This window comes from Muntiacus reevesi, chromosome 17, assembly GCF_963930625.1.
Source record: "Muntiacus reevesi chromosome 17, mMunRee1.1, whole genome shotgun sequence".
NCBI classification, from domain to species: Eukaryota; Metazoa; Chordata; class Mammalia; order Artiodactyla; family Cervidae; genus Muntiacus; species Muntiacus reevesi.
In genome coordinates, this window is record NC_089265.1 from 23452729 (window position 1) to 23723000 (window position 270272).

The following is a 270272-nucleotide window of genomic DNA, read 5'->3' on the forward strand; positions in this document are numbered from 1 at the left end:
GAAGAGCTGAAACTATGACCCAGGTCTCTTGGCCCCACTGATCTTTCCCTGCCATCCTGGCTGTTAACTCCCCATATCCAAGCTATGAGGTTTGATTGACTGTTTCAACCCCAGCTTTGAATATTCAAAACACTTACCAGTGCTGAGCACCTCCTGTGTTAGTTGCTCAGTCGTGACCCCATGGACTGTGGTCCACCAGGTTCCTCTGTCCATGGAATTCTCCAGGCAAGAATACTGGAGTGGGTTGCTATTTCTTTCTCCAAGGGATCTTTCCGACCCAGGGATGGAACCTGGGTCTCCTGCATTGCAAGAGCATTCTTTACCATCTGAGGCCACCAGGGGAGTACCTACTACCAGTCACTTGCCAAAGGTGTAGTCAGGTAGGATGCTCAGCTCAGCTGCATGAGCCGAAACCCCCCCCCCCCACCCCAGCCGCCAAAAAACCCAAGTAACAATTGCTTAAACACAGGGTGAAAGTGTATTTCTGTATAATGTAGGCCATCCAGGATTGGTACGGCAACTTCACAAAACTTAGGAATCTAGGCTCCTTCCAACTCACTATTCTCTCATCCCAACAGTTTGCTGCTTGGCCTCATGTTCCAAAATGGTGACCAGAGCTCCAGCCACCACACCCACATTCCAGGAAGTTAAACAGAGGAAGGGAAACAACAAAAGAAACAAATAGAGACAGCAGTTTCTTTTAAAAGAAGTACTACTCAGGTTCTCCAGAAAATTAGAACCAATAGGGTAGAAAGAGAGAAATTTATTGCAATTGGTTCATGCAATTATAGAGACTGAGAATTCCCACAATCTGCCTCTGTAAGGTCAAGGTCAAGGAAAATTGGTCATGTAGCTTCGGTCTAAACCTAAAGGCCGAAGAGCCAGGAGAGGCAACAGTGTAAGCTGATCCCAGACCAAAAGCAAGAGAACCAGGAGCAACAACATCTGAACACAAGAGAAGATGGATGCCCCAGCTCAAGCAGAGAGGGCAAATGTGTCCTTCCTCTGCCTATTTGCTCAATTTAAACCGTCCGAGGACTGGGCAAAGCCTGCCCACATTAGTGAGAGCAATCCTCTTTACTCTGTCTACCAACTCAAATGCTAATCTCTTTCAGACACACCCTCACAAACACACCCAGAAATAATGTTTTACCAGCTATCAGAGCATCCCTTTGCCCAGTCAGGTTGACCCATAAAAGTACCATCACAAGAAGTTTCCTGAAAGCTACCACTTCTTCTTCTATCTCTTCAAACAGAAGTGACTGGGGGGAAAAAAGGAAAATGTAGATTTATTCCAGACAGCCATCCATCCTTACAGCTTAACACTGGAGCCTCTATTACAAAGAAAGAGGAGGGAACTGCACCTGAGGCAGGCAATTGGCCATTTCTGCCATGTGAATATTATTTCATTAATCCTCATAACAACCCTAAGAGTACTTCTATTATCTCCATTTTGCAGATGAGAAAACTGAGGCTCAGAGAGTCCTAACCACATCTCATACCCAAATCCTAAGCTATCATCTCACTGAAACTCCTGATGAACCCTAAGTGAGAACTGTTGAGCCAAGCCCCTGCTTAATTCCTGACCCACAGAAACGGAGAGATGGTAAATATTTGTTTTTGTTATAACTTGCATGCCTCCTTAGTCACTTCAGTCGTGTCTGACTCTTTGCAACCCCATAGACTGTAGCCCGCCAGGCTCCTCTGTCCATGGGATTCTCCAGGCAAGAATACTGGAGTGGGTTGCCATTTCCTTCTCCAGGGGATCTTCCTGACCCAGGGATCGAACCCGCATCTCTTACGTCTCCTGCATTAGGAGGTGGGTTCTTTACCAGTAGCTCCACCTGAGAAACCCTGTTATAATTTAGTGTTGGGGTAATTTGTAATGCAATCACTCATAGTTCGTGGTATATGCCTAAAAAAAAAAAAAAAAAAAATTTGTTTAATGTATTGGAGTATAACTGATTTACAATGTTGAGCTAGTTTCACAAATGCAGCAAAGTGAGTGGATTATACACTAACATACATCCACGTTTTTAGATTTGCCTATGTATGGCATTATAGAGTAGTGAGTAGAATTCTCTGTGCTATAGAGTAGGTCCTAATTAGCTAATAGTTTTAAAAACGAACAAGGGTTCAACGTGGACTCCTGCAGGTGAGGGGCCCAGAACAGGAGGTGTCAGCAGCTTTGGGGTAAACCCATTCTCTGGAATCTGGGTTTGATTCCCAGAGAGTCCAGGAATCTGCACTCACAGAGTGCAGACCTTAACCCTGGGGCCGGAATCTCTGCAGCCCACGGCCAGTCTTGGCAGTTTGACAGAAATAATCCAACGGGCAGAGAGCCCCACGCCTGGGAGAACCCTCTGCTGCCTGCGCGGGAGGCGGGGTTCACGGCCACCCTGGGCCCCGCGCTGTGTGCGGGGCTGCACCGCCCCCTGGCGGGCACTCTGGGCAGCGCGCCCCCTCGCAAGACCAAGGCCCATTACTTCTCCGGCTCCCGCCCCATCTCCCCATCACCCGCCGGGCACTCGGGCACAAGTGTATCCCCACCCTTGGTACCAGCTGGTGAGGGGATCTCTCGGATGAGCAGCACAATCACCTTGAGTCTCCCTCTCTCTCACACACTTTCTCTCTCTGCCTCACATTCCGGACAGACCAATCGACCAATCCCAGTGCTGTTGCCAAGAGCGCGGAGCACTCCGCTGAGCACCGACCCGCCCATCTCCAGCCTTCCCGTCCCAGTGTGGACGTTGCCTTCCAATCAAAGCGAACTTCCTGGGCCCGGCAAGGTGTCCCACTGTACCCTGCATTCTCTAGCTCTGTGAATTGACTGATCGATTGATTAATAGACATCTGAATTCAACCTCCCCAACACTGACTGCCAGCTCAGCCCTGGGCTTGTTTCTGGCCACGCAAAGATGAGGCGGCCATGGGGTGTCTGGGGTGAGAGGCGGCTGACTTTCCCCTGCCAGACACCCTAAACTTCTGGGACAGAGGGGGGAATTCTGCCAAATGAAACGGCAGCCAAGCTCCCTGAGACCCGTTCTGTCCTATCCTACCACCACTCACTGTTTCACAAAGCATTTTTCAACAGCAGCAGGCAGGGTGGGGTACATACTCCCCAGCTCGGATGGGGGTGAAAAAGGTATTAGAGGAACCCCAACAGGGGCCACGGAGGAGAAGGCGGAAGCCTGCGGTGGGTGTGTATGTGTGCGCTCGTGTGCACACTGGGACTGCAGCTGCTCTGTAACACTCTTCTGGGGCCTCTGGCTAAGCACGAGGGGAGGGGACCCCATATTCTGGGCAGATGCAGGAAGCAGCTTGTGGGACAGGGCAGTAGGTTGAATGCTGTCCCCCCAAAATTGGCATAGACCGGGGATTCCCACCATGACCTTATTTGGGAAGAGGGTCTTTGCAGATGTAATTAGTTCATCAAGGCTGAACTGAATTAGGCTGCTGATTTATAAGAGATAGGAGAGGGAGGGAGAGGGACGTTCTGACACAGAGACAGGGAGAAGCTGCCGGACAGCAGGGCGGAGACTGGGCGGATGGGTCTGCAGGTGGAGGTAACAGGATTGCTGGCAACCACCAAAAACTAGGAGAGAGGCAGAAGCAGCCTCTCCCCCGGAGCTGCAGAAGGAGCCAACCCCACTGACATCTTTATCTTGAACTTTTTTTAGGGGAGGCACCCAGCATGGCAAGTGGGATCTTAGTTCCCCAGCCAGGGATCGAACCCATACCCCTGCAGCAGAAGCACCGAGTGTTAACTGCTGGACCACTGGGGAAGTCCCCCATGGGGGACATCTAGAATCAGACTCTGGTCTCCTGAACTGTGAGAGAATACATTGCTGTTGCTTTGAGCCATAGAAGCTTGCAGTCATCTGTTATCACCGCCACAGGAAACCCCGACCTAATCTGAAAGGGGTGAGCAAACGCGAGAACACACACAATTACCTGGCAGCTGATGCTGTGACATCTCCATCAGTCACCAGCTTCACGTCCTCAGGCAAGTGACTCAGCCTGCGAGCCCCGGTCTTTCTATGTCACAGACATGTGCCCTGGGATCCATCAACCCGTATCCACATGAGGGCCTGGTGCATGGTGAAGCTGCTCAGAGCACATTAGCCAAGTCCCTCCCTTAGCTCTCCCCACTCAGCACAGTGGACGCCGTCCCTCCTTCTCTGCTGCCCACGAAGAAGGGAAGGAGCCCAGGTTTGGGGTGGGAGAGAGCTGAGCCGCTTACTGGCTCTGCGGTCTTGGATCAGATATGCATTCCCCATCCCCAGGCCTCAGAACTTCACCAAGAAAATGAAAAAAATCGCCCTCATATAGTCTGCAGTGACCTGAAAATTTGCATCCCCCAAATCCGTATGTTGAAGCCCTAAACACCTGCTGCCCACACCTGCTTCCCCGCAGAGTGATGGTATTTGGAGGCGGAACCTTTGGAAGGTGATCAGATTAAGATGGGGGCTTCCCCAGAGGCTCAGTGGGTAAAGAATCCACCTGCAAGGCAGGAGACATGGGTTTGATCCCTGGGTCGGGAAGATCCCCGGGAGGAGGGCATGGCAACCCACTCCAGTATTCTTGCCTGAAGAATCCCAGGGAGAGAGGAGCCTGGCGGGCTGCAGTCCATGGGGTTGCATAGAGTCGGACACAACTGAGCGACTGAGCGTGTATACATGCAGGTCAGGGTGAGGTCATGATGGGATTGGTGCCCCCATAACATGGAGGAGAGATGCCGGAGCACGCTCTCCCTGCCACAAGAGGAGGTGGCCACCCGCAAGCCAGGAAGCTGGTCCTCACCAGGAGCCAAATCTGCTGGTACCTTGGTCTTGGACTTTCCAGTGTCCCAAAGCGTGAGAAGTAAATGTCTGTCCGTCAGGCCAGCCCCTCTGTGGTATTTTGTATGGAGGATGAATTGACAAGAGACAGCGGGGCACTCTCTAGGATGGAGAGAAATGGATGGATTTGAGACAGCGGGGAAGTGGGATGGAGAGGATTTACCTGCCCTTAGGTAAGATATGGACAAATGAGGAAAGTGGGGACTCTGGCAACTGGATGGAGTGGCCTGACTTACTCAGAAGGTGAACAAGGTGCAAGTTTGGGGTAAGACGAAAGCGAGTGTCTACTGGACATCCAAGTAGAGAGGGCCAAGAATGAATTGGATTTGCAGATCTACTGCCAAGAGCAAGACATGGCTTGGAGCCAGACCAGGAAGGAGTTCCCATGTGCACGGATCATCCACTCCTGGGAAGGTGTGAGGATGGAGTGCGGTTCCTGCCTGTGGCCACAAGATGGCACTATCACCCAGGACTGCTTGATGGTGGGGGAATCCTGATTACTGAGGCTTCCCTGGTGGCTCAGTGGTAAAGAATAAACAAGTCAATGCAGGGGACACGGGTTCGATCCCTGAGTGGGGAAGAGCCCCCTGGAGAAGAAAATGGAAACCCACTCCAGTATTCTTGCCTAGGACACCCCATAGACAGTGGAGGCTACAGTCCATGGGGTCGCAAAGAATCAGACACAACTTAATGACTAAACAACAGCTTGATTCAATACATGCCAACTGCGACTCTATACTGTCTAATCATGCATTTTAAAAGGATACTTTTGAATCCAGTAATCCCAACTTAGTGTTCACCTATCTATATAAAAACATTTTACCTCCTTTGCCATTTTGAAAATAAGATTAAACACTTATGGAAACAGAACTGGAGTCAAAAGTCTTGGGTTCAAAACCTGACTCTGCCACTAAACAGCTGTGTTCAAGATACATTTCTGAGCCTCAGTTTTACGGTATTCAAAATAGGAATAACAATAGCCGCACATAATAATTGTGAGAAGATAACTTACCTGAAAGATAACTTATGTGATGGACTCTCAAATAAGATTGGCTTTAAGAAAATACTACTACTCCTAGGAAGTATTACTCCCTACGGATACTTTAATCAGACTGAGATTATATATTATTAAATGTGACTCATGGGCCATCAATTAACACTTCTCAAACCTCAACTCCTTTCTGGTCAAACCTCACTGCTGTCCCCCACCTGCCTCCCCAGCACCGTAAATTCCTCTCTTACGTAGGGATTTCAGCAGAGTTAATGGTCTCCTTCCTCTTCAACACTCCCCACACCCACCTCACCCCTGATCACTTCTGTATTAGCATAGCAGGTGTTTGCAAAGCGATGGTTCAAACTGGATTCAGTCTTTAAATTTGGGGGGTTGTACTGATGTTTGACTTGTGTAAATGAAACTATTGATACCAAAAGTTAAATTTAACTCCAGTGGATTAAAAAACTTCCTCCAGATCACAGCTATGTAAAGTTGGCTTTGTGGATAGGGAAATATTTGGTTTAAGGTATTTGACTGATTTTTTTTTTTTAATCAGGTAAGATCAAACACCTAGTGAGTGAAGAATGACTTGGTGGAGGAATACAAGAAAGGGAAATGAAGGCAGAGAGAAGCTTGAAAAAAAATCCAGGGAAACATACTTGGGCCCCAAAAGAAGTTGCATAACTTGTGGAAGCTTTGAGACAATTACAGTGAGTGTGTGTGTGCTCAGGTGCTCAGACTCATGTCAGACTTTTTTGCCAACCCACGGACTGTAGCCCCTTGTGGCTCAGACAGTAAAGAGTCTGCCAGCAATGCAGCAATGCAGATTTTCCAGGCAAGGTTACCGGAGTGGGTTGCCATTTCCTCCTCCAGGGCATCTTCTCCAACCAGGGATGGAACCCGAGTCTCAACTGGAAAAGGCCTCACACGTGCCGCTGAGAGCAATACCCTGAAAGGCCACTAGATGGCGATAATACTCCAGGGATCGCTCCAGGTCCCCCCATCCTGGTGACTACAGCTTGCTTTGTTCACGAACATCCTTCTCTAGCCAGTGTCACCAAAGATGCCATCGTGCATTTTTTGTCACGCCATGGCCGAGTCCCCTAGCCAGCCACTTTCCCACCATCTGCCCTAACATCAAAGTAAGCTCTACTGACTTTACTGTTCTGTGTTACATTCTTAAAGATCACGTTATGGTCTCTGTGCTCAATTGTAAAGCAGCTGAATCAAATGTTTTAGCAAGAAATAAACAAGCCAATAAGCCAACAAAAACCCAGGTGTGGTTGATTCTTCTTCTTTTTGTGAGTTAATACTCAGAGGGTCACCAGGCCTGGAGGTGACCAGAGACAAAAGTGCCCACTTGAGATAAAAATAAATCTTTAGCAATTATCCTCCAATTAAAAAAGTTTAAAAAAAAAAGGTAACTCTGTAAACAGGGGAAAGGGGCTGCCAGTCCCTTTAAGGTGGGACCAGAGGAGGAGGCTGAGCTCCGCTCCAGAAAGAGCAGAGGAAGAGAACCCAAATACCATATTTAAAAACATTTTTTTATTCTGGAAAAATTTCCACAGTGCAAAAATACGGCAGATCCAGATAGCATCTTAAGGAGAGTCTGGAAGTATAAACCAGGACCAGAGGCTTGAGGATGACATAAATTTCAAATTTGTTCAACTGTTGTTGTTTTTCAAATTTGTTCAACTCTTAAGGTGTAAGTTTTCGATCCCTTGTGATGGAAAGTCCTCACAGAAGGGGGCTGGGATTGGTCTTGGAGGGCAGTCAGGAATGCTGAGCTATGGAGACCTCAATTTCACCACCAGAAAGGAGGTGAATCCTGGCTTCATGTCATGTCACACATTCTCTACCTGGATGGCTTCTCGGGACATCTGAATACCCAAGTAATTCTCTGTATGGCCATTTTCCTAGGGAGAAGACCCACTGCTTATAGCAGATTATCAAAGACCTCAGTGGCCACCCCTCATCCCCTCGTCCTGGCCAGAAAAAAATGTCTACGACCACGGCAGCACTGCTGATACTGCTGACCACTCAATCTTTCTCTTCTCATAGTCACATTATTCTTATAAACAGGATTGCCTATGAATCCCTTAATTTAAAAACAATGGTCACAGGAAATTAAGAAAAATGGATATACAGAATTTTCCTGCTAAATTAATTTACTATTTTATATTGTTATATGACCTTCCTTCCAGTGACTGGATGCACTGCAGCTTAGATGAAATGTTTTCTGCATTTGAGATTTTATATCCATCTGGCATAATTACAGACCTTTCAATAAACTGCCTCTAGGTACTTTTATACTGGAAATATGTAAGTGTATTAATTTCACAGCTCTAAGAAGAAACCAATGATTAACTAGAATGTTTAATTAGTATTAAATATACTAATTTTAAGTATGCTTAATAAGAATGATACCCAAATTCATTAATAAATGAATTTGAGCAAATGTACCTTCAGTTCAGTTCAGTTCAGTCGCTCAGTTGTGTCCGTCTCTTTGCGACCCCATGAACCGCAGCACGCCAGGCCTCCCTGTCCATCACCAACTCCCGGAGTCCACCCAAACCCATGTCCATTGAGTCGGTGATGCCACCCAGCCATCTCATCCTCTGTCGTCCCCTTCTCCTCCTGCCCCCAATCCCTCCCAGCATCAGGGTATTTTCCAATGAGTCAGCTCTTCGCATGAGGTGGCCAAAGTATTGGAGTTTCAGCTTCAATATCAGTCCTTCCAATGAACACTCAGGACTGATCTCCTTTAGGATGGACTGGTTGGATCTCCCTGCAGTCCAAGGGACTCTCAAGAGTCTTCTCCAACACCACAGTTCAAAAGCATCAATTCTTCAGTGCTCAGCTTTCTTTATAGTTCAACTCTCACATCCACACATGACCGCTGGAAAAACCACAGCCTTGACAAGACAGAGCTTTGTTGGCAAAGTAACATCTCTGCTTTTTAATATGCTGTCTAGGTTGGTCATAACTTTCCTTCCAAGGAGTAAGCGTCTTTTAATTTCATGGCTGCAATCACCATCTGCAGTGATTTTGGAGCCCAGAAAAATAAAATCAGCCACTGTTTCCACTGTTTCCCCATCTATTTGCCATGAACTGATGCAGTCCCTTAAATGTATTTCTCATAGCAGCTGTTGCAGAAATCATTTTGGAAATAAACAAACATATACCTATTCATTCACAGAAAATGCCCCCTAGGGCTTTAATATCAAACATAGCCATCACAGTCAATTCACAAAAAGAGCATAAAGTGCACAAGCTCCATTTCAAAAGGCCTTCAGTTACTCCCAGTGTAACAGAGGTTAAATGCTACCACAGCCAGTGGGCCCACTACCCTTATACAGAACACCCTATATAAAGTACAGAACAAGGCATACACCTGAAAATATGTATCTATTTGCTCTAATTACATACTGTGGTTACAAAATCCTCTCAGAACTGGTTTAACAAATAGGGAAAGCTACGATTCAAACAAGGAGTTCTTTAAAGTAGGGGCCATTAAAAAATCTGTAGGAAAATGATGTCTACAAAATCCATTGAGAATCCCAACCTAGCCCAAGACTTCTCCTTGACCAGCTGGATCAGCAGCAACCAGGCAAAGAGCTGACTATAGGGGTTCCATGTCCATTTGGGAACCAGGAGCTATGAGACAGGCTGGGGCCAGGCGAGCTTCAGCCCTCACCTGTCCCCCAGACAGAAGGTTCCACACCAGCCCCGAGCGATGAAGAGCCAGGGGAGGCTCACCCCTCAGTTCTGAAGCCTCCAGAATGGCACCAGCTCGCGTAAGCATAGTGAATGAGAAGTTTTTACATACCTGAGAAATCCCATAAATAGCATCGGTGACGGTATTTTTACAGATCCTGTGCTTGATGATCATCATGCTTAGTCTCCCAAAAGGACATCTCTGATCCACAAGGAATGTCTTCCAGGCATTCTTCGGGGGGACAGGCGCAGAGCACCCCCCAAACGTAGCCTATTACCAAGCAGATGCAGGCATCTTATCCCCAGACACCTGCAATGTAGTCACTGAAGTGCTGGCTTTACATTAAAATAATAAAAGGAGGAAACATTTTCTAAAAATCAGACACTATAAAATCAGAATCATTAACTTAAGTGATCACTTGGTTACATTAATGTTTTGTTTTTTAATATTCCAAATCCAGTTCCTGCTGGGTGTCAATCTTAGGCAAATCCTCACCAGAAGAAATATCTAATAGCCATGCTGAGTAACTGTCATGACCTAACTCCTAACTGTCAAATCTCCACCTCCTTGAATGACCAGGGGGGATAAAAAGATTCTTGATTGCACATCAAGGAATGAAATAAGGAATGTACATCAAAACCTGTACAACCATATATTTAACAGCTATTTTCTAGGACTCGTCCGTCTAAGTACAGAAGCATATCAAAAAGTAGAATTCATTATTTCTTAGGGCCCATTGATGTTAGGCTTAATTAAAAAGGGAAGACTCAGTAGTTAAGTCTTAGAATCCAGTGATGAACACTCAAGAATATAGCTAACTCTCAAATATCCCAAAACCTGTTCTTCAGGAAAAATATGACTGGCATTTATATTCTATTCAAGGTACAAAATCAACTGTCAGCTCTAAAAGGCATCTATTTACAACTGTATTAGGGAAAAAAAGATAAGAAGGAAATATGCCAAAATATGTTAACAGTGGTTGTCCTTGAGCCATAGAAATAGATTACTTTGTTTTCTTCTCGTTAACTTTTCTGTGATATCCCCCTTTTCCTTAAAAAGCATGTAGTGCTTTGAGTATTATGACTATAAATGTAAATATAAATATGAATGATGCCATAATCCAAACGAAGTAAGATTGGCATATTCCTACTCTCTTGATTTACCATCCCACACTGGTAAACATAGTGATTTCTGTTCAGACATAGAGTGAAGACTTGTCTTCCTCAAATACTCCCACCCTATTCCACACTTTTTCTCAGCCTCATCCCATTAAAATCAACCTCTAGAAGGGGGCTAGTGGCAAAGAACCCTCCTGCCAATGCAGGCGATATAAGAGACTCAGCTTTGATCCCTGGGTCAGGAAGATCCCCTGGAGGAGGGCATGGAAACCCACTGCAGTATTCTCACCTGGAGAATCCCATGGACAGAGGAGCCTGGCGGGCTGCAGTCCGTGGGGTCACAAAGAGTCAGGCATGACTGGACTGACCACTCATGCATGTGCTAGGAGGGCATTTTGTTTTTCCTAAACAAAAGTTTTCTTTCTGAAACTTAGCCATTTGTCTTGCAGAAGAAGAGAACTAGCCCTGTAAGTTAGGGCACTTACTTCTTTACTTCTAGCAGAGTCGCATTTCATCACCATTTCCAAGGTCATTCAGAACCTTCCAGGTGGCCCAGGTCAAAGCCTTTGGGGCTGGAGGTGGTGGTTTCCAAGGAACATGCCCTTCATTTCATCAGGAGAAATGGTCCCTCCTTGATGGCTGGGACAATGCTCCCATCACTGAGGAACTTTCAAGACAGAAACTAAACCTCGCACACACAAATCATTACCTACACTCTGCTTCTCCTTACTTTTTCCCATTAAAAGAGCTGGGCTTAAAATACAACCAGCTCCCTCCTCAGAGCATTTTTCTCCTTCAGCATGGATGAGAACAGAATCCATGCCTGGTGGGTCAGTCTGAAAAGAGGATGGTCTGACAGCTCCCTTTAAAGAAAACTCTAGTCTTGAAACCCAAAGGACTTAAAAGAGCAGTTTTCCAATACTGTTCCACAAGCCACCTAAGTCTCATATTCATATGTTAACGATTCCATGAGTATTTAACTCAAATACTGATTTTTAAACTACAATAAAGCAACATGGACACTCATTCCATAGCAAAACTTTCTAACCTGGAAACCACCAATTTGTTACTTTGCATTTCACTGCCTTTCATATTATTCAGGAAATGCTGCAAGCTTAACCTCAAAATAAAATTAAGCTAATAAAATACAACTTATTTCACACATTAGGTCTCCATAAAGACGCCTTACGGCCAACAGGGTTCTTCTGCTAAAATCATTTGAAAACCACAGAAGTAGAATAAAGTCATTCATTTCTAAATTCAGTTGCTCCTTGGACTTTTCACCTTTTGATCCTGTGCAAGTTCTAACGAGAGTCTGAGTGCCCAGACAAGCCAAAATTGCTACGGCCCCATTCTTAAATACGGAGATTGACATACTTCTGACCCACAGGAGAAGAACACATCTGTTCTGCCCGCTCCCGGGATGGAATGTTGCAAAGCAAGAGATGCCTGAGTTAACAGGAGTATCCCTGAGGTCATGAATCCCCACCTCGCACCTTGAAGATACATGTGGGGTCTTCCATTCAGCCCAGTGAAGAGGAGATGAGTTGCAGCCAGTGTGACTTTAGGAGAGAAGAACTTAGAGGGCAAGAGGTTTGCCCTGCTGCACCCAAAGCAGCCAGTGAATAATTGTAGCGAGCACTTAAGAAAAGCAAGTGGTCAAATAACTGAGGAAGAACCTCACCCTGTGAGAATACCGAGAGTAATTCCCACAGTAGATATCAAAGAAAGAAGAGGCAAGATGCTTGACGGTAATTTCCAGAACAGGACAGCAGACAAGAGGTTTCCAATGAGAACAACTTCTCAAGCTTCACATTTGCTCCAAATTTTGAACCAGGATCCCTACCGCGATTGTCACGGGCCTTTGGGAAGGTCACAGAGGCCAAGCAGTAAGAGGGGAGGAGTCTGTGTGTGGAACACTCACCCCTAGCTATTCTTCTTTGTATTTGAGGATACTGGGCTGGGGTGCGGTTGGGGCGGCAAACCATGTCAGCGTTTAAAGATTGTGCTCATCTTCCAGAATGGCTAAAGTGGAGTGTGGTTTTTTGGCATAGAGCGTTTTGCACGTGAGCTTCACCCGGATCTGTAGTCAAGTCTCCATCTCTCAGCAGAGGTAGCAGGAAAGGGGTTCACACGTGCATGTAAACCTCGGGTTACGGAGCTCTGCAGGGGGATGCCAGCCTCCTAGGGCACAAGCCCTGTGTGTTCTCCATTTGTCTGCTTCTGATTTAGGACGGTGGCCTGAGATGAAAAGCTCTGGCCTCTTCCATTCGACAGAGGGTCTCATCTGACGCAGGATGTGTCTGTCCCGGCAGGGTCGGCTCCTGGAACACATGGGGACAGCTGGGCCCGGAAGCAAGGCGTGTGCAGCAAGGGGTCCTCCCCTGGACGGCTCTGCCATCACCACAAAGGACGCAGCCCAACAAGCAGCTGGAGCTGCAGCTGGAGGTGACACAGAATACACACCAGAGCCCCTTGGCCAGCCGCTTCCCAGCTCTGGGCAAGCATTTCTCGGCCCAGGCACTGTGGAGTCCTGGCGGTCCACCGACACTCTAGTTAGGTCCCAAGGGAATAGAATTTTAAAAAGACAGACCCCACTCCCAACTCTGCGAAAGCCCCACCCTGGCTGGCTGTGCGGACAGGTGAAGGTTAGGGGGCAGAGAGGCCAGTCACCGCCTTGCCACTCATGTGATCTTCACCGAGGATTTCTTGCTGGCGCACAGAAGGGACACGTAGGGGACGCCGATGAAGGCCCAGCGCTCGCTGGGCCAGAACTTGATGACGGGGCCTTGCTCGGGGATCTCGGACGCAGCATCGAAGTAGGCAAAGCACACGCAGCCCAGGTAGGCGGCAAGGCAAATGAGGATGTGCCTGGCGAAGGAGACAGACGCGTGAGGGCCCGAGGCAGGGGGCTGGGCCGGACGTCCACCCCGCTCCCTCCAGGCTAACCCCTTTCCCAGGTGCCAAGGCTGGCAGGGGCCTCGTCCAGTTAAGAAGGGGTGAGGGAGCCCCACACCCCCGGAACAGCACGCAAGTGATAAATTCTGAGCCAACAAAGCCTCTTGAAATGTTCTAACACATTCCAGCCTGATAACAGGAAAAACTTCCCCATGCTTTTGGGGCTCCACAGAAAACAAGGGTTTAAGACGGAAGCACTAATATGATATCGCTTCTATGCAAAATCTAGAAAAAAGAAAAGGATATAGGGACTTCCCGGGCGCACTAGTGGTTAAGGCTCTGTGGTTCCACTGTAGGGGACGAGGGTTCGATCCCGGGTTGGGGAACTAAGATCCCACACGCCACAGTGCATGGCCCAAAAGAAAGAAAAGAGAGAAAAAGGATACAAATGAACTTATTCACAAAACAGAAACTGATTCACAAGCTCAGGGAATGAATTTATGGTTGGGGGCAGGGAGGGTGGGGAAGAAGGATAGATTGGGAGTTTGAGATTGACATGTAAATAAATAAACAAATTTAATTAAAATAAAAAAGAAAACAGAGGCATTGAGAGAATGGAAATAACTGAGCACATGGGACTGATTCTCTACTTCTCACTTTAATAATGGGCTGCACATATCTAACACCCTTTATTAGAAATAATTTTACACTGATTCATCAGCTTTTGCACTTTAGTAAGGAAACTCTTTATTTATCTTCACTGTGCTGGTAGAAAGTTTTCATATTGATCTTTATCATGGGGACCATTTAAAGGCATGTAACTTGTGCACCTTATACTGAAACTTAAAACTCCAGGTAAATTAAAGATTTAAAATACATTTAAAAAACATATTTAAAAGAATATTTTTATAAACATTCATTTATAATATTCTTTTAAAAATAAAAGAATATTTTTATAAACCTTGGAAGAGGGCTTTCTTAAAATGACACAAAGTTCTGAAACCCTACAGGGGATCACTGTGGCAGCCACATGTAATGGACGTCTCTACATTTAAAAACACATGGAACACGGGCCTCCCTGGTGATCCAGTGGTGAAGAAGCCACCATCCAGGGCATGGGACGCAGGTTCAATCCCTGGTCGGGGAACTAAGATCTCCCATGCCACGGGGCAACTAAGCCCAAGCGCGGCAACTACGGAGCCCACACTCTAGAACCACGAACAGCAACCAGAGAGAAGCTTGTGAACTACAAGAAGAGTCCACACACTGCCACTAAGACGCAACACAGCCAAACATAAACATCACACACACCCGGAATAAAGAAGGTTGTAAGAGTACTACCGGTTTGCTCAGTTGAGAACAGTGTCATTTAAGGGATGTCACAGCCACACTGTAATGCATGTAGAAGGGAGAAGGGGAAAAAAAAAAAAAAAAACTAAAGGAAAAGACTGACAGAGGTGAAATCATGAAAGTTTAAAACAGTATGGCGCAAGATGTCATTAACATACTAAAAGATAAATGGGAAAGTGGCGGGGGAGCGGGGAATAGTTGTACCATATGACAAAGAATTAAAATCCCTACCTGATGAAGAGCCCTAAAAACCAACCATTTCATAGTGTGTCTGGGATTCGCTTTATGATAATCTGGGTGGGGTGGGCAGTGGGTGAGGGTGGCAAGGATGAGACTGGCCTCTTGTAGATAATACAGAAGCTAACTGTTGCCTTTCTGGGGGCTCTATGTATTACTCTCTATACTTTTGAAAATGTTACAAATGTGCATAATAAACGGCACATAGGTATTTAACAGTAATGACTCTCTACTATGTGTCACGAAGTACGGGCTGGATATAAATTTTTAAATGCGAACACTCCACAGAGATGATAAACTTAAAAGGCACATTTCAAAAGAGGAAAGATGTAGTAAATTGACATTTGAAAGCTGTCCAACAAAATACTAACTTTTTTAAAGATATGAAAATAAAGTCTTCTCAATCAGGTTAACAAATACTTTTTAAAGTTACTAACATCCAGTATATGTGAAAGTATATCTTACAGATACACTTTTATTATCTTACAGATTTTAGTAAAATTGTGTCAGTTGGTATCTCTGGGTTTGGCAACATATTATAACCTAAGGGAACATTCAGTCATATGAACAAATACAGATATTCATTACCAATTGTTTGTAAAAGTGAAAAGTTAGAAATAACCTTAATATCCACTGACAGAGAAGTTGGTTAAATGAATTACATAGCATTACCCATATTGTGAGGTATTAACTGGACACACAAGGTGATGAAAATAATATAAATACATTGGTAAGAAAATTTGTCCGTGATTTAAACAGCAAAAGAACCAGCTTGCATCATGTATGGAATGAAGCTATTTTTGTTTTTAAAAGTAGAATTAGAGAACTAAACATCTGGAAAGATATACTGTAGGTTGTTAACAATTGTTCTCTTTGGACAGAATTAGAATTGTAAAAGCCTTTCTTTCTATACTTCCCTGTTGTTTAAATTTGTTGTAATAAATAAATATATCACTATAACTGGAACCAAAAAAAAAAAGGTTCAACTTTGGTTTGGTTTTTGGCCACACTACACAGCATTTGAGTTCTTAGTTCCCCAAACAGGGATCAAAGTTGCACCCCCTGCCACAGAAGCTGGAAATGTTAACCACTGGACCATCAGGGAAATCCCAGAAAACTGTTCAACTTTGCAGGTGGGAACTCAAAGTACACCAAATTTAGAAACAAATTAAGTTTGAACCAAAGTTACTACACTCTACTTTTAATTTTACTTAAATCACTCTGTGATAAAGGAACTTGGATCAATTAAAAACACACCAGGGGCTTCCCTGGTGGTCCACGGGTTAAGACCAAGCTTCCACTGCAGGTAATACAGGTTCAATCCCTAGACAGGGAACTAAGATCTCACACGCTGCAGGTGGAGCAGCCAAAGACAAAATAATTTTTAAAGAAAGTACTATATTTTGAATGAGATCCTCTTTACACAGGTGGATAGATTTATCAAAACTTACCAGACTACACAAAATCTGTGCATTTAATAATCTGTAAATTATAACTCAGATATACGAAGTGTATATAAATTCACTAATGTGAGTCGAGGTTGAACCTAAGAAATACCAGGCGATGGATCCTAAGACTGGAATCCCCAGCATGAGCTGCTTTGCTTTGCCTTCAGCAAACAAATCTGGAAGTCCCCAAGTCTTAACCTGAGAGCAGCTTAGGTCTCATGGTAAATAATACTCAAGTTCAAACATCCCAGGGAATTCAAGAGAATTCTTTCAAATCGAATAATCTTAGGCATCTCCTGATAGAGGTCAGCCTCCTTCCAAATCTGGATCTAACAAGTTTTAACAACTCCTTACCACTAGAATTCCTCCCTGGGTGCTCTCAACTTACAAGGAGCACTCTAAAGATTTCTTTTGTCCCTTGATATCTCACGATCAGAAGTCCTGGAGGACAGAGAGGGAAAGATGATGCTAGGTTTGGAGTTGAAGCAGTTCCCAGGAAGAAAATCACCCCATTTCCTCCTCTGCTTTCTGGGGAGAGAATCCTGCATGCTGTTTCGTAACCTTTTTCTTAACCTAACAGTGCATCCTGAGCTTTCTAAACTACAGATACTTGATCATGTTCCCCACGATTAAGCTTCTGGGCTGGTTTTATGTAACCAGCTGGGCGATCCTTAACAATTCACTCTTATTTCTCTGGACTTGTGTCTCCACCTGCCAAATGAATGGGTGAGACTGTCCCCAGGTGACCTGTGAGGCCCAGGCTGGTCGCTCAGGCTCAGGAGTGCCTGGTTCTGACTTGGGCCTGTCCTGTCCCCACGTCACATCTGTCCCCAGCCTTCCCCACATTCCCCTATGCCCTGAAGATCTAGCTAGAGCTCAGGTTACAGCTTCGATCTCCAAGCTCCCTTCTGCTTTGCTAACGGAGCTAGAGGTAAGAGACGGCACAGATAGGAAGCACAGGCAATTAGGTCATTCCGGCTCAGCCTGCTCCCTGAAACGTCCGACAGTCTTCGTGAGGAGAGGGGCGCCCAGGCTCTGCCCCGCTCCTGGGCACACTCGTGCACCCTGCAGGAGAGCAGAGAGATGGCAGAGAGTGCAGACCCTGCCTCGCCAGCCCCTGCCCCCGACGATGCGGCTCACCATACGCAGTGCAGGTAGGGGAAGTGGACGGACGACAGCAGCTCACAGAAGGCCCGGTCAGTGATCCAGCAGAAGAGGGCGAGGGTCCACCAGAGGCCGGAGAAGAGGCCCAGCTTAAAAACACGCACGTTGTCACACCTGCCAGAGGCGCAGAGAACAGCTCGGGTCAGCCGTGGTCTCCTTCTAACGCACCGGGCACTTCTCTGCCCCCTCACACCTCCCCGGCCCCCAGCCCTAACCTTCCTGGCCCCTTGGCACCAGGGCTCCCGCCCAATCCCCATCACACAGGCCCAAGGATATAAACACTATATATACCCCGATGGTTCACAAAGCCACACTCCTCACCCAGGCCTCTTCTTAACTCCAGACCTGCAAACCACACGTCACATTATGACACATCCACCCGGTGGCCAGTGTTGATCTAGATTTCACATGTCTACAAAGAGCTCCTGATCCTTTCTTCTGTTCCATACCCGTTCTCCTCCCGGCCCTCTTGGGGAAGGGTGCTTTCAGGATCTCAGGCCAAGAATTCTGGAGTAGTTGTTCTCTTTCTCACATACCTTACATCTAACTCATCAGCTTGGTGATATATATTTCAAATCCAATCTCTTTCCATCACCACCGCCTGGGTCCAAGCCCTCTGAGTTATGGCAACCACCTCCATCTGCCCCTGTTCCTACAGTCACCTCTCACCCCCCTGCCCAAGAGCCTCCCACATCTTCCCTCTTCCCAGAGGGAAAGCCGAAGTGCTCACGGCCCCAGTGTGCTGGCTTCCCTCTGCGCTCCACCCACTCCTCCCTACCAGCCCCACGTTGCCTCTGCTCATCAAAGCCCCCAGCAATCTTTGCCTTTCCTCCAAAACCCCAGGGACGCTGCTCCAAGCCTCAGGACTGGCTGTTCTGCCTCCTGGAATGCTATTCCCAGATAGGCACGGGGCTCGCCACCTCCCAGATTTTGTTCAGATGTCCCTCAGTGAGCCCTTGGCTGAGCATTGTTCCTAACAATCGCACCAGTTGTCTCCACCTCCTAAGTGACCCCCAAGCCCCCATCACCTTCTTCCCTCTAATTCTCTCTGTAGCAATGACAGCCTCGCCGATATCCTCTGTGCTTCATCTATGTATCTCCAGCCTGTCTCCCCCACCTGGGATGGGGTCAGGCTCAGGGAGGCTCTTGGTGCTCCTGAAAGAAAGAATGAGCTCTTCCACACCCTGGGGCAAAGGGTTTCTGAACAAACCCCAACAGCTCGAGGGGAACTTCAGCAGCCATTTTCCTTCCTTATTACCAAATTGCTCACAAAGAGGGTGACTTCTTTTCCTGGGGAGAAATGCCCAGAGGCAGTTGGGGGCTGAGGGCCCTTCCATCCCTCCTTTGGGGTCTCTGTCCCTCAAAGGCCTGCACCCCAGTCAGTCCAGCTCACTCACTCGCAGGAGTCTGCGTCTAACATAAATATGACCCCTTCTTGGGTGCAGATGTTATCTGTTAATATTTGCTGAACAGGTTAATGGTGTCTAAAGTCTAACTTTCTGGTACCTTTCCCAGCTGTCTGATGGAAACATAGGCAAAAGCATCAGTGAATATGGGATGGACAGCAGGCTCAGAAAGACCTGCTCAAAAAACAACCTGAAAAGCCCTGTCAGTCAGAGGGTTACATGTACCCCTTGAAAAGATTTTTGAAAAAATAAATAGAGCCCCACGACATTAGTGACTGCTTTCCAGTTTAGTGACTAAGACAGAGATCAACAATTTCCATTTTCCCTTTCTGTCCAGCATATGAACAGGAATTGAAGGCATGGAGTAGATGGGAGGTTTTAGGGGAAGGTGTAGGGAGAGAAAAGCAGACGTGAGGGTGTACCTTATGGGTTCCCTGCAGGGACAGGTGCATAGAAAAGAAGGCGCTCTCATGAGGGGCTGAAGAGGAGCTGCCGCAGAACTGGCTAAAAAAAAAAAAAGAGGAGAATGTGGTATTATAGGAATCACAGGAAAGAATGTTCCAAGGTTGAGGGGGTGAATTGTGCAGAGAGCTGGGAAAGCAAGTAAAATTCAGGAGGACTAAAAGTGATCAGTGGACGTACAACCAAGAGGGGTTTGGGTATCAAAGTGGGAGTAGCTTGAAGAATAAATGAGGAAACAGATGGAGACACCTTTTAAATAAGCATGGCTGTGACAGATGAGAGATAAAGGGTGATGGCTGGAGACAGATGTAATAGAGGCTAGGCTGGGTGTTAGAGACAATGGGAGAAATTCAACAAGCTAATGGGAAGGATCCTTTGGAGAGAGAGGGATGACACGGTAGACAATTTACCGGAGTAAAATAGGAAAAGGAAATGGAGGGGATAATCCGTAAGTAGAAAGATGGACCCTAGAGATAGAAGGAGGAATACTTCCACAATGCTGCAAGTTTTTAAGGTCATGATGAAGACTAATTAGCAGTAATGATGACTGGCTTTTCAGGGGTAAAAAATTTCAAGTATAGAATAGAAATTATTTCCCTTGTAATTACTTAAAAAGATTAGAGTATTAAAGGAAAATGTTTCCCTGCTTAAAGATCACAATTGTGAAGGAAAATTTATTTATTCTGTAAAATCTGCCCCTTCATTTGCTCTTGTTCAGCTAATGTGAATTTAAAAGTTTCCCTTTCTTTAGCCAGTTTTGTACACAATTATAGATTAAAACTAAGAACTAAAGAGCCTCTTGATGAAAGTGAAAGAGGAGAGTGAAAAAGTTGGCTTAAAGCTCAACATTCAGAAAACTAAGATCATGGCATCCAGTCCCATCACTTCATGGCAAATAGATGGGGAAACAGTGGAAACAGCGGCTGATTTTATTTTTCTGGGCTCCAAAATCACTGCAGATGGTGATTGCAGCCATGAAATTAAAAGACGTTTACTCCTTGGAAGGAAAGTTATGACCAACCTAGACAGCATATTAAAAAGCAGAGACATTACTTTGCCAACAAAGGTCCGTCTAGTCAAGGCTATGGTTTTTCCAGTGGTCATGTATGGATGTGAGATTTGGACTGTGAAGAAAGCTGAGCGCCAAAAAATTGATGCTTTCGAACTGTGGTGTTGAAGACTCTTGAGAGTCCCTTGGATTGCAAGGAGATCCAACCAGTCCATCCTGAAGGAGATAAGTCCTGGGTGTTCACTGGAAGGACTGATGCTGAAGCTGAAACTCCAATACTTTGGCCACCTCATGAGAAGAGTTGACTCCCTGGAAAAGACCCTGATGCTGGGAAAGATTGGGGGCAGAAGGAGAAGGGCACGACAGAGGATGAGATGGTTGGATGGCATCACCAACTCAATGGACATGGGTTTGGGTGGACTCCGGGAGCTGGTGATGGACAGGGAGGCCTGGCGTGCTGCGGTTCATGGGGTCGCAAAGAGTCAGACACGACTGAGCAACTGAACTGAACTGATAGATTAAAACATATGAAACTCAGGAGTTAAAATGAAAACTAGATTGCAGTGAATTCTCAAGAAACATAGCTAAGTAGAGAACATTCTATTGACTTCAGGCCTAATATCAGCCAGCATCACTGGGCTATCACAAATCCATTCAGATATCTTTATCGGCATTGTTTAATGGTTTTCCAAAGAGCTTTAAGCTCTGTTAGTGTCCTGAAATGGGTCTCTTCTTTCCCAGATCCATGAAGGGTACTCAAAGCCAACAAGACAAGACAGGACAGTCCTTCCACTGCCAGCCAGCAAGTTTATATCCCCCTTCAACAACCAGCTCTGACCTTGCCTGGTATTGCTGATAATCAAAACAATCCCCAGAGGCAAAGCAAGGGTAGAAAACATATACATGTCTCCACTCAAAACAAAGAGTGAGAGAAAGCTGATTATACACTACACAGAGAAACTCTCACAAAGGGGGATAAATACAAGACTTCAATTAAGACCATCTGTGTCTATGACAATAAGCCATGAATTAGAGTGGATTTCTAAAAGTGGTACAGAGAAAAAGCATTTTCAAAGAGTATTACAATACGGGTAGTGATTTAGATGTGTTTTAGCTGGGGCTGAATAAGACAGTCTTAAACACACACACGAGCTAAACAACTTTCTAGAAAAACCCAAACAAACTTTTTGGCCAACCCAATAATGTGTCTGGGTATCAACCTGAACTCTGCACATAGAGCTGACACAACAAAATGTTTATGCAAACAGTAAAAGGCTTTGCTTGATAGGTTGTGAGAAAGAAACAGCCTCAGGGATAGTAGCAAGGCTGCTTTGTATACAGGCATTCATTTCTTTTTCCTTCTCTGTATAAATGCAATAGCCTCTTTGGACTTTGCTTTTCTTCTTACTCTTGTCATGTCACACATATGAACTTGTGTTCATATCACATCTATTCTCCTTTTTGGGTTTCCCTGGTGGCTCAGTGGTAAAGAATCCACCCGCAATGCAGGAAACATGGGTTCGATCCCTGGATTAGGAAGATGCCCCTGGAGAAGGAAATGGCAACCCATTTCAGTATTCTTGCGGGGGAAATCCCATGGACAGAGGCGTAGGGCGGGCTATAGTCCTTGGGGTTGACTTAAGGACTAACAAACACAACACAACATTCTCCTTTCAGCAGAGTTAACTCTAGGCAGCTTGGTCTAGGCACCCGCCAGGTCCTGAGATGATCCTCCTAAGCTAGTTTTTGGATCATTAGAATACATTGATTATACTCCTCCCTTCCTTCTGAAAACGCGATTAATATTTTGAACCAAACCATCCAACCTGATCCTAATCCACAAGTCAGGGATGACTCTTTGGGAGGAGTAACTCCTCTTCAAAGGCAGTAAAAGAACCAAGAGCTGGTTTGTTCCTATCCCAAGGACAGCCTGAGGGCCAGGGATAAAGACTGGTACCCACCTCCTTAGCTCAGCAATGAGCAGCGCCATGCAGGGAACCCCCAGGGTCATCAGAGAGATGTTGTTGATGGCGGGCTTGACAAACGCCAGGCACGTTGTAACAGCAGACAGGACGCAGACCACCACCTTGAACCTGCCCCTTTGTGGGTGAAAGCAAACCAAATCCATTAGCAAAAGGGGTCGTGTTTGTTTGTTGGGTGTTGGCAAAGTACAGGCACTGATGCTGGGAAGGCAAGCTCAAAAGACATTCCACACAAAGGACCAGGAGCCTGCAAACCATTCTCCCACACTAGCTCAGTTACTTTAGGAATTCAACCTTAGGAAACAATCAGAAATGTTCAAAATATTCAGCTATGAAAACGGTTAAATTATAATCAACCTGAGCCTTTAAGGATAAGATGTGAATACTTGATTATTTTTAGCAGTACTTTTCTGTATTTTTTTCCCTAGGTGCTTTACAGCATGTTTGGGCAAATTCTTACTGCAAAGGGTCAGATAGTGAATATTTTAGGTTTTGCAGGTCATAGGTTCTCTGCCACAGCTACTCAATCCTGCCACTGTAGACAGTAAGTAAGAAAAGGGGCATGACTGCGCAACAATAACACTTAATCTGCAAAAAACACACAAGTCACCCATGTGGCCAAAGACGTAGTCTGCTCACCCCTCTTCTCCAAGGTGAACATGTATGACTTTTATAAGGAAAACAGACCATTTACAAACCATAAAGCATCCTAGATCAAAAGAAAAAAAATGCCCCATGTGCCTAGCACACAAGTCTAAAATCCTGATATCTGTATTGACTGACAATCTACAGCCTCTTATGCACTGGAATTTTGTGTTACGTTTCGGACAGGAGAAATGTTAGAAAAATAATTGATGCCATCCTTTGGAATCAAAAATAACTGATAACAGCCCTTCAGCGAAGGTGCTTTCAGTAGAAAGAGCTAGAACTGCCGACGTGACCCTGGACACGCAGCTTTCCCTCTCCCTGGGACTCTGCTTCCTTATCTATAAATTTCCTATCTAGTCTGGACTAGAGGATCTCAAAGGCCCATATCCATGACTGAATCTTAGGGGCACATGACTTTCCTGAAGTTTCTGTTTATTCCTCATTAGCACCATTTACTTTGGCCAGGAGCCCTGGAAAACATCACTGTTAGGAAACTAATTTGAATGAAATTCCACTAGAAAGAAACCAAAGTGCATGGAAACCTTCAAAATACAAGTGTGTCTCATAAAGAGGAAAACCACTTATCATCAAGGCTCAGGAAATCATTGATCAAGCTGCCAACTTTCTGACTGGAATGAACAGGAATTGTAGCCCTGAACTTTGACCAACGGGGAAATATATGTACGTGGGAAAGGATCCAGGCAGCAAATCCTCAGGAGAGCTGTGTTTTTCTCCCGGCCTTGGCCCCGGCATCCTTCAGCTACTAGAGGAGTCTGCAGCTTGGCCTGAGTACAGTAGCGTCACACAGCCCCAGGTCCCCACCATGTGCCTGGCCCCTGGAGACCCCCAGTAACTCTATCACTGGATTTGAGGTTCCATGACACGTCAAGGCTTTTTGGTCATTTAGATTAGATAAACACATAATTATGAGCTTCCCTGGTGGCTCAGTGGTAAAGAATCTGCCTGCAAGGCAGGAGAGTGGGTTTGATTCCTGGGTCGGGAAGATGCCCTGGTGAAGGAAATGGCACCCACTCTGGTATTCTTGCCTGGGAAATCCCATGGATTAAGGAGCCTGGAGGGCTACAGTCCATGGGGTTACAAAGAGTCGGACACAACTAAGCAACTAAATAACAACCACAGCAAACACTTAACCAGATACTTTCAAACTGTACTACCTCTCTGTGTCCGATGGTTTAGGACCCAGACACAGAAAAACAGAGTGAGTCAGGGCACGTGGGTCCAGTGAGACCAGACCCATGTATGTTCACATTCTGCCTCCATCACTTAGCAGCCCATGGGATTTTTGGCAGGTCACTAAAACTCCCCAAGCCTCAGGTTTTCTGTATGAAAATCAAGGCACCTGCCCTGTAGTGTTCTTATAAGCATTAAGGCGCTCAACACAGTGCCTGATACAATGGTGTGTGCTAACAAAATCCATTATTTCTGTTCTCATGACCATGATTTGAGAATAAATGTTATTTTAAATAATATTATTATTGAAAATGTCACACTCAGGGAAAAGCCGACTGAGCTGATACTGCAATCAGAAAGGCTTTCTGTAGTCCTGCCAAAGATTTCAAAGGCAGTGAGCTTGATGAAACATGCTTTCTCTAAGAGGAACATGGGCAGGCACCTCCCTACCGCTCCTCAGAGGGTGTGGAGGAATGCGCCTCTGGAAGGCGGCTCAGTCAATGAAGACACCGTGTGAATGCATGGTTCTGCAGCCAGCAGGAGCCAACAGAAGTCACCAGAGGCCCTGAGGACAGAGAGAGCTGGGAAAACCCAGGAGGTAAGGGGCCGCCAGGGTGTTCTCTAAACATCCCCAACTGTTGCCCCAAACTGGTCCTGTTTTCAACTTTGCAGCCCATGATCAGCTCAAACTGACCACAAGGTTGGCGAACCCTTAGCACACCTTCTTCCTGTATGCCCCAAACCCAAACCTAGCAACCCAGCACCATCATCATAATATTATTATAATAAAGCTGTTACTATTGTTATCATTAGCTTCCCTTTAAAGAGATGGTTTTTAACCCTGTCAGGCCCTTAGTCCCTTTTTTCATATCAAACATTTGGTAATGCCCATTTTGTTCTTCTGAAATGAAATGGAATTTATGGGTGATAAAACATTCCATTACTGGGACCACCAAAAACATGTCCACAAGCTCCCCAGATGGCCGGCATGGGTTAGACACATTCCTGGACAAGATTCACTGCTTTAAACGCCCTTTTAAGGTAAAATGGGCTTCCGTGGTGGCTCAGAAGTAAGTAATCCACCTTCTGTGTAAGAGACCTGGGTTCAGTTCCTGGGTCAGGAAGATTCTCTGCATAAGGAAGTGGCAACCTATTCCAGTATTCTCACCTGGGAAATCCCTTAGACAGAGGAGCCTAGAGGGCTACAGTCCATGGAATCACAAAAGAGTTGGACACAGCTTAGCAACTAAACAACAACTAAAACATAACCTGTTTAGGACAAGCCTCTGATGTCCACGGGATTCCAGCATTTGGTCCTGGAAGGTCCACCCCTGTCATTTCCTAAGTACAAAGTTGATATGGCCCAGAGAGTCTGAGATGACCGCTCAAGTCACCCAGCAGGGAGAGCAGGACAAGCAGATCCCAGCCTGCAAGCTTGCTACTCAGGATTCAAAAAATAAACTGGATCATAAGGTGAGGGCTATCCCTAGATTTTGTGGACAAAACATCATAAGGACCACAGCAGGATAAATTTTTTTAGAAAATGGATACAATTACCCTATAACAGTTTGCTTTTTTCTCAAAACAGAAATGTCAAATTAGAAAAAACCAGAAATGTCCAATTACTAATAACCAGAAACAGCTGAGTGCATATCCCAACAATTCTTCAGACATTCTAGGCAAGATGAAATACAGCCCTTTTTAGAAAATCCCACCAATTATTCCTATTTACTATTCCTATTCCTATTCAGCTGAAGCTCCAATACTTTGGCCACCTGATGCGAAGCATCAACTCATTGGAAAAGAGCCTGATGCTGGAAAAGACTGAGGGCAGAAGGAGAAAAGAGTGACAGAGGATGAGACGGTTGGATGGCATCACCGATTCAATGGACGTGAACTTGGGCAAACTCCAGGAGATGGTGAAGGACAAGGAGGACTGCCGTGCTGCAGTCCATGGGGTTGCAAAGAGTCAGGCATGACTTGGTGACTGAACAACAATAATTCCTATTTACATTCCCCTGCTATTCTGCATATTCTTTATCTTCAAAACACTTATCTGTATTAGCCATTCATAATAGCTGCTAGCACCAAGTGAGTGTTTACTCTGTAACAGACACTATGCTATATACTCTATACAATTTTCACATATGTTTCTAACCCCTGAGCTAGATACTTTTACTATCTCTTCTTTCTAGATGAGCAAAATGAGGTATCAGAGTGCAGAAGAAAAAGTGGATTGTTACTCAAATCTGGATCTGTCTGATCCAAAGTCACTTGGCCAACACACAATCCCCTCTCTTCTCCAGAAATTTCACACTGGAATCACTACTAATAAGCTTTTTTAATTATTTTTTTTTCTGGTCACACCATGTAGCATGTGGGGGCTAGTTCTCTAAACAGGCATTGAAGCTGTGCCCCCTGCATTGGGGGTATGGAATCTTAACCACTGGACCACCAAGGAAGTCCCCTTAGAGGTTGTGAGAAATATTGCAGCAAAGTCTAGATCAGAAAAAGAAAAAAAAAGGTGGGGTGGTTGGGGAGAGATAAATGGTTACTATCATATAAGTTCAGGCAGCTTTACCACTCAATCCCCAGCCTGCAGAATTCCTGGTGTTGCCCTGAGATCTCTGGTCTGGCATGCCATTCCACACCAGAGATGCTGCCTGTTCCCACATCACGAGATGAAGTCCATGCTAAACGGTCTGGCCTTCTTGCCTTCTTGCTGTCCACACCGCTGGCAAATTGAAGGTCCACAGACACCGCTGAAATCCTTATTTACAATGAGCTACCTCTCCTATGACATTCACCTTTTCTTCCTTTGCTCATGAAAATGATCAACGTTCATTTTTACCCTGCAATTAGCATGTATACCTCAAATACTGGGCAGCAATCTCCATGTGCAATTGTTAAGAATGAAAGCTGACTGACTGTTCACCACGTTCTCAGTGCTCTGTGAATGGCTTTGCAGGATCATCTAACAAGAATCCTGTGGTGGACACTATTAGTCACTCAGTTCTACAGATGAGCGAACAGAAACCTCAAGAGTCTAAACAAGTTATACGTTCTGGTTTTTTTTTAAACAGGGAATCTAGGAATCAAACCCAGGTGGTCTGCAAAGCCAGGGATACAGACACAGAGTGTTCTCAGAGCCTCCGTGGACTCTCCCCAAACTGAAGACAGGGGGTCCACATCTTCCCCTGAGAAAGGCAGCTGAGTGCGGGCGATGGAAAAGTCTCCCGTGGTCAGACCGCCCTGCCTCACAATGTGTTTCATCACTAAAGTTGGTAAGTTTCTGTCACCACAGCACTGCCCCATTTTCTCCTCTCTTGCTCCCACCAAGAAACAAGAAAAGAACAAGATTCTCTATTATGAACACATTAAACATTGTCCAGTGGAATTTCAGACCCAAGTCTCCAGAGCACCAGAAACAACAAAACCCTTATTCCCATTTTGTCAGCTTCTCACTGCGATCCCAGGGCTTGAAGACTCAGATCTAACAGCAAAGTGGCTCCTGAGCTCTCAATACAATGAAAGCATGCTCCCGGAAAGCATGGAAGTAAGTAACTGGTGGGCATCTTTGGAGACAACAGGAAAAGCCAAAAGGTCAGGGGTGTGTTGCTCAGACGGAGGCAAAACATCCCTGCTGGTCAAGCCACCTCGTGCCCCTGCCGAGCAGCATCCACCTCCACGTTTCCCCTCCTCCGGCAGCTTTCTGATCACCCCCATCTCTCCTGAGGCTGAACAAGGAAACCAGAAACACAACTGAAACACAGCAGGTTGGCCGAGGCTATCTCTGACTTCTAAAGTACACGTCGTGCATTCGGGAGGTTTCCGCACCAGGGAGACCATATGTCATCTAAGCCCAGGAACAGCTTCCTTTCCACTTGAAGATACTTCTTTTTGCTCAATGGTGTTTAAAGATAAAAATATTTAATTCAAATCCTGCTGCCCCGGATGAAGACTGTACAGCTAATCCATTTAAAGTATGTTTTCTTGGGAATGTCCTCATAGTCCGGTGGATAGGACTCAGCACTTTCACTGCCGGGTCCCAGGGTCCCAGGTTCAATCCCTGGTCGGGGAACTAAAGTTCCGCAGGCCACACAATGTAGCTAAAGAATGAATGAATGAATGAATAAAGTGTGTTTTCTTCCTACCTCATTTAATAATATATTTTTTAGGATTAAAAATTAACACGTGCACTTTGTAAAAAAAAAAAAATTGTAAAACAGTATAGATTAAAGGTAAAAGTGAAAGTTCTCTCTCCATTCCCATTCCTAAGAAGAGCCCAAGGGTAGTGGCTCCTTACCCTCTAGACATGTTTGTGCATATCTGAAGACATACAGTCAAAAAGAGGCTTCATTCATTCCAAAATGAGGGTGTCACACACACAGTTCTACAATGTGCTTTTTGAAGCCAGCATGTTTCATGAATGTTCTTCCACCTCCATCCATAGAGAAGAGCCTGCATCTCTAATGGCTGCATCACTCCCAGTCCCACTCAGGGTACCAGGAAAACTACAATGAACTCTTATTTTTCCAGGATAGTTCCTCCATGGGAACACACAGCTTACTTGATTGAATCCATATTTTTAGATTATTTATCCATATAGCGTGCATGAATGCTCAGTTGTGTCTGACTCTCTGCGACCCCATGGACTGTAGCCCACCAGCCTCCTCTGATTCATGGTATTCTCCAGGCAAGGATACTGGAGTGGGTTACCATTTCCTCCTCCAAGGGATCTTCCTGACCTAGAAATCAAGCCTGCATCTCCTGTGTCTCCTGCCACCGACGGCAGGCGGATTCTTTACCACTAGCACCAACTGGGAAGCCCATTTATCTGTATATATTTTAACAAAGCAGTGTGTAGAGAGAAGTGTATGGGCCATATGTTTCTAGGAGCATTTCTCATCTTTATGATGCTGTCTTCTGTTACTTCAGATATTAACCAGAGTGCCTCAGAAAGGACCTTCCCTGACCAAACTCTAGGTCAGCACTCCAAGTCACCATGACCCCCTTACCGGCTTCATTTTTCATCATAGTACTTTCACACCCTAACATTATGTTATTTGTTTATTGATTCATAATTTCTCCAACTTCGATATAATCTCACTTAGGGGTGGAGACCTTGCTGTTTTGTTTACTGTTATAGTCTAGTGCCTAGAAAACTTCATTGTAAGTGTCCATGAACTATTTACTGGACAAATAACCATATAAGCACAACACAATGGATATTAAAAGGCATCTCTTGCTAAAATTCTGGGTTTTCGGCTTGAATGTCTATGTATATGGGTGTGTGTTGGTGTGTAGCTCTCATCAAAAGCAAACTGACACAATTTGAATACTACAGTATCTACAGCTCCAAGAGCCAATTCCTCAGTGTGCATTCTACTGCAAATATATAAAAGTAATAGAGCTGGGACACACCCCATAAGATGTTCTAGCAGGACATCAAAGGTCTTTGAACAACCATTCAGTCTTTTCTCCCCCACTGAACCTTCTAGTTTTGCCAGTACCAATAAGGGAGATAATTGAGTTTATCTTCCTAATGAACATTAGATAAATTCTTTCCCTGAATGTATTAAAATTACTTCTTTTATCTGGCAGAATTTTTTCTCTGACAGTGTAATCAGTGGATATTAAATACATGATAAAGGTCATCACTAGGTTAGACTCAGCAGGGTGTGATATTTGTTAATATATACATTGGGGTCACATGGGGTACTGCTGCTGCTAAGCTGCTAAGTCACTTCAGTCGTGGCCGACTCTGTGCGACCCCATAGACGGCAGCCCACCAGGCTCCCCCGTCCCTGGGATTCTCCAGTCAAGAACACTGGAGTGGGTTGCCATTTCCTTCTCCAATGCATGAAAGTGAAAAGTGAAAGTGAAGTCGCTCAATCGTGGCAGACTCTTAGCGACCGCAAGGACTGCAGCCTAGCAGGCTCCTCCGTCCATGGGATTTTCCAGGCAAGAGTACTGGAGTGGGGTGCCATTGCCTTCTCCAATGGGGTACCGCACCTAGTAGTAAATGCAAAAATTTAGTACAAGCTTACCTGTCATTGCGAAAGATCTTCGGTAGATACCTTCTGGGGAACCACATGGCCAAAGCACACATCAGAACCCAAAGGATTGCAAGTTCATCTAGCATCTGACCCAGGAAACTAAGAGTTGCATGGAAGTAGACGGATCCAATTCCTAGAATCAATCACAGCCAATAAAAAAAAGGTCACAGAGAAGAACAGAGTCACAAATTCAACACACCGATTAAGGATAGCCTTTTCCTAAACGACTACCGAAATTACCAAATCACTCTGTCTCTCTGAGGAAAGAAGTGGAAGGACGACACCTACACCATCTAGGCATACAGACTTCACGTCTAGAAAGAGGATTTGAAGCAGGGCCCAAACACCAGCAAATCAGAACTTTAATAACTGCACAAGGACAGTGCGTCTTCATCCACTGAGCCTTCATGGGAAAAGTCAATCAAAAGTCAACATTCTCTCACAGTTAAGAATTCCTAATCTGCCTGTGGAAGGAAATAAAAATTATACAAGTATTTCCCAGAATTACGAAGGATCAAACATCTAGAATTTGTTTTGCTTTGTTTTTTATTTTAGCCCTTTAGAAACCACGGTTTCATCCAAATCCAATTGTTTCACAAGACTTCCCTCAGAAGTTCACATAAAACTGCACTGGCACACCAGTGACTATTATATAAATGAACTCTCAAATGCAATTAAGTGATAATTACGGTCAACCTTGTTATCAAGCTCATATTCAAAAGAGTCCTCCTTCTGGAGTCCAGGAAACAACAGAAAAGTTTGTTAAGACGTCAGAGTGACTTTGGTTTACAAAGGGGTCAGGGAGTCTGCGAAGTTCCACTTCCTCCCTTTCAGCCCATGCTCACAAACGAATCCACTTACCCACTACAACTAAGAGAGTCCATATTAAGTAGATGCCACTGTTGAAGCACGTTGCATACTGTCGAAACAAGCACATGCAGATGGGCGGTAAAATGAAAAACAAGACGTTGCTGATCTGGGGTGGGTAGCGGGGATGAAAAACGAAAAGATGAATATTAAGTAAAAGGGCAAAAAGTAAAGCAGCTTGTTTCCAGTACGTCCTTTGTAAATGGAGATGAATGCGGCCACACATCTTTCTTTAACAAGAAAAAAAATTCACAACTAGGGAAACTTACAACTTCTTTAGTAACCATTTTAGGGGGATACTTCCTGCCTCTGTGATCCTAGGAGCAGCTATGAAAAGATTGGGGCTTCCCAGGTGGCGCTAGTGGTAAAGAACCTGCCTGCCAATGCAAGAGATGTAAGAGACTTGGGTTTGATCCCTGGACTGGGAGGGTGCTCTGGAGGAGGGCATGGCAACCCACTCTAGTATTCTTGTCTGGGAAATCCCACGGACAGAGGAACCTGACAGGTCACAGTCCATGGGGTCGCAAAGAGTCAGACACAACTGAGCATGTACGTACACACACACACACACACACACACACACACACACACACACACACACGAAAACACTGCCATCTGAAAGCTGCCCAGAGTCCTCTCTTGATGTGAAAAATCAACAACTCTTTTTCTGCCCAGTTATGAAGCATCCTAATTTACCTGAATAATCATCTTTAAAGATAAGGCCTGCACTAAACAATGGCAAAATCTTTAAAAAGAATAGTTTCATGAAGAATGAAAAGGACCAGACTTGTTCTGCTGCTGCTAAGTCGCTTCAGTCGTGGCCGACTCTGTGCCACCCCATAGACGGCAGCCCACCAGGCTCCCGCGTCCCTGGGATTCTCCAGGCAAGAACGCTGGAGTGGGCTGCCATTTCCTTCTCCAATGCCCACCCCCCCATAATTTTCTGCCAGCCAGTTCCTGGGCCCACGTGAAGGCACGAGTGCCTTCCTCATTTCCCCCTCGTCAGTTTTCTCACCCTAAGCCAAACCTACTTTTAGATAAAGATCAAATTTTTAGCTTTAAAATGGCATCATATTATCTTTCAGACTGGATTTGAGTCTATTATCTTTTCACAGGTCACCTGGATTTTTTTAAAAAACCAGACTGGACAACCTAACTCTAGAATCTCACCTCTAATTTTTTTTAATTTCTTTTTGTCTATCTTTTTTTTAACTAGGGGGAGTCATGGCCAATTCTTTTTTTTCTCAGATTTTTAAAAACTGAGGTAAAATTCACATAACAAAACTAATCATTTTAGGAGTGTACAGTTCAGCAGCAGTTAATACAAGTGTAATATGCAATCATCACCTCTATCCAGTTCTGAAATGTTTCCATCACTCCAAAAAGAAGCCTCACATCCATGAAGCCGTCACTTCCCCTTCTCCCTTTCCCCAGTCCCTGACAACCACTAATCTGTTTTCTGTCTCCACAAATTCACTTATTCTGAACATTTCATAAAAGTGTAATCATGCAATAAGTGACCTTTTGTGTCTGACTTCTTTCACTCAGCACACAGTTTTGGAGGTTCACCCGCATTGTAGCACATATCAATACTTTCTTTTCATGAGTCATATTTCATTGTATGGATACCACGTTTTGTTACCCAAAGTCCTTACTCTAACGGTGAACAATGCTGCTATGAATATTCATGTCCAAGGTTTTCAGTATTTGTTTTCCATTCTCTGATTTATATCCCCCCAAGCTAACATCGCTGGATCATATGGTAATTGTGTGTTTAACTTACAAACCACAAGACAATTCTCCACAATGGCTGAACCATTTTACACTGCTACCAGCAAGGTCCAAGGGTCCTAATTTTTCCACATCCTTGCCAACACTTGTTATTTTCTGAGGTTTTTATTTGCTTTGTTTGTTTAATAAGGCCACCTCAGAAGGCATGAAGTGGTAGGGATAATCAGCTTCTTTTAAAGTTTTACCTCTCACTGAGGAGTAAGGAGCTCCTTGGGAAGGACTGGGCAGGCAGAGGAGAGGAGATGTGCAGAATGTAATGTCTAAATGCACAACATGCGCAAATACGTAAATGTCTAAATGCACAACACCAGTGAGGAAGGGGTGACGGAGGGGTCAAAAAAGACTAAAACCTTTCAGAGATAGGAAGATGGAGTAGATGAAGGTTGGAAAGCCAAGAGCATGGGGGCTTTTGAAAGGAAAGACTGGTCACCCATATTAGACAAGACAGAGCAGGTCTCAAAGGAACCAAGAGGGTGGGTGCCCAAACCGAATGAAAGGAGCCAGGGTAGAAGGCCTTTTCCAGACCTGGGAAGTCACACTGGGGCACAGTTAAACAAAACGCATCAGCAAACCCCAGAACTGGAGGCAAAGTGCGGGAAGACACTGGCAACATCGGTAACCAATGGACGCCTCTGTCACCATCTGGGAACAAGAGGGGATGGGAATGACAGTCTTTAGAAAGGGGGGAAGGATAGAGTGGAGAGAAATAAAGAGCAAGATCTTTTGTGGGGGTGGGATAGGAACAAGGCTGCTGCCTTTGGTTATAGTTCAAGACAAATCCCTCATGGGGCTGCATCCTTCCGGAGAAGGGGGTGCCTTGCTCTAGTTGGCCCATTCTGATGGGGACCTTTTTCTCTTTCCCCTCTTGGAGCTACTGGCAACCCTGGGTGAGAGCCTGGATAAACGACCACAGCAGTCCCAGGCGGTATGCAGTGTCCACACTCGGGAATATAGCCAACTCTCACTTATTTACTAAAAAGCAGATAAGGAGGGATTCAGGACAAGGCTCTGTGTAATATCACAGCCTTTAACTTTCCATGGAGTTATTTAAAGAACCCAAGATCTTAGAAAAAAAGAAGAAAGCAAAGGAAAAAACTCAGATCTTTAAGAGTTAAAATGAGAGACCTTAACAGTCAGACACAATTGAGCATGCACGTGAGAGATGTTAAATGTTTTATAAGGGGATGTTAAGTAATGGCCTGGAAAGGCTCCCAGGCTAGCCAAGTTCAGAGAGGCAGTCACCCACAGAGGTGGGGCCAGCATCCAACCACTCTTTCCACTGCCCAAAGCTGACTTGTTTCACCTCCAATCCATTCAACCACATTCTGACCACCTTGGCTTCATGCTTCGATTGGCATCTGAAAATTCTGAATTGCATCACACATTGTGCACCTATGACCTTTAGGTGATTTAAACATTGCTCTCTGTTTTGTTAAATATAGAGGTAGACGGAATTAAAGGTGAAAGGGGAAGGAGGAGAAAAATGGGATTGTGATACTATAGATAACTTTCTCCTCTCATGTACATGTTCTCCGTGTAAGAAGTGTTCTCCATGTAAGAAAAAGAATACATTACAAAGCTAAAGTCTGCCTTGCTATCCTCCTCCCTAGAGATACCCACTCTTCTCAGATTCATAATCCTCAATTTCTTTGCATTTATTTAAATACATATATATCACATATTGCAACATTGTATTTTTGCAACTTCCTTTTCTCATTCAGCAATACACCCTGCTAACCTTTTTGTCTTAAGTCACAGAGATTTATCACACCTGCTGAGGGTCCTGCAGAAGGCAACACGTTATTGAGCCATTCCACTAATGGTGGGAAGCACACTGATTTATAGCCCCACCCAACAATGCTGGGGGGAGAAGGCAATGGCACCCCACTCCAGTCCTCTTGCCTGGAAAATCCCATGGACGGAGGAGCCTGGTAGGCTGCGGTCCATGGGGTTGCGAAGAGTCGGACACGACTGAGCGACTTCACTTTCACTTTTCACTTTCATGCATTGGAGAAGGAAACGGCAACCCACTCCAGCGTTCTTGCCTGGAGAATCCCAGGGACGGGGGAGCCTGGGGGGCTGCTGTCTATGGGGTCGCACAGAGTCGGACACGACTGAAGTGACTCAGCAGCGGCAGCAGCAAGGCTGGGGAACATAACACAGCTTTTTACCCCAGTACAGTCGTCCCTCTATGTCCATGGAGGATTGGTTTCAGGAGCCCCTTGGATACCAGACTTTGTTGGATGCTCAAATCTCTTATATAAAATAGCATTATATATGCAGTATGCATATAACCTACACACATCCTCCTGTATACTTTATACTGATCGTAAAGTATAAATTTACACTTTACAATGGGAAAACAATTTTTCCACAGACGGGGGGAGGGGTGGTTCAGGATGATTCGGGCACCAATGGGTAGCGGCTGTAAATACAGATGCAGCTCCGCTTCATCTGCTCACCACTGCTCACCTTTTGCTGCCCAGTTCCTAATGCGTACTAGTCTGCGGCCCAGGGTTGGGAACCCATGCTTCAGATCATCTCTAGATTATTTATAATACCTGATACAATGTAAATGCTATGAAAATAGTTGCAGGTATACAACAATTCAAGCTTCCCTGGTGATTCAGACAGTAAAGTATCTTCCTGCAATGCAGGAGACCTGGGTTCGATCCCTGGGTCGGGAAGATCCCCTGGAGAAGGGAATGGCAACCCACTCCAGTTTTTCTTGTCTGGAGAATTCCATGGACAGGGGAGCCTGGTGGGCTGAAGTCCATGGGATTGAACAGTCAGACATGACTGAGCAACTAACACACACGCATACAGCAATTCAAGTTTTGCTTTCTGGAACTCTCTGGAATTTTTTTTTTTCCAAATATTTTCAATCTACACTGGGTTGAATCCACAGATACAGAACTACGGACATGGAGAGCCAACTGGATATGTTTATTGCCTCAAATCCTCTCAGTCTCCTCTGCTTCAGACACATACAACCATCTATGGCCAAGCTGTCCCTTAAAAGGCTTTTTCAATCTATGTTACCACTAGCATTGTACACAATAATGACTCTTAAATTTACACACGATTCACAAAAACATGAGGTAGTTTAATACACCTCTAGTGAAATTATGATACCTCAAGTATTTTGAATGCCTATATTAGAGAGTTCAATTTAGAAACACTATTTAACAGATAGTTCCAAATAACCCTGAAATCTCATTATTGCTTCTGTACAACCCATCTACCAATACTTGCTGGCCTCCACCATGCCTTTTAGGACATAAATCTATGGGGACTTCCTTGGCAGTCCAGTGGTTGAGACTTCACCCTTCCCTTGCAGGGGACATAGGTTCCATCCCGGTCCGGGAACTAAGATCCTACATGTTGCACAGGAAAAATTAAAATAAAAAATACTTCAGTCTATGCAAAGGAAAAGCCCAAATTAGAGGGAAATGCTCCCCAAGACAAAAAGAGGAATAAACTCCGAAAGAAATGTGGGAAAGCAAATGAGTAGTGGTTAAAAAGATTCAATGGCTCCATCTCTACTGAGAAAATGAAACTTCCCCCTCAGAGTTATGTAGCTCACTGAAGTTGAATAGTTCAGCCAAGGGGTACTTTTTAAAGCCCATTGTTGGATTATCCTTTGGAGAATTAGTTTGTTCAGTGCCTGCCTAACAGATTTTGTTTAATTAAAAGGAAACCACAATTTAAAAATTTATTATTTCCTTAGAGAGTTCCTCATTCTGTGACATTTGCACCAAAATAATCTCAGGAACACACTGCAATCTCATCCTGACGCATGCAATTGTGTATTTTCCTGGACAGAGGGCAAACACTGACAAAGCAACAGGCTGTAAATTCTTCTGAGCAACAAGTTCATAAATAGCTAACAGACATTACCGTGGCTGAGGAGACTATGTATCTTAATCGAATGCAGGTTCCTAATGCTCCATTCCATGGCTTTCTTCCTGCCTCTGGGATGACCAACTGTCCTAGCATGCCTGGCACTGAGGAGGGCTTCCCAGGACATGGGACTTTCAGTTTTAAAAATGGGAAAATTCCAGGCAAACCAGAACAAGTTGGTCACCCAGCTCAGAGGCCTCCCTGCAAAATCCACCCACCTCCCACAGTATACCACCCGAGCAGAGGACTAACAACACCTTGAACTGGGGTCTCCTGCATTGCAGGCAGATTCTTTACCCGCTGAGCTATGAGGGAATCCCACAAACAACACCTCAGCCACTTGTATATATATATCTCTTCTATGGTCCTCACCATCCAGGTGACTATTTGTGGGTCTGGTCTCTGTGATAGGCACACAGTTGCCCAGCAAGTGGATGGCTAAAAGGATAGACAGAGAGACTGATAGATTGACTGACAGACAGTTCTGCCCTACAGAGAGTGGGCTGTGAGCTTTGGCATATAAAGGGAACTCCACTTATCTTGATGATGGGGGCAGAGCTGAGTAGGGGAGGTGACAGACCATGGGCTGATTTTAGGCACGTATTTTTCTTCAAGACTTTTTTTCAGCACCAGTTCATTTCCTTCTGTCCCCCTGGGTCCCCAACAGAATTCCCAAAGGCCAAGTTAAGTGATTAAAACACAGACCCTACTTTCCTCCAAAGATGCTAGGTCTTGGATCTTTCTCTGACTGTGACCAGGCCTTAAAACTTAAAACATAAAAAGGAACTTAATTCAATAAAACTTGTATTTAAAAGAAACAGTACAAAATGTGCACAGGCAAAAGGCTGTGGAAGGGCATGATATGTTCTTGGAAGAGATATTTGGGCTTGGCTGACACAAAGGATGATGACAAGATTTAAGGCAATGGAGATACAGGGGCACCAAAAGCAAAATGCTCTATACTCCCCAACATTGCCAGTGACAACACAGATCAGAGTACTTTCTCTGGTGGACCATTAAGCAACAATCACTAGTCTTCAAAGTAAATATTGCCCTCGACACAGCAATTTCCTATCTAGAACTAGTACTTGGAGAAGTACATCCAGATGCCTATTTGAGGACATTCACTGCATAATTGTTCGGAAACCAAAATGAAAATAAACAGGAACTGCCCTAAATGTCCATCAATAATAAATTGACTGGTCAATCCATTAAAGGGAATACTATATAGACACTGCAAAGAAGAAAATAATTCTATACAATCCAATATGGGATTATCTGCAAGACAAATCAAGTGAAAAAACCAAGGTGTAGAAGAATTTCTATAGTGTGATCTCAACGGGGCTGGAAAAGAATTTGGTTGTGGTGTGTATATACACAGGCCTCCCCGCTGGCTCAGACAGAAAGAGACTGGCCTGCACTGCAGGAGGCCTAGGTTCAATCCCTGGGTGAGGAAGAACCTGGAGAAGGAAATGGCTACCCACTCCAGGATCCTTGCCTGGAGAATTCCATGGACAGACAAAGCTGGCAGGCTACAGTCCACGGGATCGCAGAGAGTCAGACACAACCGAGTGACTAACACTGTGTATATACATGTTGCACATGTATTTTCTATGTTTACACAAATACATGTGTTTTTTACATGCTTATAATATGTCTCAAAAGATACAGAAGAAAGGGTATTTTTCACTTTATAACTTGCATATTTTTTTTAACCATGATCATGTTGTTACTTTTATAATAAACAACAACAATGGCAAAAAAACTACTTTAAAATTACTTCCCTGGCGGTCCAGTAGTTAAAACTGCACTTCCACTGCAGGGGACCTAAATTCTGTCAATCCTTGGTCTGGGAACTAAGATCCCACATGCTGCAAGGTTCAGCCAAAAAAAAAAAAAAAAAAAAATCCCAAAACTTTTTGTCCCATATCCACTACTATGACTAGCCTAAAGGTCAAATGGTCCCAATGCAGGAGTTTTAAGTTAAAGAATGACTAAATAATAAATACCTATACTGTGCTAAATAAATTTAAAGTAGCTACAATGGTATTTGCATCTTCAAGAGCAGTATCTTAGTAGGGTCAAATGGACCTTCCAAGTTCTAACTCCAGATCTGCCATTTTCTTGACCTTACCAAGTTTCAAAATCTATCTAGGCCTCAGGAGAAAACTGAGGCCTACATCAAATGGATGTAATGAACAGCACTCACTGCTGAGGGTGACTGTAAAGGACCCTTGGGAGCTTCAACAGAGCAACTAGAGGCAGCCAGGAGGAGCTGCAGTTGTAGTAGTGACAGCCAACCACCAAGATCCATTAAGAAGCTTCTAAATCCCCCTTCTGAGTCTTCTCCTGATTTTACATCTTTAATTTTTTTCTCAATCAGTAATGATTATTATTTTCTTGTAAAATAATTAGGCCTGCTGCCTTACTCTGGGAATTTAATGAGATGAAGGAAATGGCAACCCACTCCAGTACTCTTGCCTGGAAAATCCCATGGACGGAGGAGTCTGATAGGCTACAGCCCTTCGGGTCCCAAAGAGTCAAACACGACTGAGCGACTTCACTTTCACTTCATCACCAAGTAGCTCACCGTCCTCCCTAAAACAGGAGTAAGATAAGCATGGGTTTGTTCTGTGACAAGGATCAGAAGATAACTAAGACATGGGAAGGAGAGGAGGAAATGCTTTTTGCTAAATTCTTTGGATCTACACTCTACAATGTCTGATGACCAACTTCTTCTCTGAGACGCGGTCTCCGCACTTTGCTAAAGCAAATTCTGTGGTTTACAAGTATGCCAAAGAACAAGGTTTGTCAGGGGGACCAACAGAGCTAACCAGCCACAGATGCTGCAGCTGAAGATCAACAGCTCATTTCTAAAAAAGGCTTTAGCACTCACTGCGTAACAGCTCCAACAGGACCAGATTAAAAGTAAAGACAAAAATAAGCTCTCCTCCTCATCCAGCACCCTGGGGGAGACTCAAAGCAGTTATACACTAACTTTTTTGGCCGAATAACTAGACTGACTCTACTGGCTTCAGACACCGCAGGTAATTACCTTGCTGGGTATGTGAGAATCTGTCCCCAAGCTGCCATTTCTTCTCTAACTCTGGTGAAATCCTTAGTAGTACTCTCCACTTGCAAATGGAAAAACTGACTTACTGCCTTTGAAAGCACTCTGAAACAGGCTGTACAATAGGTGGAGGGTGGCCACCTCTGATGACTGCATGTGTCACAGCTTCTAGGGGCAGCAGAGGACCAGGTTTCCTTGCAGAATTAACCCAGTCATTTAAGAAAAAAAAAAAAAAAAAAGGAATGTTTGCTGGAAGGGCAGCCCAGGAATTCAGCACTGAAGGGAGGGAGAGTACAGGCCCTGGATCACGGTCCCAGCTCTGCCAGAAATGACCACAGGGCCACTCCCCTCTCCGGAGGCAGTTTCCTCAACAGTGAATAGAAGAATGGGGACAAGCTCACGGAGATCCCTCCAGGCAATAAGCAATGACTCAAGCCCAGGACATTCTCTCCAGCAAATCAAAGGAGAAAATCCTAAAGCAGAAAGTCAAAATTCACAGTGACTCACATAGCAGGAGTTGCTGTTTTCCATATTACAGCAGTGAAAAGATAAGCTGCAGAAATGACCACACACGTGTCTCACATCTGGAACCACATTTGGACTTAGCAAAAGGAGTAAATAGACATCTCCTTCCCAACTGCAGGCTTGGGCTTCCCAGGTGGCACAGTGGTAAAGGATCTGTCTGCCAGTGTAGGAGACGCAAGAGACACAGTTTCAATCCCTGGGTCAGAGAAATGACAACCCACTCCAGTGTTCTTGCCGGGAAAATCCCATGGACAGAGGAGCCTGGCGGGCTACAGTCCATGGGGTCATAGATAGCTGGACACAACTAAGCACACACAGACACAACTGCAGGTTTTCCCTACCACGAAAAACTAAAAGCACACAAGATTCTGCAATGGGACAGTTTCCTCTTGACCACAGCTACAGACCCAGGCAAGTCCAGAAAGCATACACACACACAGATACAGACACAGATCACTCCCAAATTTCCCTTTCACTTCTTTGGCTTAATTACTGCACAGAGCACAGGCCTAGGGGAATTGATCTAGGGGCTAGTGTGAGGCTCCGTACTAAAGGCAAGAACTTGGTAAAATTAACTTGATTCTGGCCCCAGGTAACTCGACCCATTATTGATGTACGTGGAGCGGGGTGGGGGGCGGGCAGCGCCAACCTTCGGAGTGGGCCCCGCCCCACAGACCTGCCTGGAGGTCACCCCTTTTCCCCGACTCCAAGAGCAGGTACTCGGGGCAAAAACCGCACAATGCGACCCAAGTGCGTCACACCACAGAGATCCTAAGGGAGGAAGGGAGTAGTCCCCGCGGTTTCACCGCTCCTAGCTGACCCAACCTGGAAGAATGGGCTGACACGGGGCACCAGCTCCGGGACGGGTGGGGACCAAACAGGACAATAGAGCCAACAGAAAGAAGGGACCAGAGGAGGAGGATGGCCCAGATGTCGGGGACAGAGACTGCAGAGGACAGATGGAGAAGTGGAAGGCGCGCAGGGGAGGGGGCGTGGGTCGACTCTGGCCGCGGAGCGAAAACGCCCCAGATACACACGTCGACCAGGGTGCGGGCTCCAGGTGCGGCGGCTGCGCTGGGGGACAGCCCCCTCCCGCCAGCCCGGCTGCCATCCCCGCTCCCGTGCCCCGCACCGTGTTGTAGAACTCGGCGATGGCAGGCACGATGGTGTAGTTGTCCTCGCACCAGTCCACCTCCGAGCTGCCAGCCCGCAGCTGGTCCCACCAGTGCGGGGCGCTCATGGCCGCTCTGGGGCATTGGAGCAGAGGCTCCCGCAGCCGAGAGGAGGCCAGAGCTGCTGCTGGAAACCAACGGCGGTGGTGGCGGCAGCGGCGGCCGCGGCTTTATGCACCACGGGACAGCCGCCGGATGTGGCGCCTCCTGGGCCGGCCTCTCGGGGATCCGCTCTGTCCTGCAGGACGTGACTGGCTCGCGGACCCCCTCCCTAGGCTCCGCCCCCTGGGGGAGCCTGCGGGACCCGGGGCCGGCCACGCCCACCCCAGAGGCGGGATGTGCGGGGGAGGGGCAGGCGGGGAGGCGGGACACGCCCCCTGCACCCGCCTCTAAATACTCCTGTTCCCGGCAGGTGGCAAAGGCTTCGACAGGCCTCCTGCCCCGCCCACCTTCCGGCTCAGACTTGCAGGCGCCCCCTACCCTTGTTAAGCGAGTTGTGACAGAACTCGCCCTGGCAAAACTTAAAATTAAGGAGGAAACCCGGGGGGGACCGGACCCCTACGGAATCTTGGGGAAGTTTGCTCAGTCTTGCCTGTATGATACGTGGGACACCCACTCTCACGGCGAAGTCATTGCTTGGTGCGGTGGGCTGGGTCAAGAAGATCTTGGGGACTGGAGTGGGGGACCAAGGACTCCCCCACGCAGCCTCTGCCATCCAAACCCTGGTGGGGTGCTGCTGCAATTTTGAATACTTTCCTGAGCTCCGCCCCTTGGAGTCCAATGCTAGAATAAAGTCTTCTATTACCCATCGGGTCAAACGTCAGCTATCCGAACCCCCAAAGGATGCAGTGTGACAGGTATGGCACCTCCAGAACAGCCCAGATACAAGAGATGATGATGCATATATTGCACTTACTATGTACCAGACTGGAGAAGGAAATGGCAACCCACTCCAGTATTCTTGCCTAGAGAATCCCATGGACGGAAGAGCCTGGTGGGCTGCTGTCCATAGGGTCGCACAGAGTCGGACACGGCTGAAGTGACTTAGCAGCAGCAGCAGCATGTACCAGGCACTTGTTGAAGTTTCCATGTGTCACTTAGCGCTCCCAGAGGGGATCCTAGGAAGTGGGTGCTATCGGCAATGCCATTCTAGCTAGTAAGTGGCCAAGCTAGAAATCAAATTCAGGATGATCTCAACTGTGAGATAACTATTTTGCTTTCGTTGCTGTAACTGTTCTACATGAGGTAAGAGCTAGGTGGGCCCCAGGGTGAACAGCTGGTTCGTCCCCTGTGGACAGATACCCCAAAATAGCCGGAGTGAGAGAGGAGATGAGCCCTACCCAGATAAAAGATAAAAGATTACATATCCCTCATTTGCAAAGTCAAGAGGACCTTTCTGACTATACCTGCTCAGAAAGTTTCTCTGGAGGTACATAGGGAGGGGGTGCCACCCCATAGTGAGTGATGTTGATACCCACGGTCTTCTTTGCTAGAATCCATCTTGGTCAAGAGATGTGTGCACACACATAGGAGAACCCTGAGATACACCAAATACAGATGCTGAACCTGGCAAAGCAAGATGATTGGCTAAAGGAAACCCAGAAGAAATACCCCATAAAAGTGATTCAAGCTACTGCAAGGATGCGACTCTCTCTTTCACTCTGTCTCTCTGAACCTGCCTGTGTGCCTATCCGTGTACCCTTTTCCTCCTAATAAGACACTTTGTTTCGCTTCTTTCTGTGTCTATGTGGAAATTCATTTCTGTACAGCTGATGGGCCAGGGCCTTGTCACTGACCACTGGTCCCTGGTGGTCTAGTGGCTAGGATTCAGTATTCTCACTGCCAAGGCCTGACTTCAGTCTCTGGCCAGAAGCAGAAATCCTGCTTCAAGCCTCTGCAGGCCCAGGTCACCTGAGATCATGTAGTTTCTATATCAAAGCTAATCTAGTCCCACTGATTACTGGAGAAAGAAAAAGCCAATTGTTTCAGTTGGTCATGGCTCTCATCCTTCTTCCTTGGGCAGCTCTAGAAATTCAGCTCAAGATAGCAGTGGCAGAAGAGACCCTGGTCAGGTGACTGTCACTAGGATCTCCGAGCTCCAGCCTACGTGGTACCCTGAAGGCCAGCACCTCCCCAGCACCTCTCTCTGACTTGACTCTCCACTTGGCCCCTGGCTAGTGCTCCAGGGTCTTATGCTCCCAGTGACCGTCTTCCACAGGTTCCTGCAGAGCCATTTGTTTATCTTTCCAGACCTCCATCACTGATAGAAACTGCAACCCCCCCGACTCCTCTCCTATACTCCAGGAAACCCAGCTTTCACCCCTGGAAGCCAGACCACACTTCTCTTTTCAACTTTGTCCCAACTTCTATCCTGTCCTCTTCCTAGACAGCCAGTTCCACTGTGTCCTGAAAAATAAAACTACCATATAGCCCAATAATCCCATTCCTGGGCATATATCCCAAGAAAACTATAAAAGGTACACGTACCCTAATGTCCATATCAGCAAGACATGAAAGCAAACTAAATGTCCATTGACAGATGAAGGACTAAAGAAGGTGTGGGGTATATATACATAAACAATGGAATATTAATCAGTCATAAAAAGAATTAAATACTCCTATTTGTAGCAACATGGACAGACCTAGAGATTATCATAGTAAGTGAAGTAAACCAAATAGGGAAAAACAAATGTCATATGACATCAGTTACATGTGGAATCTAAGAAAAACAATACAAGTAAATTTATTTACAAAACAGAAATAGACATACAGACATAGAAAATGAACCTATGTTTACCAAACGGGGAAGTGGGGAGAGGGATAAATTAGGAGTTTGAGATTAACATATACACACTACTATATACAAAACAAATAACCAACAAAGACCTACTGTATAGCACAGGGAACTAAACTCAATATTTTATAATAATCTATAAGGAAAAAGAATCTGTAAAAGAATATATATATATATATATATATATATATATATATATCTGAATAACTTTGCTATACACCTGAAACTAAACAACATTGTAAATCAACTATACTTCAATAAAAAAAGAAGACTTTGTAAATTTCTAATATGGTAAATACTGGTAGATATTATTATATAAACAAAAATTCTTTACATTCCTTAATTTTTTAGTATTACAGGATTCCTCAGATCAAAAAGGTAAAGAGCTGTTATTTAAAAGAAAGATATTCCCAATTAACTCATTTGTAAGTGATTTTTTATCATTTAGTTTGAAATATTTATTGAATGAGAGCTTTTAGACTTAGACATATATCATTATACATCATTCTTGAGCATACAATAAAAAGAAAAGCAGAAGAAATTCATTAAGCAATTCTTGTGGTTTCTTCACACACAGAATGTCTATTCCTCTGAATCACTTTTTGACTCAAAACTGCCAGTGTCCTTAATTACCAAGTCCAGGTGATGCAGCAATTTTAAGAGTACTTCACAATTGTTGGCTTTCCAGCCATGAATATCTCATGTACTCCTTTGGATGCTGGCATATTCTTTTTTTTTTTTTTTTTCATATTCTTGATCTTACCTGATGGTGTCAATTGAAGGTTTTCAGACGACAAGAAGCATGTTTCTTTTCCAGATGGTCCTTGTACCATTTGTTGATGGAAATATGGAGATTACAGTCACCAAGTCATCCTACCAGGAAAAACCACTGAGTTTGTGTGTGTTCAGGCAGTTACAAACCATCTCTTCTGTCACCTGGCCAACCATGATTATAAAATGCCATTCATTGTAAGATGTACCTAAAATTCAGCAATATTACAATGCAAAACAAAGTTTTAGTATCAGTGAAACTTGGAATTCGCTGGATAGTATTCATTCTTCTCTCCAAGTCCTGCTAAGAGAATGATGGGGAATTTTCTTCCTGCACAGGAAGTCTTATTGCGGATGACAGTTTTGTTTCAAAATCAAAGCTGACCCCTTGGGTTTGCCTAGTTACAACTGCACAGAGAGACGGTGCTCAAGCCAAAAGCCATTGGTGACCAGCATGAAGGATGCAAGTTACATTACTCCAAATATGCCTGTGTTGGCCTTCTTAGAAGTGTTTTAACATTTTTCTGATGTTTTCATCCACTTTCTCCATTGCTAACATTTTTTCAATGGATATAACCTTAGTCACTTAACACCATGACCTGTCATTCAGTTCAGTTCAGTTCAGTTGCTCAGTCGTGTCCGACTCTTTGTGACCCCATGAATCGCAGCACGCCAGGCTTCCCTGTCCATCACCAACTCCCGGAGTCCACCCAAACTCATGCCCATCGAGTAGGTGATGCCATCCAACCATCTCATGCTCTGTCGTCCCCTTCTCCTCCTGCCCCCAATCCCTCCCAGCATCAGGGTCTTTTCCATTGAGTCAACTCTTCGCATGAGGTGGCCAAAGTATTGGAGTTTCAGCTTCAGCATCAGTCCTTCCAATGAACACCCAGGACTTATCTCCTTCAGGATGGACTGGTTGGATCTCCTTGCAATCCAAGGGACTCTCAAGAGTCTTCAACACCACAGTTCGAAAGCATCAATTTTTTGGCGCTCAGCTTTCTTCACAGTCCAAATCTCACATCCATACATGACCACTGGAAAAACCATAGCCTTGACTAGACGAACCTTTGTTGGCAAAGTAATGTCTCTGTTTTTTAATATGCTGTCTAGGTTGGTCATAACTTTCCTTCCAAGGAGTAAGCGTCTTTTAATTTCATGGCTGCAATCACCATCTGCAGTGATTTTGGAGCCCAAAAAAATAAAGTCTGACACTGTTTCCACTGTCTCCCCATCTATTTCCCATGAGGTAATGGGACCAGATGCCATGATCTTAGTTTTCTGAATGTTAAACTTTAAGCCAACTTTTTCACTTTCCTCTTTCACTTTCATCAAGAGGCTTTTTAGTTCCTCTTCACTTTTTGCCATAAGGGTCATTAGGTAATGAATTTTGAAGCAGACCTATTAATAGAATGTTGCCTTAGAAACTGCCATTAATAGTTTAACACAAAATCTGATATCTGGAGTAAAAAGAGCTTGGGGAGAGTGGGAGTAAGGTGGGGAATGCAGGGTGTGACAGCAGAGAACAGGGCCCAGCTGAATTCGGATGATAAGTTTGCTTCTGGTACTTTTGGTTTAAGTAAGAGTCAGTGATAAAGATCTAGGAGAGAGCAGGTTTTGGAGAACCACCCTTGCAGGGAAATCAGGATGCCAGCATTTATTTTTACAGAATTTATAACTATTTATTTTTGGTCTAAGTAAATATCTGATGATAAATATCCAGTTCAGCTGGTCCCACAAGTGGAAATAAATCATCAAGTAACAAAGTCTGCCTTGGGGGAAAAAAAAAAGGGGCAAATGCTTATGTAAATGAAGCAAGAAGTGCATGATCGAAGATGAAATTTTCTGCATTTTGCTGTTTGGCCCGAGTTTTTCATCATTGGTCTTGCTTGAGGCTTGTCGTTTAGATCAGTGATTCTCAAGGTATGGGACCAGCAGCAACAGCACCACCTAGGAATTTGTTAGAAATGCAAATTTCTAGGTCCATAGCCCAGACCTATTGAATCAGAAACTCTGAGAATGGACTCCAACAACCTCCAGCTTAACAAACTCTCCAGGTGATTTTGACCCACACTCAAGTTTGAGAATCACTGTTTTAACTAATACACTCATGGTAGCAGTAAAAAAAATTCACTCTGAACTATATACTTAGCTTCCCTGAAAAAAAGAAAAAGGAAAAACAAATCCAAGCCAAGACTGCAGCTGCTGCTGCTGCTACCAAGGAAAAGAGGAAGAAAAAAAGAACCCAGTGAAGGAAGTCGTTCTTTCATCAGGCAATGATCATTAGCCCTAGGAAACTAGGGCTCAGAGTCTGGTCCCTTCTCCAGCTAGGAGAGAAACAAAAAAAGTCACAAAGTTTTTGTTTTTCTTTTTCATCTAAGACTGCAGGCTCAGAAGGCCATGGGGGAGGGCTGCAGAAAGCAAGACCTCACCAGGGAAACACTGGTGCAACCACTCCAAGAAAGTGGCTACCTTTGCTGCTGTGGGTGCTCTTGGATTATTTCCTGACAGTCATCAGAGGGCACTTCCTGCAGTTGTCACTGGGCCTCTCTTCTCCTCTAATCTGCCGTGCAAAAACACAAACAATGTTAGGACTGGGTGTATAATAAAAGTAAATTGATTCTAATTGAAAATCTGAGCCTTTACCCATGCCTGAAGTGCATGGACGTTGTTAACATGTGTTTTGACCACTGCTTTCCGGATAGAGAAGCTGTTCCTTTGTTAAATAACTATAGCTTGCAACAGGACAGCAGCAATTTTGAGCACCTGTTTCATGCCAGGCTCTATAGTAAGTGTTCGGTAATACAAGACAAACATAACACTCTTGGCTTCATCGAGCTTAGTCTAGCAGAAGCACACAAACATTAGAATACAATAGGACAGTTGCTATAACGGAGGTGCAGACACAGAATGTGGATGCAGAGGGGCCCAAGTCTACACTGAGACCAAAGGGGCACAAAGAGCAGAGGAGGCAGCCTCCAAACTAAGATGTACAAGGTGTACAGTATTTTACCAGGCAGAGCACTGAGGAGGGGGAATTCTTTAGAAGAACTAATATGTGCAAAAGGATGAGGGTCAGAGACAGTATAATAATTCAGGAAACTTCAACATAGTTCCAGCAGGAAAAGTCACAGAAGAGGAGACTGAATTAAAAGACTGGTAGATGATGTGAAAAGAGTAGGTCTTTAGGAAGCAAACCTACTTTGAAGGTTTGCTAGATGAAGAATAGATGAAGAATAGATGAAGAATAAAATAGACAAACCTAGATGAAGAATAAAATAGACATCAGAAACTATTGATAATGTCTGCCAATAGTCCAAGTGCGGGATGATACGGGCACGACTAAGAAATGCATGCATTCTTTTGCAGAATTATTGAATATGCTATGTGCTACACTAGACAGTTTTCCAGAGACCAAGGATCAAATGGTGAGCAAAGCAGATGTTGTGTCTGCCTTCATGGAGCTTGCAGTCTAGGAGGAAAGCCAGAGATTAAATATTGCATAAATAATTCATTACAGTTGTGCTGCATGCTATGAGAGAGTACAAGTCCCATGACTGCAAAGAGCAGGTAATGTGATCTTGTCTAAGAGTACCAGGGAAAAGGCTTCCCTGAGGAAGGGAATTCTAAGCTGCAAGAAGTGAAGGTTGAGGCAGGGGTAAAACGAATTGAAATATGGAATGCAGCAGAGATAGAAAATAGGAGTTGTGATAGGTTGTACTATTGACTGAAGATACTCAGCATACTTTCCCAACCCACGGATATGGGACTTGGGTTTGTCAATGGCTGTGGCAAATGAAATGTACATGGAATTGATTTGTCCATGACTGAGCAGAGCATTTGAAAGTGATTTCTAATTCTGCCATTCCTCATTTCCCTTTTCCAACCCTGTTTTAGAACGGTGTCTTCATCCTGGATCCCAGAATGAAGAAGACAAATAGAGAGCACAGAGTGGGAGTCGGTCCACAATCCACTCATAATTTGAGCAAAAAATATAACTTCGTGCTTTCAACCATGGAAACGGGGGCGAATTGTTTCTTACCCCAGCATACTAATGGTGGCTGACAAATACAGAAGGAGAATAAAGCTTAACTGCTGATTAGAGGTACAACATAAAAGAGTTGGCGGGGGGGGGGAATGGAAGAGAACTTCAAACAGTGTAGCCTGAGCAATTAGAAGAAAGCGACTAGGTTGCTAACTTGAAAGGGAAGATAAGATGGAAAATAGTGATTTAGGCTTTGTATTGAATTAAAGAGCAGGCTGAATATTTGGGAAGACATGTTCTTTCAGTAACCAGAAAGGTAAATTAGAAGACCAAGGACAGGTCAGGATCAAAAAGATTTGTGGATTGTGACTTTAAAGGTGACACCTGAGCCATAGGGTAAATGAGCTCACTGTGGGTAAGTGATCTCACTGGGTCTCAGGAGAGAAAGAGAATGGAGGCGGGCAGAGGGCAGATCGGTGGGCATGGCTGCATTTTTCAGAGGCCTGAGTGACAAGGAGGCTCAAGTCCTGCAAGACCAGAAGCAGGTATGTTGGGTTGAGAAAAAATCAAGGATGCAACATTGCCTATAAAGCAGCCTCGCCACCCCCCCAAACAGTGACCCTAAACCAGATCAAAACTATAGCTCTCACTACCCATTCACAGGAGGTGAATCACCTAGAGATCTTGTTAAAAATGTTACAAATGCAAATTCTGATTCTATAGTTTGTGTGTGTGTGCGTGCTCAGTCATTTCTGACTCTGTGTGGCCCCTGGACTATAGCCTGCCTGGCTCCTCTGACCATGGCATTTTCCAGGAAAGAATACTGGAGTGAGTTGCCATTTCCTACTCCAGAGAATCTTCCTGACCCAGAAAGAGAACCTGGGTCTCTTTTGTCTCCTGCATTGGCAAGCGGATTTTTTATCACTAGCACCACCTGGGAAACCCAGGTGGGGTTGAGTGGGGTCCAAGATTCTGCATTTCTAACAAACTCCCAGATGATGCCAATGCTGCTGGTCTATTTGCCAGATTTTAGAAGCAGGTCTCTGGGAATGGAAGAAATGAAAACATGCAGATGCAGTCAATAAATTCCAGATTGGGACTCCCTGGTGATGTAGTGGCAAAAACGCCACATGCCTGATGCAGGGGACCCAGGTTCGATCCCTAGTCAGGGAACTAGACACCACATGCCACAACCCTGCATGTTGCAGTGAAGACCCAGCACAGCCAAATAAATAAATAAAAATAAATATTAAAAAATAAAATAAGTCCAGATTAAGGGAAACGCTTCATGACAATCTCATTTCTTAAAATAAAAAATGAGGAGGAAATTTATAGATTTTCTCTAGAGATGTAACAACCAATAGCAATCCTTTGTTTAGATCCTTAATCAGAGTATAAGCAAATGTTTTTTAGAGCAACTGTAGAAATGTGAATACTGGATATTTGCTATGGGGGAATTATTGCTGACTGGAGAGATGTAGTGACGATGATTACATTTTAAAAGGTGATTCTTCAAGAGGGTACATACTTTATGATTCCATCTTTATGACATTCTGAAAAAGGTAAAACTAAGGAATTAAATGGCGCTAGTGGTAAAGAACCTGCCTGCCAATGCAGGAGACATAAAAGACTCAGGTTTGAGCCCTATGTCGGGAAGATCCCCTGGAGGAGGGCATGGCAACCCATTCCAGTATTCTTGCCTGGAGAATCCTATGGACAGAGGAGCCTGGGGGTCTACAGTCTACAGGGTTGCACAAAATCAGACATGACTGAAGTGACTTAGTACACACTCGTGGTTACTTGAGGATGGGAGGTGGAGTTGGCTTCAAAAAGGCACAGGGAAATTTTGAGGAGAGATGGAACTATTCTGTTTCCTGGGTGTGTGGTTATCTGACTGAGTTTCTAAAACCTCAGAACTGTACCTAAGAAAGGAAAATTTTACTGCATGTATTAATAAGTTAGACCTTAATAAACCAGGCCAAAATAAAAAATAAACCCCCCAAAAGGGACATGATCGTTTAGAGATACACACTGAAATATTTACAGGTAAAACATTTCTGAGATTTGTTTTGAGATTTGGGGGAAGGGTGTTGGTTTGGTTGTATAGATGGAACAACATTGGCTTTAAATGGCTTATTGTTGAACCTGAGTGGTTGAACCTGGGTGGTAGACCAGTAAAACTAGTCTCTCTACTTTCGATGTGTTTAAAATTTACCATAGTAAAGAGTTAAAAAATTAAAGCAGCAAAAGGCTCCATTAAATAGGATGTCTCCATAAGCACCCATATATCCCAGAGCACCAGAAAGGCAGGTTGGGGAGCAAGTTCTGGGGGCTCCATCTTCACCGGGAGGTACCCTGAAAGTAGCAGTTCTGGTCCAACCCGCGGCTGTTATCTTCTTCATCCTAAAGGACACAGGCCAGGCAGGGAAGTTATTCTCACCTGAGGAAGTGAATGGCAAATGGCCTGAAGGGCACCTCCCCACCCCCAGGCCTCTGAGAAGGTCCTTTCACCAAAGGAGGCTTTGATAAACAAACTTAGGATCAGCAGCCAGGGTGGGGTCCAGGTGGAGCTGTGGCCGAAGACTCCTTGGAACCAGGAAGCTCGAAAGGTCAGGGCCTGGTCAGTACCACGCCTCACAGTCCAGGGGCCTTGGGGGTGGGCTCTGAGGCTATTGAGATGGGTCGGGAGGGGTGTCTGGCACGTCAGAGAGCTCACACCTGCTCACTGTGGCCTATACATTTCACGCTGCCTTCACTCTGCCTTGTCTTCGGCCTTTCGAACACCAAGAAACACCTTGAGGAAATGGAGGTGGGAGGAGACCAGGTTAGGGTAAAATGTGAGCAAAGGGCAGATGAAATTTATTCGCTGGAAAAAAAGAAAGGTATACAATTGGGCAGGAGCTTGAAGAAGAGAAGTTATGGGATGGTCTTCTAGTAGAGGAGGGCCTTGAGCAAATTGTAATGCCCAAATAGAAAAACAGATTGAAAATGTAAAAGAAATGAGGGAGATGGAAAGAAGTGAAATATAATATTTGCGTGGAGAGAAGGGACAGCATGGCGTAGACACGTATTGTTTTGTTCCAGAATCCTCTCCTTTTCTGGGACCTTCTCCTGCCCACCTCCCACCTTCCGCTGCCCCCACCTCCATTCAGATGGTACCGTAGGAACAGCCGTGATAATACACCGTGACCCAACTCCATGGCTAGAGTTCATTGACCTGGCTCAGGCTGACTAATCAGAATGTACCCATCGGAATCTGGAAGCAGAACTGAGCTCTTCCAGTTTCATCTAGTTGTCTAATGGAATGGAGATTTGAACTGAGGCACTAGTGGTAACTTGTTCCAATGGATGAAGACGTAGGCAGAACCCAGCAGAAGAGAATAGACAAGAGACAGTCCCGGTGGAAAAGAAGTCCCTGGTTTGAGCTCAGTTCAGAGACCTAGCCACATAGAAATGTTCTGAAGATAAACTGGAACCCTCATAGTAAAGCCACATTTTTGCTTCAGCTAGTTTGGATAGGATTTCTGTGACTTAAAACCAAGTGTCCTAACAGAACTCTACGCAAAGAAAGAGGGGAATATGGAGGATATATAAACACCTGGACACATTTGGAGGGTGAGAGAAGATTGAAGCAATTCATTGTTGTTTAATCACTAAGTCGTGTCCAACTCTCTGTGATTCCATTGAGTGCAGCCCACCAGGCTCATCTGTCTATGGGATTTCCCAGGCAAGAATACTGGAGCGATTTGCCACTTCCTTCTCCAGGCGATCGTCCCCACCGAGGGATCAAGCCAGTGTCTCCTAGAGCTTCTGCATTGGTATGTGGATTCTTTACCACTGAGCCACCTGGGAAGCCCCAAAGCAATTCATACCTCTGCAAGAAATGGGAAGAAACACTGTCTACTGAAAAAGAGAGGTTCAGGTGAGAGGTCAGGGGTTTTAAAGTGAAGAAGATTGGGGCCTAGAAGTTTGTCTTTTTGTTTTTTTAATCAAATTCTCTAATCATTATAATTGTTTGAAGGCAAGAATGTAAAATTTAGCATCTTCTGTAGATAGAGACAGTCATTACCAGGAAGGTTACAAACTAGACACCAAGAAGAGCCACAGATTTTTCTTCTTTCTCATTAGCTGTGCAGCCTGGGGAACAAATGGCAAGTTAGACGACATTTGACCCTCCTGTGAAGTGTGAAAATGTAAAGAAATTTAATCCTAGAAATATCTGATAATTCCTAAAGTGAGTGGGACCCACCACAAGGGCTGGGATTCTCTCCATATGAAGACATTACTAATGTATTTTATTTTGCACTTTGAAGAAATATTTGACAGGATTTATAGTGATAATTTCAGAGAATAATTCGGGTATCTCCTTGCAGATACCAACTAACTACAAACAACTCATGAATTTTCATCATGGCGACCTTTCCGGCCAATCAGTGAGGAACAGGAAGTGGATGCCATGGGACCCAGGCTGTGTCTGAGCCACAGCTCTCCCTGCCCTCTCTCTCTGGTGCTTCAAGGGTCTGTGTGGTTTCCTACTTGATGACGACTTCGAGTAGATTAAATCCCACTCTCAACTTCCACCCATGGAAGAAACTGCTGGAACCTCAGTGCCAATTTTTGATGAAATTGCTGTGTGAATTTGTTGAGTCCAGAAGGTGTGTTCTCAGTAATGCCTCCTCAAGGGTTATCCACCAACTGAGTTAATCCACAACATCTCAGCACCAAGTTCAGCTTTCCATCTCCTCCTCGTAGCAAGATCAGCCTAGGTTGGAACCCTTGGGGAAAGCCTCCCCAAAGCACCACAGTTTAAGGGGAGGGGAAAGGAAACATTTCTGGAAATGACAGTGACAGGAGCAGAGTTAGAGGGATGTAGATGATGACAGGTGATAACGTGGTGCTGGGGATGGTGAGGGCAACTAACACTCATTGAGAGTCTACCATACTCACTCCCAGAAGTGTTTACCTTTTTTCAAGTGTAGGTTCATTTATCCCTGACACAAACTCTATAAAGAAGGTATTACCACCATTTTAAAGATGGTGAAATTTTAAAAAAAATTAAAAAAAAATAAAGATGGTGAAATTAAGGAATGGAGAGAATGAAATGAATAAGTTGTCCAAGGCCACATAGCTATTAAAGAATGAAAATAGGTGGAACAAAAAGAAGATTGCTCTGATATAGTGACTTAATCTGATTTAAAAAAAGATTTATTCTAGTATTTTTCTTGTCATCCCCTTTCCTTCCTGCCCACCACCAAATATTTCATCAACATATGCCAGAGCTTGTTTTCCACAAACCTGCAAAAACATCCCTTAGCCCCTGACCCAAGGGGTGAGAAATCCATTGTAATTCTTGCTCCTGCATATACTTAGAGAAATACTGGCAAGAAGTTTTCCTAACTTCATTTCTTTGATTTAGCTTCCTTTCCCAAACACAGCATGGCATGTTTTAAAATTAGTTTCTTCCTACAAGTAGAAATTGCCCTTGAAATTTAAAGTTTTTTTATGTCTAAATGATCGTTATTTCCTGTTTTCTTGACTTGAGCCAAACATGAGACAGCTTACTGAAATGCTCAAGTTCCATTTCCTTCCTTACTACTTCCCTTCCTTTCTGTGTTTACACCTCCTTTTGGAAAATGTCTCTTTCCCTAAACACACTTGAAAAACTCATTTGCTCAGTGAGTTAGGGGAAATTTTATTGGGTTGGCCAAAAAGTTCCCTTGGGTTTTTCTCTAAGACTCTATGGGAAAACCCAAGCAAACTCTTTGACCAACCCAATACCTTTACTGAGTGCTTTGAGAAGTACTTTATCTCAGTGCTATTGAATACAAAATGTGTTCCATTTAGTCAAGCTCTTCATAGTCGAGAGACTTGACCTTTGGGCCCTGTTAGGAGTTGGACTGTGTACCCCACAAATTCTCATGTATAAGTCCTAATCCCCAGTATTTCAGAATATAACTGTATTTTGAAGATGGGGGTCTTTAAAGAGGTAATTCAATTAAAATGATATTATTGGGCAGGGCTCTAACTCAATATGACTGGTATCCTTAGAGGAAGAAGAGATTGGGACCCAGACACACACAGGGGAAAGGCCACGTGGATATGAGAGAGAACATGGCCAGCTACAAGCCAAGGAGAGGCCTCAGAAGAAACCAATCCGGCTGACACCTTGGTCTCAGACTTCTAGCTCTATCCAGAATTGTGAGAAAATTTATTTCTGTTCTTTAGTCACCTCATTTGTGGTATTTTGTTATGACATCCCCAGCATGTTAATACAGGCACCCCACTCCAAACCCACCTTTTTCACTTGACTCAAACATTCAGCCTTCAAGCCTATGTACCTAACAGTACCTGGATATCTCTGCTTGTATATCCCATTGATGATTAACACTCAAGTGTGTCCCCATTTCTACCACCTCTCAGCCCTGACAACCACCATTCTAACCCTATTTCTATGAGTTCTGCTTTTTTTAGATTCCACAAATCAGTGAAGCCATACAGTATTTTGCCTTCTATCTGATTTATTTCCCTCAGCATAATGCCCTCAAGAGCTGTCCCTGTTATTGCAAATAGCAGTTTTTAAAAAATGGATGAATACTATTCCATTACAGATAGATAGATACCAAATTTTCTTTCTTTTTCTTTTTTTAGTAGGATACTAGTTCCCCTAGCTGCAGAAGGCACTGGCAACCCACTCTAGTATTCTTGCCTGGAAAATCCCATGGACAGAGAAGCCTGGTGGGCTGCAGTCCATGGGGTCGCTAAGAGTCGGACACGACTGAGCAACTTCACTTTCACTTTTCACTTTCATGCATTGGAGAAGGAAATGGCAACCCAGTCCAGTGTTCTTGCCTGGAGAATCCCAGGGATGGGGGAGCCTCGTGGGTTGCCGTCTATGGGGTCGCACAGAGTCGGACACAACTGAAGTGACTTAGCAGCAGCAGCAGCAGTTCCCCTAGCAGGGATTGAACCCAGGGACCCTGCAGTGAGCATGCCAAGTCCTAAGACCTGGACCGTCAGGGAATTCCCCATATTTTCTTTATTCATTCATCTGTTAGTGGACACTTGGGTTGTCTTCATGTCTTGCTTATTGCGAATAATGCTGCAACGAACATAGGGGTGCAGATATCTCTGAGAGGTCCTGTCAGTTCCCTGGGATGATGGGTTATTTTCAGAATTGCAATCTTGCTGGATGAGAGCCAGTTATGTGATGTTGCTGGGTCTGTGGGAGTGGGCAGACTCTCTAGCTGGCAGGGATGTTACCAGAGGTTTGGGCAAGTGTAGATTCTGTCTGATCTGGTATGTCTGGTATGGGACTACCTCTAGTACTTTGTTCAATATTCTGGTGTTGGGAGAAGGATCTGCTTCAGTTTCCACAGCTGGGTCCTCAGGCAGCAGCCTATTAACAGGTACATGGAGGTAGTTCCCACCAGGTCCCTGGGAGGACCTGGTAATTGGATGAATCCCTGGACAGGCAGGACTGATTCTGGACTGTGGCTGAGAAGGGGTGAAACCGAGGCCCATGGTTATTTCAGGTTTCACAGACAAGAGTAAGGTCTGCAGATCTGGGTCTGCAGGTGTGGATTGGAGGGTCTCCCACCAAGTCCCTGGGTGAGCTGGACTGCTTCATAGCCATGATCAGAGGGGCTGGAACCAAGTATAGGGCCATTTTAGGGTTTAGAGTGTCTGCTGCTGGGTCCTTCCATCAGCAAGGCCGTTTGCTAACTGTGACTACGATGGACTGAATCCCAGTTAAAGGTTATTTTAAAATCTACAGTTTGACTGAGTTAGGAGGGATATATGCAAGGATTCCCAGATCACAGGCAAGACTGGCTAGACCCTGTTCATAAGCCACTTCAGAATCTACAGCAAGACTGAGGTCTGAGTACCTGCTGTCAAATGCACAGGTAGGTGTGACACCCTCTGGGTCCCTTAGTGAACACTGCTGGTGACAGAACCAAAGCCAAATGGTGCTGTAGCTGAGTCCTCAGATATGGAGCTGTTTCAAGTCTGTGACCAGTGAAGTCAGCACCCTGGATTCAGGACTGCCTTCACAAAATCTCTCTCCCTGGTCTGGGACTGGACTAAGGTTTCACAATCAACTTGGGTCCCAAAGCTGCCACAAAGGCACTTTTCTCCCTGATGGATGCTGAATTATTGTCTTTGATGAGAGGGGTAGGAGCAGGAAAGTATTCAGCCATCTTGCTGATGTTATTTTGAATATTCCTTTTATGAAGGATGACGTATCTCATCATCCTCATCATCTCATCATCTCTTGGAATTTGCATTTCCTTGGTGATTAGTGATGCTGAGTATCTTTTCCTTTGCCTGTTGACCACTTATATGACTTCTCTGGAAAAATGTCTATTCATGTCATCTGGCCATTTTTCATCCTTTTTTTTTTTTTTTTGAGTAAACAAGTTTTTTGTATATTTTGGATATTAACCTATTATGGGATATATTGTTTACAAATATCTTCTCCCATTCATAGGCAGACTTTCCACTTTGTTAATAGCTTCCTTCACTGCACAAAAGTTTTTTTAGTTTGGTGCAATATTTATTTTTACTTTTGTTTCCCTTGCCTGAGTAGACACATCAAAAAGAAAAATATTGGTAAGGTCAATATCAAAGAGCATACTGCCTTTGTTTTTTCTTTTCTAAGAGGTTTCAGATCTTGTACTTAAGTTTTTTTTTTAATGGTATATAAATTCAATAAGAAGGTATATAAATTTATTAAGAAGAGCAGATAAAACCATATCCTTCCTAATTAATTTACCAGGAAATTAAAGGAAACAGCATAAAGTTATTTGCCTTACCTAGAATTTTACCAGATTGTGGACCTTATGAGTTAGCTTGAAGTCTTTAACTTTGGGTACTTTACTTGCTTTGAAAGATGACAACTTGAAAGACTGAAGGGCTAAAATGATTATATTCAGTCAGGGTTCAGTTACAAGAGACAAACTACTCTAGCCTGTGGACTAGACTGCTAAGAATTACTTCTATTGTTTTGTTTTGTTTTTCATTTTGTCTGTGCCAGATTTTAATTGCAGAATGTAGGATCTTTTTTTATTTTTTAATTTATTTATTTCAATTGGAGGCTAATTACTTTACAATATTGTGTTGTTTTAATTCATTTTGAGTTTGTTTTTGTCTATGGTGTGAGAAAGCAGTCCAGTTTCTTTTGCATGTAGCTGTCCTGTTTCCCCAACACTATTTTTCCCATTTCATATTCTTGCCTCCTTTGTCATAGATTGACCATGTAAGTGTGGGTTTATTTATGGGCCCTCTATTCTGTCCCATTGATCCATATGTCTGTTTCTATGCCAGTAACATACTGTTTTGATTACTGTAACTTCATTATATTTTAAAATCAGGGAGCATGATGCCTCTAGTTTTGTTTTGACCATTTGGAGTCTTTTATGTTTTCATACAAATTTTAGAATTATATGTTTTAGTTTTGTGAAAAATGACTTTTTAAAAGAAATTGGGTTTCAGTGCCAAATTGTGGGGTCTTAGTTTCCTGATCAGGGATTGAACCTAGGCCCCAGGCAGTGAGAGCATGGAGTTCTAACCAGTGGATTGCCAAGGAATTCACTGACTTTGGCATTTTGATAGAAACTGCATTAAATCTGTAGATTGCCTTGTATAGTATGAATTGATTTATTGATCCTTTCTAATGTATTTTTTATTTCCATTATTGTATTCTTTGGCTCTGCTTGGTTCTTCTTTATATATTTTTACTCATTAAATTTCTCACTGTGTTCATCCAGTCTTTTCCGAAGTTCATTGAGAATCTTTATCGACATTATTATCAGGTAAACTGCTTATTACTACTTTGTTTAATTCTTCTTCTGAAGTTTTGTCTTGTTCTTCGTTTGGATATGTTGGTAGGTGGGGCTGGCCAACAGTCTGATTAGCTATTAGGCCCTATATCATACAGTGTCTGCTGGTTACATGGCCCAGGTGATCCTGGGGCTGGTACCCACCTGTTGATGGGTGGGACCAGGCCCTTGAGCTAATAGGTTTAAGGGAAAAACTAAAGAGATTTGTGGATAATCAGTAAAATTTAAATATGGGCTGTATAGTAGAAATTATTATGTAAATAATAAGTTTTAGATGGGATAACAATATTGAGGCTATGTAGCAAAATAGCTGTGTTCTTAGAATATATCCCTAAGTATTCAGAAGTGAAATGCTTCTGAATTTCAAATGGCTTAGAAAAAATAGTATATGCATATATATATATATATATGTATGTATAATATATATCATATGTTATCCACAAGAACAAAATACCTAGGAATAAACTTAGTCAAGCAGGGAAAAGACTTACATACTGAAAACCACAAAACAGTACTGAAAAAAATTAAAGATGACCTAAATACATGGAGAGACACATCATGTTCATGAGGTGAAAGACAATGTCATAAAAATGGCAATACTCCCCAAAATGATCTATGGGTTAAATGCAATCCCTATCAAAATTCCAAGAGCATCCATTGCATATAGGAGTATAAAATTCATATGGGATCCCAAAAAACTGAAAAAAAAAAAAAAAAAAAAACCTCAAAAAAGTCAAGGACTCCAGTTCGTGATTTTGAAACCTACTGCAAAGCTACACATCAAAGCAGTTTGGTATTGGGATAAAGACAGATATGTATAAACCAATGGAACAGACTTGAGAGGCCAGAAATAAACTTGTACATCTGTGGCCAATTGATTTTCAACAGAAGTGCCAAGGAGGGAAAGGATATCCTCTTCAACAAATGGTGGTAGGACAACTGGATGTCTATGTGCAAAAGAATGGAGTTGTGTTCCCAACTGCAAACCATATCAACAAAATAACTCAAAATGGATCAACAACCTAAATACAAGAACTCAAACCATAAAATTATTGGAGAAGAATATAGGGATTTTGGATTTTGCAATGGATTTGTCTCAGATATGAGAATGTAAGCACAATCAACAACAGACAAATTAGATAATTGGACTATATCAAAATTTAAAACCATTGTACATCAATGGACTTTATCAAGAAAGTGGAAATATACCTATAAAATGGGAAAAATATTTGCATATTATATATCTAATAAGGGTATAGCATTCAGAATATATAAAGAAATTTTACTATTCAATAAGAAAACAAGTCAATTCAAATATATGAAAAGAAGCCCTTGTGGGATTATGAACTGGTGCAACTTCTATGGGAATTAGTAGAAAGTAAAAAATTAAAAATTGAATTACCATATAATCCAGCAATCTCACTTCTAGATATACATCCAAAAGAATTGACAACAGGGTCTCCAAGAGACATATGCATGTCTATGTTAATACCAGAATTCACAACAGCTAAGAAGTGGAAACAATCCAAATGTTCACCAACAGACAAATGGATAAATAAAATGTGGTATATAAATACAATGAAATATTTTTCAGTCTTAAAAAGGAAGGAAATCTTATCACACGCTACAATATGGATGAACCTTGAGGACATCGTGTTTAGTGAAATAAACCAGCCACAAGAAGACATGTACTGTATGATTCCAATTGTATCAATTACCTAAAGTAGTCAAATTCATAGATACATAAGACTGGTGGTTACCAGGGATGAGGAGAGGGGGGAAAGGGGGCTGATTTATGAGTCCAGAGTTCCAGTTTTGCAAGAAGAAATAGTTCTGGAGATAGTTTTACAACATGAATATATTTAACCCTACTGAACTGCATACTTAAAAATTAAGACAGTAAGTTTCATGTCTTTTACCACAATAAAAAATGCATTAGAAAAGAAAAAAACCTGAGGAATAGTCCTGGATTTTGCTGTTTGCCTCTTATTAACTCACTACTACTATTTCAATAAAAATAGAGCTTAAAAAAAAGGGCAAAGGGCTTGAATAAACATTTCTCTACAGAAAATATACAAATGGCCAAGATGCTCATTTGTCATTAGGGAAATGAAAATCAAGACCACACTGACATACCACTTCACATCCACTAGGATGACTATAATTTAAAAGAAGAGATAAAGTAACAAAGTAACAAATGCATACATTTCTGAGGAGAATGAAAATGGAACTGGATAGTTTAGCAGTTCTCCTAGGAGGCACAGATTTACCACAAGACCCAACAATTCCTCCTATATACCCCAAAGGACTAAAAATAGGTACTCAACATACCAGCACTATTTACAACAGTCAGAAGTTGGAAACAGGACTTCTAGCGCCACCTGGGAGGCCGAAATCCTGTTTGATCATCTGATATTAATGTAAAAAGTGTGCCCAAATGATGCATTTAAATTCAGTGTATGTGATTTTTGTTGTAAGGTGAAATTGACATGGCGTAAAACCATTCATTTTTATGTGAATAGCTCAGTGGCATTTAGCTCTCACAGTGTTGAGCAATCACCACCTCTTTCCTGGTGGTCCAGTGGTTAAGAATCTGCCTGCCAACACAGGGGACACGGGTTTGATTCCTGGTCCAGGAAGATTTCATATGCTGTGGGGAAACTAAGCCCCTGCATCACAACTACTGAAGCCCACCTACCCTGGAGCTCATGCTCCACAACAGGAGAAGCCACCACGCTGAGAAGCTGCAACTAGAGAGTGGCCCTCATTTGCCACAAGTGGAGAAAGCACAGCAATGAAGATCCAATGCAGCCAAAAATAAACTTAAAAAAAAAAAAAAAGCTGGCAACAGCCCAAATGTCTATCGGTGGATGAATGGATAAACAAATTGTGACCTGCATGTACAAAGTGATATTATTCAATCATTAAAAGGAATTAAAAAACAGATACACACTACAATGTGGATGACTGTAAAAAAAAAATTAGAAGGCAGACACAGAGATCACATACTGTATAATTTCATTTATGTGAAATATATAGTTTAAGTAAATCCATATAGACAGCGCACAGATTGTGGCTAGCAGGGGCTGGTGGACGAGGGGGATGGGGAGCAACTGCTTAATGGAAACAAGGTTTCCTTTTGGGGAGATGAAACTGTCTTGGCGCCAGATAGAGGTGCTGACACTGTGAGAGCTGAAGGCCACTGAACTGTTCACACAAAAATGAATGGTTTTATGCTATGTCGATTTCACCTTAACAACAAAAACTACATATACTGAATTTAAATGCATCATTTGGGCACATTTTTCACATTAATATCAGATGATCAAACAGGATTTGGGCCTCCCAGGTGGTAAAGAACCTAACTGCCAATGCAGGAGATATAAGAGTGGCGGGTTCAGGCCCTTGGCTAAGAGGAGACTCTGCCTTGGGCCCGCCGGTGTAATAAACTGCAATCCACTCACTATCTGTATTGTCCTCCTGAGTGAGTTTGTTTCTCGGAAAACAAAGCTATAACATTTGGTGCATGGGCCGTGAAACTCCTCACTTTGAGGAGACTGGTCTCATTTGAGGTCACCCCGAGGCTTTGTAGCTTGAATCTCCTAGAAGGGGGAAGGCACCTCGCCCCTCTGAAAGGATTCTGCTTCTCAACGCCCGGACCTTTCATATTAGCAGGTAGTGAATGGCAGCAGGGGAACTGAGCGCTCATATGATGAGGAACCCACCCAGTAGGGTGGAAGAAGGGGCCTGATCACCCCCCTGGGAGGGACTAGAAGGAGCGGGGACCCACAGGAGCCTGGAATAGGCAGGCGGCGATTGCTTGGTACACAGGTCGGCGAGCGTGCTAGGGTTTAAAAAGGTAATTTGTGAAGGTCATTTAGGAGGTGTGTCCACGCTGTCTCGGGGAAAGTTATTACCAAGCGATCGCCAGGGGATTTTTAGTATAGGAAACTGGTCCTTGTATGCTCATATTCTGCCCTCCCCCAGGAGGTGTCCTGTCGGCTGTGAAATTCTTGACCCCTCGGAATTGTTAGGCTAGAAGGAGGGGGATACAGAAGTGAGTATGAATTGGCTTTTCCAGAGATGGCCTGGGACATGGGGTATTTAACCCATCTGTGTTTTCATCCGCACCTGATCAAGCCCACCAAGGCAGACGGACTTTAAGGGAGAAACTGTCTTGGAAAAAGAAAAAAAAGAAAAAAAAAAAAAAATAAGAGTGGCGGGTTCAATCCCTGGGTCAAGAAGATCTCCTGGAGTTGGGCATGACAATCCACTCCAGTATTTTTGCCTGGAGAATCCCATGGACAGAGGAGCCTGATGGGCTACAGTCCACAAGGTTGCAATGAGTTGGACACAATTGAAGTGACTTACCACACAAATAGGGTTTAATAGAATCTTTCAGCTTTGAATGTGAAGTGGACCTAAACTCAAAACTGTGATACTGAAGCAGAAGATGGATGTGATAATCTTGGAAAGTAAACATTTATTTTAAACGCAGGGTTTTTTTTTCTTGAGGAAAAAATATGGAGTAAATATGTAATAGATAGTAAGTGTTCCATTCTTCAGGGTACTGTGGGTTTCAAAGTTAGATCATCTGGATTCTCATTCTCCCAACAATGTTCTGGAGGACTATCAAATGCACCGTGTTTTCTCCACATCTTTCTGTTCTATTAAGAGCTGAATTATTGCTGATTCAAAATTTACTGTAATACACTCAACTCATTCTTCCTCTGCTGGCTGGCTCCATACTACCACACTCTGAAAGACTAATACATATCAAAACTAGGGTTATGATCACACAATATTATTGAGCCTTACTTATTAAGTGCCATGCATTTTACTGCTTCCTGAGTATACCATAGTGAAGTTATCAGACCTAGCCTAATTTACCATCTAGTATGCAGATAGACCATAAGCAAACCATTTATGTATCATGATTAAATAAAGGAAAATAGTGCTACACTAGAGGAGAGGAATACAATTTCTGGATGTGTGGTCAGCAAAGGCTTCTCTTAGCAAGGACTGCTGCTGCTGCTAAGTCACGTCAGTCGTGTCCGACTCTGTGCGACCCCATAAACGGCAGCCCACCAGGCTTCCGTCCCTGGGATTCTCCAGGCAAGAATACTGGAGTGGGTTGCCATTTCCTTCTCCGCCTTGCATGGCATTAACAAATGGCAATAGCTGAACTTTGGATTGTGGAAAATATATGAAAGTAGGTTAAGAAGTTTGGAAAGTATTTAATTGCAGTGGGAAATAAATTGTGCTTCTCCAACAATGGAGTGACAGAACTTCGCGTTTTAAAAAGATCGCAGGGAAAAGGCAGAAAGCAGAGAGGTTCTTTAACAGGCACCAGGACTGGGAGTAACTATGGTTACGTTAAACGGCTTGCAAGACAGGCTGGCTGAATGCATCTTTCTGTGGTAGAACTGCAGGTGGCGCTAGTGCAGTAAAGAACCCGCCTGCCAATTCAGGAGACGGAAGGAATGCGGGTTCCATCCCTGGGTCTGGGAGATCGCCTGGAGGAGGGCATGGCAACCCACTCCAGTATTCTTGCCTGGAGAATCACATGGACAGAGGAGCCTGGAGGGCTTCATTCCATGGGGTCGCAAGAGTCGGACACGACCCAAGGGACTTAGCACGCACGCACGTGACAGAACGATGACTGCAAAGCGGTTAAAGGACAAGTGGATGATCAAGTATTTAAGAAAAAACAAAGCACAATTTTTCAAGACCGGACCCAGGGCAGGGCACGCTCCTAAACTGGAAATCTTCGGATAGAGCCTGAGGTACAGGAGAGCGCAGGACAGTCGAACTCCGATCCCGCCTCCTTCCTTGATATCATCAGAAGCAGTGTCCGGGACCGAGCAGAGTTGCTCCCTAACCCAGAATCGTACGGGAAGGAACAAGAAGTAGAAAGACTAATCTCCCGTACTAAACCTGTGCCACTTCGCATGCACCGCCCACCGACTCTTATCTCCCAACCGCTGATTAGCCCCACCCCGGAAGTACTGCCTACCAATACTTACGTCTACTATCCCTGGCGTCTGCACATCTCGCGAGAACTGAAAGAGCCTATGTGACCTGGGCTAAGCGGAAGTTGGGTCTCTTTTTCGTGGCGCCTCGGAGGCTGTCGGCCACTTCAGAATGAAGGTAGGAACTAGTGGCGGGTGTTCGGGTAGGCTTGTGAAACGTGGATCAAGCCCCACGATGTGTCGTTGCGCTCCAAAATCCTGGCCCTGGATGGAGAAGTGTCTGAGGCAGGAGAAGGGTCGCTCTTCTGGGGCCGGATCTCTATGGGAGAGCGGATGGCGAGCGATTGCAGCTGGAGCTACGCCGGTCGGGGAACGCCATGGTGGCGTCTTGACTCCCAGGCAGGACAGAGATGGCCGGGCTGACGGCAAGTAGGTCAGGCTCCTTGATCTGAGAGTGAACGACTGTGGGCCGTAATTGTCCGTGGCGGCCTTGCAAGATGGGTCCTACTTTTAGTGCCGTGTTTGTGGCTCCTTGCACGTGTCCTTTAGAGAATATAATCAAATTTTCTGTTGTGTGGGGGTGACAGGAAAGGCTTTTTGCTATGGAATAACCTTTCTAGTGGTTCTGCGATTTTCATGAAGTTCTTTTCCCCCTCGTTTACAATTTTTAGCTGAACATCTCTTTCCCGGCCACTGGCTGCCAGAAGCTCATTGAAGTGGACGATGAACGAAAACTTCGTACCTTCTACGAGAAGCGTATGGCCACAGAAGTTGCTGCTGACGCTCTGGGTGAAGAATGGAAGGTAAAAGTTGACTGTCGAGTTGAATTGTTAGCTCTATTTAAGAGAGGTGGTAAACGTTATTGGTAATTGATAAGTGTAATGGGGTTCACACTCGGGTTCCGTTTCCCAACTTTAGTTCCAAATGTCACTTTATAAGGTGACGCTATCACCCGGCAGGGTTGTGTTTATGTAGATCAAATGAAAATATATCGTTCTTGACCTGCAAGCTAAAGGTCTCCAAAGGGATCTTCAAAAGTGCCAAGAAGGGTTGTTTCTGATTTATAGTTCCTTGATACTTTGGTTTCATAACATACTCTTTCTACCCTAAGAGTTGTTAACTTTGGTAAAGTATAGGCTAGAAATATGTCTTGATTGAAAAGATTTTGCTAATCTAACTTGGGAAACTGGAAGTACAGACAAAATTTAGTGATTGGAGGAAACTATTTAAGGTGTCAAATCGGTCTTAATGAATGGTACTAAGCAGAATTAAGGGTGTACTTCTTAGAGGCCACAATCCTTTGTTTTAAATGTGTCATCGTGTTCTCTTGCAGGGTTATGTGGTCCGAATCAGTGGCGGGAATGATAAGCAGGGTTTCCCCATGAAGCAGGGTGTCTTGACCCATGGCCGAGTTCGCCTGCTACTGAGTAAGGGGCATTCCTGTTACAGACCAAGGAGGACTGGAGAGAGAAAGCGCAAATCCGTACGGGGTTGCATTGTGGATGCCAATCTGAGTGTTCTCAACTTGGTCATCGTGAAAAAAGGTGAGCCTTTTATTCTGGAGTTTATTTTTGTCAACACTGACTTAAATCTGATTGTCTTTGAAAGTGGACTTGGCTTTGGCAATGCCTGAACAGATTAGGGTTCTTGTTTTTAAGGAAGTTGTTGAATTAAAAATGTTTGTTCACTTTTTTCTTTTAGGGGAGAAGGATATTCCTGGACTCACTGATACTACAGTGCCTCGTCGCCTGGGTCCCAAAAGAGCTAGCAGAATCCGCAAACTTTTCAATCTCTCTAAAGAAGATGATGTCCGCCAGTATGTTGTGCGAAAGCCCCTAAACAAAGAAGGTATGAAAGATTATGCAATATAAGGCTTTCTTAATTTCATTAGCTGTACCATTCTGTATGCATGTTGGAAGCAAATCTCTGCCTACTATTTACCTAGAATATGCGTTTTTAGGAAATTAGTGTGGAAAAGGGTCAAGATATGCAATTGGAATTAATCCTCATAACCAGTACCCTATAGTGTTAGAATTTTTCTTGAAAATTTGCTTTTGAGTCATTGTATGAGTTCATTGAAAGATAACTTCTCAGATGTTTTAAGTTCATTGCTTTGGGGTCAGGAGAAAAGTCTGGGATTGTGATTGAATATGCTCTCATGGTCACACACTTGCTTTGTTAACATATCAGTGGTTCTAATTTTTTGTTTACTGAAGTTGATGAAGTTAAGCTGATGCTTTCATTAACGTAAGTTGCTTTAACTTCTGAATGTGGATAGCGATAGCTTTGCGAATTAGAAAACCATTCAAGGTACCAGGGGACATTTTATATATATATATATATATATAACTATTATGTTGAAGTATAGTTGACTTAACTATAAAAATGCTTTGTTAGTTAATTTTGTTGTACAGCAAAGTGATTCAGTTATATGTAAAATCCTCTCCGTTATGATTTATCTCAGGTTATTGAATATAGTTCCCTGTGCTATGATATGAGTAGGACTTTATTCCATGTGTATAGGACTTTATTCCATGTGTAATAATTTGCATCTGAGAATCCCTAACTCCAAATCCATCCCTCCACACCCAACCTCTTGGCAACCACAAGTCTGTTCTCTGTGACAGTGAGTCTGTTTTGTAGAGTTTGTGTTGTATTTTAGAATCCACATATAAGTGATATGGTATTTGTCTTAACTGTGGCTTCACGCGGTGTGATCATCCATGTTGCTGCAGATGACGCTCATTTTTTGTACTTCCTGTTTCACTGTATGTATGTATGACGTCCATTCGTCTGTTGGTGGATATGGACGTTGTTTTCCTGTCTTGGCGATTGAGAATAGTGCTGTTGTGAACTTAGGGGTGCTTGTGTCTTTCTGAATTACAATCGTGTCTGGATATATGCCTTGGAGTGAGATTGTTGGATCATATGGAAACTCAATTTTTAGTTCTTTCAAGAAAACTTGGTGTTTTATATTTTAAGCAGGTATATTGTTCTTTAGTCAATATAACACATCATCATAAATAACATGTTAGTTTCAGGTTGAGTTTTCCTGACAAATCAGAAAAAATTGGGGTATTGGTGTCCAGGACTGTGGGCTTAAATAAGCTAATTAATACCTGGCATGTGTTAAGTGCTTATTGGTCACTCATTCCAAGTATTTGGAAACCTTCTCTGTGCCAGGTTCTATTAAGTACTGAAGATATGGTGTAAATACACAATTATTCTCATGAAGATCATACACTTTAAAAAGTAATTGTAGTCGCACTCCTGGAAATAACATTAGTAAGTGCTAGTTCATAGTATTTATAAGATGGTTCTTGTTTCTTTATAACTCCTTTATCATTTAGCAGAACCTGGAAAATTGAGCATTTAGTCTTAGACTATATATATGGAGTGTTTATTGCTCTCACAGGGGTCCACAAACTAAAACCATTACATCTGAAAAGACTCCTGCTCTGAAGCGGATTTATAATCCAGACAGGCTCGATGAAGATACTTTAGGAATTTGCTGGTGGTCCAGTGATTAGGACTCTGCTTTTACTGTGGTGGCCTAGATTCAAATCTTGGTTGGGGAACTAAGTTCCTACAAGCAGCACAGCATTGCAAAAGAAATTAATGAATGTTGATGGTTTTACTCCTCAGAAGCAGATAAGCAGGTCCTGTCTTGGAAAATAGAAATTTGAGAACAAATTGGGACTTCAAAGCATGGTGGGTGGGATAGTGATGCAGTTAATGCTTTAAGTTTTCATGACAAATTAAATACTGTTTTAAAATAATGCTCACATGTCTTATGATATAGACACATGATACCCTACCAAGACAATGTAGTTATGGAAGGGATATCAAAGTGAGTAGTAAAAATTAAGATAGGACTTCCATCTGTTCAACTATTTAAATAAAATAAATTTATGTATGACCTTGAACTTGACATCTAAACTATTGGTATGGTTTAGTGAGCTGTTAGAGGATTAAATGTGCTACTAAGTTTGAATCTCTGATGTTTTAAAAATGTAAATGTGGGTCCTGTTGAGCAAGGGTATTGAAGTGATTGAGTCATCATCTAAATTTTTAGGTAAGAAACCTAGGACTAAAGCACCCAAGATTCAGCGTCTTGTGACTCCACGAGTTCTGCAACACAAACGCCGGCGTATTGCTCTGAAGAAACAGCGTACTAAGAAAAACAAAGAAGAGGCTGCAGAATATGCTAAACTTTTGGCCAAGAGAATGAAGGTAAATCTCAGGGGGAAATAGGAATTATGGGATTTGCAGTTTTTAATCCAGATAAGCTTTAACTGCACTTTATTTTTTGTTTAGGAGGCCAAAGAAAAACGGCAGGAACAGATTGCCAAGAGACGGAGGCTGTCCTCTCTGAGAGCTTCTACTTCTAAGTCTGAGTCCAGTCAAAAATGAGATGTTCTAAGAGTAACAAATAAATAAGATCAGACATCAAATCTCCCTTCTTGACTTTTAATTGATGATCAAATAGATAAATGAAGGCCCACAAACTCTTATCATGGAAAAGCAGGTACTGTATAATCTAGCAGTGGATTAGGTCTACAAGAGATACTTGAGAGTGATAGTCCTTCAAATTCAGAAACAGTCTATATATGATAGTGGAAGAAATGGCCAGAACAGAGTTTCTTTTAGTGGGTGTCTCAGAATTCTTACATTGATTGATTGAATTTTCAGCAACGCATGGGACAAGATGGGGGAAATAAATGACTTAGGACTATTAATCTTTGATAGACTTTATTTTAAGGAATATAGTTTCTACACGATATATGAAAAGTGCCCTTGTGAAGATGGACATTGTCATACGTAAAAAGAATAACTTGTGAAAAGCACAGTTAATGGATACCGTTTTAGGATAGTTTTACAAAGCTTTTAAAAACAGTGCAGATTTAATACATTAACAGAAACCTTTTCAACTCAAGTGGATTTACATTTTTGTATTTCACACTCTGCAAGGGACTTGACTGTACCTGTTTTTAGACACTATTGCATCTATGAAGGATGTGCGCAGAAAGTATACCTTGTGCTGTTTGACGTGTGGGATGCAGGCTCTTAGCTCCCTGATTAGGGATTCAACCCAGACCCGTGGCAGTCAGCATACTCCTAACCATTGGACCAGCAGGCAATTCCCAGAGTGTATTTTTTTTCCTCTCTATAGGTACCATGTCTGCTTTCTATAGTAACTGCAGTTAGAACCTTTATTCAAACCATTAACAGATGAGAGGGTCTTGAGAGAAGGTACATTAAGCTTTAAAAGGTGCTCCTTTTCTGGAGTATGTATATTAACTAACACAGGTGAGTAAAATTTTCAAGTGGCTTTGGCATGTAGAGACTGAAGAAGTGCTTCAGTTAAGACTATGCAGAAGAATCACCCAAGGATCTGGCTAAAAAGTGGATGATTGGATAGTTTGGGGCACTTTGCACTATGAGAAGAAAGATTCATAGAGAGGATGCCCACAGGTCTTTTTAAAATTGGGGTGCAGGTGATTTACAATGTTGTTACTTTCTGCTGAATAGGACCAATAGCTGCTAAGAGTTAACTGAAGTTTTGTTAACTTGGAGCATTTTTTAAAAAGGAGATTGAAGTCTCAATGATTCAATGTTTTGTCTTTGTTTTTGCTGTAAATTTCTACTGCCCAGTGGTAGGTGCCAGAAAAGGCCTTTAAGCAACTTTAATACAAATCAGACTTATTTCTAAATAGGCTAAGCTTTATATTGGCTGTTTTTTAGATTAATAGTAAAAGTTACTGTAAAATTCACATATTCCTAAATGTGTAAGATTTAGGAATACATGAGTATTTTTTTTAGTGGGAAGTGCTTTGTTAATTAGTTCAAATTATTGAAAACCACAGAAAAGTGGGAACACAGTACTGGAATTCTGAAGACCACAAGAGCTTGAACTACTATGCACATTTCAGGAGCCTTAAAAATGTAAGAAACGAGAACAGCAAACTTGTGAAGTTTTCACTTTATTCAACCTCAATTTTTTTTATATGCAAGATAATTCCAAACTTTCTGTTGGGGCAGTAAGTGTTAAAAGTATTAAAACTAGTACCAAGTCTTAAGTTGCAAATATATACACTCTGAGACAGTGCAAAAGATTCATTTTTAAGGCAATGAGAATTCTAAAGTTCTTTCACTCAGCACTTTAACCATAAATTGAAACAAGGATTCTGCATAGGTCTTAATAACCCTGAAATCTTGGAAGATTGGTATAGTAACAGTGTGTGCTGTTAACTGTACCATTTGGAAATAGTTATCAACTCTGATTTAGTCATCTGCATAATTATTCTGTAAAAGGAAGCACACATAATCATTGGTTTTTCAAACCATGCATACAAAGGTAAGGAAGACGAAGTTTATACTATCCTTAAGGGATGGTTTAATGAAAGGCGTGTCAGTGAGGCATGTGAGGTCATGATTTTCTTAAACCTACCAGCAACAAGCTTAATAAGCTTTAATGTTTTAAGACTTAATTGACTCATCCTAAAAAAACCGTATTTACAAATGCACAAATAAGCATACAAATCTAAATATTATACAAGAATAGAATTCTGTGCAGTGCAAGTTATTCCACAGGTTTTTAAAAGTGAACAATAGCAACAATTTATGTGCCTCAACAATTTCAGACCCAAAGACATACACAAGAATTTTAATTTTGTAAATTATGAAGCTGATCTAATTTCATTTAAACTATTTGGCTCATTTATTCCATTTTAAAGCTGTTGCAAATTAACATGGTACTGGGAAGAGGATGAAGGAACTGGATATTTGAAATATAACCTGTTAAGGGAGCTAATATATAGCATGAAGGGTAAAAATAATATATTAATTTTGAAGTCAAAGGCATGGCAGCTTTCATCAGATTTTCAGGTAATTTTGAACTTAAAATGACTACATAGAGTACTCATTTTAATAGTTGGAAACCCCTTTCAAAAAACTATTGCAACATGCAATTTAAGAATTTTAATAAATATAATATGGCTGAATAGACACCTACACAGCCACACATATATACACAATACACAAATAGTTGCTCTTATAATTGAGATTTCATTTGCTTGGGGATTAGGCAAGTTTACGTTAATTTGCCATTCCCCAAACTCAATAGCTTCAAACAAACAAAATGCCAACAGCAAATATGGTTTTCCATTATCAAACTACTAGAAATACTGAGAAACGCGACACCAATTTTCAGCAGATATAAACAGCTCAGAAATTGTAAATCTTCAGTAAACCTTGGGGCATTTTAATGGCATTTTTACACTGAGATGATTCGGTATGATTTCATCATAAATACTGTCCCAAGAGGAACTTCATTTCAGTTTTTGCCAATTTGTAATGTGAAACAAACCTTAAATGTCTCCAGATTGAATCTATTCCCCCAGCACTGTGTCAAGAATCTAGTGAATCTGTCATTTAAATGAGAGGTGCTCCAAAACACTTCCTGCACCATTCCACACTGATACTTGGTGGTGCATCAATTTTCTGCAACTTTTCAAGAATCTCTGGAGACAGACTGTTGTATGCAAGTCCATACTCATTGTCAAAAGCCTCTGAAAGATATTTTCAAAAATGTAGTTGGAATTTAATAAGACAAAAGCTATGCATTTAAAAATGGTAGTCAAATCCTTTTGTATATATATAAACTGCACATTTAAAGATAGAAATCTTTTAAAAGGCAAATGGAGTTATTTACCCATACCAGTTAGAATTTTTTAAATTACTTATGAGAATAAGACTAAACCACCTTTAGTAATCCCCATTTGACCAACTTACCAATATCAATATTCTCTCTTCCAAGAGATACTAATGATAAGAAGAGGATTTCTCTGTATAAACTCCTATAAAACAAATATTTTAAAGTTAATGGGCGAAGAGCATAAAAATATGCTAAGATGATTTTTTAAATACTGAAAAAAACACCTGAAACTAACAGCATTGTAAGTCAGCTATACTTTAAAAAAAGATTAGGTTCTGTGCATTCATTTATGTCAGTGTCACAGTTTTGACTACACTGCAGTTGTAAGGTGTCACCTTTGGGAGAAGCTGGCTAGAGGGTCCACAGATACTTTCTTTGCAATTTCTGCAAACTTCTATTTCAAATTAAAAAGTTTAAAGTTAATGGGCATAAAGCTTCATGTTCAAAACAAAAATGGCTTAGCTATTAAAATTATTGATATTTAATAATGCAATAGGTAACTTTCAATTCTAATTTCTAATTCATACTTACAAAAGCAATTTTTTGCTACATGACAAAGTAAGAAATTAGTTTCTAAGTAAGTTAGGGGTCTAAACCCTTAGACACAAACAGGTTCTGTGGTCTCTTACTAGTAATTTAACCCAACAGAAAAGGTAAAATCAACTTTATCTCATTTGCGAACATAAAAGCAAGACAAATCTTAAAAATGAAATTCATGCCTCAGTTGTTGAAAAAGGGGGGAATTTAGGAACTGACTTCTGAGTATTTACACAGAAAAAAAAATTTGTAATGCTGATTCTGATGATGCTCCATGCAGCTTTCTTTAAAAGCTTCAGAAGCTGTATCATTTCTCATATTCCTTCCCTGCCCTTAAATCAGATGCTTGTAACAGGCTATTCTTTAGCCTGTAAAGGAGATAATCTCCATATCAACTGCTAAAATTATAAAAGGATCTATCGATTTCCATCATGAATTCTTGTCCTATTACTTCTGAGACTGTCTTCAAAGATGCCATGACTACAAACTTGAAGATAACCTGGAAACACTGTTTATGTTTGATAGAAGATACTATGTCCCTTTTTCTGAAGCTTATATCACAAAATTCACTTAGGCTGAGACCAGGGTGAGTGAGTACTGATCCAAATGTGTTAGCAGATAATATATAGTAAGAGGATCAGGACAGCTCCATATTCTTTGTGATTCATTGCTCCCACCATTTTCTTAAGTTGGTTCTACTCCTAAACCCATATATATTTTTTTACATCCCACAAAATAAACTGTGTGACATGGCCTGAACAAGCAGTAGGTATGTTTAACATTGATGTTAAACATATTTATAGGTTTCCAGTGAATAGAAGTAGTGTTTCCCAAAGACTGAGTGTATTTTAGACATGAATGCATCACCTACTAAAATTTATTCATCAGACATTTTTATTATGTTTGTACTGAAGTATGACTGTATACATTTGGGTAGCACTTTAAGAAAGAATCAGATGTTCCACAATGAGTATGTTTCTTTTACAACTGGAGATAGTTTTGAAAGTAATTTTTTAAAAATCATGAAATTATTTCCAGTGACATCAAGTAGAAAATACTGAATTATTACCTTTGTCTTTTCACATCTCCCTTCATTTGTTGTGAAAGTAGGTTGATGGGTTTAAGAACATCATTATGTTGAATACTCTGCTTGATGGTTTCTACTAAAGTGCTTGTTGCTTGTTGTTCCTCTGACAGGAGATATGATTTCTTTTCAGAATCTAATGATATGAACACAGTAATAAAGAATACACTTATTCAATCTATTAAAGAAGTTGTTTCTTTCCATCTTCACAATTATGCAGCAATGTAACCAGTTAAAAAATTATTTTTCTTGCTTTCTTCAGATAGCAGAGGCCTGTCCCTTTTCCTTTTCCTGAACTTAAGGGCTTTGTGCTTGAGGCTGGGATGTGATGGCTTGTACTCCAGCAGCCATCCTATGACCATGAATCTTTACAGATGGGAAAGCAGACAAACTATAAGGAGTCTAGGCCCCTGCTGACAGAGGAGTTGCTTACCAGTCCTGGAGTATCTACATAAGTTCTTCACGTGAGAGAATCATCTTTACCTGTTTAAGATTCTGTCATTTTCTATTAAATACAGTAGAGTATAATCCTAACTGATACAAGGGTAATTCCTGAATTATTAAGAAAAAATACTTATACTAATTTCATATGTTATAAAAGTGCTTCAGTGGCATATTTGAACTGAATCACAGTTAACATTAAAAATACACCAAATCAACAATGTAAGCTTGGTCCAGAAAAAGGGTAAACTTAATACTGGAGGTAGTCCCAGCAACCATACAGTTTTATTATACCCACATCAGCTGAGATGGAACTGTGTATCCAAAAGTTGCCCAGTCAGCCTCCTTTTGAGCATCTGTCATAAAGCAAGCTATTTAATTTGCATACAACCCAGCCCCTTAATAAAGGTAACTAGTAATATTTCCTTTGTGTTGAACCAAAAAGCAAAGTCCTCTGTTACAAGAGGAAATGCTGGCTGCCATGGGTTTATGTTTTGTAAAAATTACTTATTTTTGGCTGTACTGGGTCTCTGCTGCTGCCCAGGCTTTCTTCCGGCTGCGGCGAGGGTGGGCTGCTCCATAGTCATGGCGCGCAGGCTTGTCGTGGAGCACAGGCTCTTGAGTGCGCCGGCTTCAGCAGCTGCAGCACATGGGCTCGCTAGTTTTGTTCCCGGGCTCTAGAGCACAGGCTCAGTATTTGTGGCACACAGGCTTCGTTGTTCCATGGCATGCGGTATCTTCCCAGACCAAGGACTGAACCTCTGTCTCCTGCATTGGTAGGCAGATTCTCTACCAGTGAGCCACCAAGGGAAGCCCTCTATGGGTTGTTTTCTTTTTTTTTTAATTTTTTTTTCCCGTTTATTTTTATTAGTTGGAGGCTAATTACTTTACAATATTGTAGTGGTTTTTGTCATACACTGACATGAATCAGCCACGGATTTACATGTATTCCCCATCCCGATCCCCCCTCCCACCTCCCTCTCCACCCGATTCTTCTGGGTCTTCCCAGTGCACCAGGCCTGAGCATTTGTCTCATGCATCCAACCTGGGCTGGTGATCTGTTTCACCCTAGATAATCTACATGTTTCGAAGCTGTTCTCTCGAAATATCCCACCCTCACCTCCTCCCAGAGTCCAAAAGTCTGTTCTGTACATCTGTGTCTCTGTTTTGCATATAGGGTTATCGTTACCATCTTTCTAAATTCCATATATATGTGTTAGTATACTGTAATGGTCTTTATCTTTCTGACTTACTTCACTCTGTATAATGGGCTCCAGTTTCATCCATCTCATTAGAACTGATTCAAATGAATTCTTTTTAATGGCTGAGTAATATTCCATTGTGTATATGTACCACAGCTTCCTTATCCATTCGTCTGCTGATGGGCATCTAGGTTGCTTCCATGTCCTGGCTATTATAAACAGTGCTGCGATGAACATTGGGGTGCACGTGTCTCTTTCAGATCTGGTTTCCTCGGTGTGTATGCCCAGAAGTGGGATTGCTGGGTCATATGGCAGTTCTATTTCCAGTTTTTAAAGGAATCTCCACACTGTTCTCCATAGCGGCTGTACTAGTTTGCATTCCCACCAACAGTGTAAGAGGGTTCCCTTTTCTCCACACCCTCTCCAGCATTTATTGCTTGTAGACTTTTGGATAGCAGCCATCCTGACTGGCGTGTAATGGTACCTCATTGTGGTTTTGACTTGCATTTCTCTGATGAGTGATGTTGAGCATCTTTTCATGTGTTTTGTTAGCGATCTGTATGTCTTCTTTGGAGAAATGTCTGTTTAGTTCTTTGACCCATTTTTTGATTGGGTCATTTATTTTTCTGGAATTGAGCTGCAGGAGTTGCTTGTATATTTTTGAGATTAATCCTTTGTCTGTTGCTTCGTTTGCTATTATTTTCTCCCCATCTGAGGGCTGTCTTTTCACCTTGCTTATAGTTTCCTTTATTGTGCAAAAGCTTTTAAGTTTCATTAGGTCCCATTTGCTTATTTTTGCTTTTATTTCCAATATTCTGGGAGGTGGGTCATAGAGGATCCTGCTGTGATTTATGTCGGAGAGTGTTTTGCCTATGTTCTCCTCTAGGAGTTTTATAGTTTCTGGTCTTACATTTAGATCTTTAATCCATTTTGAGTTTATTTTTGTGTATGGTGTTAGAAAGTGTTCTAGTTTCATTCTTTTACAAGTGGTTGACCAGTTTTCCCAGCACCACTTGTTGAAGAGGTTGTCTTCAGACTATACTACAAAGCCACAGTCATCAAGACAGTATGGTACTGGCACAAAGACAGAAATATAGATCAATGGAACAGAATAGAAAGCCCAGAGGTAAATCTACGAACCTATGGACGGACACCTTATCTTCGACAAAGGAGGCAAGGATATACAATGGAAAAAAGACAACCTCTATGGGTTTTAATCCTAGTTTTTCTACTGCTGAACAGATTTAATTTCATTGTATACTATGATTTTAGGGCATTCAACTCAAAGATAATATGCTATTTCACTGCTGCTCCTTAATTCATGGAGTTGTGCAACCATCACCAATTTTAGAACATTTTTATCACTTCCAAATCTACCTATTAGCAGTTACTTCTCTATCTTCCCACCCCCTCAGCCCTAGGCAACCACTAATCTAATTTTGTCTCTACAGATTTGCCTTTTCTGATTGTTTCATATAAAATACTCTTGTGTCTGGCTTCTTCTGTAATATTTTAAAATTCATTAATTTTGTAACATATCAGTATTCACTACTTTTTATTGCCACATAATATTCCATTGTATGGATATACCAAACTTTCCTCTTATCAGTTAATATGAACATTTAGATTGCTTCCATTACTTGGATATTAGGAAAATTTATTGCTGAGAACAGTGTACAAGTTTTAATGTGAATGTGTGCCTTTATTTCTCTTGGGTGTATACCTAAGAGTGCAACTGCTGTGTCATATACGGTATTTACCATTTTGAGGAACTGTGAAACAATTTATACCAAAGCAACAGAACTATTTTTTATCCCAATTAGCAAGGAACTGGGGTTCTCTATATCCTCACCACAACTTAATATCTGCCCTTTTGGTTAAAGCCAATCTAGTGAGTGTGAAGTGGTATCTCTTTGTGGTTTTGACTTACATGTCCTTGACCACTAGTGATAATGAGCATCCTTTCATTTGTTTCTGGCCATCTGCATGTCTTTTTTAGAGATCTGTCAATTCAGGATCCTGCTAGGATCTAAATGTCTGTGTCACCCCAAAACTCGTATGTTGAAAAGGAATGCTTACTAAATGGTATTGGGAGGTGAGACCATCAGTGGGTGGTAAGATCATGAGGGCAGAGTCCTCATGAATGGATTAGTTTAGCACCCCTTTAAAAAGGGGCACCAGCGAGATCCCTCATCCCTTGTACTGCCTGAGGGCGTAATATGTCTGCCATGCAGAAGAGGGCCCTCACTGATCATGCCAGCAACCTGGCGTTGGGACTTCCAGCCTCCAGAACTGTGAGAAATAAAATTTTTATAAGCTAATAAAGTAATAGTAAGTACACTTTTTAGTAAGCTACTCAGTTTGTACTATTTAGTTACAGCAGCCAGAACTAATTAAGACAGATCTTCTGCCCAATTTTTAGGTGAGTTTTCTTCTTTGTGATGAGTTTTAAAACTTCTTTATATATTCTGAATACAAATCCTTAAGAGATACTTTTTATGTTTTGCAAATATCTCCCCCCACTCTGTGGGTTGACATTTCACTTTTTAATGGTTAATTTTTCAGCACAGATGTTTTTAAGTCCAACTTATCTACTTTTTCTTTTGTCACCTCTGTGGGGGTATTTAAGAAGGCCTGGTCCTATAAAAGGTCATGAAAAAATATATTCCAATGTTTTCTTTGAAGAGTTTTATAGTATTAGCTCTTACATTTAGGTATATGATCCATTTTGAGTTCATTTTTATGTATGATGTGAGAAAGAAATCCAACTTTATCTTTTCTGCATGTTGTTCCAGTTGTGACTATTCATTCCCCACTGAATGATCCTTGGCACTCTTGTTGAAAGGCAATTAACTAAACATGTGTGGGTTTATTTCTGGAAATTCAACTTTATTCCATTGACCTATGTATCTATCCTATGCCAGTTTTCCACTTTTTTGATTACTGTAGCTTTGCAGTAAGTTTTCAAGTCAAGAAGTATGAGTCCTGTGACTTATTTTGACTATTCTAGGTCCCTTGAAAACCCATATGAATTTTAGGACAGGCTTGCCAATTTCTATTAAAAGCCACCTGGAATTCTGATATAGATTGTACTGAATCTATAGATCAATTTGGGAGAACTGCCATCTTAACAATATTAACTTTTCTAGTCCATGAACATGGGATTTCTTTCCATTTATTTAGGTGGTTTTTATTTTCTTAACTTCTTTTGTTGAATTTATTCATAAGTATTTTATTATTTTTAATGCTATTATAAATGGAGTTATTTTCTTAATTTCTGGATTATTAATTGAAAGTATATAGAAATACAGTTGATTTCTATATATTGATCATATATCCTGTAACTCTGCTAAACTTATCCATTTGTTTTTTTCTGTGTGTGTGTATTTCCTTAGGATTCTCTAATTTAAGATTTTCCATATATAAGATCACAGAACCTGCAAATAGGGATAGTTTTTCATTTCTAATTTAGATGCCTTTTACTTTCCCATCTAATTGCTCTAACAAGAACCTCCAGTACAATGTTGAAATAATGAAAACAGTCATCTTTGTCTTGTTCCTGTGCTTAGAGGGAAAGTATTCAGTCCTTCTCCACTAAGTATGAGAGCAGTTGTGGGTTTTCCAATATTCATAATCAGGCTGTGGAGGTTTCTTTCTATTCCCAGCTTGTTGAGTGTTTTTAACAAAGGACAAGAGATTTTGTGAAATGCTTTAGTTGTGCCCATTCAGATGATCATGTGGATTTTGTCCTTTATTCTGACTGATACGGTGTATTATAGTAAGTGATTTTCAAATCAACACAGCATGTCTGGGGTAACAGCACTGGTCATGATATACAGTCCCCTTTATAAATTGCTGGATTTGGTTTATAGTATTTTGCTGAGGATCCTTATGTCTATATTCATAAGTGATACAGATTTTTCGTTTTTGTTTCCTGTGATGTCTTTGGTTTTTTTTATCAGGGTAAACTGGCCCTCTCACCAAAATCTCCACTTTTTCCAAGAGTGCTTTAGGCTTGAACTTCTCCAGTCTGTTCCAAATAAGATCATTTCCTTTGGGGAGAATTTTTGAACTCTCTGTTCTTATGGTCTGTCTCTCGGCCATTGCTCTGGAGCCGGGGCTGGGAACTGTGGCCTTTCTTAGAATGATTCCCCTAGTTTGTGAGTGGGGCACTGGAGGGATGCCATTGCCTCTGATTCTTTAGCTTGTCTCAAAAGGCATAAAACCTCTCCCTTATGAGCAGCATGCTGTGAGAACAATCAGAGCCCCAGTATTCAAGGGTTGCCGAAACAGGCGATGAATGGGGGCTGAGTGGAGGAACTGAGCCTCTGTGCTATAGAGCTGGGAGGGTGAGAACTGCTGACAACGGGTCTTTCCCAGGGAGATGCTGTAGCCCTTGACTGGGGGCTGGTGGGGAGCAGCAAGTTGTATCCCAAGTGCTACAGAAATCACTGCTTTTACTACAATTTAATATATATTTTCTTAAATGTTTCTTCATTTTCCTCTATAGTCAATAGAGAGATACATTTTTTTGTCTTTAATAACTTTCACCAATTATGTTGTTTTGCTGGGAAGTGGGACCGTGTAGCTCCCCATACTGCTTTTCCAAAAGTCACCACTCAATTCTATTATGTCTTATAATTTTATTTATGTGCCAATTCTTCATTTAAAGAAACCAAATAAAGAAACAAAGCTATTCTTGGGAATTCTAAATTTTGTTCCTACCATAAATATAAATTAGAGAACATTTGAAAACACTTATCTATTTCAAGATATGAGGGGAAACAACTAAAGAAATTGCAGTTATAATTCAAGTTAAAATGTTAAGTAGTAAAAGACTGTAGGAAAAAATACAATCCCTTTTCTCTTCTGAGCAGGTACTGCTAACAGCTCGGGACATATATAGTTTTAGACCTTCTTCTATGCATACATTAAAAACATACAGGGACTTCCCTGGTGGCTCTGTGGTAAAGAATCTGCCTGCCAATGCAGGAGACGTGGGTTTGATCCCTGATCTGGGAGGATCCCACATGCTGCAAAGCAATTAAGCCCATGTGCCACAACTACTGAGCCTGTGCTCTAGGGCCTGGGAGCCACAACCCCTGAAGCCCGCATGCCCTAGCGCCTGTGCTCCGCAACAAGGGAGGCCATTGAATGAGAAGCCCCTGCACCACAACTAGAGAGCAGCCCACCACTCACCACAACCAGAGAAAAGCCCGTGCAGCAATGAAGACCCAACACAGCCAAAAATCAATAAATATTAATAAAATATTTTCGTTTTGTTTTCCTGCAAAACGTACTGTTCTACAACTTGCCTTTTTTCCACTTAATATAATGGGCATCCATCCTTTCAGGAACCTATATAGAAATAACTCCTTCCTTTTCTTGTTTGCCAACATTTCAAAATGTGGATTTATCACAACTCTCTTGTTAGGTATTAAGTTTTTCATTATTATAATCTTTTGGGAAGCATTGTTTTAACGACAGCTTTGTATACTGTATATCCACAGAACAGAGCGTTTTAATGTTTCTTCCAGAAACTGCCTACTGATACCATTTACCCATTGACCTATTGGATTGTTTGTGGTTTCAAACAGACTCACAAAGCTTCTGAATACTGGATAACCATTTAAACCCCTTGTAAAAATATGTTCTATATATAAAAAACTGCAAATAAAGCCAAAATCTTTTGAGGCTTGTACCCATATAATTGAAATTATGATCTACACAAACACATTTGCTATACAGAATTTACTCTCCAAATACCTTACCAAATTAATATTTGACAGATAAACCGTAAGAATCACACAAAAAAGCCACTCTTCAGCTCAACTGGACATCTAATAAACAGGTTGGTACAACAAATAAATTTGAAATAAAATGGAAAAAAGCCTGAGGAGATACTAAAAGTGAATGAAAGATTTAAAAACAAAGCAAAATAATTAATCTCATCTCCTTAATTCTATTTTTCCCTCAGGCATCCATTTTTATTTACTGCTAAACAGTATTCTGCTGGGTGGATGGACTGCACAGTAACTTGCTTATGCATTCACTTGTGGATGGGTATTTGGTTGTTTCCAGTTTGAGTCTTATGTCTTTATTTTACTTACTAAAATTTCTCCATGCAACATACAGAGGTTCTCCTGGTTCCTGATGAAGGTTGATATTATCCCATAACAGCTGAATATAAACGAGTTTGCTATCCTGGGACAGAGATGACAGGGGAAGCTAAAAAAGATCAATAGAAAGTATTAGTACCCTAAGCATGGTAATAACTAAGCATAATAGTAATTATCAGTGGACCTAGCAAAGCTTGATTATATAAAACAGATGAGTCCTTTTTAAAATTCTAGACCTGGAGCGCGGCATGGTGGAGAGCCCTTCCTCCTGGGACACGGTGCAGCTGGAAAGGCAGCTGCCCCCTCGCCTGTCACACACTGCACGTTCCTGGGGAACCTGGTGCTAAACCACTCGTAGACGGCTTGCTTCTGGGTAGAGATTTAGTACACAGCAGAGCAGTTCCCTCGCTGTGATCTGCTGAAAGTCAGCCCTCGACATAAGGGTTTGTAAAAAAATAAAATTCTAGACCTAAAACTCAGAAGAAAAATTTTAATTTTTATTTATATCTAAGTACAAATGTTATGATTTTCTGAGGTGCATGATTCTCATTCTGACTTTCAAGGGCTAAGTGACAGCTTGGTAACTGGCACAGCAGTTACGTGAATGATTAACCTCCATCACAAGTTTTACGGTACGAGAAAGTACAGCAGTTACTACTATCTTGTTGTACTGACTAGTACATAAATGAGTCAAAACCGTGTACAAGACTCTAAAAGTTTATTGTGCCTCTGATGTATGTTTGGGGTGGGGGGTATCTCTCCATATTCAGTATCATAAGCTTACTGTCTCCCTGGGAGTCAAGGATGCCAGCTCAAACAGAGTCAGAGAGCCAGACTGTGGTCTTTGCCCCCCATCACTTATTCAGTATGTGACCTAGCAAAATTTAACTTCACTAGTTTTTAATTATATCTGAAAAATATGGCTAATACAAATCCTTTAAAATAAAGTTGTGAGAATTTCAGCTGGGAATATCTTTTTAAAAAAAAAATTTTATTTTATATTGGAGTATAGTTGATTAGTGATGTTGTGACAGTTTCAGGTAGACAGCAAAGTGACTCAACCATACATGTACATGTATCCATTCTCCCCCAAACACCCCCTTACAGCTGGGAATATTATATTTCAGAATAAAAACTACTTTTCTAGCTACCCCTGCCACTAGAAATGATCATATAACTAAATTGAGGCCAAACAAATATATATGAAAAGATTATATGCAAATCTAGGAACTATCCCTAAATAAAGAATATATTCTCCATCCATTTTTTTTCTTACTGCTGGCTAGAATATGGATGTGGTAGCTTGGAAGTAGAGTACAGCTACCCTAGACCAGGTATAAAGCTTGGAAATGGGAGGCCACACTGCAAGCAAAAAAGATAAAAGGCTCTCAAGTCTCTAGCATTATACCATCCCTGGACCACCTATCTAAATTTTTAAGTGAGAGAGAAAAACCCTATGACTTAACACTACTATCGTATACTTCCTAATACCTGAAGGTAAGCCTCATCCTAACCAACGTGAATATAGTATACGTACAGAAGTTGGTTCCCTACCTGCACGCCTCCATTGCAGTGTTCAGAAGTGAGGATAAGTCCCGGCAAGTTACTAGGAAGATCCAAACGCCTGAAATACCAAACGAGGTTCCAGAAAATGATTGGATGTTGATTGATGAATGAGGACGTGTGAATCACCTGATCGCCTTCATTTTCTAGCAAAGATTCAAGTTCTTTGCGAAGCACTAGAGGACTCAAGTAAGGCACAGAGACAGGGGAAGGGTTGGGTCTTTTTCCTAAAGGATCCTTAAAGACAGAAATATAGAGAGAGTGAGCATGATCAGTTTTAGTCTGTATGCTTCAGAGTATGTCTCAATGACAGCATACTTTTCTGTCCTTTCAAACTTATTTCAGGGCCATTACTACATGTAGTAGAACACCCTAAAGAAAACATAAAAGAAGAAAAAGTATTGAATCATAAATATCCTTGTTAAATGATTATGAACAAAAATTATTAATCCATATACCAGGCCCTATTTTATTTTTTCAGGCCCTATTTTAAACATGAGTTTCTCTTATCACATTAAACAGCAAAGCCCTATATATGACTGATTTTTCCTTTTCAATTTTTTACAAGAAATACTTGCATTTCTGATGTTTCAAATGATATTCTGATGTATTTTGGTATTCTGATGATACCAAAAAAATCTGACTTTATCTTCCACGTAAAACTAAACAGATGAGGCCATTTTTTGTGTTAATATTTGATGAGTCTTTAAAATATATCTAACTTGTTTATACATTTGACTGCAATAAAAACTAAAGAGCAATTTTATAAATCAAATGAAATAGTGAATGAAAAAAGAAACCCAACCTAGACTTTGTAAGTTGTGCACAATTAGAATTAAATGTTTATGACCAATATTAACAAGCACCCATGGTGCCCAGATTGAGATCTCCAAATACTGTTTTTCTCTAAAAGGAATGTTTCTTAAAGAAATGACTGATTCGAGGTCTGAAGAAGGAAATATATAATACTTGAGCGTCAAACATCTTATAATACAAGAAAGCAAGGAAACGTTAAAGAAAACTTATACATAGGTGAAAGTCGCTTAGTCGTGTCTGACTCTTTGTGACCCCATGGACTAGTTCATGGAATTCTACAGGTCAGAATACTGGAGTGAGTAGCCTTTCCCTTCTCCAGGGGATCCTCCCAACCCAGGGATCAAACCCAGATCTCCCGCATGGCAGGCACATTCTTTACCAACTGAGTGATCAGGGAAGCCCCACAAAAGCTACTAGAGTTGTGTCAAAAGGAATAAGGCACCAACATATAGAGGCTTCTAGCTGACCAAAGAAGGAATAAAACAAGCATCAATAAGGGTAACAACAGCAATGGATGTAAACATAAATGTTTAAACCCATGAGTTCATAATGATACTCTATGCCCCCAGATAATGGATCACCTTAGAGAATGCTAGGAACCCAACCTGTCACTGTGAAGGTTTTTTTTTTTTTCTTTTTTCACTGTGAAGTTTGATAAATAAAAGGAAAAAAGAAAATCAAACACTTATCTTGCTTTTCCAACATAAACTGCATCTTTGGAGAAAATCTGACAAAAGCCATGGGATAAGTTTCTCTTTATAAATATATTTCATATAATAAAGAATATGACAGAATTAGACTATCGTCATTTTATAGCTCCAAATGGATAACTTATCTAGGCAAAAGAGGAGAGTGAAAAAGTTGGCTTAAAGCTCAACATTCAGAAAACCAGATCATGGCATCCGGTCCCATCACTTCGTGGCAAATAGATGGGGAAACAGTGGAAACAGTGGCTGACTTTATTTTTCTGGGCTCCAAAATCACTGTGGATGGTGATTGCAGCCATGAAATTAAGACGCTTGCTCCTTGGAAGGAAAGTTATGACCAACCTAGACAGCTATTAAAAAGCAGAGACATTACTTTGCCAACAAAGGTCCGTCTAGTCAAGGCTATGGTTTTTCCAGTAGTCATGTATGGGTGTGAGAGTTGGACTATAAAGAAAGCTGAGTGCAGCAGAAGTGATGCTTTTGAACTGTGGTATTGGAGAGAAGACTCTTGAGAGTCCCTTGAACTGCAAGGAGATCCAACCAGTCCATCCTAAAGGAGATCGGTCCTGGGTGTTCACTGGAGGGACGGATGTTGAAGCTGAAACTCCAATACTTTGGCCACCTGATGCAGAGAGCTGATTCATTTGAAAAGACCATGATGCTGGGAAAGATTGAGGGCAGGAGGAGAGGGGGATGACAGAGGATGAGATGGTTGGATGGCATCACCGACACAATGGGCATGTGTTTGGGTGGACTCCAGGAGTTGGTGATGGACAGGGAGGCATGGCATGCTGCAGTTCATGGGGTCGCAAAGAGTCGGACATTACTGAGTGACTGAACTGAACTGAACCCCACAGAGATAGTTCATGTCCCTCAAGACATACCACTACTGATGAAGTTGTCTTGTAAAAATAAATAAATGAACAAAACAACAAAAAACCTGAATCTGACCAAGCTTCAAGCTGCAATTACCAACTTATACGGCTGCATTCAACAAATAAATTACAAGGGAAGAAAAGAGTCTATAGATTTAAAAACACTAGAAAACAGATCACCAATTACAAAGCATTATTTGATCCTGATTCCTCAAACTGCAAAACACACATACTTGACATTTTTGAAACCACTAGGAATTCGAACGACGACTGAATGACCCTGATATTGTTTGTTATTTCCTGGGTCTGATAATGGCACTTTTTTGTTTGTTTGACTTTTGGCTACACCATGTAGCAAGTGAGATACTAATTACCTGACCAGGGACCGACCTGCACCCCTTGCATTGGGAGTGTGGAATCTTAACGACTGAACCAACAGCATTACATTTTTAAGAGTCCTTATCTCTTATAGATAAATACTGAAATATTGACAAATGGATTATATGTTTGAAATTTGCTTCAAGTGGATCTACAAGAGAACTGAATTGGGGTATGCATGACAGGAAAATGTTGTAAGCTGAAAATTACTAAAGCTGGATGGTGCCACAAAAGGACTCATTGTATTCTTTATTTGTATATATTTTTGAAATTTGAAATTTCTTGGCCTGCTTATGAAAATGTATCATTTTTCATGTGATTAAAAAAACTTACTACAGAAGAAGATTCTATTTTGATAAACACACAGTATAATTATAATATTGTTACATACCACAACCTCCTGCAGACTGTTTGGAAGACTAACTGTTGAAATGCCATGAAACGGTCGCTGGGAAAAGTCCATATTTTGCAAGGGACCTCCAACACTGTGACTTCTAGTCAAAGACACATTTCGTTTTGATAAACTATTAGGCATAGGTGAAATTTTCACAGTTTGGACATCTCCGCTGGCTTTCATTATTTCATCACTTAAAAAAATGAAGGAGAAATGCTGTGGTTAGATTGGTTTAAACAGTCTAAATCTGTAGAGCTAGAGTATTTTCTACAATAAATTTTGAATGTACTGAATATATCTGAGAAGAGTCAGTACTGCCTTATAGGAATTAACTTTTCTTCAGGTATTTTTGTAAAATCAGTCAGAAAAACAGGATGGAGTGGATGATCTGATGAAGGGTAGGAAGACGGTATATGGTAAGTATTATGGTATTATTTTTAAAAGATTGAGTGCCCATTCATGTGCTCTATTCAAGCATTATCTCACCTTTATTAAACAAAATCACCTGGAAGTATGTATAATGCATCCAAGTAAGTAATGTAGATTCACTGTCAAGTATTTAATCTCTATAAGGCCATGACCTGGGTTTCCCTTGTGGCTCAGTGGTAAAGAATCTGCCTGCAATGCGGAAGACCTAGGTTTGATCCCTGGGTTAGGAAAATCCCCTGGAGAAGAGAAAGGCTACCCACTCCAGTATTCTGGCCTGGAGAATTCCATGGAAAGTATAGTTCATGGGGTCGCAAAGAGTCGGACAAGACTGAGTGCCTTTCACTTTCAAGCCATGACACACCTAAGAACAGAGGTCAGATTTTATTTACTTTTTTATTTTTAGTGTTTAGCATAATGCTGAGCATACAATAGGCTCTCAGTAAATGTTTGAGTAAATATTTAAGAGTTAAAGGTATCCTTGACTGTGAAGAGAGTATGTATCTGGAAACTGGCAATGACTACACTGAAGGGGAAAATACTTTTTTCTTTTGGAAAGTTCATTTTTGATAAAGACCACTGTAAAACATTAAACAGTATTAAAAATGGCTTATCACCATATTCATTCATTAGATATTTAAACAACGTGAAAATCACTCAGTCATGTCTGACTCTTTGCGATCCCATGGACTGTATAGTCCATGGAATTCTCCAGGCCAGATACGGGAGTGGGTAGCCTTTAAAGTTACATTCTTAAAATGCCAGAACTTATGTCTATGTCAGCCAGGTTGTATTTAAAGATGAAAGTTTTACAGGGGCACCCAATTTCTATGAAGAGTTCTCTGAATTCTGTGGTACCTTGATTCAACTGCAGAGCTTGTTTCTTCAGTAATGGTCTGGTTATGTTTTGGCAAATCCATAAAGTTGATCAGGTCAGGTTCTGCTGAACTGGATATGGGTTTGTGCTCCAAAGGTTCACTTGCCAATGGAATGCTGCCACTTTGTAAACTGTCACCAGAGGTACTTGGTTTCAAGAAAAAGCTAAATATGGATCCATTCAAAAAAAAAAAAAAGCAAGTATAAAAAAGTCTATAAAAATCCTAGAATCCTCCAAATGTCATCATATTTACAATCACTGTATAGTAAAATACTCATTAATGAATTACACAAATCCATAGAAATACTGCCTATTTCAAACACACACATACACACACTCTTGCTTTCATTCTCTCTTCTCTTGTCTGAAACTTTTCAAATGAAAACATCCAGAGCAGGTTACTATAGTTCAATACAAGATCCCTTCAGTTTTTGAGAGACACTAAAGAAAGCTATGAGGGAAGTTGGAAAGCAAAATATTTCATTAATTTTCTTAGTTAAAAAAATAAAGAACAGCATTTTAACATGTATTAACCTATAACTATTTATGATACCCTTTCCCCCGCTTAAGAATTTCCATTTTTGTCTTTAGTCACTCTCTCTACCCTCTTTTAATTCAGTAATTTATTTTCATCTTCTCTCTCTTTTTCTCCCGGGTGGGGATGGGGTGAGAGCTTTGCCTTGCAAGGGACATAAAGAGCACTTTTTGAAGTCATAATAATGTTCTGTATCTTGATTTGCAGAAATCAAATTTACCTTAAATGAAAAAAAATCTGTAAATAAATACTGAACTCTTGTTAATGATACAAAAGCTCAATTTTGGGGGGGCAAAGGTATTTTTATTTTTATTAATATAATACTACTACATATTAGTAGTAATATTATTATTACATATTATTATTACTAATAGGCCACATTGTGAAGCATGCAGGATTTTAGTTTCCTGACCAGGGTTGAACCTGTGTCTCCTGCAAAGCACAGAGCCCTAACCACTGGACTGCCAGGGAATTTCCCTCCCCATCTACATCTTATTTTAAACAAAGAAAAATATAAGATGGATTGGTGGATGGATGGAAGAATAGATAGGTGATAAAGCAAGCAATGTAAACCTTAACTGAAGAATACAGGGGTGGATATTTGGGTGTACTGTAAAAAAAAATCTTTAATTAAACTTGGCCATAAGTAGGAAATTTTCCATAATGACATACTAGGGAGGAAGATTAATAATGCTGGTTTATATTCAATTAGAAAATATACCACAAAAGCTTAAGGAACACAATTAACAAAAAAGTACAAAATTTATAGAGAATAATTTAAAACTCTATTAAAAGAAGATCTAAAACAGGGAGATATATACCATGCTCATAGGAGAATAACACTAAAGATGTCCATTTCCCCCAAATTAACCTACAAATCTATTTGAATCCCATGAAAACTTAAGGTGGACTTTTTCTGTGGGGGAGGACTCAAAGTTACTCTAAAGTTTTATATGCATAATCAAATAATTATAAAAAATTTCCAAAGGGGGAACTTACACTACCAACCAGACATAACATAAATATAATAATAAAAATAATACAGTATTGACAGAACACAGAACCAGAGTGAGGTATACACAGGAACTTGATATATGGTAAAGGTGATACTACATATAATATTAATGAAGGAAGGATGTAAAACTGGCTCATTATATGGAGAAAAATAAACCTGGATCTCTATGATCATACACAAAGGTAGACTACAGATGTATTTAAAACCTAAATACCACAGGGAAAATAGAAAGGTAACAGAAGAACATTAGGAAAAGATTTTCATCTACTACAGATGGGAGTCTTTGGAATCTTATTTAAAAAGAAGATTTCAAATACACAAATCATAAGGTGGAAAATTAATGAATGATAACATCAAAACTGGTCATTTCTCTTCAAGGAATTAATATCAAGAATATTAAAGACAGGAATTCCCTGCTAGTCTAATAGTTAGGACTCTGTACTCTCACTGCCTAGGGCCTGGGTTCCATCCCTGGTCAGGGAACTAAGATCCCACAAATGGCATGGTGCAGCTAAGAAAAAAAAAAAGAATAGTCAAGACAGATCAACAAGAAAAAGAAAACTAAATACAAAAATGAGTAAAGGCGAGTGACGTCTGCAAGGCGGCATGGTGCAAAGTTACCTTTATCTCGCCCCTTCAATTTACAAGCAGTTAAACATCCACAATGCAACAAAGGTACCTCTGCCTGATGCACTGGAGATTCCCACACACCTGTCCACCTAGGGGGATGGACTAGAACACACAGAGGCGGCGAAACGGAAGGAACAGCACAAGTCCAGCCTCCAGGTTCAGCCTTCTGCTCTGGCAAGCTCTGGCAAGCCTCAGAAAACCGAGCAGCAGTGCAGGCAAGTGCACACAGCTCCAGCTTCCCAGAAGCAGCGGCAGCTGTCACGACAGCTAACTGAGGGGCAAAGGGGCCTGGGGCCTCATCCCTCTGGCCGCTGAGGAGCCCACAACTCTGGCCCCCTGCCCCGCCGTCCCACGCCAGTGGAGCCCACGAACCTTAGCAAATCAGATGACCGCTACCAGCAGTGGCAGAGCCTGCAACCCAGGGGAGCCCAGACAAGAGGGAAGAGCCCACCATCCCAGCGCACCGGGTCGGAAGACCCCAGCCACAGTGGCAGCAGCGAAGCACCAACGACCCCAAGGCCCAGAAGCAGTAACGAGGTCACACGGCCACACCTCTGACAGAGGCAGTGGAGGGTGGAAAGTGCAAACTCAAATATAACAGAGGCAGCTCAGGTAAGAGGAACCAAAGACCTGTGCTATTAATATATCACCACCTACCAGAAAACAAGAGACCTCTATTTTTTGACCAGTTGAATTGTCAGAATCAAGCAGAAAGGTGTTCAGTACTTCAAATATGTTGGCAATGCGAACAACTCATCAAGCATCATGAACACCACAGTTACATGTATCCTCCCCACACACAAAAAAATTACACTCCCCCAGAACCCAAACTTAAAGCTATAAATACTGCAATCTAACTGATTAACATAATGCAATATAGCTGTCATAAAGAAACTCAGTAAGCTAAAAGGAAACTCGGGCAGTTCAATCTCAGAAGTGCTATTACTAAACAGAGAGAATACTCTATAAAACAAAGAGTATCTGGGATGACTGGGTATAAGATAGGCTCAAGGATGTATTGTACAACATGAGGAGTACAGCCAATATTCTGTAGTAACTATAAATGGAAAATAAAAATTGTATAAAAATAATAATAATAAAAAAGAAAAGCAAAACTCCTACATAAAACAATACCCAATGACTTGTTGTCTCCAGAAGACTCACCTCAGCTCCAAGGACAAATGTAGACTACATGTGAAGGAAAAGAATATGATACTCCAAGAAAACTGCTGCCAAAAGAAAGTGGGTACAGTCCTACCCTTATCAGACAAAACAGACTTCAAAAAAAAAAAAGGCAATAAAGGACAAAAATGGATAGTAAATAATTATAAATATTTATCATTTATTAATGATAAATAATATTCATCAAGAAGACATATTATTAATATATATGCACCTAATATAGAAATACCAAAATACATTAGAAAATAACAGATCTAAAGAGAGAAACTGACTAACATAGTAAGAGACTTTTTAATATCCCATTTACATCAATGGATAGATCAGAGAGAAAGGAAAGCAGCCTTAAATGAAACCTAAGATCAGACGAATTTGATAAATTTATATAGAACATTCCATGCAAATGCATCAGAATACACATTCTTCTCAAGTATACATGGAACATTCTCAAGGATGTACCATATGTTGAGACAGAAAACAGTGCTCAATAAGTAAATAAAACTTAATAAATAAAAGACTGAAATCATATAAAGTTACCTTCTCTAATCACAGTGGTATGGAACTGGAAATCAACTACAAGAAAGCTGAAAAAAACCACAAATATGTGGCTAATGAACAATAAGCTACTGAAACACTGGTTCAATGAAGAAATCAAAAGAGAAACAAAAAATTACCTGAAGACAAATGAAAATATGACATACCAACATCTATGGGATGCTGCAAAAACAGTACTAAGAGGGAAGTTTAGAGTAATACAGGCCTACTTCCAGAAACAAGAAAAATCTGAAATAAACCACCTTACACATAAAGGAACTAGAAAAAGAACAGGGAGTTCCCTGGTGGTCCAACGGAAAGGACTCCACACTTTCACTGCTAGGGCCCCAAGTGGGAGGCCTAGTCAGGGAACTAAGACCCCACAAGTCACGGGGCACAGTCAAAAGTAATGTGAGAAGAACAAACCAACCCCAAAGACAGTAGAAGGTAAGAAATAAATAATAATGATCAGAGTAGAAATAAATGAATGAGACTAGAATGACAACAGAAAAGATCAGTGGAGCTAAAAGCTGGTTTTTAAAAAGATAAACACAATAGACAAATCTTTAGCTAGACTGAGAGAGAAGGCTCTGATAAATACAATCAGGAACAAAAAGAAAATAACAAAGGGCACCAGAGGAATACAAAGAATTATAAGAATATTTTAAAAACCAGCTATATACCAACAAACAGGACAACCTAGAAGAAATGTACAAATTTTTGGACTTGTACAACCTTCCAAGGCTGAATCATGAAGAGATTTGAATTGATTCATTGTTAGTACAGTCTGAAGCAGTAATCAAAAAGCCTCTAAAAAACAAATGGCCAGGACCAGGCAGCATCACAAGTAAATTCTACCAAACACCTATAGATTTAATGCCTATCGTTTCCAAACTATACCGAACAATTCAAGAGGAGGGAACACGTAACTCATTTTACAAGACCAACATCACCCAGGTGCCAAAACCACATAAAGACCACACAAAGTAAGAAAACCATAGGTTGGTATCTCTGATGTACAAAGATGCAAAAATCCTCAACCAAATACCAGCAAACCAAATGCAACAATACATTAAAAGAATCATATACCGTGCTCAAGTGGAATTTGTCCATGGGATGCAAGGATGGTTCAACATCTGCAAATCAATCAATGTGATACATACATTAACAAAATGAAGGATAAAAATATGATCATCTCAACAGGTGCAGAAAAAGCAGTTGATAAGACCAATCATCCATTTATAATAAAAACTCTCCACAAAGTGGATATAGACAGAATATACCTCAACATAATAAAGCTTATATATGACAAGTCCCCAGCTAACATCATTATCAGAGGTGAAAAGCTGAAACATAACACAGAAGTCCTAGCCACAGAAATTAGGCAAAAAAGAGGAAAAAAAAGGCATCCAGTTTAGAAAGGAATAAGTAAAACTCACTGTTTGCAGGTGACATGATTTTATATCTAGAAAACCCTAAAGAATCCACCAAAAAACTATTAGTAGTAATAAATGAATCTAATGAAGTTGCAGGGTACAAAATCAATAAAAACCTGTTGTATTTCTATATATTAATGAGCTAGCAGAAAGTGGAATTGAGAAAACAATCTCATTTACAATCACCACAAGAAGAAAAAAAAATTGTAAGTATTTAAGTCAGCAAATAGTTACCAAACTCTCAATTACTTAATGACTAATTATAGATTAGTTAATCTATTTTCCAATGCCTAGAATTCACTCATTTCACATTACAGAGCACCACCATAAAGGGCAACAAGTTAAGAAAAGAGCTAAGGTCCCCTTCATCTTTTTTTTTTTTTTGGGGGGGGGGGGAGGCTCCAGAGCACGTAATCAAGGTCATTAAGGCAGAAGCATCAAAATAATAACTAATGTTAGAATTTTGAATTTATAATAACTGATATACTTATATAACCTATAAAGTTTAGCTCCAAAAATTAACTATTAATAATAATCATTTGTTAAATAACATGGAAGAACAGCCTCCTACAATATTAGTATTTTCTCTCAAATATTGAAAATGAAGGAGGGCAAGGAAAGGAATATCTGGAACACACCATGACTACTTCACTCTTCCACCAGAAGTCATGCCTTTTAGAGGGCACTTACCTCTCTAAGGGAGCTTTTATAATACTAACCTTGCAGAGCCTCTTAAGTCTTTAAATTCTATATTGAGAAGAGGCAAGAAGTTGCTTTTACAGAAGGGACAGGCTGTATTCAAATTTGAATCATCTGCCGTCCATCCAGCCATAATTTCTTCATCATAAACTAAAGCTCCACAAACTCTGCACTGTGAACAACTTGACATCAAAACCTAAGAGCAGAAAAATGCACATACTGAAAACCACCACAGTGAACAGTGGTCTTAATAGGTCTTAACAGTCTTAATATAGTCCATCCTCTTGAGACAAACATAGAATTGTATTTATTCTGTGGATCATATTTGAAATTAATAATGGAACATTTACTTTATAGGTAAAACTACTGGCTTATTGCCTTATTTACATAAGACACCAAGGAAATTCAACAAAATGACTTATTTTATTATTCTGTCCATGAAGGTATCATAGAATTCTGTTAAAATGCCAATCTGAAATGAAAATGCTTACTGCCACTTTATTATGGGCTGAATATAGAACTTTTACCTCCATTGCACAATTCTGATAGATGCTGGACATGCTGGTGTTTTGAGAAGAACCATGATCTGACTTTTCAAATTCCTGCCCTTTTATGCCTCTTGGAAATGGAAGTTCACCTAGAGAGAAGTAAACATCATAACACATTATGTATGAAAATATCCTTATTCTTTGGAAACGCATATGTAGGGGGAAATACCATGAAGTCTGCAATTTATTCTCAGTTTAGTATCAAAATCTACTTATGTACATTTAACAATAATTAATCAAATCTAGGTGGAGAATATATGATTGTTCACTATATGATTCAACTTTTTAAGGTATTGGAAATTTTTCCTAATAAAAAGTTGGAGAAAATGAATAAAATTACAATTAAAAAAATAACACAGAACTAGGAGATTTCAGTAATAGAGCAAAGAAATTCTCAAACTCTAGTAAGTATCTGATTCGCCGGGAAAGCTGGTCAAAAATATATATTCTTAAAGTTCCATTTCACAGATTAAGCCTCAAAAGTTTTAGCCTAGGGCTTGGATATTTGTATATACTTATAAACAAATACCCCTGGTGATTTTGAGACACATGAAAGTTTGAGAATTAATGATACAATTCACAAATATACACAAATAAAAATAAACTCAGTGGATTTTCCAGGCAAGAATACTGGAGTGGGTTGCCATTTCCTTCTCCAAGGGATCTTCCCAACCCAGGAATTGAACCCACATCTCCGGCACTGCAGGCAGATTCTTTACCACTCAGCCACCAGGGAAGCCACACTCTGATTCCACACAGTACTTTAAGATCTTATAAAATAACAGTGGTAATATGGTGTGGCTATATACAAATCTATCCAATCATCTTGACAGATGGGGCTTACTGTGTGTGTGGTGCAGGGATAAGAATTGCGGGCGTGTAAGTCAGAAGAGAGGACAATCCTCCCCCTTACCTGGTGAGTAATGCAGTTTTCCTACATCTCCACTGCTGCTACTACTGCCGAGGCTTGTGTTGCTCTGGGTAAGTTCACTGGGGACCAACCCTGAGATACTCGTATTAGGTGATAGATTCTCTCCCAAAATATGGTCTTCAAGGCCAGCTGGGAAACTGTAATCTCTATTTGTTTCCTCCTTTAATTGGAAAAAATAAAATCCCACATACATACATAAGATCTTCTCCAATGAGAATATATTCACTCTATCCTTTTCTCATCACCATATGTTCTGAAACCTTGACCTCTATCATTTGGAATTTCTCTTCCATACTCTTAAGACATTCAAGCAATGACCTATGCTTTAAGATCATGCTGTGCCCCTAGTGTATGTTAGGACTGTGGGGATTATCCCAATATTCAAACTATAAAATGAAGGAACTCTAGGAGCTCACTGTGTCCAATGTAATCAGAGACCCCAGTACAAACAGAGTAGGGGCTTAAGAGTCAGGAGAGCCAGACTGTGATCTTGGTCCCCCATTACATCCTGTGATACTACAGAAATGATCCTACAGAAACGACTTAACTTCCCTTTTAATTATGTTATCTGAAAAATGTGGATAATATGAGTACATTAAAACCAGATAATTGTGAGAATTTTTGCTGGCAATATAATTATTCTGAAAACAACCATCACTAGAGGAGTATAACATGAACAAAATTCTGAACACTGTAATTTTTGATTACAGTGATTGTAATGCTTTAACTGATTGTTGATACTTTAAGATAGAAAACATTTCACTAAGCAGTTTCCTTTTGAATTTTTGCTTTAAAGAAGATTTATATGTCTTCCTTATTATAAAACTTCTTCTGGGTATACATCCAGAAAAAACAGGAACACTAATTCAAACAGAGACATGCACCACAATGCTCAGAGCAGCACTATATATAAAATAGCCAAGACAAGGAAGCAACCCAAGTGCTTATCAACAGATGACAGGATCATGCAGATGTGATAAAAACACACACACACAATGGAGTGTTACTCAGCCATTTAAAATAAATGAAAAATTGCCATCTGCAGCAACATGGACGGACTTAGTATTATGACTAGTGAAATAAGTAAGACAGAGAAAGATCAATACAGTATAACATTCATGTGGAACCTATAAAGTAACACAAATTAATGTATATACAAAACAGAAACAGACTCACAGAAATAGAAAACAACCTTGCAGTTACCAAAGAGTAAGGGGAGAGGGACAAATCAAGGCTATGGATTTAACAGATACAAACTACTTTACCTAAAATAGATAAGCAACAAGAATTTACTGTCTAAGAAATAGTATGTGGTTTAAAAAAACTCAGGAAATTAACATGTGATACAGTATTAACTAAAGTACAGATTTTGTTCAAATGCCCCAAAATTTTATGCTAGTGTCTATTATTTGTTTTCACACCTTATTCAAGATTCCACATTGTATTTAGTTGCATACTTTTTACTATGTTACAAATGTTTTCTAATTTTCCTTGTTATGGCTTCTTTGATACACCCATCATTTAAAAGCAGACATTTAATTTCCAATTACATAGGTTTATAAAGTATCTTTGATATTTCTCATTTTGATACTAATATTCTCATTTAAATGCTTTTTTCTCTGCAATCACTCCTGTATTTTTTTCAGTCTTTTAACTTTATTGAGGTTTTCAATGGCTAAGTCAAAGATCTCTCTTGGTAAATGTCACATTGCACTTGAAAATATGTAGGGTATTTTCAAATATCTTTTGATATGGATTTCTAACATAATTCCATAATGGTAAAAGAACAGATGGTAAGAGAATAGCAAGGAGAGAGAATAAACCGTTCCTCAGCAATCAAGGCAAAGAAACAGAGGAAAACAATAGAATGGGAAAGACTAGAGATTTCTTCAAGAAAATCTGAGATACCAAGGGAACATTTCATACAAAGATGGGCTCAATAAAGGACAGAAATGGTATGGACCTAACAGAAGCAGAAGATATTAAGAAGAGGTGGCAAGAATACACAGAAGAACTGTACAAAAAAGATCTTCACAACCCATATAATCACGATGGTGTGATCACTCACCTAGAGCCAGACATCCTGGAATGTGAAGTCAAGTGGGCCTTAGCAAGCATCACTATGAACAAAGCTAGTGGAGGTGATGGAATTCCAGTTAAGCTATTTCAAATGCTAAAAGATGATGCTGTGAAAGTGCTTCAGTCAATATGTCAGCAAATTTGGAAAACTCAGTAGTGGCCACAGGACTGGAAAAGGTCAGTTTTCACTCCAATCCCAAAGAAAGGCAATGCCAAAGAATGCTCAAACTACCATACAACAGCACTCATCTCACATGCTAGTAAAGTAATGCTCAAAATTATCCAAATCAGGCTTCAGCAATACGTGAACCGTGAACTTCCAGATGTTCAAGCTGGTTTTAGAAAAGGCAGAAGAACCAGAGATCAAATCGCCAATATTCGCTGGATCATCAAAAAAGCAAGAGTTTCAGAACACATCTATTTCTGCTTTATTGACTATGCCAAAGTCTTTGACTGTGTGGATCACAATAAACTGTGGAAAATTCTGAAGAAGATGGGAATACGAGACCACCTGACCTGCCTCTTGAGAAATCTGTATGCAGGTCAGGAAGCAACAGTTAGAACTGGACATGGAATGAGAGACTGGTTTCAAATAGGAATAGGAGTCCATCAAGGCTGTATATTGTCACACTGCTTATTTAGCTTATACGCAGAGTACATCATGAGAAACGCTGGGCTGGAGGAAGCACAAGCTGGAATCAAGATTTCTGGGAGAAATATCGATAACCTCAGATAGGCAGATGACACCACCCTTATGGCAGAAAGTAAAGAAGAACGAAAGAGCCTCTTGATGAAAAAGAGGAGAGTGAAAAAGTTGGCTTAAAGCTCAACATTCAGAAAACTAAGATCATGGCATTCGGTCCCATCACTTCATGGCAAAGAGATGAGGAAACAGTGGAAACAGTGGCTGACTTTATTTTGGGGGGCTCCAAAATCACTGCAGATGGTGAATGCAGCCATGAAATTAAAAGACTCTTACTCCTTGGAAGGAAAGTTATGACCAACCTAGATAGCATATTAAAAAGCAGAGACATTACTTTGTCAACAAAGATCCATCTAGTCAAGGCTATGGTTTTTCCAGTGGTCATGTATGGATGTGAGAGTTGGACTATAAAGAAGGCTGAACACCGAAGAATTGATGCTTTTGAACTGTGGTGTTGGAGAAGACTCTTGAGAGTCCCTTGAACTGCAAGGAGATCCAACCAGTCCATCTTAAAGGAGATCAGTCCTGGGTGTTCATTAGAAGGACTGATGTTGAAGCTGAAACTCCAATACTTTGGCCACCTGATGCGAAGAGCTGACTCACTGGAAAAGATTCTGATGCTGGGAAAGATTGGGGGCAGGAAGAGAAGGGGACGACAGAGGATGAGATGGTTGGATGGCGTCATCGACCCAATGGCCATGGGTCTGGGTGGACTCCGGCAGTTGGTGATGGACGGGGAGGCCTGGCATGCTGCGGTTCATGGGGTCGCAGGGAGTCAGACACGACTGAGGACTGAGCTGAGAGAGAACAGAGTCTGTCTGACTGCAGTCACGTGAGGCCATGAAACGTCTGCACCTTATTTGATGTCACTGGGTATGTTCCAGAGTCTCCTGGTTTATAGTCTATGAGAAGTTGAACAGAATTTGTATCCTGCTGTTGTGTGAAAAGTGTAGAAATCTTAATTATCTTCGATTGGCTCATAGTGCTTTTCAGGTCTACTCTTCCCTTCTACTTTTCTATTCATTCTATTAATTTTTGAGAGTTTGATACTGAAACTCCATATAAAAATCTTAATTTATCTACCTAAAAATAATTGTAATATACAGTGGAACTATATATAACTATATGTAACTTTGTTATGTATATTCCAAGTCTCCTGTAAATGTGTTATGATACCTTCACAACCAAAAAAAATGTAAGTCTACAAACTATGCAAAAATTAAAACAGAAACACAAAAAGAATTTACTGTAACAGAATTATACCCAATATCTTGTAATAATCTATAATAGAATATAATGTATAGTGTGCTGTACACCTAAAACTAATACAGGATTACAAAACCAACTAATACAGGATCATAAAACCAACTAATACAGGATTATAAAACCAACCTAACTTCGATAAAAACTTAGCTTTACTTGCGCAGTATGAAACCTATCAATTGAGCTGTAGAGTGATTTATATATCTTAAAGAAATAACAGGTCAAAGTTATTTAAAAAGTGAAGCGACAAACGTAGAACAGACTGGTGGACACAGTGGGGGAAGGAGAGAGGGTGGGGCAGATTGAGAAAGCAGCACTGACATATATACACTATCATGTGCAAGACGTAACTAGCAGGGAGCTGCTAGATGGCATAGGGAGCCTGCCTGGAGCGCTGTGACAACCCAGAGGTGTGGCGGGGAGCAGGGGGAGGCTCAAGACGGAAGGGAGATATATATATATATTACATAAATACATAAAAAAATATATATATAAATATACAACATACATGTTTTATATAAATTATATAATTATACACGTATAACATATATATTATATGTAACTATATATATATATTTCTCCCCTCCATCTTGACCCTCCCCTCCACACCTCTAGGTTGTCCTGAGAGTGCCGGGCTGGGCTCCCTGTGTCATCTGTCAGCTTCTTGCTAGCTATATATATACATACACATATATATATATGTGTGAAGTGAAAGTCACTCAGTCGTGTCTGACTCTTTGCAACCCCATGGACTGTATGTAGTCCACCGAACTCTCCAGGGCAGAATCCTGGAGTGGGTAGCCTTTCCCTTCTTCAGGGGATCCTCCCAACCCAGGGATCAAACCTAGGTCTTCTGCATTGCAGGCGGTTCTTTACCAGCTGAGCCATAAAAGCAGCCCAAGAATACTGGAGTGGGTAACCTATCCCTTCTCCAGTGGAACTTCCCAACCCAGGAATCGAACCGGGCTCTCCCGCATTGCAGGCCGGATTCTTTACCAACTGAGCTATCAGGGAAGCCCAAATAAATATATATATAAAAAAATGCAATGACTCACAATGATGTACAGCAGAGACCACGACAACATTATAAAGTAATTATCCTCCACTTAAAAAAAGTGATATGCAAATACGACATGGCATTATTATTAGATCAAACATTAATCAGTAATTCTTTCAACTAAATAGACAATGTGTTAGTTTAGACTGAGCTGTGGAATTGTAAAGTAGTCCTGATATTCTATTTCTTCATTATTAAATTCCTTACATGTATATTTATGTCATTTCAAGGAAGAAGTAGGATATGCATGTTTTAAGATATAAAAAACAAAATTACCAGAAAAATCTAAATAATAATTCATATATTAAAAAAAATACTCCAAACATTCCAACATCAGATGGCTGGCACACATAAAGCTCTCTCACCTCATCATCTGAGTAGTTGTAGGCAGACGCTACAGCTCCCCACATCTTACTGGCTACTGTTGCTGCTTGTTTCATACCAGATTTTAGCACATCCATCTTGGGTCCTGAGAGGATATTGTCCAGCTTTAGCCCTGACAAAGAATTGACCACAGAACCCAATGAGCCGTGTGGTGAAGAACGGACCAGTGCTGATAAAGAAGTTGAACGCTCCTTAGGACTTCGGGAGGGAGTCTGTTGCTTGAGACGCCCCGTAAAAGTTTTAGACCTGGACACTGCAGGGGAGCCCTTTTCACTTTCAGGACTCTCCTGTGCTGGTGGACCATGATCTAAAGGTAGGCTTGATCTCCTCTCTAAAGAGTGAATAAACGCACTGGTAGCACCAGACTCTCTGTTTCCCTCTCCATGTAGTTCCATACTAGAAGACTTGCTACCTAAGGGACTCTTTAGATTCATATAGCTTTCGATTTCATCAGCCAGATTACGTGCAATAACTGGAGAAAACAGCTTCTCTTCTGAATCAGTTTTTTCTCCTATACATTCAGTGGCTAAAAGTGACAAAGGATCTAGTCCAGTTTCAACATCTTCCCTCTCGACAGCTTTAGCAACACCATATAAGCTATTTCTTTTATTTGCTAGATCTCTGGATCCTGCTTTCAAGTCTCTGGACTGATTACTATCATTTTGTAGACTGTCACATGTATCCTTTGTCATAGTAGCTTTAGCTACATTTTCATCAACCACAGGTTCGATCAACTCTTGGCTTTCCACAAGCATCTCTAACACCAATGATCGGTGTTCCGAATCCCAAGTGCTTTCAGACACACGAGTCCTAGTGTCAGCTGGATGACAGCTAATACTCTCAAAACTATGGGTTCTTGAATTATGAAGTGGAGAAGTCTTAGGACTTGTCGTCAGTGCTGTGAGAATCTTGGCATCTGCTCCCATCATGATAGCCACTTCACTTGAATTCAAATCCAAACTGCTCTTCTTAAGTAACATTCCTGCTCGACTTTCAGAACTAAAACTACAGCTTCTCTCTGGAAAATGCTTTTGTCTTTTTTCTCCTCTGTCACCATTCTTCTTGAGATTAATAACTTCACCAAAGACAGCATCTTCAACTGGATCTTGACTAGAAAATAATACATTTGATGTACTGCCTAAAAAGAGAACGTACAATATTAAAAATACACCTATTTTCTGATGTAACTTTTATTAAAAGAATATTTTTTTCTGATTTTTGAAAGTGAGACATACTCAGAGTAAAAGATTAAGGTTAGATGGTATACAGAAAATGTCCAAAACACTGCTTAACCCTGTGTCTTAAAAACATTTTAATGTCTAATATGCCTTTTATTCTCTATGCATATACATACATATTTTAAGAAAAGATCATGCAATATATACTGTATAAACCTGTATTGTTCACTGACAGATATCATACCTATCAATAAATATAATCTATAAACATGTTTTATATTTTAAGAGTTTTATATTCAACTTAAGAAATATATTCTGTGTTAAACAGCAGACCTAAAAAGAAACAGCAGAGCTGTATGCAGGGCAAGAATCAACAGTTAGAACCGGACATGGAACAAAGGAATGGTTCAAAATTGGGAAAGGAGTATGTCAAGGCTGTATATTGTCACCCTGCTTATTTAACTTTCATGCAGAGTACATCATGCAAAATGCCAGGATGGGTGAATCACAAGCTGAAATCAAGACTGCCAGGAGAAATACCAACAACTTCAGATATGCAGATGATACTACTTGAATGGCAGAAAGTGAAGAGAAACTAAAGAGCCTCTTAATGAGGATGAAAGAGGAGAGTGAAAAAGCTGGCTTAAAATGCAACATTCAAAAAACAAAGATCATGGCATCTGGTCCCATCATTTCATGGCAAACAGATGGAGAAACAATGGAAATAGTGACAGACTTTACTTTTTTGGACTCCAAAATCACTGCGGACGGTGACTGCAGCCACAAAATTAAAAAACGTTTGCTCTTTGGAAGAAAAGCTATGACAAACCTAGACAGCTAAAGTAGAGGCATCACTTTGCCAACAAAGATCCATATAGTCAAAGCAAACTATTTCCAGTAGCCATGTACAGATGTGAGAGTTGAACCATAAAGAAGGCTGAATGCCAAGGAATTGATGCTTTCTAACTGTGGCGCTGGAGAAGACTCTTGAGAATCCCTTGGACAGCAAGGAGATCAAATCATCAGTCCTAAAGAAATCAACCCTGAATATTCATTGGAAGGACTGAGGCTGAAGCTGAAGCTCCAATACTTTGGCTACCTGATGAGAAGAGGTGACTCACTGGAAAAGATCCTGATGCTGGGAGAGACTGAGGGCAGGAGAAGGAAGGGGTGATAGAGGGTGAGATGATTAGATGGCATCACAGACTCAATGGACTTGAGTTTGAGTAAATTCCAGGAGATAGTGAAGGACAGGGAAGCCTGGCACAGCACAGTCCGTGGGGTCGCAGAGTTAAGACATGACTTAGCAGCTAAACAGGCAGAAAAAGAAATAATCTCTTCTATCCTAGATTTCATATACCTAATTCAACAATTCTTACCAGAAGTCAATTTTGCACAAAGCAAACTCATAGTCATAGATTACATATTTGCTATAGACAAAGTCTTACTTCTCCAAAGTACTGAATAAAAGGATCTAGAATGAAGTGCTTAGAATCAGCAAATGATAAGAAGCCTAAGAAAATCTGAATAGCCAAAAATTTTTCTGTTAAGTTTATTCCTTCAACAAGTATCTGAATGCCTACTAAGCACCCACTACATGAAGTGCTAATACAATGGAGAATAAAACAGACATAATCCCAGTCTTCACAGAGATCAATCATGTTTCATCAAGTGTCTATAGGAACCTCTCCCAGCTTTAGGTGATGCAGGCAGTCATTAACTCCTTGCTACCATGCAATTTTTTCTACGCCAAGACCAAAAATTATCTCTAGTTGCATCACTGCATGCATGCTGAGTCACTTCAGTCATGTGTGACCCTATGAACTGTAGCCCCACTAGGCTCCTCTGGCCATGGGATTCTATAGGCAGCATGCCATCTTCCAGGGGATCTTCCCGATCCAGGGATCAAACCAGGGTTTCCTGCATTGCAGGTGGATTCTTTACCACTGACTCACTGGGGTTAGCAGAACTTAAGTCTAAGCATTCATATTTAGGATTCTCATTGGTTTTTTAAAAAGGGTAAGAACCTTAGAGTTTGGGGCAAAAGTTACCTTTGATAAAATCTTTTTTTTAATCTTTCAAATTAATTTCAAGATTCTTTTTAATAGTCCATATTGGTATCTAATAATCATAATCAATTAAAGAGAACTAATAATAAGCATTTAGAGATATTTTTTAAAGCTTTTAGGGGAATTAAATTAGCCTGTTTCATAACTCCGAAGTTTGTACCTGCTTCAAAAAAATTTTACCAATATTTTAGAAAAGATCTTTGCAAATTTACTGGTTCTTATTTCTAGGAGTTTAGTGGCACATTTTGTTCAATTTTAAATTGACTTTGACTTAAAATATGTTAAAATATGTTTGACATATTTAAAATAAATTAAAATGTTTAACATATTGCCAAAAGCCTCATTCCATTTTCTCCTTTCTTAATAGAATAACTCTACATCAAAATGTAACATGAAAATAAGATCAATAAAAAGAGGAAAAAACACACCAGTCCCCAAACTATGTCCATTTCAATATTCTGAGAATATTCTTAACATTTGATGAAGAAAATTCTTGCCCTCCTCTTTTCTTTTTAATCTGCTATCAATACGCTGGGAAAATAGGATTAAGAATATATATATTACTTTTTCAAAAAAACATTTAGCTCCACCTATTGAACAAAACCCCTCACCCCCTGCAAAATAATGGAAATTGGTATCAAAAAAAAAAAAAAAAAACCAAAAAACTTTAGGAATAAGAAATATTTCCATGTTAAAAAGCTAAGCAAATTAACGTCTATGAAGTCATAAACAGATACACTTAAAGATAAGACAACTGACTTTAGGGAAGTGAACTGTAGCTGCTACGATCAAAGCGCAAATAACACAGGCCAATCTCATTGTCTTTTAAAATCATACACTTAAATGTTTGCCTTAAGGGTATTTGGGAGGGCTACAACATAATCAACAGTAGTAAACTCAAATTTATGGGAGTTACAGCAATAGAGTTACTCATTACAAGTACTGATCCCCTGGAGAAGGGAGTGGCAACCCACTCCAGTCCTCTTGCCTGGAGAATTCCAGGGACAGAGGAGCCTGGTGGGCTACAGTCCATGTGACTGCAAAGAGTCTGACACAACTAAGCAACTAGCACTGTGACTGAACGACTTAATCATAAATAAGAAGTCACTCAGGGTACCTATCATAATTGGGCAAAAATTAAAGACCCGCTGGCACTTTTGTGTAGAATCTAAGTGATATGAATCTTTTTCTTCCATTTCCTTTCAGGTATAGGAATTACCTTGCTATGCACAAGCCCTTTGGAATTTGACCACATAATTGCCTCTCTGTTCAGGATGAATATGAGACCCATCCTACAGTTCCTCTCTCATTATCAACCATAAGAAAGGAGGACAGAACTCAGAACAGACACGACAATAAGAAAAGTATTCCAGGACTCCCCGGTAGTCCAGGGTTAAGAATCCACCTCCCAAAGCAGGAGAGACAGGTTCGATCTCTGGTCCGAGAAGATCCCACATGCTGCAGAGCAACCAAATTCATGCACCACTACTGAGCCCGTTTTGAAAGGTTATAAGCCGTAGAGTCTGTGCTCTGCAACAAGAGAAGCCGCTACAAGAAGATGCCCACACATCACAAGTGAAGAGTAGCTTCGGCTCACCGGAACCAGAGAAAGGCTGCACACAGCAGTGAAGACCCAATGCAGTCATAAATGAATTAAAGTTTTTAAAATTACAAAATACATGAATGCAGTCTTATTTTTTAAAAAAGGTTTTCCAAATAACATCTAAACACACTTAATACTCTTCTTTTTAAAAATAAAGTATTTTTAAATAACGATTTTAATTTCCTCTTTAGCCCATTTACAGGATTCAGCTTATTACTTTTGATTCTTGAGCATGTTCATTACAATTAAGTTAGCAATTTATAATGTCACTAAAGACACACATGGACCTACAGAAATATGTTTTAAACACTTAATAACAAAAGTGTTGGACTTCCCTGGTGGTCCAGTGGTTAAGAATCTGCCTTGTAAGGCAGGAGACACAGGTTCAATACCTGGTCCGGGAAGATCCCACATGCCGAGGTGCAACTAAGTCCATGCACTGCAACTATTGAGCCCACGCTTTAGAGTCCAGGAGCTGCAACTACTGAGGCCCACGTCCTAGAGCCTGTTCTTAGCAACAAGAGAAGCTACAACAATAAGAAGCCTATGCACAACTAGAGAGTCGTGTCCAGCTCGCCACAAGTGAAGAAAGTCTGCATGCAGCAACAAAGACCCAGTGCAGCCAAAAAATAATAAGTAAATTAAAAGAAAAATATTTAATAATTTAAATATAAAGACTTACCAGTGCTACTTTTTCTGCTGTTGACATCAAATATACCAGATGGAACTTTCACAATACTGCCACCCCATGCAGGAGGTTCAGCGGGACTCTGGGGCTCTGCAGTAGGTTGAGAATGTTTGGCCACAACAGCAGAGACATTGCACACCTCTGGGAAGAAATATTTGGACGTTATCATTCCTATTTTTGCCAGTACTGAACAGAAACAGTACTTTTAAACATATCTTATGGACTTTTTTTTTCTATGTGGAGATGAATACATGATTATTTTATTACTGATTTATTCTGATTTAGTTTATGCCATAAATGCTGCCAGTATTGACTGAAATAAATGCTTTATTTTAGCATTCATAATTCTAACTTGAGCATTCCTGAGTGAATCAATTAAGACTGGCCTTTCGTCACATTCCTCATCACATCTCAAGCAGGAGAGTGGCTTGCTTCTGTATAATTCTGGAGCATAAAATAAGTGACATCATTAAAGAAAGGGAACTTTTGTGTAAGAGGACAAGAAGAACACTGTGTTGTCATAAAGCCAAATATTTCTCCATATTTTCTTAAAGTGATTACTAGAAAACATTTCTATCTCAGTGAGAACCCTAAAAGAAGAAAAACTACACAGACTATATTGGAACTTACAAATGAAAACTGTCAACTTAGATATCCGAAGGACTTCTAGTGAAAGAGCATTTTAAAATAAAAGGTACACTGGAATACAAGTTTGATGACTCAAAGTTTAGTCCCGGTTCTATCACAAAATAGTTACTTTATATTGGCAAATGAATACCATGATGGGCTGCACTTTCCTACAAAATTGAGAGTTGACCTACAGAGTCTCTAAAAATCTCTTAAATTCTTAAATTCAGGGATTACCGAAAATCTATCATATATGACAGAGAGTTCGTGCTAAGTCATTGCAGTCATGTCCAACTCAGTGCAACCCTATGGACTGTAGCCCACCAGGGTCCTCTGTCCATGCAATTCTCCAGGCAAGAATACTGGAGTGGGCCGCCATGCCCTTCTCCAGGGGACCTTCCTGACCCAGAGATCGAATGTGCCTCTGTTGGTCTCCTGCATTGGCAGGCAGGTTCTTTACCACTAGCACCACCTGGGAAACCCACAGATGACAGTACATAATATCTTATAAAGCCCAGACTTTACATTTCTGAACATTATCACCAAAATTATCAAATAAGACTTCTAAACAATAGAGGTAACTCACTAAGTAAAGCTAAGCAAGTATCAGTACTTAACCTTCTGTTTTAGTTATTAAGTCTCCTGACATTTGTTCTTCAGGCACATGAATTTCTGCATCATCCTTTAAAAGTTCATCCTTAGACCCATAGCCTTGGTCAGACTGACCACCTGTTCAAAAAGAATAAAGGCTGACATATGTTTTCATATATTTACAGTCCAGCTATAAAATGTCAAAAGAAAACCACCAACTTACGCAATTCAACTTCTAAAAAGAAAGAAGAGACGACAGCTCCCAAAGCGCAGAAAACATTTTACAACAAAGAAGCAAAGAATAGTAGAAAGGAATTTCAAAACTAAAAACCATTACATACTTGAAAGCAATGAATCTTAATTTCCTCATGTATAAATTAGTAGATTTGGATGCTTTGAAAGTTTCTTTTGGAGTGTATTTATAAAATGCTACCTTTTGTGTTAAGACAGAAGTGGAAATAAAACATACACCTGCTTATTTCTGCAAAAAAAAAAAATGCAAGAATAATAAACCATAAAACAACAAAACTGGTCACCAACAGGTGTGGGAAAATAGGATGGAAGGGATAGAGAGGAAATTTATCTAACTACGATCATCATGTTGCTTTTTTATTTTTGGAAATGTAGTAATTTCTATATATTCAAAAATTAAATCAGCAAAACCAAGGGTGGGGATGTAACTAAAACTGAATGTACACAGAAACAAAAGAAATCAATTGTTTATGAGTAACATAACCACACTTAAAGGATGGGACAGGACTAATCCAAGTAACTTTTAATACATTATTTTGAGTATACACCCTAAGCCTGAGGGATAGTAGCCAAATTCTGAACTCCTTCAGTTTGTTCCTCACAGGGAAATGTGTGTAGCAGTGTTGAAACTGTATTATGTGTACTTGGAAGACTGAGCAACTGAGTAAATGTGATGATGTTGGGAACCAAGATTCTGACTGTGGAAGAAGAGAGAGATTTTTTACAAAAGAAAAAAAATGACATGCAGAAAGGCAAAGAAAAACTTGTGTAACTGAGTTGGAATTAGAAGTATTTCTAAAATAACATAAAAATTTTTTCCAGCTCTGCTGAAACAGTCTAGACCACCACCCTGGAGGGAGTAAGCATATCTAGGGCCCAGATCTTGGTTTCTAAAATCTATCGCCCATTAAAAGGAAGCTGAGATCCTTGAAGAAATGACTGATTCCAGAGCTCAGGCAGGGGAAGGTACAAGAATGAGCCAGGAACACTTTGTAATGTAAGAAAGCAAGTGCTCAAAAACACAAGAGGACATTTCTAAAGGACATTCACCACCTTACAACCATCACAGGAGTAAAGACTGGTCCAGGCAAGAATCATCAATGGATGCTAAACTTAAAAGGGAAAATGTGATGAAAAAGCAGGTATTACTGCATAGTCTCAGAGTATCTCTTCACAAGTGGCTTATTATCTGCAGGAGGGCTAATAGTAACTAACAGAAACCAAACACTGACACGAAGTGACCAAAATCAACACCACCACCAAGGAACAGACAAAACTGTGGCCTCTGAGATGTGACCATCTCAGAAGCCTATAACAGCATTTTGGTAGAAAAGCCATGAATGCATAATCTAATTTAATCACAAGGAAACATCAGACAAACTCAAATTTGGCAAACAAACAAAATAACTTGACTTACTCTTCAAAAAGGTCAAGGTCATGAAAAACAAAGAAAAGGTGAGGAACTATGCTGGTTAAGGGTGACTAAAGAGAAGGAGTTAAGTACCACAAAGGACATTACAACTGACAACACTGGGATAACAACCATACATTAAAGTGGCAGATAAATGTTTCCCTGAATTAGTAAACTCTACTGCAGTCATGTAAGAGCAAACGCTACTGTAGTATTAAGAGGTAAGAGGGCAAGATGTATGCAATCTGCTCTCACATAATTTAGGGAGAAAATGTGTGCATGCATACAAAAAGAAAATGATACAGGTGTTAACCTAAAAGTGAATGAAGCTAGATAAAAGTTATTCAAGAGCTCTTTGTAGTACTCTTGAAACATTTAGTAAGCTCAAAATGATTTCAAAATAGTTTTTTAAAAGTCTACTTTGCCTTTAATGTTCCATCATTTTAAGGAAATAAAATAAATTTAAGGAAATAAAGGCAAGTTACTAGGGAAACATTATCAAGGATGCCAATGAAAAACACATAAAACGAAAAATACAGTGACTTCCACTGTCTACCACTTTTTATCTTTTTCACTTTCTGTTGCTCTTTAAAGTACCATTGAAACTATGGGTTTGCCAAAAACAAAAGAATCAAACTTTAAAAATTTGCTATTTAGATCACCAAAAAGGACCCACTGTATAGCACAGGGAACAATACTCAATATTTTTTTAATAACCTATAAGGGAAAAGAATCTGAAAAAGAAAAAAAAAAAAAAAATATATATATATATAAAACTAAATCACATCTGAAATTAACACAATATTGTAAGTCTACTGTACTTCAATTTTTAAAAAAAATTTTATAAAAAATACTGCTATTAAGAATGACTACGTTCAGTCATTTTTTTATTGGCCCCTCAGAAAGTCTGGTAAAACATGATGGTGCCACAAAACGAACACTGGACTGGGAACTGAGTAAACTGATTAAACTCAGATATGCCTTTAATAAGCTAAATGACTCAGTATCAGGTACCAAGTGGAAAGATTCTATGAGATAATCCTTCATGAAAAGAGTAACTTAAGCATCTGGGCTGGAGGTTTCCAAAAGTATCAGATGACATCACCAGAAACTCTACAGAGACATAATCACAGTAAATTCAATACTAGAGCTTTAGTCATTTGAAATGTAACTGAAAAGAAATATATGAAAAAGCGATCTGAAGTTTCTTCCCCAATTGGGGAATACACAATCTTCATGCAGTTTCCCAGTATTACTAGATCTTTTTTTTCCCCTTAAAGGAGACCAACTTAAAAATCTAGGGGGAGAAGGAGAGTGCTTACTATAAATAATAATTATTATTCTAAGTGGTGAAATGGTTTCATACCACAAACTATTTTCTTGGTTTTTCACAAATGAAATCAGTTTATTCTATAAGTACAAGGAAAAAATATATGAGGAAATAAAATAAGGTGGTTTTCAAATTAAAGTCTCATGAAAATTCCTACATGGTGAAAGAAATTTAATTTACAAACAGGAGTCTAACTTATAGTTTTATGTTGACTTTCACCAACTTATACCTGCTTCTGTAATCATGGGGGTAGTTTCCAGCACAAGAATCAGCAGATCAGTTTCAGCAACCAAAACCTACTGAAATCTTTAATGCCCATAAAACTATTTGACACAGTGATGCTACAAATCACCCTCAAAATAAGAACTGTAGACAGGCATAGCATATTTTCAAATAAGATAGCAAATATGCTTTGCAAATTAATCATAAAGTTACCTGGGCATTTTCAGTAGTGCATATATGATTATACAGGAGAAAAAGCCAAGAAAACTAAAATTGCTTTCTACTTGTAAAGGTACTTAAAACAAAAGGCCTCTCCCCCACCCATGCATGTCAGCAAAGTTTAACCTAATAAATGGGAAATTACCTGAAGTGGTTAACATTCAAGGGTAGAATTAATGCACACGTGTATCCATAGCTTCATGTCATACAAGTCTGTCTGCACCCCACACCATAACAGCCAAGGACAAATGCAGCACCCAGAAACAGCACAGAGCATAAAGCAGAGCAACAAAGAGCAGAGAAAAGGAAACTTCAGTCATCGAGACAAGTTCATCAGATGAAGCACAGGAATTAAGACTCAGAGTTCTTTATAAAGAAAAGCTTGAGATACTAACAATTAACAACAAAAAGAAAAAACACAAGAAGGATGTGCAACACACATGCAAAATATGCTACTTTAATTAAGCTTATTTCTAACTTCAGAGGATAGAGCTTTGAATACCCATGGCTCTGTATGTAAAACTACAAAACTTCAGCAGTTTTGCAGATTTTAAAGTGTCATTTAAGGTAGTGACCAAGCAAAGAATACTTTTTTCTCACAGTGTGTGACTTCTTTTCATTCCTTTTTAATATTCATAATTCAAATATTTAATAACTATTATCCACTTAATGAAAAAAGGACTTGCAATTTCTATTACTAGCATCAACTTTCTCAGCTCACAATACTTAAAACAAAAGGCCTATTATATAATTCCTAACAATTATATCATATACTTGCACAAATTAATGATGAACAAACACAAAGTACCATTGAGAGACTTTTGTAGAGCAATTCAAGGTTAATTTTATACTGCAGGAAATAGAGAGACATGATCTGCAGTCAGAGGTGTACCTTCTCCCCTTATTTATACATGGTATTTTTAAGGTAATCGTACTGCACAAACTTGAAAGAGGAAGGTAAAAGCTTTTTTACAAAATGGAAGACTTAACATGAGAGTTAAGTGAAGGGTTAGTGAATCCAGATTTTAGTACCTGTGCTAGAGTGATTGTCAGTGGAATCAAGCCTGATTAAATCTCTGACGAAGACTGTGTGCTCCCCACTGTTAGCATCATTAGAACTATCCACGCTACCGTGGCTCACCGTGTCCCCATCACTTCCGCCTGTGGCATTCTGGGGAGCTGAAGATAAGCACAACAGCAATTCAGTAACTCATTCACTGGTAATCTCTGAAACTAAACATGAGTGACTCACAGTTCTTTTAAAGTTGCAGAATACTTTCTAAATCTGTGAGAGAAGAAAATAATTTTGGGCCAAGGCAACCTCTATCTTTAGTAGTATATGAAAATATCAACTAGAATTTTACCTCTGTTTTCTGCCTCATATAATTAAAAATTCATATGCCTATAAAACTTATGGTTCAGCAAGAAAGTTATCTTTCCAATCACATGTATTACCTGATATTGAGGAGACCTGTGACTTTTGCACGGTATTTTTAAGCGGCTGCCTAAACTGTGCCAAGCCACGTACCACATTCCGTACCTTCGTCCACAAGAAGATACCACTGCGGGTACTGCTAGGCCACGGGCTCTCCAAAACTACCTAAAGGTAAAATAACGATTAAAATAATGATTATTAGCAATATTTGAATTTTTAAATGCACACACATATAATATATACAGAAGAATAGTACCCCCAAAGCTCTAAGTTTTCTAAAATAATAAAATGTATAGAAATTTATCAGTCTTAATAAACAGCATATACTGCCTAATGTCAATCCTACTTACCTTATTATAATAGCCATAAGTAATAGCATTTGGCTTTATTTTAGCAGTTTTCATTTCAAATAAAACTCTCACTGCTAAAACAGGATGACCCCAAAGTCCACAAAGTTGCATCACTACTCGATAGCACACCTAACAAAAAATAACATCAGAGCATTAGTCTGTGACTTGTAAAGGTTTTTTTTAAATGACTTCACTCAATTCCTGTCAAAGTTATCAAGCAATAGTCATTACTCTTTTGTCCTTCGTTCTGGTTTGAGAGTCTTGATAAACTATTCTAAAAACCTATTCATCAATGGAAGTACCAGCACTATTAACTTGTCCATATAAGACCTATGGGCACACATACCATTGGTTTCAGTAACTAAATTTATACAAAGAGACCAATTATTATTATTTTCCATAATTTGAGGAGGAATTCATTTTTAAAATTGCACCTGATTAAAATGGTTCTCTCCCAAATCATTAAAATGGTTCTCTCCCAAATTATGTTTTATATTTTATGCTAAAGGAATTAAAAGCAGCATCTCTAGGATGCCTACATAACAAAAAGAATTCTATAAACCTATGTCTTAAAAAAGAAGAAAGTAAAAAACACTGTAATATTATTAGCAAAGGTTTTTCTGAGAATATGTGCTTAGTGAAGAGGGGTAGAATTGATCATAAGAGGACAACCCAACTGGCAACTCCTAAAGTTTGGAATCTCACATTTGGAAGACAACAGTAGAAACCATGAAGAATGAGACAATAATTGTAAGGATCCCTGGCAAAGAGGCTAGCCAGCTTGCAAGAGCAGTGAACACAGCAGCCAAAAACTACTACAGCTTAATTTGAGAATAAGAAAATATAAAGAAAAAGCTACTCTTCTTGGGATTTGTAAAATGTCTCTATTTATAACAGAGTCGTTTAACAACTGTGAAAAGTACCATAAAGCTAAGTTGTGGCCTCTTTAAAGGGAAGAGAAAAAAGAATTGAGAAAGGATATTTAACTCAAGAGATGAAGGAGGGAAAGAAATGTGAAGAAGCAGAGGATCATAAAGATGACTGTGTGTGTGTATATATATATATACACACACACATACAGCTAGAAATGAAGAATTCAGAAGCAGAAGAGTTCAGAAATTATCAGAGCAACTTCACAAATGACTAAGTTAAAGAAAACTCTTACTATATAAAAGATGTATGCCATGATTAAGAAGAATGTGGCACAAGAGAGTTCTTCAAATATCTGAAGTGTTGTCACTTCACTGACGACTTCTGCAAAAAGCCATAAGGAGGTGGAACTGAACTCAGCATAAAATACACTTTCTAATAGAGCCAGTTCAAGCACAGACAAGGTCCCATATGTTACAGACTTCCAACATCTCAGGTTTTATGTTGAAGTTTTACTAAAATATCTTCAAGTTCTATTCAACTGTAAGATTCTGAGTCATGAAGAAATAAATCACTTTCTGTGTCAAATTGGGATTAATCTGGATTTTCCAAAACCATTCTCAACAATTTATTCTGAAGTCGACAAAGTATTCCTTCAAACTTCCAGGCTCACTTGTATAAGAGGCAGACACCAAACTAAAGAAACAGTAAAAATGTGAGGGATATAATTTTTTAACTGTAGTATGTTGTTGCCTACAACATGATACCTTTCGGATATCTACGGTAGATAAAAGATGGCCACAAACTCTTTACTATTCCTCCCATTGAGAGGGCTCTGTCCCTTCACCTTGAAGGGGAAAGCCTCTGAGATTGTATGACCAATAGGATTTGCCTGAAGTGACAACTGTACCAGTTTCCTGGTTTAAGCCTTAAGAAAGGTCAGTTTCTACTTCTCTCTCTTGAAACACATGCTCTTGGAGTGCTAAGTTATCATAGGAAAAGCCCAAGTATCACATGGAAGGGTCTCCATCTGAGCCTGGTTTTACAGATAACCTTGCCAAAGTACCTAGGCTGGTGTTTGAGTTAAGCTGTCTTGAACCTTCAAAATCAGACCAGCATGTAAGAAAGAGCTTGACACAAACATTTCATTTCCATTAAAAATTCAATAAATGGTATTAAAAGCAAAACATATTATGCATTTTAACTTGAATTTAGCCTACATGGCATATGCTATTTCTGGGTTTCTATGAGGTTTATTTAAAAATCTACGTTATTACAAGTTTTACAAACATAACATGTAGATCACAAAGCTGTCAAATTAAAACAAACATTACGCATATGAATGAGACAGTGGTTTCTAATGGAGTATGAACCTAAAAATCAAAACCACTTACTTGCTAGATGGCCTTATATATGTGTCGTTCATCTAAATTTCAAATTTTCTTTCTTTGTAAAATGTAACATTATAATATATAATTGCCTCAAAGAGTTGCAGGGAATACCAAAGGAAATGACTACATAAAAATACTGTGAAAATTTTAATGTGCAACCCTATGTGTAATCAATAAATAAAATGCATCAAATATGCCAAGCAAATAAACATCCTTAAAGTTTTAAAACAAACACTTCTTTCTTCCAGTTGGAAAGATGTAATTATTTCAGGTGACTACAAATCTGTCAATATAACTTGTTAGAAGTAGGAATACAACAAATTAACCTCCAAATGTTAAGCCTCCTATCAGAATGTTTATTGGGAAAATAATATAAAAACATTTTTTAGCTTACTAGTCGTATCTGCCGCATGTTAGAAAACAAGAAATGTAATTACTTGTAAGTACCGTAGAACCTTAATACATACATACAGAGGAAACAACTTTTCAGGAAATTTGTCTCGTGAACTTACCAAAGAAACTTAACCAAGTAATGTGCTTTGACTTTACAGTGCAGTAACAATTAATATTAGCTCTCTCATGGAGCATATTTTACAGCACTTTAAAAATATGATATGCTGTCACATAGCTGAAATATATCCTAAAATATATCTTAGATATAAAAACTAACTCTATCAGAATAAATTTTTATAACATTAAAACATATGAGGTACAAAACACTAATACTGATCAAACACTTTTAATTTCCAAACAGTTTTATAAACATCAGATGAGAGAATATGTAATCAAATGTGAGAATGGATATGTTAGTATTTGTTCTGTAACTCTATATTTGAAAAGTTTTTTATAACATACAGATAATACTTCGAAAAAAACAAGTTTAGTGTGGTTACAAGCATTATTAAATCTTACTAAGGTACATGCTGTACTAGTTTCAGATCTTTTTTATTTTAAAAGAGGAAAAAATTAGTTAAACATAAAAATTAGCCTATCATGTGCTCCTCTTCAATTATATTTTTCTTCAAATCTTGTGCTGTCTCCTTCTTCCCAAATACCCATTACTCTGAATTTTTATTCCAACTATATTTTAAATTCTAATCTGGTTCTAATATCATTTACAGTTATTTTAACACAAAAATAATTTTTAAAGGGAAACACAGCAAAGAGGAGAACTAAATCAGTAACTCAGTTTCTTCAGCTGTCTGTCGGATAATACCACTGCCTATCTCTGAGGATGACTCTGAGCCTGAAGAGATTCAGCACATTGTTCACTGAGCACTTAGTATCAGGCACTCGTCTAGACGCATGCACATGAACAGATTTAACCATCAAATTAGCCATTTGAGGAAAGGAACTAAGTATCATTATCCTGCAGACATTCCTCATTACATGGAGCTACTGGCATCTAGTGGGTGGAGGCAAGGCTACTGCTAAACATTCTAGATGTACAGGAAAGGACCTCACAATAAATAATTATGTGGGCCAAAATGTCAACAGTGCCAAGGCTGAGCAACTCAGACCTCCAGCTTCAGATACATAATATCTGAATCACAGACAGGTTATGTAATCCACCTATGACACAGGTCCTAAGTGGAAAGCCACTTACTAAAAGCCTATTTGCTTCTTAGTAAAGTTATCTCAAGAATAAAATTAAATCACTATTTTTTCTATCTATCAAGGGTAATCTGGTCCAAGTAAGTCAATCCTCGCTGAATTTCAAAGCAATAACTTTTATTTTTTCAAAGCAGTAACTTTTAAATAAATGTATTTAAAAATAAACAATAGGTATTAGCTCTATGAAACAGGGTAACAGTTTAATGAAAATACCTGAGGTTACTAAAAGCAACTGAGACCTAAATTTTCTTAAAAATACAAATAGAATTTATCTTAGTAACAACTCAGTGATATACTTGCCTCATCTAGAGGATCCACATCCGTTTTCCTCATCTTAATAAGCACATCATAAGCCTGTTGAAGTGCTCTGACCTTAGGATGAGAAACTCTAACGTAGGCAGGGAGACAAATAAACCATAAACTGTAACAATGACTGAAGAGACACTTGGCCCATTGTGGTGGATTTGTGTAACATCTCTTCGCCAACTTATGAGCTGTTTTTATCTCCTAGAAAGAGAATAAATAAAAAATTATGACAGTCATTAAAATTTATTAGGATGACAGGAAAAGTGAAAAGTAAAAGGGAGAGAAGAATTTAATGTAAAATGTGACTCTGAAATCAAGCATTTTGTATTTTTGCTTTTGTGAATGGCTTCCTACTTAGTGCCACATGGTTCTTTTTATAGGAGCACTTTATACTGTATTTTAACTATTTTTTGGCAAGCATGTGTCTCCTAAGAGACAAGAAATTCCTTAAAAGTGGACATCATTCATGTTATAATAATATAATAGGTAATTAAGTGCTCTTCACATATATGGCACTCAAATGTGTGATGAATGAAAGTGATTTAGTCATTCATAGCTTATAAGTTCTATAATATCATTCTTGAAAAGTCAGAGCCTTCTCACTCTTCTCCCAATTAAAAAGTTTAAGATGTTCTGAGTGCTCTGAGTTATTTCCCAAGATTTCTATTCTACCTTCTGTGTTAATTTCGTCACAGCTTCTTTCAAATCACCTATTCCTCTGCAGGCAACATATTCTGAGAAAGATCTCAGATGTCCCTACCTAATAATTTGATAGGTATATTTTCTACTTCTGATTTTCATTCTGATTTAGGTGGAAGAAAAGGCATCAAAACTGCTGAGCTTTATTGAACTCTACAGACATTCAGAAACTACAGAGCCCTCCACACGTCAGACTGACACTGTCAGCCTTGCACTACAGATCCCTCTGCTGGATGTGTTCTAACTAAACATATTGTTATGAGCTTCCAAGAGATGTGCCTGGAAAGATTCTCGGGCAAATGCAATCTAGAGACTTAGTACCAAAATTCTCCCATTTTAAAAAACTTGCCTTTTATTAAGCTGATAAAAGTATATAATGTTAAAAAAAATTCCCCTCAGACACACTGAGAGAACTGTGTACTATATGAGATTACAGACCACCTCAAGTTACCTCTAGGATTTGAGGGACTGTACTCGAACTGGTAAAACCTGAACTAAGAATTTCATTCTGAAATTGTCCATTTTTGGAGATACCCCAAATATCAGTATATACATGTGTGTATATATATATATAAAGGATGTTTGATTTAACTTGCACCTAACCATAGTTTAACTCTTTATATCTAAATCAAATACAGTATTAAAGCAAGATGTCTAGGTTGTCCTAACTCCCTTTATAATGTAATATTCAGTATAAAATATATTTATACTAAACATGATGAAAAAGTAAAATCACAATGAGATACCACTTCATATGCACTAGATGGCTAAACCCAAAAAGACAGACAATAACAAGAATATGGTGAAATTCCCACTGCTGGTGGGAATAATTTTAAATGGTATGCCCACTTTGGAAAACAGTCTGACAATTTCTCAGAAGGTTAAACACAGTGTAACTATATGACACAGCAATTCTACTTAGGCATATACCCAAAGAAATGAAAACATAACCACATAAACATTTGTACACAAATGTTTACAGGACTACTATGCATAACAGCCAAAAAGTAAGAACCAAACACACGTACATGAATGGATAAAAAAAATATTCCACACAATGGAATATTATTCAGCAATAAAAATACGTGAAATACTGATACATTCTGCAACACTGATGAATCTTAAAAACATTATGCTAAGTGAAAGAAGCCAGTCACAAAAGACCACAAACTGTACAATTCCATTTTTATGAAGTGCCCAGAATAGGCAAAACTATAGAGACAGAAAACAGATTAATGATTGCCTGGGGCTATGAAAGATGGAGGAACTAGGGGGGTTAACAGCTTAGGGCTGTGGGCTTTCTTTTCAGGGTGATGAAAATGTTTTATAATTGGCTGTGGTGGTAGCTGCACAACCCTGTGAATGTACTGAAAGCCAGAGAGTGTACTTAAATGAGTCAATTGTATGGCATGTGAATTATATTTCAATAAAGTTTTTTAAAACTGTACTTAGTTGCCAAGTTTCTCTTAGAACATAAACATAAGCATTCAAAACCTTCACCCTCAAATTACAAGTAGGGTTGCAAGAAATCAATTTTAATTCATTAACAACCATAGTGGATCTTCAAATAATTTCTGTAGGTGATAAGTCTAAACTATGAGCTACATATCACATATACATAGTTTACATTTTAAATTAGATAAAGAATATCTGACCTGTTTAGTTCTCTTAGCCATGAGAGCTGGACTGTTTGTAATGCTACTCCCAGTAGGGTGTCTACTAAAACAAAGTTTCAACTCCTGTGGTCTGTCAAAAAGCTTAAGGTCCAGTCTTGGAAAGTATTTGTAACTAAAATAAAAAGCAAAAATAGAACTGCTGATTTAAAATACATTAACTCTTCATATTATTTCAGAATTTAGGTGCATATTTCTAAACCTCAAATGTAACCAACATTATTCTCCAAAATCCTTGTATACACATTTCTTTTTCAAATAGGTAAGATGATGTAATTAATAAGATAAGCAGAATATCTACATGGAAACTTTGGCTCCTCCCCATCCTATATGTTATTTTCAACCAATCCCTAGAACACAGAAAACCCTGATATTTTGACTAAAGAATTAATAACTCTTTCAACAGAACACATGTATTCAATGATAATTTATATTAAAACATTTAGTATATATACTTTGCAATTTTATTTTTCTTTATAAAAATACCTTGTATCATATAAAAGGAAAATGCCATAATATTTTTATATTAGGGATGTGCCATAATTTAACAAATTCTTTACTGTTGGACATTTGTGGATTATTTCTCAACTTTTGCAATTAAGTATCTTTGTATATCTATCTTTGTGAATATTTCGCTTAATTTCTTAGAATAAGACCTTATAAGAGTTTTCTATGGTAAATGTCTATCAAGAAAGTAAAAATTATTATAATCACTGTCAAATTATTTCCAGAGAGGTTATACTCATATACTCTCCAAAATACATTCTAACTAGTAGGAAAGCCTATCCTCAAACTGATAGAATAAAAATGCTTCTACTCATCATTTGATCTGAATTTTTTTAAATACTAGAAAAGCTTAACATACTTTCATATTATTGACTATTAGCATTTCTTCTCAGAAACTGCCTACTTATTTCCTTTGGCCAATTTTCTTCTGAAATATATTACCTTTCCTATTTGATTTACTTATCTGTCAATACCTGATTTACTTATTTGTCAATACCTGCATTCCAATGTATAATGATTAAAGTCAAAATAAAAAAAGAACTCTCTCTCTATAATTGACACGCAATTAAAACAGTACTTAGTTAAATCACTCATCTCAGGTATACATTCTTCATTCTTATGTAGTCCTAGTGAGATTATATATTAATTTTATTTTTAGAAAACAGTTCTTTTATATTCCCATTGCCCTAGAAATTCTTTTATGAATACAGCCTAAGAAAATAACTGTGTGTACACACAAAGATGTAGATAGCAGAGAACTACAAATAAATTCCATAGGAAACTAGTTCAGAGGCATGCAATCTAGTTATTCAAAATGATATGGCACAAAAGTATTTATTGGCATGGAAAAACGTTCAGACCATTGAAGGTAAACACACATCACAACAAATATGGGCAAGATGAACTAATATTTGTTTTAAGTAAATTCAAATCTATGTACAAAAAAGACAAAAAGATATACATACGATTGGTAACAGACATTAAGTATTGGTGCTAAAATGATGTGCTAATTATTTATGTGTGGTTTTCTGAATGTATTAAGTATTACCATGATCATAATAATAAACAAGCTTTTTAATTTCTTAAAAGATTCCCATCTAAATTCTCTAAGTTTATTTTAATAAAGAGTGATTCCTGGCCCCCTACTTTTAAGTGACAGCTCACTAATGTGTAAGAATTTCAGTTTTTCACTGACAACAGAACACCCCAAAGGGATGGGATCCTCACAAGTATTTTTCTTCTTCAGAAATGAAAATTTTAAAGATTAAAATGCAGTAAATGTTTAGGTTAATAGTGATCGGCATCTGGCTTCCCTTCAAACAGGGCTGTTCCGTTCTTAAATTACAATCCCTAGTGGTATCTCCATAGGATATCCATCTCCACCAGTTCACAGAATACATTTTGAAAATGACCTTTACAAATGATCAATATACATATCTACTAATAGTTGCAAAAGATCAAACTATTAAAATTGTAACCAAACAACTTCAGAATCATTCCTGGTACCTGTACTTTGGTGACAGATCCTTTCCGTCATCAGGAGGTGGCTCGGGTGGCATTATGAATACAGTGTGCTCACTTTTCTGTGAATCATCTAGCTCTATCAATTTGGTATCTTCTGCTGAATCAAAGTCAACCTAAAAATAAGTATTTTCTTCAATTAATTTGCATATAAGCAGGACCTGATTCTAAAATGCTGAAACTCGTATTTAAGAAAAAAATATACCTTATCTGTTTTCTCTGTGCCTTTATCAGGAAACAACTAGGGGAAAAAAAGAATTCTCAGTGAAAATGTCTACTGTGAATTTAATAGAGATCACCTTAAATTCAAACTTAAAAAAACATTCTTTTTTAATACCAGGCAGATATGAAACACTTCACAATGTATTTGGTGGACCCCATTCTTGTATAATACTTCTCTTTTAACTATTAGGATAGAAAACAATTCATTTTGACTAGTTTGTTCATATATCCCTCTTTAGAAGGAAAAGACGGGCAATCACAAAAACCTGGTTTCTCAAACCAAAACTTTCATTATTAACAAACTCCTGCATTAATGATTGATAATATCTGTGCTTAGTTGCTCAGTCTTGCCCAACTCTTTGCGACCTCATGGACTGCAGTCTGAAGGCTCTTCAGTCCATGGAATTTTCCAGACAAGCATACTGGAGTGGTGATTGACAATATCCCAGCTTCTCTAACTGAATGATATTGGACTATCAATATTTAAGTAAACAAAAATGTTGAAAAGTTTAAGTCATATTCCTAGAGTTTCAGATCACACTGATGTAAATGGGAGAAAATTATGCAAGTCTTCTAAGATACACAAATCATTAGGAGCCTATACAATTACAATGTCATAATATTCTACCTTTTTTGGATACAATCTCTAATTTTATAAATATAGTTTGCATAAACAATAAATCCTACAACCCACCTAGCAAAAATAAGAGCTCTACGAAAAATGAGAAAAAATATGTGAGTTATCACTGTCAGAAATCAACTGAGGACTACCATGGTGGTCCAGAGGTTAAGAATCTGCCTGTCAATGCACAGAACACGGGTTTGATCCCTGGTCTGGGAAGGTTCCACATGCCGTGGGGCAACTAAGCCCATGCGCCACAACTACTGAGCCTGAGTACTTTAAGTACGCAACTCCTTGCACCCTAGAGTCCATACTCCGCAACACAAGAAGCCATTGCGAAGAGAAGCCCTCACACCGCAACTAGAGTGGCCCCTGTGCTCAGCACCCAGAAAAAGTCTGCATGTAGCATGAATGCCTCGTGCTGCCCTTCATCACAGCCAAAAATAAAGTTTTAAAAGTCAACTTAAACTTTTTATGAGTGAGTAAAGTCTTAACATATTTCCAAATAGTTTCTATCAGGACAATGATTCATGTCAATGTATGGCAAAAACCACTACAATACTGTAAAATAATTAGCCTCCAACTAATAAAAATAAATGAAAAAAACAAAAAAAGAAATATATTAGCAAAAGTATCTGGAAAGACACAAACAAAACCCACAGGATTTCCATTACCCACAAAACTAACCTTTTTTTTTGGTTTGTTTTTTGGGGTTTTCTTTATAGCTGCCCTGTGTGGCTTGTAGAATCTTAGTTCCCTGAACAGTGACTGAACCTGTGCCCTTGGCAGTGAAAGTGAGGTGTCCTAATCACTGGACCACCAGGGAACTGCCAAAACTAAACATTTTTTAATGAACCACTAAATCTTACCTTAGTCATGTGAAAAAAAAAAGATTCAGGGGTTTCAGTGATGTTCTTAGTACTTAATACAAATGAAAGTGAGATTCAAAGGGAAAAATTAGCTATGTTTGGTAGTATAAGATGCCCCAAAGGAAAACAATTCTTATATTAAGCGTAGCACTGAACATTTGCATGTGTACTCGTGTGCACAAACACACGCACACAAACACCAGAACTTTAATGCTTTCCTCAGATCATCTGGGCTAATAACACAATAATGATTATAAAGATAAGCAAATTATTAAAGCTTTTCTTTAATACTGATTTACAGGACAAACTTTTACCTTTTCTATGCAGTCATCAAAAAAAGCCAATCCAGTATCTTTATCACTTACAAAACTACATTCTTCAATGAAACGAATAAAAATCTGTGTTTTGGATAAAAGGGTGTAGAATTTTGTATAGGCACGATCTCGACTTTTTAAAAATCCTGAAGAAAATAAAATTAGAATTAAATTCAAATTTCAAAGCAGAATTAGATGTATTATTTTTAAACTTCTATATATATTATTTTATCTTTATATACATACATATATAAAGGGACCATAGTCCCTTCTGCATAATTCAACCATGGAAACTCTTAACTTACATCATTAATCTTTTCACTGAAATCTGAATTTCCTATAAGGAGTCTCTAGCCCTACAGACCTCAAGTAGAAAATTTCTGATACTCTACATACTCTCAGGCAGGAAGGGTCAGATCTTTCCTCTGCAATGCTACCAGACAATTACTTCTGTTATCATCTTATAGAAACTTTTGCTCTTCTGCTATTATTTTATCCATTCCTCGGATTAACTGTAGACAGCTGTTGACTTTAGAAACACTCCTTCATCCACTGAAGAGCAGGGCACCTAATTCAAAGTCTTCTCTCCAATTCCTCCCATCATCATTCTTCAACACCCATAACACCAACCATCCAACATTTCAAAGAGCTTTTAATTCCTTAACTTTCAATAATTTATGGTCTACTCCACCTCAATCACCAACTTCTATACATAGTTTCATACTCCCTGGACTTTTCTTGGTAACACTATAAACAGCTTTGCCTCCGAAATCTCTAATTTACAAATTACTCTCTGACTGTTATTCCTGTCTATCTGGTATGCTTAAGTTCTTCCTACCAAGCCTTTTGTGAGGGGTAATCTGCAATCCATTCACCTTTTACATTCTACATACACCCTCCTATCTTCACGTCTTTATCTAACATTGATTCCATGTCCATTTTAATTATTTTCTTGTCAACACTCTCAATTTTTATGCCCTTTTGTCTTTTTTGTCAAACTCATCTAGTATAACCTAGTCTGCTTTCTCTGGATCTGCAGCAGTGTGGCTGAACGCAAGTTGTGGGGTGGGTGGGAGTGGGAGGGGCGATGGAGTTATGTAACTATAGGTGCATCAAAACCACTTAACTTACACCTTTATCCCTGACCAGTAATCACACTACATTTCTGGAATCTGAACTTTCCTTTACTCATGTTTTCACAGTTATTTTCAGTGTTTAAATGTTCTCCCTCCATGTTCTCTCCCTCATCCCTGAATGGTAGTACTTTTTATTGCAGAGAAAATGAAAATCATTAAGTGAGAACTACATTATCTCACTATAAAATCTATGACTCTTTCTGCTATCATTTATTCCTTACCATGTTTTACAGTGAGTATGACCCTCCTCCTATCTAACGCCAAACCCACCGTGAGCCTGGGATACAGTTCTTTCAGTGTTCTCTGGAAAATTTTATTAGCTAGTAACCAGTATACTCAGGTCTCTCTCATTTTAAAAATCTTTCCTCAAACATTTCTCCAAAGAGGACATTCAGAGGGCCAATAAGAACATAAAAAGATGCTCAATATCATTAATCATTAGAGAAATACAAATCAAAACCACAATGAGTCATCATCTCACACCTTTCAGAATCTCACACCTTATCATCAAAAAGGACAAAAATAACAAATGTCAGCGAGGAGGTGGAGAAAAGCGAACCCTCATACACTGTTGGTGGAAATGTAAATTGATGGCACCACTGTGGAAAACAATATGGAGGTTTCTCAGAAAACTAAAAGTAGAATTACCATGTGATCCAGCAATTCTACACTCCAGGATATATATCCAGAAAAAACAAAAACACTGATTCAAAAAGATATATGCACCCCAATATTCATAGCTGCACTATTTATAATAGTCAAGACAAGGAAGTAACCTAACTAGTCAACAGATGGATGGATAAAGAAGTTGTGATACACACACACACACATGCATACACATAATGGACTATTACTCATTCATAAAGAAGAATGAAATTCTGCCATTTCCAACAACACAGATGACTTTAATGCTTAGTGAAACCAGTCAAACATAGAAAAATACTCTCTATATTATCACTTATAAATGGAATCTAAAAAATAAAACAAATCAGTAAATATAATAAAAAAAAAGAACAGATTCAGAGATATAGAAAACAAACTAGTGGCTACCAGTGGGGAGACGGAAGCAGGGAGGGGTTAGATAGGGGTAGGGGACTAAGAAGTACAAACTATCACGCATAAAAGAAATAAGCTGTGAGGACACACAATACAGTGAATATAGTCATTATTTTATAATAACTATAAATGGAGGGCATGTGTGCGTGTGTGTGCACTAAGTTGCTTCAATCCTGTCCGAAGCCTTCCAAGCTCCTCTGTCTATGGGATTCTCTAAGCAAGAATGGAGTGGGTTGCTATCCCTTCCTCCAGGGAATCTTCCCAGCCCAGGGGCTAAACCTGCATCTCTTACATCTCCTGCACTAGCAGGTGGGTTCTTTACCACTAGCGCCACCTGGGAAGACCCCATAAATGGAGTATAGCCTGCAAATATTATGAATTACAATGCTGTGTTGTACACCTGTAACATATAAAGGCTGCACATCAATTATACTTCACTAAAATAAATAAATAAAATGAAAAACTCTTCCTTAATAAATAATTAGATCCTTCCCCTTTCTGCCATTTCTCTTCTCAATAAAGGGCACTTAAATAAACAATAAACCACCCACTTGGTTGTTAAAGACATGAAGCTCTAAGTTGTTCTTGACATCTCCCTCTTACATCCCATATTCAATTGCCAAGCTCTATTGAATTTACATCCTAAAAATCACTTTTCTATTCATGCTACCAAATAATCCAGGTCACTTCATTTGAACCAAGGCACTAATCAACTAATAAGTAGATCCATACTTTGGGTGCCTCCAATTGAATCTCTGCAGAGAAGTCAAAGAGGTTTTTTTGTTTGTTTGTTTTACAAATGCAAACCTGATCCTATTACCTACTTAAATATCCCTCACTGACTTGCGATTACTCTTGGAATTAACACTGAAATCCTTCATTGTTCCTAAAAGAGTCAACATGATCTGGCTTTCATCTACCGCTTCAAGCATGGTTTTTAAGGTCAGTTTTTCCTCCAGCCTTTCTGTTATGCTTCAGGGCATTCCACATGCTGTTGTCCTTACTACATCACCTTGAAATATTACTTAGTTGAGAAAGACTCCAATAAAACAGAAACAAATTATTCTTGCCAAGCAGTAACAAGAAGTCTTTTCTTCTAATGGATCTAGACAATGATCAGCAAATGCTACTAATACAATTGAATGAAAGGCTGGTGGGGAAATTATAATGAATGAATGAGTCTGACAACTCCTGAACCCATGGATCAATCTTAGGAGTACTAAAAATGGTACACATGCAGATTTGCAGTAAGAAGTAGTGAGCCTCATGTGAACACCACTTGCCAAGAAAACTGAATCTGAATATAATTGTTAAGTTCAGTTCAGTCATTCAGTCATGTCTGACTTTTTACAACCCCATGGACTGCAACATGCCAGGCCTCCCTGTCCATCACCAACTCCCAGAGTTTACTCAAACTCATGTCCATTGAATTGGTGATGCCATCCAACCATCTCATCCTCTGTCGTCCCCTTCTCCTCCCACCTTCAATCCTTCCCAGCTTCGGGTCTTTTCCAATGAGTCAGTTTTTCACATCAGGTGGCCAAAGTACCGAAGTTTCAGCTTTAGCATCAGTCCTTCCAATGAATATCAGGACTGATTTCCTTTAAGATGGACTGGTTGGATCTCCTTGCAGTCCAAGGGACTCTCAAGAGTCTTCTTCAACACCAGTTCAAAACCATCAATTCCTCAGTGCTTAGCTTTCTTTACAGTCCAACTCTCACATCCATACGTGACTACTGGAAAAACCATAACTTTGACTAGATGGACCTTTGCTGGTAATGTCATGTCTCCGCTTTTTAATATGCTGTCTAGGTTGATCATAGCAATTATATCGATTCTTTAAAGTCATGCTCTTCCTTCCATGAAGTCTTCCAAAATACTCATCTTTAAGAATGTTTCCTTTTTCTGAGTGTTTATGCCCTCACTGAATGATAATGTAAAATCTTTTTCTTGAGTATTTGTTCTATTTCTTAAAACATGTTAAATTATTTTCCATTGGGTATCCCAAGGAGCTAGATTTTATACTCCTCTATATCCCTAAATAATAACTAATTGGACTTAGTAAGTGGTAACTAAACATTTGAGAGATAAGTCATCCTAAACCAGAAATGAGAAAAGATAAAAGGATTATTGGGGATATACAGATTAAAAAAAAAAAAAAATTGCAGGGCCAAACTATAGATATGTAAAATAATTGTCGTTATGAATACTGATGTATCTGTAAGTTTGCCCCTATATATATATATATAAGAGCTGCTGAATACCAACACAAGTCTTTGTAATTTCCTAAAACTACAAATACTAAAGAGAATGAGTGTGGTATTTTCCCCTGGAACAAGGCTGTACTTTTCAAAAAATTTTAAAAACTGGTGGCTTTATTCCAAAAACTATTTGTTAGAGAATACTGTAAAGCCTAGAATGTATAAGGTCAAAAATTATACAAAGTTGAGAAAACACCTAAAAGCAAATGACCAGCTTCATTCTACTGAGATAACTGATCACAGAATACTATAAATATAAGCAACATCTTAGACATTTCATAATTAAACACCTCCAATTTCAAATTTCTCAGGAAAAAAAACAAGGTATAAAAGTTAAAAGAAATTCTATTCACAGAACTAGATTACAAATACACAGAAGATCACCATATTTTAATATAAATTTCTAAGACCTTATATAGTAAATGTTTCTTGGTAGTACTACCAAATAAAAAATTTTTTCATTTAAAATAAAAAGTATTTATATTTTCAATGCTACTCACCCTGTCGGTCAAACAATGAATCAGCAGCTGTAGCTTTATTTGAAGGAGCCTCTGTGATTGGTCTGAGATATGTTCTGTAACCCTTTAAAATCGATGCCATAAAGCGCAAAAATGCCTCTTGAATTTCCATCTCAAGTTGTGTCATCTTCTTTTGCCAAGAGAAATCTGCTTCAATTGGAGTCATCTCAATTGCTGAACCTTCTTGAGTTTTTCGGTGAACTGACAAAACAAGAAAGAGAAATAAATGACATTAATACATAATGTTATACATATAAAAAATACATAATGTTATACATATATAATAACTCAACAATTAAGGGAATTGTCAAAAGAAAGCCCATGACTTCTTGAAAATCCTCTCCTCATTAATGTGAAGGGATCATTGGCAGAGGCAAACAGGGAGGCACAGAAAACATGCCCAAAACACCATGAACCACAATAGTTATTTCTTACTACTGGAATTTGTTTTGTAATGAGACTCCCATTAAACACAGCAAAATTATGTTTAAATTTAACAAGAATTTTTTTATATACATTCTTTCATTAAAAATATCCCTTTTTACAGTTAGAGAGTTTGGGATCGACATGTACACACTGCTATATTTAAAATGGATAACAAACAAGGACCTATTGTATAGCACAGGGAATCTGCTCAAAGTTATGTGGCAGCCTGGATGGGAGGAGAACTTGGGGGAGTGATACATGTATATATATGGCTGAGTCCTTCTGCTGTTCTCCTGGAACTGTCACAGTATTGTTAATCAGCTACACTCCAACATAAAACAAAAAGTTAAACATAAAAAATCCCTTCTTTTTTCCTCACATTTACCTGAGAACAGCTGGGGATACAATTTCTTCAAGGTGCTAATCAGACTTTTGCACGGCTTTTTGGGAAGCTGCTTCCAGTTCATGCTCTTCTTTTCATCTGATCTATTAAATAACAACATCATTAATAAAGTCTGTTATAATCTGTCTTTACTTAAACAAAATTCTTATGTCAAACTAAAAAAGAAAATGGAAAGGGTATTTATACTGATGTTACAATTTAAGAATCTGCATTCTTAAATGATCACTTAAATGATCTTTAAAACTTAAATTCTTAAGGGACTTCCAAGTTCTCTTTTCATTTCAATCAACCTTAGCCAAATCTGGTCATCTCATTCTAACCCTCCAACACAGACTTTCATTAACTGGAGTCATTAATACAAGACAAGTCTTGTATCAGAGTTACATTTTAGAATTATAATATTTTAAGTGTCAAACTTAACTGACTTGAGACTTCAAAGTACCTATCAGAAGCAAATCTCAACAAACATCAGAGTCAGTAACATACAGAGTCTGTATGTTACAAACAGTAACAAACTCTACAAAGATGAAAGCAGTTTGTGCCAACCATGAGTTGGAGCTAATGCTATATATCAAGCCAATATCACTTATGAACATCAATGCTAGAATCTTAAATTCCTAGGTATATATTTCAGGGATATTTTTTAGTATATTAACCATATACTCAAAGAAATATGCGTAATAATGATCAGAGAGGCTTTGTCCATACTTTAAAATTTAACTGCAATCTAAAAAGCCATCAACACTGGTAAATATTGAAAACAAAGTAGAGCTACATGTATCAACGTAAGTGAACCTCATAGAAAATGCCAAGTAAAACAGCAAATCAGAAAACCAGACAAACGTAAAAGCTTTTAAAGCATGCAAAAAAATATCATTTATACTAGTATAAATATAATGTGTATTAAGTGGAAGATTCATGCAAATTATTTACATTATTCTCTATAATTCTTTGGTACCTAAAACATTTCATAATTGTATAATTAAACATTCAAAACTATTTTAGAAATAGTGTTTTGATCTACAGAAATTATATAGAAGTTATTTAAATCTGAGCAAAATTAACAATCTTTCTATTATCTTATTCAGAATAGCAAATAAAATGGGGTAAATCTTTGAGTTACAACTTCAAAATCATTTCCAAAGCACCATAATATATGCAACCTTGAAACAACTTTTTCAGGGATAATTACTAAAAAATAACAAAATGTGTACAAGAAATATTTAGGGCTTGCAAGCAGTTCATTGTTTCCAGGCGGTAAGTAAATCTAAATGATCACAGTAGGGATTGATCAAGTAGGTGGACAAACAGGATATGGAGCTCACTTCCCCCCATCAACACATCAGAAAATACCTCAACACATGGAACAATTCTCATGAAAAACTAACTGAAAACTGGCAGGTGAACTACTGTACCACCAAGTCAATAAGACAGATACACACGGAAGGAAAGAAAAGTGATTTGAGTTGGGACCTGTGTCCGTGGAGGGGACTCAGAGGAAAAAGATTATAAGGTGGACACCCACTCATGGGAGGGAGCAGTGAGAGCCAAATGCAGGGCACTCCAGTCTAGGAATCCTATGCAGGGGAGATAAGCCTGCTTAGAGAACTGCTGGGACTAACGAGAGGTAAAAGAAAAACAAATTTTTCAAAATGGAAACAGTTTAAGAGCTCTCAAGAATAACATTAAAGGTACCAATATTCACCTTATAGGGAGGGGTACCAGAAAACAGAAAAGGGGATCAAAAATGTATTTAAGGAGGTTATAGCTAAAAACTCCCCAAACCTGAGAAAAGAAACAGAGAACCAGGTAAAGGAAGCACAGAGGATCCCAAACAAGATGAACCCAAACAGACCCGCACCAAGAGATACCATACTTAAAATGGCAGAAGTTAAAGCTAAACAGCAAATTCTAAAGGCAGCAAAAGAAAAACAGACACTTTGAACAGACCAATCACTGGTACTAAAATTGAATTTGTAATTTAAAAAATTCCCAGAAAACAAAGTCCAGGGTCAGGCAGCTCCTTGGGAAATTCTACCAAACTTCTCTAACAGTACTCCAAATTATTAAAGAGGATGAAACACTCCCAAATTCATCACAAGACCACCAATACCCTGTTATCAAAACCAGACAAAGGCATACAAAAAAGACAATTACAGGCCAGTATCTTTGAATATAGATGCAAAAATTCTCATCAAAATATTAGCAAATCAAATCCAACAATATATAAAAAGGATCATACACCACAATCAAGTTGGACTTCCTCTAGCAACACAAGGATGGTTAAATATAAAAAGAATCAATCAACGTGACACACCACATTAACAAAAGGAAAGGGGGAAACCACGTGATCATCTCAACGGACACTGTAAAAGCAACTGATAAAATTCAACCACCACTCATCTAAAAACTCTCAATAAAGTGGCTAGAGGGAACAAATCTCAACATAATAAAGGCCACATATGACAGTTCACAGATAACATCATATTCAACGGTGAAAAGTGGACATCCTTCCCGTTAAATTAAGCATCCAAATTGAAAGGGAAGATCTCAAACTGTTACTCTTTATAGATGACATGATACTTTACATAGAAAACCCTAGAAGTACAACACAGATGAACTTACCTATAAAACAGAAAGAGATTCACAGACACAGAGAACAGACTGGTGGTTGACAAGGGCGAACAGGGGAGGGAGACAGATGGACTGGGAGTTTGAGGTTGGAAGATACAAACTATTACAACCAGAATGGATAAACAAACCCTAACATACAGCACAGGGAACTGTGTTCAATATCCTGTGATATACCGCAGTGGAAAAGAATATTAAAAAGGAATGTATGTTTGTGTATCACTGAGCCACTATACCGTACAGCAGCAACCGGCACAACATTGTAAATCAACTACACTTCAATTAAAAAGAAATTCTGAAGAAAATCCTAAAGTCTCCACACAAAAACTATTAGAACTAATCAATGAATTCAGCAAGCTTGCAGGATACATGATTAATAGACAGAAATCTGTTGCTTTTCTATACAGCAATAATGAATTATCAGAAATTTTTTTAAAATAAACCCCATTTAAAGCTGTATCAAAAAGAATAAAATATCCAGAAATAAACTTAACCAAGAATGTGAGAGACCTACACTCTTGAAAAGTCACAGAAGGAAAGTGGAGGTGATACAAAGAAATGGAAAGATATCCCTTGCTCGTCTTGAACTGAAAGAATTAATATCACTAAAATGGTCATGTTACTCAAAGCTACAGATTTAATACAACCCCCATCAAAATACTCATGACATTTTTCACAGAAATAGAACAAGTAATCCTAAAATTCATGAACAATCACAAAAGACCTCAAATTACCAAAGCAATCCTGAGGAGAAAAAACAAAGCTGAAAGCATCACATCCCTGATTTCTACTGTACTACAAAGTTATAGTGATCAGAACACCAACAGCAAAAAAAAAAAACCCAGCAACAGCATATTTTATGTCTGGCAAAACACCAGACACATAGGTCAACTGAACTACACAGAAAGCCCAGAAATAAACCCATGCACCTACAATCTATTAATCTATGATAAAGGAGGCAAGATTTACAATGAAGAAAAGACAGTTTTTTCAACAATTGGTGCTGGGAAAACTGGAGGGCTACAGGTAAAACAAATGAGATTAGAACATTCCCTCACACCAAATATCTAAACAAATTCAAAATGGATTAAAGACCTAAATAGATGACCTGAAACCATAAAACTCTAAGAGAAAGAGAACAACAGCAGGACACCCTTTGATATAAGTCAAAGCAGTATTTTTTGGATCACTTCCCTAAGGCAAAATAAATAAAAGCAAAAATAAACAGATGAGAATTAATTAAACTTAAAAGCTTTTGAACAGCAAAGGAAATCATCAACAAATCAAAATGATAACCTATGGAATAGAAGAAAATACCTGCAGATGATATGACCAACAAGGAATTAACACCTAAAACATCTCATACAACTCAGTATCAAAAAAGCAAACAACACAACTCATTATCGGTGCATACAACTTATTATCAAAAAAGCAAACAATGCAATAAAAAAAATGGGCAGAAAGAACTCGAGACATTTTTCCAAAGACATACAGATGGCTAACAGGCACATGAAAAGCTGCTCAATATCACTAATTACTACAGAAATGCAAGTCAAAACAATTTTGAGATGTCACCTCACATCTGCCAGAATGGCTATCATCAAAAAGAAGACAAATAACAAATGTTGGCAATGATGTGGAGAAAAGAGAACACTCACACACTGTTGGTAGAAATGTAAATTGGTAGTGGCACTGTGGAAAAATGTATGGAGGTTCCTCAAAAAGCTAAAAATAGAATTACCATAAGACCCAGCAATGCCACTCCTGGGTATATGTCCAGAAAAAAAGAAAACACTAATTTAAAAAGATATATGCACCCCATTATTCATAGCAGCACTATTTACAATTGCCAAAACACGGAAGCAACCCGTGTTCATCAACAGATAAATGAATAAAAACTATTAACAGTCTGGTTCCAAATAGGGTAAGGAGTACGTCAAGGCTGTATATTGTCACCCTGCTTATTTAACTTATATGTAGAGTACATCATAAGAAATGCTGGGCTGGATGAAGCACAAGCTTGGAATCAAGACTGCTGGGAGAAATAGCAATAACCTCAGATATGCAGATGACACCACCCTTATGGCAGAAAGCAAAGAAGAACTAAAGAGCCTCTTAATGAAAGTGAAAGAGGACAGTGACAAAGTTGGCTTAAAACTCAACATTCAGAAAACTAAGATCATGGCATCTGGTCCCATCACTTTATGGCAAACAGATGGGGAAACAATGGGAACAGTGACAGACTTTATCTTGGGGGGCTCCAAAATCACTACAGATGGTGACTGCAGCCATGAAATTAAAAGACGCTTGCTCCTTGGAAGAAAAGTTATAACCAGCCTAGACAGCATATTAAAAAGCAGAGACATTACTTTACCAACAAAGGTCTGTCTAGTCAAAGCTATGGTTTTTTCAGTAGTCATGTGTGGATCTGAGAGTTGGACTATAAAGAAAGCTGAGCGCAGAAGAATTGCTGCTTTTGAACTGTGGGATTGGAGAAGACTCTTTAGAGTACCTTAGGACTGCAAGGAGATCCAAGCCAGTCCATCCTAACAGAAATCATTCCTGAATATTCATTGGAAAGACTGATGCCGAAGTTGAAGCTCCAATAGTTTGGCTGCCTGATGCAAAGAACTGACTCATTGGAAAAGATCCTGATGCTGGGAAAGATTGAAGGCAGGAGGAGAAGGGGACAACAGCAGATGAGACAGTTGGATAGCATCATGGACTCAATGGACAATGAGTTTAAGCAAGCTCCAGGAGTTGGTGATGGACAGGAAAGCCTGGTGTGCTGCAGTTCATGGGGTCACAGAGTTGGACACAACTGAGTGACTGAACTGAACTGATTGACAAAAAAAGAGTGAAATGCTAACATCTGCAGCATCATGGATGGTCTAGAGAATATAATGCCTAGTAAAATGGGTCAGACAAAGATAAATACTATGTGCTAACATTTATATGTAGAATCTAAAATACAAAACAAAAAAAGGAACAGCAAAACACACTCACGTTTACAGAAAACAAACTAACGGTTACCAGTAGAGAGAAGAAAGGGGAGGGGGGCAAGATAAGGGTATAGGATTAAAAGACACAGACTACTATATACAAAATAAATAAGCAACAAGCATATACTGTATAGCAGGGGTCCCCAACCTCTGGGCCATAGACACGTACTTTAATGGCAGTATTAGATTAGAAATAAAGTGTACAATAAACGTAATGTTGCTCAAACCATCCCCAAACCATTCCACCCACCCCCAGTCCATGGAGAAATTATCTTCCAAGAAACTGGTCCCTGGTACCACCAAGGCTGGGACCACTGCTGCACAGCACAAAGAATTATAGCCATTAGCTTCTATAACCTTTATTGGAATATAAGCTATAAAAAGACTACATCACTACGCTATACACCTGAAAATAGTGTAATTTTGTAAATCAACTATACTTCAATTCTTAAAAAGTATTGAAAGCTCAAATAAATAAACAAACATAGTATGGAGCTACAACAATACCACGATGACAGTTTTCAAAATACAATGGTAGATTCATTTCAAAATTATTTTTTAAGGTACATAAAATGTTTTCTTCCTTCCTTAAATTATTCTTTGGGTTCACGCAAGCCTATTTTCCCTGACCAATTCGACTGTTGTAACCACTGAAGTCTCATCCCAAATTCTTTCTCTATTCATTTTCTACCAATATCAAACAGCAAAGAATAAAAGCATCCCAGGATCTGGAATTTGACACTTACACTAGGGAACTTTCACCATTTACTGCTCTTTCCCACTTTGCTGCTCTTGTCATTGGGGATGGGGTGTGGAGGGAGCACCTAAACATCCATCTAGAACTAGATGGATGAAGTGTGGTACTCCCTCTGAACCCTCAGTTACACCACTGCCATACAAATTTATCACCTCCATAAACACAAACTGTGATTGATTTTTAGTATCAATTTCTCTACAATCCCCATAAAATTCAAATCTTGAACTAAGGAAAACAGCATAATATTACCCTATATTGTGATAAGGTCACTATGTTGTGACTTACACATGGATTCTGAATCAAACCTAGACATCATATTTCTTGAGCTCTGAAAGCAGGGTTTACCCTTTTTCTTTTTAAGAATCCATATTATCTTCTGATAAACATAAACATCTCCTGCCTACCATTAACATTTTTATCCAATAAAAACTATTATAATACTGAACACATTCTTTTTCAAACTACGTAACATTCCAGGATTCTGATACCTGTCCTGATTAAGAATCACTGAATTGAAGATGAAGACTTATTAACAACTTTTAAAAGTAGCAATATGTATATGCTTTCGATGAGCTACAATTACATGTGGAGAAAAATATAAAGGGACATAATATAAAAAGAATCAACTTACAGATATAACATGTTTGTATCCAAGTCAATGCAAACAACATCTTGTGGTGGGTCATGAAGATCAAAGTACCTTGAGTCAACTCCAACTATAAACGGTAAAGGTGCACTGAGCACTGCCGCCAGTGACAGAGGACAAAGGGGAATATATGGGCACTGCCACTGAAATGGAAAGATCATCTGGGGAAAAAGTTTTAAAAAATTAACCAACTTTTAAATTTGCAATGAGAATTACGTAATTAACTAATACGATTGAAAGGGACCGTTAAAAGGCAGTTAAAGTCTAGTTTCTTTCACTTTAAACTTCACTCCAAAATATAAATGACTATAAAACATTACAGGTTAATCCTATGAACCACTGTGATTAAAACCTTTAGGCCTGACAATGATCATAAGCACAATTAAAATGCTAACAGCTCTTTGAACGTTAATTCTAATGTCTATAGAAAATCCACATTCCTACTTTATGGAGAAAGTGAGAGAAGGGAAAAAATTGATGGAAATTTTATAAAACAAATTCATGATTTTTAACTGATGCATTTCATCCATCTATTAAATTTCAAGATAACCTCTGATTAAAATTCAACTAAGAACACCAAGAGCTAAATAAAACAAAAAATTTAAACGATTATCTTGGGAAAAGTAATAGTCAACTAAAAATTTCAACAAAAAATCTTCCTAACTGCCCAAATAAACATAAAATGATCCACTTCAACTGATATTAAAATTTTAATCACTGATGACAAAATCTTTCCTCTATTATAAAAATCTTTGCTATCTTTCAAGGTCTAGTTCAATTGTCGCCCTACCCATCATTACTCACCCCAAATAATTACCTATAGCATTTACTACCTCTGCCAGTTATTCCAGATGGTTATACAGAACTGGAATTCTGTCTTCAATCATTTACTTGCTTTCTGGCAATTGAGCACTTAACATGTACCAAAGACTGTTCTACACGATGGGGCTCTAACAGTGTATAAAACAAAGATCCATGCCCTCATGAAGTTTATGGTACAGCATAAGAGTCAGCAAACTTTTTCTGTAAAATATACAGAATATTTTATGGCTTGCAAACCATAATGCGTCTGTCACAAATAACTCTGCCTTCATGGATGAAAGCAGAGGAAATATATAAATAAACGGCCTAGGTTCCAGTAAAACATATTTATAAAAAACAAGCGGCAGCCAGGATTTTACTCAAACACCTGGTCTAGCAGGAAGAAAGAAAACAAAAAGAAGACGTAATAAACAGACTATATGCCATGTGAGAGAGTGCTAAATGCTATGAGAGAGAGAAAAAAAAAACAGTAAAGCCAAGTAAAAGGTACTAGAGTTTAGAACAGTAGAGAGGAAAGAGGGAAAGTACGCTATAGTATTAAACAGGCCAAACTGGGTAGGCCTCATTAAGAAAGAGACAGTGGGCTGAAACTTGAAGGTGGTAAGGGATTTAGTCAAGGGGATATCAAGGGTAACAGCACTTTGAAGAAAAGGAACAGCCAGGGCAAAGACCATATGGTGTGAGGACTGCCTAATATGCTCCAGGGGTAGCACAGGCGGAGCAGGGTGAGCAAAAGGCAGAGAAGTTGAAAATGAGACCAGACAGCAGAGGGACAGAACTGCTTGCAAAAGACCTTACAAGGACTCCAGATTTCCTCCAGTAAAAACTGACTATCTTCCATTCAACAAAAGGTATGTTATACCTCCAACTATGTAAGAAATTTCAGAATAAAACTACTGAACAACAAAATACAACATCCTTATTTTCATCTTTGACTTTCACGGCACAATCAAAAATACAGTCAATTTCACAAAAATATTCACTGGTTTCACCAATTCTTGCTACAAGGCTCCATTAACTCTTCAATATTTTGTGATATCAATATCATTCTCCTTTTGCAGAATTTATCCTGTCACCATTCTTATCAATTTTCTTCTCTTTAAATGGTAAGTTGCCTTACTATCAAATCCTCATTTATCAACAGTCTTGCAAGCAACATCGGTTACATAAATTTCAAGCAATCTTGCATTTTAATAAGATTTCCAAGTTCACATTGCAAGAGACTAAACTACAAAGATTCAGACAGAGGGCAGTAGATAATCCCTAAAGTTTTATAGGAAGGAACATTTGAGTGGGAACTTTCTAAAACTAGTCCGTTCATTAACAAATATTTTCACATTATAACTACTTTTGCTTTCACATGCAACTGGGGAGGCTTGGAATAATTAGTATATAACTAGGATCTTTGTCCCCCATGAACCATCTCAAATAGCTATTAGTGTTTTCAATCCTAGCAGCATTTCTTTGACTAGATTAAGATTTTGAAGACATACCCCATTTTCGTCATTCAGCAAGTATTTACTGAGTGTTTACTCCATGCTATTTAACTGTAATAAGTGCTGAGGACACAGGAGTGGAAAAGAGTCCTAGATCCTTACCTTCATGTCAGTAAAATGGGGAAGGGAAGAGAGGAGAGTCAACTATTTTAAATTAAACAAATAATGGAAGACAGAGAAATGGAACATCCAAAATTCAACACTATGGACCTATAAAGCCCTAATGATAAGATCTCTTTCTAATTGCAATGGGATGCCATCAAGAGGTTTTAAAACAGGAGGGGACTTGAATTTTTATTTATGCTTTTCACAATAGCAAAGCATTTGTACATTGTTCAATTTTACAATCACCTAGATTTTCCTGTATGTTACTGGCCCACAATGATTAAAGGTTCAAATTGGGAGAAAGTCATGCCCACAATTTTAGGGCAGCTGAAATTGACTAGAGCTTCTCATTTAACACAGTAAACTTCATTCACAAGTTCTATTTTTATGTAATCATATAATTTCTCTGAAGAACTCCAAGATATGAAAAATTAGAAACTGAAATTTTCTCTCAATACAAATTACTTTTTTTCTTTATATTATCTCTTTGCCACTCTATTACATTTATGCTAAACATTTAGGGGTAATTTCAAAGTTGCTTTCACTGAAGGAAATTTCCCTTCAGAGTAAAAATTCTCTCAAGAATTCTGTACTAAAAAGAAAATTCTATACTTACAGCTACAACAGCTTCAGCTACCCCAGTCAACACAGCTGGCCTCAGAGAATGCAGCAGAATCTTACTCTCGAGTAAAACGAAGAGCAGCAGCGTTGCACAATTCTCAGGACCCAGGTTCATTAACAAGGTGCTGAAGTTCGCTCCACTAGAAAAGGAGAGAAAGATTATCAACTATTTCACCAAAAGGTGTTAAGCTTTGCTTATTATTTTCTGAATATTAATAAATTGAGAATATAATATTAACCTCAAGTCTTGATTTAGTCATCACTGCTAACTAGCAAAGTTAACGAGATGGTGTGACAGAATGATTCAAACTCATCCTTCGGAAACAAAGGGGGAATTTATCAGGAAAGATGTCCCTAAAGAACAGCCGTTTGAGCTGAGCTCAAAAGAAAGAAGGTAGAGGCTGGTGGGGAGACAACATTTGCAAAGTTCCTGAGGCAAGAAAAACCATCTGCCATGTTCAAGGAATTGAAATAAACATATTGTGACTAAAGCACAGGAAAGGAAGAGGTGAACACAGTAAGAGATTATGCCCCAAATAAAAATATTTGCATTCTCCAACAATTTTATATTAGCATCCTCAAAAAGGCACACTGCAGTGTGAATAAAAAACTGGAAGACAAGAGCAAAAGGGTGCCAGTTAAGAGGTTCATAACGGAACAGTTCAGGTGAAGGCCGTGCAGAGCCTGCACCAGCAACGCAAACGAAGAGAAGCTAAGAGATGCAAGGCATTTTAGGAGGTAAAGGCAGTTCACCTGAAATATTTAGTAATAAACTGGATATGGGGAGGGGAGATGAGAGGAAGAAGGAGATACTCCCTACATCCGATCTTGCAACTCTCTTTAAATGTTTCATTTTTAAAATGGTGAATGACCCCTACCATCCAACCAGCTATCAAACTTTGAAACATTAAGGTTATTCTCCATTTGTAAAAATAGCACAGCTCTATCATACTAACTCTTAAAATATATTAAAGCATTCTGATCCAAGTGAATAAATGTATTATTTTATGTACCATTAATTACCTTAGTGGTAAAGGTGTAGAAACTGGTTGTGATAATATTAATGCATCGTGAACTGACAGCTTAAAAGAAAAAAAAAAGATAAATTAATGAAGCCAAATTTGAAACCTAAATATTTATATCAAGGGTAAAATTGAAAACTATTTAATATGCAGACTGATACAGTTTTGGAACCATGTACTAAAATATAAAACAATAGCTGTATTTACTTAGAAGTATATAGTTCTTTATAATTAAATGATTAAATTAAATGAATTTTGATTCAGTTAGTCAATTAAAATACACCTGTTTAAAAAAAGTAACTGCTTTTTAAAAGCCTTACATATGTTTACTCTGTATTTGGCAACTACTTAATATATATTAATACTTGCTGAACTAAAATACATTCTAAATAAATAAACAAAATAAAATACATTCAAGATTAACAATACCTGACTATCCTATATAAGGTTGGTAACTATCTTAGAAAAAATGTTTAAATAGCTTGCCTCTACTCAAAGTGCCAGTCTATAAACTGTTATCGATCTAGGAAGAAATAGTATATAGAGAGAAAGTGATTTAGAAACTTCTATGGCAATTTGACATTGCTCTCATATCCAATTACATTATCAGTGAACTCATGTCTTTGGACAGGGTATAGACCTGTTCATGTCTACACTGACTGCTTATGTTATAAGCTATATGCTTATATAGGTCTGCCATCAACTGGAAATAAAAAGAAACTGGTCCTTTAATAAAGATAGTTTGACAGTTTGAAGAGCACTATTACAGACAACTTTACTTATGCCCTCCAACCATAACTGATTTCACATTTAATATTTATTAAGTCACTCTGATATTAAAAACTTGCCCTCAACATAATTCTGGGTTTTATGTTATTAAAATCAGCTACATAAATTTAGGCCACAAATGGACCAATGATGATGTCATGAACAAGTATTATAATTATTCCAATTCTGTATACCCTAAATTCAAAAAAATAGTACAAAAGAGTATTCGCTAAAGATACAAAATATAAGAATTCAAGGACATAATGGATGCATCTTGCTCCACCTCAAACCCAAAGGGCCATAGAGTCCACACTGCAATGACTGGAATGAACATATGCCGCTCTCCCCTCAAACATACTCTTTTTTGATTACCTGTACCAGGATTCTTGGTCTTTGAGGTGAAGGAAAAGGGATGTTTTGCATAAAATGTGAAATGTGCCTAGAAAAAAATTTTGAAATAAAGACAATTACTTTTCTAAAATACTTCATGGATTTTAACAGATCTTAAATATAATTGATCATCCCGGATTTGACAAAGCCACTTACCTAAAACTTAATAAACAAAAGTCAATGTGCCATTAGAAGTCAGAAAGACGTGATTTTAAAAAGACAGTGACTCCACATCTATTTTTCTGGTTCTCAAAACATTTCCATGACAAAGAGAATTACAAATTGAAGGGAAAACATGTAGAGGTCAGTCAACACTAAAATCAAAACCTTACTTTAGTATCAAAGAAAGTAAAAGTGAAGTCACTCAGTCCTGTCCAACTCTTTTCGACCCCACGGATTGTAGCCTACCAGGCTTCTCTGTCCATGGGATTTTCCCGGTAAGAATACTGGAGTGGGTTGCCATTTCCTTCTCCAGGGAATCTGCCCAACCCAGGGATCAAACCTGGGTCTCCCACATTGTAGGCAGACGCTTTTACCATCTGAGCCACCAGGGAAGTTTCAATTACCTCACCCTTAATTTCTACATCAGTTTAGAAATGTTTTAACTTGAAATGATCATTTGGATTGGTTGGGGTATGTGTGCATCAACAGCTATTTTTCTCTTGGTTATTTGAGAATAAGCATGAAGAACACACACAATGCAACGTGTATGTTTCTTCCTTAGCTGAATTCTCAAAAAGAATTCTCACATTTTTATGTGATCATTCTCACCACCACTCCTTAGTTCTAAATTTGAAGTCATGGATTCTGTAAAGAAGCGAGCAAGTAAAAAGTAGGATGACTGTGATTCTCCTTCCAACTCTTTATGCTTAAAGTTAAGTAAACAATGAAATGTACATATATACATCCAATTTTTCCATCAGACACCCTTCAAATCATTATACATACTTCTCAATGGGAAGAGGATGTGGTCCAGACACAGAAAGTTTGTAGATAAACATGAGAAATTTTCTAAAAGCTTCAAAAAAAGGCCAGTGCGAGAGTAAACAAATGCATTTGTTCGAATTGATGGATTTAGAGATCATTTTCCTCTCCACAGGTGTCAACAGGCCCAGCTGCATAAGCTGTTTTTCTGTTAGAAGTTCTCGAGAATAAGGCTCATAAAACTGGATTGCAGCTCCATATACCTACAGAGTAAAAGAATTTCATGATAAAATTTGAGTGTTTTTTAAAACTTAATTTCTCTCCTCTATTCCAAAAGAACTATTTTCTTAGAGTACATATGACAGATAAAACGAAAAAAAAAAAATCTCAAGCACCGCTGATGGAAATATAAAATGGTTGCAGCTATGGTGGAAAACAGTTGGCAGCTCCTCCAAAAGTTAAACAATTACCATATGATTCACCTATGTACATACCCAAAACAATCGAAAGCAGGGACTGAAACAAATATTTGTACACCAATGTTCATAGCAGCATTATTCACAATAACCAAAAAAATGGAAACCACCCAAACGTCCACCAACAAATGAACAGATACACAAAATGTGGTACAGCCGTCCTTCAGTATTCAAGGGTGGTTGATTCCAGGACCCCCCGCGGATACCAAGATCCATGAATGCTCAAGTTCCTTATACAAAATGCACGAGTAGTACAATCAGCCCTCCAGATCCACAGGTTTGGCATCTACGGATACAGCGGGCTGACTGTATACACACTCACATACAGTCATATACTCATGTATTATTCACCCCTAACAAGGAATCAAAATACTGCAACACAGACAAATCTTGACAACATTATGCTAAGTGAAACAAGCCAGACATAGGAAAACAAATATTATATGATTCCGTTTATATACACTACCTAGAATAGACAAACTGGTAGAGACAGAGAGTAGAAGAGAGGGACATACGGGAGGATTAGAAGCAGCTTCTGTTTCAAGTGACGAGAAAGTTCTGAAAATGGACAAGTGATACTTTTATAAGTCTTATAACTGAAAACAGATAAATGACACTTTTATAAATCTTCTAATGCTATATATGTGTGTGTGTATGTATATACATGTGTACATATGTCATATGTATGTCTGTGTGAATTATATTATATTTACCCTTGAATTTACAAACAACACTCTCGGGATACAATTATTTCAAAGTCATCTCAAGGGTTTTTAACAAGCAATATAACAAAAGCATCTCAAAGAGGCTCTCTTGTTCTCTCCTAGTCAAGGTATATTCGGTAACTCAAGTGTTTGAAGATTTTTAAAAATTCATTTATAATTACTGCTTTCAAAGTGAGAAACTATAAATAACTATTAAACTAGAGAGTTAGCTTACTTGTAAGCAATCCAGTCAATACAGTATTGGCCTTCATTCACTGAGAATTTTACCATATTCCAGACACTGTGCTGGACACTTAACCTTAGTTAATCATCTCACAGTGGTTGAAAACATGAAGGCTGCTCATGGACACAGAAGCATTTTTGTTTGCTTCACAAAAGTCAGCTTCTGTCAGTTACACTTTTCAATAAAACTGAGTATTCTATCAAATATTCTATGAAAGGTTTCAATTTTTAAATTTCCACTAGATCTGTAGCTTTATTTACTTTTTATTTCCTAATTTTTTTGCCATTTCTTTTTTATTTTAAATGATTATTCTTTGTCATTATTACTGTTTATACATGTTTTGAGTTTTTGGAACCTACAAATGCACATGTGCTTTGGAGAATACATACATTCATTTCTCCTGGGATACGCTCAGGTGTATAACTCTTGGGCCACAGAGTTATCTCTTATCCTGTTGACAACGTAGAGGTTGTTTAAATATTCTGAATACAAGACCCTTGTGGAACACATACTGTATCACATTACTTTCTCCTTTTCCACCTTTTTTTTTTTCCTTTTTCACCGTCTTAATGGTACCTTTGAATGAACAGGTGTCCTTAACTTCAATAACGTCCTATTATTCACCTTTTCTTTCATGGCTAGTGCTATGTCTTTCCTTTCTGGATGTTTTCTGTCTTTGGTATTCCATGGTTTTATTATAACATGAAATAAGTGGTTCTATATATATGTTTTCTTTTTTTCTCCTTAAGATTCAGAGTACATCTTTAACCTGAAAACTCAATTTCTCATCAACCCTGGAAAACTTTCAACCAACCATTAGCTCTTAAAATGCTGCCTGTACTCTTTCTAATCTCTCCTTCTGGATTATTAAGTATTTATTGGTCTTTTTGATTGTGTTCTCTACATTTTTAAATTCCTTTTATGTTTTCCTGTGCCACATTCGAGGTAACTTATTTTCCACTTCATTAATTCTTCCTTCATGCATGACTTACCTGCTGTTTAGGCCACTGATTAAATTTTTAGTTTTAAGGAGCATATTTTTCATTTCTAGACACTTCTTTTTCCAACCTGTCTATTCAGTTTTCAAAATATCATATTCTTTCTTTGATGTGTTGAGCTTCTCTCTTAGGTCTTAAATATTTCGACTATATATTCAATTTACAATATCTTTGGTATTATCATTCTATCATTTCAATATCTTAAAGGTATAATCTAGGTCTGTGTCTTATTGATTCTTCCTATGGTACCTATGTCTTCTATCTTTTACTAGAAACTCATCTTGAGTCCTGGGTGTTGGCTGTATCTCTCCAGAGACTTTATATTTGCTCCTAAGAACACTCCAGTGGTATCAGTATCCTGATTCCAATTTTCATGTTGACTTCTCACTTTGGGCATTATAGTACAAAATTTAAATAAAAAATGTATTATGTCTGAATAGGATCCTAACATTCAATAAGACATCTCATATTAAACAGTCTGTGGATTAAAAACATGGGCAAAACTGGTTTAATAAAAGGAAAACATACCTTTTCAGCAGAAGAAGCTGTGAGAACAAAAGTTGAGAAAACTGGTAGTGGGTATTTGCTTTGGGGATCCCAACATTCAATAGTAGCTCCCATCGGAAGGCAGAAGAGAGGGACACATTCTGAGAGTGGAAATGACTCATAGTCCTCTTCCGGGTATCTAAAAATTAAACCTTTTGGAGAAAGAAGATAATGAAAATTTATTTATCCATTGATTCCTTATTTTATTTATTCTTTTTATTTTTCATTCTTTGGCTGCACTGCACAACTTGTGGGATCTCAGTTCCCGGGTCAGGGAGTCAACCCAGGCCCACAGCAGTGCAAGTGCAGAGTCCTAACCACTGCACTACCAGGCAACGTGACAATTTTTTTTAAACTGTTACTTTTAAATAGTTATTAATACGTAAAACATCCTAATAAGACATTTTAATAGCAAATTTTATATGTGAAATATTTATGTGTGAAATTTCAAGATCAACTTTTCTCTTGCCATATCAGAAATGAGAATAACAAATTTAACATTTATTTTTACTCATGGACTTAAGAGTTCACTATAACACTAAAATGTATTAAATATACTAGTTAAAACTCTATTTAACAGAACCATTAATTTATTTCTCCTGCATACTGCCAACATCTTAGAGAATGCAAGAAACATTCAGGGAAATTTACCAACTATTTCAGTTAGCCTCCTATTAAAGAAAAAAATAATAAACTCAGGGAAGGGACAGTACAGCTAAGGCAGCAGAAATTATCTTAGCCCCTAAACTTATTTTGAATGAGCAGCAGTGTAAAATGAATGCAAGATGAAAAGTAAATGAGATAGAAACTCTTGTGACTAAGTACAAAGTATGAGAGATCAAGGAAGCAGGAGGAGGGGGGCACTCTCAGAAGCCAAACAAAGCCTCCTCAGAATAAAACAGCTACATGGCGTCTCTAATCTCTAATACACAGACACTTCTAGATTAAACATTTGAAAATCAGTAGCTGAATTTTAAGTCCAAATTCAGTCTCCAAAACTCTTTATTCTAATATGTATGTCTTATCAAATGCCTGAACAGTTTCACAAAATTTGTTTCTATAAGTTAATTCTGTAAGTTTAAGTGACACTTAACATCTCAAAAAAAATTTTTTTAAGGAAACCGCATATAATCAACATACCACAGCAATATTAACAGTATTACATTTTAAAGTGATACTGAAATTTATAACTGTCAGTTGCTGCCTTTATTTTCATATTATAAATTAAATGGTTTGATTCATTAATATGGATGTCTATTTATGAGGACAAGTAAGATTTCTCATATATGGATCTGCCTGACTTCCCTAAAGTAAAACCTTATTCCAAAAATTGTGCATGACAAAAAGTAATGACACTGCTTCTTTTCACCAAGAAGTATTCCAGTATCTCTTCTATTTACAGCTGGAGCATACCTGTATTTTCAGTTTTTATCCCACCATACCAGTGGGATGAAGAGGTCACACTTAAATCTTTACAGCCCTTGACACTTTACTGTGCAGTAAGAATGTGACGATAGATTTCTCAAACACTTCATGGCAGAAAAGGTTCTCAGGCCCTCCTCTCTTCCATATAGCTGATTCTTTGCAACAAGGGAAAAAGGAAGCAAGTCCACCTCTCATGGCAAGTAACATGTGGTTTCAAATCAGACACACAGAGATAAGAGAAGGAGATATATAAGAAGCAAAGATGCAGTTTGACACCTTTCTGATTGTCAAAATATAAAAAGGTCAGAGAGTACGCATTTTCCACTCAACTATTAAATCTATTAGAGTAGACTAACAGTTTGAATGTTTATTCCACAAATGCTTGTTTGGAATAAAATTTTCTGTTCAATTAATAGTGTATTTTTGTTGGTAAGGGGTAATATTAATATATCCTGTAGTATGAACTTAAGAAAACTTAATGTCTTTACATGCTAAAGTTATAATTAACTCAATTTATGAATAGATCAGTTCCACAAACTGTATAAGGGAGCAAACACTGACTCTTCTAACCAAAATGTTAGTGTGTAACAATTCCTATAGAAATAGAAACCTTTTTTTTCCCCCAAATTTACTTACCAGCTTTATATGCTATAGCATTAGAAGCAGGCACAGACTTCTTATAACACAGAAACACACTGGAACCCCACTGTAAAATATAAATTAGGTTTTAAAAAGACAAAAGAAAAGAAAAAAATAAATAAAAAGACAAAAGAGTGAAAATCAATTGATTTTGTCGAATGTCTTCTAAAGATTTTGATTATTTCTTCAGGGAAGTCTATTTAAAACATGTTTATCAAGCAGACTATATAGTATACAATATAACAAAGCATGAAACAGAAAACACTAAAAGAAAAGGAGTAATAAAAAAACATTGCCACAAAAATTAAACTGATGTGAGGTTTGTTTCAAAAAGTTCAGAACTCTGTAATCATGCAGAGGCTGCCTCTATTTGAAAGAAACAGCACAAAATGGAGGGGATGCTGAACCCAAACTAGGGAAGACTGGGGCCACTAGAGGCTATGAAGTCATTATCTCCAGAGTCAAACTGGTCTTAACAAACAGCCTTGGGTGCATCGGTCAGCTCTGACTATATCATTTAGGCTTTCAGTCTGATTTAAAATATTTTTCAAAATAAACATAACTCAACATAAACACAACTCAAACATAATTTTAGGGTCATAAAAAACTATAAATCCAATGCATATGTTGTATTTTTCTTTTTCACTACAATCCTTTTAAAATAAGGATGAAAACTACAATATCTAAGATAATTAAATAAATATATGCAGTATCTCAACCCAGTCTCCCTGAAGTTGTCCTTGCAGACAACACTGAAACCCAAAAGCTAGTAAAATCTGTACATTAATGTGATGTATTAGCACATACCAAGGGAAAAAAAAAAATCCCTTACTTTAGGTATCTATTTTCTGGATGAAATTATTCTAAAACATCAGATAGCTAAGGATTTTTTAAGTTACAATGAACCATGAAAATCAGAAGGCTAAATTTTTTTTTTAAATCATGACAATATAAACTGAGAGTAAATAATGAACCAAATGATAAAGAGGAACCCAAAAATTTTTTCTTAATTTTCATATGAAATTTCAGAAATGAAACTTTATTCTTACCATTCCACAATTTAAGTTTTTATCAACTTTGCAGAAAGTATGGGGAGGGGTTTCTCCCTTACTGGTTACAATAACACAGATGTCAGTTACAGCCAAAGAATTCTGGGGCCGAATTAAAGGAGCCCTTCGATAAGTGATAAAGATTCTTTGTGAAGTAGTTGAACTATTGTTGACATTGGCACAGCGGCCATAGGGTGTGGCTTGGATCACTTCACATCCTGGAATAAGCCTTTCTTTCCCATCATATAAAACTCTGTATGCAAGAGAAGAAAAAAAATTGACAAACTTATGTCAGGTTAACACTAGTTTTTTCTCCTTGATAACAAAATACATTTTTTTTTTGGTCTCCCCTGTTGTTTCCCAAAACTTAATTACAAACCAACACTAAAATTATTACTTTGGGAATTATAAATCTCTTAACTACTATTTTTTAACAGAACACAATTTCAGAAGTGTAAATAGGATCAAACAATTTTTTTTTAATTGCTTATTATAAGAAACATGAAACAAAAGACAGGCAATACTCCAACCATCCTCAGGTCAATTCTTAGAAGTTTTATCTAATATTCAGATGTTTTCACAAAACTTACTTTCAAAATTCTCCTCAAAATTTTCCCTTTAAAAATTCCTCGACTGAAACCATAAAACACTGTTTAAAGAAATTACACATGAGTTAATAAATAAAAAGAGCTTTCCCTGATGGCTCAGCAGTACAGAGCCTGCAATGCAGGAAACGCAGGTTCAATCCCTGGGTCTGGATGATCCCCTGGAGTAGGAAATGGCAACCCACTCTAGTATTACTGGGAAACACCAGGGACAGAGAAGCCTAGCAGGCTACAGTCCGTGGGCTCACAAAGAATTGGACGTGACTCAGCGATAATCAACAACAACAAAAAATAAAACGTTATCTCATGGTCATGGAAAAGATGACTTAGTATTGGTTAGATATCAACTTTCTGCAAACATATCTACAGGGTCAACACAATTATGATCTAAATCCTAGCTGCTGCTGCCTGCTCTTCTTAAATGAGTTCAGGGCTTCACAAACCCTGATCACATAACCTAACTAGCTCCTTAAAAATATACTTTCACTATAGCTTTTTGTTCTTTTATATTTAGTAAACTTACCTGCTAAGTACAAACAAAAATGAAATCACATTTCAGGCTCTAATGCCTTCATTTCAATATTCTTTTGAAAGGAAATAATCTAATGACTCAGTACAATGCAGAGAAATTCAGTAAGGATGGACAGAAGTACGTACTATCTTAGTACACTTGATCTTCAAGTAACAAATAATAGAACCATCAAGGATTTTAAAATTTCTATTCCTGTGCACCTTAAATAAATTTCACTACAGCAAAAGAAAGTCACCATACCCAATGTCAGTAAGGGGTGGTTTCTCTCTTCCTCTCTTGTAACAGAGAAACAGTTCTGGGCTTTTCAGACTTCCATAGTTCAAGTTTGCCTGGAGACCGGATGGAGTGACTTCAACACAGGTGTAACCTTCAGGTACTGTTTCCCCAGATGATTTGTTAATAACTGCAATGTCTGTAATTGGAGCTTTAGGCCCAGTTGACTTAGTATCTAACCGATTTATTTCTTGATCCAGAAGAGTAGATGTATCAGTGAGACCTGCCACAACGAAGTAGTCCACCACTCTGGGCCCTTTGTTCTCTATCATGGCTGCTACTAGATTTCCTGGGAGAGAGAGAGAGAGAGAGAGAAAATACATTGATTAAATGAAATGCCTTACCCTAATTCACTAAATTAAAATAATCCTGAGTTAACAATAATTAACCAGCATACTTCCCAGTTGGATTTACAAACTGTTGTCATTCTGTAGAAGAAGCTTGTTACGATAGCATTTAATCAATTTTTACCTCCTACAAAGTAGAAGTTTACAGCACGAATTCATCTGTAAGACAACTATGATTCTATCATATGCCTAAGGCCCTGTTAAGGATAATCAAACTATCGGAAGAGGGCCATGGTGCTTTCCTTTCAGCAAAATGCATACATACACACATGAACAAAATGCGTACTATTTTTAAAAAGTCATTCTCTTTTAAGTTACAGAATTCTTAGAGCTAAACTTTACATTTAAACAAATGAATTGAGTTCATCGTGAATTATTCAAGGTCTAACAGGAAAAAAATAAAGATACTAGTAATAAATATAACTGGGTGCCCCTGGTGGCTCAGTGGTAAAGAACCCTCCTGCAATGCAAGAGACACAGGTTCAATCCCTGCGTGGGGAAGATTCCATGGAAAAGGAAATGGCAACCCACTCCAGTGTTTTTGCCTGGGAAATCTCATGGACAGGGCCATGAGAGTCACAAAGAGTTGGACAGGACTTAGCAACTAAACAACAACAAAAGGCAATAAAAATAATTAAACCAGTTTCTTAATTCAAACAGGAATATGCCCGTACAGTTAAAAAACTGAGTAAACACTGGGTAAACTAAGAGTGCTTAAGGGTCAAAACTAAGTGTGTTTAGGGGTCATTAACTATTTCATATATAAATACCAGATACAGCATAAAAAAAATAACCAAAGAAGACAAAATTATATAAAACACATATTAAAAGACACTTAGGTAATATATGGTAGAAATCTAGAGAACATGAATGCTGAGTCAAGATTTCTATTATTTTTAAACTCAGCAACACTAAAAATAAAGTTAAGCTTCTGAGATCTTAAATATTTCTATGGATTTTATGTGTTTCTTAAAAAAACTTTATTAAGGTATAATTTACATATAATAAAATATACATATTTAAAGTGTACAATTTGGTAAGTTTTCACAAAGGTATACACCCATGAAACCATATCACAAATCAAGATAGAGAATACATTCATTGACATCCAAAATACTCTTGTACCCCTTCATCATCCCTCCCTCCCCAGGCAATAAGTGACCTTCTTTGTGTCATTATAGATTCTAGAATTGATATACATCAAACCACACAGTGTATTCTTTTTTGGTCTGGATTCTTTCACTCATTTATGTAATCATTGTGAGATTCATCCATGTTACTATTTATATCAACAGTTCATTCCTTTTTATTGCTGAGCAGTATTCCCCTGGCAGGCTACAGTCTGTGGGGTCGAAAAGTGTCAGACACGGCTTACCGACTAAACAATTAACAACAATTCCATGTCTGAATATACCACAAGATGATTATCCATTCACCTACATTAATAAACATATGGGCTATTTTCAGCTTGGAGCTATTATTTATATAAAGAAAGCTTACATGAATATCCATGTACAAGCCTAACAGACATACACTTTCATTTATCTTAGTCAAATTCTAAGATGGAATGAATGGATCACCTAGTAGGTATATGCAATTCTAAAAAACTGCCAAAAAGTTTTCTAGAATGATTATATTATTTTATATTCCTATCAACAGTATTTGAGAGTTCCAGTCGTTCCACATTCTTTCCAACACTTTAGAAGGTCAGTCTTTTTAATTTAGACTACATTCTATTATGCCTATAGTGATACTTAACTATAGATGTAATTTGCACAGTGGAAACTGTCAGACTTTATTTTTTGGGGCTTCAAAATTACTGCAGACAGTGACTGCAGCCATTAAATTAAGACACTTACTCCTTGGAAGGAAAGTTATGACCAACCTAAACTGCATATTAAAAAGCAGAGACATTACTTTGCCAACAAAGGTCTGTCTAGTCAAGGCTATGGTTTTTCCAGTGGTCATGTATGGATGTGAGAGTTGGAATGTGAAGAAAGATGAGCACCAAAGAATTGATGCTTTTGAACTGTGGTGTTGGAGAAGACTCTTGAGAGTCCCTTGGACCACAAGCAGATCCAACCAGTCCATCCTAAGGGAGATCAGTCCTGGGTGTTCATTGGAAGGACTGATGCTGAAGTTGAAACTCCAATACTTTGGCCACCTCATGCGAAGAGTTGACTCACTGGAAAAGACCCTGATGCTGGGAGGGATTGGGGGCAGGAGGAGAAGGGAACGACAGAGGATGAGATGGCTGGATAGCATCAGCAACTCGATGGACATGAGTTTGAGTAAACTCCGGGAGTTGGTGATGGACAGGGAAGCCTGGCGTGCTGCGATTCATGGGGTCGCAAAGAGTCGGACACGACTGAGTGACTGAACTGAATTGAATAACTGGTGATGTCGACAACCTTTTCATGTGCTTATTCTCCATCCATATATTATTGGATTCTACTTGCTAAAATTTTGTTTGAAATTTTACATATGTTAATGAGGGATATAGTTCTTTTTTTTCCCCCCTTATACTATCTTTAACTGATTTTGATATCAAGATAATGTGATAGTACTGATGTTGAAGCTGAAACTCCAATATTTTGGCCACCTGATGCGAAAAGCTGACTCATTTCAAAAGACTCTGAAGCTGGGAAAGATTGAGGGCAGGAGGCTGCTGCTGCTAAGTCACGTCAGTTGTGTCCGACTCTGTGTGACACCATAGACGGCAGCCCACCAGGCTCCCGTCTCTGGGATTTTCCAGGCAAGAATACTGGACTGGCTTGTCATTTCCTTCTCCAGCGCATGAAAGTGAAAAGTGAAAGTGAAGTCGCTCAGTCGAGCGCGACTCTTCACGACCCCATGGACTGTAGCCTACCAGGCTCCTCCATCCATGGAATTTCCCAGGCAAGAGTACTGGAGTGGGGTGCCATTGCCTTCTCCAGAGGGCAGGAGGAGAAGGGGACAACAGAGGATGGGATGGTTGGATGGCATCACTGATTCAATGGACATGAGTTTGGGTAAACTCCCGAGTTGGTGATAGACAGGGAGGCCTGGCATGCTGAAGTCCACGGGGTCGCAAAGAGTCGGACACGACTGAGTGACTGAACTGAACTGAACTGAATGTGATAGTCTCACAGAATGACTTGGGAAAACTTTCTCCTTCAGTTTTCAAGAATTTTTATAGAATTGCTGTTAATTTTTTCCATCATCCAGGTCTAGAGTTTACTTTGAGAGTATATCGTAAACTATAAATCCATTTTTTTTAACATGTAGGGCAATTCAGGTTACCTATTTCTTCTTGAGTAAACTTTCATATTCTGTAGTTTCAGAGTTTGTATCAGTCTTAGTCCATTCAGGTTGCTATACCAGAATATCATAGGTTGGGTGATTTACAAACAACAAAAAATTTATTTCTTGAAGCTGGGAAATTCAAGATCAAGGCACTGGCAGATTCAGTGTCTAGTAATGGCTGGCTTCCTAGGTCACAGAAGGCTGTCTTTTCACTGTAACCTCTCAGGGTGGAAAGGAGCAAAGGGTCTTCCTGGAGTCTCTTTGAGAAAGACACTAAAACCACTGATGAGGGTTGCATCCACAAGACCAAAACACCTCCCAAAGCCCTACTTCCATATACCATCACATTGGGGGTGACATTTTAATGTAAGAATTGGGGGGAATTCCCAGTGGTCCAGTAGTTAAGAATTTGCCTTCCAATGCAAGGGACGCAGGTTCAATTCCTGGTCCAGGAACTAAGATCCCACAAGCCGCGGGACAGCGGAGCATCAGGCCGCAAGCAAGACCCAAAGCAGCCAAAAATTAAAATAAATGAATAAATGGAGAAGTGGGAGAGGGCATATGGCCAGGAATTTGTCCATTTCATCTAAGTTGTGTAATTTACTTGTATAAAGTTTTTCATAATATCCCCTTATTCTTTTAGTATCTGTAGAATATGTAGTGATATCACATTTCTCATTTATGATATCAATCAAGTCTGTGCCTTCTTTTTATCCTGATCAGTCTGGCTAGAAAGCTGTCAATTTTATTGATCTTCTCTAAGAACCAGCTTTCAGTTTCACTGGTTTTTCTCTTTCTTGCTTGTCTATTTCATTGGCTTCTATTTTGAACTTTATAACTTTCTTTCCTCTATTTATGTAGAATTTAATTTGCTCTATTTCTAGTTTCTTAAGGTCAGAGTTGAAGTCACTGAGATCTTTCTTTTCTAATGTACGAATTCAGAGCTAAAATGTTCCTCTCCATTATCGTCTTTGTGGCATCTCATGAACTCAGTTATGTCTTTTTCTTACTCAGTTCAACATATTTTAAAATTTCTCTTTCTTAAATTATTTCCTTTAACCAATGGGCTACATACAGTATGTTTTTCAGTTTCCAAATTTTGTACCTGGAAATTTTCCAAGAATCTTTCGGTTACCGATTTCTAACTTAAATATACTATGCTTGGAGGATATACTACATATGACTTATAGTCTTTTTATCTTTATTGAGATTAGTTTTACAGCTAAGAATATAGTCTCTGATAAATACAATGTACATTTTAGTGGAATGTATGTTCTATTTTTGCTGGAGAGAGGCCAAGAAGGTTATTAGTATTATTCAAATCTATATATCCTTGCTAATTTTCTGCCCACTTGTTTAATTATTAACAGAGTGTTATTGAAATCTGACTATAATTATACATCTGTTGATGTCTCTCCTTTTAGTTCTAGCAGGTTTTGCTTCATGTAGTTTAAAGCTCTGCAGATATAACTATCTAGAATTACTATGTCCTTTTGATGAACTGACTCCTTTATCATTATGAAATGCTTTATCTCCGGTAAAAATTAGTCTGTATTAACAAAAACTTTTGAAAAGTATTAAAATATTTATTAAAACTTAGATATACAGTTAAATAATTAGACTTCATTTTCCAATTATAGTCAAGATACCCTTTCAGAATCAATTTCTTTTCACCTTACTATTTAGAATGGCATATATTTTAATAAATAAATACTCTTAATATCAACAAAATATTATTAACTTCAATTTACAAGACTAAATGTAATTTACAAAATTCCTGTCACTGAAATCAAAAGATTTTTTAAAGTTTCAAAAATATCTGTGTTCAAAAAATGAACATTGTTTAAACCACAATGAAAGTAATGCATTATCAAAGTTATCTTCTACAATTAAGGCCTTAGTGATTCCACATAAAAAGTATTATCAACATCAGTTATGCTGGCTGATTCATGGAATTAGAAAATCAAAAAAGTAACTCATTTCAGATAAACTCTGCTTCTTTTTAAGAAAACAAAACAGTGTAATTCCCCACTGTTGCACCTGCAACTGACAGTTTTGTAAGGAAGAAGGGATATAAAGACAGGCTGAAAACACAAACGCTTTAAAGGAGTCATAGAAGATATGAGCTGTCAGAACTAGAGAGAGAACACAGGCAGCCACTACTGGTCAAATTCATCCAACTACTGCCAAACGGATTTGGTAAAATCAGAACTTCCTTCTTGTATTTTCAAGAGAAAGCAGAAATAATCCAGATCCCACCCCCGCTCCCCACCACACACCTCCAATATTCCAGGGCAGAGCTCTTGTGACCAAACCATGTGTCATCTACCTCCCACGCCAAGTGTGACTGCCCGGGCTGTAGAGAGCCCGGATAGTTCCTTTCCAACTCTACCCTGACAACACAGAGTTGAGCACTGGAATAATACAAATTTTTATTTAAATCACCAAGTTTTAACATTAGCCACTCATTAAAAATCCTTAAATACCATACAAATAAAATGCATAAGCAGGCTATATTCACTCTAAAGATTAAATATCTATAAAAGAACAATTTCTAAATTTCATTTTAAAGTACTGACCTGGTTAAATACCCAACTTCACCATGAAATTTATGTCAGCCAATGAACCTAAGTGTATATCAAATTGTATATCAAAAAAACAATTTTTAAAAATTGTTATAAAAAAATAACACAGGATACACCTAGAATATTTTATACAAGGGGGGGAAAAAGCACTGCTCAAAGACTAACAGGGGGTTCTATCAAAAGGGGACTGAAACTGCTTGAAGAGTCTCCCACTGACCAATCTGGGAACAAGTTTAGCATCAAAATGAGTGACAGTAATGGACTAATAAAACACTGACTTTTTTTTAGGCCTTGAGTTCACACTGCTGATATTATAAAATAAATGAATAAAAGTGAAAGAAGCAAAGGAAGACTCTTTAAAACAGAATATAACATAATAAACACATAAAAAATTATTAAAAGCCATTTTACAAGCATCACAGTATTCAGATTCAAGTAAGAATCACCAAATGGATGCTAAAACGACTGGATAAAAAAGTGGTCAAGATGGCAGAATAGAAAGACCTTGAGCTTACCTCTTCCCAAGTGAAGTGAAAGTAAAAGTTGCAGAGTCATGTCCGACTCTTTACTATGACCCCATGGATATACAGTCCATGGAATTCTCCAGGCCAAAATACTGGAGTGGGTAGCTGTTCCCATCTCCAAGGGATCTTGCCAACCCAGGGATCGAACCCTGGTCTCCACATTGCAGATGTATTCTGTACCAGCTGAGCCACCAAGGGACCCCACCTCCTCCCAAGGGCACACCAAAGTTACAACTATTTACAGAGAAACACTGGTAAGACCTGAAAACTAGCAGAAAAGATGTTCTACAACTGAAAACACAAAGTGACACTGAAACAAACCAGAGGGGCAGAGACAGGATATGGCAGAGAACCACACCTCCAGGCGGGAGCCACAAACAGGACAATTACAAACGCAGAAGGAACTCCCCAGGGTGCCCCACACCAGGCTCCCTACCCCAGACTGCAACCAGGAAGATAAGCGCCTACAACGTTTGGCTGTGAGGGCCACTGGGGCTTACTTTCAGGAGAGTCAAAGGACTCTAGGAAATAAAGACTCACCTTTTAAAAGGGCACACTCAAAATCTCACACACTGAGAGCCAGAGCATAAGCAGTAATTTGAAAGAAACCTGGGTTAGACCTACCTACTAATCTTGGAGAATCTCTTGAACAGCAGAAGGCAACTGGAGCTTACCCTGTGGACACAGATGCTGGCAGCAACCATTTTGGGAGCTCATACACCATGAACACACTGGGGCTGGCCAATGTCATTTTGGAGTCTTCTAACTTATTAGCACTGGGACCTGTCCCAGCTCACTGACCTGTCCCAGTCAGCGCCAGTCCTGGGACACCTCAAGCCGTGCGGCTACCCAGGCCCTACCAATCTGTGGCCCAGCCGGCTAAAGACACCCACCCTATCTGCCTCAGGACCCAGGTACTTTCACCAAGGGCTCAAGACCCAGTATTTTTAGAAGAAATGTTAAAGAGACTTCTCTCATGTGGAAAATAAAAGGTTACAACTAGAAAAATAAATGGTACAAAAGGAAAAATCTCATTGATAAAGGCAAATAAAAAATAGTAAATCAACCACTTACAAAGGAAGATTAAAAGACCAATGTAGTAAAATCATTTACATCTGCAGTAAGTAGTTAAGGGATACAGAAAACAAAAAAACATAAAATATGATGTCAAAAAGAAGAAATTAAAATATAGCAATCAAAAATCTACGATAATGTAGGAAAAGCAGTTCTAAGAAGGAAGCTTATAGTGATACAAACCTACCTCAGAAAACAAGAAAAATCTCAAATAAATAACCTAAACTTATAGCTAAAGGAATGAGGGGGAAAAAAATAAATAAATAAAGGAATGAGAAAAAGAAGAGCAACCAAACCCAAAGTTAGTAGAAGAAAAGAAATCACAAAGATCACAGCAGAAATAAAAGAGGCAAAAAAAAAAAAAAAAAGAATAGATCAGTGAAACTAAGAACTGATTCTTTGAAAAGATAACCAGAACTGATAAACATTTAGCCAGACACATCATGAAAAAAAAGGGCCCAAATAAATAATATAGAAAATGAAACGAAGAGGTTACAACCCACATCACAGAAATACAAATTATTATAAGAGATTACTATGAACAAACATATGACAATAGAATGGACAACCTAGAAGAAATGAACAAATTCCTAGAAATGTACACTCTCTAAAGATATATCAGAAAGAAACAGTAAATATAAAAAGATACCAGTAATAAAACTTAATCAGTAATTAAAAAAAAAAACACAAAACCTCCCAACAAACCAAAGTCCAGGGCCAGATAATTTCACACATAAATTCTACCAAACATTTAGAGAAGAAAAACACCTAACCTTCTCAAAACTATTCCAAAGAACTGCAGAAGAACAAGCACTTCCAAAATCATTCTACAAGGCCAGAATCACCCCACACCAAAACCAGAGAGTATCACACACACACACACACACACACACACACACAAATACAGGCCAGCCAATATCACTGATAAATACAGATGTAAAAATCCTCAACAAAATATTAGCAAACCAAATTCAACAATACATTAAACAGATCATACATCATAATCAAGTGGGATTTATTCCTGGGATGCAAGGATGGTTCAAGATACACAAATCAATCAACATAATACACCACATTAACAAATCATACTCAATAGTGAAAAGCTGAAAGCATTTCCTCTAAGATCAGGAAAAAGACAAGGATACCCACCTCTCACCACTTTTATTAAACATAGTACTGAAAGTTCCAGCCATAGCAAATCAAAGAAACAGAAGGGGAATCAAATTTGGAAAGGAAGAAATAAAACTCACTGTGTGCAGAAGACATGATACCATACATAGAAAATCCTGAGGGAATTCCCTGGTGGTCCAGTGGTTAGAACTCCACCCTTTCATGGCTGAGGACATGGGTTCAATAGTTTTCTTGGTTGGGGAACTAAGATCCCACAAGCCACACAGTGTGGCTAAAAGAGAAAAAAACAAAGGGATGGGGTGGGGTGGGGGGAGGCACTTCCCTGGTTGCTCAGTGGTAAAGAACTCACCAGCCAATGCAAGAGTCATGGGTTCAATCCCTGGTCCAGAGATATCCCACATGCCATGGGACAACTAAACTCACGTGCCACAACTATTAAGCCTGTGGTCTAGAATCCAGGAATGACAACTACTGAGCCCACATGCAGCAACTACTGAAGCCCAAGTGCCCTAGAATCCGTGCTCTGCAACAAGAGAAGCCCCTGCAATAAGAAGCCCACACAATGCAAGGAAGAGTAGACCCCACTAGAGAGAAATCTGCAAAGCAACAAAGAACCAGCACAGCCAAATAAAAAAGCAATGAGAACTCATCACTGAATTCGGCAAAATTGCAGAATACAAAATGAATATACAGAAAATGCTGCATTTCTATACACTAACAATGAATGATCATAAAGATAAATTAAGAACATATTTACAGTTGCATCAAAAACAAGTATCTAGGAATAAATCCAACTAAGGAAGTGGAAGATCTGTATTTGCAAAACTGATGAAAGAAACTGAAGACAAAACAGATGGAAAGATATACCGTGCTCATGGACTAGACGAACTAATGTACTATCCAAGGCAATCTAGGGATTCATGCTAGTCTCTATCAAAATATTGATGGCATATTTCACAGAACTAGAACAAATAATTCTAAAATTTGTATGGAAACACAAAAAAACCCAAATCTTGAGAAAGGAAGCCAAAATAATCTTGAGAAAGGAAGACAAAGCTGAAGGTACCACATGAGCGGATTTCAAACTATACTATAAAGCTACAGTGATCAAAACAGCATGGCACTGGCACAAACACAGATCAATGAAATAGAATAAAGTGTGCCAAAACTAATCTATTTTTATGGGCAATTAATCTATGACAAAGGAGTCAAGAATATACAGTAGAGAAAACACAGCCTCTTCAACAAATGGCACTGGGAAACTAGAAAGTTACATGCAAAAGAAACAAACTGAACTACTTTCTCACATCATGCACAAAAATAAGTTAGAAATGGATTAAAGACTTAAATATAAAACCTGAAACCACAAAACTTCTAGAATAAAATATAGGCAGTACACTATTTAACAACAGTCTTGGTAATATTTTTTTGGATATATCTCCTCAGGCAAGGGAACAAAATAAACAATTGGGACTGCATCAAACTCAAAAGCTTTTGCACAGTAAAGGAAACAATCAAGAAGACAAAAAGACCAGCTATTTAATGGAAAACTGTATGGAAAACTATATGGACTTTCTGCAAAAAATTAAAAATAAAACTATCATAACAATCCAACAATTCTACTCCTAGGTATTTACTGGAAGAAAACAAAAGCACTGATTCAAAAAGATAGATACAAATTTCCCTGGTGGTCCAGTGGTTAAGAATTCTCCTGCCAATGCAGCAGACATGGGTTCAATCCCTGGTCCGGGAAAATTCCACATGCCACAGGGCAACTGAGCCTGTGCACTGCAACCAAAACTCAAAACAACCAAATATATAAATTTTAAAAAAGAACAGCAATAGGTATCACAAAGCAGCAAAACATACATGCTTAATGCATTTCAGTCTCATTCACAGTCTATTTAACGACAGCTTATGAAAAAATTCTATTCAGTGCATTTGATTACTAAATACACAGTGAAAATAATAACAAATTAAAAGGAAGAGAGGTAAACACACTATCAGATCAAAAAATTAAAGCTGTCAAGGAGTGAGGGAAATAGTTTATGAAACAGAAGATGACCCAAAGGCATAGTTAATTAGATCCCAAACTGTAAGAGCTCCACACACCTCAAATATATCTACAGGGTATCACAGTTTTACAAATGCTCCACAGCATTTATAATCATGTCATCTACTTATAATGAAAAGGTTAACTTACATTCTTCTCTCACTTCTATCCACATTAAATACTAAAATCATATATACTAAAATTCCATATAATCTTAAAAAAAAAAATCTAACTTCTACTTTGTTTCATTAGCCAACTTCCAAGCTAGTACCACCCACAGTTAACTGTAATAGTCCTGGAAGTTTTTTGATCTGGTAGATAAACTCCCTCTTCACCTTTTTAAAAAATTTTTCTATTTTAAAAACTTGACTGGCGTCTTTGGTGAGGATCACATAGTGGCTTCAGGGGTATCTTTAGGAGCCAGCACTATGGCAGAAAAAAATCAAAATAAAAATAAAAAAACTACCAGCCTGCTTCTTTTAACAGCCGCTTCTCCAACCAGAACCAAACCAGGAACTGCTGGCAAAACTGGACTTCCACAGCTGTGAGAAGGCAATGCCTGCTAAAGGGGGTGACGTCCCCATGTGTGAATGATATCGGTGTGTGTACAAGTCCCTCTATCCTATATCCTGGCTATCAGCCTGGGACGATCGCCAGGCAGAAGGCATATTTCCTGGGAAGATCTGAACTGGCTCCTCCTCACCTCTTCTGTCCTCCATCCTTCTCAGGGCAATCAAGGGGCACCTGGGGTGATCCGCACCCTGGGATCCTGAATCATGACTTAACTAAGAGTAAATACTCATTGGAAAAGTGAAAAAAAAAAAAAAATCCAGGTTTATTCATCCAAGCTTCTCAAATTTGGGGAGGAAGAAAGTAGAGATCTTTGTTAGGAACAGGTCTAAAACTCAGATTTAAGGAAAACAAGCATCCTTACATTAAGTTCTCCAGTCAAGTGAGTATGGTATGGCTTTCCCTTTTATTCAGGTCTTTGTTGCTGTTAATAGCCTGTAAGTAAAGTCTCATGATTTTCTCCATGTCCTCCAGATTGTTTGTTAAGATTATTCATAATTATTTTACAGTTGTGTGGCTAACGGGAAGGAGCTTTTATGTTTGCCAAACAATCATTGCTGGTACATTAACAACCTATGACTGAATCTCACTCCTTGTTCTAAATGAGGGGAATTAAAGCAATGAAAATACAAAAGGCCATATCTTTATGGAGTTTACATTACAGTTGGGAAATATTCCATAAACAAGTATAGACTTATAAATAATTTCAGAAAGCAAACATGCTATGAATAAAAAATAAAGCAGAATAAGAAAATTATATTGAAGTATTTATACGAAGTGCTTATATTGATGCTTTTTATAGTCCAATCAAGGAAGATCTCTTTGAAGAAGTAAGGAAGTAAAATCTGAGCAGAGGTTGAAGTAATAGGAAAGAGTAAATCATATGATGATAGAAAACACTGCAAGGAAAAAGAAATAAAAAATAAAAGCCTGAGGGCAGGTCAATTCCTTGATCTTTGAGGAACAGCTCTGGAACTTAGGGAGTACTGAAAGATGAGGTCAGTGAAGGGGGAAATCATACAGCATCTTTCAAGTTAGGTAAGGTCTTTAGATTTTACTCTAAGTGTGCTGGGAAGTGACTAGCAGCCTCCAGATGAGGGTGATGTGCTATTATTTATGTCTTTCAAAAAATTACAGCAGCTGCTGTACACAGAGGGAGAACAGAGCAGAAGCAGGGAAAGCAGTTAGAAGGCATCTTCAGCCATCCAGGAAGAGATAATAATGACATATTACGGAGGGGGTGATAAAAGATGGCAGGATTTGAGATACAGGTTAAAGATAAAACTGCTACTGATGAATTGGAGGTAAGAGGCAAAACACAGAAACGAAGGACAGCCAGCGTGCGGCCTAACTGAGCGGGTGGATGGTTGATGCCCGACACCGAGAGTCCGAAAAAGAGTGAGTTTGAGTAAATGAACCCAAAGTCTGTATCAGACAGGTTAAGTTTCAGATGCCTACTAAAACATACAAATAAGGCAGTCCAACACAGTGTGGAGTTTGATAAAAATATCAAGGCTACAATCAGCAGCGAACTGATGATACTAACAATCACAGTATTAAGTAAGATATCTATACTGATGTACAAAAGGTCTAAGGCCCTAAGCCTAGGGCATTCCAACTTTGAGGTAAGGGAAGAGAAGCTAGAAAACCCAACTGATGGAGAAGGAACTGCCATAAATCAGGAAAGAGTCAGGATGATATGGCATCCAGAAAATAAGTGAGATTATTCCAAACACAGGGACTCATCAATCGTGTCAAATGCTGATGAGAGGTAGAGTGGCTTTAAGACTGAGAACACTGACCAGAGCGGGTTCAGCAGATGAAGATGAAGAGTCAGCCTCAAGCACGTTGGAGACAAAATGCAAAGAAAGAAAAGAGACAATACAAGCAAGTCTTTTCAACAAATTTTGCTATAAATGAAACAAAAAGGGGTGTGTGTATATGTGACAGATAGAGATTTGAGGTGTTACAGCATGTTCTTATGCTAGGAAATATGATTCAGAAGGAAAGAAGGATGATGCAGGGGAGACAAAAGATAATGGCAGGAGCCAAATCCTTATTAGGTGAGGAGATGCAGCACAGATGGAGGATGCAGTAGAGAGAGAGAGAGAAAAGTAAAGGAAGAAAAGAGATTAAGTGCTCTGTTTAGTAATCAAAGCAGAAGCGCAAATGACTACGTAATGCTGATGGCATTTATGGCCATAAGTTTAAAGAGAGACAGTCAACATTGTTGTTTGTTTTCTCTAGTCACACTCTACTGCTCAGGTTTAAGGGAACACAAAGTTTGCAAAGGACTGTGTTTTATCGGTGCTGAAGTTTTACCCTAATTACAGTGAAGGAAGCAAGAAACAAGAGATGGTAACTTGACCTCACAAAATAGTACAGAACATTAGTAGGCATTAACTTTTTAATTTTTTCAATGAATCAATGTAATTGGGTAAGGAAAGAAGTTACTGTATCAGGGGGATGAGGACAGTGAAAAAGTGGTGTGAACAACGGCCTGGTGTTCTGGATAGAATCCAAGAAACATCAAAGTGAAGTCGCTCAGTCGTGTCCAACTCTTTGCGACCCCATGGACTGTAGTCCGCCAGGCTCCTCTATCCATGGGATCTTCCAGGCAAGAATACTGGAGTGGGTTGCCATTTCCTTCTCCAAAGAAATATCAAAACAGGGTATTAAAGTACAAGCTAGCAAAAGAGAGACAAAAGTCAGAATTAGGGGCTGAAAATATTTTAAGTTATACATCATGATGATAAAGTCTAGGGCAATGGTTCTCTATTCTATCTATACACTGGAGTCTGCTGGAATACTTTTAAAAAGAAAATCAGACCAAGGAAATGAGAATTTCTAAGAGTTGCATCCTCCCATCAAAAAATTTTAAGAGGCCCAGTTAACCATAATATACAGTCAGAACTGAGAACCAATAATCTTGGGTGTGATCAAGGAAATGGGTAGTTGAAGCAACCTAAAAAGAAACTTGCAATCTGCAGATTCAAGAACTCCAAATGAAGTCAGTCGTCTTCTATTATTCTCAAAATAAATAAAAGCATGAGCGATACTCTAAATATTTTACATGCATTATCTCATTTCATACTCCTAAAAACCCAACAAGGTGTAACTAGTATTATCCTCTTTTGATGATGAAGAAGGGAAGAGAATGAAATTCACAAAATTAAAAGTCCTAGGTTGTACATGAAGTAGTATAATACTATTTGAAGGTAAACTATTGAAAGCTAAAGATGCATATAATAAATTTTAAACCAACTACTTAAAAAAAAAAAGGAGGTATAGTTAATAAATCAATGTAGTGATAAATGGAATACTAAAATAGACTCAATCCAAAAAGAAACAAATAACAGGACATTAAAAACAGATAGCAAGATAATGTATGCAAACCCAACCATATCAATAATTTCACTAAATCTAAGCAGTCTACACCAAGACAAATGAAAATGTATGTCCATAATACTTGAAAGGATGCTCAACACTGCTAGTCATCAGAGAAATGCAAATCAAAACCACAATGAGATATGACCTCACACCTGTCGGAATGGCTAGCTTCAAAAAGAACACAAACAACAAGTGCTGGTAAGGATGTGGAAACAAGGGAACTGCACTGTTGGTGGCAGTGTAAATTGGTGGTGGTGTGAACTGGTGGCGGTGTAAAGTGGTGGCGGTGTGAATTGGTGGCGGTGTAAATTGGTGGCAGTGTGAATTGGTGCCTCCACTGTGGAAAACAGTATGGCAGTTCCTCAAAAAACTAAAAGAGAACTACCATATAACTCAGCAATTCCAATACTGGGCAAATACTTGGGGGAAGAAAAGGAAAACCCTAATTTGAAAAGATATATGCACTCCAATGTTTTCAGCAGCATTATTTTTGATTGCCAAGATATGGAAGCAACCTGAATGTCCATCAATAGATGATACATGTATACATACACAAAATGGAATACTACTTAACTATGTAAGAAGAATGAAATTTTGCCATTTGCAACAATGTGGACAGACTTGAGGATATTAGGTTTAGTGAAACAAGTTAGATAGAGAAAGGCAAATTCTGTATGGTATTATATGTGAAATCTAAAAAATAAAACAAACTAGTGAATATAACAAAAAAGAAATAGACTCACAGATGGAGAGAACAAACCAGTGGCGACCAACAGGAAGAGGGAAGAGTGGAGGGACAAGGTAGGGGTTGGGGATTAAAAGGTACAAGCTACTATGTATAAAATAAATACGCTACAAGGATATACTACACAGCCCAGGGAACACAGCCAGTATTTTATAACTATAAATGGAGGGTAACTTTTAAAAATTGTGAATCACTACACTGTACACTTGAAACTTAGACATCATCTATACCTCAATTTCAAAAAAAAAAACAAATAAATCTGAAAAAAAAGTCCATATAAAAACCTGGATACATCGCTTCTCGGCCTTTTGGCTAAGATCAAGTGTAAAAACCTGGATACAAATATTCATCGCAACACTATTCAAAATAGCCAAAATGTAGAAACAACCCAAATGTCCATCAAGTCATGATGTGGAATTTCCATGCAATGGAGTACTATTCAGCCATACAAGGAATGAAGTACTACTGACTCATGCTGTGACATGGATTAATCTAGAAGGCATCATGCTAAGCGAAAGAAGCCCAGACACAGAAGTCACGCATTGTACTATTCCATTTACAATAACTATCCAGAACAAGCAAATCTACAGAGAAAGCAAGACTAACGGTTGTCAGGAAGAGGACGGAGGGGGAAAGGGAATAGGGAGTGACTGCTTAAAGGGAAAAGGGTTTCCTTTCAGAGTGATAAAAACACTCTGGAGCTAGACAGTGATAACAGTTGCATATCCTTGAGGATGTAGTAAATGCCACTGCATTGTATTAATAGATTTTTAATTTGTTAATATGAATTTTACATGATGGGAGTTACAACACAATTTTTAAATAATTTCTAAGAAAACATTTTTACTTATTTATTTACTTGTTTGACTGCATCAAGTCTTGGTTGTGGCACTCAGTATCTCTGCTCTTCCCTGAGGCATGCAGAATCTTTAGTTGTGTGGCCCAGGATCTTTTTTTTCAGTTGTGGAACATAGGATCTAGTTCCCTGACCAGGGATTGAACCTGAGCCTTCTGTACTGGGAGCTTGGAGTCTGAGCCCCTGGATCACCAGGAAAGTCTCACCACAATTTTTTTTTAAAGGAAATACCGATATATATAACAACATGAACCTCAAAAATATTATCCTGTAATGAAGCCATTCATAAAAAAATCACATACTATATGACTTTATTTATACGAAATGTTCAGAATAAGCAAATCTACAGAGACAAAAAATAGACTAGTGGTTGCCTAGGGCCGGGGTGGGAGAGAGGAGAGCTGGATCGTGACCATGAATGGACAAAGATTTATTTCCAATATGATGAAAACGGTCTAAATAAGACTATGCCAATGGCTGTAAAACTCTAAATATTCTAAGAACAACTGAATTGAACCTTTCAAATAGGTGAATTTTATGGTGTATAAATTATAACTCAATAAAGGCTATTTTGAAAAGCAAATTATCAAGTGGTCTAAACACTCCTAAATAAAGGCAGAAATTATTAGACCAGATATAAAAATGTAAGACTCAACTCTAAGCTATCTACAGGAAATATGCTTTAAATACAAAGACACAAATGCATTAAAAGTATCATTAAAAAAGTGACTGATTGGACAAAGGAGCAAAGACAAATGGAGAAAAGACAGCCTCAACAAGTACAACTGGAAAAGTTAGATTTCCATATACAACAAGACTGAGACCTTATACTTTCTATAAGAATAATTTGAAATGAATCACAGACCAAATGTAAAATGCAATACTATAAAACTTGTAGAAGAAAATACAGGCGAAAATCTCTATGAGATCTCAGGTTTGACAATGAATTTTTAGATACAACATCAAAAGCACAATCCAAGAAAAAAAACAGACAAGATAGACTTTACTAAAAACCTATGGTCAGCTAAAGACAAAGAGAATGAAAAGACAAGCCACAGAGTGAGATAAAATATTTGCAAAAGACATATCTGATAAAGAGCTGATATCCAAGACACAGCAAAACACAGAGAACTAAACAGTAAGAAAACAGACAATCCAATTAGGAAATGGGTGAAAGATCCGCACGTACACGTTATCAAAGAATACATACACATGGTAAATATGTATATGAAAAAATGCTCAACATATTTAGTCATTAGAGAAATGCGAGTTGAAATAATGAGATGCAATAATACAGACGTATTAAAATGGGCTTCCCAGGTGGCTCAGACAGTAAAGAAACTGCCTGCAATGAGAGAGACTGGGTTCAATCCCTGGGTTGGGAAGATCCCTAGGAGAAGGGAAAGGCTACCCACTAAAGTATTCTTGCCTGAATATTCCATGGACAAAGGAGCCTGGCAGGCTACAGTTCACGGAGTCGCAAAGAGCTGAACATGACTGAGCGACTTTCACTTTCATTAAAATGGCTAACAATTTTTTTTTAAATTGACAATACTGAATTCTGAAAAGGATGTCGAACAGAAACTGCCAATCATTGCTCATGGGAAAGTAAAATGGAACATCCACTCTGAAAACCAGTTTAACAGTTTCTTAGAAAGCTAGACATAAGCTTACAATCCTTGTAAACTCCTTCTAAGGAGTGTGATTGTACCAGCAATCACACTCCTAGGCACTTATGTAACTGATTTGAAAACATACATCCATATAAAACCTACATACAATGTAGACAGCAGCTTTAGTCATAATCACCAAAAACTGGAAGCAAAGAAAAAGTCCTTCAATAGGTGAATAGATTAAAAAACCAAAACAAACAAAAACCTGATACATTCAGCGATAAATGAGCTATCAAGCCACAAAAAGACTTGGAGGAACCTTAAATGCATATTGCAAAGGGAAAGAAGCCAGTCTGAAAAGGCTGTTTTTTATATGACCCTTTTTACATGACATTCTGGAAAAGTCAAAACTACAGAAAGAGTAAAGAGATCAGCAGTTTCCAGGGCTGTGGGGTTTTGGCAAAGAGGGTTGAAGAGTTGAAGTGTGGGATTCTTACAGATGTAAAACTATTCAATCTGATACTGTAACGGTAGATACTGACATTAAGCATTTGTCAACATTCACAGAACTTTAGAGCACAGAGAGTGAATTTTAATGTATGCAAAATTATTAAATCCAGTGAGGATGTCATGGGATACCCTGAAGGAATGTGGAGTAGGTCAGGAGAACATTACAAATGTATGAAACAATTTCACTGAAGGGGTTAGGGTTGGGGGGTGTGGAGGGCAAGATGCTAGCCAAAGTAACTTTAGAAATGAGTACAGCCTTTAAAAGCAACAGGAACTGCAAACAGGCACTCTAGCTGATAAAACGGTTTCACACAGGGCTATGAGTTAACAGTTCTGACACTGTTATACACGTATACTGGTACTGAACAATTACATAAATGGATGACAGATGGTGGGAGCCACATTTTTTCACTAAGTGGGAATTTACAGAGAGACTAGGGGAGGAGTATCCATGTAATAATGGATTAAAGTGGGAGCTCCCTATGAACTCATTTAGTTTAATATAAATACAGATTGTGACATACAGGTAGAGTTACAGACATAGGTATATAATAGGTTAATATACACAAGTATACTTCCTTGCTCAATCAACTAAGAAGACCTAGAATTAAGGCCACCCCAGTAGCAATCAGCACACCTAGCACCTGGATCTTGATTTCTAACGCTATTTTCCAATAGAAGGAGCCAAGGCTTCTTGAAGAAATGATTAATTATAGGATTGAAACAGGAAATACAGGTATCCCTTGCTTTTCAAAAGTTTGCTTTATGCCACTTCACTTTTACAAAAGACCTATAAAAGCACCTGGTTTTTGCTAATGCAAAAGAAATCTGGAAAAAAACAAACAAACCACTTTTATGGAAAAAGGTGAAAAGCAAAAATAGGATGGCATTTGTTTTGCAGCAAGCAATTTTAAAGGCAGCAGGCATCCCAAGCAGAGGAGGGAGAAAAGCATAACCAAACTCCCTCCCCAGTAACTATACTCAGGATATCAGCATCAAGCTGACATAGCTTTGAACTGTGTCTAAAAAGCATCTGTGCTTCATCTAAATTTATTGTGCATAACCGTTAGCAAGATGTGTCCTAGGGAAACTGTTTCTTTGCTTTACACTGTAGTGGTTTATGAAAGGTTTCATAGGTACACTCTACTTTCATAAAGCAGAGGAAACCTTTACACAAAATTAGCCTGCACAGACACAGAAAATAAACTTATGGTTACCAAAGGTGGCAGAGGCGGTGGAGGGATACATTAAGAGTTTGGGATGAGCATATACACACTGAATTCAAGTGAAATGAAGTGTTAGTCACTCAACTGTGTCCGGTTCTTTGTGACCCCATGGACTGTGGCTCACCAGGGCTCCCTCTGTCCATGGAATTCTTCAGGCAAGAATACTGGAGTGGGCAGCCATTCCCTTCTTCAGGGATCAAACACGAGTCTCCTACATTGCAGGCAGATTACCATCTGAGCTACGAGGGAAGCCTCAATATATGCACATTACTAAATATAAAATAAAGGACTTTATATACAACAATATATAAAACAGATAACCAACAAGGATCTACTGTATAGCACAGGGAACTATCATCAATATTCTGTAAAAACCTATATAAGAGAAAAGAATCTGAAAAAGTATATGTATGCATACAGTGTATACACACACACAACTGAATCATTTTGCTCTACACTTTTCTGAAAACTAATACAACACTACAAATCAATTATATTTCAGCTGAAAATTTTTGAGCAAAAAATTTAAAAAACAAAGTGGGGGAAAAAAATGAACCTGGAGCATTTTCTTAGCACCAGAATTAACAAACATGCAAACAGACAAGATCAACAGCAAACCCACATTTAAGGGTGTGTGTCAAAGGAGCACAGGAGCCAATCGAAGTCAACTAAAAGAGCTCCCAATTGCCAGGGTCAGAACAATTTAAGCAAATAAGGTAAGACTGCATTATAACCCAAAGTATAAAATAAGCACCTGTAAGTCCATCCTGATACAAACTGAAATGAATAAATAAATAAAGGAAAAGAGACCACTCTCTCAATGCAAAAAATTCTAAATAACTGGAGCAAATACCCTGTCCTCAAAGAGTGTGTGATCCCCTGGCTCCTTATGTGTGGGAGGAGCTTAGTGTCTTCTTAAAAGAGTACAGAAGGGAAGTGGGGAAGAGAGTAACTTTGCAGTGGAGAACATGACAAACACTACATCAGCCAAGCAGTCATGACCGGCAGCAAAATCACATGTCAAGGTGCTTCTCGGATGGTCCGCTGGCTGAGACTCCATGCTCCCAATGGAGGGGGTCCGGGTTCAGCCGCTGGTCAGGAAACTAGGTTCCTTATGCCGCAACTAACAGTTCACGTGCCACAACTAAAAGATCATGCACGCGGCAGTAAAGACCAAAGTCCCATGTGCTACAGTTAAGACCAGGAGAGTCAAATAAACAAATAAAAATATTTTTAAAAAGAAAAAAGTAAACTCTCTAAAAAATGAAAGAAATCATGCTGATAATATGTACTCTTGAGATGTTGTAATGGGGCTTTATCTATGCAACCTTCCTCACAAAAACATATAACCTCAATCTAACCTTGAAAAAAAAAAATCAGAACAACTCCAATAGAGGGACATCCTACAAAATGTTTGACCAGTACTTGGCAAATGTGTCATAGTCCTCAACAACAAGGAGAATCTAAGAAACTGCTATACTCAAAAGTAGTCTGGAGACACAACTAAATGTATTTGGGTGGGATTCTGGAACAGAAAAAAAGGACATTAGTTAAAAACTGGGGAAATCTGAATAAACTAGAGACTTTACTTAGTAATAATGTGTCAATACTGGTTCATTTATTGTAACAAATACAATATACTAGTATAAGATGTTAAGAAACTGGGTCTGGGATATAGAGAACTCTCTGCAAACGTAAAACTGTTCTTAAAAATAAAGTATTTTTTAAAGGATGCAAAAATATATATCATGTACATTTTAATCACAAGAAAGCCAGAGTGGCCATACTAATAACAGGCAGACTTGGGAGCAGAGATAAAAAGAAATATTTCATAATAACACTAAAAGTTAAATCATCAAGACACTACAATCCTAAACATGTATATGTCTCACAAGAGAGCATTAAAGTACATGGAGCAAAAACTGACAGAAGTTAAAGAAGAAATAAACAGATTCATAACTAAAGAGGATTCAACACTCCTCATTCAGTAATGTATATAACAGGTACACAGAAAATAAGAAAGATACTTAAATTTGAAAAACACTATCAACTAACTTCACACAATTAGTATTTACAGAATACTCCAACAACAGCAAAATCCAAAATCGCTTCAAGTACATATAGAACATTCACTAAGATAAAACATATGCTGGCCCATAAAACAAGCCTGGATAAATTTGAAAATATTATAAAACATACAGAGTCACTGTCATTGCTCAGTCATGTCCAACTCTTTGTGACCTAATGGACTGTAGTTCCTCTGTCTATGAAACTTCCACGTGAGAATACTAAGGTGGGTTGCCATTTCCTCCTCCAGAAGTCTTCCTGACCCAGGAATTGAACCTGAATCTCCTGCAGTGCGGGCAGATTCTTTGCTGCTGAGCCACAGGGGAAGCCCATATGAAACACACAGAATATGGAATCAAATTTCAAGACCAAACAACACTCTTCTACGTCATCAATAAATCAATGAATCAAAAAAGAAACTGTAAGAGAAATTAGAAAGTATTTTGAACTAAATAAAAATGTGCGTGTGTTCATCAGTCCCTTAGCTGTGTTCGACTCTTTGCAACTGCATAGACTGTAGCCTGACAGGCTATCTGCCTATGCGATTTTCCAGGCAAGAATACTGGAATGGGGTACCATTTCCTACTCCAGGAGTTCTTTCCAATCTAGGGATTGAACCCACGTCTCTTGTGTCTCCTGAACTGGCAGGCAGATTCTTTACCACTATAACAGAAATCAATTTGTGAGATGAAGCTAAAGTAGTGTTTAAAAGGAAATTCTTGGACTTCTCTGGTGGTCCAGTGGTTAAAAATCCACCTGCCAATGTAGGGGACATGGGTTCTATCCCTCATCTGGGAAGATTTCACAAGTCACAGGGCAACTAAGCCCTGTGTGCTACAACCACTGAACCTGTACTCTAGAACCTGTGAGCTGCCACTACTGATCTCCCAAACCCTAGAGCTCAAACTCCACAAGAGAAGCCATTGCAATGAGAAGCCTGTACACCAAACTATGGGACAGGCCCCACTCGTCGAAGCTAGAGAAAAACCATGCACAGCAACAAAGACCCAGCAGAGCAAAAAATAAGTAAATAAATGAATAAAAATTTTAATTAAAAATAAAAAAGAAAATTCTTCTAAATTTTACCTATTTTACTAATTATATTAGAAAAGAGGAAAGTTTTTCGATCAGTAATCTAAGTGTCCACCTTAGGATGCTAGAAAAAGAAAAGCAAATTAAATCAAGAGTATGTAGAGGAAAAAATAAAAAGAGGAGAAATCAATAAAATTGAAAATGGACAAGCAATAGAAATCAATGCCTCTAAGTCAGGAAAAAATCAGGAAGCAGAAATTACCAATGAGAAATGATCATTACAATGAAAGAAAGCAAATCATTAGACATTTAAAAAATAATAAGAGAAAGTTCTAAACACTTTCATGCCAATATATTCAACATAGATGAAAAGGACAACTTTTTCAAGACACACGTTACCAAAATTGACATAAGAAGAAACAGAAAATCCAAACAGTCCAATAGCTATGACTTGCCAACAACCACCAAAGTAGCAAAAGGCAAGGAAGGATTCTTTCTTGAGTCACGAGAGGAAGCATGTCCCTGCCAACACCTTGATTTTAGACTTAAGATTTTCCAAAACTGTGAAAGAATAAACCTGCTAATTAAATCACATGGTTTGTGGTTATTATGGCTACTCTAGGGAAACTACTACACATGTTAACATTCTGGACACAGTGGAATAAAAAATGTTATTAAATTTAATGACAGTTTTTGTTACATCTTAGTGTGGAGCTACTAGAAGACTTAAAATTATACTCATGGCTTACAATATTCTTAGTGAACATCTTTAACCTAGCTACTGCAATAAGGCAAGAAAAAACTAAAGGAACACTGACTGGAAATGAAGAGGCAAAATTGATTTTCTCTGCAGACATTATGATTATATACTAAGAAAATCCTAAGGGGGCTTCCCTGGTGGCTCAGTGGTAAAGAATCTGCCTGCCAATGCAGGAGACACAGGTTCGATCCCTGATCCAGGAAGATCCCACATGCCATGGAGCAACTAAGCCTGTGCACCATAACTACTGAGCCTGTGCTCTAGAGCCTGGGAACTGAAACTACTGAAACCCGCATGCCCTAGAAATCCTGCTCCACAAGAGAAGCCACCACAATGAGAAGCGCACGCACTGCAACAAGGAGCAGCCCCCACTCTCTGCAACTAGAGAAAAGCCTGTGCAACAATGAAGACCCAGCACAGCCAAAAATGAAATAAATAACATTATTTTAAGAAAAGAAAATCCTAAGGAATATACACAAAAGCTACTAGAACTAAAAAGTTAATTTACAGACTTCCCAGTAGTGCAGTGGACGAGAATCTGCCTGCCAGTGCAGGGGACATGGGTTCAATCCCTCGTCCAGGAAGATTCCACCTGCCTCGGAGCAACTATGCCCACGCGTGACAACTACCAAAGCCTGTGCACTCCAGGGTCATCAAGCTACAACTACTGAGCCTGTGTGCTGCAACTACTGAAGCCCATGTGCCTAGAGCCTGTGCTCCACAACAAGAGGAGCCAGCATAGTGAGAAGCCCACACAACACAATGAAGAGTAGCCCCCACTCACAGCAATTAAGAGAAAAGCCCCTGCAAAGCAACAAAGACCCGGCGTAGCCAAAAATAAATTTAAAAAAATTTTTAAGTTAATTTAGTAAGACAGACTACAAAGTTAACTTTGTATTGCATTTTTATATACCATCAAACAACTGGAAAAAGAAATTTTAAAATACAGTATCATTGACAATAGTATCAAAAAACAAGAAATACCTGGGGATAAAATGAACAAAATATGAGCATGACCTATAAAATGAAAATCATAAAACACTGAAAAAAAAAACAAACTAAAGATATTTAAATAAAGAAAAGTTATGCCATGTTAAAGTACCAGAAGAAAAAAATAATTTTTTAAAAAAAGTACCAGAAGACTGTTATTGAGACGTCAATTCTCCCCATCAGGGCGTTTTGTAGAAACTGACAAGCTTATTCTACAACTTATAAGAAAATGCTAAGCATGTAAAGTAACCAAAACAATTTTGATAAGAAAAAAAAAACGGTAAAAAACAAATACTGATTGCAAGATTTGCTATAAAGAAAGAGCAATGAAGACAATACAGTAATGGTATAAGGACAGACATTTAGACCAAAGGAACAGAAAAGATCAGAAACAGACCCACAGTCAAAAAAAAAAAAAAAAAATAGAAAGGAAATCAGACTGCACATAACCTTCAAACTAGTAAGAGGGACCAATATGAAGCAAGGGAGGGAGGGGAGGAAGGAAGAAAAATTAAACTCTACAGAATAAAATAACAAGGTGCTAAGATAATAACTGATCTCTCTTGATCTAACTAGAGAGTGTAATCAGAAAAGACCTCTCAGGAGAATGCCCTGGCAGTCCAGTGGTTAAGACTGAGCGCTTTCACTGCTGTGAGCCCGAATTAAACTCCTGGTTAGGGAACTAAGACCCCATAAGCCATTCTGCATGGCCAAAAAGAAAGAAAAGAAAAGAAATGGAAAAGACCTCTCAGAAAAGGAACAGGTAAATGGAATAGTACATACAAAGGCTCTGAGGGAAGGAATCTAAAAGTAGGCTGGTGTGACAGGTGCCCCGTAGGCAAGTAGAGAAGCAGGGCTCCTCAAGCAGAGGAAAATGTCTGCATATTTTCAGTTCTACCCACTTTCTTTCATCCCCACCACTGCTGTTCTCAATTCTCATGTAGATGCCTACAAGATCTTCTAGCTGATGAACGTGCAGCCTCACTCAAGCTGCTTTCCCTTCACTATTGAGCCAGATACTGAAAACCTTAAAATCATTAAATGACTCCCTGTCCCCTACAGTGTCTATGGTCTTAATTTCCTATCTGACTTTTAATACTCTTCAAGACACAGTCACTCCTTACCCCTCTAGCTTACTCCCCACTTCCCTTCAAAATAACCCGTGCCCCAACACTAAATTACTTGCATTTTAATAAAGTCCATCACATTCTTTCATTATTTGGTGCCTTTCACATCTTTGAGTTTTAAATCAAATGCCTTCTATGTAAACTATATTTAATTCACGCCAAAAATACCTAGGTATTTCTCTCTGCTACAACAGCACCGTTTGCTCTGTTCCAGATTTGTCATGATGTGGATGCTTGTCGACAAGACTAGGATGCTTATCCTGCTAGACTTTAATAGGCAGACTGTATGTTATTCATGTTTTTATCCCTAGCAGATAGCATAGTACCTATTTAATAGAGACTTGTTTCTACAATTAAACAACAGAGACTCCTAACATGTATGCTTTCAGATTCTAAGCATCCCGAAATTAAGAGACAAAGGAACCACACGTACACAATGACAAATGAGAGTCAAAGAATCCTTTTAAATATTTCAAAGATTTAAAAAAACCCATAAAATGACTATTCTGTAAGTCAAATGATTATAAATCTGTATTTGCAAATATTAAATTTGGCTGAAATGAGGTCCAGTTAGAAACATTTATGCCCCACAATATTACCTTGAGAGTTAAGAATTTTATAAGAATTTTATTATATTGAAAAATAAAACAGACTTATTGGAGAAACTTGCAGCAAATCAGTAACAGAGACTTACGAATTTATATTTTGATCTCTACCCAACAAATTCAAGTCACAGATGCACATCTACAGTTTTCACCTTGCTTTCATTCCTCAATCAAATACCGTATCGTAAGAGCCCTCATGACCCACTGCAAAGGAAGTACTACAAAGAATGACTACATTTTCAAACGTTTAATGTGGACTGGACCATCATACTAGCAAAAAGATTTCATTATAGCATTATTTTAAGATGGAAAAGGTGGAATTACTAAAATATTAAAAAGACAGAATACTGGTTAAATAAACTATGATAGTAAACTTTGGACTACCACTATACAAAACCATAAAATATAGCAGTATGTAGCACCATGTTAGTTTTCAAATACCACACAAAGAGAATTCTATTAAATTTACTCATATGTATTACATACTGACATAAATTTAGAAAAAATTTTAAGTATAAAAACTACCTAATTTCCCCCCACAAATAACAATAAATAAATCTATTAATTAAAATTTAAGTTTTAAATTTCAAATATGAAGTTATTGGATTTTGGAGTTTCCTACAATCTGATGCTAAAGATTTACCATTTTTTTTTTTTTTTTTTAAGATTTACCATTTTATACCAGCTATACTATACAAACTCATTCCCCAAGTTTTAATTCTTTCAAAGGATTCTCCAGTTCCAACAAGGTGTCCCATTACTGCAAGTATGTCAAACTGACTATTTATTTATCTATTTATTTATTTCAAACTGACAATTTTAAAGAGGAGGTACAACTTCTGGTACCAGCATACAGAAGACAAAATTTTAATTCATGTACTATAAAAGCTTATTTACCCTTACTATCTAAGTTTCAGAAAATAGATTATATTGGAAATACAAATTAAAACAAATTCCATCTGCAAATCAAGAAGACGAAATAAGACAACCTGCCACTGACTCAGCTTCTTTTTCACTTTACAACCTGTACTTAAGTTGCAAGAATAAGACTGAAACCTAACTTTCAAACTGAGCAGCAAATTCAATGCAAAATCAGTATCTGTCTTAGCAGGAAACTCCAATGAAAACACGAGATGTTTTGGTCTCAATTGGAAGAGGAAAGGTGCCTCCTTGGGTTATTACTATGCAAAATCCCTTGTCTATAGCTACAAACTGGCTTTTATTGCAGATACTTAACATGTTTCCTTACAGCGCTGCCTCAACCAAATAACCTTCCAAATCTGGCACTATGAATTGTTACAGCTTACACACACCACTGCAGTCCCTTGTAATTTAAAACATTTGCGTTTTAAAATCAGTCTCCACACACCAATTCTACTGCCAATCTCCCCAGCTGAAAGCTCCAGTTTAAACTACAAAATACTATACTTACTCTCAACAACATAATGCACTCATTTACAAATTACACACGAGTAAATGACTCCAACCTTACAGCTTCAAACTTTCTAACATCGTAGCTTTTCCATCATACAAGTCTAAACAGTAGTACAGTAAGTGAGGTACTACGGCGAAAGTGAACAGCCATATTATCGGTAAATAATATAATCCTGATCAACTATTCGGCAAAATGGCCACAGAAGACACCAATGGGGGAAAGTGTGGATCGAGTTTGACATTACCAGAAAAACGAGTCAAAGCAAGTTTAAATGAGAAGCAGATTAACCTCATGAATACAAATCTAAGTTCATTTTTGAGTTCCAGTCTCACACCAAGAAGCAGTTTATCAAATTTTCAACAGTAATACAGGGCAAAAAATAAAAGCGAGGGGTTTTTTTGTCATGGTAAGACTGATAAATAGGTATCCTTCAGTGCTGAGATGAAGTTTTCCTTCAGTTTTGCTCGTGTCACGTGTACACATAAAAATCCTACAATTCTCTTAATTTCGGAAAGCTTAATACACATGATCACCTCAAATGTAACATTTATTGAAAACTTAGCGCCTTAGCACTAACATTCTCTCCTTACCACACCCTTCCATCTTCTAAACCAAGAGACCGGAAGGGAAAACCTACTCCTATCTTAAATTAGGGTCTGCCGAGAACTTCTTAACGCGAGTTCGCGCACAATTAAGCTGGTTCAGTAAATCAATTACCCCTACTACAAGACTTGACAATTTCTCAGAAGCATAAACACAGACAGCCGAGGGCTTATTACTGGAGATGACTCTTTTACTCACGTTTGCACAAGTAACTTCGGTAACTGACCTAAAATTTCCAGTTAAACAAACAGGTAATGGGGGGGGGGGGTCACATTGTTTAAAAATTGGGTCATTTATTCATCCTGACGAGGCACCATCTTTCAGAGGGAAAAATCTATGAAGCAGAAAGCCGGGGGAATGGGAGGGCAGATAGATGATAGCATCTTCAATGTAGAAAAGTTACAGCTCTTTGCAAGAGTCAGCATTAGGGGCTCATTAGTTGGTTTTATTTGTGTTTAGTCACTTTCCTAAAAGTCATCGCCAACAAAGAAGCCCTGAGGATCGGCAACAGTAAGGCGGAGATGTCCTCAATTCACCTGCGACACCTGCCCAGGTCCCCAGTTCTCCCCCCGACCTGGCCCCAGACCCCTCTCCAGACCCCGGATCTCGGCTCTTCACCCACTCCGCCCCAAAGCCCTCGAGAACCCTCGTCCCCGTCCCTCCCCCCCGCCCCCACCCAGGCGGGGTCCCCTTGGCGGTCCCCAGTGCCCAGACCCCTCGTGCTTCCTTCCACAGCAGTGGCTTCCCGAAGCCCGGGCGGCTGCGCGGGGAGGCCCTTCCAGGCGGGGCCTCTCCGCGCATCATACCCCGCAGGCTCCTGAGGACTCCCCGCCCCCGCAAGCCGCAGAGAAACTAGGCCGGGAATGCCAGCCCCCGCCACTCTCCGCCTCCCGGGCGACCCCCCGCAGGCCGGCCGTCGGAACTCAGCCCTCCGAGTCGCTACCTGCCCAGCGCCCTCCCGGCCCGGAACTCGGGCCGGCCGGCGCGCGGCGCAGGGTTCCTCCGCCAAAGGTCCTCTGCCGCCCGCTCACCTGCTGCCCGATCTTCCTTCAGCGCCACCCGGGCAGAGTCCTTTCCTGGGGCATGAAAGCGCCGGCTTCGGGCCTGGCCTCTCTCGGCAGAGCAGGGCGGGGGACTGGCTCCGGCGGCCACCGCCGCCTGGTCTGCGCCTGCGCCGGCTCCCGGGCTGGGTCTCCAGGGGCGCCTCCTGCAGCGAGGGGTAACGGCAGGGAGCGCGAGCTTGCGCCGGCGCCTCGGCTCACCGGAGGCCGGCCGTGCGGGCGGCGGGTTGCCTAGGAGCTGCGCGCTGCACTGCCGCCCCGACAGCTGACGGCCATGTTTCTGTTCCCTTTTTCTCCTTTCCTCCGCCTCCTTCCGCCCCTTTCCATAGAACAGCACTTTCCTTCCCCCACCCCCCCACTCCCGCTCCCTTTCCTACTGCGGGGGCGGCAAAAAAGGGCGTGGGGAGGGGCGGGGGAAAGGAGGGCGCGGGGGGCGGGGCAGCGCCCGAGCCCCGCCCCCGGAGAGGGCCGAGGCCGCAGGGCCGCTGCTCCCCTCCCCCACCCGCGACCCCCGCGGGGTGCCCGGTCCCACTGTCGCCACCCTGAGAGAGCACCTCCGCCGCGTCCGTCCTGCGCATCCCGAGCAGAAACTAGTCAGGGAGAAGAGGCTCAAGGCACCGCTTCGCGCCCCTTCCTGCGGGGCTCAGACTCGCTGTTTGGTGAGGCTTTATTGCCTTGGCCTCGGGCAGGTGGCGGCTGCTCCTTTCGGGCTTTTCACAGGCGGGGAAAGTGACGCCGAATCGCTCAGAGCCACTGAAAACACTGTCGAGAGGGATACGGGCCTCTGGGCGAGAAGCTTCCTTCTCGGGGTGGCAGTTGAAATTCCCACGTTTGACTGGGGGCCTCCCGGACAGGAGAGAGCCCCACCGACTGTGGCTTCCCGAAGCCTTTCCTGGCTGCCGCGCCCCTGGAGCGTCTTAGAACGCGCTTGGTGTCGCTGCCTCGACTGAGATTAGGGGATGGGAACTCGGATCTTGAAAATCTCTCGTTTAAATAATCATCCCACTCCCGCCTCCTAAGTAAGTGTAGCCTCCATATATATTCGGCTGCATGCATGATCGGTTCCCTTAATGCAAATTATATGAGATGTTGTAGATTACACCCTGAAATAATTATGTATATGCAATTATATATACATGAAAAAATAGCTAGTTATTCAGGAAGAAGCAAATGGTTTAAAACAAATTGGGAGAACATTTTTACCTTCTGGACAGAAAAAAAAAGTGGCCAGTGACTTCATAGATTCCGTGGCAGGTCAGAATTAGAATTGACAAGATTTGTGTATATCTAATAAGTATTCACACACACAATAATCATTTTCCAGAAAATTACTTTCTCCTTTTAAATCTGTTTTTTGACTTTTTTTTTGCTGAGAAGTATGAGATTAAACTTTGATCATGAGGGCCGTATTGACAATTTATTTCCAACGTTTATTGCATATATGGGGTGCAGAAACTATCTCCCTGACCATGTTAGCAGTAAGAGTTGATTCAGTAGAAATGCACAGCAATAAAAATGTCTTATTTAATACTAGGTTGGAGTCATTTTGAGCCTAGTGGTAACCAGTCATTGACAGTGACTATCTGGTCAAAAGTTTACAAAGGAACTAATACTTCAGAATTAGTTTGTGAAATTCTTGTCCTTCCATACTAGGCACTTACCTGGTGGATCTGTGGTTAGGAAATCCATGCTTTCACTGCCAAGGGCCTGGCTTCAATTCCTGGTGGGAAAGCTAAAATCCTGTAAGCTACACCTGCAGGACAAAAGAAAAAAAAAAGGTAACTCCTCCTTTACTGAGTGTATCTGGATTCAGCATGTGAACCTTAGCATTCTGCAATGCCAAGTTAAATGACAGTGTTTACAGTTGCAGTAAGAGAAGGTATCTTGGAAAAATGGAGACTAACTTGTGTGATATGTTGTTTATAAACTATCTGCTTCAAGAGAATCATTAAAATATATTTCATATAATGTCTAGAATTTGCTTCAGAATAATAGTGGGAGCAGGAAGGTGAGTAGGGGTTGAGGTAAAATAAAATTGGACATTATGTTGAAGTGCAATGATTGGTACTTGAGGTTTCCTTATGTTCTCTGCATTTTATGTCATTTTGAAATTTTATATTAAAAAGTTGTTTTAATTATTTCATGGAATTTCAGAGATGAAAAGAGCTGAAGGGAATCCCTATAGAGATTGTCTAGTCTAATTAACTCATTTAATAGATGGGAAAACTAAGGCCTAGCAAAGTTTCTTAACTTACTTATTAATAGAAGTCTCCCAGGCTCAGCTTTGGTGATTTCATAGTTGAGTAGGAACTGTGGTTGACAAACAACTGCAGTTTGAATTGTGGGTTTGAACTGTGCAGATTTACTGATATGGGGATTTTTTTCCAATAAGTGCTTGCTACAATACTATAAGATCTGCCAGTTGGTTGAATCCTCGGTTGTGGAGTTGCAGATATGAAGGGCTGACTGTAAAGTTTTATGCAGGTTTTAGACTACACAAGGGGATTGGCACCACTAACCCATGTGTTGTTCAGGGGTCAACAGTATTAAATTCATGGCTCTTTATTTTCCCAAACAGAATAACTTGCTCCAGATTTTCTATAATCCATACCTTGTAGATTAATAGATTATTTCGCTCCAGCCCCTCATAATGAATTCTCAAAAACATGGTGTTTGAAGGCCTGGTGCCTGTAAGCACTCTTAGTTTATTGTTTTAGAAAGAGTTTTTAGTAAGAATGTCATCAACAAACACTAGATCTGCTTTATTCACATGATATCTAAATGACTCAGTGTGTTCCGCTCTCCACAGGGAGCCCCAGCACACTCTTCTCTTTGTTCTCCACTCCAGTATCTTATCTGGCTGGAGACTCTGTCTCAACTTTATCAGTAAAGGCTCATCTAGAGTCTTTTGGAGTTACTCAGCACATTCTTTATATAACTCTCCCCAAACATGACTGATATTCCTAACAAATTGTCCTGACCACTGATCAAAAAAGTAGATGTATTCTTTATTCAAAAATTAATTTTAAAAAGCATTTTATTATAGAAAACAATGAAAATTATAAAATACAAACAAAAATAGGAGTGTAATGAAGCCTCTGTACCCATCAGTTCAGTTCAGTTGCGTCCGACTCTTTGTGACCCCATGCACGCCAGGCCTCCCTATCCATCACCAACTCTGGGAGTCCACCCAAACCGGTGTCCATTAAGTCAGTGATGCCATCCAACCATCTCATCCTCTGTCGTCCCCTTCTCCTCCTGCCCTCAATCTTTCCCAGCATCAGAGTCTTTTCCAGTGAGTCAGCTATTCACATCAGGTGGCCAAAGTATTGGAGGTTCAGCTTCAAAATCAGTCCTACCAATGAACACCCAGGACTGATCTCCTTCAGGATGGACTGGTTGGATCTCCTTGCAGTTCAAGGGACTCTCAAGAGTCTTCTCCAACACCACAGTTCAAAAGCATCAATTCTTCAACGCTCAGCTTTCTTTACAGTCAAACTCTCACATCCGTACATGACCACTGGAATAAACCATAGCCTTGACCAGACGGACCTTTGTTGACAAAGTAATGTCTCTGCTTTTTAATATGCTATCTAAGTTGGTCATCACTTTCCTTCCAAGGAGTAAGCGTCTTTTAATTTCATGGCTGCAATCACTATCTGCAGTGATTTTGGAGCCCCAAAAATAAAGTTAGCCACTGTTTCCTCTGTTTTCCCATCTATTTGCCATGAGTGATGGGACGAGATGCCATGATCTTAGTTTTCCAAATGTTGAGCTTTAAGCCAACTTTTTCACTCTCCTCTTTCACTTTCATTAAGAGGCTCTTCAGGAGACACGGGCGGCGGCCCTCGCCGGGGACCCTCCAGCGGGCCCAGGGGGTCAAAAGTGCCTCAATCCAGCACGTGCATACTGAGGAGAGTTAATGAATTTACTATGAAGCACGGAAGCAGATAACGCCAAAGAACAAGCAGTAATTGGTACACATTTAGTGAGAGGGGCGGCCTTTCCTTCTCCCACTGCTGCTGAGATGGCAGAAATTAGTCGAATTCAGTATGAAATGGAATACACCGAAGGTATTAGTCAGCGAATGAGTGTCCCGGAAAAATTAAAGGTAGCACCACCAAATGCTGACCTGGAACAAGGATTTCAAGGAGTTTCAAACGCTAGTGTGATTATACAAGTTCCAGAGAGAATTGTGGTAGCAGGAAATAATGAAGACATTCCACTTTCAAGACCAGCAGATCTTGACCTTATACAGTCAACTCCCTTTAAGGCTCTGGCTCTAAAAACAGCACCTCGTGTGCTCACACTGAGTGAAAGACCGCTAGATTTTCTGGATTTAGAAAGACCTGCTCCAACCCCTCAAAATGAAGAAATCCGTGCAGTTGGCAGGCTAAAAAAAGAACGCTCTTTGAGTGAAAACGCCTTTCGCCAAAATGGACAGCTGGTCAAAACTGACTCCATACCTGTGTTGTGTGGTGGGTCTGCTGCCGCCACTTCTAATCCTCATCATGACAACGTCAGGTATGGCATTTCAAATATAGATGCAATGATTGAAGGAACTTCTGAAGACATGATGGTTGTAGATGCAGCTTCATTAAGACGACAGATAATCAAGCTAAATAGACATCTACAACTTCTGGAAGAGGAGAACAAAGAACGGGCTAAAAGAGAAATGGTCATGTATTCAATTACTGTAGCATTCTGGCTGCTTAATAGCTGGCTCTGGTTTCGCCGCTAGAGGTAACCTCAGCTCTCAGAAATATTGTCTCAACAGCTGGAAATATAAAGAATTTGCAAACTTCAAAAAAAAAAAGACTCTTTAGTTCCTCTTCACTTTCTGCCATAAGGATGGTGTCATCTGCATATCTGAGGTTATTGATATTTCTCCCAGCAATCTTGATTCCAGCTTGTGCTTCCTCCAGCCCAGCATTTCTCATGATGTACTCTGCATATCAGTTAAATAAGCAGGGTGACAATATACAGTCTTGATGGACTCCTTTTCCTATTTGGAACCAGTCTGTTGTTCCATGTCCAGTTCTAACTGTTGCTTCCTGACCTGCATTCAGGTTTCTCAAGAGGCAGGTCAGGTGGTCTGGTATGCCCATCTCTTTAAGAATTTTCCACAGTTTATTGTGATCCACATAGTCAAAGTCTTTGGCATAGTCAGTAAAGCAGAAATAGACGTTTTTCTGGAACTCTCTTGCTTTTTCGATGATCCAGCGGATGTTGGCAATTTGATCTTTGGTTCCTCTGCCTTTTCTAAATCCTGCTTGAACATCTGGAAGTTCATGGTTCACATATTCCTGAAGCCTGGCTCAACTCATAATTAATCTTGTATAATGTATGCTCTTCTGACTCCTTTCTTCTGAGCATCTTGAAGCAAATACTCAACATTGTGTTTCACCTGTTAAGTATTTCAGCATAACTGTAAGGACTTTTTAAAAACCATACCCACACACCATTTTTGTGGATAAGATAAAGATAAGGACTTTTTTTTTTTTTTCTTTTGATAAGGACTTTTTAAAAACCATACCCACAATGCCATTTTTGCCATTAAAAAGAGATTTTTCTTTTAACTTTTTCTGTCTTTTTTGATTCTACTTGGTTTTCATTGCTATACACAGGCTTTCTCTCGTTGCAGGAAGCAGAGGCTTCTCTCTAGTTGCAGTGGCTTCTCTTATTGCAACAAGAGAATAAGCACATGCTCTAGAGTGTGGGCATAGCAGTTGCAGCATATGGGCTTAGTTGCCCCATGGCATGTGGAATCTTAGTTCCCCAACCAGGGATCAAAGCTGTATCCCCTGCATTGGGAGGTGGATTCTTTACCACTGGATCACCAGGGAAGCCCTAAAAAATTTTTTTAATTGATATTTTATTTTAGTAAATATTTTGTTAATGTTTTTAATGACCAAGAACTTTACCATGTTGATATTGCACCTTCTCTCACCCCTTCCTACTTGTGGATCTAGTCCCTTGGATACAACTCCTGCCCAGAGGGGTTGAGTTTGCCATACTCCTTTTCGATTGGTGCACTAGAATGTTACTTCCCAGTCACAGCTTTTTTCTAGCTCCTTCCATGCTTCAGAGAATATAGGGTAGGGATTCTTTCAGATTTTCCCCTCAAAGGTGATTCATTATCCAGTTCAAAAACTCTAATACTTAAGAATCAGAGACTGCCTAAAAATATCAAAAATGATCATCTCCAATTTACATTTAATCTGAGTGTAATAGGCTAAGTAAGGCTTGACATGCCCTAACCCAAAAAAAAGGAGATCACTCCTGGGTATTCATTGGAAGGAATGATGCTGAAGCTGAAACTCCAGTAGTTTGGCCACCTCATGCAAAGAGATGACTCGTCAGAAAAGACCCTGACGCTGGGAGGGATTGGGGGCAGGAGGAGAAGGGGACGACAGAGGATGAGATGGCTGGATGACATCACCAACTCGATTGACATGAGTTTGAGTAAACTCCGGGAGTTGGTGATGGACTTGGAGGCCTGATGTGTTGCAGTTCATGGGGTCGCAAAGAGTCGGACACAACTGAGTGGCTAAACTGAACTGAACTGAGCCCCCCCCCCCAAAAAAAAAAGACTGGGGATCTGATGCTGATACCCTTTAATACCAATTCGAATTTCCTTGTAGTTTTATAGTTCCTTTCACACAGAAAAGGAGAAAATGAACTAAATTCTAGAAGCTATCTCTTTAAAGGATCAATAGAAAATAATTATTTCAACCCCTTTCTGTTGTTCTGGGTTTAAGCTCTTCTTCATCTTTTGTGATCTCATTCAGCTCAGTGGCATTATCTGCGTGTTGTTCACTCCCAGATTTACTCCTCTAGCTCCCATTTTCCCTAAGCTGTAGATTTAATCATCAAACTACCTCCAGTGTCCAAATGGCATCTCACACTGTACATATTCAAGATACAGTTCTTATTTCCCTTCCTGTCTTGCATCACCTCCCACCCCAGAACTATTCCTTTTTAAGCTACATCATCTCACTATATAATACCACCATCTCATCTCTTACCAAATGACGTCTTCCGTAATTGCCAGATCCAAAGGTGGATCAGCTGAACTGGAAGTTAAGGAGGACATCTTTTGGCATGCTAGAAGAGAAATGGGGCAGGGGTCAGCACTATGAAACTGGCCAGCACTTTCAGGGACAGTTCCAGGGAGCCACACAAGGACCAGTGTCTACAGATCATTGATTGCCATTCAGGGGTACATAGCATGCAGTCATGTAAAGTTGTCACTTTAGCTGCGTGACTGGTGGTTGAAGGGTGTGGTCCTTCCATTGACAGCAGCCTGCTCATGACTGTGGTTCTTGAGTTAGGGAGTGCAAACCTGTGTCCTGAGACTTGAACCCCTAACCACATTGTCCATGTAAACAACTACCCCTTTTTAGTTTTTTAGGATTCAGGCCAGGGTAACTTGACACCCACAGGAGCAGTGGTAGTACAGAAGGAAAAACCTTACCATTAACCCTTGGGAGGGACTGGGCAAAGATAAAGCCACCACCTTACAGAGAAAACATTTGTTAGATAAGTTGTGTTAGATAAGCAGGGGTTGCAGTGTTGTTGACCATGAGTTCAATGTTAATGAATCAATGATATTACATATGGTGTTTTTAAGCAGCAAGACACCTAACACAAGTGTTTGACACAAATGTTGATTGACACAAATGTTGCAAATAGAGGCTCTCAGAAACCTAACAGTTATTTCCACTAGGAACAATGGTTGTGTTTGCTAATTCAGTATTCTCTGCTTACCCTATTTAGAACAGGGTTATACCATCTTGTTATACCATCCTGCCCTGTCTTAAATATTCCTCATACTCTGGTCAGTGACATTTCCTATCTATCTATGTGTTTACTACCTTCCCTACCAGTATATAAGGATATCCTTAAGGATAAGGATAGGAACTTTATTTTCCTTCATTAAACTTTCATTTTATTATCTTTTTACCTAGAGCAGTAGTAATTTCCTTAAATATTTGATGCTGAGTTGTTCGCATAATTAAGCAACCCTTTTCGGAGTCTGTTCTCTCCATCAATTTTAAGTCTTTGTGTTTCTGGTCGTCTTTCTGTCCTTTAAATTGCTGAAACCCTAGCACAGGTAAATAACAGCTGGCCTCCCCTCTCCAATCCTGTAAATGTGCCTGAGCATGTCTGAAATCTCTGGGACTCTTACTATCCACATTTCTTCCCTGTGCGCAATTTATGTAAGAAGGTTCTTTGAGTTGGGTCCAGAGCATTCAATATGATTGTAAATAATTCTCTAATAGCAATAACCATTAACTGACTTATGCCTAAAAGTGAAGAGCAAGTTAGTAGATTCCATCTTAACTGACTTGAATGCCATGTTAATTCTCAAATGGCTATTTACTGATGACTGCTACCTTCAAGAGTTATTAGCATGAATTCTGTGGTGGTCTAGTGGTTAGGACTCTGCGCTTCCACTGCCGTGGTCCCAGGTTCAATCTCTGATCAGGGAACTGAGATCCTGCAGGCTGCGCAGTGCTCTAGTAATACTTAGAGCATTTTGAGCATGCCAAAAGAAAAATTATATTTGTGTTTACTTTAATCATAAAGGTTTTTGCTATTTTAATACTATTTCGATGTTCGATGCATCCTGGATCCCTCTCCCTCTGGGGCTGTCTTAGTGGCAAAGGGAGAGCTGGCATTTGAGGTTCCTTGCCCACCCACGGCCACTCGCCAGGGCAGTCATCCTGTCCAGAACTCCTACCACCTCTGTCTGCCCTGGCCCGTTTGGGGGCAGTTCAGGGAGGCACACTCTTTGTGGGGGTAGAGGTAGGCAGACCCAAAACCTTTTTGCCCTTAGTGGAAACCATAAATTTGAGGGGCTGGTCAGAGAGAATGGGCTGGGCTTTGATGGTAAGCTGGGTCACTGCAACCCTGCCCAGGCGGGCCCAGGACCTCTCTGCTGAGGTGGGACCCTGTCATCTCTGCCAGTACTCTCTGTTTTCGCCTGGAAGCTATTTGGGCCTCTACGTGGGCAGAACCAAGGCTCCACACATGCCTCTGGGCCTTCTGTGAGTCTGTTTCTGTTTTGTAAATAAGTTCCTAGTATTTTCACTTATTCCCTGGGCAAGTTATTTAATGGCCCTATTTCCCCATGCACAAAATAACCCATCTTGCAGAGTCGTATAAGATTAATTATCATTTGCAACAACTATTTATCAGTCATCTACCATAGGCCAGTCACTATGCTAAGTACTTAACTTTCCTTGTCTACTCCCTAACCTTATAGGGGAATTGTCATTGTGGTTACTCATGATATAATGTATGTAAAGCCTCTGTCATAGTAACTGACGTATACTTGGACAAGGGTTGGCATACTACAATCCTTGGGCCAAATCCAGCCTGATGCCTGTTTTTGTGAATTAAGTTTTGTTGGAACAGGCATGCCCATTTGTTTACTGCTGTCTGTGGCTGCTTTTGCACTTATAATGGCAGAAATTAAGAGTTGTGACAGAAGCCATATGGCCCACAAAGACAAAAATATTTGCTATCTGATCCTTTACAGAAAAGTTCATCAACTCCTGTGCCAGAAGACCAACTAAAGTTAGTTTGATGTACTTTTTTTTTTTTTTTTTGATCTTGCTGTGCAGCGTATGGGATCTTAGTTCCCCTGGGATCAAACCCATGCCCCCTGCCTTGGAAGCACAGTCTTAACCACTAGACCGCCAGGGAAATCTCTGATGCACTTTTTATCTAAACAGGAGGCCAGAAAAATAAAGCAGTCAAGCAGGGCTAGAGAGTGGGTTATGAATGACTAGTTTTCGAAGATGCAAAGATTTTTTTTTTTGATACAAAGGTTTTTACCAAAAAAAAAAAAAAAAAAAGGAGAAGAAGAAGGAAGAATAGCAGAAATGAATGTGAACAGAGACCCTAATTTGTGACTTCCAGATACATTGCCTACTGCAGAGTGAGGAGCCTCCAGTACAGAAAGTAGCAAGCAACATGCTCTGGGAAGAATTAGACTCCTCATCAGAAAGCCAGATAGAAAGTCCTCAGTGAATAGATTAAGGATGCAGAGCAGAAATCTGTTTACCATCGAAAATCTCAGGAGGCAGAGTGGAAAGATTTATAAGGGAAGAGCAAGAGCAGTGGTGGCCCTAGAATGTTTATAACAGAAGGAACCTAGAAGTATCCCTGGTTGAGAAAACTGTCCCTTACCCATACTGATGAATGGGCGTAACTGAAGGAGCTTCTAGGAGATCTGAATCTGCTCCCTAATGCCCAAAGGCGCTCTCCGCCATTGGAAGGTTGGGAGTGGGAAAAGGAAGCAAAAATATGGGCAGCACAAAAGCTGTGACAAAAAGGACTTAGATTTTGAACAGTGATTGAAGATGATGGCAGGAATGATAAGCATGGCAGAATCATCTGGCTTCACAATTTCAAAAGGATTCTTACTGTGCGCTTGCTCTAGCTCAGGTGCTAGGAGAGTCAGTGGCCTGATGAAGACTGTGGTCTGAGCTATAAACTTTGTAGGCCAGGAGTGAGCAGGCCTTACAGCATCAATCCTCTAACTATGGGTAGCCATCGATGTTTATCAATCAAGTTGTTTTCATTCTTTAACCTATCTATTGGAATTACAGCAGTCAGAAGCCCGGATTATAGAAAGGTAATTTGAAATATTTCTGTGGTTAAAAAGAAAGTGAAACCATGCTGTCAGAAGTTCTTAATCTTGTTTTTTGATATGCTCTTGCTTTTTCTTTAGATAACATCATCTTTCAAAATATTTTTTCTCATTTCGGGAAAGTGATGTAAAAGGATTGAGATTTCTGGAAAGTATAAAAAAATAAACAAAGAAGGAACCACCTGCAGTTTTGTTTCAGGGGAGTTCTGACTCATTAATATATACTCTCATCTCTACTAAGTTTTTTATCATTCAGTGTTTATAAGCCTTTCCATCTCCAGAATTTTTAAGCAGAGTTCAAACTAGTTTAACATTGATAGAGTCGATATCTTAGGGTAACTCTTCTGAAATTCCATCCTATTTGGGGACAAAACTAAGAAGAATTTTTAACTTTACCTACTTAGATTAAGTTCAATTAATTCTTATTTTCTGTTTCACTTTGATCCTGATTTTCTTCAGTTCTTTAATTTTTTAAGCATATGAAATTTATTTTAGAACTGGACTTACAGACTGGTTTTCTCAGAAGGCACCTAAAAAATCACAGCACTATTAGTAATGATGTTTTGGTGTGCTGAAAATAAGGTTTTTGAGCTGAAATGTTAGAAAAAGATTTTACTTTTAGAGAAAGACCCTACAATTGTGTATGTAAGTCAGCCAGAAAACCCATCTAACTTAACATTCATAGTAAGTAAAAGAAAGGCAACGGGCCTGTAATTGTTCACTCATTCAGTATTTATTGAATATCTTTCTATATGCCTCCACTGTACTGGGCACTGAGGATACAGCAAGACAAAACTCACAAAAATTCCTGCATATGAGGAGCTTATATTCAAGTGGGGGAAGACAGGCAACAAACAAGGTAAATAGGAAAATACATAATATGATAGAAGTTGTAAATGTAAGAAAAATTATGCTGGAAATGGAAAAGGGGGCTGTTGGGGACTGGGTGTTTACAGTTCTTAACAAGGGCTCAATCAGCTTTGAACACCCTGATTATTCTTTAAAATGCTTTGTGGATTATAGGACACTTAGCTGGAAGTTTGAAGAAGGTTCCAAGAGACAGGAATTGGGACCGGTGGTAGCTTGCCCAATTATCTGATTACTTAAGACCTTATGCATAGTGAGAACATTATTTCATCCCTTGCCTTCCCTGTCTTCTTAACCTCCACTACCACGTATCCCGTGCCAGTTACTTTTAATTTACCCAGTTAAAGTGAAAAGAGGAGGGAAAGTGTTAGAACTATCTTTGCTTACATTTTGAGCCTGATGAATTTTTTTTTTAATATAAATTCTGGTGAGATCCAGAAATGGAAGCCATATAAAAGCAAAATTCCCATAACTTTTGCTTTTGCAGTTAAACTGATCATTGAATCCACCCTAGAATTTCTTTCCATTTGAGGTATAGCATTGTGTCCTGGAAAGAAATGAGTCAGGAGTTTTGAGTTTTGGGTACTAGTTATGCCACTACCTTACCTACCTAGGCAGCTGGAATTAGGTCCTCAGCTGAGAATCTCTAAAGTGCTGTGATTCTTATTCTTTTCAATCAATGCAAGTCATTAATTACATAAACCTAGATGAAATATAGCTTCCCTTTTTTTATCAGGAAGTGAATATTCGTGGCTAAGACTACTAAACTGGGTTTTGTGTATGATAAACAGAATATGGATATTATGACTGATTTACATGGCTCTTTGGTCTCCAAGAATGTTTTTCAGTAGGAGCATGTGTCAAACTCTTTGCATATATTTATAATTTGCATCAAAGTGGATTTTTAAATGTAGGAAAGATTAATTTGCATAAGTTAATATCAATTTTGATTAAAATTGGAATAGCTTTAGAAAACTAGAATATTTAAGATCAATTTAGGGCAACTTTTTTTGTGATGATGGCATTACACATGAATAAAATCTTGGTAAATAATGATAATTAATTATAATAGCTGCCAGGTGGTTTGATAAATGCCTTATATATATTAACCCAGTTAAGACTTATAAGTACCCCATGAAGTAGGTACTGTTATTTCTTTCATTTTATAGACAGGGAATCTGGAATTCAGGCTTCCCTGGTGGCTCAGTCAGTAAAGAATCTACCTGCAATGCAGGAGATTAGAAAGTGAAAAGTAAAAGTCATGTCCAACTCTTTGCAACCCCACAAACTGTATAGTCCATGAAATTCTCCAGGCCAGAATGCTACAGTGGGTAGCCTTTTGCTTCTCAAGGGGATCTTCCCAATCCAGGGATTGAACCCAGGTCTCCCACATTGCAGGCAGATTCTTTACCAACTGAGCTACAAGGGAAGCCCTGCAATGCAGGAGACCTGATTCCTAGGTCAGGGACGATTCCCTTGGAGAAGCAAATGGCAACCCACTCCAGTATTCTTGCCTGGGAAATCCCATTGACAGAGGAGCCTGACGGTCAACAGTCCATGGGGTCGTAAGAGTTGGACATGACTTATGGACTAAACCATCACCAATCTGGAATTCAGAGAGATTAAGTAACTTGAGCCTAAGTTTTTTTGTGTTTTTTTTTACTTTTAATGCAGTCTTTATTCATTTTATTTTGGTTGCACTGGGTCTTCGTTGCTGCTCATGGACTTTCTCTAGTTGTGGCGAGTGGGAGCTAGTCTAGCTGCTACGCTTGGGCTTCGCATTGCTGTGGCTTCTTCTGCTGCAGACTACAGGCCCTAAGCACATGGACTTCAGTAGTTGGGGCACACGGGCTCAGTAGTTCTGGCTCGCAGGTTCTAGAGCGTGGCCCTTGAGCTTAAATTTGATTTCAGGTCTATCTGACTCTGCCTGGCACATTATCATTACTGCTTTCTTAGGAAAGAACTTTCTCATTTGAGGTGGCTAAACACTTACGGAAGAAACTGACAAGAGATTTGGGGATAGTTTAGTATGTTTTGTGTGAAAGCAAGGATCGTGAGCAGATTATCTCCAGTGACTCCCATCTATCCCAAAGTTTGTATATCTAGAGCTGCCATGCCTTGCTTAAATTAAAAATATTATTAGTTGTAATTTATGTAACAAGTGAATATTCATTAATCCTGAACAATTGTATTTTTGTTCACAAGAGTTCTCAATATGTCCTTCTCATCTCAGAAGGTCATTTGTTATAAGCCTATTTGAATAGTATATGCAAACTGTTGTCAAAAAAACCTAAAATTCAACTTCATTGTAACATAGTTTTTACCTTCATGATATTGTCCAAGAGTATTATGCCTAAAGTACTTTTGATAACACTATTCTAATTTATTTCATTTGGATTTATGTTTCACTTAGTATTTTAGTATATAAAGATAGTTTTGTTTCCTCTTGCAGGTAATTATTAAATTGCAGTTTATTAATTCCAGGTTACTGAACACAGACAAAAATTCTAAAATTGCATGAAATATTCTACAGTGAAAATTTTTCAGTTATTTTCAGTTAGTCTAAGAAGTGTTTTTTTTTTTCTTACTCCCAGTTAAATTTCAAATGATATGCTGAATAGATTTCATTTGATAGTCATTCATGGCTCAGAACTGTAGCATGTTGGTCAGTATTAATTGATGTTCTCTCAACTTGGGCCTTTAAATAAAAACATGTTTTTAAACATTGACTACAGTATACAAGAGCTCCCCTGGTGGATTTAGATGGTAAAGAATCTACCTGCATTGCAGGAGACCCGGGTTCAATCCCTGGGCCGGGAAGATCCCCTGGAGAAGGAAATGGCAACCCACTCCATTATTCTTGCCTGGGAAATCCCATGGACAGAAAAGCCTGGTGGACTATAGTCTCCAGAGTCACAAAGGACTGAGTGACTAACACACACAGTATACAAAGGGAAACTGTCAATAAATATATTTGCTTTCTTGATGTCAGTAGATCACATTACTAAAATTTAGCCATAAAAACAAAAGTGTTACAAAAATACCACAGAGAAATAAAGCAGCTCTATCATGAAACTGAACTGTATTCTTTCCTATAGAGTTCCAAATCAAGTAGGCCATGAAGAGATGATTTCTGCAGAGAAAAGAATTCTCACAAAAAGTACTGCATGAAAGAAGAGCTGCGTCTTAAGTGTCCAAGATATGAGAATTCTATAGGGAAATAACTAAGGATGGGAATAAAGGGCCAGGGAATAATTCCTGCTCAAACTATCATCATAAAGTATTAACCCTGGACACCGTTTTGGCCCATGGCTGGCAAATTGCCAAAATTGGCACAGTGGCCTGAAGGGAAGGGTTTGGGTGGAAACACGCCCTGGTGTGTGCTGGAAGCCATCCTGTGATAATAAGAGAAGCTGACCTCTGAATACAAAGCCAACTTACACGGGGAAAAGCAGAGAAATTCACAGGCAAGTGGAACCAGCATATGACTGACCTGAGCCTAGAGCTCTGTCTACCTCTGGACTTCCATTTATGTGAGTCAGTAAAATTCCTTCTTTTTAAAGCCTTTTAAGATAAGTTTCTGATACTTGCAGCTAAGGCATCTTAAAGAAATTCTTGACATGTTAGGGATTTTTACCGCTTTTCATTAAATATGTTGTAAATAGTTTCACTTTATTTTTATTTTTTTTTTAATTTTTATTAGTTGGAGGCTAATTACTTTACAATATTGTAGTGGTTTTTGTCATACCTTGACATGAATCAGCCATGGATTTACATGTATTCCCCATCCCGATCCCCCCTCCCACCTCCCTCTCTACCCAATCCCTCTGGGTTTTTCCAGTGCACCAGGCCCGAGCACTTGTCTCATGCACCCAACCTGGGCTGGTGATCTGTTTCACCCTAGATATTATACATGTTTCGATGCTGATCTCTTGAAACATCCCACCCTCACCTTCTCCCGCTTTAGACCATAGATTATTTTTGTTTACGTGTCAGACATTAAAATCTGTTTAAAGTTATGAAGACTAAAACAAGCGTGATATCAGTGTTCAACTAGGAAGAGGAATCAGTGAAACAGAATATTTAACTCAAGATTTTGTTACGGATACAAAATAATTTACATTAAGATAAAGTTGAAAACTGATGAATTTTTGTTAGTGTTGCTTTGTGACTCATACCACAGCAAAATAAATTGTAATTGATTAAAGGTGTAAATGTCAAAAAGTAAAGCCATAAAAATGGTAAAATGAAAAATAATTTTATAATCATGGCACAAGAAAGATCATTTTAGGCCTGATGCCAAAGGTAAAAAACATACAGGAAAAGACGGTTACACAAAACTTAAAAATGTGTTTCATTTTTCTTTAGCATTTTTCAATTGTGAAAGTAGTTCATTGTGAATTCAGTGTAAAATGTAAAAACATCAAACAGTACAGAGTTGTATAAAATAATTAGTATCTCCTTTTGTTCAATCCCTCATTTCATGGGACTACTTTTAATAATGTGTATTATATATTTCCAGACTTTCATCAATATATATATACACATATAGTGTGAGTATCTAAATATGTAAGTTTTTCAAAACAAGAATCATTCTTAGTTATATTTTGCATCCAGTCTTTCTCTGTGAGCACTGTATCTGGGCATCTTTCCTCCTCAGCACATATAGAGCTACTTTACTGTTTTTAACATCTGCCTTGTAAATTCCACTATATGAATGAATGACAATGTATTTAATCAGTCACTTACTAATGTATATTTCGGATTTTTCTAACCTGGGAAACTTTCTTATAGAGAAAGTTCTGATAAATATATGAAAGTAAACTATTTTACTATAACCAGCTTTTTCAAATCAATAATAAAAAACATAAGCATCAAATTTACATAAGAAATAACATAAAATATATTTATATAGAGAAAAATGGACAAAAGCAATGCAAGACAATTCAGATGGAATACAAAAGACAAATCAATATATACAAATAGATGGCAAATAAATATTTGTGTTTCCTAGTAAAAGGGGAAAACACAGATTAAAAGAGTGAGCTATTGCCTTTCGTCCAGCATATCAGCAAAGAATAGGGGGTAAAAAGAATTTAAAAATGGGGAAATGGTGGTTTCAGGGGAAAAGGCACTTTTATAAACTAAAAGAGAAGTATTCGTTCATCGTATTTTTAGCAGCTTGATTTGTCAGTGTTTATTAAATAGCTTCAAACCATGTGTAACTTTTATCCAGTGAGTCTATTTGCAGAAACTTTAATGAAAAAAATAATGCTATAGCTTACTTTTACTTGAGGTAATTATGAGATTGTTTAAATCCAATAACTTAAAAATGCTTTAAAATAATTCAATTCAACTACTGAATTGAACAACATCAATGAGATGGACTCCTATGCAGCACACTAAAAATGATGTTGAAAATATATTTTTATATGGAAAAGTGCAGGCCAAAAAAATAGAATGCACAGAGGATTGCTTTTTAAATTAGTGTGAACATACATATGCATACACATATATATAGAAAAACACTGCCACTGAGCTCATGGAGAATTTTTTTCTTCAACTTTGCTTAACTGTATTTTCAATGAGCAGGTATTACAGTCATCTGACAAAAGCTATAAAATGTTTAAATGAAGCACATGCTAAAAATAAAACAGTCTATCAGAATTAGACTGTGAAGGAAACAAAAGCAAACAGAGAACATCTGGATTGCTATTGATAAGGGAGGTGTGCTTTCTTTTTAAGAGGACAGTGAATGACCCTCTGCCATATAAGGTTGTATTTTTGAGACTATCATCTCTTTTATTCTTAATTCTCAAACCAAATGAAAAGAGAACAAAGCAGTAGGAAGAAACTGATAAGGACCTTTAACTGATTTGGAGGGTAGGGAGTACTAAGAAAACCAAACCTCAATTAACTCTTGCATTAATTTTGTGTAGCAAGAAAATAGCATGGACTTCGTTAAGCTGGAGAAAAACCCACTGAACTCTTGTCACCAGAGGAGTTTTGAGACTAGTTTGGCCTGAAGTGTGGGAACCATCTTGTTGGGAGGAGACCTTTTATAAGACTTATACTCAAGATCAGTTAGAAAGAAGCCTTTCCACTTGGTCTGGGCATAAAACCAAAATGTGATATATTTTGAAATGTGGTAAAAGTATTACATTTAGCTTATGTGTATGCTTTCAGTAAAATCTTGCCTGATAAGGATATTATTTAGACTAAGCTTAATGTTTAACAAGAGCCCTCTATGTATTAAATACTTTCATATTTGAGAGAAGAGGGATGTAAAAAATGTGTTGATCTACCTCTTGGTTAACCATCCCTGGTCCTGAAGTCCAGTTTTTGGACTATGTTCATGTAATCAACATAACATGAAACATCAGTTTAGAGCCATGAAACAAAGGAACAACCTATGACCAGAATGTTAAATTTGAAACCTAAAGCTATAGTGGGAATATCAAACCCAGTAAAACTATTAAGCACATACATGATTGAGCTGTTATGTTTAGATTTTTGGCAGTAGCTTATAGCATACAAATGGTAATTCTCTGATAAATCTAGAAGTGAAGACCTCTTTCAAGTGAATCATACAGTCTTTTCTATCTATAGGCATCACAACTGAAAATTAATTCTTGAGACTTCCTCCTCAATATAATAATGTAAACAAATGTACACCCTACTTATTTATTTGTTTAACATTGTTTACTGGCTACCTATACTGGTTGATTTAATCTCTAACATCCATAACATAGTCAGCTATCAAGGTTGACTATCAAATATGAACCTTTGACTTCATAAGAGATGAAGTGACTATTCTTGCCTGGAAAAATCCATGGACAGAGGAGTCTGGCGGGCAGAAGTCCATGGGATTACATGACTGAGCATGTGTGCACGAGGGTGGAGGGAGATGGGTTGGTAGCAATAAACTGGTAGAACTAAAAAAAAAAAAAAAAGAGAGAGAGATGAAGTGACCTCATCTCCCTCTAAGCTTGCCAGATTCACTCATGTGGGCAATTGTTTACATTTTTAACCCTCTTTAGCAAAATACACAAACCTTACTATTTGATACCAGTCTTCCTGTGATTTCTTTGTAGTCTGAATTTTACTGTTTGTGTCTTTAGCCTTGGCACTGTGATTTATGACCTTAGCCTCAGATTCTGATTTTAGTTTCTTTTGGCTCCTCATATTTTGGATCCTACCTCTGTCATATTTTTTTCACTTTTGTTTCTTCCTGAGCTGTAATTCAAATTCCTGAACTCAACACCCCCCACAAGTTCCACCCACACATCTCTTAAACTGAGACTGAAACCCCAGGGGAAATGTTAACTCAGCTTGAAAGGCATCTTTCTTAGTCTCTAGATGTGATCTCCTCTTAGGTAGAGGGTCCTCACCAAAATTTGTTAATTCAAGAAGCACTGTGCAAGAATTATCTGTTTGTACAGGCTTTTCCCCCAAGGGGACAAGAACAACCTGTTGTACTAGTTGCCATCATTCTGTTAGAAAACACATTTATGATACACACTCGAAGCCTCTCTGTCTTACATTCAATACTCATCTGCTCATTTACTCTCCCAATAGACACATTTGCCTACACAGCTTGTCTGGTACATGGTTTATTAGAAGGAGCTAAGGTTACCTTGTACCTTAGTTCTATTCTGGTATCATTTCACTGTTGAAAGTCTTCTGCCCATCAGTCCAGATAAATGTGTATCTGTGAATGTGTACATGGCATCAGGTACGTTACTTGGCATGAATTTGGCTGAACACTCTTAGGTTATTGTGAGTATATGAATTTGATGCCAGTTTGTTTGAATTATAATATTAAATTATTAATACCCATATCATGGGACGGGCTTCTCTGGTGGCTCAGAAAGTAAAGAATCTGCCTTCATGTAGGACACCTGGGTTCGATCCCTAGGTTGGAAAAATCCCCTGGAGAAGGTAATGGCAACCTACTCCAGTATTCTTGTCTGGAGAATCCCATGGACTCCTCCCAGAGGAGCCTGGCAGGCTACAGTCCATGGGGTTGCAAAGAGTCAGACACGCCTGAGCAACTTTTCACTTCTTTCGTATCATGGGCCTAGAGCTATTTGGATTACTTAATAACTGAATATCTGAGAGTATCACTATAATGCTATCATTTTAGAAATGCAAATGTTTTTTTTGGTACAATTTGAGGAAACTTTAAAACCTTAAGTTTCCCACCAGACTGCCACGAAGTGTGAAATTCCACTTAAGGACTCATTTCTTTAAATCGTTGAAAGGAATTCAAGATGCCTAATAAAATATGTGTATATGTGTGTGTGCAAGCCTGTGTATTTTTAAAATGTTAACAATTACCTGGAGACAGTTGGATTATTGTTAGCTATTTTTATTTCCTTATATGTTTCCCTATTTCCCAAAATTTCTATATTGAATACATATACTTTTATTATCAGAAAAAATGGTATAAAAATGTTTATGCAAAAAAAATAAAATGTTTATGCACCCAAGGATGGTAAAATTTTAAAACTATTTTCATCAGGTAGCACCTAGTTGAATATGTATTTCTCAAACCTTCTACATTAATATTAGGTAGCTAGAAGTCAGACTCCTTCAGAAATTAGTATATGATCCCAAAGGAAGTAAATCTTGATAATGTTCTTGTTTTTAAGCAGAACATAAATTCTTATAACACATATTTTTTTGTATGTATGAAATGTCACACTAAAATACTTTTTAAAGTTTAAAAACTTCTGAAAGGGTCAAATATAAACTCCTTATTTTCCTAGTATTGCCCAAGACTGCCATGACAGGATTCATGTAGAAGGAATTCTTTGTAGATTATGCTGCTATATAAGTTGCATTCTAAAAGAAACTTTAGAATGTGTAAGACAGACTCATCTTAGGCTAAACTTCACCCCATTTTATGGTAAAGTTTAAATTCGACTCAGAGTTGTGAGGATAAGCATCATACCATACTAACTCACATCAGATTAATGCTCCTTTTCAATGTCAGGTAAATTCATCTTTGATTTCATGAGAATCCAAGGATTAAAGAAGGGGTAGTTTCCTCCAAGGGTAGCTAATTGTCTACTTCATTTTCAGGTATATTCGCGGAAATTTTGTCTTCCAGTCATATACTCATCCATTCGTTTATTCCTGTATTTCTGAGCAATGTGCTAGACATATGCTACTAGGGATATTGTGGTGAACAAACCAGGCATGGGCCCTGCCCTCATGGAGCTTAAGTATGGTGTTTCTGACATACCACCCTTAGAAATTATAGGTTTTTTGGTGGGATTTTTTGAAGTATAATACACATTTCATAAAATTTATCTTTAAAGTACTAATTGTGTCTTCTTTCACTTATTCAACTATTTATTTAGTGCTACTTACAGTAAGGGCTTCCCTGGTAGCTCAGATGCTAAAGCGTCTGCCTGCAATATGGGAGACCTGAGTTCGATCCCTGGGTTGGGAAGATCCCTTGGAAAAGGAAATGGCAACCCATTCCAGTACTCTTGCCTGGCAAATTCCATGGATGGAGGAGCCTGGTAGGCTACAGGCCATTGGGTCACAAAGAGTCGGACATGACTGAGCGATTTCCCTTCCCTTTACAGTAAGGCAGTGTATTAGATAAGTGATATAGATATAGACCCAGCCCTTAGGAGTCTTACATGTAAGATTTACCGGATAGTAAGAACTGAAAGATTGAAGGCAGGAGGAGAAGGGAATGACAGAGGATGAGATGGTTGGATGGCATCACCGATCGATGGACATGAGTTTGAGCAAGCTCGAGGAGTTGGTGATGGACAGGGAAGCGTGGTGTGCTGCAGTCTATGGGGTTGCAAAGAGTCAGACATGACAGGGTGATTGAACTGAACTGAAGAATGCTAGAATTCCACTTCTTCATTTACACTGAATAATCTTTTTTCTCCCAGTTTTATTGAGATACTGACATATATCACTGCATATGTTTAAGATGTATAACAGATAACCACAGTGAATTTAGTTAGTATCTATTATCTCATATAGATACAAAAAAGAAGAAAGCAAAGAAAAAGAGAATTTTTTCCTTGATGAGAACTCTTAGCATTGGTTAATCATATATCATCTTTACCTATCACGTGCCAGGATTAATTCAGATTAACCTATGCTTAGCAATGGCACCCCACTCCAATACTCTTGCCTGGAAAATCCCATGGATGGAGGAGCCTGGTAGGCTACAGTCCATGAGGTCGCTAAGAGTCGGACACGACTGAGCGACTTCACTTTCACTTTTCACTTTCATGCCCTGGAGAAGGAAATGGCACCCCACTCCAGTGTTCTTGCCTGGAGAATCCCAGGGACGGGGGAGCCTGGTGGGCTGCTGTCCATGGGGTCGCACAGAGTCGGACACGACTGAAGTGACTTAGCAGCATGCTTAACTGAGGAACTTCCCCGGTGGTCCAGTGGCTAAAACTGTGCTCCAAATGCAGGAGGCCTGAGTTTGATACCTGGTTAGGAGCCTAGATCCCCTACGCTGCAACTAAGAGTTTGCATAGTGTGTACTTAGCCTGTCCCATACTGGTTCTGACTAGCAGCCAGTTCCTTGTCTCGTAGAAGCCCCATTGTTCTGCTTTTCCGTGAGATGCTGCACCTGGAAGGGAGTTCTGTACTGCCTTCCTCCTTGGGAGAGGCAGATCCTTTGTTTGTATTTATGGCCCATTAACTACTTTTATCTAAAAGATAAGAAAGATCAGTGGAAACCAGCTGCCCTTTATTCAGACTTTTTCACTAGCTTTGATATAAGCCCTGCTATTTTCATCCAGAGTTTGCTATTTATTTTACAGGTTTGGGAAAAGTCTGTTTAGCTCAAGTCCGGTTTTTATCTCATTCCTTAAGCTCTTGGGTGACTGGTAAACATCTTAGAAACCAAGAGCTACTAGACTTGGTGTTAATTGTTTTAGGGTCACGTAATTGTAGACTTTGAGAATAGTAAGGGGCTTTCAAGTTTCAGGACAACCCCTTCATCTGACAGATAGCAAATAGAAGCCCGTGGAGTTTCTGTACCTTGCCAAAGACTGGGATGTGGAGTCCCCACACCATTTAAGCTGTGCTGAGTTGCTTTTATTTGGAGGAGAGGAGGAAAAGGCTTTCTTCCCTCCATACTTCTATCGAAGGAGGACTATTTATAATACCTGCATTTGTTCCACATGTTAAGTTTCCAGTTTATATCTTATTTAAAGAATGAGTTGTATTATGCACAAAAAAATTTTAAATCATTCTATTTCACCATGCTGCCTGCAAATTAATCTTAATTCACAGTCATATTTTTGTTTTCATTTAATTGAAGAATGTAAGCCAGAGCTAAAATTCTACATTTGTGGAAAAGCTAAGGAAAGGAAGTCTGACACTTATGAAACCATGCAACTCAGATTGGGACTCAAACCCAGGCAAAACCCAGACTGAACCCACAGTCTTTTAACTGAGATCACACCTGCTTCTCAGGACTCAATGACGCTCAGGGTCTTTTTGTTTGTTTGTGCTGGGTCTTCATTGCTTTGCAGAGGCTTTCTTTAGTTTGCAGTGAGCAGGGGCTACTCTTCACTGCAGTGCACAGGCTTCTCACTGTGGTGTCTTCTGTTGCAGAACACAGGCTCTAGGCACATGGGCTCAGTAGTTCTGGGCATGGGATTTAGTTGCCCACAGCATGTGGAATCTTCCTGGACCAGGGATCGAACCTGTGTCCCCTGCATTGGCAGGCAGATTCTTATCCACCATACCACCGGGGAAGTCTGAGATGTAGGTTCTTGATGTCTCATCACAGAAAGAATTCAGTGAAAGACAAAGTGATAGGTATGAAGAGAAACACACTCCACAGAGTGTGAGCATCTCAGAAGGTAAGAGCAGCCCTAGGGTATGGAGACATCAGTTTTTATAGGGGTGGAAAATTTCACAGGCTACAGTCAGCAGAAAGAAGACTGGGAGCTGACTGTGGCTCAGATCGTGAACTCCTTATTGCAAAATTCAGACTTAAATTGAAGAAAATAGGGAAAACCACTGGACCATTTAGGTATGACCTAAATCAAATCCTTTATACAGATCAAATTGCCAACATCCGTTGGATCATCAAAGAAGCAAGCGAGTTCCAGAAAAGCATCTACTTCTGCTTTACTGACTATGCCAAAGTGTTTGACTGTGTGGACACAGCAAACTGCGGAAAATTCTGAAAGAGATGGGAGTACCAGACCACCTGACCTGCCTCCTGAGAAATCTGTATGCAGGCCAAGAAACAACAGTTAGAACTGAACATGGAACAACAGACTGTTTCCAAATTGGGAAAGGAGTACATCAAGGCTGTATATTGTCACCCTGCTTATTTAACTTATATGCAGAGTACATCATGAGAAACGCTGGACTGGATGAAGCACAAGCTGGAATCAGGATTGCCAGGAGAAATATCAATAACCTCAGATATGCAGATGATACCACCTTTATGGCAGAAAGTGAAGAACTAAAGAGCCTCTTGATGAAAGTGAAAGAGGAGGGTGAAACAGTTGGCTTAAAACTCAACATTCAAAAAACTAAGATCATGGCATCTGGTCCCATCACTTCATGGCAAATAGATGGGGAAACAATGGAAACAGTGACAGACTTTATTTTTGGAGGCTCCAAAATACTGCAGATGGTGAGTGCAGCCATGAAATTAAAAGACGCTTGCTCCTTGGAAGATAAGCTATGACCAACCTAGACAGCATATTAAAAAGCAGAGACATTACTTTGCCAACAAAGGCCCGTCTAGTCAAGGCTATGGTTTTTCCAGTAGTCATGTATGGATGTGAGAGTTGGACTATAAAGAAAGCTGAGCACTGAAGAATTGATGCTTTTGAACTGTGGTGTTGGAGAAGACTCTTGAGAGTCCCTTGAACTGCAAGGAGATCCAACCAGTCCATCCTAAAGGAGATCAGTCTTGATTGTTCATTGGAAGGACTGATACTGAAGCTGAAACTCCAGTACTTTAGCCTCTTGATACAAAGACCTGACTCATTTGAAAAGACCCTGATGCTGCACAAGACTGAAGGCAGGAGGAAAAGGGGATGACAGAGGATGAGATGGTTGGATGGCATCACCGATCAATGGACATGAGTTTGAGCAATCTCCGGGAGTTGGACAGGGAGGCCTGGCATGCTGCAGTTCATGGGGTCGCAAAGAGTTGGACTCGAGTGAGCAACTGAACTGAACTGAGCCGAACTGAATGAGTGGGAGGAGTATTCCAGCTATTTGTGGGAAGGGGTGGGGACCTCCAGCAGTTGGGCCACCACCCACTTTTTTACCTCTATGTTTGATCTTAGAACTGTCATGGTGCCTGTGGGCATGTCATTTAGTTTGCTGATGTGTTACAATGAGCATGTACTGAAGCTCAAGGTCTAGTGGAAGTTGACTCATCTGCCATCTTGGACCTGCTTGGTTCAAGCCAGTTTATGTCATATCCTCGGACTATGTCATTCCTTCAAAGGTTGAGCCCTGCTCCCTGCTCTCCTGTTTCACTTAGAATATTTAAATATGGTAAGTACTCCTTAATAGTGGAATTTTATGTTAATCATCAATTTATGCTATGAAAATATAAAATTTACACTTAGAAAAATAGAACATGCATCTTCTCATCCAATCTCTGTGATATTTTCTTGATACTTTCCCAACCCTTACCTTGGAAATTGTACGTAGCCATTGACAGTCTGTAACAGTCTGTGCTCAGTTGCTCAGTCATGTCTGACTCTGACCACATGGCCTGTAGCCCACCAGACTCTTCTGTCCATGTAGTTCTCCAGGTAAGAATGGGTTGCCATTCCATTCTCCAGGGGATCTTCCTGACCTATGGAGTGAACCCATGTCTTTTGTGTCTCCTTTATTGGTCGGTGGGTTCTTTACCACTAGCACCACCTGAGAAGCTAATGACGATGTTCACTCAAATCTTGTTAAATTTAACAGCTTTTATTATTTTTAAAAATTATTTATTTATTTTTAGCTCTTCTGGGTCTTCATTGCTGTGTGTGTATGCTGGGTCTTCGTTGCTCCTTGACCTTTTCTCTAGTTGAGGCAAGCAGGTGCTGCTCTCTAGTTGCAATGGCTTCTCTTGTTGTAGTCCATGGGTTCTAGGGCAAGTAGGCTTCAGTAATTGTAGCACGTGGGTTGTGCAATTGTGGCTCCTGGACTTAGTTGCTCTATGGCATGTGGGATCTTCCCAGATCAGGACTCGAACCTGTTTCTCTTGCATTGGCAGGATTCTTTACCACTGAGCCACCAGGGAAGCCCAAATTTCACTCACCATACGGTTAATTTTATGCATCAATAACTGGGCTAAAAGGCCTAGATAGCTGGCAAAACATTTCTGGGTGTGTCTGTAGGGTGTTTCTGGAAGAGATTAGCGTTAGATTCAGTAGACTGAGAAAAGAAGATCTGCCCTTAGCAATGTAGGTGGGCATCATGCAAAGGGTTGAGATCCAGAATAGAACACAAAGAGGAGGAAAGGGACTTCCCTGGTGGTCCAGAGTCCGCCTGCCAATGCAGGGGACACATTTTCGATCTCTGGTCAGGGAAGATTGCACATACTGCAGGGCAACTAAGCTTCTGTGCCACAACTACTGAGCCCGCACATTCTAAAGCCTGTGCTTGGCAACAGGAGAAGCCACTGCAGTGAGAAGCCTGTGCATTACAACTAGAACATAGCCCTTATTTGCCTCAACTAGAGAAAGCTTGAGTGCGGCAGTGAAGACCCAGGGCAACCAAAAAAAGAAAAAAAAAGTATATATATACATATATATATATAAATAAATAGAGGAGGAAAGGGTGATTTCCCTTTCTCTTGAGCTGGGATGTCCGCACTAGGAACTACACCACCGAGTCCCCTGATTCTCAGGCCTTCAGACTCAGACTGAATTATACCACTGGCTTTCCTGGTTCTCCAGCTTGAAGATAGCAGATATGGGACTTCTCAGCCCTTGTAACTACATAAGCCAATTCCTATAATAAATTTCCTCCTTTGTATATCTATGAATATATCCAATTCTTTTTCTCTGGAGAATCCTGATTAATGCACCATGTAATTCACCAATTCAAAGTATACAACTCATGACTTTTAGTTTATTCACAGAGTTGTGTAACCATCATCACTATCTAATTTCAGAACATTTTCATCACCCCAAAAAGACACCCTGTATTCCAATTACTCCCTGTTCCCCTTTACCCCAACCCTTGGGGAACTACTAATTACTTCCTGTCTCTGTGGATTGCCTCCTTTGGTTATTTCATATAAGTGCAATATGCAACCTTTTGCATATTGTGTCTGGCTTCTTTCACTTAGCATGTTTTCAAGGTTCATCTACGTTGTAGCATTTATCCATATTTCATTCCTTTTGGTGGCTGAATTGTATTCTACTGTGTGGATACACCTAATTTTTTTAATCTCTTCGTCTGTTGGTGGACATTTGTTTCCACCTTTTGGCTAATCTGAATACTACTGCCATGAACAATGTCATGTAAGTATTTGTGTGAGTACTAGTTCAGTTCTTTGGGTACATACCTAGAAGTAGGGCTTCCCTGATAGCTCAGTTGGTAATGAATCTGTCTGCAGTTCAGGAGAGCCCGGTTCAATTCCTGGGTCAGGAAGATCCCCTGGAGAAGGGATTATCTACCCATCCAGTATTCTTGGGCTTCCCTTGTGGCTCAGCTGGTAAAGAATCCTCCTGCAATTCAGGAGACCTGGGTTCGATGCCTGGGTTGGGAAGATCCCCTGGAGAAGGGAAAGGCTACCGAGCATTCCGTGGACTGTATAGTCCGTGGGGTCACAAGGAGTCAGACACGACTGAGCGACTTTCCCTTTCACTTCACTTTCAGAATTGCTAGGTCACATGATAAGTCTCTCTTTAACGTTTAGAGGAACTAGCAAACTGTTTTCCACAGTGGCTCCATCATTTTATATTTCCAGTAGTTGTGTACAAGAATTCCAATTTTTCTCCATTCTTGTCATATATCTAGAATATATAAAGAATGCCCTTATTAATAAGATTTGCAAGTATTTTCTCTTTCTATCGTTTATCTTTTCACTTTCTTTTTTAAATTGAAGTAGAGTCGATTTACAATATTATATTAGTTTCAGATGTACAGGATAGTGATTCAGTATTTTTGCAGGTTATTTTATTTATTATTTAGGTTATTTTATAGGTTATTACAAGATAATGGCTGTATTTCCCTGTGTTATACACTACAATCTTTGTTGCTTATCTTTGATAGCCTAATCCAAGGTCCTGAAAATTTTACACCTATATTTTCTTCTAAGAGTTTTATTCAGCTCTTATGATTAGGTCTGTGATCCATTTGGAGTTAATTATTGTATATATTGTTAGGTAAAGGTCCAACTTTATTCTTTTGCATGTGACATCTATTTGTTCCAACATCACTTGTTGAAAAGACTCTTCTTTCTCTATTGAATTGTCTGGCATCCTTGTTAAATATCAGTTCACTGTAAATGCCAGGGTTTCTAGACTCTCAGTTTTTTCCCATTGATTTATGTGCCTATCCTTATACCAGTATCCCACTGTCTGGATTATTATAGTTTTGTATTAAGTTTTGAAATCAGGATGTATGAGTTATCCAAATTTGTTCTTCTTTTTCCAGGTTGTTTTGGCTTTTCTGGATCCCTTGCATTTCCATACTTTTTTTTAGGATCGTCTTTTTTATTTCTGTGAAGAGGACGCTTGACGATTTGTGTAGATCAGCTTGGGGAGTATTGCCATCTTGACAATATTAAGTCTTCCAGTCTATGAACATGGGTGTCTTTCCATTCATTTGGGTCTTTTAACATATATTTCAACAATGTTTGTAGTTTTCAGAGCACATGATTTGCATTTCTTTTGTTAAATGTATTCCTAAGGATTTTATTTTTTGATGCTATTGTAAATGCAGTTGTTTTCTTAATTTCATTTTTGGATTGTTCTCTGCTAGTGTATAGACATGTTATTTTTTAAAATTGATCTTGACCCCTACAACTGTGATGAACTTATTAGTTCTAGTATTAATAGTTTTTGCAGTGGATTTCTTAGGATTTTCTATATGCAAGATTAGGTCACCGGCAAACAGAAATTGTGTTACTTTTTCTCTTTTTATAGCCTAATTGCCCCTGCTGGAACCTCCAATGCAATGTTGAATAGCAGTGGCAAGGAAATTCCCTGGCAGTCCAATGGTGCTCTCATTGCTGAGGGCCGAGGTTCAATCCCTAGTTGAGAAATTAAGATCCTGCGAGACGAGCGATATGAAAGAATAGCAGTAGCTAATGTGCAAATCCTTATCTTACTCCTGGTGTTAGGGCAAAAGCAATCTTTTACCGTTAAGTATGATGTTATTTGGGGTTTTAGCTATTTCTCTAATGCCAGCGCATATCCCAGTAGAGATGTTCAGGCTAATCGTAGAAATATAGGATAAAACTTAGAAGAAAGATCTGGGTTTCTTGTGGAACTCCTTAGTGTTCAGATGATAGTTGAAGTTGTTGAAATTAATGAAATGGTCCAGACAGGGAGCATAGGATGAGAAGACAACTGGGGATAGACCTTTTGGGAAATATCAACCTTCAATGAATAAAGAGGCAAAGAACCACCCTCAGAGTGGTAGTTCTTCAGCTTGGCCAAGCAGTTATCTGGGGAACTTTATAAAAGTACAAATTCCCAAGTGCTATCCCAAGGAATTCTGATTAAGGAGGGTTTGGCCTTGGACACCACCCTTACGGCAGAAAGTGAAGAGGAACTAAAAAGTCTCTTGATGAAAGTGAAAGAGGAGAGTGAAAAAGTTGGCTTAAAGCTCAACATTCAGAAAACTAAGATCATGGCATCTGGTCCCATCACCTCATGGGAAATAGATAGGGAGACAGTAGAAACAGTGTCAGACTTTATTTTTGCGGGCTCCAAAATCACTGCAGATGGTGATTGCAGCCATGAAGTTAAAAGATGCTTACTCCTTGGAAGGAAAGTTATGAACAACCTAGACAGCTTATTAAAAAGCAGAGACATTTCTTTGCCAACGAAGGTTCGTCTGGTCAAGGCTATGGTTTTTCCAGTGGTCATGTATGGATGTGAGAGTTGGACGGTAAAGAAAGCTGAGTGCCAAAAAATTGATGCTTTTGAACTGTGGTGTTGGAGAAGACTCTTGAGAGTCCCTTGGACTGCAAGGAGATCCAACCAGTCCATCCTGAAGGAGATAAGTCCTGGGTGTTCATTGGAAGGACCGATGCTGAAGCTGAAACTCCAATTCTTTGGCCACCTCACGTGAAGAGTTGACTCATTGGAAAAGACCCTGATGCTGGGAGGGATTGGGGGCAGGAGGAGAAGGGGACGACAGAGGATGAGATGGTGGATGGCATCACCGACTCGATGGGCATGAGTTTGAGTAAACTCCGGGAGCTTGTGATGGACAGGGAGGCCTGGAGTGCTGCGATTCATGGGGTCGCAAAGAGTCGGACATGACTGAGCGACTGAACTGAACTGAACTGGCCTTGGTATCTGTGTTTTTAGAAACTCTGTAGCAATTCGGTCCTCTGACTCCTTTGGTCTGTACCTCTGTTCTCAATACTCCTTTTGCTTTGAACACCTGTTTATCTTCAGAGAAGCGGTGATACACTAACTCTTGAAGCATCATTGAGTTGCAGGTGAAGTTTCAACCAGTCAACCAAACTATCAAAATACTGAATTCATCTAAGAGATGGCCTCTCTCATATCTTCCTGGACCAAAGATTAGAACGCATGTCTGCTGCATTGGCAGGTGGACTCCTAACCACTAGACTACCAGGGAAGCACCCAGTTCTTTTTGATTTGGACAAGTTACTTAAGCATTCTCCATTTCTCATCTGTAAAGTGAGTATCATTCCAATCATTTACAGTTGTGTTATCAACCACCTTAAGACTTGATAACTTAAAACAGCTCTTCACTGTCATCATCCAAAGTTTGGGGGGATGACTAAGCTCCCTGGGTGGTTCTCATTCAGGATCTGTTATATGGTGACTTGGAATGGAATTTTCTGAAAGTTTCTTCACTCCTGCATCTCACATGTGGGCCAAGAGGACTGTAACAGTGCTTAGTACAGTGCCCAACAGATGGTAACTGCTCAGTGATTTTTTTAATAAGTGGGTGGAAAGAATAAGTGGAATAAGGTAACATTGCCTGGGATCAGTGAGGTTCCCAGGACATAGAAATTTCAGTGCTAAAACCTAGAAAGTCTCAGATAAACCAGGGCAAATGGTTACATTAGGAATAGATGAATGAATGCATTTTTCAAGAGACCAAAGTTGAAACTTGATGGTGAGGTGAGGTTACTAGGCCAGTCCACCAAAGCTTGGCAAGATCATAAATCATGTTAAAACTGTTTATTTTTTTATTTTTGTTAAAACTGTTTTTAAGCATTGGAATTTTTTGATTTGTTTGTTTTTTCTTTAAATGAAAACTTACTGAGCACAACATATAAAACAGACAAACTGGACCCTGGTCGATGTGCAGGACAGGGCACCTGGAGCTTTGGTTTTGGCCTTTTCCTCCTTCCCTGTCTCCCTTTAGAAGCCCTTAGAGCATCTCTGAAAACCGTAGGGCGTTACCTTGAAAGCCACTGATATAGTAAATCATAGCGCCAGGACCTCTAAGCCTCTAAAATCTGACCATTTGGCTCCTCTTAAACTTATATTCTGGGCTTCCCAGGTGGCGCTAGTGGTAAAGAATCCGCCTGCCAAGGCAGGAGACGTAAGAGATGAGGGTTCGGTCCCTGGATTGGGAAGATCCCCTGGAGGAGGGCATGACAACCCACTGCAATATTCTTGCTTGGAGAATCCCATGGACAGAGGAGTCTGGTGGGCTACAGTCCATAGGGTCGCAAAGAGTAAAACATGACTGAAGTGACTTAGCAGGCACACACACAAACATATTCTACAGCCTGGAGCATGAGTGGTAGGAGATGGTAAGGCAAGTGGACAGTTCCAGGGCACCAGAGTGGAAGAAAGGAAGGTGTCCAGCACAAGGAAAGAAGGCGGGCCAGATCTTTACAGGCTCCCTCTGAAACAGAAACCGGGTCATTTATGTAAAGGAAGCAATATCAGCACCAGGGGAGCTCGGGGGCAGGAAAGGTGAAGCAGAAGGGCCAGTTGTTTGTGCTGTCATTTGCAAGTCAGGAATTGATTGACTTCATAAACATTTTATCATACCTGACTATTTTAAGAGAAAAAGCTTTGATGTATATAAAGATGTACAAGCGAATAATCTTCCCTCCTTTCTTTCTTTCTTTTGGCCACACCACGTGGCTTGTGGGAGCTCAGTTCCCTGACCAGGGATTGAACCCTGGCCATAGCAGTGAAAGCCCAGAATCTTAGACTACCACTAGACTACCAGGAAACTCTCAAGTGAATAATCTTTGTCACAGTAACTCCACCTCTAATAATTTCCACTAAGGGCACAGTGACAAATGTGGGCAAAGATATGTACAAGAAAAAAAAGAGAGACATATACAAGGATATTCATTGAAGTTTTATAATAGTAAAGGTTTCCAAGAGGAAGAGATATGTAAGCTGAATAGTAAAAGGTGAATACGGATTAACCAGGCCTTTTGGGCAAAGAATAGAAAGAGAAGAAAGTTTTCCAGTTCGAGGAAACAGCAAGTACCGAAGTATAGAGATGTGAAAAGTTTAATATTAGAGAACAATAAGAAATTGGAAATTACTGGAGCAAAAGATACACTGTAAATGGGGGAGAAGATGAGGCTGGAAGGCAGGGTAAGTTCAGAGGCAGAACAAAATTATAATTCATATTTTAAACAAATCACAGTAATTTTGATTCTCAATCAAATTCTTGACCGAGAATCAGTCAAGAATTCTTGACTCAGTCAAATGTTTGACTGAGAAACATGTTCTTTAGATTGAGGTGTATACATAAGAGAAGTAAGAAATTTAACACTGTGTGTAGGAGATTCAAGCCAAGGAAAGTGGTGAACTATTCTTGAGTTTAAATGTTATTTGAAACAGTAAAATAAGGAAGATTAATGAGTCATGGAACTTTGATGTCAGATGTAATCATCTCTATGTATGATTGGTCAAAGTTGGTCTATGTATGTATGGTCAAAGTTCAAGAACCTGTTATCTTTATAAAAATACTGCTCTTCTGTTTACAAGGTCTTCTCAATGGGTCCAGAGTTATTTGGCTAATGTTTTGTTTCTGATGCAAAAAGTTATGCTTTTAACCTAGTTGATCATAAAATAAAACCTTGCATAGTCTTAATAGATTTATGCCATTTGCATAGCAAAAATTGCTGCAGATTTTTCATTATCATATTGACTCAATCAGATTATGCTGTTGCTGCCACTTGCCTGTTTTCAAACTCATACAAGTTTAACAGGCACAATCAGCATCTTTTTACTACTACTAAATAATCTTCTGAAAGAAAGGTTTTTGTCTCACCTCTTCCTACCAGCTCATTGTTCTCTAACTACAAAGCACCCACCCACCTCTGTAGCATTTACTGCATCAACAGACCCTGGGTCAATGGCAGTACTTGATCACAGGTGAAAGGTTATTAGACTGATGAATTGAAACAATTGCATCTTAAAATGTTCCTCTGTTGGATTTCCCTGGTGGTCCTGTGGTTAAGAATCTGCCTGCCAGTGCAGGGGACGTGGTTTCAATCCCTGTTCCAGGAAGATTCCACTTGCCTCTGGGCAACTAAGCCCGTACACAACTGCTGAGCCTGTGCTCTGGAGACCACACCCTGCAACAAGAGAAGCCACGCAGTGAGAAGCCCGAGCGCTAAAACTAGAGTAGCTCCCACTTGCCACAAGCAGAGAAAGCCCACACACAGAAACAAAAACCTAACACAGCCCCAAATAAATCAATCAATAAAGAACGATTTAAACTTCCCTCTGTACACATCAAACATTTAAGTCTCAAAACAATGTAATTCCTTCTCAAGGAACAATTTATGGTGGAAGAACCTGTCTCACAACTTGGAATCCTAAAACAATGGAATGTTAGAGGTACACACCAGCCTGCATTTCAGAAATTATCCAGCTCCTTACAGATGAAGTAACTGAAGTCTAGGAAGACAACATAGTATCCGTGAGACCTTGGGCAATTTACTTATTTTCTCTTGCTTCACTCTTCTTATCTATTAAATCGATCTTAGAGTGTGGAGAAAAGGGAAACCCTCATACTGTTGGTGGGATTATAAATTGGTCCAGCAAAAAATGAATAAATTAGTGCAGCTACTATGGAGAACAGCATGGAGGTTCCTTAAAAAACTAAAAATAGAGTTGCCATATGATCCAGCAATCCCACTCCTGGGTATCTGTCTGGAAAAGATGAAAGCTCTCAGTTGGAAAGATATGTGCATGCTAGTGTTCTTATCAGCGCTATTTACAATAGCCAAGACATGGAAGCAACCTAAATGTCGATCAACAGATGAATGGCTAGAGACGATGGGAACACACAATGGAATATTACTCAACCATAAAAAGAATGAAATAATGTCATTTATATCAATATTGATGAACCTAGAGATTATCATACTGAGTGAAGTAAATCAGACAAAGGCAAATATCATATGATATCACTTACATATGGAATCTAAAAAAAATGACACAAACTTACTTGCAAAACAGAAATAGACTCACAGACATAGAAAACAAACTTATGGTTACCAGAGGGGGAGGGAGAGGAGGGTAAATTAAAAGTATGGAATTAACAGATACATATCACTAATACATAGCACAGATAAGTAACAAGGGTTTACTGTATGGCACAGGAGAGTATATTCAATATCTTATAATAACCTATAATGGAAAAGAATCTGAAAAAGACTGTGTGTGTATGTATATATATACCCCAAAAATGGTAAATCAACTACACTTCAATTAAAATAGATAAATCTTAGCAGTACCTCAGATTGTTATTGTAAGGAATAAATGAAATAATGCAAGTGAAAAATTTAAAGCTGTATTAAGCTCAAATATATCACTCAATAAATGTTATGATTACAAAGATAGAACAATGAAATAAGGGGTCCTAAGTCTGCTGTTTTTTCATTTTATTTGATTTCTTTTTGGCTGTGCTGGGTCTTCCGTGCTGCTCAGGCTTTTCTCTAGTTGCACTGAGCGGGGGCTACTTTCTCTAGTTGCGGTGCTCATTGGGCTTCTCATTGCAGTGACTTCTCTTGTGGCAGAGCACAAGCTTCAGGCCTCATGAGCTTCAATAGTAGTGGCTTGGGGGCTCAGTAGTTGTGGTTCCAGGGCTCTAGAGCACAGGCTCAATACTTGAGGTGCATGGGCTTAGTTGCTCCATGGCATGTGGGATCTTCCAGGATCAGGGTTCGAACCTGTGTCTCCTGCCTTGGTAGGCACATTCTTTACCACTGAGCTAGCAGAGAAACCCCTGAATCTGCTATTAATTTGCAATGAACTCAGAAAGTTCCTGAGTTTTCCCCATGTGTGAAATGAGGTTGGATTCAGTCAGTGTTCAGGTTACACTGTGGAGTCCTAGTGCTCCTCTGAAGGACTGCAAGGGAGAGGATAGGAGACCGGTAGGCAGGCATTCAAACACTTACCTTCCTTCTACCAAAGCTGTTTAGCTTTCATCTTATTTATATTTTTGTTTGAGTAAAAGAGTTCTGCAAAAAAAATTTAGTAACTACTTATTGAAATCATCTTTAACCTTCTTTCAGTTGAAGATTCTATGGTTTTGCAACAAGCACACTGTGTTCCCCTATTATTATTATTATTATTTCAAAATAAAGACAAGGATTTTAAAGTTTTGAGGATAAGATCAACTTGTAACTTTAGGCACAGAGGCAGGACAGAACCCTAAGGTCTCCTGACCTTAAGGAAGAGACATGATAATCTTTTGAGGTTAATGGGAAGGAGATACTCAAATAATAAAAATTCAGTAATGGTTATGGATGTTCTTGTATCTTCCTTATGAGGAAACAGATGCTGCCTTTTTCCTTCTTAGTTTCCTCTTTAGTTGTTTAAGGAATGCTTATTCTCCTTAACAGTGCCGATGACTAGTCTGTGATTGCTACATTTATTACCCAATCCTTTTCTGGGTAACTAAAGAGTCAAAGTGCTGAATTAAAGTTTACTGGAAAAGAGAAATTTAAGGAGACATTTTACCATCACTTTGTTTTTAAGACTTTTTAAGTGGGGTATAGTTGATTTACAATGTTGTGTTAGTTTCAGGTCTACAGCAAAGTGAATCAGTTATACATAAACATATATCCACTCTTTTTTAGATTATTTTCCCATGTAGGCCATTATAGGGTATTGAGGAGAGTTCCCTATACTATATAGTAGGTCCTTATTAGTTATCTATTTTATATGTAGTACTGTATATTGACCATCACTTCTATTCAGATTTAAAAGGTAATAGAGTAGTTATTGCCATACTACTGAAATAGCCAGGTGAGGATTTGTATATTTCAGATGCAATTCTCTGATATAGTTCCAATTTTCAGAGATCTCACCCCAATTTCAATGGTCTAATCAAAAAAGAGTTTGTAAGTATATAAAAATATTAAATAAACAAATTTTGTTGGTACACAATAAGCTTATGATATGTTTTCCATTGGATTAAGTTACTGCAATATTCTTGTTTTCTGTTCAGACTTTCTCAGGATAAAAAGTGCTTCAGTTCAGTTCAGTCGCTGAGTCGTGTCCGACTCTTTGCAACCCCATGGACTGCAGCATGCCTGGCCTCCCTGTCCATCACCAGCTCCCAGAGTTTACTCAAACTCATGTCCATTGAGTCAGTTTTGCCATCCAACCATATCATCCTCTGTCATCCCCTTCTCTTCTCGCCTTCAATCTTTCCCAGCTTCGGGGTCTTTTCAAATGAGTCAGCTCTTTGCATCAGATGGCCAAAGTATTGGAGTTTCAGCTTCAACATCAGGCCTTCTAAAGAACATTCAGGACTGATCTCCTTTGGAAGGACTGGTTGGATCTCCTTGCAGTTCAAGGGACTCTTAAGAGTCTTCTCCAACACCACAGTTTAAAAGTATCAATTCTTCAATGCTCAGTTTTCTTTATAGTCCAATGATTTATATGTACTGACTGTATCAGATTCCAGTATATAAATTCCATGCTGTTCTTTCAATTTTGCTTTTTCAGGAGTCTTTGAACTAATGTTCTATTGTATAAGAAAGTTAAAGGGCATTGATTTTCATCAGATAAGAAATGTAACTCCACCCCAATGTTCATAGCAACACTATTTACAATAGTCAAGTGCCCATCAACCTAAGTGCCCATCAGCAGCTTATTGGCTTAAGAAGATGTGGTGTGCATTTATTAATATATATATATATCCCAATGGAATATTACTCAGCCATAAAAGGGTAAAATGTTGCCATTTACAGGAACATGGCCCTAGAGAGTATTAGGCTTAGTGAAATAAGTCAGACAGAAAAAGAGAATTACATGATATCACTAAAATGTTGAATCTTAAAAATAATACAAATGAATTTATTTATAAAACAGAAACAGACCCACAAATGCAGAAAGCAAATTTATGGCTACCAAAGGGGAAGGGAGGGTGGATAAATTAGTAGGAGTATGGGACTAACAGATACATACCAGTATATATAAAATAAACTACCAGTATTTATTGTAAAGCACAAGGAAGTGTATTCAATATCTTATAATAACCTATAATGGAAAAGAATCTGAAAAAAATGTATGTATATGTATAACTGAATCACTTTGCTATATATCTGAAATTAACACAATATTGTAAAGCAACTATGCTTTAATTGAAAAACAAAAGGAAGAGAAATGTAACCCTAAAAGATATGCAACTTTCTATTGTGCAATTTTAATTCTCTGACTCTGTTACAAGGCATTGCAGTCAAAACAATGGATCTGAGTATAAATGAAATAACATGCTTCTGGATTTTCATAAAGATTTTATTAAAGCCTAAATTTCATACTAATCTTTCTTACATATGCATTGTTTTTATGCAATGGAAAGTACTGTATATACAATAAAATCTTTTGCCTAGCCTTGACCCCTGTCTGTGTTCTGTCTCCCAAAGATAACCACTAGTCACAGTTTCTTATCTAGCGTTTTAGTGATACTTAATGCATTTTTCTGCTATAAGAAAGCAAATCTTCAGTACTTACTATTTTATTTGATCCTCACAAAAATTGTGCAAGGTAGACAAGACAGAAGGTTTCCTTCCTGATCACAGAAATGAAAATGGAGGCTCAGAGAAGTGAATCAATTATTATGACTCTGTTGTACAACTATTAAGTGGATCACACAGTCAGGGCTTTATTAATCACCCCTTACATCCAAGTATTGGGTTGAGGGATAGAGACAGGACTCTATGCTCAAATGTATTGTATCTTGGTTAGTTTGGGGGAGGCTTTCATACAATGTAAATGTGATTAATAGGGAAATCTTGATTCATGAGTATAATATACCCATAGCTTCCCAGTTGGCTCAAGTGGTAAAGAATCCATCTGCCAATGGAGGAGCCACAGGGGAAGCTGGTTCGATCCCTGGGTCAGAAAGATCCCCTGGAGGAGGAAATGGCAACCCACTCCAGTATTCTTGCCTGAAAAATGCCATGAACAGAGGAGCCTGGCAGATTACAAGCCATGGATTCACAAAGAGTCGGACACAGCTGAGTGACTGAGCACGCATAATATACTCAACACTATTCTGCAAGAGCTGAAGCCAGAGGAAAAAGAGAAGTAAAGGTTGGCTTTTCTAACTGTAGTATTGCCTACCTAGGCATCTGGGTTTTCATTTTACAGACTTCTTAGGAAACACCAACTGTTATAAGGAAGTGTTGCTTTTGGTTTAATGTTTATCCTGCTAGTGAACTCCACCCTTAAATGATCTTAGTGACTAATAGGACTGGAACCAGTTCTCACTTACCAGATGCAAATTCCACTTAGCAGCTCGTTTTTTGTGCTGTCTGCTGATTTGCAGTCATAGGCAAATCTAGACTAAAGAAACTCTTGAATGAGAATAGGCGATGATGCAGTTGCTCTTTAATTTCAAAATTGGCCTGGCACAGTGGCCTCACCTAAAAGTCATACGGTCAGTCGGCTGGCCTTATGTTCCCTGACAGTTAGGGCACCCTCCCTGGTCACCCGCAGTGACTCAGAAGGCAGCTGCTGAGAACAGGAAGGCCTGAGATTCACGTGACAAACCACTGGCCTTCACCAGGGCAAACAAAGCAGGTGGACGTCTCCGGCGGCCCTCAGCTTTATGGTTCATTTCTGGATTTGTTTTTTTTTTTTTTTTCCTCTCCTGCTTCAAACTGCTCTGAATTTTCTCCTTGACCTAATTTCATCTGTGAAAAAATGCCATCCGAAAGGGCCTGCCGAGATGTTGCCTGGGCCTGCACCCCTGAAGAAGGCCAACAATCTGTTTGCACACAAAGAATGGAAAAAATGTTTCTGTGCTTCAAAGATTACTGAACACCCTCTTTCCAAAATGAATCAGTTCCTTCCAGCAGGGATAATTTCCACTAATTGGGAAAACAAAGCTATCAATATTCAGTCACCAACCACTAGATTTCAAAAGAGACCACATGTCCTCACAGCTTCAGGCAGTTTTTCTTGGCCAGGTTTAAGCCATTGTTTCCCAAAGTGTGGCCTGAGGGCCACCTTTAGAATCACGAAGGTTAAGGAATCTTTAGTGCTAGGGAAGGATCCAATAGTCTGTGATTTTTAACAAGCATTTCAACACACACAACTCGTTTTTATTTTTATTGGAGTATAATTGGTTTACAATGTTATGTTAGTTTCTGCTATATGGCGAAGTGAATCAGCTACATGTATACACATGTCCCTTCTCTCTCAAACGTCCCTTCCCCGGCTCCCCCCTCCTACTTGTCTAGGTCATCACAGAGCACCAAGCTATGCTACCTATGCCGTGCAGAAGCTTCCCACTAGCTCTCCGTTTTATACACAGTAGTGTTTACTTGTCAGTTCTACTCTCCCAGTTAGTCTCATCTTCCTCTTCCCTCCCATGTCCACATGACCATCCTCTACTGCTGCGTCTCTATCCCTCCCTGCAAACAGGCTCATCTGAACCCATCTTTCCAGATGCGTTAATATACATATTAATATAATAATATACCTATGCATTAATATACAATATTTGTTTTACTCTTTCTGACTTACTTCACTCTGTATGACAGACTCTAGGTCCAACCCCATCACTACAAATGACCCAATTTTATTCCTCTTTATGCCTAAGTAATATTTCTTTGTATATATGTATCACATATATACAGATGTACCATATCTTCATCTGTTCATCTGTTGATGGACATTTAGGTTGCTTCCATATCCCGGCTATTGTAAATAATGCTGCAGTGAACACTGGGGTACAGTTGTCTTTTTGGACTACGGTTTTCTCCAGATATTTGCCCAAGAGTGGGATTGCTGGGTCATATGGTAGTTTTTTTAGTGTTTTTTTTTTAAGGCACCTCCATACTGTTCTCCATAATGACTATACCAGTTTACATTTCCACAAAGAGTGCCAGAGGGTTCCCTTTTCTCCTATAACTGATTTTTATGCATGAAATTAACTCAGCTAAGTCGGAATTCACAAGCCTTCATTGGTAACACCAAAGGAGACAGTCCTGGGTTTTTACTAATGCCTGCCCTGTTTTTACCTCTCTTTTTCCTTCTATCCCTGCCGAAATGCCATTTCTGAAAACATTGCATGGTCATTATAGAAGGAAAGAGAGGAAAGAAGAGCTAAGGAAATAGCCATGTTCTCCAGCTCGATTGTGCTAGTGTGGGAATGGTTCTGTTGACTGAAGAAAAACCTCATAATCTAAAAGCTGCAAGTTAAGTTTTATTCCTGGATCTTACTGAGGACTGTAACCTGGGAGACTGTTTCTTGGATAATTCTGAGGAACTGCTCCCAAGAAGTAAAGGAGAAGCCAGGATATTTAGGGGGTTTCTTTTTTTTTTTCTGGGAAAAAAATGTGGTTGAACCTCAAAAGATTACTGCTAATCTCAACAGACATCTTAAGTTAGTGATTTTAGTGTTTTTCTAGGTATACATGTATGAGAAGATACAAGGATCTGGGTTCATTAAAATTATTTCTTAGGTATGCATCTTAACTATCTAGGGCCAGGATCCAAAGCACAGGATACTTCCTGTTTTTCTGTATCTTGAATTCCGCATGGGGCGCACTCCCCTTGGTGGTTAGCTACAGTGGTCAATGGCTAGATCCTTGTAGAACTGGATGGTCGGCAACATTCTTTGTTCATTGGAATGCCAGACAACATTCTCTGTCCACAGTTCCCTGGCCTGTGCTGGGAACGTGAGAGGTCAGACTCCCAGCGTGTCCAAATGGAAGAAAAAGGAGACAGGTTGATCTAGATGGCCGATGCAGTACATCCAGGGCTTTCTCAGCATTGTTCCGCCGTTGGACTCCCCTGGTGGCTCAGATGGTAAAGTGTCTGCTTACAATACTGGAGACCCGGGTTCAACCCCTGGGTTGGGAAGATCTCCTGGAGAAGGAAATGGCAACCCACTCCAGTATTCTTGCCTGAAAAATCCACAGACGGAGGAACCTAGTAGGCTACAATCCATGGGGTTGCAAAGACTCGGACATGACTGAGGGACTTCACTTTCACTTTGACTAGAAGCAGGGCTCCAATGCCAAATTCAAGTTCTTTGTAATCCTGGTGTTCCCTAATAAGCTACTAAGCCCAAGCAAAGAAGAAAAAGTGATTTCATCAACACCTTAAAAATAAGCATTTCTAAAAGGATTGATTTTAGAAAACAGTGGACCGGAATACTTAAAAATCCTCCTCAAAAGTTGTTAAAAATGCAAATCTCCCCTTCTCCCCATTCTAAAGCAAATTTATCAGGGGACACATTAAGATATCACTTGTTTAATTCCCTGGGGCAAAGATAGACTGGAGAAGAAAGACATGTGCAATGTCCACAACTAACAGGAGATTTCATAGCTAGAACAGCAGTTTTCAAAGTGTGGTCTCTGAACCCATGGGGTCTCACAATTTTCAGGAGGTTTGTAATATTGAAAATGTTTTTATAATAATACAAAGATTTTATTTGTCTTTTTCATGTGTTGATTTTTGCTCCCCTTGTCAAAAATCAATGTTGGGTAAAACTGATGGCCCAGGTAACTAAGTGAATTTATTGAAATAGAAAACATAGGAAGAATAACCTACGTGGAGGGGAAGGCTTTAATGTTGGATATATTGATTTGAGCTGCCTATTTATTGGACATCCAGATAGAGTTGGTCTGTAGGCATTTATGGATCCGGAGCTCAGCAGAGTTCTGAAGTGGATGTATCTCTAATGGACAGTAATTATGCTTCTTCTTTACATACACCTGAATTCTCGTGACTAGGTTAAATCTCCACGATAGTCTCTTTTTGTCCAAGAATACACAGTCAAGGATACACTTGCCCCATCTGTGTATCCTTGAGCAAGTTAAACAAGCCTCTCTGTTTCTCAATTTTCTCATCCATAAAATGAGGATAAAGAACTTGTGTTATAGGATTGCTTGTGAGTATTAAAGGACTTAAGGTATAAAATACCAAGAGTAGCACATGGTACATGGCAAGCACTCAGTAAATCATTAATGTTTTGTAATTATGGCACTTGTACTTTCTCTTAGTAGAACTTGTCATAGCTGTTAGCATATAATTACCATGTTACACGCTACCTGAGAGTTTGGGTCTTGCTTCCTGCAATATCCTTCGCTAGTACATAGTGGATATGCAATAAATACTCATTCAATAAATAATTGGTGAATTTCCCAGGGTTGTGGTTATAGTGTTGTGAATTTTTCCATCTTTAAACTGCCTTTTACTTCACTCAGATCGACAGGTTTGAGAAGTGAATTTGCTGTGATTTGTTCTTTGCTCTATAGAGTGTTGTGCTCCTCAACATCTCTATGATGGTGGCCCCACACAAGGGGTCAATAAATGTTTAGAGATTAACTGATTGTATGTTATGGATTGATCCTCATTTCCTCACTCAACTTTGCCTGTCTTCCTGTTGGTTTTTTGTTTGTTTGTTTGTTTTTCCTTTTTGGCCACATCCCACAGCATGGGGGGGAATCCTAGATCCCCAGCCAGGGATTGAACCTGCACCCCCTACATTGGAAGCATGGAATTCTAACCACTGGACCACCAGGGAAGTCCCTGGAGGTCAAATTTTTACTTGGATTTTTTGAAATATAGTCTGGCATCCATAGGAACTTGACTATTTTTTATCTAAAAAAATGGTCTGAAAAACCAAATACCAATAACTGACTACTTCATTATCTCAAATGTTACAGATAGCTCTAAATCCCACACATGCCCACACTATGGATTAGTATGTGTTAGAGTAATGAAAAGTGTTTGTCTTTTTCATCTTATGCTTTGCAAATGGATTGGTAGTTATTCACTATTATTCACTTTGTTGTACCCAAATCATAACAAATCATAACATATATTCGAGCACCAATAACTCACTAGCTGCATAGCTTTGGGCAAATAATTTTTTTCTGGAAGTAACTTTCCTCATTGATAAAATGAAAACCTTGAATTCAGGTCTAAGATGTCGTCTAATTCTAATGTCTTCCCCTCTACACCCAGTATCATTTGGTGCACCATATCAAACAAATTAATTTTTGTTCATCTTCCCCCTCTGTTCAAAGGGAAAAGTAAGACTTTGTCTTTCCATAAATCTGGAAGTAAAGTGTTTTGTTTGTTTTTTCATTATGCTCATGTTACTAAAAGGGATTTTTTTCTTGAAAATGAAATACTGAAAATAGACTTTTTTCTATTTGGCCATTAGGTGTCGCTCAACATGCAGGAAGTATAAGAAACCAGCTGTGAATTCTAAAACTCCTGTTTGGAACTCCAGGGCCTGCCACGTCTCACTGTCTGAACCTGTGGTTTGCTTAGCCTTGTATTGGTATTTGTGCATCAGTTTTCTTGCCTTATGTCGTCAGAAATCTCAGCTATCCAAAACATGTATTCTGCGAATGTCTTAATTTTGCCAATTAAGTCAACATGCAGTAGTTAAGCCTTTTGTTTATGATGTACCAGGATCAAAGCACTCACATGGCAGAATTCCCATTCATCCTTCAAGGCCTCCTTCAAATGCCACCTGCTCTGTGGCGCTTTATCTGACCCTCTCTTCCTTAACCTGGAGCATTGTAGGCAAATCTCTGTCACTATACTTTTGTATCGTGTTTGTTTACAAATGTCTCCCCAAATTCTAGAAAAGATTCAGAATCTTCTTAATAAAAGAAATGCACACTAAAACTACAAAGAAAGCTATTTTCATTTAGGAGATTAGCAGATATTCACGAATTTGATAGTAGGTTCAGGGTAGTAGGCATTCTTATTGAATTTGATAGTAGGTTCAGGGTAGTAGGCATTCTTATACATTCTTATTGGAAGTGTACACTTGTTTATACTTTCTGGAAAGACAGTTTGGAAATCTGTCAAATTTTAAACACAGCAGTTATTCTCCTAGACTTTTTTTCCTGAAGATGTATAATACTTTCAGCTTTCATATTAGTCGCTCAGTCGTGTCCGACTCTTTGCAACCCTGTGGACTGTAGCCCTCCAGGCTCCTCTGTCCCTGGATTTCTCCAGGCAAGAATACTGAAGTGGGTAGCCATTCCCTTCTCCAGGGGATCTTCCTGACTCAGGGATTGAACCTGGGTCTCCTGCAACAAGGCAGATTCTTTACCGTCTGAGTCATGAGGGAAGCTCAAAATATTTATTTATTTGGCTGCTCTGGGTCTTAGTTGCATGTGGGATCTAATTCCCTGACCAGGGCTTGAACCTGGGCCCCCTGCATTGGGAACGTGGAACTTAGCTACTGAACTACCAGGGTACTTGCACACGTGCACAATTATCTGTGTAAGGAGATACTCACTGCACAATTGGTGGTGGTAGCAAAAGACTAGAAGTGACCTAAAGGTCAATCAACAGGCACTGATTAAATTTTCACATCTTACAGTGAATTACAGCAGCTATTAAAAGAAAGGAGTATGTTTATAGGAGCTAGTACAAAATTATCTGGAAGATAAGTTATTAGAAAACTGCTAGGTGCAGAAAAGTGAAGGAAGTTGTAGCGGTCAACATTTGTTGAGCACTTTAAAATGGAGTTTCTCATTTCACCTTCATAAAGATCCTCAGAGGTAGGTACTTATCACCAAGGTATAGATGAGCAAACAGGCTGAGAGAAGTTAAATCATTTGCCCAAATTTTGGCTACTGCTTGGAAAAATTGATACGTAAATCAGTAGTCTGGATTTCATGACCTTTACTCTTAATCACCATACCACGTTTATGGGCCAATGTGCTAACGTGCTTCACTCAGTTATGTCCAAATCTTTGCAACCCCATGGGCTGTAGCCCACCAGGCTCCTCTGACCATGGGATTCTCCTGGCAAGAATGCTGGAGGGAGTTGCCATTGGGATATACATATAGGTGCCATATTTCTTAAAGGTAGGGTGTGTATAGGCACCACAAGGATTTCATAACAACCTGGCAGCAGTGGCTGCCTCTGGCAGGAGAATTGAGGGCCAGTGGTTCAAAGGGTTAAAGTGTTATCGAAAGAGTTTGTGAGGTTCAGCTGCTCACTGCCCAAAAACCAATAAACAGGCCAGGCTGGTGGAAAGGAAGGTTTGCTTTATTTCAGATGCTGGCAACTGGAGGAAGGGCAGACATCTGTTCAAAGGCTGACTCCTGGCCCAGGAACCAGTGGGGCAAGAGATTTTACAGACAGAAGGAGGGGGCTACATGCAGAAACAGCACAGTTGGCTCTGACAATCATCTTCAAATTGATCGTTGGTGGTCTGACCAGCATCATCTTGGTTATTTTAGGTATAGTTAATCTTTAGTTCTAGGATCCTTTTGTTCCCATTTCTTTGAAGCCAGTTCTTAGAATTGTGGCAGCTTATGTCGTGGGTACCGTCTGGTCATCACCCTGGTGTTTTAGTAACTATAAGACAGCTCACGGGATGTTAACTTCTTCACCCTGGTGTTTCAGTAACTATAAGACAGCTCACAGGATGTGGCTCAGAATATTATCTATAGTCCTTGGGAAAGAACTAAAGATCCTTGACCATGCTTAATGGTTACATTATTATTATTTGGTTTCCTTTGACTGTTTTCTTTTTCTTTCTTTTTTTTTTTTTAATATTCTTGTTTCTCTGATTAAACTTATTCTTTAACTAAAGTTTTCTGCAGACAAAAGGCAGGCAGAGGACTCTGGAGTGGGGAGGGGAGGGGGCAAAGACCATAGAATTCTGCTGCGTTTGAAAAGGGAGAGTTTTTTTTTCCCCATTCTACACAAGTGGTTCTCAGCCTTGGTTGAATATTAAAATCGCCTGGAAACTCTTAAAAATACTCTTCCCTGTGCCCATTTTAACATCAAGTAGGTGACAATCTGAGAGAAGGGCCCTGGCGCTGACATTGTTTTCAAAACTTCCCAGGTGATTCAAATGAGAAGTTGGCATTAAGAATCACTCTCAAAACCCTTTAAAAAAAAAAAAAAAAAAAAAAAAAAACAATAGCAAGTCTTACTGTAAAAAGAATTTCACAGGGAGCATTGTGTCTTCTGACACAGGTCTCAGGAGAACATAGTTTCCTAGTTGACAAAGTATTTTATTGTGTTAAGAATTCTTTCTCTAAATACTTGAGACTGGTTAATTTAGCAAAAACAAAACATATAGTTTCAGGGAGTTCACTGGTTGCCTAGTGGTTAGGATTCCAGGCTTTCACTGCTGTGGCCCCCGTTCAATCCCTGTTCGGGAAACTGAGATCCTACAAGCTGTGTGACATGACCAAAATAAAAACCATATAGTTTTTACCAAAAACCCATAATGTGTATGTGTTAATTGACAGATTAGCTACGACCTGATATAATCTTTATGTGAGTTTATTTTCTGGTTGTTTAGTCACTGAGTCGTGTCTAACTCTTTGTGACCCCATGGACTGCAGCATGCCAGGCTTCCCTGTCCTTCACCATCTCCCAGAGCTTTCTCAAACTCATGTCCATTGAGTCAGTGATGCCATCCAACCATCTCATCCTCTGTCATCCCCCGCTTCTTCTCCTGCCTTCTGTCTTTGCCAGCATTGGGGTTTTATAATAATACAAAAAGTTTTCTGGCCTTATATCACCTTAATACACTGTAGATTTGTCAGCTATATCTGTTTCTTGCTAAGAGAGTTGCCAACAAAATTATTTAAATTTATTTTATTTTTATGTTCCTGACATTTTCATTCCTTCCTCCTTCATCATATCTCTTCTTCACATCTCTGTGATGTCATAGTACAAAAGAGCTGATAACTCTTGAGAAGTTAGCAATTTATACACAAAGCACTTTCAGAAATGATTTACATTCATCACTAACAATTCTGTTTTATTGACGTACAACAGCTAGAGATGGGCTTTCCAGAAAACTCCACTGAAAGCTTTACTAGGGATAGAGTAGGACACACATCCAGATACCCAAGGGAAGAAAAGTTCTTGCCTAATCAATGATTAATAGGTCATAAGTTAACAAACTGTTAAGATTTGGAAGGAGGAGGAGTAACAGTGGCATGATGCATTTTTGGCTGACCTGAATAGGGGAAGGGGAACATTGGCCTGAGAGGATGGGTGGTGCTGAGTATGACAGCGGGCAGGTGGGTGATCAAAGGCCCACTTTCATGCCTGAGACCCGTCGGTGATTCCCACCATCCCCACAGCAGGTGACTTCTCGAGCATTATATTGGCATCCTCTGTCACATTTCTTTCTCCCCTTGCGAAAAAAAAGTCCTGGCATTCACCACCCCCAGTTCTTATCTTTTTTGACACATGCTCTAGTTTTGTTTTTTTTTGTCTCCGCCATGAAGCTTGTCAGGATCTTATTTCCCCACCAGGGATTCAACCCAGTCCTGGCAGCAAAAACACCAAGTCCTAACCACTGGACAACCAGGGAATTCCCAAGAAGTACTTTGAAATCACTTTTCACTGGTTGTGTATTTCACAACCAGCACAGGGGAACTGAGGCACAGTCTGAGACTCAACCATGAAGTAAGCATTCTGGCCTAATGCCACAATTCAGTATAGAACCTCATGTATAATCCTGGTTTCACAGTGAACTTTGGTTTCATCAGATGAAGAATGAATTTCCACACTGCAATTTTTATTTAACCACTATGGATTACTTAATCCTCTTAATATTTTTTTATCATTTTTGCACATTAAGAAAGTCCTTCAGTAAGAAAGGCTCTCATTTTCCTCTCATGTGATCATTGCCAGAAAATGAGAAACTCAATTACATCCTGAAATTCCTTGCTGCTAGACCTAGAACAATAGTGGGCTAAAATAAAATAGAAGTTATGAAAAAAATGCAATGTGAATTTAGCTCAGAATACCTGCAACCAATTTTTTTTATATGTCATCAGAGCAGCTACATATTTATTTAAGAAACAGTTACTGGGGAAAAAAAAAAAGAGGGAAACATTGAATATCTGGCCTTTCCTTTAATTTCCCTTTTCTTTTTTGGCCACCCTAGGCAGCTTGCAGGTTTTTATTTCCTGATCACCAGAGGTTGAACCTGTGCCCCTTCCAGTGGTAGCACAGACCTCCAGGGAATTCCCTCGTTTAATTTTTCTCTTGCTTTCTAGTTAATAAATATATTTGGATACTATGCACACTTTGTGTCAGGCACTATTGTAGGCCTGACACCTCATTAAGCTTTCATTTTAAGTGGCTTCCCATTTTTCCTGCCTTTTTCCTTCCTATAGCCCACATTTTGCCTGACTCCCACTCCTTCTCTCTGTTGTTTACTTGGCTGCCCTTATTTTTATCCCTGTTATCACACTCTATCCTTGGAAGACCTGCTATTTTTTCCTGTGGCTCCCCCATCATTTTCCTTTCTGCTGGTCTTTACTATATGTTGATCAAGGCGAAGAACATTTAGAGGAAACACACAAATAGGTTTCCTTAAATACTTTGAAGTTCTAATTACCACCAACTGATGCCAAAATCTTGGCTCTCTGTGCATTGATGCAGGACAGAAATGCAGAGGCAGAGTTATGGAGGAGAAAGAAAGAATGGCTTTATTTCTTTGCCAGGCAAGGAGGCAACACAGTAGGCTAGACCCTGATGACAGATTCTAGAAAAAGGGAATAATAAACTCAGAGCACTTGAAACATTTTTCCTCTCCTTGTTGGTTTAAGGGAAACATACTTGGGGAAGTAGCCCAGAGAATAAAATTATCTAGGGCAAATGGAAAAGGTTTTCTAAAGTGAGAGGATGATCTGACTCTTGCCAAGACTGATTGCCCACAAGTATCTTGAGCAGTATCTTATCATATCCTGTGTGGCACTCAACAGGCATCCTTTTGGCCTTTTACAACTTTTCATTGTTCATGGGATGAACTTTGTTCTAGATTTGAGTCGTTTTCTGTTGAACTTTGTGTCCACTTTGTGGTGCTAAAAGTTTTACTGGTAGTGTGATAAGATGAATCAAAAGCTTTGCAACTGTAGCTCTGAACTTTGGCCTAGTTTGTGTTGCAACAAAACATACTCCTCTGTGAACTTTCACCTAGACACCTGATTGCCTGCAATCATTACTAGTATTGCAGTGAGCCTAATAATTATTTTTAATGTATTGATATTTGAGATCTCTAAATACATCATAAATAGTAACACATAGGTTTAAAGTTAAAACCATTCTTCCATCTCAGCATTAGAAAATGGCCCTTGCCTATTTTTTTCATCCTGTGGTAATAATGATAATACTTATTGAACCCTTACTACATGCTAGGTATTAATATCAGCCCTTTGATGGTTTAGTCGCTAAGTCATATCCGACTCTTGCAACTTTCTGGACTGTAGCCCGGCAGGCTCCTCTGTCCATGGGATTTCCCAGGCAAGAACAGTGGAGTGGGTTGCCATTTCATTTTCCACTGATGATCAAAGCATCCATGCTGGGGTGTTGACTCCTACCCCAGGTTCAGATCATGTCCCTTGATGCTAGGCCTCTTTTATATTCACCTAGTCATTTATGTTGAGGAAAGATTACTCAGATTTCATGAACAGACTCAGAGGTATGTCAATGGAAAAATACTTTATAAGCTATACATTTTATCACTTATACCCAATTGTCACACAAGCATTGTACATGTGTTTTTAATAGCAGACTTAAAGCAAGCAGAGTCACACTTCATGAGTATGTTGCTGCTGCTGCTGCTAAGTTGCGTCAGTCATGTCCAACTCTGCAACCCCATAGACAGCAGCCCACCAGGCTCCCCCGTCCCTGGGATTCTCCAGAACACGGGAGTGGGTTGCCATTTCTTTCTCCAATGCATGAAAGTGAAAAGTGAAAGTGAAGTCGCTCAGTCGTGTCTGACTCTTAGCAACCCCATGGACTGCAGCCCACCAGGCTCCTCCGTCCATGGGATTTTTCCAGGCAAGAGTACACTCTGTGGCAATTTCACTAGATCCAAACACAGCCAAATTAAGACTCATTTGTTTGCAAAACAAGTCTGTCAGTTGACTGTATAGGTTCCTCCAAACTGGCTGAGGGGGAACTCTGCAGAAGGAGTCCAGATTGATTTCCCAACAGGTTCCTCAGGGCCAGGAAAATCATGCCCAAGGCCTGCTATCAGGCTTTGCCTAAGTGGATTTCTCAGTCCGCCAGATACTGAGATCCTGTCCCATCCCAGAAGACAGTCTTTCCCATTCATCTGAAAGTATGCTCAGAACCTAAGAGACCTCAATTTCTGGAAGGACCAGGCAGTAAGAAAAGAAAAATATTTCAGTTCTACAGGTGTAGTTTGCCAAATTGTTATAAATCAGTACCAACTTAAAAAATGAAAAAAATAAATAAATCATAACCAACTTAAGGGGAAGGGCTTCCCTCTATCTGGAAAATAGAGATAAAAACCAGTAATATTCCAGACAAAACCCATGAAAATTATAACTACATTTACCAGTTCACTCAGTAACCAATCCTTTTGATATCTTTTTTATGAAACCATCAGGTTTCCCGTTCAATTCAGTTCAATTGCTCTGTTGTGTCCGACTCTTTGCGACCCCATGGACTGCATGCAGCACACCAGGCTTCCCTGTCCATCAACAACTCCCAGAACTTGCTCAGACTCATGTCCATTGATTGAGTCAGTGATGCCATCCAACCATCTCATCCTCTGTCATCCCCTTCTCCTCCCACCTTCAATCTTAGCACAAGGGTCTTTTCCAGTGAGTCAGTTCTTTGCATCTGGTGGCCAAAGTATTGGAGTTTCAGCTTCAGCATCAGTCCTTCCAATGAATATTCAGGACTGATCTCCTTTAGGATGGACTGGTTGGATCTCCTTGCAGTCCAAGGAACTCTCAAGAGTCTTATCCAACACCACAGTTCAAAAGCATCAATTCTTTGGCACTCATCTTTCTTTTTAGTCCAACTCTCACATCCATATATGACTACTGGGAAAACCATAGCTTTGACTAGATGGACCTTTGTTGGCAAAGTAATGTTTCTGCTTTCTAATAGGCTGTCTAGGTTAGTCATAGCTTTTCTTCCAAGAAAAACTTGGAAGAGTCTTTTAATTTCATGGCTGCAGTCACCATCTGCAGTGATTTTGGAGCCCCCCAAAATAAAGTCTCTCACTGTTTGCATTGTCTCCCCATCCCTATCCCCAATGGTTTTCCATTAGGATTCTTTTATTTTTTACACTGTTCGGCAGTATAATCTGAAATTTATCAGAGACCTGTCACTGTCCAAAGGTTATTCCTGCTAATCTTCTTGGAGATGAAACACTTTTGCAAAAGCATCAGAGTACAACAAAAAATTGCCTGTAAATGACAAAAGACTTAAAAAGTCACAGTTAAGCACCTGATTACAATGTAGTCGATAAAGAAACTTGGTTTTAATAACTAGAGTTATGACTGATTATAACTTTAACCCTTAAAAACCTTAATCTCTGGTAAAAACCAAGAAGCAAGTAATTGTGCATTTCCTGATTGGAAACTTTTGATTTAGCCTTCCTCTCCTAAGAAGGCAAGGGTAGGTTAACTTATACCCATCCAGCAATTAAAGTTCCACTATTTTGTCCTATTTGAAATGACCCAGATAGTCAAAGAATTCTCTTCATTTGACTTCATTTAATTTCAATTACCAAAATCTGGAGAAACTAATTTATGTCTGTAAGAAAGAGTTTACCTAAAAATTATTTTTTTCTCAATTTGTTGTTGTTGCTCAGTTGTGTCTGACTCTTTGTGACTCCATGGACTGCAGCACACCAGGCTTCCCTGTCCATCACCATCTCCTGGAGTTTGCTCAAACTCATTAGTCGGTGATGCCATCCAACCATCTCATCCTCTGTCATCCCCTTCTCCTCCTGTCTTCAATCTTTCTCACCATCAGGGTCTTTTCCAGTGAGTTGGCTCTTCCAATCAGGTAGGTGGCCAAATTACTGTGCTGGAGAAAACTCTTGAGAGTTCCTTGGACAGCATGGAGATCAAACCAGTCAATCCTAAAGGAAATCAGCCCTGAATATTCATTGGAAGGACTGATGCTGAACCTGAGGCTCCAATACTTTGGCAAAGAGCTGACTCGTTGGATAAGGCCCTGATGTTGGGAAAGATTGAGGACAGGAGGAGAAGGGGGTGGCAGAGGGTGAGATGGTTGGATGGCATCACCGACTCAATAGACATGGGTTTGAGTAAACTCCAGGAGATAGTCATATATTTATATATGTATATATATGTTAAAAAAGCTATTCTTGTGAGATGTTAGAATAACACTGATAGTAACATCATCTTGAAGACTATTTGTTAATGCTTTACCTTTGGAATGTTTAACATTTGGACAGTGACTCAGTGATAGAAGAGAAAGAAGAAAGAGGCATTTAGTAAAACATGTTAGAAAATTGCTTTGAGGAAGATCTTAGGAATCAGAATGCTGTATCTTAAAGCAACAGCTGTTAAAAGTAGATCTCCCTAGGCCTTTTCCAAAATATATAGAGTAAAAAAACAAATGAAGATATACAAAATAAAATACATATTTATTTATTTTTAATCTTAGAAAATTGGTCCCACCAAAAGGCCAGCTCTTATTTCAGCTCATCATCTTGACACTTCCAAAAAAAAAAAAATCTCTCTATCAAGAGGTTAAAATGAGTCAAAAAAGCAATTCCAGAGGTACACTTGGACAAAATTATTTCTTATAAACCAGTAACACAGGCAACTATGGATTTCCAGTTCACTCTGAGCTCTTTCTGTCTGTCATGCACAGACCCTGAAGGAAAAAAGAAAGAGATTGTCTGCAGATAGGCATATAAAAGCCGGGATTGTAAAAGGGTGCTCATTCCTTGAGTTGGATGGAAATTTTCCTGTCATGTATGTCAAGTTAAAAAGTAGGATATGGAGAATTCCTGGCAGTCCAGTGATGATGACTCTGTGCTTCCACTGCTGGGGGCCCAGATTCAATTCCTGGTTGGGAAACTGGGATCCTGCAACCCTGTAAAACATGCAGCCTGCCTACCCTCCCCCTCAAAAAAGTAGGATATGCCTTTAAATGAGAGAAGGAATTGACCATATGCTTCCAGACATCTGATAAATACATCATCATATACATTTCTTCTTAGAGAGGAGTTTGCATATTAAGAATAAATAGTAATGGCTTCAAACACTGCTTGCAGGAAGGCAAAGAGGGGTTTCTACAGGGACACTGTGTACAGTGAGAAGCAAGACAATATACATCCTGGATTGCTAAGATGTGAACTTTTCAAGGCATTTGAAGGAGAATAGAATACTTCAGGGGCTTCCTGGTGGCTCAGATGGTGACGAATCTGCCTGCAATGCTGGAGACCTAGGTTTGATCCCTGGGTTGGGAAGGTTCCCCTGGAGGAGGGCATGGCAACCCACTCCAGTATTCTTGCCTGGAGAGTCCCCATGGATAGAGGAGCCTGGTGGACTGCAGTCCATGGAGTCACAAAGAGTTGGACACTGCTGAGTGACTAAGCTGAGTGACTAAGCTAGCTGTGCTGAGTGACAGCACAGCACAGAATATTTCAGGCTTTTCATCAAAAACTGGAGAACTGATACTTCTCCCAGTGAAGTCTCTTGACTTGGCCTGCTCCCTAAATCTTGGTATTCCTCAAAAGTTTTCTCAGACCCTCCTTTCTTTTCCTTACGGTTTTTCTCCCTTAGCCCCAAGCCATATCACACAAACTCCGATTATTCCCTCCACAGGAACGACCTCTGCATCAGCCTTCCCCGCTCAAGCTCCCTGCATACATGACAAAGTGTGTGCAGGCCTGCGCAGCTGGTCTAAGGAACATGGGTGAGGTATCGAGGCTCTAGATGAGGGGTTGGCAAACCTTCTCTGTGAAGGGCCAGAGAGTCTCTGTCCCAGCTACTCAACTCTGTCACTGCAGCACGGAAGCAGCCACGGACAACACCTAACTGAACAGGCATGGCTGTGTTCTGGCAGGGCTTTCTTTTCAAAAACAAGAGGCAGGCAGGATCTGGTTATCGGTTGCTGATCCTTGTTATGTACAGATTTTCAAGCAAGAAGCCCCTTCACAGTCCACTTAGAGAGAAAGAAGGGGATAAAAGGGAGGGAGAAACTGAGCACCCTCCTCCCAGTCGCTCCAGTCGGAAGAGGTTTAACTTTCATCCATTTTGTTTACACTGTTGAGCGAGATCTCATTTGCACAAAGGGTTTCATAGTCAGAATGTTTGAAAGTCGGTTATCTACATGTGGGGCTTCCCTTGTGGCTCAGCTGGTAAAGAATCTGCTTGCAGTGTGGAAGACCTCGGTTGGGAAGATCCCCTGGAAGAAGGCATTGCAACCCACTCCAGTATCCTTGCCTGGAGAATCCCATGGGCAGAGGAGCCAGCCAGCCTACAGTTCTTAGGGTTGCAAAGAGTCAGGTATGACTGAAGCGATTTAGCATGCACACATCTCCATGTTCTCTCAGGTTCATTCTCAGGATCAATCTGTCACCTCACTCACTCTGGTCACCGTCTCCTCTGACCCATCTTCTTTGCAAAATAGTAATATAAGTGCCCACTTCAGACCTAATCACTTCTCAGAATTCAGTGATTCCTGTTCCCAACCTACCTCCTTAATCTCTTCACTACCGGCTTCAAATATACCTTCTCGATTAGCCACACAGGACTCTATGTATGACATTCCCCAAAGATGCTTTTCCTTCTGTCCTTCTGCATGTTCTCCCCTTGCCTGGATGCCCTCTCCCTCTCATCTTCCCGCTGGGTTATCTGCAAATGCTACTTGCTCTGAGGAATCACCTGTAACTTCAGCACCCAGAAGCAGTCTTGTCTATATCCCGATGTATGTTGTTCATGGGGCTTTTGTGTTCTGGTTCCAGCTCCCCTGCTAGAACGTTCCTTAAGGGAAGGAATCACATTTTAGGGATCTTTCTAGCCCACGCAGGCACAGCCATCCGTAGGAACCTTTTGATCTCTTTATTTGGCTTAAAATAGGGCATGCCCTGACAGAGCGCATCCTACTTGCCCACACTCTTCACTGGCCTCCCATCCTCTCACTTCTCCCTCCCCCATTGCCTGCGGAAGACCACAGTTAACAGCGCCCGGGTGACTCCCATGATTCTTAGATGATAGGAGGACCTGACTGATGCTTGGGAGCTGAGAGAACAAGATCCAGAAAAACCATCAGTGAAAGGACATACGGATCAGATTGAGAGGAGCAAACAACTCCAGAAGCCCGGGTGACAGGCAAACCTAAGACCTCCGGCCCAGGTGGGCAAGGTCTGGACTGAGGCATCTGCTGGGGTTTTGAGAGCCACTGTCGTGAAGTGGGAAGAGGGCAGTGGGCCTTGGAGAGGAATGCATTTATGTTTCAAATGTACAACCACTTAACTTTGGGTAGATTTCTAACCTAAGCTTCATATGCATGTTAAGAATAAAAATATTTTTTGAAGTTTAGAAATAATGTCTCTGGTACAGAATAAGGGCTCAACAAGTGGTATAGGTTATGAAGAAGGGGGAGTGAAGAGGCAAAAAGAAAAAACACAAAAAACCAAGAGGGGAACTTCCCTGGCAGTCTAGTGGTTAAGATTCCACGCTCCCAATCCAAGGGGGACCGGGTTGCATCCCTGCTCTGGGAACTAATCCCACATACCACAATGGAGATTCCACATACCGCGACTAAGGCCTGGCTCGGCCAAATGAATTTAAAAACAAACAAACAAAAAACCCAGGAGAATGTAGTTCTTAGGATAAATGTCTTTAATTGCTATTTTTTTTTTCCACCTGGAATTTATCCTGCTCCTCACATTGGCCTTGCTTTTAACAATAACTGAAGTGAGAGTGTAGTCATCTGGCATGTGCATGGGAATCACCTAGGGATCCAGTAAAATGCAAGCTTTCATTCAGTAGGTCTGGGCAGGCCTGAGATTGGACATTTATGATGTCATGCTGCTGGTCTGTGAGGGTGGTGCTGATGCTCCTGGTTCCTGAACCACGCTGTGAGTAGCAAGGTGGTTATCCAAGGCTATTGGGATAAAGAAGGATGAATGGATCTGCTAGACTGCCTGGTCTGTGTCCCTCACATGTCTAAAAAGTCCTGAACTTTTGAGAAGAATGAGGTCAGCTAAGGGAGGCTAAAGTCTGTTAGGGAAATCAGCACCACATTGGATGAGAGGGCCAAAGCCGGTAGGGAGATTACAAGTGAAAAAGAGGACATCTATTCTCTGTGACTTTTCTGCAGATCATATCCAGACACAAGAAACTGGACTTCAGTTTTTTTCAGGGAACTTGTATCTCTTTGGATCTTGCTTGAAATGCTGGAATAGAATAGAAGTAAATGAAGGGCAAGACAGCACATGGGGCCTTTGCAACAAACTATTAATACTTTTATCCCCTAGTGAAGTAGTGTGATGAGTTGGAAAAAGCACCAATACACAGTGTCACCTGAGTGACTAGTTAAAGTACCTATACCATCTGACAGTTTCCTGGCAATATAATGGGAATAATAACTACAGCAAATATAGCAAATTATTAATGGTAGAATTTAGGTGGTGGGTATTCACTGAACAATTCTTTCAACTTCCTGACCTGTTTGAAAATCTTAATAATAAAATGTTGAAAATGTTGGTGGGCTACTGGTTAGGATTCTAGGCTTTCCCTGTCATGGCCCAGATTCATCCCTAGTCAGAGAACTGAGATTCCACAAGCCACTATGGCACAGCCAAAAAAAAAAAATAAAGTTGAAAACCTTTTTGCTTCCTACCTCTCACAGTTTCCAAAATGTAGAAATGGGACAATTAGAATACAGTAGATATAGCTAAATAACATTAGCCTAGTATGAACCATCCCTCTCTGAGGGAGTTTCTCTTAACAAAGTTGGAAATTATTTTATAAGCATAACTACTCATAAAATATCTCTGGAAGGGTGGGAGGGGGGATCAGGATAGGGAATACGTGTAACTCTATGGCTGATGCATATCAATGTATGACAAAACCCACTGAAAAATTAAAAACAACAACAACAACAAAAATATCTCTGGAAGGATACACCAGGAAATAATAGCATTTCCTCCAAGGAGGGGAAACTCTGTGGCTAGAGGACAAGAATAAAAGGGAGACTTTCTTAAATTCTCTTTTTTAAGTTTTGAATATCAGATTGAATGTATGTAACACCTATACTTTGGCCACCTAATGTGAAAAACTGACTCATTAGAAAAGACTCCAATGCTGGGAATGATTGAAGTCATGAGAAGAGGATGACAGAGGATAAGATGGTTGGATGGCATCACTGACTCAATGGATATGAGTTTGAGCAAGCTCCGGGAGATGGTGAAGGACAGGGAAGCCTGGTGTGCTGCAGTCCATGAGGTCACAAAGAGTCGGACACAGCTGAGGGACTGAACAAGGAAAACAATACCTATTAAAAAATAAATTAAAAATATAAAGCTCTCAGAGTCTAATAGTCTGCCTTTTTTCAAAGTAATAGAATAAATGTAAAATAAACACAACTTGCTGTGTATGGCTCTTAGTTAACAAAGTCAACGTCCAGCTTCATGAAGTGGGCTAGACCAGTCCAACAGCAACCAGCGGGCTCTGTCTGAGGACATTTTTAGCACTGAGTCAAAGGACTGCCTTTTCTATTCCTGCTTCCTAGATGGGCCTGAGCTGAGGAAGTAACTCGGTTGGGTAGCTCTGAAGAAGGAGGGGTTCAGAGGCAGACTGGAGGGATGGTGGACCCCACCGCTGCAGGGGTGAAGAATTACAACTGATGACAGGGGCATAGTCCTGTGTAAATAACTGTCTGCATATTCCATACTTTACAAAGTGTTCATAAACATCACTTCCTCTGAGCTACATAACTCCCCTACAAGATGAGTAGGCATGGATTTTGTCCTATTTTAACTGAAGCGGAAACTAAGTCCAGTGGCCATAAGATTCACCTCTCAGATATCTTTCCAACTGCAAGAAGTAACTGACCAAGGGCCCCCTCCTGGGTTCTGAAATGTTTGAGTTGAGCCCATGCTTTCCATGGGCTGCTTACAGCCAGTAGTTAAGTGCAGCAGTGATATCAAGGCAGGCTCATTCTTTGGGACTCTGATGGTTTGAGTGGACCCAGCAGTCTTGCCGAACTTTCCTTTTAGTACACTGCAATCTAACATGTTTTGTGGCAGCCTTTCTTCCTTCACTTCTTCACTCCTGGGCAGGTCTGCATCACAGGCTCATGGCTCTCCCAGCCTCTCCTAGATCCCTCCCATTTTCTCTTAGAGGCATTTCCTGAAAGTTTAATGCTTTTTGGCATCAAACATAGATCTGGGTGATTCCAGGCTGTGCTTCTAATCAGTGCACTATGTTGTCTTTCTTTTCATGAAATTTATTTCAATTTGAGTCACTAAATGGGCACATCCTTCTTCCTATCAATTTGCTGTCATATTTCATACTTTTATTATTAAAATATTTATATATGTGTGATTATCTGGCATATTACATAGGCTGTAAATGAACAAAACTTTCTGATTGGTTTATATGCAGATTTTGAGGTTTCTTTGGACTTCCCCAGTGGCTCAGCAGTAAAGAATCTGCTTGCTCTGCAGGAGTGCAGGAGTCTCGGATTTGATCCCTGGGTGGGGAAGGTCCCCTAGAGGAAGGCACAGCAATCCACTTCAGTATTCTTGCCTGGAGAATCCCATGGACAGAATAGGCTGGTGGGCTATGGTCCATAGGGTCGCAAAGGGTCAGACGCGAGACTAAAGTGACATCACACATGAGGTTTCTTTAGTTGTTCTTTTTGAAATGATTTGTTTCCTACCATTCTCTGTCTTCACTTCTCATTGCCCTTTATTAAATGCTCTGAGGTTTGTTTATGATGGCCAGCCTAGAAATTCTCAGAATTTCTGCAGGCCTGAAGAACTACCTACAATTTGCTGGCTGCCACTATGGCTTGGCAGGGAATATAATAAACACATAGATGCTAGTCTAAGGAGGAAGCTGTTTAAGTCTCTTGAAATAGTGTCACCAGGAGAATGGGGACTTTGTAAGCTGTGGGCAGGAGGCCATTTAACATGGAAGGGGAAGGAATGAGGAGGCAGAGGAACTGGCAGACTCTTACTTGGTTCTTCCTGGAATTGACTGGCAGTAGTCTGGCTAGCTGTTTGCACAAGTTTCCAGGACTCCATCAAGAGTTTATTCTGAATGCACAGATTCTTTTGTCGGAATAATTAGGGCTTCCTTTTGTGTGTGCTTGACTAGGATAGAAAGAAGGAACCCCTCAGGGGCCAATATTCTTGGAGTGTTTGACCCTGGCATGATGCACAGAAGGGCTACAGAGTAAGGATGGTGGAGAGGATTCTGAAGAAGCTGGAAAAAACTGAGTCTGATGGAAGCAAGCCCCAGAGGCAGCAGATTGGAGCATTGTTAATGCTCATCTCCTGCTCACGTGCCCCTGTGGCGACAGGAAGAGTGGCTGGAGAGGAGGAGGATGCCAAACTCACAAAGGCAAAAAGAGAGAGTTCGAGCAGCAGTACGTGATCTGGTGAAGAAATGAAGAATGTTGTTAAGGAACTGTGTATGTTTGTAAGCAGATGGGTGGCTAACAGGAATCGGTACCCTATGTGTAGGAGTGCTCAGAGCGAGACAGAGTGAAAGAAACAGAAGGAACGACATTACCTTGCCCCTTTCCCACAGTCAGAACCCTCAGACATTAACTATTTAGGTTTGTTTCTTCAAGAACGGGAGGCATGAATTTTCCCTCTGTTATGTCTGTTGCATGGCAGGGCCTCCTTGAATAGAGTGTATTGTACTTCGAGCATCGAGCATCGTGGGAAATGGGTTCTTAGCTTCCTGGCAGCATGCACTGGGCTAAATGATTTGCATATCTAAAAGCACATAAGTTCCTCACCTCATTTCCAGCATTCTTCATCCACACATTTTGAGAGCTCTACCTAACAGTCCAGTTCTAACACCCGCCTTTGACTAAGCATAGTTTGTTGCTTCCAAGAGTCCGTACTAGATTAAACCCTTGTGGCCACTAGCCATTTTCTGAGTAGCTTGGGGAATCAGATGTAAACAAAAGGTAGGGGAGGAGAGGTTGGGGGCAAGGCCCTGAAGGGAAACTGCCTATTCTGATGGGTGAAGAGAGAGCCTACAGACTCAAGAGAAGGACTCACAGGAAGAGGAAGCCCGGGGGCTTCTACTTTTTCCAAGATTTGTATCTGCATAGGTTCCTACCTAATCCCGTGATAGGGAAGAAGCTGCCAAGTCTTCTCAAGGACTTCCACAACTGCTTGGAGATTATATTAAGGATCCTCAATGATAGGCTGTATGGTCACAAGAAAGACTGGTCTGAAGCTAGTGGTGATGATGTGTTATCTATTACTAAGGGATATGCATATTGTTTTTTTGTATATTAACCTTGTATCCTGCAATAATCTTAGCTATTATTATATACTTATTAGTTCCAACAATTCTTTTATCCATTCTTTTCAATTTTCTACCAGACTATCATGTTGTCTGTGAACAAAGATGGTTTTATTTCTTCCTTCCCAATCTATATACCTTTTCTTTCCTTTTCTTCTTTTATTGCATTAGTTAAAACTTTCAGTGTGTGTTGAGAAAGATGGGTGAAAGGGAACATCTTTGTCTTGTACCTGATCTTGGTGGGAAAGCTTCAAGTTTCCCACACTGCGTATGATGATTTTGTTTTTAAATTTTCTATTTTACGTTTTTTGTTTACAAAGATGGAAATACAGCTCATTAAACATTTTTAAATGTTGTAATAAATATATACAAAAATAGAATTTTTTTTTTTTTTAACAATCTCTTTATGCCTACTCCAAATTGCCATTGGCAGTTGTTTGGTATGTTTCTGAAGATAATATACTTTGTGATTTTAAAGCATCTTGTGTGTTTTTTTCCCCTATGTGGCTGGGAAGATCCCCTAGAGAAGGAAACGGCAACCCACTCCAGTATTTTTGCCTGAAAAATCCCATGGACAGAGGAGCCTGGTGGGCTACAGTCCATGTGGTTGCAAAGAGTCAGACATGACTGAGCACGAACTCACTATACCACTTATAGTTATAAAATATTGACTGTATTCCCTGTGTTGTACAATATATCCTTGTGGTTTATTTTCTACATAGTAGTTTGTAGATTTTAATCCCCTATCCCAATATTGCATCTCCCCTCTTCACTATGGTAACCACCAATTTGTTCTGTATATCTGTGAATCTGTTTCATTTTTCTAACATTTACTAGTTTCTTGTATTTTTTAGGTTCCACGTGTATGTGATACCATACAGAATTTATCTTTCCCTGACAGATTGTGTCTTAATACACAATGTCTCTGACCATCGCCCCCACCCCCTGCCAAATTGCACCCACTATAAACTGAGATTCCTGGGGATATGTAACCAGACTGTGTATGTTTGTATGTGAAAGACAGAGACAGCCATTGGAATAAATGTGATAAAATCGGCCCTGCTCCATTTCTGGGAAATGCTCTTTAGTTCTTGATTTTTATCTTTCATAAGAAACTGTGTTATGAATTAGGACTTTCCAGGTGGCACTTGTGAATAACCCAGCTGGACAGGGACAGGGGAACCTGGCATACTGCAGGCCGTGGTGCTGAAAAGACTTACCGACTGAACAGCAATCATTTATTTTGCATGAACATGTTAAAATTTAGTTCAGTCACGGAATGCTTCATTCAGAATTATCCCCCAAACATGAAGGAATGAATGGAATAGTTATGAGCTATGATAAGTGCTTACCTGTTGAAGAGCTATCAAGAACATGGTGACTTAGATGTGATTTCTACCCAAGGATACCTGAAATTCTGAGGAGCACATAAAGGAAGGGGCTGTATCCTAGATGCTTAGCAAATACATCTTGGAATGATGGCTTGAGAAGTCCTTTTGTAAATGACTGTTTAGGAACCTGCAGTTTTAACTTGGACTCCTTCATGGACATGAAACCATGGGCCTTTAGGAATGCACTATCCACCAAAAAGTTCCAGAAACTGATGCTGGGTAACTGGGGATACATGTTGCTTGGAAAAGGTAGGTTTAGAGGCCTAAGTCTCCTCTAGGAAGCGGTCCTGTGATCCTGTGGCTGTGTTCCCACATCCACACCCACGCTTTTCCAGAACATTTCAGAGAATATGTCATAATTTTGAAACTCCTTAACTGGCCATCTCCAAGGAGCTGTGGGAGTTTCGGACTCATCTATGAGTATAAAAGCTTACAGTTGGATTTTCTGGAACAAGTAAGTCGTACTCAATTCTTAAGTTTCTGTAATCCAGTTGCTAGGTAAAATTTAGCCATCATTAATGACTCTTCTGGCTGATTGTTTTGTTTTTAAGCATTAAGTATAGCCTGATGAAAAACTTACTACAAAAAAAAAGCTTTTTCTGCCACAAGTAATATCCATTTGAGAGAATACAGAGCAATCCTAAGAAAAGATGAGCTATAGTCCTCCTATAAATGATGCATATAATTAACATTTTGGTGTGTGTTTGTGTGCCCAGGTTGCTCAGTCATGTCTGACTCTTTTCAACCCCATGGACTTGGACTGTAGCCTGCCAGGCTTCTCTGTCCATGGGATTTCCCAGGCAAGAATACTGGAGCAGGTTGCCATTTCCTTTTCCAGAGCATCTTCCCCACCTAGGGATCAAACCCAAGTCTCCTGCATCACCTGCATCGGCAGGCAGGCATATTTTCCTCTTAAATTCTCTTACTTTAATAAACTTTCATTAAATAAATATCATATAGTTGTTTGAGAAATTTTCCTTTCTCCTTTTATTTCAATGTAGGGCTAACTATGATGTTTTTCTTTTTTCTTCACAGAAATACTCTATCATCTGTTTTTCAAAAACATTTGACCGTGAATTATTTTTATTCAGTCTTCTTGGCAAGCTTGAGGGTTTTAGATATCTGTAGTCCTTATCTTCTGTGTAAACAAACATAGAGCTATGAGGTTTCTTTATGAAAATATGAAAATACATTCTGTTAACTACAGATTGAGGAGATAATAAATTAGTTTGCTTTGCTTATTTAAAGGCACATTCTGTCAAATGATATTCCTTTTTACTTACATTTTTTGAGGAAACTTGAGTGGGAAGAGGAATAAAAAACCAACATGTCTTATATGTATGACATTCAATTTAGTTTAGCTCTGTATTACCGACATACATATATTTCTAAGGTTATATATTATGACCTGTAAAGCCAGCCTGAAGCTCCTTAACCTAGGGAGTGGGGACAGTTTTGAGTTCATTTATATCTTCCTTTTATATCTAATCAAAATTTAAGAGATCAGTGTAAGGGTTTAGGGTGGGTGGTAGTAGCTAGCTGATCTGTATTTCAGTTTCAGAAAAATGGCCTTCCTTTTCTTCTCCTGATCTTCCCCGGTGGCTCAGCTGGTAAAGAATCTGCCTGCAATGTGGGAGACCTGGGTTCAATCCCTGGGTTGGGAAGATCCTCTGGAGAAGGAAATAGCTACCCACTCCAGTATTCTGGCCTGGAGAATTCCATCGACTATTCCACGGGATAGAAAAGAGTCGGACAAGACTGAGCGACTTTCACTTTCACTTTTCTTCTCCTTGGACTGTAGACTAGAGTGATTTCAGTTTGCTAAAGCCAAAAATGAAAACTTCTAGAGTATTGGAAAAGTATTGTTGCTACCACAGATGCGATTCTCAACAGCATAACTTTGGGTCACATGTCTATTTTCCTTTATTTTTTTTTTAATTTCAGTATTCTATCATGTAAAGATCATCAAAGACAGATAGCTTTATTCTTATTATTATTTCTTTTTTTTACAAATCTGTTAAAATAATATCAGGACTAATCCTATCTTCTTGTGGTCAAGCTCTGACTGTTCCTGACCTGAATACACAGTGGATCATGGCCTCCAAGCAGAGCTACTTAGGTTAACAAGCACAGAGGGCACTCATCCTGCAAAGCAAACTGCCATACTCTCGAAACTCCCAAATTGTATGTTCTTGGGGTTATTAGGCCTTGAAGTTGGGAACTGAGAAGTAGAGTGACTGAGAAGTTGAGTGACTTTCTCAGTGACTGAGCATTTATATATATATAATATATACATATATATTATATATATATATATATATATATATATATATATATATATGTTGTTGTTTAGCTGTTCCATCGTGTCTGACTCTTTGTGACCCCTGAACTGTAGCCTGCCAGGCTTCTCAGGCTTCTCTGTCCATCACCAACTCCCAGAGCTTACTCAAACTCATGTCCATCAAATCAGTGATGCCATCCAGTCATCTCATCCTCTGTCATCCCCTTCTCCTCCTGCCTTCAATCTTTCCCAGCATCAGGGTTTTTTCCAATGAGTCAGTTCTTTGCATCAGGTGGCCAAAGTATTGGAGTTTCAGCTTCAGCATCAGTCCTTCCAATGAATATTCAGGACTGATTTCCTTTAGGATTGACAGGTTTGATCTCCTTGCAAACCAAGGGACTCTCAAGAGTCTTCTCCAACACCACAGTTCAAAAGTATCAATTCTTTAGTGCTCAGCTTTCTTTAGCTAAGGGAGAGGCAGATGGCAACCCACTCGAGTAGTCTTGCCTGGAAAATCCCATGGACTGAGTAGCCTGGTAGGCTATAGTCCATGGGGTCGCCAAGAGTCACACACGACTGAGTGACTTCACAGAAGGGAGAGGTAAAACAAGAGTGAGTCTTCTGAGTCTTAAAAATAATCAGGCAAAAAGAAAAAAAATCAGCCTAAATCAGTCCTCATGCCAAATAAACATGTTTTGCTGTGGCAAATTTTGCCCTCCTACTGCAGATTTTTAAAGTTCTTGGGACTTCCCTGGTGGTCCAGTGGTTAAAACTCTGCACTTCTACTGCAGGGGGCAGGGGTTCCAGCACTGGTCTGATCCAGCAACTAAGATCCCACATGCTGTGAGGTAAAGCCAAAAAAAAAAAAAAAAAAAAAATTCTCAACACAGAAATTCTAACTATATGAGGTGACAGATATATTAAATAACCTTACTGTGGTAATTCTTTTTCAGCATACACATATATAAAATCACTACATTGTATACTTTAAACTTAAACAATGTTATATGTTTACAGTATCTCAGTAAAGTTGACAACAAAAAAGTTGGGATTCTGAATTCAATGTTTTTTCCCCACGGTATCATGCTGTATACAGAAGAGCTTATTGTAACTCATAAGCTCCCCATACAATAGATTACCATCTTAGAAACCATTTCTTCGTTTGTGGGGAATCACTGAGTTTTTCCTAATATAAGCGTTAATTACCTGATATAAAGATAAAATAAAAGCAAGAAGCTTCATCTTAATTTCTGTTTGCCTTAATATTACTATTATTTTTACTTATTTGAAATGTATTCTTCCTGTATTTTATGAAATTTGTAAGGCAGTTTATGTCCTTTGTGTGTGGTAGGGAGTAAACTGGATATAAATACAAAGCAGAAAGGTAAGCTATATTCTAAATTCACTTAATTATATTCACTGAAAGGGAATAAGAATGCTTGAAATTGTGACATCCCAGGATAATTTCCATTTACAAACTCTCAAACCTATAAGGAGATACAAGATGGAGGGGGGAATAAATAAGTTAGATGAGAAATAGACTTGAAATTTGATCAACCTTCTTGCTTCTTCTTGAGTTACCTGTTTAAGGGAGAACAGGGAAGGGACCCTGGCAGGCTAAAAGATGTCAAGTTCAGTTGGGCAAGAGGAGGAGGGTGGTCTGTTTGGAAACCAACTCAGGATGAAGTCCATGTGAAAAAGGAATTGTGTTTTCCACCCAAAGGTACTTGGAGGAGAATAAAGGATGGTGGAGTATCAAGTTCAGGGGTGAGTAAGAAGGTAGATTAATTGGGTTATCCAAGTAACTTCCTGCTGGTGACCGGATTGCGTGGAGTTTGAACTGTTTGAAATAGAAATCATCTGCCTTCATGACTCATTACTTGTGACCCACTATCTTTGTCTCTGGGTTTTGAGAAAGGTGTGCTTAGTCGCTCAGTTGTGTCTGATTCTTTGCGACCCCATGGACTGTAGCCTGCCAGGCTCCTCTGTCTGTGGGGATTCTCCAGGCAAGAATACTGGAGTGGGTTTCCATTCCTTTCTCCAGGGGATTGCCCCAACCCAGGGATCGAACCCAGGTCTCCTGCATCGCAGGCGGATTCTTCACCGTCTCAGCCACCAGGGAAGCCACAATGAGAAAGGTAGTTTTATCTAATTTCAAGCTCAAGTAAAAAGAAGAAATGAACAGAGTAATGTTTCCCCTGTGTTTGGATGAGGCTGTCTTGTGACAAGGAAATAGGAAAAGGCACCTGTCTGGGTTGAGATGTTTATTGAAGGACATTATAAAGCTATAAACAAGGTAAGGTACTGTTAGTTTTTGGACAGCTGAAAGGAACCCTAGATGTCATCTAACTCCTACATCTTACAGGCATTGAGGGCCAAGTGTATTTACTGCCTAAGCACACACCAAGTAGTGATAAAGTGTCAATTCTACAGTCAGACATACCAGGTTTGAGACCCAGTTCTACTGTTCACTAGTTAGTAACCTTGGGGCTGAGGGCCTCACAGAAGTAAAGAGCTGAGTGGTACAGAGAAGAGCTTGCCAGATGGGCAACCACTCCAGGCAGAGGGAACGAGGGTTTGTCCAGAGAGAGAGAAAGAGGTCTGTGAGGGGGAGAGCGCAGCATGGAGTGGAGGATACAGGTGGCTGCAAGAGCATACAGCTCTTTAGAGGGAGGGAAGGAAAACCATAGCGTGGGGAAGGAGGCAGTTGCCCCACTTCTGGAAAAGGAAACTTCAAGGCAGATGCTCTTTTTCCTTCTTTTTTACTATTATTTTGTATCATTAATACACACAGGTTGAGTTGCTACAAACTCTAAGAAATGTGTCTCCTTCAGCAAAGTCTCTTGTACTTCCTAGTCCAGGAAAAAAAAGATGAGGTGGGACCTGGGATATTACTGATTCCCTGGGGCCCCTTCTGCCTCCCCTGTGAGCAAAGCTTTCTTGGGCAGAGAGGCTCTGGGTGGGTTAGAAAACAGTAATAACAGCTGCCATCTCCATGTACCTGGCATTATTCTGTTGAATGTATCAATTCATATAATCCTCACAAAAATCTTATGAAGTAAGCACCACTACTTTTTTCTTTTCTCAACTTCTCAAAACTTTAAAAAATAGAAGTATAGCATTTAAAAAATAAAATGTTCAGTTAATGAATTTTCACAAGAACAGACATACATAACTAGTACCCAGAACAAGAAAATTACCTGCACATGAAAGGCCCCCCAAAGCCCCATCCAGTCACTAGCCCTCCCCACTCCCCAAAGCAACTACCAGCCTTACTTCTGACAACTTAATTTGTTTTGTATAGTATTATTTGTATGCAGCTTCTTTCACTAACATGGCATGTAGTTACAGGCCTGTTTATTTTCTCAAATTGGTGGATAATATTTATTTTATAAATGAAGGAACTAAGGCAAAGAGCAGTTAGGTAACTGGTTCAGATTATGTCCCTGGGATCTAGTCTTACTTACCTTGCTACTTACTTAGTCATGACTGTGGCCAAAATCAGGTAACTTTTCTGAGACTCTTCCTCATTATTAAAATGGAAGTAATTATCCCCATTGCACTGAGTTGCCAGATTGTTGTGAGGCTCAAGCAATAAGGAACATATGAAAGCACTTTGTGAAGTATAAAGTGGTGTTACTAAAAAAAAGTATTTTTAAAAATATAGACTCCTGGGCCTCCCCACTGTAGCTCCTAAATCAGCAGGCCTTGTGTAGGTGACAGAACATTTAACAAGCACTCTAAGTAATTATGATGCACTAGTCTGAGACCAACTATGAAAACCACCTTTGTAAAACAAAGATTCTCAAACTTCCAGAGACTATCAGAATCACCTAGAGGACCTGGGTGTTATTATTGCCCATAGCTCCATGTTCTCCCAGACTCATGAAGATGAAAGAGTAGCAGGTGCAGAATTTGGTGTGCTTTATCCTCTGGGAACTTGAAGAGTCTTGCCCCCAACATTAGTCTCTCAAGCCCTCTGCTTCTCAGGTACAGAAAAGCTTATCCTTTAAGAGGGCAAGTGACTCCCAGGTTTAAAACAAACAGGGTAGGAGGTGGGAGGGAGGGGACATGTGTATATCTATGGCTCATTCATGTTGATGTATGGCAGAAACCAACAATATTGTAAAGCAGTTATCCTCCAATTAAAAATAAAATTAAAGAAAGATGGAGGCATATGTAGGTGAAAGGGCAAAAGTCTTCTGTTGCAAAATAAGAGCTCAGACTAGTGAGAAGTTAAAAAACAAACACACAAAAAAACACCTCACCATCATCACACAGATTCCTGCTGTTTTTACATCAGGATGGGGATAGATTAACAAGAGGAACACTAAGCATCTGCTTAGCTCACCAACAAAAATGGAACAGCAAAAAAAAAAAAAAAGAAAAAGATAAGTTGAATGCTTAAAGCAGTGAAAGAGGAGAGTGAAAAAGCTGGCTTAAAACTCAACATTCAGAAAACTAAGATCACAGCATCCGGTTCCATCATTTCATAACAAATAGATGGGGAAACAGTGCGAACAGTGAAAGACTTTATTTTTGGGGCTCCAAAATCACTACAGATGGTGATTGCAGTCATGAAATTAAAAGGCTCTTGCTCCTTGGAAGAAAAGTTATGACCAACCTAGCCAGCATATTAAAAAGCAGAGACATTACTTTGCCAACAAAAGTCCGTCTAGTCAAAGCTATGGTTTTTCCAGTAGTCATGTATGGATGTGAGAGTTGGACTATTAAGAAAGAGGAGCACCAAAGAATTGATGCTTTTGAACTGTGGTGTTGGAGAAGATTCTTGAGAGTCCCTTGGACAGCAAGGAGATCCAACCAATCCATCCTAAAGGAAATCAGTCCTGAATATTCATTGGAAGGATTGATGCTAAAGCTCAAACTCCAATCCTTTGGCCACCTGATGTGAAGAACTGACTCATCTGAAAAGACCCTGATGCTGGGAAAGATTGAAGGCGGGAGGAGAAGGGGATGACAGAGGATGAGATGGTTGGATGGCATTACCAACTCAATGGACATGAGTTTAACGAAACTCCAGGAGTTGGTGATGGACAGCGAGGCCTGGTGTGCTGCAGTCCATGGGGTCGCAAAGATTCGGACAAGACTCAGCGACTGAACTGAACGAACTGACTGAACCATTGAAAATGTCAATATAGCAGGGAAGAGGGGGACATAAAAATTTTGGACTTCCTAATGGTTATTTTATGGTAGTACTGTATTTTGTTTTGAATGACCTGGTGTGTGTAGGAGGGGAAAGAAGACACAATATTTAGTTTTACTTGCTGGGGGCCTCTCGATGTCTTCTGTCCTGTATGAGGGATACATTTTTTTCCATGGATCGGTTTGGAACTTTAAATATGCACAGTATCTCTGTACCTATAACATCAGTTAAGTAATTAAGGTAAATGCCTTTGAGTGTTTCCCACAGTTCAAACTCTGGAGCTTGACAAACACAGCATGCCTCCAGGCTCCTGCATACTCCCCAGCCGCCTCCTCTTGCTCTAGATTCCAGAGGCCAAGGACCTGGCCCCAGCTCTCCCTCGCACCTCCCACCTCTCCTTTCTCCTATATCTTCCCTGGGAAAGAGCTGGGAGGCTGAGACCTCCGGCGATGTCATCAGATACCAGCCCACTCACTCCGGGAAAGATCCAGAGAACCAACCCCCTACCAGGCTTGGGGCAGTTGCGCACTCACATCATGATTCAAGTCCTTGCTTTTTACACAAGAAAACATCAGGATTCAGATGCTGAAGATTTGTTTCTTAAAAAAAAAAAAGGCAAAGTACTCCCCCAAACAAGTTCAGTTCAGTTGCTTAGTCGTGTCCGACTCTTTGTGACTCCATGAATCGCAGCACGTCAGGCCTCCCTGTCCATCACCAACTCCCGGAGTCTACCCAAACCCATGTCCATTGAGTCTGTGATGCCATGCAACCATCTCATCCTCTGCCATCCCCTTCTCCTCCTCTGCCATCCCCTTCTCCTCCTGCCCCCAATCCCTCCCAGCATCAGGGTCTTTTCCAATGAGTCATCTCTTTGCATGAGGTGGCCAAAGGATTGGAGTTTCAGCTTCAGCATCAGTCCTTCCAAAAAACACCCTGGACTGATCTCCTTTAGGATGGACTGATTGGATCTCCTTGCAGTCCAAAGGACTCTCAAGAGTCTTCTGCAACACCACAGTTCAAAAGCATCAATTCTTCGTCACTCAGCTTTCTTCACAGTCCAACTCTCACATCCATACATGACCACTGGAAAAACCATAGCCTTGACTAGTCGGACCATTTTTGGCAATGTAATGTCTCTGCTTTTTAATATGCTATCTAGGTTGGTCATAACTTTCCTTCCAAGGAGTAAGCGTCTTTTAATTTTGTGGCTGCAATCACCATCTGCAGTGATTTTGGAGCCCACTATTTTCCATGAAGTGATGGGACCGGATGCCATGATCTTAGTTTTCTGAATGTTGAGCTTTAAGCCAACTTTTTCACTCTCTTCTTTCACTTTCATCAAGAGGCTCCTTAGTTCCTCTTCACTTTCTGCCATAAGGGTGGTGTCATCTGCATATCTCAGGTTATTGATATTTCTCCCAGCAATCTTGATCCCAGCTTGTGCTTCCTCCAGCCCAGCGTTTCTCATGATGTACTCTGCATACCCCCAAACAAACACAAGCAAAAAGGAGCCCTTATCTCTCAACTTAAAAAAAAAAAAAAAAAAGCCATTTTGGGGAGTGAGGTTCAAGAGTGATGGGGCTTGTGTGTACCTATGGCTGATTCATGTTGATGTAGGGCAGAAACCAGTTCAATATTGTAAAGCAATTATCCTTTAACTAAAAACAAACAAAAAGCTATTTTGCATGGTAAACGTAGGCACCTATCAGACCGCAGGGTTTTAGTCTTGCTGGAAGAGTATATTCTCAAGACCTTTCTGGAAATTCCAATTCAACTTTAAATTAGACAGATGTTGGAGAAACTGACTTTAAAGTCAAAAGAGCAACAGGACACCCCTCCCAACAGGTCTGTCATCCTTTAGAATTTCACAAAACGTTGGAAGTTATTTGTTAGCTATAAATAGCAGTCCAAACGCCATTGTTTCCATTTTTAAATACAATTCTATTCCTAGAAATGGTGGAAATCAACAGGTTAGTTACGGTGAGTCCCTCGCGGCAACTCCTCCGCTGCCTTTTGGTGGCTGAGTCGTTTACTCGTGTCCGACTCTTTCTGACCCCATGGACTGTAGCCCGCCAGGCTCCTCTGTCCATGGGATTCTCCAGGCAGGAACACTGGAGTGGGTTGCCATTTCCTTCTCCAGGGCATCTTCCCGACCCAGGGATTGAACCCGAATCTTCTGAATTAGAGGCGGATTCTTTACCGCTAAGCCACCGGGGCCCCACTTCCTTTTACGAAACTACAAAGCCAGCGTGGGCACCCGCCGCATTTTTGCACAGGCATCTCCAGCACTCCTGATCCTTGCTGGGCCGCCCCCCACGCCCCGGCCTAGGGCCGGGGGTCACGTGGCACGGGGGCGGGCGGGGGCGGGGCGGGTATATATTCCGGCGCGCCGGGCGGTGAGCTGTGAACGCGGCACAGACTCGCCGGACCCTCGCCATTGGGTATCTGCTCGCCGGTGGGTGAGAGATCCTCAGCAGCCCCTGTGGCTCGGCCCACGCGGGCTTCGGGCCGGACCCTCGCGGCCTCGCGGCGGTTTCGGGCCCGGCTGGGAATGGGCGGTGTCTGGGGCCTGCGTTTCCACCCTCGCTTTTGTTCCTTGATCGAGGCTTGCTTTTCTGCTCGCTGCCCTAGTGAGTTTGTAGCTTCTTGGTTGGGTTGGGGCTAGCAGTTTCCAATCGACCCCAAAGGACGTTAGTTAAAAGGAAACGCGTGAGAAAATCGTCTTAAAGCAGAATTTTGTGGGGTACGCAGACGGGCTATTGATAAGTGGCGCCTGATTTCCGCCTTTGGCGTGGTTCTTTCTCATTTCTTGTAAAATTGGGACCCTCGGCCGCAGAGTGGCTCCGAGGGGGTGGGTTCTTGCCTTCCCAGCCCTGCTGCTTATCAGTGAGGCTGTTTTGTGTAGGTGTGGGTCGTTGGGGACACTAAAGTGACATTTAAAAACTCCTTGAAAAGTTTCTCGATCGTCGGAGCACCTCCTTACCCCCTGTGCTTAATGTCCCCTGAACTAGTTTCGGTTCTTTGACAAGAAAAGTTTGACTCCCCCCACCCCCACCCCGAAGTGCTCCATCTTGATCGGCCTGACTGCCCAAGATATCTTTTCCTTGAAATCTCTCTCTGATTTTTACATGGATGTTACCTGGTTAGCATTTTTGTGGATAGATCTTTTACTTCAAAAGGCGTCTCTAATGTCCTGGTGGGGAAAGCATTGAATTGAACACTTCCAAGTTGGTATATTGTACCCGTGAGCTCTGAAGCCTTCCTTCAAGACTTGTTTGCACAGGGGAGACCTCTGAGAGCCAGAAGGTGGGAGCAATGCAGATTCCACTGACTGTACCTTGAATTTTGCTCACTTGAAACCTGGGGTTGGAGAATTAATCTGGAGATCTTATCACAGTTCTGAAATAAGCTTCTCTTCTGCAGATTTCTTCTTTCTCCAGCAAGAAAGATGGCATCTGTTTCAGTTGAACCACAACTGGTATGATTTATAAATAGCGGATTCTTGATTCCTTTCCCCACCCGCCCTGCTTTGTAGAAGTTAACTTCTCCTTCCCTGTTGATTGCAGAGTGTGGTGACCAGGGTGGCCAGCCTCCCCTTGGTCAGCTCCACGTGTGATCTGGTCTCCTCGGCTTACATCAGTACAAAGGATCAGTATCCTTACTTGAAGTCTCTGTGTGAGATGGCAGAGAAGGGCATGAAGACCATCACTTCTGTGGCTGTGACCAGCGCGCTGCCAATCATCCAAAAGCTAGAGCCACAAAGTGAGTTTTCATTTTGGCCTCAAAATTTAGTCCCGTATAGTCATTAGGAGTGAGCCCAAAGCTGGTTTGAATAATGAAGGCTAGCTTATACCCTGAGCTTTCATCAGTCAGGGAATCCTCAGCCTTTCCTGAGACACATACTGCCTTTTCTGAGAACTGCCAAGTGATGCTCATTGTTATAGAAGGCCTGCTTCAGGTCAATGGCAAATATGATATTAAAAGAAAAGAAAATTCCCCAGAGATGTTTCTGTGTTGGCAAGTGAGATCAAACGGGGAATCAGTGAGTAAACTGAAATAACTGACTTCCTTGGGACTACACAGTAGACATGAACTGCTTTTAAAAGAAATCAGTATACAAATAGCCCACTTAAAGTGTACCATTCAGTGGCTTTTAGTATATTCGCAGTGTTGTTTAGGCATCACCATGATCAATTGTAAAACATTGTCATCTCTCCAGAAAGAAACCTCATACCACTTTCTGTTTGGTATGAGGAAGAAGTCCTGGAAATGAGAGTGGTAATGGTTGCACAATATTCTGAATGAACAGTATTGTGAGTCCCAGTGAATTGTACACCTAAAAATAGTTTAAATGGTGACATTTGTTTTGTATATTTTACCATTTTTTTTTCTTTTTAAAGAGAAACCTTATACTCATTCTCAATCACTCCACCAACCCCCCCTTTCCCCAACCTTAGGCAACTAGTATTCTATTTTCTCTTTATAGATTTGCATATCCTGGACATGTAATATAAATGGAATCATAAAACATGTGGTCTTTTGTGACTGGCTAGTTTTCACTTAGCGTAATGTTTCCAAATTTCATCCAAATTGTAGCATCATCTCAGTATTTCATTTCTTTTTAATATGGAATAATTTAATATTCTGTTGTGTGGATATATCATTTTCATGCATCAGTTGATGTTTGGGTTGCTTCTAACTTTTGCCTATCATGAACAATGAATACTAATGCGAACACTTGTACACAAGTTTTTGTGTGAACATATGTTCTTTCATATATATACCTAGGAGTGGAATTTTCCTTTCTTTTTTTTTTTTTTAGGAGTGGAATTTTCAGTTTCTCTGCATTATTATCTGCTTTGGAATAAGGGATTAAATCATTCTCTCAAATTATTGCATCATGGACTTTCAGGATTATGGGGAACCTTTTAGAAATCAGCTTTCCAACTCTATTACTCCCCAAATGTTGGGAGTTGGTGGGGGAGCTTGGACTAAAATCTGGGTCTTGTTAGGGAGATCCAGGGTCCTGTTAGCACACTGTTTCCTGGTGACAACCTCAAATATATTGCCACCTACTGAATTAAGTGTAGGTAGAGATTAGACTTGGAGAAGAAAATGGCAACCCACTCCAGTATTCTTGCCTGGAGAATCCCAGGGACAGCAGAGCCTGCTGCTGTCTATGGGGTCGCACAGAGTCGGACAACGACTGAAGCGACTTGGCAGCAGCAGAGATTAAACAAGCATGGAAATGCAAATTTTGAGGATTTTGAGATACCTCATTCCTCGAATGAGGATTCTGGTGAAGCCTGGCTTCTCTTAACCTTAGGGGACAACTGATGAGGAAGAGGCTTCCTGGCCAGCTTCCTTCTTGACTTGTCACTGCCTCAGCTTGCTGCTCCCCCACCCCCACCACACACATACGCATCCTTATTTCCCTGTCAGTAGAAGGAAGCTGCTGGAAACCTGGCAAGGATCTCCTTTCTGAACTAGAGAAACCAGACAAAGCATGGTGTGGTAAATTAAATATTTTTTGTTGTTTTTCCATAGTAAGAATAAAGGTTCAAGTTGTGTGTTCACTCTTACCAGACTATTGACATTTTCACCATTTGTGATTCTTCTAGTTGCTGTTGCCAATACCTATGCCTGTAAGGGGCTAGACAGGATTGAGGAGAAGCTGCCTATTCTGAATCAGCCAACAAACCAGGTGAGCTTGGGACAAGAGTGCTGAGGGTTGCCACCTCACATTTTTTAAGTTTTATCTGTTTCATACAGACTGTTGCAGGTCACAAACAGGCAGTACTTACTTGTTCCAACCTTGGATATATTTTTGAAAGAGTAATGACCACTCTCTTACTTCCCAAACTGTTGTAAGGTTGTCTTGGGAAGCAGAGACGAGCTATCCACCTTTGGGCCAGACTTTAGTCTGATCTCTGTTCAATGTGTGGCTTCATCTCTGTGGTGAAATTGCTTTGTTAAATCCCCGAGTCCTATGTGGTATTGGATAAATGCGGAGGTGGTGAATAGAACCTTTTCTTGCTCGGTATCTGAGAGCACAGCCAGTGGAGTGGAGAACTGGTACATCTGCCCGTGTGTCAGCCTGGGGTAGCGTGCATGGGTACCTGCATCTGTGCTTACAGGCGTGTATGAGGTGCTCAGTAGAAGCTTGTCAATGGAAAATGCCGTTTTTCTCTAGAGTCCCACTTGTGCCTCGCTGCAGGTGCATCTAGTTTAAAACAAAGAAAGAAAAAACTTTGACAGATTTTTTATCCATTTCCCTCTTTTGGTCTTTCGACAACCTTTGAGTGGTGGCAGGTAGGGCGTTTATACCTGTTAAGGAAATTGAGGCTCATCAACTCTCATATACTTGTCCAAGACCCACGACTAGAAAGTAAAAGGGCCAGATTCATCCTTAACTCTTCAACTGTGCTGCCTTAGTTAAGACCTTTATATAGGTGTCTATGCCCATGTTTCTCACCAGCCAGATGGTCTGCTTTTTTTCCCCACAGGTTGTGGCCAATGCCAAAGGGGCTATGACGGGGGCAAGAGATGCTGTGACGACTACTGTGACTGGGGCCAGGGATTCTGTGGCCAGCACAATCACTGGGGTGGTGGACAGGACCAAGGGAGCTGTGACTGGTAGTGTGGAGAAGACCAAGTCCGTGGTCAATGGCAGCATTCACACAGTCCTGGGAAGTCGGGTGATGCAGCTGATGAGCAGTGGAGTGGAAAATGCACTCACCAAATCGGAGCTGCTGGTAGACCAGTACCTCCCTCTTACCAAGGATGAACTAGGTAATTGGATTTTTGCCTTGAAATAATGTTTTGTATCTTTCCTTTTTTGCCATGCCATGCAGCTTATGGGATTTCAGTTCCCTGACCAAGAATCGAACCTGGGCCATGGCAGTGAAAGTCCAGAACCCTAATTACGAGGCCACCAAGGAACTTCTTCCAGTGTTTTATATCTTTAAGCAGTTTTTCTAAACAGCTTCCTTTAGATATGCTTTTATATACCAAAAAAATTCACTTGTTTTCCTTCTATGATTTTGGTTGCATGAGCCTCACCACAATCCAGTTGTAGAATATTTTTATCACCCCCAAAGATAAAAGTTCTGTCACCCCCAAAGAGTAAAGTTCATGATCTTTCATGCCTGTTGACAGTCAGTCTCCATTTCCCCATCCCACCCCCTCTGTCTGCATGTGTTGTGTCCAATGCTTTGTGACCCCCCTGGACTGTAGCCCATTAGACTCCTCTGATGATGGGATTCTCTAGGCAAGAATACTGGAGTGGGTTGCCCTTCCCTTCTCCAGGGGATCTTCTCAACCCAGGGATCAAACCCGGGTCTCCTGCATTGCAGGCAGATTCTTTTGTATATAGTAAGTTTTGAAACTTCCAGAGAAATTAACCTAAAGAAATGCTTTCTACAAATGGATTGCCCTTTGTAGGCTACTGTATGGGATTATTAAATATTCAGTGCTTGCTGTGTGCCAGGTAAGACACTCTGATGGGAAGAGACCTGTGTAGATGACGTGTCACAGTGATATGTTCTGGGTTGCCAAGCCCAGCAGCAGATAAGAGCCATCTTGGGCAAAGGGGTGCATAATTACCAGATGGGTGGATGGAATCAACAAAGACGAGATCCAAGTTAAAACTTTAGGCCTTAAAAAAATAAAAAAGAGTTTAGGCCTTGTCACTTAGAGCACTTAGAGCTGTGATCCCTAAGACTTCTTTTTTTTTTCCCCTTCTTTATAACTTCAGAAAAAGAAGCCAAAAAAGTGGAAGGATTCGATACGGTTCAGAAGCCAAGTTACTATGTTAGACTGGGATCTCTGTCCACCAAGCTGCGCTCACGGGCCTACCAGCAGGCCCTCTGCAGGGTTGAAGAAGCTAAGCAAAAAGGCCAGGAGACCATTTCTCAGCTCCATTCCACCGTCAACCTCGTGAGTACAACTTCATTTAAAGGCAGCTGAAGTGAGTTCATTTATCTCCAGGATTAGGATAAACGTAATCATAAAATCCAAGAATTTTAATCTTACCTTATGAACAGTCCAGTAGAAAAATGGGCCAAGAGCATATAGAAAACTCACAGAAAAGGAAGTATATGATTAGCTGAATATGTGACGCGGTGTTAATATTACTCTGAGTGGTCAGATTACTGATTTCCTTTCCTGTCTGGAGGCATTTGCAAAGCTAGATTCTGTGGGCGATGGTGCAGAGGAGAGAGATACTTGTGTTTTTGCACTTTTGGAGGATTCAAGGGAAATAGGAAAGTTAGAGACACCCCTATGCCTGGAGCAGCTTTTCTTCTAAGAAATGTATATTCATTCAGAGTTGCAAAAGAGTGTAAACAATGCACATCAACTAATAAACTGATGATATTGATACATCACAAAAGACTACTGAGTAACCTTGAAGGATTGCCAAGTTACAGAACAGTATGCATTGTTTGGCCATTAGAGACCGGTTTACTCCTGGAAGGGGAAGTAGGTGGCTGGCAACAGGGAAGAGGAAGTTTAAATTCCTTTCTCTTTTATAATTTTATACACACGTTAAATTTCAGTTGCTGTACCTGTATTAAACTGGAGGGAAATTGGAGATAGTGGTTTAATAAATAAGAGGCAGTAAAGTCCTGTGACTTTACTGGCTGACTTACACATATTGATAACAAGTAACATGCTCTTGCGGTTCCCTGGTGTCTCAGATGGTAAAGAATCTGTTTGTAATACAGGAGACCCAGGTTCAATCCCTGGGTTGGGAATATCCCCTGGAGCAGGGAATGGCAACCCACTCTAGTATTTTTGCCTGGAGAATCCCATGGACAGAGGAACCCAGCAGGCTACAGTTCACAGGGTCTCAAATAGTCCGACATGATTGAGCAACTAACACAGGGCAAAACAGAACAATGCTATCTCTGATAGGCTATCAGAGATATCTCCTTAAATACCAAGACTTTCTGTAAGAATTGATGATGGCTGGTTTACATCATAGACCTGAGAACAGGCTAATATGAATATCTGTTAATAGTTTGTTCTTTGTCTTCTTCCAACATGTTCTAGATTGAACTTGCCAGGAAGAATGTGCATAATGCCAACCAGAAAATTCAGGATGCTCAGGATAAGCTCTATCTGTCCTGGCTGGAGTGGAAGAGAAGCATCGGCTACGATGATACAGATGAATCCCACTGTGCTGAGGTAAGACAACTGGGACAGGGTTATCCACTACAGATTGTGTAGAAATTCCTACCAGGCATCGCAGTGTTCTTAGTATTCCTCTTAGAATACTCTTCTCTAGCAAAAGTTGAACAATACAGGGTACATAAGTTGCTTGTTATATGATAGAAGCAAAACTGTGCAGTAACTAACAACTTACCGGCAGGTGTATTGCCCCAGTCAGGACACAACTACCTGAGGAACAGGCATTTCCCTCATGAAAGGTACAAGCTAAGTGAATACAGGTATCTTTACTGCCATAGTGGGGATTTTTGATAGTATAAATAGAGTTGCTGTGAGAATGCTTTGTAGGAAGGGTACTAACTCAACCTTGGAGTAAGGATGGGTGAGTCAGAAGGTTTGCTGGAAGAGATGAGTGGTCAGTTGAGACCTAAGGGGTGAATAAACTAGGTGAAAGGGCATTAAAGGGGTGAGTGTTCCAGACAGAAGAAATATCATATTGCAGTCCTAGAAAACGGTTCTTTATCTTCCAGAAGCTAATATACACTTGCCCTTGAAAGTAACATTAGTCATTTGTTTATATCATATCTCACTTGAAGAAAGAACATCCCAGTTGCCCTACTAATATGGAGGGTATTTTCTTTCTGTCCGGTCTCCCCTGTTATGTTTCTTCTGCTTAAGATCATGAACTTTGAAGACTCAGGCACCTGTTCAAATCCCAACTCAGCCATTTTCCAGCTGTTATCTGGGGCATAGCTTATGTTCTACCTGTGCTGTACCTAGTCACTCAGTCGAGTCCAACTCTGTGACCCCATGGACTGTAGCCCGCCAGGCTCCTCAGTCCATGGGGATTCTCCAGGCAAGAATACTGGACTGTGTTGCCATGCCCTCCTCCAGGGGATCTTTCCAACCCAGGGATTGAACCCAGGTCTCCTGCATTGCCGGCAGATTCTTTACCATCTGAGCCACAAGGGAAGCCCAAGAATACTGGAGTGGGTAGCCTATCCCTTCTCCAGGGGAACTTCTCCACCTAGGAATCGAACCAGGGTCTCCTGCATTGCAGGCAGATTCTTTATTAGTTGAGCTACCCTGGAAACCCTATGTTCTGCCTATGAAATGTGAGATAATAACTGCCACACTCAGGGATGTTGTGAGAATTTTAAAAAGTTAAAGAATCCACATGTGTGGTGGACATATCCCAGCCGAATGTACGTGAACTAAGTCACACATAGCACTGTTGAATCCACTGCTCATTCTTAAACTTGTCTTACTTTCAGCACATTGAGTCACGTACTCTTGCTATTGCCCGGAACCTGACTCAGCAGCTGCAGACCACGTGCCACACCCTCCTGTCCAACATCCAGGGGTTACCACAGAACATTCAAGATCGGGCCAAGCACTTGGGGGTGATGGCTGGTGACATCTACGCTGTGTTTCGCAATGCTGCCTCCTTTAAAGAAGTGTCTGATGGCCTCCTCGCTTCCAGCAAGGGGCAGCTGCAGAAAATGAAGGAGTCTTTAGATGATGTGATGGATTATCTTGTTAACAACACACCCCTCAACTGGCTGGTAGGTCCCTTTTATCCCCAGGTGACCGAGTCTGAGAGTGCTCAGGCCCCAGGTACAGCCAGGAGGCCTGGCAGGCGGGGTACAAAACACCCTAAACCCGTCCCTGTCAGCAATGCACAGGGCAGCCAGCCAGATGACAGCTCCTCTTGAGCTAGACGGCTTCAAAGTAGGCAGGCAGCTAATGAGGCAAAAAGGTCTCCACTTCGGTCATTTCCAGCTGACATAAGAGCTATAAAGTTTCTGCATTAGTGCATAAGTTCTGTTACTTACCTTGCTGGAAAGAAAAGAATAATAGAGTGGTCACAGCCTGTCCAGAACTCGCACATGTTTCAGGGCGTTTTATGGCCTTATTCTTTTGCTACTGTTGCTGTTTGTACTGAATAAAAACACCTTCATGTAGGCTGTTGTATGAATTGGGGTCTGCTCTGAGCAGGCCTCAACTCTGGTTTGTCTCACAATGCATGCTTGTGTACCCTGGGTTTTTTAATTTTTTCATAAAGGAGTGCCTCCTTTGAATTAAATAAAACTCACTGCAGAATAGATCTGTTTTATGCTATGTGTTACATGTGCTTTTTGTGTGGCTTTCTCAGAACTGCTTCGCCTCCTTGACAGGGTTTTTAATACATATGAATTCAAATGGCCTGGGGGCAGGGGGCAGTTTGTACAGACATTGGAAGACTAATGTTAAAAATGGAATGTTTGATAACAAAAGCTAATGTTCCTTTAAGAATGGTATTAGAGGGTGGTGGTGGTTCCTTTCATTTGACTGTTTACTGGACCCCTGAAAGCCCGTTCTTAAACCAGTAGAAGGAGGTACATAAGTACCTGACTGCCTTGCTGAGGAGAAATCAGCTGAGAGGAAGTACATGAGTGACTGTTGCATCAGTCTCATGTAAAAGTAGCAGCATTTCTTGTTAAGGGGCCATCTCACATGTAAGGAATGAGATTGTTCAGTGTCCAGTCCCAGCTGGACTTAATGTACCATGTTGTCACTTTGGTAGAGAGGCACTAACCTCAGTGGTGGGTGAGGTACCTCTAGAAGACCTCATGAACATAATTCGGGAAAAAAAAAAAAGACTTTGGATCCCCTGTAGAAAGGAGTTCCTACTACCTCCTGCCTAGGGTGTTTAGGCTTCTAATCCCCTTAGGATGGGTTGATTACGTAGGGAATATGGACCTCCTCATAACAAAGCCCACTCCAGTACTCTTGCCTGGAAAATCCCATGGAAGGAGGAGCTTGGTGGGCTGCAGTCCGTGGGGTTGCTAAGAGTTGGACACGACTGAGCGACTTCACTTTCACTTTTCACTTTCTTACATTGGAGAAGGAAATGGCAACCCACTCCAGTACTCTTGCCTGGAGAATCCCAGGGACGGGGGAGCCTGGTGGGCTGCTGTCTATGGGATCACACAGAGTTGGACACGACTGAAGTGACTTAGCAGCAGCAGCATGACAAAGCTGCAGTATGCCAAACCTTTTCAAAAAAACCCAATCTTAGAACTTTGAAATATAGCTAAATACTGAAGGCCTGACCTGCCCTTCAGCAGAACTGAAGTCTAAGTCAAATTTATCTCCTTTTTCTACCCTGCTTCGCCACTGTCTCCCCATGAAAACAAGGAAGCAGCATACAACTTTACATGCATTTACGTGAATGAGCTATCAAACCTTACTAAGTCAGAGAACTAATTTTTTCCCCCTTGAGGTAACTCCAGGAGTCAGTAGACGTGAGCTCAGTTAGAGGGACTCCCTGAGATACTTGAAGTGAAGGAGCTTCTGGTTTCTGGAAAAGTGGACTGTCATGATTGATGGGGTTTCAGAGTGGAGCCAATCCATGCCTTCGCCTGTCTGTCCCTAGTGAGTGGCTTTTCTAGAGACTCTACCTCTTAAAATTTTTTTCTTTTTTAGTCCAAATTGGACAGGACCCTGCTATCATTTGCCTCAGAACTTCAATGGTGGTATTTTATGGCTGATTGTGATTGGTTGGAAAGTTCATATACTACAGCTGTACAGACTTCCTTATACTGAATGTAAACTTGCTGTTTCCTGTTCCTAAGAGTAATAGTACCTACTGAATTGCTTATGAAAAGGAGACAGATCTCAAAGCTGTTCTAAGTGAGCAAGGCAGAATATAAAGCAGACTTCTCTTAGCTTCTGGAAGAATACCCCTGACTTTGCTTTTACCACGAGCACACCCTGCTTTTACCATGAGTCATGCTTTTATCTGTCTGTATCTCAAGTTTGTGTCTACATGCATGTCCCTTGGTTGTCTACATGTCTCAAAACGCATGGTTTCCTTGCTTTATTGTTGAATAAACTAGCAGTTTTAGTTTAACAGACTTTTCCCCAAGGAGGGCAATTATTTTGAGGGAAAAAAAACTGACTAAGCCTAGATGTTACAGAAAAACCCAAATGAACATTTTGGCCAATCCAGTATCTTCTCCCATTCAACAGGTTGCTTTTTAATTTCGTTGAAATTTTGTTGAAAGTTTCCTTCACTATGCAAAAGCTTTTTTAGTTTGATTTGGTCCCATTTGTTTACTTTTGCTTTTGTTGTCCTTGCCTAAAGAGATGGATCAAAGAAAGTAATACTGAGACTGATGTCAAGGAAACATAGGCATGTGTGTTAGTCACTCAGTTGTGTCCGACTCATTGCAACCCATGGACTGTAGCCCACCAGGCTCTTCCATCCATGGAATTCTCCAGACAAGAATACTGGAGTGGGTTGCCATTTTCTTCTTCAGGGGACCTTCCCTACCCAGGGATCGAACCTGGGTCTCCTGCATTGCAGGCAGACTCTTTACATCTGAGCCAGGATTATTTTCTAGTTCAGAATCAGTCTGTTTTCCTGACTCTGTGTCATGTTTATGAGCATTGCATGTACATACACGTTTACCACTAAGTAAAATTCCCCCAGATGCTGTTTTTATTTCTGTAGTAACCTCACCTACAGTGCCACCTTCTGGAAAATTATCATTGTAAATACAGAAATCAAGCAGGTTTATGAATGAATGGTGCCCTCTTATGGTTGTATGGTGATAGTGATAGTGAAGTCGCTCAGTCGTTTCCGACTCTTTGCGACCACGTGGGCTGTAGCCCATCAGGGTCCTCCATCCATGGGATTCTCCGGGCAAGAATGCTGGAGTGGGTTGCCCTTTCCTTCTCCAGGGGATCTTCCAGACCCTAGGATCGAACCCGGGTCTCCTGCAGGCAGACGCTTTAACCTCTGAGCCACCAGGGAAGCCCAACAACCTGCAAAAATGATGTAACTCCCTGAAACCCTGGCACGGTCACTTGGTTTTCTTGAATGTCTTTGCAGGGAGAGACTGTTTTTATCTCATTTGTTTCATAGTAAGCGTGTTATTGAGTTTGGCCTCAGAATGCCTGATGGGCAAGAGTCTCCTCACGCTCCTTCTTCCAAACTATAGTTTTTTATGTCAGTGAAAAGGAATTTATTTTATAAATCTGCAAAGTGATTTCTCTTGTTCCACATTTATAAAAACCCTATGAAGATGGTCAAGCACAATCACTACATTCTTTTAATTAAAAAAATTTTTGGCCGCTCCATGTGTCATGTGGGATCAAACCTGAGTCCCTTGCAGTGGAAGCACAGTGTCTTAGCCACGGGACCACCAGGGCAGTCCCAACCACTTCATTTTAAATTAAACTCACTGAATAAACTTGATAGACTATGGCTCCCTCTTAACTGCCCCACCCTTTTCTTTCCCAAGCCCGCCAAATAGGTTTTGGTGATGGTCGAGAATAATGAAAATTAACCACTCTGACTCATTCTGGATATATGGAAGGTGGATTATTCATATGGTTCTCCCAGAACATCTCACGGACTAGAGCCCCCTTTTTGGTGGTGGTGGAGGCTTTTTTCCTAACCCACAAGTGTGGAATCTCCAATCTTCTGCAAAGAACTCTACCTTAGGCCAGTAGTTACTGATCTGTAGGTGACTTTGGAGGTTTATATGTGTGACAGGGTGGTATTTAAGAAACTAAAGAGAATTAAAGCTACTATTTATTGAGTACCTTTTACAAGCTAGGCCCATACTATCTTTACTCCTCACTTGGCAACACAATCAATTAGGAATTTTCCTCACTTGACAGGTGAGAAAACTGAGGTTGAAGAGAGACAAGTGGCAGAGTAGGGGTTTAGTCCAATGTGTTACTGATGTCAAAGTGCTTGTTTTTTCTATTCTAGCAATCTATTCTCTGATAGGAGAAAACTCCTGCTTGCTTAGGACTCAAAAAATCCCTCTCTAGTTTCTTGTGTTGTAGCTTCCTGTTCTATTCTACATTTATTAAAAATACTGATAGTGGATATTAAAATATACATTTAATAGAAATAGATCAGAAGAGAGAGCTTAGCAAGGTACATCTTTTAACCTAAAAAGACTAAAATTGCAATCATTGACCTGCCTGGCTGACGCCCCGCATGTTTATCAGTCATCGTCATCATCAGTGTATCAGTGTTGTTGGCTTTTGTGGATGTCAGGTTGGGTATAATTTTTGCAAAGTGAAAATTCATGAAGATCTGGAATGTAGTTTGATTTCCCCAAATAGCCTCAGGAATAAATTGTGGAAGCCTTTTTACCTCAGTCTGGATTGTCGCCTGAGTACCTGGGTTTTTAGGGAAAAGTGTAGTACGGGCCACAGACAGCCAGGTGAGAGACCCAATAAAAAGAAAGATTCTCTCTTCATGTATTTTTAAAAACTATTTTAAAATATATTGTGGCAAGATATATATAACATAGGGCTTCCCAGGTGGTGCTAGCAGTAAGGAAACTGTCCGCCAATGCATGAGACCTAAGAGACTTGAGTTCAATTGCTGGGTCAGGAAGATCCCCTGGAAGAGGGCATGGCAATCCACTCCAGTATTCTTCCTGCAGAATTCCATGGACAGAGGACCCTAGTGGGCTAAAGGGTCTATTGGTTTGCATGGAGTTGGACACAACTGAAGTGACTTAGCACACATGCATACATACCATCAAGTTTACCATTTTAGCCATTCTTAAGTGTACAGTTCATTGGTATTATGTACATTTGCAGTGTTCTGCAGCCATCACCACTCCCCATTTCCAGAACTATATCATTATCCCAAGCATAAACGTTGTACCCATTAGGCAATAACTCCTCATTCTCCCTTCCATCTGTTTTTTGATGGGTTTTTGTTGTTGTTGGTAGTTATTTTGTCTCCATTAGGTAATCAGCTAGCTTTTTTCCTCTGCTATCAAGATTTAGCCTTCAGACAGAGAATGAGATAGCTGGATGGCACCACCGACTCGACGGGCATGAGTTTGAGTAAACCCCGGGAGTTGGTGATGGACAGGGAGGCCTGGTGTGCTGCGATTCATGGGGTCGCAAAGAGTCGGACATGACTGAGCGACTGAACTGAACTGAACTTACTATACCTTTTCTGCTTCTAGTCATCTGTTAGTTAAGAAATATTACTTTGCTTATCATAATTGTATGTAAAGTAAGAGTTAATTGAACTTATCTCTAAAACCCTTCTCTATGCAGACAAGAGCTAGGGCTTTATGATAGCTATTTAAACTGTTCAAAGACCTTTTGCTTCCTCAGTTCCTAGGCATCTTCCAAACTGTTTATAGTATTGGAAATCAGAATATGGAAAAGTGGAATATTACTGTTTTTAAGAGAATAATAGAAAGATGAATAGCCAGAAATGCTTTATAGCTTGTAATTTCAAAAACTTTCATTTCATATATTCTACCACTAGTTGGTTTCCTTTTAAAAAGATGTTTCTTAGTTATAATATGAATGAATTGTGGTGATAAGACTATAAACATCTTGAAGAAAGCATAGTTATCAAGAAAGTAAAGTTCATGTATTAATTTGTGTTTCTAAGAGCTCACCTGGAATTGACAGCTCATTTCTTTAGTGTTTGGTTTAATATCCAAGATTCTTTTTTTACAGGCACTTGATTTCAGTATCACAGACTTGACATCTGAGACTGATGAAATTCCAGATATTATAGCTTTGGAAGAGGAGGATGGACCAAATCATTCTCATGCTAATGGCCCTGAGCCTTCTCAGGGCAAAATGTTGAATAACTAACAAGAAAAATCTCCATTTGCTGAATACACAGTTTGTGTCACATTAAACTTCATGTTTGCTTGTGTTCATTCCTGTGACTTTAGGGATTGATTGTTAGGGGTTAATCTCTTTTTTTGACTACTTGGTCTTAATTGTAATGAAACCCTGAGTGACCCAATCTTTTGTAACAGATTCTAGTTCTGCATTATATATTTTATATAATTCTTCAAAGTGTAATCATCAAAATGCCTATAATAAAAAATGGGCTCTTGAATCAGAGTGGTTTTTTTTTTTTCAAACTGATATATTGGACTGTTTTCTTTTCCTCCTCGGATTCATTCCTGTTTCTTCTGGTAACAGCACCTTTATGTCTTTTGGCGGGGGGAGAAGGGGGTTGTCTCAGTGGGTCTGTTAGTCAAGGTTTTTTTGTTTTCCCCTGGCCTGGGGGTAGGCATATGACCAAAAACAGGTCAAATGAGAGGAAGCATATCATGATGGGTAAAGGCTCAGACTCTGGGTTCTAATCTTGGCCCTATCACTTACTAGCTTTATGACCTTAAACTTAGTTTCTCTGTACCTCAAGTTCCTCATCTATAAGGATAATAGTAAGGATAATTGTAGGTTTATTATGAAGCATAAACCTTTGCAAAATCTTAGAGCAATGCCTGGCACAGAACAGCATTACATAAGTATTAGTTAAGTAAATTGTACAAACAATGGCTAGCCCAGTATTGAGGAACATCCCTAGTGTCTAGATTGCAATTCTGAAATACCTTTTCCCACTAAGAGAAAGCAGTGTGTCTTGGAGAAATGGCTGATTCCAAGTCTGGGGCAGGAAATGTACAAAATGAGCCTTGAACTTCTTGCTATTTCAGGTAGAAAAGAAGCTGATTTGAAGCAATCTGAACTTCAATAAGAATAATTGCAGTAGATTGAATATTTGATGGTGCTCACATTTGATGGGATTCAAAGATATCATTATGCACACACACACACAACCTAATAACCTAATTGGTCACTTTCGGGGAATGATAGCAAACCAACCCATTATCTTGAAAACTGGTAAATGAAAGAATCAAGAATTTATCCTTATTTATGTCTTTACTCCTAGGTAAATAAATAGTAAATGAGGGAAAACATCTCTCATGAAAGTATTCCTATTCCCTCTGACAAATGAAAAAGAAATGGTATCTTAGTTGGGACTGCTATTACCAATTAACTTAGACTGAGTGGTTGAAACAACAAACATTTATTTCCCACAGTTCTGGAGGCTGGAAGTCTGAGATCAGGGTGCAGCAGAGTCAGGTTTTGGTGAAGGGCCTTCTGGATTGCAGAGAGTTGACTTCTCGGTGTATTATGTAGTGGGAAGAGCAGAGACAGGAAACAAACCCTCTTGTAGTTCCATTCATGAGGGCTTTACCCTTATGACTGCATCTAATCCTAATTACATCCCAAAGACCCAACCTTCTAATACTATCACATTGAGCAACAGGGTTTGAACGTACAAATTTTTGGCAGGGAGACACAAACATTCAGCTCATAACAAATGATAAATTAGAATTTCAACATTTTGCAACCATCTGTGAATTATGGATCTAGGCACTGAGCATTAATGCCTGTCAATGGCATAAGCAGATATTGCATACTTCCTGATGAAGAAGCCTACTCCAACCATCATCTAGTCTTACCAAAGGCATCGTGCATGAGATGGTCAATCCTCTGGAGCCAGGTGTCAATTTGAAGGAAATACAGAGGACAGGGACAGTGGGACATGTTGAACTGTATCATGAGGATGCAGTCAGTGAAATCCAGACCAGGGAAAGTTACTCAGGTCAAGTAGCCCTAGTTCTTCAACAGATTACTTGTAAGAAAAAGAGAAGGGGAAATGAGAAAAACCTGCAATTAAACTATATTATTAAAAACAGGGATTTTCCTGGGTGTCCAGTGGCTAGGACTCCATGCTTCCAGTGCAGGGAGCCTGGGTTCTAGTCGTGGTCAGGGAACTAGATCTCACATGCTGCAGCTGAGACCAGGTGCAGCCAAATAATTAAGAATAAAAGGACTTACAAATTAAAAAAAAATTGTATTACTAAAAATGAAGACACATGCATCCCAACTTTCAGTAGCCAGAACACGGAGGCAACCTAAATGTTCATTTACAGGGGAATGGATAAAGAAGATGTACATATATACAATGTAATAATCCTCAGCCATAAAAAAGAACAGTATAATGCCATTTGCAGCAACATGGATGGACCTAGAGATTGTCATATTAAATAAGTCAGACACAAATACCATATGATATCACATATATGGACCCTAAAAAAAAAAGACTACAAATGAACTTACTTACAGAGTAGAAGTAGACTCACAGATGTAGAAAAGAAACGTGTAGTTAGCAGGGGAAAAGGGAGGGGCGGGATAAACTGGGAGACTGGGACTGAAATATACACACCTATATATAAAATTCCCAAAGAAAGGCAAGCCCCAAGAATGCTCAAACTACCATGCAATTGCACTCATCTCACATGCTAATAAAGTAATGCTCAAAATTCTCCAAGCCAGGCTTCAGCAATACGTGAACCGTGAACTTCCAGATGTTCAAGCTGGGGCCGAGGAACCAGAGATCAATTGCCAACATCCACTGGATTATTGAAAAAGCAAGAGAGTTCCAGAAAAACATCTATTTCTGCTTTATTGACTATGCGAAAGCCTTCGACTGTGTGGATCACAATAAGCTGTGGAAAATTCTGAAAGAGATGGGCATACCAGACCACCTGATTTGCCTCTTGAGAAACCTGCATGCAGGTCAGGAAGCAACAGTTAGAACTGGACATGGAACAACAGACTGGTTCCAAATAGGGAAAGGAGTACATCAAGGCTGTATATTGTCACCCAGCTTATTTGACTTATAGGCAGAGTACATCATGAGAAACGCTGGGCTGGAGGAAGCACAAGCTGGAATCAAGATTGCTGGGAGAAATATCGATAACCTCAGATATGCAGATGACACCACCCTTATGGCAGAAAGAGAAGAGGAACTAAAAAGCCTTTTGATGAAAGTGAAAGGAGAGTGAAAAAGTTGGCTTAAAGCTCAACATTCAGAAAACTAAGATCATGACATCTGGTCCCATCACGTCATGGCAAATAGATGGAAAAACAGTAAAAACAGTGTCAGACTTTTTTTGGGGGGTTCCAAAATCACTGCAGATGGTGATTGCAGCCAGGAAGTTAAAAGACACTTACTCCTTGGAAGGAAAGTTATGACCAACCTAGACAGCACATTAAAAAGCAGAGACATTACTTTGCCAACAAAGGTCTGTCTAGTCAAGGTTATAGTTTCTCCAGTGGTCATGTATAGATGTGAAAATTGGACTGTGAAGAAGGCTGAGCGCTGAAGAATTGATGCTTTTGAACTGTGGTGTTGGAGAAGACTCTTGAGAGTCCCTTGGACTGCAAGGAGATCCAACCACTCTATCCTAAAGGAGATCAGTCCTGGGTGTTCATTGGAAGGACTGATGCTGAAGCTGAAACTCCAATACTTTGACCACCTCATGCGAAGAGTTGACTCACTGGAAAAACCCTGATGCTGGGAGGGATTGGGGGCAGGAGGAGAAGGAGATGACAGAGGATGAGATGGCTGGATGGCATCACTGACTCGATGGGCATGAGGTTGAGTAAACTCTGGGAATTGCTGATGGACAGGGAGGCCTGGCATGCTGAGATTCATGGGGTCGCAAAGAGTGGGACACGACTGAGTGACTGAATTGAACTGAACTTATATATAAAATTAAGTGAAAAGTGACAGTGAATGTCTGTTACTAAGTCGTGTCCGACTCTTTGCGACTTCATAGTCTGTAGCCCACTAGGTTCCTCTGTCCATGGGATTTCCCAGGCAAGAAAACTGAAGAGAGTTGCCATTTCCTTCTCCAGGGGATCTTCTGGACCCGTGGGTCAAACCTGCATCTCCTGCTTGAGCCACAAGGGAAGCCCTTATATATAAAATAGGTAGCTAATAAAAACCTGTTGTATAGCAGAGGGAACTCTATTCGATACTCTGTAATGGCCTATATGAGAAAAGAATCTTAAAAAAAAAAAAAAAAAGAATCTAAGAAAAACAATGGATATATGTATATGTGTAACTTAATCACTTGGCTGAATATTTGAAAATAACACAACAATGTATATCCACTATAATCCAATAAAAATGTAAAACA

General features: G+C 39.9%; 5 protein-coding genes across 13 annotated transcripts; 3 read left to right on the forward strand and 2 right to left on the reverse strand.

Moving 5' to 3' along the window:
- Positions 1–9027: 9027 nt before the first annotated feature.
- Positions 9028–42049, reverse strand: ACER2 (alkaline ceramidase 2). Of its 4 annotated transcripts, none has more exons than XM_065907818.1 (6): positions 41814–42049; positions 31387–31444; positions 30517–30658; positions 22607–22744; positions 17745–17882; positions 9028–13542 (listed from the first exon to the last, which is right to left on the reverse strand). In XM_065907818.1, the coding sequence occupies exons 1-6, from the start codon at positions 41919–41921 to the stop codon at positions 13356–13358; spliced, it is 771 nt and encodes a 256-aa protein (XP_065763890.1). In that variant the 5' UTR covers positions 41922–42049; the 3' UTR covers positions 9028–13355. The 4 variants fall into 4 exon arrangements, with proteins under 4 accessions (XP_065763890.1, XP_065763889.1, XP_065763887.1 ...); XM_065907817.1 differs by having other exon boundaries at positions 31387–31501; XM_065907815.1 differs by having other exon boundaries at positions 31387–39684; positions 41814–41901.
- A 23238-nt stretch (positions 42050–65287) lies between these two features.
- On the forward strand, positions 65288–69668 carry RPS6 (ribosomal protein S6). Its single transcript, XM_065908258.1, has 6 exons — positions 65288–65392; positions 65886–66017; positions 66548–66758; positions 66916–67062; positions 69290–69447; positions 69532–69668. Exons 1-6 carry the CDS (start codon positions 65387–65389, stop codon positions 69625–69627), a joined length of 750 nt encoding a protein of 249 aa, XP_065764330.1. The 5' UTR covers positions 65288–65386; the 3' UTR covers positions 69628–69668.
- Positions 69669–71182: 1514 nt separating this feature from the next.
- DENND4C (DENN domain containing 4C) lies at positions 71183–180296 on the reverse strand. Of its 2 annotated transcripts, XM_065908256.1 has the most exons (33): positions 179961–180296; positions 150369–150690; positions 148992–149244; positions 147940–148009; positions 145861–146030; positions 142935–143173; positions 141969–142035; positions 140830–140888; positions 139802–139946; positions 136748–136923; positions 129709–129809; positions 128880–129098; positions 123927–124072; positions 122105–122140; positions 121885–122015; positions 119854–119986; positions 117494–117700; positions 113319–113447; positions 112989–113133; positions 112566–112712; positions 108127–108237; positions 106876–107022; positions 101325–102481; positions 95840–96017; positions 94906–95015; positions 94399–94574; positions 88332–88514; positions 87045–87240; positions 83869–84114; positions 82306–82423; positions 74538–74688; positions 73009–73073; positions 71183–72785 (listed from the first exon to the last, which is right to left on the reverse strand). In XM_065908256.1, the coding sequence occupies exons 2-33, from the start codon at positions 150671–150673 to the stop codon at positions 72649–72651; spliced, it is 5853 nt and encodes a 1950-aa protein (XP_065764328.1). In that variant the 5' UTR covers positions 150674–150690; positions 179961–180296; the 3' UTR covers positions 71183–72648. The 2 variants fall into 2 exon arrangements, with proteins under 2 accessions (XP_065764328.1, XP_065764329.1); XM_065908257.1 differs by lacking the exon at positions 112566–112712.
- A 3694-nt stretch (positions 180297–183990) lies between these two features.
- On the forward strand, positions 183991–184806 carry LOC136148646 (mitochondrial fission factor-like). 2 transcript variants are annotated; one of them, XM_065908311.1, is made up of 2 exons: positions 183991–184463; positions 184515–184806. In XM_065908311.1, exons 1-2 carry the CDS (start codon positions 184018–184020, stop codon positions 184729–184731), a joined length of 663 nt encoding a protein of 220 aa, XP_065764383.1. In that variant the 5' UTR covers positions 183991–184017; the 3' UTR covers positions 184732–184806. The 2 variants fall into 2 exon arrangements, with proteins under 2 accessions (XP_065764383.1, XP_065764382.1); XM_065908310.1 differs by having other exon boundaries at positions 183991–184806.
- A 66821-nt stretch (positions 184807–251627) lies between these two features.
- PLIN2 (perilipin 2) lies at positions 251628–266329 on the forward strand. Of its 4 annotated transcripts, XM_065907759.1 has the most exons (9): positions 251628–251719; positions 252688–252742; positions 252831–253026; positions 254886–254968; positions 255771–256056; positions 257021–257202; positions 258319–258453; positions 259710–260000; positions 265936–266329. In XM_065907759.1, exons 2-9 carry the CDS (start codon positions 252713–252715, stop codon positions 266074–266076), a joined length of 1344 nt encoding a protein of 447 aa, XP_065763831.1. In that variant the 5' UTR covers positions 251628–251719; positions 252688–252712; the 3' UTR covers positions 266077–266329. The 4 variants fall into 4 exon arrangements, with proteins under 4 accessions (XP_065763831.1, XP_065763828.1, XP_065763829.1 ...); XM_065907756.1 differs by lacking the exon at positions 265936–266329 and having other exon boundaries at positions 259710–260540; XM_065907757.1 differs by lacking the exon at positions 265936–266329 and having other exon boundaries at positions 251637–251705; positions 259710–260540.
- The last annotated feature ends 3943 nt before the right edge of the window (positions 266330–270272 follow it).

Excerpts from the sequence above, each read along its gene's own strand:
- PLIN2 (XM_065907756.1), top strand. The coding sequence starts at position 252,713 with ATGGCATCTGTTTCAGTTGAACCACAACTG. Across the intron at positions 253,027-254,885 it reads CCAAAAGCTAGAGCCACAAA|TTGCTGTTGCCAATACCTAT; the intron begins GTGAGTTTTCAT and ends TGATTCTTCTAG. Across the intron at positions 254,969-255,770 it reads TGAATCAGCCAACAAACCAG|GTTGTGGCCAATGCCAAAGG; the intron begins GTGAGCTTGGGA and ends TTTTCCCCACAG.
- ACER2 (XM_065907815.1), bottom strand. The coding sequence starts at position 31,618 with ATGTGTGGCCGCATTCATCTCCATTTACAAAGGACGTACTGGAAACAA. Across the intron at positions 30,659-31,386 it reads GACTCTCTTAGTTGTAGTGG|GAATTGGATCCGTCTACTTC; the intron begins GTAAGTGGATTC and ends GATTGATTCTAG. Across the intron at positions 17,883-22,606 it reads CTCATTGCTGAGCTAAGGAG|GTGTGACAACGTGCGTGTTT; the intron begins GTGGGTACCAGT and ends CGCCTCTGGCAG.
- LOC136148646 (XM_065908310.1), top strand. The coding sequence starts at position 184,018 with ATGGCAGAAATTAGTCGAATTCAGTATGAAATGGAATACACCGAAGGT.
- DENND4C (XM_065908256.1), bottom strand. The coding sequence starts at position 150,673 with ATGATAGAGAACAAAGGGCCCAGAGTGGTGGACTACTTCGTTGTGGCA. Across the intron at positions 146,031-147,939 it reads TGCTATAGCATATAAAGCTG|GTTTAATTTTTAGATACCCG; the intron begins GTAAGTAAATTT and ends TTTCTCCAAAAG. Across the intron at positions 113,448-117,493 it reads ATGTGGATCCTCTAGATGAG|GTGTGCTATCGAGTAGTGAT; the intron begins GCAAGTATATCA and ends ATTTTTTGTTAG.
- RPS6 (XM_065908258.1), top strand. Across the intron at positions 66,018-66,547 it reads CTCTGGGTGAAGAATGGAAG|GGTTATGTGGTCCGAATCAG; the intron begins GTAAAAGTTGAC and ends GTTCTCTTGCAG. Across the intron at positions 67,063-69,289 it reads AAAGCCCCTAAACAAAGAAG|GTAAGAAACCTAGGACTAAA; the intron begins GTATGAAAGATT and ends CTAAATTTTTAG.